General features: G+C 44.0%; 13 protein-coding genes across 33 annotated transcripts; 6 read left to right on the top strand and 7 right to left on the bottom strand.

The window, feature by feature from the left end:
- Positions 1-48,860: 48,860 nt before the first annotated feature.
- Positions 48,861-70,774, bottom strand: LOC135248073 (alpha-1,6-mannosylglycoprotein 6-beta-N-acetylglucosaminyltransferase B-like). The gene is made up of 18 exons (XM_064322283.1): positions 70,505-70,774; positions 70,009-70,067; positions 66,777-66,892; positions 62,394-62,523; positions 61,930-62,057; positions 60,649-60,713; positions 60,164-60,337; positions 58,969-59,136; positions 58,681-58,850; positions 58,472-58,603; positions 58,065-58,198; positions 55,734-55,864; positions 54,684-54,839; positions 52,603-52,749; positions 52,297-52,413; positions 51,530-51,604; positions 50,865-51,025; positions 48,861-50,223 (listed from the first exon to the last, which is right to left on the bottom strand). The coding sequence occupies exons 2-18, from the start codon at positions 70,032-70,034 to the stop codon at positions 50,025-50,027; spliced, it is 2,229 nt and encodes a 742-aa protein (XP_064178353.1). The 5' UTR covers positions 70,035-70,067; positions 70,505-70,774; the 3' UTR covers positions 48,861-50,024.
- A 2,320-nt stretch (positions 70,775-73,094) lies between these two features.
- On the top strand, positions 73,095-85,993 carry tbc1d24 (TBC1 domain family, member 24). Its single transcript, XM_064322282.1, has 7 exons — positions 73,095-73,281; positions 75,605-76,689; positions 80,137-80,295; positions 81,856-81,919; positions 82,336-82,431; positions 83,795-84,059; positions 84,321-85,993. The coding sequence occupies exons 2-7, from the start codon at positions 75,713-75,715 to the stop codon at positions 84,473-84,475; spliced, it is 1,716 nt and encodes a 571-aa protein (XP_064178352.1). The 5' UTR covers positions 73,095-73,281; positions 75,605-75,712; the 3' UTR covers positions 84,476-85,993.
- A 9,050-nt stretch (positions 85,994-95,043) lies between these two features.
- atp6v0cb (ATPase H+ transporting V0 subunit cb) lies at positions 95,044-114,428 on the top strand. The gene is made up of 3 exons (XM_064322281.1): positions 95,044-95,335; positions 112,609-112,792; positions 113,460-114,428. Exons 1-3 carry the CDS (start codon positions 95,263-95,265, stop codon positions 113,662-113,664), a joined length of 462 nt encoding a protein of 153 aa, XP_064178351.1. The 5' UTR covers positions 95,044-95,262; the 3' UTR covers positions 113,665-114,428.
- A 3,459-nt stretch (positions 114,429-117,887) lies between these two features.
- On the bottom strand, positions 117,888-122,867 carry nubp2 (nucleotide binding protein 2 (MinD homolog, E. coli)). Its single transcript, XM_064322280.1, is given in 7 exon segments — positions 117,888-118,373; positions 118,851-118,920; positions 119,089-119,199; positions 119,611-119,765; positions 120,153-120,375; positions 120,866-120,987; positions 122,439-122,867. Coding segments are annotated over 7 exon segments (837 nt in total). The 5' UTR covers positions 122,455-122,867; the 3' UTR covers positions 117,888-118,233.
- A 152-nt stretch (positions 122,868-123,019) lies between these two features.
- On the top strand, positions 123,020-139,236 carry LOC135248067 (SPRY domain-containing SOCS box protein 3-like). Of its 2 annotated transcripts, XM_064322277.1 has the most exons (8): positions 123,020-123,225; positions 131,738-131,883; positions 133,085-133,262; positions 134,096-134,140; positions 134,524-134,711; positions 134,798-134,900; positions 135,277-135,402; positions 135,538-139,236. In XM_064322277.1, exons 2-8 carry the CDS (start codon positions 131,758-131,760, stop codon positions 135,924-135,926), a joined length of 1,155 nt encoding a protein of 384 aa, XP_064178347.1. In that variant the 5' UTR covers positions 123,020-123,225; positions 131,738-131,757; the 3' UTR covers positions 135,927-139,236. The 2 variants fall into 2 exon arrangements, with proteins under 2 accessions (XP_064178347.1, XP_064178348.1); XM_064322278.1 differs by lacking the exon at positions 134,096-134,140 and having other exon boundaries at positions 123,021-123,225.
- Positions 139,237-139,331: 95 nt separating this feature from the next.
- LOC135248066 (probable crossover junction endonuclease EME2) lies at positions 139,332-142,918 on the bottom strand. 2 transcript variants are annotated; one of them, XM_064322275.1, is made up of 8 exons: positions 141,973-142,918; positions 141,725-141,846; positions 141,349-141,441; positions 141,133-141,257; positions 140,969-141,044; positions 140,759-140,874; positions 140,475-140,664; positions 139,332-139,759 (listed from the first exon to the last, which is right to left on the bottom strand). In XM_064322275.1, the coding sequence occupies exons 1-8, from the start codon at positions 142,412-142,414 to the stop codon at positions 139,604-139,606; spliced, it is 1,320 nt and encodes a 439-aa protein (XP_064178345.1). In that variant the 5' UTR covers positions 142,415-142,918; the 3' UTR covers positions 139,332-139,603. The 2 variants fall into 2 exon arrangements, with proteins under 2 accessions (XP_064178345.1, XP_064178346.1); XM_064322276.1 differs by having other exon boundaries at positions 139,724-140,105.
- A 3,701-nt stretch (positions 142,919-146,619) lies between these two features.
- LOC135248064 (C-Jun-amino-terminal kinase-interacting protein 3-like) lies at positions 146,620-180,558 on the bottom strand. 15 transcript variants are annotated; one of them, XM_064322256.1, is made up of 34 exons: positions 179,535-180,557; positions 174,515-174,635; positions 173,628-173,698; positions 172,694-172,779; positions 171,245-171,268; positions 170,500-170,647; positions 166,717-166,954; positions 166,098-166,200; positions 165,832-165,950; positions 165,201-165,212; positions 164,325-164,342; positions 161,894-161,951; positions 161,624-161,776; positions 161,436-161,493; positions 160,838-160,986; positions 159,643-159,699; positions 159,276-159,446; positions 156,879-157,038; positions 156,224-156,274; positions 155,397-155,489; positions 155,075-155,215; positions 154,754-154,919; positions 154,257-154,445; positions 153,762-153,948; positions 153,414-153,527; positions 153,047-153,127; positions 152,825-152,892; positions 151,892-152,040; positions 151,568-151,739; positions 151,077-151,190; positions 150,179-150,217; positions 149,172-149,336; positions 148,722-148,868; positions 146,620-148,514 (listed from the first exon to the last, which is right to left on the bottom strand). In XM_064322256.1, the coding sequence occupies exons 1-34, from the start codon at positions 179,838-179,840 to the stop codon at positions 148,393-148,395; spliced, it is 4,050 nt and encodes a 1,349-aa protein (XP_064178326.1). In that variant the 5' UTR covers positions 179,841-180,557; the 3' UTR covers positions 146,620-148,392. The 15 variants fall into 15 exon arrangements, with proteins under 15 accessions (XP_064178326.1, XP_064178330.1, XP_064178335.1 ...); XM_064322260.1 differs by having other exon boundaries at positions 156,879-157,005; XM_064322265.1 differs by having other exon boundaries at positions 170,596-170,647.
- Positions 180,559-180,588: 30 nt separating this feature from the next.
- Positions 180,589-192,912, top strand: mfsd1l (major facilitator superfamily domain containing 1-like). 2 transcript variants are annotated; one of them, XM_064322274.1, is made up of 13 exons: positions 180,589-180,686; positions 182,704-182,804; positions 183,266-183,375; positions 183,901-183,956; positions 184,533-184,676; positions 186,202-186,360; positions 186,536-186,651; positions 186,877-186,977; positions 187,526-187,637; positions 188,769-188,906; positions 190,860-190,999; positions 191,158-191,269; positions 192,036-192,912. In XM_064322274.1, exons 3-13 carry the CDS (start codon positions 183,329-183,331, stop codon positions 192,174-192,176), a joined length of 1,266 nt encoding a protein of 421 aa, XP_064178344.1. In that variant the 5' UTR covers positions 180,589-180,686; positions 182,704-182,804; positions 183,266-183,328; the 3' UTR covers positions 192,177-192,912. The 2 variants fall into 2 exon arrangements, with proteins under 2 accessions (XP_064178344.1, XP_064178343.1); XM_064322273.1 differs by lacking the exon at positions 180,589-180,686 and adding an exon at positions 182,069-182,229.
- A 46-nt stretch (positions 192,913-192,958) lies between these two features.
- On the bottom strand, positions 192,959-199,424 carry LOC135248068 (jupiter microtubule associated homolog 2-like). The gene is made up of 5 exons (XM_064322279.1): positions 198,954-199,424; positions 197,520-197,668; positions 196,784-196,929; positions 196,430-196,466; positions 192,959-194,257 (listed from the first exon to the last, which is right to left on the bottom strand). Exons 1-5 carry the CDS (start codon positions 199,007-199,009, stop codon positions 194,046-194,048), a joined length of 600 nt encoding a protein of 199 aa, XP_064178349.1. The 5' UTR covers positions 199,010-199,424; the 3' UTR covers positions 192,959-194,045.
- Positions 199,425-201,515: 2,091 nt separating this feature from the next.
- LOC135248557 (protein cramped-like) lies at positions 201,516-220,428 on the top strand. Its single transcript, XM_064323335.1, has 20 exons — positions 201,516-202,306; positions 202,712-203,079; positions 204,837-205,042; positions 205,207-205,571; positions 205,878-205,912; positions 206,263-206,383; positions 206,586-206,671; positions 207,474-207,597; positions 207,932-208,013; positions 208,926-210,038; positions 210,287-210,425; positions 211,160-211,329; positions 212,661-212,735; positions 212,912-212,993; positions 213,756-213,860; positions 214,088-214,257; positions 216,244-216,436; positions 216,956-217,120; positions 217,440-217,582; positions 217,971-220,428. The coding sequence occupies exons 1-20, from the start codon at positions 202,257-202,259 to the stop codon at positions 218,100-218,102; spliced, it is 3,924 nt and encodes a 1,307-aa protein (XP_064179405.1). The 5' UTR covers positions 201,516-202,256; the 3' UTR covers positions 218,103-220,428.
- Positions 220,429-229,323: 8,895 nt separating this feature from the next.
- On the bottom strand, positions 229,324-232,544 carry LOC135248062 (transmembrane protein 11, mitochondrial-like). Of its 4 annotated transcripts, none has more exons than XM_064322252.1 (3): positions 232,388-232,507; positions 230,662-230,737; positions 229,324-229,856 (listed from the first exon to the last, which is right to left on the bottom strand). In XM_064322252.1, exons 1-3 carry the CDS (start codon positions 232,449-232,451, stop codon positions 229,340-229,342), a joined length of 657 nt encoding a protein of 218 aa, XP_064178322.1. In that variant the 5' UTR covers positions 232,452-232,507; the 3' UTR covers positions 229,324-229,339. The 4 variants fall into 4 exon arrangements, with proteins under 4 accessions (XP_064178322.1, XP_064178323.1, XP_064178324.1 ...); XM_064322253.1 differs by lacking the exon at positions 232,388-232,507 and adding an exon at positions 231,625-232,354; XM_064322254.1 differs by lacking the exon at positions 230,662-230,737 and having other exon boundaries at positions 232,388-232,544.
- A 7,235-nt stretch (positions 232,545-239,779) lies between these two features.
- natd1 (protein NATD1) lies at positions 239,780-253,418 on the bottom strand. Its single transcript, XM_064322251.1, has 3 exons — positions 253,176-253,418; positions 250,674-250,792; positions 239,780-241,305 (listed from the first exon to the last, which is right to left on the bottom strand). Exons 1-3 carry the CDS (start codon positions 253,270-253,272, stop codon positions 241,189-241,191), a joined length of 333 nt encoding a protein of 110 aa, XP_064178321.1. The 5' UTR covers positions 253,273-253,418; the 3' UTR covers positions 239,780-241,188.
- Positions 253,419-257,338: 3,920 nt separating this feature from the next.
- Positions 257,339-285,209, top strand: LOC135248060 (dual specificity mitogen-activated protein kinase kinase 3-like). Its single transcript, XM_064322250.1, has 12 exons — positions 257,339-257,896; positions 273,891-273,957; positions 274,149-274,197; positions 278,153-278,266; positions 279,648-279,767; positions 280,980-281,096; positions 281,376-281,427; positions 281,646-281,773; positions 282,170-282,247; positions 282,548-282,687; positions 283,223-283,268; positions 283,408-285,209. The coding sequence occupies exons 1-12, from the start codon at positions 257,881-257,883 to the stop codon at positions 283,492-283,494; spliced, it is 1,014 nt and encodes a 337-aa protein (XP_064178320.1). The 5' UTR covers positions 257,339-257,880; the 3' UTR covers positions 283,495-285,209.
- The last annotated feature ends 582 nt before the right edge of the window (positions 285,210-285,791 follow it).

Here is a 285,791-nt window from a genome sequence, read left to right as displayed (position 1 = left end):
CTTATTTTGGTTTTGGTCTTTGGAATAAGGTGTTTACATGACTCATACTTGAATATTTGGGTTAAGATTAGAATATTAGTCTGCATATAAACACAGAGGCGGGCGAGGTGCACTATTTCATCAATATTTTCTTTTATGATCATGATTATTTACTCTTTACAATGGTATGTCTGCATCTTGTGGAAAAATATTCGTTAATTGCAGTATGTGGGGGAGGAAAGGCAGTTGTTATATTATGATGTAGTGTGGCTGTGCTAAGAATGTGTCTGCAATTACCACGCTCGCCAGAGGAGGCTGGGATGGGGGCTAATTGATTCATTACGGCAACAATTCTGCTTATCAGTTCTGGAGAACTGCCCCCCGGCTACGGCGGGTTAAAGATGAGGAAGTTAAGGGGGTTTGCCAATGTGTGGAGAAAGGTGGGGTGTGACTGCTGTGTGTGGCGAGTGAAAGTGAGGGAGGGAGGGGGGGAGCGGGGGAGGGGGGGATGCAGTGTGTGATTTCAGGCCTCGTATGCAGCGGAATGCCTCTCTCCAGAGAGCATCTTGGCAAAGTCCTGGCTACTCCGGAATCGTGGCCCCAGGGTGGGTGACAGAGAGCGTGGGGGATTTTACTGATCACACTTTAATAATCTGCCAAATGAGGATAATTTAGGCTAAATGGGAGCTCATTACCACATTGCATCAAAGGAAAACAATGGTATTTATCAGCATGGGGGAGGGGCTTGTCTCACCCCTCTCCGGAGAGCAGCGGTGTAGTCATTGCACAATCACACGGTTTTCATTCTCCTCAGTCTGCATCCACTTCTCCAACAATACCCTGCTTTAGGCTGAATCATCCCTTGTCTAATGGACCGTTAAATGCTGTTCACCAAGGGCCATATAGGTTTCAACTGTGGGTGTCACTGTCCAATGAGACTATTATTACTTCTTGCACTTAAAAATGTCAACCATGGATTCCAGACATTTCTACTTGTCACGGTTGGTTAAGAAAAACATGGATTGCTAAGTGGAGATACTCACTGAAAACAGACACTGTCAATACACCCACACTCCTTTTCAATGTTGGTGTTCCTCTTTCCTGGATATCTCAGTATGTATTGACAGGCATGGAAGTACTAAGGTCAGCACAAAAAGGTGCATGTTTGATATTTTTCCCACCAGAAGTTCTGTTTGGAAACTCTTCATATACATTGAGTCAGTAGAATGCCCATTTTGGACTATATTACCACTGCTGTATAGCTATGGGAAAGTGAATCTTTGTGAACACTAGCATTGTGTGATCAATCGCTGACTTATTAAATTGAATGAATTCTGTTTTTTTGCTTTGTTTACAGAAAGCAAAGTCAATTGTTTGGTTCATACAAGTAGGTGATAGCATGAGATGGCTCCACAAATAATGGTTCCCACAACCTATTTCCAAACATTATTGCAGTACTGCTTGAACCAAAAGTTGGTGGTAGTACACAATATCATAAAACATTTTTTGTAAAACATACCATATCATCATTCTAAACTTTTTTTCAGAATACATTGATTTTAAAGTGGTCTTTTTTATGCTAGATTTACCATTTTCTCATTTTGTTGTCTTGAAAAAGACACAAATGACGGTGTAAATGTAGAACAGGTTTGCAAGTGCCGGTCAGTGTGCAGGCAGTAGAATATTTCAGATCGACAAATGGATAAGAATCTAATTTCCAGTTTTGGTCCCTTGTGTTTGCAAAGACTTAATCTTTTAATACCTCGGTTCAGCTCATTTAGGCTAATTAAGCCTAATTGCCTTAACCAATTCACTTAGGGCTGTAGAGGCAGTGCCAAAGCACAGTCCTTCATAACTGTGGCTGCCTAAGCCCAGCTAAAGGCGCGGTTCTCTCACAAGTTAGGCACCATAGTCCCCTGCCAAGCGAAAGCCCTATGCAGCTCCCTCCAAGCCAAAATAACAGAGCAAAGGGAGCCCGGTCGTAAGTTCTGGGCTTGTGAATGTTCTCCTCTGCTGGCGTCACCTTTACCGAAGGCAGCTGTGAGAGGCAAGACACTGGAGCTGATAGCATGCGTGAAAACCATTACACATCTGTCTTCCATTTCAATCAGCCTTTGTTTTGCTTTTTAATTCAATAACATGGGTGGACTCCCTTCTTGGAGTATACCGCAGCTGCCTCCACCTCTCCCAACACCTACACACTGAAATACTCCCCAACCACCCTGACTTCATCAACCACCCAATTCCCAGAAGCAGCCAGCTCACCTAATCCATAAAGAAAATGAGCCGAGGCTGTTCTCCGAGAGACCCGTTAACTTTACGCATGAGAACTTTCCCTTCAATTTTTCAAACTCCCTCTAGTCTTCAGTTACAACATGAAACTGCAGTTGCCTCACCCTCATCCTGCCGGCACAGCACAAACAACACTTCAGTTCCCATCATGCTTGTTTGTGGGAACTGGAGAAAGGAGAGGAAACACTGACTTTCAGAATATCAGCACTCTTACATTCCAGTTGGTTATTTCTGTGCTCTGACGAGCCTAATTATTGAATTAGCTGGAAATCTGTACCCTTTGGTCCAGGTTCAGACAGAGCAACCGTCTGGCCTGCTCTGCTCGTTGCTCGGTTCTTAATTGATGTTTAGGCTTTAACAGTGAGGCTTGCCGAGAATCATGGAAAACATCCACTTGATGAAATGATTGGTTGGTCAGCGTTTGCAAACTCAAAAGGCAGACCCTTCCTTTCTTCCTTCACCTCATCTAAGTAGCATGGACAGGTGAAAACAATACGGCAGAATATCACCTGGTCAATCAGTAGTCAACTCAGATCAGTGGTATGATGAAGGGAGAGTGGGGCCACCTTGCGTGTGGTGGTTTCATTCCAACCACAGTTTCAACCATGGAATTGTAACAAGCTATTACTTAAGGGATGTTTACTTATCTTGCTAAGGCCACATTATATCAGAAATATCTTTGCATGTCATGAAGAATAAATGTCTCATTCACATCCCAGGATTTTTAATGTCAGCTCATCTAATGTTTTCGTTGTCTGTAATGAGATATAAGACCATCGATATGCATATTTAACTTGACAGGGTAGCACACCTTTAGCTAGCCTAAGCTTGTGAAGCCCCAAATGTAAGCCTGGGCTGCGCATGCTGAGGGCAAAACACTACAGCTCCAATTAAAGTGAGTGGGGAATACCAGACTTTTGAAGGCAAAATAAAACTTCCTCGATGGTATTTTAAAACTCGATTAACAATCGTTACATTTCATACGACAAGCAGATTGAGAAAATATGCAATAAAATATCCTATTTTTTCAGATATTTTCCCAAAACAACCATTGTTTCACAAACTGCTATATATAATGAAATTCATGATCACAAAAAATTACCCGATGAGGTTTTTTGGTAATTAAATAACCTTGGTTTTCTATATTGAATTCAATGTGTAGCAAGCCCCCTAGGTCCTAAACATGCCAGTAGAGGCTGTTCCCTGTTACTTCCAAGACCTCACTGCAAGAAATGTCACAAAAATGTCAAATTGTATAAATGTTATGGGTAATTAAGTAATTAAACCCAGAAGTCTACATGAAAACCCTTGGCTCTTGTCCACCTGTGATCTAGAAATAGTCATATCTATCTATCTATCTATCTATCTATCCATCCATCCATCCATCCATCCATCCATCCATCCATCCATCCATCCATCCATCCATCTATCTATCTATCTATCTAATTGTCATATCCAGTCATAAACCAAAACAAATGTACTGGCAGACAACTGTAATTCAAGGCTGAGTCCCCACAGACACCCACACACAGTGCCTCACAGTAGAGAGATGGCAGCTTGTGGTTTAAATGCAGGCAACAATTCAGCAACATCAGGATGAAGCAGATCCTTCAAAGTCAAGTTTTTTGGCATTGTGTACTTCTGGTGACTTCTCTGGTGTTCAGGCCATAGTTCAGGCCCTGTGAAGCCAGACTCTTGAATTGTGATAAATGATAGGTTGATTCAGGTTTCAGAAAAATGGCAGCTTAAGCATGTTTTTTAGAAAGGCAGACATGCCTAGAGAGTCAGCCTGGTGATGTCAGTGTCGCTCAGGACATCAATTATGAAAGACGGGGGGAGTAATGGTTGATAAAAACGTGGCATGAGCAGGTGAGTAACATCCTGGCATACTTCCTGGTCCTGCTTCCTGTTTAATGGGGTGCTGGTGAATAATGTGGATGAGGCTTCCTCTTTGGGGGAATGTAACATTAGAATGAGATAGCGGTTCTGTTTATGAGAGGGAGGTGAAGAAATCATTCCAATCTTGATCTGCGATGACTCCGTGAAAGCAGCTGGGATGGCTCCCAAACATTTTACTCAAATAACAGTCACAAGGGACTGTTTCAACCTCGATCCACCTCCTTATTTACTGATGTGATGTCAACTTGGGAAGGTGTCAGTCTGCTGTGTTGCAATACTGTTTCACCACGTCAAAATTTTATAGTCTGAAAAAATTGTAAGAGTATAAATTAGACCAAATTTCAGGAGGGGGAACAGTTAAATCAAAACAACCTGTAGCCTAATATTTAGAATTCATCCAAGGATATTCATCACTGTTAGCATTTAGACAGCACTTCAATGATCAATAAATGCACTCTATCTCTCTCTTAATCTTACCAAGAACATGAAGACAAAGGTTTTATAGCAATACAAAGCAATGGGATTTTCCCTGTGCAGGTTTTGGCATCTGGTTTCCTGCTACAACTGCAAGAAGGAGAGATCACAAGATCAAAGGTGATAATATGGTAATAAAGAAGGTACATCAGTTTTGCTTTTGTTCAGAGGTGCTGACTGTTGCTTCTCTAATCAGCAATAATGAGGCTTTTCCCATATTTTGGTGCCGGATTTGGCAGGTTACTACTGGGCATGGGTGTGCTCTCTTAATGAGCACCTTGTTTGGGGTAAGGATTGGCAGCTGAAACCATGTCTGTGCCAGGCATGTGTTATGGAGAGGAATCAGATGCAGCCAAATCCCCCCACCCCCTTCATCCCCTCAAATCCGCTCACACACTTCCCAAGGTGAAATACTTGGAGGTTTTGAGAAAAAGAGCCCAAATTTGTTCTTTTTTCTGAGAACTGCTCAACAGTGCCAGGAGTTATTCGGTATATTTTCTTCAATTGAAATTGTACTGTGTGTGTGCGTGTGTGTGTGTGTGTGTGAAGAGAGAGTGTGTGAATGTGTCTGCTAACATGCACTGAAAAAAAATTTGAGTCACACTGAAAATACATCCTACTGTGAACACAAAACCCTCAACTCCCATTACACACATTGTTTCAGTAGTATTGTTTTAGATATCTGAGAACTGTTATACTTTACAGAGCAATCGACAAATCTGCCAACCACAATCCACTTTACAGTTGCTCTACATTTTAAAACACACCCGTGTGGGTTGTGCTTGCTTGTCTCTGGATTGGTTCAGTGAAGGACTTTAAGAATGACTTGTGAGGACAGATGTGTTTCACCCGATAAACTTCAAGGGCAGTCAAATTTCTTAATCCACTTTACGGCACTCTGGGGATGGAACCTATGGCCCAATGCTGTCAAAATAACAAAAACAAGAGGAAGTCATTAATTTAAGATGGATTAAGTTAGCAACACTCACATGACACAGCTTTTATACTAATCAATCAAAGCATAGTTTACACAGTAAAATGTGGGAGATTAAAGACCCTTATACAAGCACACTGTCAGAACACCCAAAAATTCAATCTGGAGGATGTTGTGGGTTCAGTGTTTTATCAGACTTCTTTAATCATTTTGTATAGGTGATCTGTTGAATAGTGACTCATTAACACCTACTTACTCTCTGTCTTACTCTTCTTTCTCCAGCTCTGTTTTCTCTTTCCCTCTCTCTCCTCCATTCTCCAAAGGTGAGAACTAGTCCAATGATTGGACTGTGGGCCTAAGTGAAGACAGCCCATGGCTCTGTTCTCTCTGGAAGCTGCCAGCAGTGGGCAGGTGGTTACCTGGCACAGGGCACAGCATGGAGCTGGGGCATCTGGAGCATCTTAATGCAACAGGAGAATCTTAACGCTACTTGAGCATCTTAACGCTACTGGAGAATCTTAATGCAACTGGAGCATCTTAATGCAACAGGAGAATCTTAATGCTACTGGAGCATCTTAATGCTACTGGAGCATCTTAATGCTACTGGAGCATCATAACGCTACTCGAGAATCTTAATGCTACTGGAGAATCTTAATGCAACTGGAGCATCTTAAAGCTACTGGAGTATCTTAATGCTATGCACGTGAGACCTGTCATGGATGGACTAGGCTGAACCTGGAGAAGGAGGAAGAACCGAGGGCAGAAATGGAAAACCAGACCCAGAGCATGGACTGAGGGAAACCCAGCCAGTTCCCAATCACAGGCATCCAGTCAGACCTGAGGTATCAAGTTTTATTAATATCTGTCAGACATGACATGACAAAATGTTTTTAAAAAATGAAAAGGAAGGACATTCAAGTACAGGAATCTTGTGTTTGCAAACCTGGTGCTTGGTTACCACTTCTACCCTGACTTAAATAATGTTTTTCAGTGAGCCCTGTGCTTTGTGTTTGCATCTTAGGCACTGAGTATTTCTGTTAAAGCTATTAAACTCTCTCTCTGCATTAATCTCTCTCTCTCTCTTTCTCTCTCATTTTCAAGATTTTCAAGGTGGAGCTCAGTGAGAAGGGCTGTCTTCCTTTGGGCCGTCCCACCTGGAGAGTGGGCTGTGTGTTGGGCCCATCTGTTGGCGTTTAGCACCAGTGGGCCCAGGGCCTGCCATCGTACTGATCCCCGGCGCACATTAACTCAGCTAATTTGTCTGCCAAAGCCCTGGTTGATTGCTACCATGTGATGGCATGTGAAAGGTGAGGATGCCTACTTATCTCTAGTGGGTGGGGGAGGGAGAGAGAAAAAAATGAATTTAGCGCAGGAGGGTGAGAGACAAGTCCCAGGAGGTGCTATCCAAGCAGGAATTTCTTTCCCTGGAAATGAAGGAGGCATCATGATTATGCAGCTTCCCGGAGACAGATGTGGCACCGCGGTGCTGGGGGTGGGGGTGGTGGGTGGACAGTTTCAGTGTTGGTCTGAGCATTACTGGGAACTCCTCCCAGTCATCCCAGCTACATCCCAATACAGTCAGATCCACACAATGGCCATACGCAGGGCAGGTTATTCCACCTGGAGCACATCATAGAAAAAATATCTTGAGAAACCTGAGATTCCTCAAGGCTTTTTTTTAAGGGGCAGAGACCAGGAGATGTTCTGAACACACCAAAGGGGAAGAGATTCATTGGTGTAATGTGAAGCCAGTGGCATCCCCCAGAGGCATCTCGGAGGAACATATATTCTTCATGGGAGCAGATTACGGTGCATTTTGAGCCCTTCATGCTAGCCCTTTATGCTGCTGTGCAGATGATAAGTTACCCAACACAAGAAAGGGCCTCATGGCCTGTGGTGATCAGCTCAAGGATGTAATTTTGCATGGCGAACATGAGAGAGTGGTGTTCTCACTGTGGCAGGATGTCAGCCTGTTTCTTCCATTCAAATGTCCCAACCCTCTCCCCTTGAATTTTGTGGAGACTCAATCCACAAAGGGTTTTTTGTGAGGGACTTTAAATCAGGAGCATGTCATGCAATTTAAGCGGGAGTCATTTGTAGTTTTTCTTTCTCTATTGCAGTTGACTGTTAAATGATATTTCAGATATGGGGAAATGTTCTTGATTCTACCATAGGTGATTGTGATCTACATAACACAGGGTGTATACTATTATGCATGCGTGCATGTGCACACACACGCGCGCACACACGCGCGTACACAGACACATGCCCACACATGCGCGCACAAATTATACTGATATCTTGACTCCCCAGCAGTTGAGAAACTTTGAAGTTTATTATTGCTCCAGATCTCCAGACTCTGCAGGCTTCGTCACTCTGAGAGCAGGTGGGCGAGTCGTTTCAGCGGAGCGTAGAAATAACCCCCCAAATAACTTTCAGTGCTCAGACTTACTGAAGCACTTATCAAGAGCCAGAAGGCAGGGATCAATGGTATCTGGCAGAATGTGTGTAACAGGTGGGGAGTACTGGGGAGGGGTAGAGATTTAATACATCTTCATTAATCTGTCTTCCTAGATCACCACATTACTCCTCTCTCTACCAACAACTGGCAAGTACACCAAGCTTCACTGGACAAATCGGTGTTCTGCCTCACAGTTGGCAGGATGCTGTATATAGGAGTCTGGAGATGAAGGATGAGGACTCATTGGGGGAAGAAAAGAGAGACGTCAAGATGGCAGAAGGAGCACGATAAGCTCTTCAATTCAAAGGCTCATCCTCATGTGTCAAAAAGGAGACAGGCAGCCATTATAACTATGAGGTTTCAACTGGACAAGATCCTAGCAAAAAACAAGTAACATACTGAATGCAATGACACGTGGCACTGTTATAGGTTTTGGTCATAATCAAATATCACTTTGGATATCCCTGTGTGCAGTTGCTGAGAAAATATCAATTTAATTTCAAACCTCAATGTATGGACAGTGTTTGTCTCATCAACATTTGGACTATGGACTACACAACCTGTCATGCCAATAATAAAATCTAAAGAAGTAATTCTGTTTTAAAAATTTCTTTTTTTAGCATTTTTAGATTCAGACTACAACAAATAATTATTTTATTCCCCAGGAGGTCCTCAATTTTTTATATATGATGATAGTTTTGAAGATATAACATCTCCAGGGAGAGACACCCTAAACCCAGACTTTTCTCTTATTCTCTTTACTTTACATTGACCTTTAAATGAAATGTAATCAACAAGTAATCTTTGATATGTGGTATTTGAGTATTATTTTTATCGTAATTTCCCAATAAACACAGAGAGAGCGAGGAGGGCATCAAAAGGACATTCAAAAAAGTCTCCAAACCAAAACCAGGCCTCCTTCAGAAGAGGAAGTCCAGTCCTGGACAACCAGAGCCTTGTATCTGCCAGGGAAAGCATAAACGGGGATAAATTCAACAAGACGGGCACCTGTGAAAATAAGGGCAGTGGAGCATGTATCAAACTAAATAAACTCACCTTTACTGGAAGGAGAGGCCCTGATGACAGACTGCACTCCATGGCTGCGCTCAGGTTAATAAGCCCTGGTAATGTGCAGTGCAGTGCATGTAAGCAGGCATGAGGGCTACACAGGGAGCAGCAGGCAGTGGGCCCAGTAAACCTGCTATCTGGGAGAACTGGCCAATACCAGGAGGCCACCATTACATTACATTACATTTATTTGGCAGACGCTTTTATCCACAGCGTACAATAAGTGCATATCAAAGGTCATTGGAACAACTACAAACGATAAAGTACAGTACTCATTTTGTATAGTTATTCATAGCCATGAACCCATTAAGTGCAGTTCACACAGTGAACATTGCTCTGACCTAACCTATGCTAAGTCAAACTAGGAGGCATTACAAGCTACAACATCAATAAATGATACAAGGCACAATAAGTGCTGGATGGAGGTACATGTAACATGAGTGGCACAGGAGTTACATGTGAAAGAGGGGAATTTAACAGATAGACATGCTCCACAGAGTGGTGATAGTTAGTCAGGGTATAGTCTGAAGAGATGCGTCTTCAGACCACGGCGGAAGATGGGCTATGAGGGAGTCGTTCGTAGAGGGACAGGAAGAACACCAGGAAAACCCAAGAGACCACACCATAGGATCTAACGTATTAGAAATTTTAACACCAAGAAACTAATACAATACTATCGTTCTGACTATGTGGCGTGTGTATGACTAAACACTCCCCCGCGTCCCCTCACTCTAGGTGAGTCCTCTGCAGGCGTGTCCCTTGCTGAGCAGCGGTGCGGCCATTGGAGCAGGTGTGGTGATTGACAGGCCGTGAGTGGAAACCCGATTTCCCCTCAGGCGTTCTGGTCGCCCTCCCTCAGGCTGGGACGCAAGGACACGGTGTAACTTGTGCCACGGAATATTCTAGGAAGAAGGGCTGCAGTTTACCTTGGCACTTGGGCCTCAAGAAAAAGGGTTCCACCCAGCTTGGCAGCTGCCGCAGCCTCCTCCTGTGTACAGAGAGGATGGCAGGCAGCAGAGCTGGTTCCATGAGCTGACATCACTTGTGCCCGCCAAGCTGCTCCCTCCACCTCTCCTATCTCAGTTTCATGAGGCTGATAATGCTGCACGGACTGGCAGAGCCAGGATAATGTATTTTGGACTTGCGCAATATTTGGGCAATCTCTTCTGGCAGGGCTAAGTACAGAGAACTGGCATCTTAATTGTGGAAACACGCATAACTGCTTGAACAATCAAGGAACCAAGGTCCCAGAGAGATCCTGCGCCCATAACCGGCTTTTTAATGCTTTCGGTTTTATACGGAGCTTTGGGTCTGGATCCTGTGAACTTTAATCGAGGGAATTACATTTTTTATTTCAAAACCTGTTTTATTAAACAAAACTCGCATTGTTCCCATAATAATTCTTTAATGATCCTGGCATGCCTTTTCAACTTCGGAAATGAAGTTTAAATTAGGCACTTGCATCCTGCATAAAGGAGGGGGGCGCTGCTGGGAAACTCTGCCAGGTAGTAGTTCTGCTGTGGACTCTGGCAGAATCGAGACAAGGTTGCACCATCGGCGTGTAACGGCTCACCTTCCTGGCCTGATTACTCTATGTGATCTGTGCCCAGGGACACAACAGGAACTCTGGGCCTCAGCTCATGCCATTACCATTCAGGGACGCAGCTGGTACTGCAAATGTACGAGGCACAAGCTTTAACGATGAGTCATATACTTTCTTCGAAATGAAATTATTATTCTGAATAAAAAGTTCATTATTTTTATGAATGTACATTTTTCCATGTTTATGACAGTTACAGGCAGTTCTAGTAGTTATAAATTTAGCTCCCTTAAAAGGAAGATTATTATTGCATGGATATATTGCATTGTAAACCACATGAAAAGCCACCTGTGGGTGCATTTATTAAATTTATCTGTTAATTTTCCATGTTCATATTAATCACAGTAGCTATAAATATGGTCCAAGTTTGAAAAGGGAATTGAATCTCAATGAGATTCATCAGGAAAAATAAATGATATATTAAATTAGATTTACCTACAGCTAGCTTCTAATGTGGTCTGTAATGCAGTATACTATAAATACACAGACATGCTGAATCACAAATTATCTTATCTGCACATAAGCTCTTCGTTTATGTGTATTCCACAGGGATACATAATCCCTATATTTGACATCTTCATATCTGATCAGAGCTCTGCCCATTCTGTGTGTAACATATTCCTCTGTTCATTTCTGCCAGCTGGTCTCTCCAGTTCTGAGTATTATTCTGGTACAGTTCAAATATACCACAATAGACTCTTGGAACATGAACACTGTGGGAATGGGAGTCCTTCAGAACTCTGAAATGTTCATAACTTAATAACCAAAAACAGTATTTTTCCATGTTTGCTTTCCAAACAATAGTTAAGGCTTCACCTCCTTTTCAGTGAACATGTCATTAACATACCCATGCAACATAAGAGTAACCTGTCTACAGTTGGAAACTGTTGCAAAAGAAAAAAAGCCAACAATTTTGCACTCTCAGAAAGAAAACAACTGGCAAGTTGAAATATAACATCATTTGGCCCCTTGTTATGAAGTAAGCAGGACATTTTTTAGGTGGACATAGAGTAGGGCATAAAAATGTTGATTTTAGGATCATTTCTAGGTGTTAAGATAAAAGTGTACTGTATGTGTAGACCCGAGCTAATTCCTCACTTGATCCAGTGTGTAGGCTAAGCTTTGCTGGGCTTAGAGTCTGAGAAATATGTGTGTCAATTACTGAGAAACTGAAAGCTACTGACCAAGAAAAGCATGAAGTAAAGGACCCACAAGCTGGATGGTGAGTTCAAAGCCAGCAAGGGTGTTTCTTGCCATGATTAAAGTGCTTCTAGCAGGGTCAATGAATACATGCGCCCATCCATGTGTCAATAATGCCTTAAACATGTGTTTAATTGCAGATGAGTCAGTACCGTTATGTTTGTTTTGTGTATGCCGCTGCCTTGGAAACTTTCTTTGATGGATCCGACAGACGAAACGATAGACAGCAGGAATTTCCAGGTTTTATCAATGGAAAGCGTGACTCATTTCCGTTAAAGGTTGCCTTCTGAATCACTGATAATACCAATGTGATTCTGTAATGAGGTGTGATTATCTATGTTATTTTTTGGATTTCTACCCTGTTTTGTTGACCGGTCAGTTCTTGACTCTGAGGTTAATATTGCATATGTTCTACTACTTTTTTAAACAGTGGCTGACACAATCAGTATTTTACAACACTTGTGATGTAAACATCAAAGTTTTCATGCAACTAATATGTTTGCTAACCTTTTTTCTCTATCATGGTTTTTATTCAATGCTCTCCTGATTATTTTAAACAACATAGCGTTTGTAGAATTATTCATGATATAATTATTTACCTTAAAGTACTGGATGCAAAATACAGACAGAATCTGCTATATAAATATGTATGTACATGACAATATACGAATCATTTTATAAGGTGATTCTTGGCTGTAAAACTGAAGTTGAGAGCCATGGAATTTAGTGTGTGTGTAAATAGTGACATATTTATATGATCTGACTTGATAGTGAACAGTCACTGTTATAGCCAGACTGTCAGTAGGATGGGATTTATCATACTTGCCCTCTGCCCTCTGTGTGCCAGCACACACCTGCCGTGGACACCCACCCAGCTTGAAGAAAAGGGGAGAGGGGGCTAAGGTGGGCACATGGGGGGACCTTTGGCAGACTGGGTAAAAAAAAAAGTCATCTGGGACTCGGAAGCAAGGAACCATCGTCATGGAACGGTTTCAAACTGGGCAGATAATGACATCACTGCTGGACTTCAGCCAGGTCATATCACTTACCTCTGAACACTTCACTAAAAAAGGCTTGCACACATTCATTTATTGCCCCCGTCCGCCCATTAATTTTCTCACATAGCTGTAGAGGGGCACAAAAAGCTGTATTATATTTTGTAATAGCCCATGAGCTACCGAGTTGTAACATCTCAGCCACACACAGTCTTCAGCTTTGAGGGCTGTCAGTCACTCACTTTCATTTCCTGGCAGGACAAGCTTAGGTCAGACCTGTTTTCAGAGTCATGTGGTCTGGAGCCTAGGAAAACCAGCCCTTCAGATGTGTCTCTTTTCACAGCTAACGTCATGAAGCAGTCCTGGCTCTTTAAATCAATGTTCAGCAGATCAGCACTAGAAGGTTTAACCAAAAAAAAACTGCACCCAGTCACAGTGTTTATGTTACTCCATAGACAAAATATAGGCTTGTCAATATTGCTGAATTTTTACATCACATGATATTCTATTGAATATTATTCACATATTAGTTTGTTGGTTTGACCCTTGTCGCCGTATGGCTGATCTGACACGGTCACTTCAGCCAGTCCTCCCCAGGCTGCGTCCGTGACACAGGAGTACAGCCGAGGGGCGTTTCTGACATCACGACCTCTTTCGGGGGTCAGCTGTGTGGCCTCGCACAGACCGAAGGGGCATGTGCACCAGCCCACGATTCTGGGGGGAATGTTTATTGTGTTTGGAGAGGTGTCGAGGTGGGGGAGCAGGGGGGGTTCATGTGGATACGGGGGGTCAGAGCTCAGAAAAAGGCAGTCTAATAACAACCAGGTGAAAACGGCTTCGTAAGGCCCGAGGAATGTGACAGATTCGCAAACCTCCAGATTAAAAAAACAAGAGGGAGTAGCGGAGATCAAAGAGGGAGCGGTTTTCATTTGAAAAGGTGAAACTCCCTCTCTCTCTCTCTCCACAGCTTGGCAGGGACAGATCGGCGCGACACACAAAGCTGGGTTAGAAACTTCTGCTTTGTTCCTGATTTTAGAAAAAGCATAACATAACATAACATAACATAACATAACATAATAGGAGCGGTTTCCATCACTCTCATCCCTGACTATTTTGAAAAGAGGACACACCTCATGCTCAGACAGATGAGTTGGCTTCATCAGAACTCTCTGAGGTAAAAACTATTTGACTTTGAGGCCCAGTTTTCATGTGGCCCCGAAGGCCTATTACTGCGGGCTGTTTCATGGGTGTCAAGAGTATCAAGTGGTCTTTGAGTCTCTGACAGGTGAAACACACCAATCTGTTCCTCATAAGAAACTGTTTCCGTCATAGGAGCCAAAAACACACAATATTTATAGCATTTTTATTTATTTTTAAATAAAAGAAACCAGTAACATTAACAAGACACCGATTAGATCCATATTTACTTGGAAAGAACTGTGGGTACGAATTATAATTACCATTAAAAATTGTTAATAATATGAAGCTGTTCAATGGAAGATGTCTATTCAAAAGTAGTCATTCTGAACCATTACATATACAGGTGACAAATCAAAGGAAAAATCAACATAAAGTGTCTTAGTAAGGTGTTGGGAAATCACGAGCCACCAGAACAGCTTTAATGCACCTTGGCATATATTCTACAAGTCTCTGGAACTCTACTGGAGGGATGGAACACCATTCATCCAAATGATATTCCCTCATTTGGTGTTTTGATGATGGTGGTGGAGAGCGCTGTCTAACAAATCGGTTCAAAATCTCCCATACATGTTCAACTGGGTTGAGATCTGGTGACTGCGAAGGCCATAGCATATGATTCACATCATTTTCATACTCATCAAACCATTCAGTGACCCCTCGTGCTCTGTAGATGGGGGCATTGTCATCCTGGAAGCGACCACTCCCATGAGGACAGAAATATTTCATCACCGAATAAAGGTGGTCGCTCAGAATACCTTTGTATTGATTTGTAGTGACCCTTCCCTCTAAGTGGACAAGTGGATTCAAACCATGCCAGGAAAATGCCCCCACAGCATAACAGAGCCACAAGACCCTCTCACTGTAGGGGTCAAGCATTCAGGCCTGTAACATTCTTTTGGTGTACGCCACACATGCACTTGCCCACTTGTCGAGAATATGGCGAAGAATGACTCATCTGACCATAGAACTTTTTTCCACATCTCTGTAGACAAGTGCCTATGGTTTTTGCACTCAAAGTTTTTTCCTTTAATTTGTCACCCATCTGTATGAATATTTATGTTACCCATGTTTACTTTGACTAATTACAGCTTTTGTTAAAGACAGTGTACCTAAGCCGTGACAATTTGTAATTATCATGCACCATCTACAAATTACATGCACTACATACACATTGAATGGTCTCTAAAGACGGTCACGTGACCCACAATTAGATGTAGTAATTGTGAGAATCTCTCATCATCTGACAGAAGCCTGTGTTTGTCAAAAGTCTACGTATGTTTGACTTAGTATTATGCGTAACAGTTACCATTTCCAAGGCTCTCTCCAGACATTAGGCCACTGAACTGCAGTTGTAAAAACAGCTAAGCAGAAGTCCATACCACGTGGAGCCTATTATTCTTGGTCTGTCTCATTGTGCACGTTTATATTGATTCAAGAACGTATTCATTTATTCTTAATGTATTGAAAGCAAGCTTACCTGCATTATAAAAATTCTTTAATCCAGCTCATTTCTGAAAATATTTTTCTATGCAATACATATATTTTCTCAATTTTTCAACCCACTTAACTGCCTCCATGTGTTGTGAATTATGTGCCATCTGGTTCTCCATCGCTGAGGATTGTAAGATGTATATACTTTTATTCTTGAGAGGTGACTGCTTCTGTAGGGAGGGGCAGGCACTCAGGGCCTTTAAACTGCAGAGGGCAAACGGAGCGATGGGAGGGAGAATCGTTTAGTCTGATGTCGCTGGCTTCCAGAAGAGAGAGGGCAAGAGAGAAAACCGAGATGAAACCCAAGACAGAAGTCAAGGTGGTCTGTGTTAAAAAATTAAAGCGGAATCAACTTGAAATGATATCACTGCTTAACCCCCTTTCCCTTTAACCCTTTAAGTGCAGGAGCAAAGTGAAGAAAATCACACTCTAGACCCTCATATTTCCCTACGCTTTCATCAGTTAATGTCAATTTCTTGAAAGAGGTCCTTGAGCGTTTCTCTCAGAGCTAAGCTGGAGACTTTGCTGGCTTCGCGTCATCTTCACTTCGTCAAAGTCTTTGTCCAAAGATTTCCTATAAGGGCTTTGTGCTCATTCCACTTGCCAGTCATACCCCTATCATCAATCTCAAGCCCCTCAACTCCCTAGCCTGGATGAAGGGACTCTCTGGGCACTAATTCATCACGTTTCTATTTGTTTTAAGTTTTGGGTCAGAGTTCCAATGTAAATTGACCCCTTCAGGGTTGCGGTCCGTATCCGTGCGTCTCCAGCATGGTGTCCATCACCTCACCTCACCCCTGTGCAGCCGCGCTCCCAGGCTGTTTATTTCTCTTACAGTGTCTCTCCCGGCCCGCCTCCCTCCGCCACCTCTCTCCCACAGGGGAGCGGGCCCGCCCCCCTCCGCCACCTCTCTCCCACAGGGGCGCGGGCCAGCTGTCGGAGGGCCCCGGCCCAGCGGGCGCATTCCTCCCCGCAGCCCCCCGCATGACCGCGGCGGCCCACCCGCTCTGGAGCGCGCGAGAGCACAAGGGCCACGCATTCCTGCAGCCATCCGGGCCCCCCGCCCTCCCCGCGGCTCCCGCACAAACACCCCGCCAGCTGTCGCCCAGGTGGCAGCGCACCCCCCTCCCCTGCCCCCCCGTGCCGGAGTTGCCCGCGACAGGCAATGTGAGAGCCGACCCGGGTCCTTCTGCTCGTCACTCAACACGTTCCCGGGTGGGCCAGCCCCCGCCCACAGCAGCACTTCCACTGAGAGACGCTAATAGTTTCTCAGAGCCAGTGGTCTCACGCTCACTGACATCACACCTACGGGACCGGCATTAAGAATTCCGAGGGTTACACTGGAAACAGTCCTGTGTAGTACCTGTGTATCCCGCTTAAAAACTCACACTAATTATAATTCTCAAGATTCTCATCCAGCCGGTTTTAGTCAGTGCTGTGGACAGCCGGGGACTGTTTAATGCCACAGCACCGATTTCCTCAATTGAAGGAGACAGTTTAATTCCATGCATTTTGGGGATTTTTTATTATTACGTTTCTGATCTTACAAGGACGAGCATTGCTCTTGTATTGGGCTTTCTTTCACACATCTGCAAAAAATATTTGGTGGGATTGTTGGTTGTCCATCAGCTCATGATATTGGAAATTATGTTGGCCACGCACGCACACACACACACACATGCATGCCTGCACATACACACACATGCACATACATGCACCCAAGCTCTCACACACACGCCTGCCCACACACACACACGCACACACACACAGACATACACACACATGCACACACAGACATACACACACACAAAAAAATAATCCCTCTTTATGTTGAGGACTTAATTTGCGGAAATACAGGAAATGTGCTGTTTAACTTACAGTAAGCAGCAGTCACCCAGAGAACTGGACAGGCATAGAGGGATCAAGCCCCTGCCATTATTTCTTCTCAGAACCATGAAAATATCACAATTTCTCTCCCTCACGCCTTTCATCTGTAGTTAACGCTGATGCATGCACCCCAACCTTGACTTAAATCAACATCACATTGCTACTTTCAAGGTGATCCCTTTGGCCCCTGACTTCACCCCATCTCTATCTACCCTCCAACCTCCATACCACCTTCTGCTCTGTTATCCTCCTCACCTTTCCTTTCAGGACCCCCACCCTTAACCCTTACCCCCATCAATTGAATGTTAAAAAGGCAACAGTAATCATTAAATTCATCTCCAGGCCTATGAAGCCTAAGATCGATGCACCCGCAAGGAGTCATAAAACTCCATCTGCAGCTCCATGCCTGCTCAGTTCATTATTTCAGACTGTGCCATTTTTTTTCTTCTTCTTGTTCTTCTTCATGTTTTTGTTCTTTTTCTTGTTCATCTTGTTCTTGTTCTTCGTTTTTCTTGTAGTTGCTGTTGATCTTCTTCTCTTCTTCTTCTTTCTGTCCCCTCCTCCTCGTTCTTCTCAGCTCTCCACAGACAGATGAGGAACCTCTCCAGGGTTCCAGAAGGCCTGCTGTGATTAGGCCTCATGCTGTGATGTGGTTGTGACTGTGTCTGTCAGTAGAGCGGCCGTGCGTGTGATTGTGTGTTTTAGGGCATGTTAGTAGGTGGGGGGTGGGGGGTGGGCTGGGGTGGAGAAGTCCTAAGAGATTTCAGTATTTCTTTAAAAAAAAAAAAAAAAACGCCCCCTAGCCGGAGCGCTTGGGGCGGATTTCAGTCTCTATCACAATAAGGCTCTATTTTTCCACATTTTCGGACGGAAACAGCATTCCTGGGAATTAGGGTTCCATTTCACATTGCCCCAAGTGTTTTTTTGGAAGGAACCACCAGAAAGAGCCCTGCCCCATTTGAAGTCGGCGCTCCCCGAACATACAGGAACTGTCCAATTTTCCCACCGTATTCTCAGCATAAATACCCAGAGTGCACCACCGCGCCTCGGCACTGCGGTGGAACCTTCGGCTGCCTGGCGGCACCCAGGTGATGCTCTGCCAGCCCATGGCTCCGCTTCAAACGGGGACTTTTATCAAGGGCAGATACTTCCCGGCACTGGAAACACACTTTCACATTTCTTCGTACTACACACGCACACATCCTTTCATAGCACTAAAGCTGTAGAAAACGACAGCCTATTTGATCACCAAAACCTGAAGTCTATCAAAGCAAGGAGAGAGCCACAGTGCTTTTTTACCCTGCTCATGCGTTGGCTTTGGTTTGGCTGCAGTGCGGAAAATGTGCGTCAGACCATAAATATTTTGTTGGTGTTTTTGCCGCGGTGTTGTACCGCAGTTCTTTGAAGTAAATTAGTTTTCGGCATGTCTAACAGGATGATATATGGCAGAGGCTGCGTTGCTTAATTGGCTGATTTTCTGTTCAGCTGTTGTCGAAGTTCAGCTTGTCTCACGGCTGGCCAATCACAAAGGGAGAATGTTTGCAGTTTGATCTGCTGTGGCATGGAGAAACTGAGCTTCATTCTGCTATGAAAACTGACATCATACCTTTGCTATTTTTAACAAAGAAACAAAATAGAACATAATGTGTCCCATATTGTATATGCCGTACATATGTATGTCTGCATTTATATGTGTGCTGTGCATATAATTGAGCGAGAGAGATCCTGTTAACCCATTAATTTTCATTAAGAATATGTTCTTCACATTAAATTTTCTGATTACTGTATTGCAAACTGTAGACATGAGTTCTTGGTTTGAAATGCCTCATACATGAACATTAAGGAAGGATAAATGTAGTCATAAAACCAGCAGAAGTAAAGGACAGCTACCACACACAGAGGCAGTAACCAGATCTGTCCCGGTCACAGGAAATGCATCACTGCACGCAAGCAAGTGTATGGGGGGGGAGGTTAGGGTCAAACCAGGCCTGGAAAATTTGGCTTTCTTGATGAAGGCCTGTCACTTATGGTATGACCGGTGAGTCAGGGCAATACCAGTGTTGGGAGGATCCTGTCTCTTAAGGCCCATCAGGCTGTCAGTCCCCCTTTACAAAGGGCTGCTGTGAGAGCCCTGTATAACGCAGTGGGCACATGCCCCCAGCCTGACCATCCACATCCCCTTACTCACAGCACCACATGGGAGACCCCCCGGGAGAGGGGCGCGGTCGCACCGAACTAGCCACCGCCGCCAGCGCCAGCGTGCGCACGCCGCAAGGAGCAGAGTTTACACCCCCCCGGTGTTCACCTCACCGCAAGTGCGCTCGGTAATGAGTCGCAGGAAGGCGGAGCCTCGTCAGCAGAGTCTGTGCACCCTCTGATGCGCAGAGAGAAGGGGAGCTCCACCAGCCAAAAAAACACTCAGCAGATAAAAGGGCCCGTGCGGGTGTGCGTGTCTGGGTGTGTTCAAGCCTGTGCCAGTGTGCGTGTGTTTAAGCCTGTGTGGGTGTGCGTGTGTGTAAGTGTGTAAGCCTGTGTGTGTGTGTGTGTGTACATTTAAGCCAGTGCAGGTGTGTGTTTCAGTGTGTTTACGCCTGTGCATGTTTAAGTGTGTTGAAGTACAGAAAGTCTGTGAGGATCCATGTGAGTCCTTTTGTGCACAGCTACAGTGAGTCTGTGCCTGGGGTATTTGTAGCGGCTGTGGATGCTTTAATGGCCCAATCTGTGGGGGTTTGGCTGTGGACTGTGGAGCCCTCCTCCCGAGGCTCATGTGCTCTGTGAGGGATACCCATCAGGTCCCTGCAACCAGCACCTACCCCTAATTATCTGGGGATTACCCCCTCCACAAGCACCCTTTATAGTATCCAGAGGGATTTCCTGGTTCTTTAAAACTCCTCTAATAAAATGCACCTCGCTAGCCTCTCAGCAGGGGATGGGTTGACCGAGCTCTTTTCATGTTCTTACACAATTCGAGAAGTGTGTGGCAGGCTTGAAAATCAGCTCACGTTTAACAGCTCATTTTTATCATTTAGCTACGGTGCATGCGTTTGTTCCCCGGGCGTGGTTTGCCCCCACATGCCGTTCGTTCTGGTGGCGGTCGGAAGAAGAGCCGCTATCGCGGGGGGGAACAAGCTTTCTGAGGAGGAGAGCACTGTGGGTAAGATTACCCCGGTCGGGTTACATCTTTCATTCATGCGGCGTATAATTAGAAAGGGATTTTCCACATATCCAGTCACGGGAGGAAAAAAAAAAAACACAAAGTATTCCGAAGCGAAAACACTGCTGTCTGCTTGCGCTGCCGAAGTCCCGCTCCTCAGCAGTGCTCCTCAGCAGAACTAGGGATGGCGAAACGGTGGGGCTGAACCGTAAGCTCCACGGCTAACGATGTAAACAGAGGCCGAGGCTGGAGAACCATTTGCTCACCTTTGAAGAGCCCCTAAAAGATTGATGGGGAAATGCCGCTTGTTTATTTATGCATGTTGTGAGCTATAGAAAGGCTGTGGTTAATGGCTTAAACAGGGTATGGGTGTGAGCACATGCTGAAACTCTTAGTCCGGACTCATCCCTCTGTCCCGCCCTAGAGATCAGTGCTGCTCCCTTGAAGGGGGTAAGACCCCATGACCTGCCGGAGTGCCACTGAGACCACGAGGCGCAGGCGCCACATCACGTTACACGCTTCTCAATTAAATAATAGTAGCGTGTGCAAAAAATGAGCGACTCTCAGACCCCTAAATTGAAAATGAATGTCAGCTTGGGACAGATCCCCTAACTACGTCGGAGTTGCCAGGGATAATTTTTTTTTGCACCGAGCCGATAGGAAGACAAATGACTTGTGGGAATTCCAAGCGGGGAGAGGGTGAGAAGAGGTGGTGCTGAGAATCTCTAAGGCCCTCGTTCCTGGTGCAGAGACAGGGTTTTGTGGAATGGTGTGTGGGATAATTGGTGTGGCAGTAAAGATCCCAGGGCTTCCTCTGTCAAATCCCCCCAAGGGACAACCCCCTCTCCAGGACTAAGTGTTGCTCTCCACAAAAAACAGCTGTTTGACTGCATTTACCCAAGCCCCTAAAAGTGAGGAAATGCAGTGGAAATGGCTACAAAAGTGGCAGTATTCAAACTGTATGTATATATAATGTACTGACAATTATATGTAATGTACAGATAGATTGTTGTCATTTGCCATACTTAATACTGTAATGAGAAAAAAATTTTATTTCATGTGGTTCATTCCATCATTTCAAGGCAGTGACAGAGCCATTATTTTAAGCCACATATCAACTCATATTTCACTTAATTTAGAAAATTCTCAGTTTATTATTAAATTGCCAATTAGTCCAATGAACATTAAAAATGAGAACGCACTGTTTATGTCCATTGACATCTTTCACGTCAGTCAGTGCATGAGACAAGTTGGCAATAAATAAAAATGTCTACCAAGAGCATTAAAGTAGTTAGAACTTTTCTGCTTCTTGGATGTTTTAATACATTGAGCATTTATTGCTAAGTCTCTACAATGAACCTGTTGTGCCACTGTTCCAACTGCATGAATCAACTGTTCTCAAGTTAATTGTAGGTTTCTTGATTTTTTCCTTTGTGACTCAAAATTTCAAAGTATACTCTCAGTGTTTCTACAACTTTTAATTAAGTGAGTCATCCCACACTATGACGAGGCAAATGTACTTAATTTCGCAAGCTAATTTCAAGCTAGTTAGCTAACTAGCTACCTTAGAGCTTGGTTCATTCAGGCATTGTTAATATTTGTGTAGCATGTGCACAGCCTTTTCCAATGAATGGAGAACGCTTCAGCGTTTTCATAGGGATTCTTCTTCATGTTTTACATAGCACTTTCCCCCTTTACTTTGAATAGGGTCACCATTTTTTCCAAAGTAATCTCAATTGCATTTCAGTCATCCCTCAACATGAGGTCAGTGTAGCCTATTTTAATGTTATGTATTAAATAATTATCACATTACACCTCCCCAATAATCCATGTTGATAAGTCAGTCGGTACTTAACAATGACTGACAGCAATGTTCCCACACTGACACCATGGGTCAGTGTGGTTTAGAACCACAACTAGGGCAGAACCACGTGTTTACCATGTGCTATATCGTTGTTGTAATGTGCATGAACTAGCCTACACATAAAAAGTGCTGTTATCGCCTGCACAAAAAAGGATAAATAGAAGGCTATTCATAATAATGAAATGTTTTGTAGCAGGGGTAGTCAAATAAAAAAAACACAAAGATTAAACAAGATACAATTTTAATTTTAATTTCAATTTAAGGGTTAATTTTAGTGCCTGAATTTAATCTTGGCCAATCTCTTAACAGTATCCTCTATTGTTGCTTGATGATGCTTTGTGTGAACTTCTTCGCATGAAGAGATGAATCTTTCTGCATCAATAGAGTGTGCTGGAATGGGCAAGTATGGTTTTGCTTTCTGCTTTTGGCATTCGTTCATAACATTAAACTTGTTCATAACATTCTGGTCCTGCAAGCTCTTTATCATTTCATGTTTTACGGCATTACTGCCATTCAACCCATTTCACATATCTGTATTAAATTTGCAGGGTGAAGTTTAATTCTTGCCTAGCACTGCGGTGGCGTGCTGAAAGATCCTATTACGAAGTAGGTGCCGTGTGGAACGTTGGATAGAATTCTGGAGTGGGTTCCAGTCCTCACATCTCCCCCCCCTCCAAACCTGTGCCTTTCCATATTTTTGCACAGCACTGGGGAGAATGTGACGAGGGCAGAACTGTAAAATCAGGCAGGAATCCTGTTTATGGCTTCAGAACGCAGCTGCTGTTGGCTCCAAATGGCCGGCCCACTAAAGGCGGCGTGGGGATGGGCAAAGTGGCACAGACAGATGTTAAAGCAGTCACACACAGGAGCGGCCGTGTAATTGCGCTTGGACCGCGGCGCTAGCCAGGAGCACTGCCGTGGCACGCAATGCGCCTCAAACTCCCCAGGCCACCGCCCCCCGCCCCCCCCTTCCTCTCAGTCTAGGCTCTCCTCTCTTTCCTTTCTAATGTTCTCTCTAATGATGTGATGTGGACTACAGCTTCTTCCTTTCTCACCAACACCTACAGGCAAGGAGCACAGGCCAGCACCAGCCAAGCCCTGGCCCACGGTTCTTCTGAAGACCTTCAGCAGGCGTACACAAACTAGAGGACTACAGTTGCTTTTAAAAGCTTGTTTTTTTTCAAAAGCTTGCATAAACTGAAACCAATGAAGACGTGCCCAAGATAGTAAAGCCAAAGCATTGGTTTTGAACAAAAGAATGAAATAAAGACGTCGTCTGTCATTGTCCCTCTGGTAGAAGACAGAGCGCAGGCCTATCTGTTCTTTTTGCTTTTGATTTCTGAGTATTCAGAGTGCCAGTGTGTAACTTAGGCCCACTTTGTGAGCCACAGTGAGCACCACGGGGTGGGGTGGGGTGGGGTGGGTGAGGGAGGGGGGGGACTTTTGTCCTTGACAATGAACAGAGAGACCATATATGCTGCCATATAATGAAAAGCTTTTTGCTTTATTTCTTTTAACTGATCGTGTGAAGCTGAAAGGAATAAAATGAAAATGTCGAGAGCGGTGATGATATATGGATGTTCTGAAGGTGTTTTACTGGTATTTCCTTGAGATTTCCACCTAATGTTTTTTTTTTCGTCAGCAGCGGTGCATATTTTTTACTGCCCTCGACAGCTTGAGCTTTGATTTCTAAAGCAAGCGGTCTGTGAAGGGCACATATTTCTACTCTGCATTTAGAGGACTGTCCTACAGTCCGCATTAAGGGAGGAGAACTCCGTCAGAGGAAAGCGTGAAGCATGCCGCCTCTGGGAACAGAACGCCAAAGCATTTCACCGCACACACACGCAGCAGTCCATTTGGAAACAAGAAAATAAGAGAGAACTCCACTTTCTCTGAGAGCCTGACTCCAAAAAAACTGAAAAAAAAATTGTCCTTGAAATATGTGGTGGCCTCCGAGATGCTCCATGTGAAAACAATTTGGCTCTTCTTAAGAAAGTCAGCACTGACCTTTAAAACAAACAGCCCTGAAATAATTAACATTTTTCAGGGCATGAATTTCCCCGGGAGAAGTATTTACTTTTTAAGAGGGAGAACATCTAGGCATTCCAATTAATCATTCTTCATGTTGTGGTTTCCCCTCCCCCACCCATTGTTACTTAAACTGGGGCGATACCAGTTTTAAGAACCTTCTCTCAATTGTATGGATTTTTCACTGTGGTTAGCATTATCCTTCCTTGGGCATACAGGAGAAACTATTTACTGTGCAACTGGCATGGGTGCTGTCAGATAGTCATCACTGGACAATGAAATCACATTTGTAACTGAAGCTTGTCTTTTCAAATAAAAATGATGTTGTAGTCCCTGAAATTACAGGTTACCATACATGTAATTATGGCATGTACCGTATGCTTCTGCATACTGTCTGCATTATTTCAAGTTTGTAATTTCATATGCATCAATTAGAGAATTAATATTCCCTTGCTCAACAAAATCTTCTGTGAAAGTTTCCGTGGCAAAAAGCCATTGAAATAAAACTTGATTGACCGAATAACTGATTGATCGACAGACCATCAGGCTAATTGAGCACTGGAGTATAATGGTTAGGGCACTGGGCTTAAATCTCAGAGATTATAAGTCTGATTCGCAGATGGGGTACTGCTGTTGTACTCTTAAACAACTCTCTTAAAATTGCATCAGTAAATGTCCAGCTCTAAAACTGATTGTATACAAATAATATAATCTGTTAGTCACTCTGAAATAGAGTATCTGCTCAACGCCTAAAATATACCAAAATAAATGTAAAATGATTGACCAGGGTGGTATATTCAACAATACACTTGTGTATACAGACATGTTTGATATTGGTAAAAGGTAAAACAGTATTTATGAGGCTTATACTCTTCATTCCTCAGCTCATGTCCTCAACACTCTCCCGTTCCCCTGACATAATGTGAGCCTTCTCATTTTTAGGTGTTATCGGTGCACCTCAGAGACTGTGTCTCATTCAGAAGTCGAGTTTCCCCACATTGTGCTCATTGAGCTGGGGGGCAGAGTTCCACCTGAGGCTCTCTGACAGAGCCGGTGCAGGCGAGTCTGTTTTCACGTCTCTCACACGCCTCAGTCTGAAACCTTGGCAAGGTGCTACATCCCCACAAACACAACCAGATGCACGGTGCAGGTCAGGGGGGGTCAGGGCTTTATTAAAAAGGGTTTATTAAAATGGGAGGGGGATCAATCTCCAGCCTTTTCTCTTCTTTTTTTTTGGCAGCCAAAAGGTCCTTAGCAGGTGCTGACACAATCTCTCTCTCTCTCCCTTTCGGCCTCTCCCTCTCCTGCTTTCTCTTTCTCTCTTTTCTCTCTCTTTCTTCTCCTTTTTTGTATTTGCTCTTTTCTTTTTTAATTGGAGATATAAAAAATCGGCTGACTATTTTGCTTTGATGGGAGAAGAAATTCCTTGCATCATTGAGATGTCTATGCTGCTTTGCAGTAACCCTATGCCGCATCAAAGCATTTTCGTGGGAAAAGAAAGCACCTCTGAACCAGGGGGCCTTGGGACACCTGCAGCTACCAGTACACAGTGATTAAAGATGACTGCTGGACTGGACTCAACACTCCCATTCATTTGTTTTCTCTCTCTCTTTTCCCAGCCTGCACTCAACATCTGCCTGCCTGTTGTCCGTTTCAGGTTAGACTCCAGCTGTACCACCACCGGCACACATGTCAATCTGTTATCCCCTCCTCGCTGTAGTGGTCTCTTCTACAACTCCAAAGCCAATGCTAAATACCAGTATCCCAGCTTCATTCATTAAGTTCCTAAAAGTTACCTAACAAATCACATTAACTCAAAGGAGGAGGACTGAGTATGGAGTGGTTGCAACAGGTATGGAGTGGTGCAAAAGGTATAGAGTGGTGTGATAGGTATGGAGTGGTTGCGATATGTATGGAGTGGCTGCGATAGGTATGGAATGGGTTGTGATAGACATGGAGTGGGTTGCGATAGGTATGGAGTGGTTGGGATAGTAATGGAGTTGTGCGATAGGTATGGAGTGGGTTGCGATAGGTATGGAGTAGTTGCGATAGGTATGGAGTGGTTGCGATAGGTATGGAGTGGTTGTGATAGGTATGGATTGGGTTGCGATAGGTATGGAGTGGCTCTGATAGGTATGGAGTGGTTGGGATAGGAATGGAGTGGGTTGCGATAGGTATGGCGTGGCTGTGATAGGTATGGTATGGCTGTGATAGGTATGGAGTGGTTGGGATAGGTATGTAGTGGTTGCAATAGGTATGGAGTGGTTTTAAGAGTCTGGGCTGGGGATGTGGGGAGCTCAGTTTCGCCGCATGGTTCAGGCAGACATAGAGCAGAACAGAGCTGTCTGCTCCCTGGCTAAGCTCCTCCAAAAGGCAGTCGGGCGCCGTAAATCGTGCAGTGCTTCCTCCCAGGGAGGATAAAAGCACTACAGCCGCTGACCCATCAAACGCAAAATGTGTGTCAGATGTGGAACGAGAGTGGGGGCTCAATGCGTGCTCCTGACAGCGCTCAGAACCGGAGCTCACCGTCATCTGGCAGACCAATCACACAGAGCGCGGGGGCAGGGGTGGCGGCGTGGGGGTGGGGATCCGCCTAACGGAGAGGTGTGGGAACGCAGGCACATTCAGACAAGGTGCGAGGACGTGACGGACGGGGAACCGCGCCGAGAGGGGCGCGCGGCGTGGGGGGGGGGTGTGCGGGGGAGGGCCGGCGGGGCAGAGGTGGCGCTGAGCGGAATTTGTATCGAATTCAGGGCTCCAAATTGTTTCCAGCCCGGGGCCATCAAAACCTTGTCAGATCGCCCGCTCTTTCTTTTGCACGCCACTTTACGTCTCCTCTTGAACAAACACGCGGAGGAAGGGGGGATCGGGCGCCGCCGCCTGACTCTCGCGTGCCCTCGCGCTCCCCGCCGCCGGGCCTCGCTCGCCCCCGACCTGAGGAGTGATCCAGGAAACTCTGGCACCAGCACGCAGAGAAAGCCTCGCAATTTCACGGATGTTTTTGAACCTAATCAGCCGCTTTGAAGTTGGCGAGCAATGGCATTTCTTACTTGAAAAGTAAAGAAACTGGAGATGCCCGCCTCCCTCCCGTTTACGCTAAGGAATTAGAATAACTGAGTCTGGATGGTGTGAGCTTGGACTGTTAATTGTAAAAAGTCACATTTGGTTCAGCCGCGCTCCGTGCGTTTCCAAATCTCCAGTATTACTCGCCTCATTTCCCCTAACCTTTTTTTTAGAAAAAGAAATATTACCTACATTTAAAAAGGAAATCTAATCTCCACTTGTCTCTATTAGGGTGATGCATTAGAGGCTTGTAGCTTTCCAAATGGGGACCAAAATGGAAAGCTTAAAATGTACCTCCTAAAATACCTAAAGTCCATTTTCCTCTTTTGTAAGGGATGATATAAGGATCTCCCTTTATTTCATTTTTCACGGGACCTGAAAAATGTGCCCTTCAGTGAAGCTCCCCTTGAAATGCTGGTGGAGTGGAGAGAGGAGCTGGAGCTCGTCTAATGAGTGTGTGAAGAGAGCCATTAATACTGAAGCACTGCGGTCACACCAGCTGCCCGAGCAACAACTCTGCCAACTGTCTGTCTCTGCCACACAGCAGCCCTGCAGGAGATAGGACTAATTCTCCCTCTCCCGCCCTCTCTCTCAGTCTCTCTCTCTTGCTCTCACACACACACACACGTATGACATCCACACTCACTCCAGGTGTGTGTACCACAGCTTGTTGTTTAGATTCTACATAGGTTGGTTCATTCGTATTTAAACAAATTTATTCTGACACATGATCAACCTTATTTTTTTACAATACATTGTTGCGATGTTACAGACGTTCAAATCATTTATGTTCAACTCAATAAAACAGCATTTCATTTATATTTGTAAAGGCGTTCGGTTTAGGTTTCTTAATTTTTTCTAGCAGACAATCTTTCACATGGAGAATTATGATTTCATCGCATATGTCAAGCTTCCATTATACTATCAGTGAGGCTGTAGCTGGATATTAAAGCTCATAGACAAACTGCCGGCCTGGTAGTACCACTGGTAACGTTTGTCTTATTGTTTAGAGAGCACCAGCAATTCATATGGCCTGTATCTTTTATGCTGTAATCATCTGTATCCTTACATCATTTCGTTCTGCTATGCAGCAATGTATCCACTGTATAGCTATATAGTAGACCTCTCTGTTCCAGATTACTGAAGTTGGCCTTAGCTATGCTTTTTGTCTTGTCTACCACAATGTGGCAGCCAGTGCTATTTCATATTTAGGTTCCCTGTAATCTTTGTGTGTTATGCTTCACAAATACCAGGAAATTAGCATAAAAAGAAATGTTGACAGCAGAATTTTTTCTTGTGTCATCCCAGGCATGTACTCTCCAGCTTACCCTGGAACCTGTCTCCTACCGCATTCCTCTCACTGTTATAGGTACACCGACACCACCCCCCTCCCCCCAATTCTACCTCTTCACCCATCTGAGACGCAGCTGTATGGGTTTGATGGTTGGCTGAGTGCAGTCGGGGGGGGGGGGGGGAAACACAAAAAAAACAAAGCACAAACACGCCATCTCGCCCCTCCTCCAGGCTGGCTGTGAGAGCTGAAGAGGACCGCTGATGGTTGACTGGGAGGAAGCATGCGCTCACGTGCTGTGGGACCAGGGGCGGCTGAGCAACCATCTCTCTGCCAAATGAATCAACGACCCTCAAAACCCACCCCCGCCTCCTCTCCTCTCCTTCCCTCCTGGAAACATTACACCAGGGCTAGAGGCTCCGTTTTGAAGTGAGGTGTTGGTGTCCGACTTTTATAGTCGAGCTGCTGCATTAATAACTGCGAAGGTTGAGGTGAGCTCTGTCTGAAGCAGCCGAACCATGAGCATTTTTGCACCTCACACCTTTTACATTTTGGAATATCATGAAGGCATTTAAATGACAGAATGAAATACGCTTGAATTTAAAGAGGTCAAACAGAGGTTTATATGAATAATTTTGGTGGCGTGAGAACCCTTTCCTTTGTTAGAGACTGCTCTGGCACAGGCGCCTGCTAAAACAGAATGTAGTGTTTCTCCCATATTTTGCTAAAAACATACTTGCTAGATTGGCCACTTTATTAATCTTACAATTCATTATGAATCTCTAGTGCTTATTGCATGATCCAGGAACAATGTCCATGGACCCAGTTCATAGGGAATTCAGGCTTTAAAGCCATTCATTTAGGCAAAAGTCACTATGCTCCACCAGAGACCTTGACTCATAAAACCATTGCCTACAGAGAAAGAATATAAAATCTATGCTAAAAACCACAACTAAGGTTTTCTTAATGTAGATAAATTGCGTAGTCGTTTAATTTAATGCCATGCTATGTTTTTGTGCGACAATGCAAAATCTAAAAGTAATTTGGGGGAAAGTTTGAAAATGAATATTAAAACTAATGGCCTTACAGGCCTTGCTTTAATTATTCACTCTTTCTCAAGCAACTTAAAGACTTGACAAATGGTGGTAAATAACAAAAACCACTCCCAGATAAACCCTTAATTGACTCAGAATGACTCAGAGAGCATAAGCTGCAGAGCTGCAGTCGGCAGTTAAGACCTCCCGCTCTTCCTCCCGCCTCTGGCCGTCCCTCATTTCCCCCAGGTACCCTGTACGCTCACACGCACTCAAGACTAGAGACACTTAGAAATAAAATTTATATCTCAGTCCTAAAAATTATTTGTGTGTGTGTGCGTGTGTGGGTGTAGCCTAATCAAATGATTAGCATCCCCAAATCACTGTCACCTTCTACCCTAAGAAGGGCAGAGGGAAATTTATGGTGATGAAGGTTAATAGTCTGTGATTCTTACATAGGCTGCTATTTCTGCCTTTTCCATGCACCCCCCCCACCCCCCCACATATGCTGGCCTTATCCACTGTACCCAGTCCTGCGGTCTGCTGCTATTCACACTGATCGTCCAGGGTGCAACACTGGAGCATCTTCAGAATGAGCAGTGTCCGCTTTGTATCACCTCAGTGTGCGTGTGTGCATGCACGTGTGTGTGTGTGTGTGTGTGTTTGTGTGTGCATGCATGTGTATGGTAGGAGGAGGGGATGGACGCACAGAGTACATGTCTTTGGACCGCCAGCTTCAAATCTTCGTACAAATGTTCAAAACTGACCGACCTTGTACTTGTGAACTCAGACTGAGTTCCCCTACTGAGTTTGGTCCCCTCCTAGATTTATTCCTATACACTGTAAAACTTAATTATCACAATGAAAAAATTGAGCAAATGTCATTTAGATGTTACAATAAATTAAATTCAGTGAAATTGACCAACAACTCAATGATCAGTTATTATAAATAGCACTCAATAGTCTTGAGTATAATTTATGTTTCGGCAGTTTTCAAGTAAGAACTCAGAAAATATAAGCAATTATAACACCTGCCTCGCGGAGTTAAAGAATACAAGCATTTAAATGTAATTCTTTCCCAGGTGGAAACAAAACAATTACATTCAAAATACACTCTGGTTACAACTGGTATCTGTAGGGGCTTAGCCCAGCATTAGGGTTTGGGAAAGTGTCAGACTATGGGTAAGATGACGATATAAATATAGTTCACCCTGGTGATATTAAAACATACACCAGCCCCCATATATCACAATACCAAGAACTCAGTTAACCCTTACTTCGGTGCTAATGAAAAAAATACCTGAATAATACAAATACATCCCACACATCTATAAAATAAAATAAAATGTACCCATTAGCCATTAATAAAAAATGTTTTCTTCTCCGTGGCGTCAGAGCTCACGTGGTGGTTAGTGTACTCACGGCTTCCTTTAAAGTTCTGCAGAGGAAGAAAATGGAGATTCGCGTGAGGACACACTTCAGTGTCGACCCTCTCGTAGATTCCCTCCAGGGGTCGAGTACAAAATTCCCGTCTTCGGAATTGTATAAATTCAATGGCTTATTCGCTGGCTGTTAAATCTCACTAACGTTCTCTGTCTTTCCCCCAAATCTCCGCGGCTCCAACTTGGTTGAGAATCTCTCATTTAAAAAAACAAGCACGAAAACGTCCAGACCCACGGCGCAACTTGACGAACTATATTTTTTGGTTGATTTTACGCGCTCGTATATGGTTGTTGGTTGAAAATAGACACTTCATGCTACAATCATGATAACGGCAATGGCTGTGCTGTGAAGTTTAGGTAGCAATCAACAAGGCTGAATCATTTTGACGTAATTTACATATAAACTATACGCTCAGATCGCCTAGTTTCACTCACTGTGGCCAAGCGGAATCGATAACGTTTCAGAAAATATATAACGTTAAAAGATTTAATTCAATCTTTTATTGCGAGTTTTGCCGTTTATTGAGGGTGTGACAGAAAATGTTGATGCCGCTGACTGTAGCCTAATGGAATGTTTTTCACATTAACCGTTCGATTGAGCAAGTACCATTCACAGTAAATTTATATAGGTTAGTGCTGTCAGATTGTGCTAGCTACTTTACATGAACCTTGTACGGCGATCAATAAAGGCTAAACAGCACAGTACCAGTTACTTCTTGTCACTTGTACCACCACTGTAATGAACTAAAAAAAAAAAGGCTACAAACTACCTTTTCTGTGAGAAATGTGTTGTCGAGTTCACGCGCATACACTGCTGGCGACTACTAATACTAGCTAGCTAGCTAGCTATGGCACGTCTTCACCTCTGTAATGTTATTTGTTGTCCTCCGTGTGTCCATACATCTGTATCGGTGGTTGTAGCTATGTGTTTTTAGCTCCTACTCATGTGTGCAGGATAGCATTTGTACACGCTAACTAGGTTAGCTAAAGTAGACCGAACGCGAACATGTCAGGGTTAGCTAAAATAACGTTAGGCGATAAAGCTGTGCTTAAAAACGTTGTGCCGTACCACCTGCGCATGCATCGTACTAAACGAAGCACCACCTGCGCATGCGTCCCACCAAACCTCCCTCAGTGAGAGTGACCACAATTTGCCACACACAGTTCCTGCGCGCCGTGGGGGAAAAACACTCCAACCCCAGAAATCCATTTAAAACAATGTAACAACACTAAAAATGCGCAGCCAATCACGTAAAAAGTCAAAATGGAGAAAAAACGCGTAACACAAACAAATAACCAATTGGAGTACAGAAAATGAACATGACCGTTGGTATCAAAAGTTCAGTATTTAAAAAACATACTGGGGAAAAAATTTAATCCCTTGCATTCTTTACAAGCGTTAACCTTTTTCTGTATGGGTTATGCAATTATTTCACAATGTAACTGGTGAATTGTGTGTGAGTGCACGTGTGTAAGTGTGTCTGCCTCTTTTAACAAAATTAATACATTTACATGCTCCATTTTGTTACACCATTTTTTGATAAAGTCCTTTTCCACTAGAAACACAAATATTTGTGGCGTGCCCAGACAGAATGCACTAGGCCTATATATGCAGGCACTGTTGCATCTGGTTTGCTTTGTGGGGGTCTAGGCCAGGGTATTCTGTGAACTGTATTGTGACAATCCTTTGTAAAATGCACTATATAATTAAAATGCGATTTATTGATTGTTGATTTCATGTGAATTTGTGTGTAGCGGGGGAGGAATATGCATGTGCAAGTGTTAGTTAAAAATGTAAGGGTTAACAACATCTTTCACCATCATTCACTCCACCGCTGATTCAAGTTCATGCTTTTTTTTCAACAATATTATTAAAGTTCTGGAAAACTGAAAAACTTCAACTACATAAATATTTTCAAGGTAAAACTTTTAGATCTTACATTCTGGTCTGTTGACTGCACTCAAACAAACTTAAATCCTCTGTAGTACTCCCCTGTCTTGGTCCTGGAAAACCTATTGAGCGCCATAAATGCATTTCTTTGCTGAAGTTGCAGTTTGCCTGTTTGAAGGTTTCACTTCTTGCCTGGTATTTTGACTCCCTGTTCTATAAAACACATGCCAGAGAGCAGTCAACGAAATATGTTCAGGCTTTCGTGTATTTTAGCACCATTTTATATGGGAGCTTTGGAACTGAAATAAGAAGAAACTGCAGTAAAAAAAGTAAACAAGCCATCACCACCACAAGGACAACAGGAGCCCCATGAGAAGGAACCAGAGGGGCATGTTTTTATTTGTTTAAGTCAGTGTGAAAACACTTCAAGCACACCCGGTTACAATTCTGCATGTGAGTGTCGAAAACCCAGTTAAAATGCACTCAGGTACATTTGTTTGATCAGAAGAAGGAGGAAAGGGTCCAGTGCACGATGACGACTGAAGTCTGATGTGGTCCAGATGCTCCTGGAGGTGCAAGCAGTGGAAAATAAGTCCCAAGCTGTGACGTGTCTTCCTCCTCGGTGAGATGATGAACCCACAGAGAAAGCCCTCTTTGCTGAGGGGTCCTTTATGGCCAGCCGGCTAATTGATACCATGACGCCTGGGGACAGAACCGTGGTTTTACAAGCCAATCAGACTGCCCACACCCTGTGCTGGGGTTACAGGCTCATCCCCACTCACAGCCAACACACGGCCATGCGCGCGGTCCTGTCCGTAAAGCTGGGGGAGAGAGACCAACCTGCTTCTGTTACTCATGGAGCTGTGAGCGCAATAATAACTCAAGGGGGAGCTGTCGAATGAGTCGGGGGTGGGCTTGTTAATGTTAAAGCTAATCTGGACGTTCATAACACAAAGACAGGATCTCTGCAGTAAGTAACTCAGGAGTGAGTCCATGCACAATATCCCCTCAATTCCACACGAAGGGTAAACTGTGCAGATGTGCAGAACATTGCCATGTGTCACAAGCTTTAAGGCTTTTACGCTGAGCTTTTTCAGGAGCAAAGGCGCACTAAGAGCTTCGTCCAAAAGCCAGTGTATTCAGCTTGATTTACAATAGAGACTGTCTGTTCATAGAGACTGCCTGTTCCTGTTCATCTACGTTGAACCACATTTGTGGCATTATTCAAAAAGGTTGACACAAGCTGTGGGTCTAATTGTATTTAGTCTGATTTTCGCTGTTAAACTAGGTTAAGATGGTGGAATTACTAAAGGACTATAGCTCGTTGCTAAATGTGAGGCATCTGTAGTTCATTCCTAATGGACAATTTAAGGCTTCCCTTTAAAAATGTCAAGAAACACAGCCATTAAAAATGCATTGATGGCGCAACAAAAATCACACCATGACCTTCAACCCTGTCATAAAATGTGCAGAAAGTTCCAACACAATTCTGTTCGTTGGTCATCATTTCCAGAGCAGGGGCCTGGCTAGAAGACTTCACTGAGACTGCCTGTCTATGAAGACATCTCAATCTTACAAATAGTTTCTTCTTATTGCACATCTGGGGTGAGAGAGGGGGGTAGGATAGAAAAGGCTGCCTGACGAGAGATGTGACCGAGCTTCTTCTGCTAAGACGATCTCCCCCGTCCTCCCCGCGGCTTGATTTATTTTCCCAAGTGCACAACATCTCCTGCCGCCGGGGAGATTCACGGCACGTTCCACTAAAACTGACAAAGCACAGTTTAATTCAGGAGCGAAGGGCGCGTTTCCAGCTAATTCCCCAATCTTGTTAAGACGAGAATTAATTAAGGGAGGGGATCGCAGAAGAAACGGATGAACGGACGCAGCTTCTTTTTTTTTGGTTATTTATTAGCATGAGGTAGGGAGATAAATGGAGAGAAATGTGGGTGGGGCGTGCGCTGTTGGCTGCAGTTCAGGTGCATTTGTTTTCCATATGGGTGCAGGTATGGCTGGAGTGAGACAATAGCTCCGTAAATCCGGCGCTCCCACATGACGCTGATGGGAGTGCTGACAGACGGAGAATGTCCAGAGAGCCTCTTGGACCGGTCCATACCCAGAGGACCAGTCCGGAGCCAGCAGCTATCGCGTTACTGGTTCATTGAGAAACTCAGAGCGCTGCTTATGAGAAAAGCCCAAACACCTGGGGAATGCGTAGAGAAACCAAAGTCGATTGCCAACTAGCTTTAAGAGAGAGAGGAAGACCCACACACGATGATTGTCTTAAACAGGATTACAGTTTTTCTATTGAAAAAAGACTGAGTGATTAAAGACTGTCTGCTCTTTTTAAAAAACAAGTGCCAATTGAGGTCCCATGCAATTCATTTGAACACTCAAAGGAAAGTGAGTGAGTGTGAATTATCTGTCTGTGGCTTTCATTGGTCACTAATGACCACTTCAGATAAATGGTTGAATTTCTTTGACAGCCTTGAAGACGTACATGCTATCACTGTAACCTCAATCAACCGAAAGCGCTGGAAGGAGTGCCGGTCCCACGATCAGTGACCCAAATTGAGATGACTACCCCAACTCATTTCAGACACCCTGGACATGAGCCAGAGGCTGTGCGGTCGGCAGGTTTTCAGGACTCCTTGCTTGGCTACCTCGCCTGCCTGGACGTACAGAATCCAAAAGGAAGGCGTCATCACTCTGGACAGTGCACCCCGATCCACAGCCATGGGCCGCCTTTGATCCAGATCCTGAGCTGTTATTCCATCTACACTTGCTGCATGCCTGCAGGCCTCGGTTCTTTCATCTCCATCCACTCCGAGGGAGAAAAAACAATGGGGACCTGCGTCCCTGACATCAAACAAAGACCTGGACATTTGCTTGGCATCGCATTCACGCCTCCGGAAAAAAAAAGCAGGCCGGAGGGGGGCCAGAAAATAATGGAAACAAAGCGGTAATCCAGGATTGACAGCACATGCGTTTGTTTTGCTGATTTACAAAGCACTTAAGAAACGGCGGGGCAGGAGAGAGAGAGAGACGGACCGACAGGGAGCGAGAGGTCCAGGGAGAGCGGGATTGAAAGCACATGTGTCGGCCCGAGGTGAGGACGCGCCGGAATCGCGCACACGCGAGGAACGAATTCCGTCACCCCCGCTCGCCGGGACCTCTCGCTCTTTTGTTTCATTTTTTATTTTATTTATTTATTTTGCGAAGCATCACAGCTCACAAAGTTTTATGTGTGATCTCCACTGAGCTTTCCTCTCATGGTAAAATCAGCAACTTTTTTTTTTTTTTTCTTTGACTCTGTTCCCACTTTCCCGTCACGGAATAAAGTTTGGAAAATGTTGCCATTGGGATGATGTTCGACCTCCCACCCAGCACCCCAAACCCCCTCAGCAGCCAAGGTAGTGAATGAGTTGAAGGACAGAGCTGAGATGAATTAAGATCTCCAGCAGACACCTTTGACTCTGCAGGGCCGGAGTTTTTGAAAAGTGCTTAGAGTGAGGTGGAGAAGCGGCTTCAGCCATTCCTCGGGAGAGTCAGTCATTGCTTGTGGCATTGAATGACCTTAAAACTATTTAATTTAGAAATACGTTGTCCTCATGCACCATAATTATAAATTATGCTTTCTGCTTCATATTTGTATGCTAGTTTTCATAATTCAAAAGGGTAACTGATTTTAGTCATTATTAACTCTGCATGTTTTTAGTTTTACCCATCTTTCAGCAAGGAACTTGGTGATATTTCACAATATGTGGAGGCTGTTTCACATAATCAGCTAGAAGAAAAAAATATGAATAGTGCCTTTGCTATCCCAAGCTCTACATAATGTCTTTTCTTGGATTTCATGTTTTAAGTGCAAGACAATGTGAAAATAAAGAGACGGCGAGCCTGCTGCCTCTTGCCAGCTGAAAGTAATCAGCAGTATTCAGTGGTGTAAATACATATGATTGTGACATGAAATCCACAACCGACTGGGAGGCGAGCCGACTGCGATGCATAAACAGCTGCGCGTGAGAGGTGAAAACTGGAGCGGCGCAGAAACGGAAGACTGTTATAGCATTAGCGCTGCTGACCTCCGCGCTGAAGCGGGCGCCTATGCCACAGGGCATTCCCCCACACTTCCCCCCAGACTAGGCACTCCCAGGCATGACCCCCATGATAAGATTACCGATCTGAGGGGCTCGTGGTATTTGAGCCGCCTTTGATTGCACGGAGCCTCGCTCTCAGCACCCAAACACGCATTAACTGCGGGCGCGCCTCCAAAAGGAAGAACTCGGCTAATCAGGGCCTGCAGCGCAGCCCCGAAAGGGGAACCGCTGACTGGCATTCCAACGGCATGCGGTCAGGTGACGGACCGCATAAAGTCAGGTAAACACCATGCTCTTTTCATTTCGTGAAAGATCAAGCCCGGAACTTTGCTTTTCCCTCTTGATGGATACTGTCTCCTTGGTTACAGCAAGCAAAGCTGTCCTCTTTTGCGCAAGTCTCCATTTTTCAGTTCTTCCGCCCCCTCAGGGTGAAGCTTTGCCCCGACAGGATTACGTATTCCGGTCTCTTCCCGGGCTGAAGTGAGTAGGCCTTTTGGCAGGTCGTCTTGGCCAAGATTTCTTGGGTGTCTTTCCGAAGCATTTATGCTGGAGTAGTAACAGACCTCTCACATTCAATCCCGGCCCATCCGTCTCGAGCAAGTGGGTCCCTCATATGTTTTCTAACTCCATGGAAACCTGAAATTAAAATAGAGGATCAATCTTTGATACTTTCTCTCAGGGTGTGTTTCAGCCTATTATTTATTTTCCTCTATGTTCCCCATCTGTCCTGGGGGACCATTTGACAGGAAGCTTCTTAAGTGTGCCATTTTTTTCCCTTTTTCCTCATGCTATTTTCCACAAGTGGCTTTTGAATTCACACCCATTTTCAAATGGCAAAAATAAACGACTAGGCTAACTTGTGGGTCTTGCAGTTCATTTGGCTTTTATGTTCATTTGCATCACTTTCGCTAAATTTGTCCCGCGGCTTAATTTTCCCTCGGCCTGCACAGCCTCTTGGGCAAATTTGGTACATGGAACCTTTCCGGAGAGCAGTGACCCACCAAATAAAAATAACTGAGCCAGGACGGTGACAGCAGGTTTGAGGGACTCTGATGCATCCCATAGGACTAAAGGGAACCAGAACGCAAATATTTAAATAAAAACTCCTTGTTTCGTTTCCATGACATTTTGAGAATTACCTACTGAGGGGAGGCAGGGAAATGGAGAGAGGGGAAGGTGAGAGAGGGGGCCGGGGGGAGAGAGAGAGAGAGAGAGGGTGAGACGGCCACGCTATGGGAAAGCGTTCTGGTTTCAGGGAGGACTAATTAGAGAAAAGGCCCGGGCACAAAGGCCTTTCAGCGGGGCAGACAGTTCCCTTGAATTGCTCCTTAAAAGAGATGCCGCCGCCGATGCCAAAAAAGCGGGAGAAAGGGGAATGGAGGGAGGGAGAGAGACGGAGTGAAAGTGAGAGCGAAGAAGTGAGCAACTGGTGGAGGACAAAACCCAAGAGAGAAGGAGAGAGAGCGGAAGAGATGGGGTTGACCGCATGATGGATGGTGATGAATGTGTTTTAAAAGACGGGAGGAAAACAAAAAAGAGAGGGTTGAATATAGAAGAGAAAGAGGCATAGAGGCTGCTTCTAAAGAGGCAAAGGAATGGGAAGAAAACTGGGGGGAGGGAGGTGGCAGCGGCATTTGTAAGGGGTGTTGCCACAAATGCTAATTTGAGCAACGGTAGCCTGAGCAGTGATCTCCTCCTCTTTACAAATCCATCACTCCTTGGAATTCCTTCATTCTCGTGATTAATATGTAATTATGGGCTGTGGGAGTCACCACAGTGTAACCTGTTGTCCCCCACAGCTTGCAGTTCTCTCTTTGCCTTGTGCTGTCGGTTTGCTCGAATCATATCCTTATAGACCCCTTTCAGTATGACTGTGGTTCATGTTTGACTGTTCCCAATGCTGTAGAATCATGACTTATGTGGTGATTTTTGGTTTTTGAAAGTCTGTATGGATTCCCACAAGTACTGGACAATTGAGCAATTCAGCTGTTGCTTTACCCACCCCCCCCCCCCCCCCCACCCCACCCCCACTCCAGCCACTGAGTCACTTGGCGTACCCAAGGCAAGAGGGCGGGCCCACAATCTTTTGACAGTTTCACACATCAGCATCAGACAAGAAAGCTGTTTGGAATCAAAGAGAGACACCCGAGCTGCATCAGTCTGCGTTTACACAGTTGATAAATAACCAGTCTGCGGAGCACAATGTGCAGGGCGTGCCGTGAAAACTGCACAGGATAAAGAACGTCTTTTCGCTGTTTCGCTTTTTCTTCACAGAGGCAAAACAACATGATTAAAGCGAGCTTTTATATTTTCAGTCTTTTCTGTTGTCCTCCTACACCGAACCCTCCCCCCCCCCAAGCCCCAAACTATTGTGAACCCCCAGGCCTCAACCAAGCCACCCCCCACCCCCACCCAACTTTCTGCACCCTTTTACCCCAGCCTCTACCATCCAACCCGCCACCCCCATCCAACTCTTTGCACCCTTCTACCCCCAGCTCTGTATGACTCCAGCATGAAATCAATTTTTGGCTTCCCATTCACTCCCATTTTGGCTCTCTGGGAAAAGAGATGCATGTGCTAGTTGTGCTATTTTCATAAGACGTACCCCCTCCCCAACAGCTTGTGAGTATAGTGCTTAGCAAAATTAATGTTCCCTCCTTCATCCTCTCTTCCTTCCACTCTTCCTCTATCACCCTTTCTCTCTCACACATTTTATGTCTTTCCACAGTGTTAAAGAAATAATTTAATGTATATTCAGCCTATATTTAAAACAACTCTAGTTTCCTACCCAGATATTAAGATTTAGTTTCATTCTACTTTACCAAGTTTCAGGAATGTGGTGGTGGATTTCATAGACCAGCTGATCTATGCTAATTGTCAGTAAACTTGTCAATAGATTTTATTATTCTTGAAAAGATCACTCTGGTCCTTGTTCGCTCAGCCCACACACGTTGGTAGTGACCAGAAAAGTCCTGCTGTCATTATCACAGAACGACCTTTGACTCCATACTGCTCCCAGTGGCAGAACAATTAGACGGACGTGTCAAAAGGCACAATGCCAAGAACAATCCCAACAGCACCAAGCAGATTGATCCATTTAAAGCAAAATGTAGACGCTTTTATTAACACTAACAAATGTTGAATCACTCATCGTTCATTACCACACTTGCTATCCACTGGGAGTTAAATATGTGACTTATCTGTTAGATAATCTGACAATCTGTTCATTTATGGTGGTAGTGGTTCTTGAGGTTTTCTTCATTTGTCTGATTGTTTGGTTTTTTAATGATAAACTGCAGATAAACCAGGATTTCTTGTAGTCATATCATACATCTACATATGGGAACATTCATAGTTTTGGAAAGTCTGTCTTTTTAGTGTTTTTTTTATGTAGCTTTATGTCTATTTTAATCATCTATATTTTCCTTTGATTTAAGTTGAGGTTCAGTTGGAAAGCAGAGAGAGTTTCTGAAGTGTGGGAAGGGAGTGAAAGATAGACGTGAATAAATTAACCAGAGAGGCGAATAAGTGGAGCAGTGAAAGAGAGAGAGAGAGGCAGAGGTGCCGGTCCTGAATGAGCAGCTACTGTTTAATCCAGATTGACAGGATTTTCATCATCCGTGGGCCACCTCCCTCTTCCCCGCACTGCGCTCCCCCACCCCCACCCGCCACCCCCCACCCCCCGGCGTATTCTCCCCGCTCCATCTCGGATCAGGCGGTCACCAAGGCTTCTTTGTGAGCGTTATCACGCGGTGACGAGTGACGGCGGCCCTGCCTCCCGCTCTAATTAAAGAGGTGAGAGGGGTGACCTGGCGGGGAAGCCAGAGACGGAGGAGAGGGACAGGATGGAATGTTCAGTAAGGATGGAGAGAGAGAAAAGGTGAGGGAGGGAGAGAAAGGTGGAGGGGGGGGGGGGGTACATCCAGTTCCTCTGTCTCCTCACAGGTGTGTAGAAGAAGCTGGAGATTGCTTTGTCGGGATGATTTAATCAAAGTCCACATCAACGGTGATAAAACATTTCAGACAGGCCTATTAAAGACCCTGTGAGGTAAAATGCATTCCCCGGTGCCAAGCATGTGTGGTGTTGCTGCTTTGGCACACAATTTTCCATGGATGCAGCAGCGATGGCAGATGTTCCCTAGGGGAACTTTGAACACCCGACTTGCCACCAATTTGCACGTCAGGACCTTAGGAAGCGCCGTGCGCTCGCAGAAAGCCGTCGCGCTGGTTCCCCCCGTTCTCCCACGCTGGCCGGTCGGCCCGGCTGTCAGTCCCGTCTCCCCTCGCACCCGCGTCCCCCTCGCTGACTCATCCCGCATTCCAGCCCCCCGGACCGCCGCGCACCTGGGCCCGGAGCCGTCAGCGCCGGGGCAAGCGGGGCCCAGCTGGGCCGCCGGCTATCGCCCGGCCCATCTGCCCCCGCGCAGGTGGAGCGGGCGCGGAGGACAGCGCCCCTGCATTCAGGCGGGCGGACAGAGGGCAGAGGGACCGAGGGGCTGATTAGGCTCCGAGCGTCTTCCCTGAGAAATGCCTCCGCTGGGAAAGGATGAAACGAGGCGAAGGGTTTTAATCTCCCCGATACCGTATCGTGTTCCCCCAGAAATTTAATCTTGTCCTGTTTTAATAAATATGTAACAGTACCCCGCTCCGAAGGTTAGGATTAAGGGTGCTCTAAATGGGGCTGTTTGGACTGGGGGCAGAGCTTTGGGTCGCATTTGGGGATTTAATTACAGGGTGGGTTTGAGGGAAGGATGGAGGTGCGTAACTTGACCTGGTCTTGACGGCACGGTCGCAAATTAAATTTTACAAATGTATCACTTACCTAATACTAACTCGGAGAGTGTTGTGCTGACCCTAACCTACTGTAATCTAATCAGAACATCTGTCATGCTTAATCAATTCATTGTAAGTGCGCACAGAAGAAATTAAAATTAAATGCTGAACAGCCACACATCTGAGATGACCTCATTTTCCCATGAAAAGGTTCGCCAAGCATTGTGACAGCAAGAGAATAACTGAAATTTCTAAACAGCAAGGGGAGAGGTGTGGTCCCTATTTAACCAACTGGGAAGAGCAGTGGTTTTCGGGAGTACCCCACTTTCTGAAGAAATCTTTTAAGAAATTTTTTTAAAAGGGCAGCCCATCTGTATAACTACCTTGTTGACAGGAACATATAATCCAATAAAGAAATTATAATATACTACAGTGAAATGTATTAAAATCATTTTTTTTAAAAACATAGCTACAATGCCAGAACTATATTTCAAAATAAAAGATTCAAAAAATTCAAAATTTTGAATAAATTGTATGGCTGGTCTTACGATCATACAGAAAATACAACGACTGAGAACTAATAAAGCATTCCTCAGAATCTGCTCAAACTGCTGTGTGTAAGCATACCCAGCATGTGGGCAATCACCTTTCTTTTCCTTAATAAAGGGGGGCATCAAAAGGCAAATGATTTTCTGCCTGGGTCCTCCATAAATCCTCAAAAATGAGCACTTTATAGGACAATAAGAAGGGATTTATGGGGCACAGAAAATGAAGGCATTTCTGAAGTGTTGGATGAAAGATGACAAGGGCTCTCTTAGCCCAGCTTAGCCAAGGCTTTCTCCTTTTCTCTGCCCCCCCCCCCCTCTCTCTCTCTCTAGTCAGGGAGAAAATAGAACACACTGTGGACCTGCACTTAGACTGAGCACAGCTCACGAGTCACTTGAGTACTCTTTAATAAGCTTCCTGATGTCTCTAATGCTTAACACAGTGTTGCCCAAGTCAGCCGCTCAGGCTTGGGAATATATACCACAATGCACAGTTGGTCTGCTAGAAGTGATTGTCTGAAAAATGAGAAGACATGTTATTTCCTTAGTATATCCAATAGCACGCACATGTGAAATAATCAGTGTTTACCTCAAGGCATGGATTAAATCCACACCTGGCCAGCTGGATATTATCAAGCATAACCATTTATAATACATAATTCATTCCTGTTCGTACTGACAGACATAAAGCATTATGTTAGTAGATTTTAAGTGTTGAATAAAATGAGAAACTTCTGTAAATGAGTTATAACTTTGGCAAAATCGTAGCTGGCTCACCCATTGTATAATACGGGGTGAATGAATTCAGCAGAGATCTGCGAAACATTTATGAATTATGTGTAGATTCTCAGATGCAAAAAGAGCTGATTCCATTTTGTCTCAGAGTCAGACAGGTGTTACTGCGAGGATCCACGCTTCTGGCATATTTAAATGAGTAAAGACATTCAACTCTGGTAAATCAATAGACTTAAAACATCTCTCTGGTACTCGCCTGATCTTGCAAGTAAAAAAGGAGGGATCTGAAGCACACGTGTTCTAGAAAATACTAAAACTGCAGCAGCGCGGTACACAGAAATGCTCAACATGTTGAAGATCCATTAACGATACTCATTTGGACACTGAATTCTGTGTGACTTTTATAACTGCGCGGATGTAGGAGAGGCAGTCTGTCCTGAGATAAACCAGCATTCCCATGAGGTGGTTCACACACTGTTGTAAATCATTTGTTTATGGCATTGTGGACTCACGAGTAGGTCAGCCTTTGGAACAGCTGCAAGACCCGAATGCTTTTAGGGACCACCCCTCTCTATCCTGCAGTTCTTGCCAGGGCCCCAGCCAAAGAGTTGATTACAGAAAAGAAATGTCAAAATAAAAATGGCTTGAACGCTGCTTTGGGCAAAGCAACATGTCTGACCTCCTGAAAAAGGATGAGACTGTACTTTTACATCACAAACCTTTACTTTTCATTCAGCTGTACACAATGGACATCATTTATTTGACATGGTTATTAAACATGGACATGGCTGTACTGAATGCAGTTTTCAGTTATAAAAAGTTAATTTAGAATTAGAATTTAATTCAGCTGAACTGAATCTAGTTCAGTCTGACTCACATGAAGGCTGAACAGCCAGCCTCAATATGGCAGGTCAGTGGAATTACACTATTCATTATTTCTGCATTATCTCCTGTAATTACTTCTAAACCACACATGGGTTATTTAGACCACATTCTGCTGTTGATTATTAACCTGAAAGGCAATCAGTAGAGGGACCCCTACCTCACAGTAAACTTCATTTTCGCAGCACTGGAGCGACTCATTTCTCTGCTCTGCCATCTCTGCAGTGATCTCTTTGGTCACATCTTTCCATTTCATTTGGACCGGTTACTGTTGCCGTTGGCTTTCCGAACGTTTTGATTCGGTTCAATGGCAAAAATCTCCAGCTCCGTTTTAGGAAACATGCGTCCGTCTGTTTTTGGTCTGTTGATCCGTCTTCAAAAGGTATTTGGCCTTTTATTTCTCGTTTCTCTCCATCAACATAGCGGCCACGCAAGGTTATTTATAGGCACGTTGGAATCCTTACAGTATGAGATGAGTCATGAAATCCTTTATGGGAAAATTAAAGTTTGGGGGCTCAAGACTGGTTTTCATAAACCTGTGGATTAAATTAGAAGATTAAATTAAGTTTCTGTAAATATATTTTTTATGAATGCATATCTGTTGATCCTTACTTGAAGTAGAAGTAGTTTCTTCATTTTGAGAAGCAACTTTCTTCCCCACTATTTCACAGAGCACATTGAACCAGCACCATAACTATATATTTTAAAGTTCATTAAAAAGCCTTAAAAAGGCCTAATTTCCTAAATTAATGGAAGTCAGTGGATGAGGCAGATTCAGCTTCAAGGTTCTCCCTCAAAATCTCTCTGAAATACCAAAAATAATAAAAAGATAATGACATTGTTTTCAAAAATGAGTCATGTGCTATTAAGTGTAGTTACAATCATAGCCCTAATGATGCAACCTCTTAAATGATCCGGTTTTCGTGAGAAACTTGCTAACAAGCTGCGTCATTATCAGGGCAGGTCAGGGGCTCCCACACCCTCTTCCTTTCCTCTGGTCTCCTTTCCAAATCTACTGCTGTAACCTTCAGCAACACACAGCAGCTTGCTGGGCAGACATTCACAGTTCATGGTGCGCTCGACAGAGATCTTCACATCACCTCAGCGCAAGGCTCCAAATAATGTGGAAATACACAATTCGCTGTGGCTCTATGTTAAAGAAATGTTCTCTTTCTCCGGCTTCTGATGACATACTGTAACATGTGCGATTCCTTAGCCGCTTACGCTTGTTGGAAGGCTTCTCGGGAAAATTAGATCATTTAAGAGGTCACATCATGTGGATATGGTGGAAACTGTACACAAAGCCTTAAAATAACTGAATGTCACTCAAAATATCATTCTTTTGATTATTTTTAGTATTTTCAAGATTTTAAAGGAGAGCTAGAGATGGATTGTTCTCAGCCACGGTTCTGCTGGGAAAATGAAGCCTTTTGAAGGCTATTTGATGGACAAATAAAATGTAAAGAAATACACTGTGGAAAAACAATTGTGTCAAAGGACATTTATTGACGTAAGAAAATGAACAGCGTTCATTTTTAGGGGGAACCATCCCTTTAAGTTGTTCTTCATCAGGGAAACTGCGACATTGACACAATGGGGCGATGAGTAAGAGGCGTCAATCAAATTTCAAATTCTGCACAGGCCAAACCGTTCCAAAAAGCCCAGCGTTGCGGCCGCGGCTGCGGCGAAGATGACGGAGCGATGGGACTGAAGGACACGGTGAAGGTCCCGCTCGCTCTCTCTCTCCGCCGGCCTGAGGGAGCGGCGGCGGGGAAGGGCGACCGTCTCCTCTCCCCCCTCTCCGTCTCCCGGGGGCCCGAGCGGAGCAGCAGGCCGCGCGGCCGTGATTTATGGGCGCGGCCGCTCCCAGGCTCCTCTGCCGCAGCCGGGCCATTTTTCACACGCCGCCCGGCGGGACGGGCTTCAGCCCCGCACCGGCTCCGCTCAGCGCCGAGGAGCAGTTACCCCGCCGCGCTCGCCGCACTGCCCCACGCCGACAGGCGGCCGCACCAGAGCTAACTCCTCACGGCCATAGCCCAGGACTGGACGCCGCGTCATTTTGAGTGACACATCTGTCGAACTGAGAGGCCGTCGCGTGATGATGGAACATGTAGAAATGCAAACCACAGGGAAAATAGTCGGTTGTTTTCACCATTGACATTGAGTAACCAAATATCTTTATGCCAAGCTCTGTGGCTTTCCAAAATTTCAAGGAAACCAAGTGTTTTTTTGTTTTGTTTTTTTTTTTTTTGGTGGAGGAGTGGTTGTTTAGCGTGATCTTAGCGTGCCAATAACAGGTTTCAATAAAACCAGCTGCTTTGTTGTTGTTGTAAAGCTTTTTTTCCCCGAGCCTTTTTAAATGTGAAGAATAAGCTGAGAGCACAAAGCTCTAAGCGCCTACATATGGCCCAACTGTTTCTGTCCTGAAGCAGGTGGCACAGATTTTCACTGGAATGTTGAGTATTCTTGAGCGCCAGGCTCACACAGGCAGACTCCCCCAAATGAGCGCTGCCACACTGCCCTCTATTGGTAAATGTTGATTGGTGCAGGACAATAAGGAACCATAAAGAACAAGAGAAAGAGCAAGAACAAGCAGAGAAGTCCCCCACCACACACACACACACACACACACACACACACTCAAATGGAACAGTTTGAATGGGAGCCACAGGCGGGAAATGTTTTAGGTTAGATGTCCAAAATAAGCACTTCATCTGACTGAAAATATGAATCTAAACACCAGAGCAAAATGCCCAGGGCCACAGGGGGACCCCGCCCCATGACGGCAGCCTCGTTTCGCTGAAGTGATTTAAAAACAGGAGGGGACGGGTCGTACTCTGCCACACGTCTCGCGCGCAAGTGTGCGAAAGGCCGAGCACTGACGACAAACCGCTCCCCACTACTTTCACATTACGGCCACTCTGAATACACAGCGGTGGTTACTTTCAAATATTTGTCTGACTTCTTTACGTATGAATGCCCGCGTGTGTTTATTCCCGTTTCCCCGAGCATGGTGTTTATGTTCTCCCTCATTCCAAGCATTCAGTGCCACAAAACAGAGTGCCGGCTCTCCTGTGACTCGAAGGACTCCTGCGAGCTTCGAGCCCAGGACGTGCACAGCAGAACGGGAAAGGACGCCGGGGACATCATTCACTTGCCTCGGAACAGGAAACCGGGAGCCCGCCAGGGCCGAATCTCGGCGCGCTGCGTGCGAAGGTATTGGGGGTTAGGTTAGGCAAATCATTCTCTACAATGCCCTCCTGCCCCAGGCCCCGCCTCCACTCGCCCCCCAAACGTCCACACCCCTCTCTCAGAGGGGAAAAAAGGCACGTATTAAAAAGCGCTTAGATAAACAGCAGGGTCTTACTGGACCATGAACATTCCAAGCCGTCTGGGTAAACTGGACAGTTTGTGTTTCCTTTATTCATTACCCGCAATTTCTCCTGGTCGCTCGCAACCTTTAATCACCGTGTAATAACAGCTCGAGCCAGCCCAGATGTGCTGAGGCGCACAGAGCTCTCCCCTGCAGGACGGTATGCCGTTTGACATTTTGTGGCTTTCAAACAGTCGTCATAATTGGAGCCCGCGCCGTCGAGGCCCCGGGCCCTGCCGTTCGGGGCCAGGCCAGACTGTTAACATGCGCATTTTTTGAGTTTTACAAGTCGGGGGAAAACAAAAAAAATAACAACAGCAGATATAAAAGGAACTCGAGCTCCGCCTTCGCTGCCCGTTTTTCTCGTTGGTGTTTTGGCGGCGCGGTTCCCAGCAGATCCATTACCGCCGGGGATTCGGCCCGTGCGCCGAAGGGCCTCTCGCGGCGTGTGGCGGAGGGCGTTACTGAGCCGCGGAATCAAGGGTTACCGCGCCAGATGTTGCCGAGCCGGATTTATTATCCTACCGCTCCTTTGTAACCGAACGTTAGGGTTCCCCAAGTGCGATATCTTTGTTACGGCACTTTGGTGATTTCAGCAGAAAGAAGGCATTTTAAGTAGGCCCTTAGATCTTTCAGTATCTGAAGCTGAAATTCATGAGCATGTTTGGGGGATTTGGACAGGGGCAGCTGTGGGAGATCTGGTCACGGCGCACGGCCCTGTTGGCTCCCGCGCTGGATAGTGGGACGCGTTGGGCTCCCTCCGCGTGTGAAGCTCACACCACCTTCGGTTCCAGCCTACATTTAGTTAGAGTTACACAAAGAGCACGGGCCTCTGGAGTTCAGCCCGACAGGTCACCACGCGAAGCACTTCCCACTAAACTTCCCAGCAGTACAGAGCAATCAATCAATCAATCAAATTTTATTTATATAGCGTATTTTACAACAGTTGTCACAATACGCTTTACAGACAGCCCTAGCCTAAACCCCCACAGGAGCAAGCCTAAGGCAACAGTGGCAAGGAAAAACTCCCTGTGGCAGATGGGGAGAAACCTTGGAAGGAACCAGGCTCAAGGGGGAAACCCATCCTCCTCTGGTCGGCTCAGGGTGCCGACTGGTGACCAGCATGTCAGCCAGTTTATGCAGAAGATATGATAAGTGATGTGGCTCAGATGATGGGTGGGGCCAGGTGGCGGTGATGGGGAACAGAGAATGCAGTGCCCGTATATTCTCAGCGAAGTAGTCATCTGACACTGTTCAACTGGCTCACTGATGCTCCATGACCATGGTTTAATTATGCTAATTATTTGCGTCACTTGCGCTATTTGAGTACATCCAAGGAGGCAGAAAATTTTTTTAATTTAATGGACACTAACTTGAATTTCAATTCAAGCACAACTCCAACTTAACACTGACTTTCTGAAGCTTTGGATCTGTCAGCTCCACTCAGAACAGTGGTCTGGACAGCCCCCATCAGAGTGGTGCCATGAGTTCTTCCCTCTGTCCGGCCTCAGCGGGCCAGGGTCTAACTGGGCTGAGCGACAGACCACTGGAGGGTTGAGGCAGTGCGACAGGTCCCTTCAGCCAGGGGGGCGGGGGGGCTGAGAGGAGCTCAGCGGGGGTAAGGGCTCTCCTCCTCCTCACGAGGATCCGCGCGGAGCAGCGCCGGGGAGCAGCTGCGTCGCGTCACCCGCCACCTCTCGGCTCCGAAGAAAGGCCCTGGCGACGGCCTTCCCGCGTTATTAATTAACGTCTCTCTCGCTCTCTCGCTCCCCTCTTCTCGCCCGCGCGCGCTCGCTTCCCTGACCCCTCACTTCATTTGTTTCGCCCGTTTGTTTGCACAGTTCAGCCGCCGCTCGTCTCCCCCGGGGCGACGCGCGCTTCCAAAGCCCCGCCCCCCCCCGAGAGTTCGGCCAGATCGCGACCGTATCTGTTTTAATCAAACCGTTACTCCCTCCCTCGGAAAGGTTAGGAGACGGGGGCCCCGTGATTCACTGCCGGTAATGGGCTCCTTTATGTTTCGCTCTCGCCGGATTCTCGGCGAGGGCTCGCGCGGCAACCGAGCGGCGGCGATTCAGGAACCACTCTCGGCGAAGCAATTTCACGCTCCGGCGAGCCCGGCACAATGGACAGGCGGGGCGCAGGAAGCGGCGGGGCCCCTGCGGCAGCTCGCGGTCTGAGCGCGGCTCCTGGTGAGGGCGATACGGTGAGCTAAACCGAACTGGAATTTTCCACCGGTCATAGCGGGGGGGTTTGAGTCTCTTAACAAGGCGCGTAGGTTAGGACACGACCAGCCGTAGTTTGTCATTCTTGAATGTTCTTTCAGACGATCTTTCAGTGATCAAAATTTCTGGCGCGATGCTCCATCGCGCCCCCTACAGGCAGAGGGGACACAGCGCCACCTGGCCGGGCTGGTAGGCCCTGCACGGGCACAGGCGGCTGTAGGAGGGGTGGGCGCCGGCGCAGCTGAACAGCCGCTGGTCCTCCTGCAGGGAGCAGCGGCGCCCCCAGGGGTTGTAGGAGGGGAACAGGTGGTCCACTTCCCGCTCGGTGCTGGCGCACACCAGACCTAGCCTGAGGGGGGCGCAACAACAACGTTTCTCTCAGAACGTTTGTGCTGCGAGACACGTTCACCCAAAATCCCACATCAACAGGTACTCAGGAGTGCATTCTGCATGACTCTGTTAACTGCTTTCAGCAGAATTCAACCTTAATGTATAACTGAATAGGGTTTAGGATATGGTAGCTGAAGCATGCCTAAGAGACAATAATATAGATGGGAAGTTGTTATATCTGACAAATGTGTGCTTACTGAGGTAAGATAGCATTGTTTAAATAATATAAGGTGAAGTGTGTGGCCCTTACAAACAGAGGTGGAAAGTCCAGGGGGAAATTCCTATCGTGTGTTTCTTACACGCATGAACACAGGCAGCGGATTTCACTAATTAGCACTACCTCATGGCTGACGAATTGTGCTAATTAGCAAATCCAGGTGACCGGAACAAAATACTGGGGGGAACTTTCACTTTCTGAACCCGGATTTTCCAGCTCTGATTACAGGAGGCTGCAGAATGTGAACACCAGTGGAGGACACGGCGCTGCTCTCTGACTGTGTGCCTCCACACTAAGGCCTGCCCCTCACCTCGCCCATTAGTGGAGCATCGCTCCCCCTGTACCTGAACGCAGCGGTGAGCTCCGCGTTTATTCCCTCTCACCTCTTGAAGGCTGCAGGCTGGTTGAGGTGGTGAAACAGGGCCGGCTCGCACACCAGAGAGGCCCGGCGGCAAACCGCCACGCACGACTGCCCCAGCGCGCCCAGCCGGGCCGACAGAGCGCCCTCCGGGGGCCAGGCGGGGAGCGAGGCGCCGCAGAACTCCTGGGGAGAGAGAGACAGAGCGGGATCAGGCGAGGGGGGGATCAGATCCAAACAGATACCCCCCCCTGAGCACCACAGTCCTACAAGGTCCTACTCCATTAACAGCTGGAGAAGCTCATAAACTCTAATGCAGTGTTTCTCAACCCTGGTCCTGGGGACCCACTGCCCTGCATGTTTCAGATGTTTCCCTGCTCCAACACACCTGATTCAAATGAATGGGTCCTCATCAAGCTCTGCAGAAGTCTGATAACGACCCATTCGTTTGAATCAGGTGTGTTGGAGCAGGGAAACATCTGAAACATGCAGGGCAGTGGGTCCCCAGGACCAGGGTTGAGAAACACTGCTCTAATGAATCTCTTAGCACTAGCAGTCAGGTACAGGAGCAACAGAACACAGCAAAGCCTTGAGGACAGAAATCAATGGCGTTAGTGGGGTGCTAAACATTAGACCAGCGCTGTATCCCTTCATACCATTTTTAAAAAAAGACAAGAATGTGAGCATGACCTGGTGAGTGATGTAGGCATAGACTCTCTCCAGCATCCCCTCACAGGTGAACTCACGGGGGATGAAGGGCTTCACCTGAAACACAGGCACTATGAATGTGAAATGAAGAATTCTTACAGTATATGTATGGCCTATGTCGCTGACAGTTTTTTTTCATATCTTTCAGTATCCTGAGATATATGAAAAAAGGCAACTCTGGTTCATATGCTGACAGCACCACCAACGGACTCCAATGGCAATCGAAAGCCTACGATCAAGACTAGATACTAAGAGCTCATTTATATCTGCACTATGAAAGCAACTGAACACACCTGACTAATCACAAACCTGAGAAGCCATTTGGGTCTATGTGTGAAAAGTTCTGCTATTTCTACATGGTGAAACCAAACTGTATTAAAATACCCTGTAAATAAAAGCTCAGAATCTGCACTTTAACCAAATATGAATTACAAATCGAAAATTATGGAGTACAGAGCCAAATCAAGAAAAAATGTCTTTGTCCCAAACATTATGGAGCTCACTGTATGTTAATTTTATTTATATTTACTTAACTTTTATTGAACCTGGATATCCCAAGAGACATAAAATACATGTCAAAACAAACACACAACGGCACAATAAGTACAGAGAATCCTTGTACCAAGCCTCCTACAATGTAGAACGATTACACTTTTTTGTGTGTTAGTTGTGTATATTGACTGTGATATTCATTAATAAGTATGGTCAGACCTTCAAGTTCGTTGCCCAGTTCAGCACATTTCACTTACTTCCGTTCTCATAATGGCTCTAACCGCCTCTCGAACCTCAGTGCTGTTATCCATGTCCACAGTCCACACGTAGGGTTTACCGATGAAGTCTTCAGCATACGGGTGCTGGGAGTGGACCTGGAAGACAAATGGCTCCATTGACTGGCCCAGCCTTGTATAGCACTCTCGCACTTCATACAGCAGGATACACATACTCACAGCACTGAGGCAATGCCGGTACAGTCATTTCTACAAGCGCTGAAGAACAAACAGGCAAACAAAATGGCTACCGCCGGCGGCTCGGGGCGGGCGGTGAAGGCCGCGTACCTGCCTGCTGGTGGGCTTCCCCTGGTAGAAGTTGCTGTTTTCGGCCGAGTGCGGGGGCTGAAAGCGCGGCTGGAGGAACACGCAGCCCAGGGCAACGGCCTCCAGCGGCGCGGGTCCCTCGTATGGAAATCCGAGGCCGACAAACAGCTGCGAAATTAACTCAGCGTCACATTCCCTGGCACTACTGACTCAGAACGTGGCGACGCGATGGTCCGTAGCATGTGGAGGGGCCATTATTCATACGCAGCGTTTATGCCGCATTTACGCCATCCATAACCGGTGCTGAGTCGCCGACATCTATGTTTGAGCGCGCCGCGCCCGCAACACGTTCGGCTTGGAGCCGTCCTGAAGGCTTTTTTTTCGCTTTTTCACTGAACGCGAGCTGGTACACCTGACTGGATCCGTTCCAACGGCGTCAGCCGACCGACCGATCAACCGCCTCACTCCCCCCCGTACGTTTTAGCCGCTAATACGAAGCGACATAATTGCATTCAAAATTTCGAAACAAACCTGTACGTTCGTTTCACAGGTACCCGTGAAGCGGCGAGCACAAACACAAAGGAAACAGGAAAAGGAAACGGTTTGCGCCCCAGTGTTTATGCTACTGCCGGCCTACAGCGTTTCACGAGCCCTTCTGACAAGTATAATACATCTTTATTGACTGCTACTGCCGCGGTTCAATCTTGTTATTTCGGTGGCAACAAAATTACACGTAATTTGCATTAAACTGAGGCTCGACAATAATTTCATTTGAAACATGTCAAGATCTGCTGGCGTTTAGGAAATGAGCGGTAATGAATGAGGTTTCCCCCGCCGTCTGCTCGTGAGAATGTACACAGCCCCCCCTGTGTTCAGCTCTGCGGTGTCTCCCAGCATGCTCAGCGGCACACCTTAAAATGGCTGCTTGTGAAAGTCTGCATGTGCTGCTATGCATATGCAGTTGGTTTCTAAGGAGATCTACACAATCAAACTGAGCTGCGGAAGCATCAGTCATTAAAATATGCCTTTGGAGAAATGAAAGATCAATTTTCATAATTGTGTAAATGGTAAATGGACTGCATTTATATAGCGCTTTTATCCAAAGCGCTTTACAATTGATGCCTCTCATTCGCCAGAGCAGTTAGGGGTTAGGTGTCTTGCTCAAGGACACTTCGACACTCCCAGGGCGTTGTTTGAACCGGCAACCCTCCGACTACCAGACAATCGGTCTTACCTCCTGAGCTATGTCGTAATGTGTAATTTTCATAACTGAGTAGAGTCACAACAGAGCAAACTGCAGACGTCTTTGAGAGGCAGTGCCACAGTGAACAGATGGCAAATTCACCAATAATAATGATGAGACTGTGACTTCATAAGCCCCGTGATGAGTGGAGCTTCAGCATCGTGTGCGGTCAATTACTGACGCGTACTGCAACTTTCAATCAAATCACCTTACTCTATGTTGCGAAGCACTACGATTGGTCCAAATAAGTGTGATATTAACAGTAAAAAATAGCTCCACTATTCATGATGCCTCACTCTTCCAACTTTACGCAATAAACCTGCCAGCTTCAGCTCAGTAACCTGCCTACTTCAGTTACCTTCGGCAACGTTGGACATCACTTCAGAAACTGAAACGAGAAGCTCCTCTCCTGGCCCAGGCCACACTGTGACCACTAACCACAACCACGCAATGTAGGCCAAGCTACAGTCCAAACTACTACACATAATCCCAAGCCACAAATAATCACAGCCACATTGTAGGATAGCTGATTCTAAACTAGTGTACAAATAAGCACATGCACATTGCTGTATAGCCAAATCTAAACTAGTGTACAAAAAACCGCAGCCACATTGCAGCGTATCTGAACCCAGACTACCGTACACAGAAAACCCCAACCACACTGTGGTATAGCCGAACCCAGACTTGTGTAAACAAAACCTAATCCTTGGAATGAAGACCTGAAAAAGCGCTGCTGTTCCGCGGGAGGGCCCCACACGTGGATGTTTGGTGGGCTCTACGGGCGGCTGTGGCTTATCCGGCTATTCCACAGCTCTCACTTTCATCTCCACACAGACCCGCGGCGGCGAGAGCGCCTTGCCTTGGCTCTGAGCAGCAGCCGCTGGAGCCGGTCCTGGGGCAGCAGGCCGTGGTTGCTGATGAAGTCGGGCAGCGCAGAGGGGCGGCCCGGGGGCTGGAACACGGTGGCGTGGAGCTCCAGCTCTCTGCCGATAACCTCCAGGTATCCCTTCTTCCCCTGCGAAGAGATGGACAGAGAGAGAGAGGGAACTGTCATGGAGGTGAATAAAGGACTCGGAACACCGCACGCATAGTAAATAGTCGGTTAGCGTTTATTAGCGGTGAAATATCAATGGCGATAAATAATAAGCAGGCGCTGGCGCAGAACATCTACATTGCAGGCAGTCGCGCTCTTCAAAATTTTTGTCATTGTTTACTGTTATTCACCCAGGGAGCGATGCACTGAGGTTCTCTGTCACAGACTGCGTAAATGAAATCCCTGCCAACTTCATCAGAAGCACTTCCCAGAAAGACAGAAAAGAGGGGATGTGGATGCTCCGCGGCCAGCTTCCAGGGCTGGGACTTCACTGGCCTCGGCCTGAGCAAACGCCGTTTCATTTTGATTTACAAGAGGCGTAGGATCGCGCCAAGGAGACACTCAACATAAACAGATGAGCTGAAACATGCTGGAAAAACCCCACGCACGGACTCGCGTCCCAGTCTCTCCTTCCAAGGCAACGGATCAGACGGTTTCACAACTAACGCGGAGAGGATTCGTGAGCCTCTAAATGCATTTCTGAAACAGACGTCTGAACTGATGAATCCTAAAGATAGTTAGTTCAGGAACAGAGGGGGAAGGAGACAGATTGGACAGGTACTTGTGTACTTGCTACCTTATGTACTTGCTATTTGGGGGTTCAGGCTTGGTGTATGCTCTTTTTGCTCTGTCTCTTGCCTTGCTACTCTGTAAATGGTCTTTGCGACAGTTTTCTGTAAAAAACTAAACAAATAAAATTGAATTGAATTATACATGGATACAGACAAATAGCATTCAGAAAGGGCAAAGATGAGTGACGAGACAAGGGCAGCTGACCAATTTCTCTTGATGTGGCCTGCAAGCTGGCCTCATTACCTGCCACATGTACTCCTGTTTCCCGTAGACCACGGCCATGTTTTCCTTCCTGTGTTCCTTCGTGCTCACCTCCCATCCACTCCCCACCACCTCGCTCACAAACCCCATGAAGGAGTTATCAGGAGTGTGTGCTGAATGAGACCAACAAAACCAGGAATTATCATCATTTATGTAACTTCTCCTGAGTTTATGAATCAGCTATATACCAGCACAGCAATCAACAGCAACATGCCAGCATATTCACACATATCCTCATGTTTAGAGGGGACCAAAAGTGTGAGGACACTACCAAGTCCTGGTGTTTTCAGTATTTATCATAGAATAATACAATTATGATACTCCAGTTACACTCCTTATTGAAGAATACATTACTGAGAACAAGGGGAGCTTATTAGGGTCGCATTCCCACCACAGTCACTGGACCTGAACCCAATAAAACATCTGTGGGAGCGTTTGAGCAGGGAAAAGGCCAAACATGAAGTAACATCAACGGATCATTTATGAGAAGTATTGAGAAAGTGCCGGGATGAAATGGAAGATGAAGTGTTGCATAAGCTGGTGGAATCAGTGCCAACCAGAGTGAAAGTGGTAATCAAGGCGAAAGGCAGACACACTAAGTACTAACAATTTTTGACCTTCAATAAATACCTACACAAATGTTTTGACTTACATTAATAAAAACTGACATATTCTTGAATAAGAAGTATACACCGAGTATCATAATTGTACTAGTCCTTGATAAATAATGAAATCACTTTAAAGTGTCCTCAGACATTTGGTCTCCACTATATACTGCACTAGGTACTGTAATAGCGTATGCACCTAAAACATATAAAGCACATTTTAGCATATTCAGCATATTCCTTATTTTATAGTCTGCACATACAGCTCAAAATATCAAACGATGATGTCATGTACTGAGATTAATTAGGCTAAACGTGCGTAGGTTTGGCATCTGGGTACGGGGTCATTTCGTGGTCAACCGACCGTGAAGTAGGACCAGAGGGACCGCACGCTCAGAACGCGCGGTTCAGAGGAAACGCCGTTCGGCAGAACCTCCCGTCACTTTAAAGTGACTGAAGCAAGGCGCAGAGGGGAGGGGAACGGCGAAAGGGTTATCTGAGAGAGGGTAGACGCGTCAGACGCAATTTGCAACGAGGAGGAAAAGTCCTGACCGCTCAGCATAACACACAGAACTTATCAACCGGGCAGAGGGAGGCAGAAAGGGCGAAATAAATCACCTAATAATGGAAATAAAGAGCCTCCATGTCTTCGGGATTTTCACACTCTGTTTGGATTATGCCTAACCCCCCCACCCACCCCCCAAACTTACCCTCTTCCCCCATCAACTAAATTACTCCAAACACTGCAGTGACAGAGAGGTGTGAGAGATAGGTATTTATGTAAGGAACGCAGGGGGGGGGGGTGTGATGTGTGTGGGAAAGGAAGAGAGAAAGACAGAGCTGCTGTTGAATTTGAGCATCTGAGAAGCTCCTGCCAAAATCCATTTTTTCCCTCCTATTTAATAAGCAAGAGCACGTTTTTGTTAAATGATTAACGGAACCATTTATCCACAATCCTCCCTTTAACACCAGTACCAGCCAACACCTAAAGATGAGGAGAGAGGCGAGTGATAGGGTACAGCGAGAAAGAGGGAGGAAAAGGGAGGAGGAGGAGGAGGAGGAAGAGGGCGGCCAGTGGCTGACACCCAACGGGCCCTCTCTTCAAAGCCGTGTCATTCGCACCCGGCTCCGTCTGACCCCGCCCCCCGGGCCGCCACAGCCCCAGGCCGGCATCAATCTCTCTTTATGGAGCAGCGCAAACAAACAGAGCCCTCCCGCCTGACACTGGGGCCGGGGAGCCGTCCAGCCTGTCCTCCTCTCTCCGCCGAGCCCTGGCTCGCTGGCGTTTACGTAACCCCCCCCCGTAATAAATTTCCCTGGTTTCCGCACAGCTTCGGTTCACGCCCGCGGGGCTGCGGCTGGGCGGACCGTCGTCCCGCCGAAAACCGCACGTCGCCGCGGCCACTCCGACACTCGGGCCCAACGCCAGGGACCGTGTGGCGCTAGGCGGTCTCGGCAATGGAAACTTTGGGACGGTCCCTTTTTAGAGGCTAGCTGCGCCGCCATTTTGGTTCTAATTCACAGACTGAGCCGTCCCGATTCTCTGACAGAACGGCAAGCGAAATGGCTGGAACGGGAGTGGAGGGGTACGAGGGTCTGAAACAGAGCAGTGCCGTAAAGGACTACCCTCCGCGCGCACGCCCAGACACAAACACGTACCTGTGTGTTTGTGTGTGCGTGCGACACGCATGTGCACGCCCATACTCACGGAACATGGTCATGTACTGCAGCGGCTGCAGACCCCAGCTGCCCCATGCTGTGCTGTAGCCACGGCGACGTGCGTATTCTCTGATGTTGAAGGCCGGTTCCGTGCCAAAGGAGTCCAGAATTCGGAAGCGGCACCTTTGGTAGGACAGGAAGGAGCACACAGCACAAGACATCATAATTAGTGTTCAACGACAGATAGTCTTCCTACTTATAGCCATTTCATTGTTTCCAAAAAAGAGACCTATCGTTAGTGATCTTAGTTGTATTGTTCTATTCAGCAGTTAGTCATAAACTCAAGCACAGAAATCGTCCAAGTCATGCCGACTTTAATATTTGTGTACAGCCAAGGTATGAAGAGTTAAAGAGAGTCAGAACCCTTCAGAAGGCTATCCAGCGCTGTGTACTCACTGGTAGTGCTGGAAGGAAAGGCCCATAGCTCCCTGAAGATGAGCCAGGCCGTGGTAGTCAGTGTAGATGAGGTCAAAGGGCAAGGGCCTCAGAATGGGACAGCTCCCTCTGCCTGGTGCAGCCCCTATCAGACTGCACAACAAGGCAGCGACGTTAAAGGAGGCTCGGGAACAGTGAGCGGTCAGCGCGTCGCTATGGAGACACGCTACCTGAGCAGCCGGGTCTGGGAGGCGGCGAAGGTTAGGTTGTGCCCCAGGACGAAGATGGCAGCGCTCACGTCCGCCCACTGCACCAGCTCCCCCAGAGGACCCCCCCGTTCCAGCGTCTCCTCGAAACGCTGGCCAGTGCCCCCCGCCAGAATTCCCGGGTACAGCAGCACCTGAGGAAATGGAATGAAAGGGGAATCTTATATGGTAAAGCCACACTTAAAACAGGTGCTGAGCTACCGGGTCCTTTTCATTGGGCCCCAATGGAGCGGAATGTGCGGGAAACCCCACCCTCAGCCGACGTGCGGCCCCGTGAGGGATTCTCAGCCTCATGCTCTCCCCAGCCTCTCTCCACCTGGCGGCCAGTCCCTCTATCCTGGACCGCATGAACCTCGCAGCAGGGCCCTGGCCACCTCCCATCGACTCGTACAGAGGCCTGAAGTCCGTCTGAATCACTGCCTGCGCAAAATAAGTACATAAAAATAAACAGCCGCTTAACGAATGTGACGCGGATGTCCTTGGAATGTCCTGCGGGGCCATTTGTCTAACAATTAGAACATTCTGTGTGACTCAAAATAAACTAAATACAGAATAACGAATAGCTCGACGTCCATTAGACAGGATTTCGTAAACCCTGGACCCTCCGTAGGTTCACCCCTCCAAGATGACTGCATATGTACAAGTGGGTCCAGCCAAAACGTCAGCATGGCAGCCAACTGTCTGGTAAATGCATTTAAAAAATAGCTCATTTTATTTCTATTCTTTCCCCGAGCTCTGCAAAGCAAGATCACAGCCATAATGACAACTATTTCTGGTTACGAAAGTTCGCAAAACCACACACTGTAGATTACCGTTGATGCCCTAGTAGACTGCTGTAGTTTTGGTCTTTTATTTATTGTTTAATGGAAATTAATTGGTTTAATGATTAACTGCTGATAATGCAGAGGTGAATGAATCAAATACCTCTGAATCATGGACAAACAAACAACAATTAAAATATCACATCGAAAGTCATTGCAGTCAGATAAAAAAGGTTATTAACCTTATTTAACAACTTTTATTTGCTCTTTAAGCAAGCATTCAAACATTCAAATAATTATGTGTGAAGGCTACTTATCAACTCACATCTTGAGTTGTTACAATCTTTGTTTTTTCTGGGCTTTGTGAGTTTTCATTGAGGCCTCAGATCATAGACTCCATAAAGCGATCTTAAAAGTAAAAAAAAAAAAAGCCATCTTGAATTGCTGTGCGTGTTGGTAGTTTCGTAATTGGTTAATTTGTCTGAACTCTTCAACCTCAATTATGACTCAAGCACACAGTGATGAGGAGACAAAACTATTACGGAAACGTGCACCTGATACTATAATATCCCACCATCAAAAATCAATCGAAAGATAGGAACCGTTTTGTTTTGTGTAAAAAGCTTGAAAATGCCTCAGAATCTCTGTGTTTGGTAGGGTTGTTGTGTGCTTTTGGCGGAGCTCACCTCCTCTTTGTGCCCGCTGGGCTGTTGATGCCAGGGCAGAGTGGTCCGGTTCCTGCCAGGAAGAGGCGGGCAGAAATCCTCTCTCTCGCTCAGGTAGGCCAGGATGGAGCAGGTGGAGCCGTCCACACCATAGAAGGCATAGCAGGCGTCAGACCTCCAGCTGGCCCTCAGAAACTGCATACACAGTAAAATGTTCAGTGTTAATTCAACTCCAACAGTGTTTGTGGGACCAAATATTATCTGTTAGAGTTGAATTAACACTGGACATTTTACTGTGAACAGAAGAGGCAGTGGACACACATGTACATGCTCAGACACAAACACACACGCACATCCTCAGTCACAAACACACGTACATGCTCAGTCACAAACACACGTACATGCTCAGACACAAACACACAGACGTGTTCAGACACAAACACACACGTGACTGTGGACCTGGTAAAAGTTTCTGTTCCTACATTGCACCAGTAGCTCTAGCTTACCTCAACTTTCCCCGCACACAGAGCGAACTCAGGATTGTCTGGTACTTCACACGCCCGAGGGAGACCTTTAGGGAGGACAGTGGAGATATCATCAAAGAAATGCTGATTTCTCAGCACTGTGCATTTATTCTGTGCGAGTATACAGCAGTAAATCGGCTGCACTGAGAGCTGAACATCAGTGCCCAGCCAGCCCGGGCTCTGTGGTGACTCAGAGGTGGCTCTGTCCAATACCCATTCATTCTTCTTGTCTTGTTGCAATGGGTGAGCACAGAGCACCTGGAATAACCCCCATAATTTCCTCCACCCCTCTTCTCTGAACACACACTGCCTGTGCTGCACCTGAACCTTTCTGCATCTGGCTCGCGAACCCAAACACACTTGCCCAGTGTTCAAGGTACAATAACAGCTTGAAACAAGAGAAAGACGCACACACACACACACACACACATACACACACGCACACGCGCACACACACACACTTGGACACACTTGGACACACACAGTCAAACACATGCGCGCATGCATGCACGCACACACACGCACGCACACACACACACACACGCGCGCGCGCACACACACACAAACACAGGCACGCACTCATGCACACACACACACACACACACCTCATTAAAGACAAGGTGTGAAAACCTGAAAATGTGCCGTTAAACAGCGGCGGCATCTGTAGAAACAGAAGCAAGGCGGGCGGAGATGGTGAGGGACGGGGGGACTCCTGGGTACTCCGGCAGGATTTTATGGGTCTGAGGTAATGTGGGGCTGTGGGCGGGGGGGGGGGGCACCTGCATGAATCACCTTATTTCAGAGATGTAAACATTCCACGCGCTCCCCCTGCGGGACCCTAAAGCCATCTGACCCTAACCCCTGCGAGGGTCGTCAAGGAGACGGTAGAAGTCCCGGCTATAAAGCTGGCTGGCGGCTGCTCGTACGCCGCCTCCTTCTGAAGCCTCATTAAGCCCCCGCTCCTCCTCGCTTTCCCCCGCCACCTGTCGCCTCGTCAACGCCCCCAGCCCCCCACAAACCTGTCTGTGGGCGGGAGACCGTTCGGCCGTAAAGCGTCGACCACCTTCACTCACCCCTCCCGCCTCGCTCTCATCTCTGCTATCCGGGGGCTCATCGCTTGTCATCTCACTCGCGCTGAAATATCTCAAAGGCTGTCCTTTCCCCCAGCCTCCTTCTGAAAGAGCCTAGTCTAGTGCAGAGAAATAGCTCAGACCTGGATGTCGGCCATTTTGAGTGCCTCGTGCTCAGGTGCGGTGTTCATACCTCCGTGTGAGGCATGTTCATGGGGCAGGGCTGCAGGGGTCCTCTGGAGGAGCTGGTCCAGTTTCTGGGACATGTGTAGTAACTCCTTCTCCATGGTCTGCTGTAGGTTTCTGTGCTCCTGCCTGAAGCTGAAACACATACACACAGTATATAAATATGCTGATCACGTGACCAAGGTTTCACAGGAAACTTATGACAATATGACAATCACACTGCCAGAGCGAATTATCTTTTATTCTGCTCTTTGAGCAGCGTTGTCTACAGGAGATTCATTTCCACTTTTAGCAAGTATAAAATCCACTATCTACTTTAATCTCATCTTGCAATATACACTAAGATGCTCTTCATAGATTGGATAGTATAATAGCACCTGGACTAACAGTAACTTGCACAATAGTAAAAATGCTAATCCAAACTGTAAATAATGTATTTGCAGGTAAATGTGTATGCTCATGTATAATCACGTTTGCAGGATGTGCACAATGTCAGGCTGTGCAGATGGAGGCTCTTCTCTCTCTCTGGCCAGTCGCTGCATCTGGGAGCTGAGGGAGTCCAGACGCAGGGCCAGCCTGCGCACACTGTGCCGAGGGCCCTCTGTGGGTACAGGTACAGGTGAGTAACAGGCCAGCACAGGCAAGAGTTAGGCCAGCAAAGGAGAGACATGCCAGCACATGTGAGAGACAGGCCAGTACAGGTGAGAGACAGGCCAGCACAGGTGAGAGCAGGCCAGCACAGGTGAGAGACAGGCCAGCACAGGCAAGAGATAGACCAGCACAGGCAAGAGATTGAGCAGCAAAGGTGAAAGACAGGTGTAAGGGACAACTGAGAAATTACTGTTTACATATATTTACTCGCTTTTATATAACCTTAAGAAATCATTTTAAATTGCTTTTCTGTCTAACTGAGATTTATTGGGACTGCATAGCCCCTCCCGCGCGTGTTCCTATTTTCCCCAGAAAACTGTCTCTGTATTTCTCCATTGTTTTTAGTCACTGTGACATAGCCCAGAAGTCAGAATGTCTAAACAAATCCGTTTCTCAGAAACCCAATGTTTTTAACCAATCAGAAACAAAATGCAAAACTGCACTACGTGCAGTTTGAGACAGGTTTTGGGAAAATTCCAGAACCCGCATTTCATCTACTTTTAACTGTATAAAATGAAGTTTTCACCTGTTCTGAGAGCTTTCATACTGACGTGTTGTGGCGCTGTGTGGATTCTCCTATTCGGCCAAATAAAGGTATCTTAACTTAATAACTTAATATTGTGTGTAAGTCTGTTGGACTCTTCTCACCGACCAGGGGAAATTAAGGTCATTTCCACCACACAGGCCAGCACAGGTGAGAGACAGACCAGCACAGAAAAGACAGACTAGCACTGGTAAGTAGTTATCAAGCCCACACAGGTAGGTGACAGGCCAACACATGTAACATCCCTTTGACAGTGATAAGACACAGCAGAAAATCCACAGTGATTCACTCAAGTAATTAACACTGGCAATGTTTATATACTTTTAAACCGCCTACAAACAGCTGTAAACTTGACACTCCATGCCTCTTGATTCTAGATCCAGACGCTGCTATTCTGTTGTTTAACCCACAAATAAGCATTGGCTTATTAACATGACACCAGCTTCTCTAAATACACGACACCTTTTCATGATCTCATTTCCTTTTTTACAAAGCAATGCTGGAACCTGGCCACATTAATTAGCGCTCAGCGAGAGAAAGAAAAACTCTCTGCGTGATTTAACTCACTCTGACAGTCTGTGTATGCAGCTGAAATAAAATTTCTATATTTTTGTCACAAAAATAATGAGACAGATTACACTCTCCAGGCTGTCAACTGTACAATAGAAACCACATGAACACACACACACACACACACACACATATATTTAAATTATTCAGTTAAATTAAATAAAACTGTATTGGATACATTTTGATTATTACAATGTTTTCACATGTACCAAAATGGTCCAAGGGACCAAATGATATTGCAAAAGTGGGGTTCATTTGAATGTTTCCCATTTATATTTCTTCATACAAATGAGGTCTCACATGCCAAAACAGACACTGGCATGAGCGCTATTTGTGAGACCACTTTTCCCCAGAGCTCTACAAGATGGCAGCATCCCTGCACTCACGTCACAAGCTTCTCCAAACTCACGCACACGCTGCCTTTTCATAACAACTAGCTCACGCCAGCAGTACACACACAGTCAGCTTGAATTTTCATATTTACGTTCATTAAAATTAATGAATTAAATGGACTGCTTCCTTCAATTTGCAGATAGCATTTCATCTGAATGAACGATCCTTCTTCAATGGAAAAGTTTCGCTGCTTCCCAGGAATCGTCTCACGGTCAAAGTATGCAGAACGGACTCGAGCCGCCGACGTCGCGGCTCGCAATGAGCATGTGGAAAGTGCTCTATAGGCTACGCCACTGGAGGCCCCCCACTGCAGCATTATTACCCAAATAAGGTGCTTGAGGGCCACACAGCCTGCATTGGCTATGCATTGTAAAACCCCAGGCTGGAACGTCCTTTAAGGTCACCCGCCTCATAAATTATGACACCATCATCTAATCCTATAAGGATACGAGTAGGTGGCCTTGGGGGTGTGTATGTTAATGGTCCCTCCTTAACTTTACAGCTTGAGAGAATTCAATATATCTCTTTCTACCTTTTTCATCCAACAGCTCCCCTGGGGAAGGGAGCCAGGCTTGCATGGAGCACCACGCTGTTAAACAGGAATTTGCGTTCGTGAGCTTTGCTGGCCGCCCGCGAGGGAGCCGGGAAGGGGCGGGCCCGAGCGCGCTCAGTGCATCTCCAGCAGGGATCATCCCTGAGCGCTCGGCCCAGTGACACACGCAGCAAGCCCCGCGGTGATCTCATCCCGCCCTCTGTTTACCCAGCTGGAGCCGTCATGGCAGCCCCGCGCTCTACCCAGGCCCTGCGAGGGGACCGCCAGCAAGGAGAGAGAGGGGAAACCGAAAAACAGGCCCGATGCAAAAACAGCTCAATGTCAAACCGGGGTCAGTAAGAGAGGGACGGGAGAGTCTGTGCCCCACAGTGCGGAGGCAGGGGCTTGGATAAAGGGGAGCGTGTCAGTTGGTCATCTAAGGTAACTTGCCCCCCCCCCCCCTCCCAGCCCCCCCAATCCACAACCCCACAAAAGTTGCCCTGGGGGGCCCAGCATGCCCTACACTGACAGGGCTTGGGTGTCTAAGGCAGTTTTAATCCATTTCCCCTGCAAGGCACCCTGGGAGAGATGTGCGTTGAGGCTCAATGATGCAATGAGGCTAATTTTGCGATCAAAAGGATACGGTGGTGTTTAGCCTTTCTTTGGCTGCGCGCTTAAACATCCTCTTACTAGCCTGAGCCTTTCTGCTAGCTGTAATTGTTATTTGTTACTGCATCAAAATGTATTGCCAAAATGGTCCTTCAATAGCAAAAGCTAAAACGTCATGATTGGCTGGCGGAAAGGCTGCAAATGGGGCGTGGGGCGGGGCGGGGTGGGCTGGGATGGGGCGGGGGGGCTCTGCTGACATGTAAATAGCGGAACGGCAGACGCCAGGCCTGATTTCAGAGTCAGTGGGATTCATGGCTGGGGTAGTAATTACAATCAAATCCCCCACAGCGAGGATTACAGCATGTCCCACTGGGAGTGTCGGTCTGACCCAGCCGTTCCCTGTGTATGGCTAACCATACTTCCCCTTGGAGGGAAGCAACCGAACACTGCGGGGCTCGGAAGTCTCCGGAATCAGGAAGGCTTCGCCTCACTCTTCTAATGCGCTGCTCGCCAGTGTCCGGCTAATTGCGTGCTTGTGTTTCACCAGGCAAGCTCAAAGGCCTTCTTTAATAACAATCTAGGGGAGTTTTACTGTGTTTGACAAGGTATCCGCCATGGATTTGGAGAAAGAGAAACAGTCAACAGATGTTGCCTCAATTGAATTCACAATTACTGCTGTATTTTAATCCAATATAAAATTATGCTTGATGAAGTAATGTGTACACTGATGTCATTTATGTTATTTCAGCTGCAAATGCAATGTCTACATATTGCATATATGTCTGTGAACAGGTGGCATTGTAGGTGTGTGTGAGTGTGTGTGTGTACGTAAGAACAGGCAGCAGTGTGTGTGTGCAAGAGTGTTTGTGTGAGTATTGTGGAAATGGTGTATGCTTACGTGTATTTTGGCAGTAAACAGTGTGCATGGCTGAGAGCGGGCAGCAGTGTGTGAGTTGTGTGTGTGTATATCCGTCGGTCAGACTGCTGTCATACAAGTGTTAGACATACTTTAACTCTTTATAGACCACTAAACTTTAAAAACAGTACCATGGAGCCCTCAGAACTTTCAATACAGCATGTGACTAATCAAGTCGCACAATCCGGTTAGAGCCAGGCCTGGTGCGTGAGCAGGGGGCAGTGTGTCCGTGTGAGACAGCAGCATTGTGGGAGAGTGAGTGTGTGAGAGCATGCAGGGGGCAGTGTGTCCGTGTGAGACAGCAGCATTGTGGGAGAGTGAGTGTGTGACAGCATGCAGGGGGCAGTGTGTCCGTGTGAGACAGCAGCATTGTGGGAGAGTGAGTGTGTGACAGCATGCAGGGGGCAGTGTGTCCGTGTGAGACAGCAGCATTGTGGGAGAGTGAGTGTGTAAGAGCATGCAGGGGGCAGTGTGTCCGTGTGAGACAGCAGCATTGTGGGAGAGTGAGTGTGTGAGAGCATGCAGGGGGCAGTGTGTCCGTGTGAGACAGCAGCATTGTGGGAGAGTGAGTGTGTGACAGCAGCATTGTGGGAGAGTGAGTGTGTGACAGCATGCAGGGGGCAGCAGCGTGGGTCTCACCCCGGTCACTGGGGCCCCTCCCTGGGGGCGCGTCCCGCGCCGTCTCTGGAGGGACCCACATGACCTGCAGCAGCAGCATGAGCAGGGAGACGGACAGGCACAGTACCAGGCAGCCGCTGAAGAGTGAGAGAGCGGGAGGGAGAGGGGGAGAGAGAGAGAGAGAGGGAGGAGAGAGGGAGACAGAGAGGGAGAGAGAGAGAAGGATAGAGGGAGAGAGAGAGAGAGGGAGACAGAGAGAGATAACACTGCCATCACCAATCCAAAGCTAAAAAACTGCCTGAACAACAAAAAAATAATAATGAAATAGGTATAACCTCTCCTTATATAGTGCTGTGAAAAAGTATTTGCTGATTTCCTCTATTATTGTATATTTGCATGTTTTCAGGTCTTTAAACAAAATGTAATATTAGACAAAGAGAAACTGAGTAAACACAAAACACATTTATGAAATTGTTTCATTTATTTAATGAAAAAGGTTATCGAACACCCAAATCATCCATGTGAAAAAGTAATCTCTCCCTTAGTTACTCAATTAATTAATTAATTTAATTGATAATTATATTCAGCTGATTGAACACAGCCAGGCTAGATTTCAGCCAGCCTTGTTGAATCTGAACCTCACTCATATTGTATCTAACAATGATCAAAGGAAATTCTAGAAAAGATGAGAATTTTTTAAAAAATATATCAGTCTGGAAAGGGTTACAAAGTCATTTCTGAAGCTCTGGGACTCGTGCAGCGACAACTCATCCAGGAAGTCACAAAAGATCCCAGAAGAACATCCAAAGAACTGCAGGCCTCTCTAGCCTCAGGTAAAGTCAGTATTCATGACTCCACAATAAGGGATTCATGGGAGAGTAGCAAGGTGGAAACCACTGCTAAGCAAGAGAAACATCAATGTTTGTCTCAGATTTGCAAAAAGGCTTGGGGATCATCCAGCACAAATTTTCCATGGACAGATAAGTCAAAAGAGCAACTTTCTGGACGACACAGGTCTCATTATGTTTGGCGTTAAGCAAATACAACATTTCACTGTTAGAACGTCATACCAGCAGTCAAACATGGTGGTAGTGCGAGGGTGTGGGGATGCCTTGCTGCCGCAAAACCTGGGCAAACTGCCATAATTGAAGGAACCATGAATTCTGCTCTGTACCAGAAAATCTTTTGGGAGAATGTCCAGTCATCTGTCTGTGAGCTGAAGCTGAAGAGTAATCGGTTTATGCAGCAAGACAATGATCCCAAATACAAAAGCAAGTCCACATCTGGATGTCTCAAAAGAAAAAACGTTTTGGAGTGACCTAGTCAAAGTCCTGACTTGAACCCAATAGAGATGCAGTGGCAGGACCTGAAATGAGCAGTTCATGCTCGAAAACCTACCAATTTGTCTGAATTAAAGCAGTTCTGCAAAGAAGATTGGGTTAAAATTCCTCCACAGTGAAGGGGAAGACTGATATAAAATTGTAGGAAGTGTTTGGTTGCAATTGCTGCTGTTTAAGATGGTGTAGCCTGTTATTAAATTTAAGGGGGCAATTACTGTTTAAAAATATTTTATGTGTTTACTCAGGTTGCCTTATCTAAAGATCTGAAACCATTCCGTGTGACAAATACGCAATAATAGAGGAAATCAGGAAGGAGCAAATACTTTTTCTTGGCACTGTAATTTATGAATGAATGAATTCTAGGATAAACTACGGGAGTTTATTTGAAACCTCATCTCATTCTACAGGAGATAAATTAGATCTAATTAATCAAGAGCACATCTGAGGTTGGAACACAATACAACAATGAGCCTGTTGGCATTAGGCCAGTCCCTATCAGCATGTTGCCCCGGTGCCCAGGTACTCTGAAGTGCGATGACCAAACCATGGTGTTTTTTATGTAATGTAAGTTGGAAAGCTGAAATACCCCAGTGACTGAGCAGACAGCCTTTTTTAGGAAATGACTAGCTGTACTACGTGTGCCCATGAACCCAGGGTGAATGAGCAAAGATCAGGGTCTCTGTGTGTGGGCCTGTTTCTGTCCAATCCCATGATGCTCTGACACATCGGAGATCTCAGGTTGGCGACAGCTGCTGGTATCACAGTCTGTGCGTTTCACTGGTGGATATGAGGCCACGGCGTCGATCCTCAGCGAATAGTTTGGCCTGAAAACAGAAGTCTTAGAGAGTCTAAAAAAAAACTGAAAAGAACAGACTAAACTGTTCCATATCTAGGGTTCAAGGAAAGCACGACGTGTCAAAGAAAAATTCGGCAGAGAGGGGCGGCCCGCGGCGCGTGCGTTTTCATTCGCTTCGGTCCCGTTGCGTTTTATTGGAGCGGAGAGGCCGGGGTCCGGGCCCAATCCCAGAGCCAGCAGTCGGAGTGACGGGAAAGTTCCAGAAGACGGCCCGGGCCAAGGCAAACACGCACCGCCGCCGCCACCACGTTCCTTTTCCTGTCGTTTCCCGCACCCCTGAACGGACCACCTCGTGTTACCGCCGTTTTTGAGGGTAAAGGCCGTTAGCGCTAGGCACCGTGAAAACGATCGCGGCGACGGCAGCTCCGAACAGAAACCGCCCTGCGTTCGGTTTGCTGGAGTGAAGAGACAGACGCGCCCCTGGAAGGCAGCGGTGCGACCCCTGGTTCGCTGGAACGAGAGCCGGTGCCGCGGGCGTGTCTCAAAACAAGCGGCTGCAGCAGGGGGAGACCACGGCAGGGAAGGACACTCCGAGGTCTGCGGTTTACGTGCTCTGAGCGCGCATGAGGCGCTTAATTCTGCATGTCGGACGGCACATGATGCAAAACCACAGCCAAGGAGCGTGGCTGCCATGGTCCTTCCATCACTCCATCAACACAGACATCTGGCCTCATTATACTCAACATTAGCGCGCGGCGTGTAGACAGACCGTAATAGGCTTTTTTTTCTTTTTTTTCTGCCGGCTCTTTTCACATTTGGCCCAGTGGAAGGTTTACAGCCTAAGGACGGTATCCTCAAAGCGCGCACACGTATAAATACGTGCACAAAGGAAACAGCAGAAACCGTCTTTGTTAAACTCGATTCAGTATCTCAGGTGAGAGTTTTATTCATAACCACCCCTCAAAGCAAAAGCTCAAAGAATAAGGCAGGCTGATGTTTCATATGCAGATGCGCTCTCTGGGGAATGAAAGAGTCTGTGTGCCCTGTGTTCTTCAGATCTGCTCAGACACAGAGCAGGCTACCCCTACCCCTACCCCCACTGCGATGGACCCCTTACCTTCTGGGGCGCAACGGGGCACGCATCGTCCAATTCCTGCCCGGACAGCGAGGGCTTCACTGAAAAAAATACCCAAACGGCCATCTTTTTATAAATAAACAATATTTATTGATCCACACAAGTATGACTCACTTTCCTGTCTGCATTAAAAAAACATTCATCAGAACCTCTCTATTTTTTCATATTCCTATTTTTATTTAAATTAGTTTTTATTATAATTTTCAACAATTTTCAATTCGTTGCTTAAATCCTACGGCAATATTGTGCACTCAAGCACGTAAGTGGTGACTAAGGGAAAACTTGCTCAACTCGCAGGGCAACCTTCCAAGCAGGGAACACGCAAAACAAGCCTGAAGAACAAAATGAACTGTAAAAAAACCACCTGTCGCCTGGAGAGAGAGCAGCGCTCCTCTCCCCATCCCTCCCTCCTGTGCTCTCTCTCTGTGTGCGGTTTAAGAGATGGCGGGATGGTAAAGACACAAAGGCTCAGACTCACCTGGTCAAAGTGCAGACTCATGGTCTCAACGTTCTCCGGGCATCCTACTCCCCCTTTTCAAAAGGCTCAATGTAAAGAGGGAACCCAGTGAAAAGGTTATTTTTTCTAGGCTCTCTCTCGCTCTCTTTCTCTCCCTCTCTGCCCCAGTCTTTTTCTGTCCCGAGCCTTCTGGGTAGGCATCGTACCGTTGCCGGGGAAACCCAATTCCTCTCAAGTGAACACAATACCACAGTGGCGTTGGGGCCTTTCACACAGAACGAACCCTCTCTCCGACAAGGTGACAGCCAAGCTTTTCATCCAGCTCTACTGCATCAATCTTTGAGTATGAAAATGTATATTTAGCCTGCTATTGGTCACTTGTTTAGCCTGCTATTTTATCTATCCCTTACTGAAATAAAAAAAAGAATAATAATAAGACTGAAGCAGCTTAAAAAATAGATTAATCATCAAGTGGACTAACGCTCCTTGTTGCACTAATCATGCTGGTGTTTGTCTTTAGAAGTAAGAAAAAAAAATGTTCCTTAACAGTTTTCTAGAACATGACACTTTTATAATATGAGACTTCAAAAGTTAAAAATGAAACAGGGCTCCCCAGAAGGGCTCAGTCAGTAAAGGTTCTCACCACAAGACCGGTCGGGAACCCCACAGCCATGTATTCAAATCTCACTTATGTCATTTTCCTGTTATAACTGAGAACAACAGGCCAGGTACCCACAGGCTGCCAGTTGTAATAATTAGGAGATACAGCTCACTGCTAAATGGTGCCATCTTTCCCGTGCCGTATGTGTGAGTTGAGTATAATATATGAGCAGAGTGTAATATAGGAGTTGAGTGTAATATAGGAGCTGAGGAGTGCACGTGCTGTAGCTTCATCTTCAGCAGGGGGCCCGGTATTGATTTCAATTGATAATTAAATAAAACATTGAATCATATTTGTGTGGCAGCAATAATTTAGTTTAACTTGTTCAATCACTGCAGACTGAATAATTTGGCTAAAGATATACAATAATTGTATTTAAATATAAATTGTAAATCTACCTAAATCTAATGAAATTGAATTACAAAATTTAATTTAGGGGTTTATGATAAACCCATGGTACTCTGACCAAACTGGGGTTTTAGAAAAATGCTTAGCTTCCAATATCTTCTAGTTGTGAGATGGTAGGACTGCCGACTCAAGTAAATTCTCTTTGCAAAGCTGTTGCAAGTCTGCATATAGCCAGCAGAGGGCAACCCAGGCTTAGTTTTGAGAGGTCTGCGTCAACCGAACACTTCAGGCATATCAAGTCTTACTGGCACCTCATATAAAGTGCATATATAAAGTCTGAAAGTCAACAGGATATTATCAATAAATTCTCTATGAATATTACAAAGTGTAATTCTATACAGTGAGTTAGTAAATTCAGGTACTAAAGGTATGCAGTTCACAGTACCCATGAACCTTAAATTTAAAAAGTATTGATAGTGAGTAAAATATAATTAGGTTACCCTATCTCATATTTTCCTAAAACCCTTTATGCAGTGATACTATAGAAATAACCAGGACAACAGTACAAGTAATCACCTTTTAAAAACAGGGATCAGGAGCTGAACTGATTTTTCCTGACAGATGGGGGGGGGGGGGGGGAGATGTCCTGGTGATGTCATGGCACAGAGGAAGGAAGGATTTGATGAGCTTAAACCCCAGAAAGCTTCAGCAATACGTCTAAACTAAAGCCTGTTAACCCATTTGTCCCCACCAATCGCCCCCTTCCCATTAACCTATTATCACAGTTCCCTCCTCCACATGGTGTACTGTTGCAGTGAAGACACCTCATCATCCAGATACACAGGAATAATACATATGCTTTGAAAGTGTGATCACATTCATAAATGGCCTTTGCTTTTGGGTCTTTGTGCTTGCACACAGCAGTGCAATGATTTACAGTAGGCCTACAGTACAGCTGCAGGACAGATGGAAACCAGACAGTGAGTCTGTAGCTTGGTCAGGTGGTAAATGGAAAACTATAAATAGTCTACATGATGGACACCAATACCAAAATGTAATCGCTGAGCTATCGCGAACTCTGCCATTGCTATGTACAGATCTAAAATTGTTACAACAAGAAACACCAAAGGAATATGTGAACAGGCAGCCATTACTTAGGTAAAAATCTAAACCAAACAAGCGGGAACCAGAAATAGAGTGCGTAATGACGGATGAATTAAATTAACCGTAATAGCTGTCATGTGTTTCGCCTGTTGTTTCCGGTGTCTTTGGTGGACAAAGGAGGGTGCTGTTAGATTGCCAGGGTTCCGGTCCATCTCTCCTACCTTTGACAGTGCTGTAAACAAATCCTGTACAATTCAGTTATAGCTAAGTCCTGTAAAAAAAATAATAAAATAAAAAACAACTAAGTTTCTGGAATATGGCGAAAAGAGTAACCCACGTGCTTATTTCCCTAATGACAATAGCGGGTTTATTGATGTTCGTATTATTTTAAGTTTATCATTATCATGACGACTGCATGTGATAATGCACGTTTTTGTGTTGACACGAACTCAAGTAGCTATAATTTGCGCAAGTGATTTAGTATATTCTGCAGCTAGATTGGTCATTCAGATATCTCTATTGCAACAACGCCTGATTTACCCTAGCCTATTTCTGGCGATAGTGTGTCAGTGGGCGCAAAGCAACGCGCACGCTCGGAAGGGAGGCCCCGCCAAATAAGGAAAGTCCCAATGCGCATGTCCGGTACTCTGAAATGAGATCCAAATCGCGAGAGACATCTGTGCAGGTAGGAAGCATTTCCTGTAATGCTGTCTTCATTTAAATTTCCAGTATAGTGTTACCGTATTACTGTCATGGAATATAAATATGTTGTTCTTGTCGTTGTGATGGAACCGTTTGTTACCATTTTATCATGCATAGCATCTGGTACTTTGCTACCACTATAGCTGAACGTAATGTTTTGACATTAACTGAAAACGTCGGTGTGCATGTATATCTCTGCATGCATGGCATGTCTGGCAGTGTACATACATCAGCGATCCATAGGAATATGTATGAAATAAGTTTTTGTTCGTTTTGGATGAACGTCGGATTCAGTCGATTTGGGGAGAGTAACCGTCATTAGCTATGTAGCTAAGGTGTATAAGCATGAAATGTAACGTCAGGGGTTCTAGGTAGCGAACAAAGGTTATATTGAATACTTCGCGTAATTTTTGGTTAATACTGGCTACTGGCTAATCGACTACTGGCTATCATAGTTTGTTTTCACTTACAGATGCTGAGATTTTATCTGTCATTCATCGATATTTTAAGTGTATGTCTGTACTCTGCATTTCAACGCGGATCACTGTAGTTAACTCATAAATTCATTATAGATGAAAAAACTTTACATGCCTCCTTTTGTGCCGAGAACTAGAAAACCTGTCAACTAGAAAACCTGAATCCACATCCTTTTGTGTCTGGTTGAACAAAGACGGCTTATATAAGTAATAAAAGCAAGAACTCAAAACAAGATACAAAGTAGCTTTCATGTCCACTGATGTAAACGTCACACAGAACTCGGGAATCTAGGTTCTTTCTTCACAGTACTGATAGTCCTTATCCCGTGCTTTGATACTGTCCATCTTTTGTCAAAAAAAAAGACTCAGCAAGTTTGTTAAGGGAAAACAAGACCTTTTGAGAGAACGATGAAGTGTTGGACAGAAACAAACCTCGGGATTCCTGACTTATATTGTACACTCATGTGTATGACAGATGTGACAATGTATGTATGCTTTTCAGTGTTATCCTGTAATGCAAGAAATGTAAGAAAGCGAACAACTTTGTTTTATTTTATTTGCATTTAGGCCTAATTGATTCCTTCATCCCACATGTAGGCTGCTATGGATTCCTCAGCCGAACTAAAGTCCCTTTCTGCCCTTCTGGCAGATTTCAGTTTGAAAACTGGTTTTACCACAATGATAAAAAAATTTGCCTCATTTATAATTTGTGTTCAGTATAAACAGGAACATGCTATCCTGCATTACAACATGCAGAGTGCTCTCACTCAGACCTGAACAGCACATGCTGGTGTACGTTTGAAAGGGCCCGCATGGAATTAATTATTGATGTTTCACATTCCACAACTCTCTTGAATCTGGAGTCTGTTTTAAATGAATGTGTATGTTTTTCACAGTATTTTAAAGACCTACGTATGTGCATGTCCTGGACCCACACAGATGTGTTCTGACCAGTGGCCGAGTTGTAAAAATCTAGCCCAATTAGAATAATTGGCTAATGCTGTTTGACTGCAGCTTATCGCATGTAGCCTGTTGCACATGCACGGTAGCTGACCGTGTGTTGGGGGAAGGCTGCAGGTGGCATTGGGCTCAGGCCCAGCGGGGAACTGGTTTGAGCAGATTGGGTGCATTCTGGGGGCAGAGGCTGGATGGCGACAGTAGGTCTCAGGGGCCAACAGGAAGTCCTGAATTAGAAGTCACTGGGCTGCAGGGAAAGTAGAACAAGACGTATGTGATTGGGAGACTGTTACTGTTCAAGCAGTTGTGTTGTGCCAGAAAAAGGTGTAGGCTAGAACAATTGTTTCATCATAAAGCTTTAAGAAGTATTACATAAGACCTTTGTTTTGGGTTTTCTTTTTTTGGGTTCTGCGTTGAAAGCGCAGTTGTTCGCCCCAAATACAGTTTGGAAGGCAGTGACCTCCAGAAGTGTTTAAAAATCAACCACTGACAATGAGTAACATCTAAGTGATATCTCTCATTGGAGTTGGAGCAAAGTTAATTGTTAACCAGTGTCTTACGATGATGTAATTGTGGAGAATTCTTGCATTGGGTCTCAGATTAAATTTTATGGTTGATAATATGTTTTTCTAAAGGAGAGAGTGTTTCACCAGTGCAAAGGTTACTTGAGATGTCATCTGCAAGATGGTTAAGTTCTGTTCTGCTTGTGGCAGCTTGCATACTGTGTCTATTGATGTCTATTGATTGAAGTGATTTGGTGTTCTGGTGTGTATCTGCACTTCTGTAGGTCATGGGATTATTCTCAAATGAGAGTCTAAGCCTCTGTTCAAACTCTAACAGCTTCTCAACAACAATTTTCTCTCTCTCTTTCAGTGAACATCATGTGTGGCTCATAATCAACCTCAAAACATATCTGTGGTAAACGGGCAGATTTTCTGTGGCTCCCCGTCTCCCCGCACTCTCATCTGGGAGCCCTGGGCCATGTCTGAGGAGGACTATGGGCGCTTTGTGGACTGGGACCAGATGGGCGATCTGGCCAAGAGCGGCGAGCCAAGCAAGCTGGACTGCAGGGACCCGCGCGAGCTGAAGAGGCTGGCCAGGCAAGGCTACTGGTCCAAGAACCACAAGCTGCGGGCCCAGGTCTACCAGCAGCTGATCAAGGCTGTGCCGTGTCGCACCGTCACGCCCGACGCCGCCGTTTACCGCGACATCGTGGACAGCGTCGCCGGCAAGAAGGCCCCCACCAGCATCCCCTTGCCGGAGATTGTGGATGGCACCCCTGTGCCCAAGTACTGCCTGAAGGCGGAGGGGGTGGGGGCGGCCCACAAGATAATGTCGTGCGTGGCCAGCCAGTTCCCGGACATCTCGCACTGCCCGGCGTTGCCCGCGGTGACGGCCCTGCTGCTGCACTTCAGCCCCGACGAGGCGCACTGCTTCGAGCAGGTGTGCCGCCTGCTGGCCTGCAACGAGCCGGGCCGCCGCATGCTGGACCAGACCTTCCTGGCCTACGAGTCGTCCTGCATGACCTTCGGTGACCTGGCCAACAAGTACTGCCCCGCGGCGCACAAGCTGATAGTGGCCACCGCGCAGGATGTGCTGGAGGTCTACTCCGACTGGATGAGCTGGGTGCTGGGAGACCTGCCCTTCTCCCACGCGGCCAGGGTGCTGGACATCTTCCTGGTGGAGGGCTACAAGGTGCTATACCGCGTGGCCCTGGCCCTCCTCAAGTTCTACCGCAAGCAGAAGGCCGGCCAGCAGCTGTCTTCCAGCCAGGACACGGCGGGGGTCCGGGGGAGCATCCAGGCCTTCGTCCAGGGTGTCGGCTCCTTCGTTTCCCCGGACAAGCTGCTGGAGAAGGCCTTCGCCATCCGCCTCTTCAGCCGCAAGCAGATCACTCTGCTGCAGCTCACCAACGAGAAGTCCCTGCAGCAGAAGGGCATCACCGTCAAACAGAGAAGGTACATCGACGGAGATTCGACAGGGTGTCAAGAGGGCATCAACGGGGCATCAACATGGCAACAACAGGGCATTGACAGGGTGTCAACAGGGCAACAACATGGCATCAACAGGATGTCAACAGGGCATTGACAGGGTGTCAACAGGGCAACAACGGGGCATCAACAGGGTGTCAACAGGGCATTGACAGGGTGTCAACAGGGCAACAACGGGGCATCAACAGGGTGTCAACAGGGCATTGACAGGGTGTCAACAGGGCAACAACATGGCATCAACAGGGTGTCAACAGGGCATCAACAGGGCAACAACATGGCATCAACAGGGTGTCAACAGGGCACCAACAGGGCAACAACATGGCATCAACAGGGTGTCAACAGGGCATTTACACAGTATCGACAGACTGTCAACTGGGCATCAACAGGGTAACAACAGGGCATCAACAGGGTGTCAACAGGGCATCAACAGGGTGTCAACAGGGCAACAACAGGGTGTCAACTGGGCATCAACAGGGCAACAACAGTGTATCGACAGACTGTCAGCTGGGCATCAGCAGGGTGTCAACAGGGCATTGACAGGGTGTCAACAGGGCATCAACAGGGTGTCAACAGGTCAACAACAGGGCACCAACAGGGTGTCAAAGGGCTCAGCTCCAGAGGCTACATGAAGTGGTATGGGAGAGAGTGGTTGTGAATTCTCGAACTGACATTTTCTCTGTGATTCACCCTGGAAAATGTGCGTAGGAAAACAACATCCTTTGACCACATGTCCGAGGAATGCCTGTTAATCCAACTGCATCCATGTGTTCCATCTGTGTGAGCTCAGAGTGCTGTCTGCTGGCGCACAAGCCTGTTGCTTTCACCGTGCCGTAGATTTCTCTCACATCTTGCTCTCTGTCTCTCTTCCGATTGATCTCCTGTGCCTTCTTCCCATCTGCCACCACTGTCTGTCTCTCCACCTTCATTCCTGTGCTCACTTCTCATCTCATCTCCTGCCATGTGTTTGGTCTTCACAGGAGGTAGGTCTCTTCTGTTCTTGTGCTTCTGTTCACTTAGGCCAGCGAGCTCTGCCCTAATGACTTATTTGGAATCTTCCATGGTGACACTTTACCAGGCCATAGTTGAGAAATCTACTTCAAGCATCACAGTTTGTGTCATGGAATTAATTTGCCCTTGCTAGAATTCAGACATTTTCAAGGTGCGTATGTAATTTAGGCTATATACACTACATGGCAAAAGTATGTGGACACCTGACATCCAACATCTCATCCAAAATTATGGGTATTAATATGGAGTTGGTCCGCCCTTTGCTGCTATAACGACCTCCACTCTTCTGGGAGGCTTTTTACGAGACCCTGGAACATTGCGGCAAGAATTTGTTTCCATTTAGCCCCAAGAGCATTAGTGAGGTCAGGCACTGATTGGGCAATTAGGCTTGAGGTCAGCAGCACACTGTGCAGGCCAGTCAAGTTGTTCCACTCTATTCTTGACAAAACCATTTCTATATGGGCCTCACTGTGTGCCCGGGGGCATTGCCATGCTGAAACAGAAAAGGGTCTCCCCCAGACTATTGGGGTAGCACAGAATCATCTATAATGTCATTGTATGCTGTAGCATTAAGATTTGCCTTCACTGGAACTAAGGGGCCTAGCCCAAACCACGAAAAGCAGCCCCAGACCAAGGGGTGTCCAGATACTTTTGGTCATATATTGTACTTTTTTTCATTAGCCAGAGCACTGCATTTATTTTTAGAGAGCCAAACATAGAATGTTCTGGAATCTTATTGTAATTGTAATGTTTCTTCATTATTTTTCCTAAAAAATGGCTAACCCCTAGAAGGTGCCATGAAGACTTGCTGATTTTTGCAAGCTGGTAGTGAAGGCTGAAAGCTATATGATGACAGTGCTCTTTAGGCGCTTGTTGGTGATTTAATAAGCAAAACAAATTGAAACTCTGAAAGGTCAGCTCTCTATGTCCTACCTCCAACATCAAAAACATTGCACAAGCAAATTTGCACAGTATTGTGAAATAATTCTCCAGCGCTCTTATTTTCAGTTCTCAAACTTGGTTTTCCCAAGGGCTGTACTGTGAGATGTGCCAAGTTTATATGTATAACATTTACCATACTGTAATTGTACAAAAATAGTCATAATCTAGTTGCATTGAGGGATTTAAAAAAAAAAATTTTTGCAAAAAATACTGAAAAGTGAAATAGCATATATTTGCTTAATTTCTCCTTTTATACCATTTTTAACATCAGTCTTAACTCCTGTGTCCTTTGTGCTGTTGGATAATTAATAGAAAAAGTTGTGGTCATTCTTTTGTACAAACTCCCAAGTTCTACTCTCCCCCGTTTAGGTCATGTGATGTATCCAATATCATTCCCTTTATTGTCATTTTGTTGTTGCCTTTCACTTTTTTGTTTTTTATTGCCAGGGTTTCACTTTGACCGTGTAAATTTTGCATTTTAAAATGTGCACAGATCATTTTCAAGACTGTGGTTGTGCAGTATGCTAACTATATTTATATATTTCCTACTGAGTTATTGTGGAGGCAGGGGAAGGGTCTGGAACTGCTGCGTATGTGTCTGGCTTTCAGTTCTCTTCCCTGAATTGCATAATTTGATCGATTGTCCTGTGATGGCAGGCTTTTCAGATTTTCCAGACCTCTCTGTCTGACAGATAGAGTGGCTTGAAGCTTGGGAACACGGACACCTGCGTTATTTTAGCGGAATAATTCAGCCAGTTATGTAATAACGGGCTGGACTGAATAAAAGCCAGAAACATCTTCAGTGTTCCGGGACCAAGATTGCCTGTCCCTGCTCGAGGCTCTGGGAGGCAGCAGCTGTTCATTAGCTGAACTGCATTAACAGAGATTTTGATGGCTGGAGCCGTACTGAATGCAAAGCCTGTGTCTTTGAACACCACCACGTCAACCTTTTCAAACTAAAGCTGAATACAGCAATGAGCTTTAGTGAACCGTTTGGCTCTCGCTGCTTCAGTGTTTTGTTTTTGTCAGTATTTATATCAGGGGTCCTCAATCTTATCCAGAAAGGGCCGGTGTGGGTGCAGGCTTTCATTCCAACCAAGCAGTTACACACCTGATTCTGCTGATCAACCACTAGAGTCTTTGCTAAGGACCTTAATTAGTGGAATCAGGTGTGTAACTGCTTGGTTGGAATGAAAACCTGCACCCACACCGGCCCTTTCTGGATAAGATTGAGGACTCCTGATTTATATTAACAAAGCTCAGTTATGGGCTAGAGCTGTGATGTCATGTTTGCATAATTTACTGATTGTACGTTACATCCAGCGTCAGCACCTCAGTGCAGATCTGTTTTGTAAAGGCATTGGGCAGCCACTGTAATTTAATGTTGACTGGGCTCCGATTGTGGGTGGCACTGACCAATCCCCTTCTTCCCCCACCCTCTTCCTTGCTGTGTGTCATCTGTAGGCGGAACGTGCAGCTGGCGGTGAACGCGGAGAACTTCTCCTCCGGGATTGTCAGCGCTAAGGAGATGCGGGACATCTGGTCCTGGATCCCAGAGCGCTTTGCCCTGTGCCAGCCCCAGCTCCTCTTCACCACAGCCAACCACGGCTGCAGCCTCAACAGGTACCACCCGAGGGGCGGGGCAAAACCACGGGACCAAGCTGAGGTTCATTGTTATTGTCCTCTGCTGTGGCTTTCCCCTCTCCAGCTGAAGCTTGCAGTGAAATCCGTACAAAGTACACAAACGATCATAAAAGCAGTTAGACGCAAAATGGAAAATGCTTCTCTGCTTCTTTATGGTTGTTTTGTCTTCTGGTCCCAACCATGGGTGGGTAGGTTCTGGATTGAGCACGATACATGATGCCCCTTTTTAATTTTTTTATTTAGACATTCATTTTTTATTTATCTTATTTTAACCAGGAGGACAGGAGGAACCCATTGATCAAAATTTCCTTTACAAGTAGGGCCTGACCTAAAACAAAGCCGCTACAAGTAAAGACGACCCCCAACTCAAATTATTAGATCTTAAGGAATTTTAAAAAGCCTACAGAAACTGGGAGACAAGTTTAGATCTGCTGATAACAGGACTGTTTCCAGAAGAACAATTACCAGAAGGCTGGCTGATGCTGGTTTTGTCTTAAGAAGATGCGATAAAAAAAGCCACTGCTCTCTCAGAACACTGGTGACAGAATGCACTTTTACCTGAATATGGGAAGTGCAGTTCAGACTGGTTCCACCGAGTCCTATGGAGCAAGGGGTCAAAATTCCAACAATGTAGTGATGCCCCAGAGACGTGCCTTCATAGATCAGGAGAAAGATTCAACCCTGAAAGCATCAGTTAAGCACAGACAAGGTGAAGGCACGATATGGGGAGCATTTTCATCGGGTGGTTTCGGGGGGTTGGTGCGGTGTGACCAGTCAATCAATGCAAAAGAGTACAAGAGAGGATTACTTCCTAGCATCCACAAGGTATTTTCCCAACAGGAAAGAGCAGAAGTAATTTTTCTGTAAGATAATGCTCCTGCCCATACAGCCAAAGCGACCTAAAAGTGGCTAAAGAGAAGGTCCCTGAAATCCATGTTTTGGCCAGGTCAGAGTCCTGATTTGAACCCTACTGAGAATATCTAGTCCCACTTTCAGCACGATGTGGTTGGACTAATAGTTTTCTAGTTGTGATCAACTGTTGGAAGCTGTTAAACATGAGGGGAACAATATTGACATTTCAGTGTGCAAGAGACTTTCTGAAAGTTCGCCAAAAAGACTAAGTTGTCTGAGGAAATCTAAAGGAAAAGCTATCCCATACTAATTCATTATTCATTTTCCAATGCTTTTGTTGCCCTTGAATTTAAATAATAATGAAAATTTGCCTTGGCTCCTTTTCTTTGCTCAGGGGTGTATGTAAACACAAACTGTTTGCTGTTGCAGTAGTTGAATTTCCCTTATTACCTTTTATTGCCTGCTTGCAAACCATTCAGTGGCAACGACAATATAAACCACTGAGTGTAATGTTCGCTTTAAATCCTGGACGTGAAGTTCAATTTGCTGGTCTTGAGTGTGGTTTAGGGTGCTGACAGCACACACAAAGGTTCATTCAGTGTGATCCTAACTCAGCTGCTATTTCAGGGGCTTGCTTCTGTGTTTTCCTGTCTGATGTGTAACAGTTCTGTGTCTGTCTCCTGGCAGGTTCTACTCGCACTGTGAAGGCTATGAACCCACTCTGCTGCTCATCAAGACCACAGATGCAGAGGTACAGCACGCTGGGCCCCAGTTCACACATACTGGGGCCCCTCACTGTCCTGCCTCATACACATACTGGGGCCCCTTACTGACCTGCTTCACACATGCTAGGGCCCCTCACTCCTCTGCTTCACATGCACTGGGGCCCCTCATTAAGCTAAATCAATAAATATAGAGCAGTGTCATTTCACCTGTATTTCTCACTCTTCCTTTTATGAAAAATTCCTTTAATCCTCTCCTCCACTCACCTCCACGCTACTATCCCATATCCCATGGGACCGGTCCCAGTTTCCACCTGCTTCATTCTTTGGGCGAACCGCATTGTGGGCTTGTCTTGTCTGGGTGAACATGTCCGGAGCTGTGTTTGACAGGCCCTGGTGCGGAGCCTGCTGTAATGTGATTTCACCCTGCGCTGCCTGTGCCCAGGTGTGCGGCGCCTATCTGTCAACCGACTGGGAGGAGCGCAAGCGGGGCGGGAGCAAGCTCAGCTTCTTCGGGACAGGGGAGTGCTTCGTGTTCAGGGTGAGTTTACTGCGTCTCTGCAGCCTGGGAATGCCCACAGAAAGACACGCTGCGGTTGTCTGGTTTCTATTCGTCTCGTATTCCTTTAGTGAAAGTCCACACACCATAACTACTGTCAAATGAAAATTCCACCTGCAATTCCCTGATTTCAGTGCTGTGTTGTGTATTTTCAGAAATGTACATTTTTACTTTCTGTAGATGGGAATACGAACACCCAGAGCATGCTTTATAATTTATCGCTTCTAAAAGTTATGCCTGATGATGTAATTAGGAACGTCTGCATTCCAGAGTGTATGTATATTGCTGTTCACATTGTCTGTAACTTGTCATTGTCTTGGCAAATGCGTTGTTCACTGCCCTTGCTCCATTTTCATGCCTCGGGCTCCCAGAGTTCATTGCAAAGTCTTTGTTTGTGCTGTCTGTGAGATGTTGGCGAAACGCGTGATGGGAATTGTATTGCTGGTGTTAGTGAGCGCAACAAAATCATAAAAATATATGATTTGAAGATTAGTTAAATGAATCAAGCTTTATTTGATATATTTATATTAACGGATATGTCACTGAATATATCTCACCTGATAATACACAATTTATAGTTCCTGATTCTTTGTATTTGTTACCAGGCAAGAAATATTTAAGAGTAATGAGTGAGTGTGGTCACCAGAGGGCGCCATTTGCTTAGGTCTTCATCTTGTGTCAGGTGTTTGTGATGATGACGATTTTTTTCAGAATTGTGTTGAGTTGAAATATATGCAAGTTGATTTTGCAGTCAGGAAAGTGCCAGTTTTTTTCTGGATTTTAGTAGGTTTCTTAATGTGTTTTTAATGTCACATCAGTGGCTTAATATAAATCATGAAAATCTAAGAAGTGTTGTTCATCAGTGCATTCTTATTTAATAATCCTATATATGTTTGTCTGAAAAACGTCTGGTAAGAATGTTTAAAGCAGTTGCAGAAAAGCTGCGGGTTTAGCCATTTTTCCATGCCCTGCATGAATCATTCAGCTTGTGCTGTGCACTAATGCCCTCGCGCTGCAGCCACCAACAACTAGAACTCAACTAAACCCGTAACCTGAGCCCCTTACATGCAGTTACCTGAGCTGCTCTACACCTGACACCTGACATGGGCTCCAGGCAACCAGACAGAGACAGACCCAAGCCCAGCGCAATGACGTCACCCTCTCTGCCTTTATCGTTTATAATTCGGGAGATGGAGAAAGCAGGAGTGGGCGGAGTCTATGACATCATCCGCCAAATATGGGTCCTTTGTTTTATTTGTGCTCCCGGTGGGTGTCGCAGGCCTTTTCCTTTGTTCTTTCCTTTGAAAGCCCTAAATGGGGTTAATATGTCGCTCTGGCCATGCAGCTGAAGCCCGAGATGGAGAGGTACGAGTGGGTGGTGATACGGCACCCCGAGCTGGCCTCTGCCATCCAGGCCAAAAGCGAGGAGTCCTCGGAGGATGGGGCGCCCGCCCAGCCCCAAAACTCCGCCACAAGCGCCCTCCCCGTGGCCGAGTCCGGGGCCGACCCCTCTGACCGCCTGTCGCCCTTCCTCTCCGCGCGACACTTCCACCTCAACTCCAGGAACACCTCCATGTTCATGGCCGGAAACATGGAGTCCATCATAGTGGGTGAGTGCGAGGAGACGGTGTGTTCTGCGGCAGCTCTCTGAAGGGCCTCTGGGCATCCTCCTCTTCTGCAGTCTTAATTACGTAATATGGATAACGAAGGAGGAAATGGCCTCCTTGCCGGGCCCTAATTACTGCCCACATATGGAAGGCTTCTTCAAGAGTGTGACTTTCAAATGTAACTGCTCACTGTCGTGGGAGTGAGGAAAGTATGATTCGTACGCGTGCGCCTCCAAATCATTCCCGCTATTTCTCTCTGACCAGGAGGGGGCGACGGCAACGCCTTGTACATTGACGCAGAGCTGAACCACGGCCGCACCGCGCACTGCACTACGTTCGACAATCCGCCGCTGTGCACCGAGAACTTCCAGATCGCCCTGCTTGAGGTGTGGGGCTTCCAGGACGCCATGAGCTCCTAACGGGGGTCGAGATGCAGCCCGACACTCTGGGGCTAGGCGGGAGAGCATCTGGGAACTGATGCATTTATAGGGAGAGTCCAGGGCTACGATGTATCACGTGATTTGTCGTAGTCTTATATCTTTATTAAGAAACAAGCAAGCACCATATCCATATGCATTTGTATCATAATTAGCAAAAAAAAAGTATTGTTTACATTTTTTTACGGAATTGTATTAGTGAAATCAGTAATGCAGTATTTCTTTTTTATTGTTTGCTTGGAGGGTACAAACTTTGACAGTGATAGCATAATTATAAGTTACCGTTGTAGCTACGCATTGTTCCTTTGCGCATTTACACTAAATTCTATTTTTCCTGTTTTTATATGCAGTATCCACTGTAATTACACATTTTGCTTAGCGGAACCCTGTAGAGCTTTATGTTTCTTTTAGCAAATTGGCTGCATACCATTTGCCAAAGACCAGCACTAGGTATAGAATGAAACCGTAAAAGTTGTCAGCAATCTTTGGTGCTTTTAGTATAGCATATATGATAAAATATTGGTTGTTCGGTGGAGGAAATTGTTTGTTTTTCTCTATAATGTGTGTTGTGTTTGTACATAGTCAATGTAATCAGATGAGGGTTGTCCTGAAAAAGAATTGCTGCACCTTTAATGGAGACACATTGATTTGTGGGGGAAAAAAGGAATTTATCGTGATTCTGTCAGCAAGTCGTTTTAATTGGAGCTCAAAATTCTTGTGAATATTACTGATAAAAGAGGATGTTTGAAAATTTATTCAGGCAATATTTGGAAGGTGTCAAACAGTCACCAAGTGAATGCCCATTACTCTGAACCAAGTATTCAGCCTAATACTCATTTTATAATTCTACATTAACAGTATGAAGGGTGTATCTCAAGCACAATTTCTGCTTTTACTTCCTTTGTCCTACTTATCAAGGACCAAAATAGTCAATGTTGTGTATTGTCCTCTGTATGTGGTTTTTTATATGTGGTTTTTTTTGTAATATTGCACATAACAAAGTGTACAATTGAGACTGAAACAAGTTGTAGTACCAGAGCTGATATTGTTGTGCAGAGTGAATACTTTTCATTAATTAAGCTTATATTTTTCATTTAAAGTGTTTATGGTTCTGGTGAAGAATTCCATATCAGCACTGAACTTGCACTTACACTAAGACTTATTCTGCAGTTTGTTCTAAGCTTAGATTTGCATTGCATTTAGGCGTTTAGAAGACATGCTTATCCAGAGTGATTTAACTGAATACTAAAAGGTTTTGGCAACAAACGCCTGATGCTAATATTAAATCGCAGTGCTGTTACACAGTGTTGATCGTCACTGTAATGCCAGCAGGTTGTCTAAACCGAAGAAATGACTTGAAATTATTTGATTGAGTATTGGGGAATTAACAGATGGTGACTAGATTGGTGACTTGGTTGTGTATCAATGTATTGTGTCATGTTTTGTTAAAAATGTGCCGCAGTGAAGTGAGAAATTATAGATCAGTATTTCAAAAACAAATACATCTTTGTTGTCGTTTTTCTTTGAATAATCGTCTTAAACACTTGCGTAACCCATCCTACAAAATCAGTGAAGGAGCACCGTGTTAACGTTCTCTAAAATATTTATTAAACGTTTTACTTCAACATAATTAATATTAATGTATGGCATGCGTTAGCTATGTGAATTCATAATTGTACACGGAAGAATAATCGATAATGTAATTGCTTTGTGGAACACAGCAGTGACGTGCAAGCGTTCTGAAACATAGTGGGAGAGACCACTCCGTCCACCTAGCTAATACATTATGGTGGTGCCCATTTTTCCGTGACCGCCGGGGACATGTTTTTGTACAATAACTTGTATCGGTTCCTTGCATATATTATGAGAATATGCTTTTATAGTTTAAAACGTTATTCCATGGCGGTAGCTGGCATAAAAACTAGTGTTATGTTGTGGCCGAGACGCCCTTGAAACCAGCACTGATGCCTGAAGGACTTCCACACCCGCACACGTTTACGCAAGCGCATCTCGGCTATTGACGCCCAAAAGGATAGACCCATTTATGCCATTACGGCGGTACGTCCAGAGCGTCGCAGCGACGCCACATTAAAATTATTATGGCTCCTGTATGTACTGGTGCCAGTCATTCCAGAAAGAAGCGCTTTGTGTTACCCAATCTAAGCATCTAGATCAACATTCACATACGTTCTAAATTATTGTAACAATATTGCAGATTGTTTATGTTTTAGTGGCCGTTCACGGTTTCATATTGGCGTAGATAATTCCTTCTCTTTCACAATTAATCGGGTAAGGTTCAGCAGGAAAGCAATCACCCCGTTGACTTACGGTAGGCAACCTTATCCTGTGGCCAGAGACCGATCTTCAACTGAACTCATTCGACATTCTGCACACCCTGCCAATGAGCTTATTTCGAGCCCATGGTTCGACTGCGCATCGCCAATTCTGTTTTCAAACCGATGCAGAGTTCTGCGGTATGATTTTCGATAACACGTAGCCTACTGTCAATTTAAAAATAGCCTAATTTAACTCTTTTTTAACTCCATTCCTAATGTGCCCACAATTAGCGTAACCGCAGTGCCATAGGTAAAACAATGTATTTTGGCTTTAGGATGCTGGGACAATTTGTTAGCGCAAATAACTTGAGATGATGTAATGAGATAGACAACATTCCAGTTAAGAAGATCATAACACTTAGAAACGAATCTTGAAGACTCGACGTGTATTCTGAATGCCACTTAAGTGCCTGCTGAATATTTTGGGTTGTGTCCTGTGAGGGCATTGATTATCACGACAGCTGTCAGTATCAAAGTTGCCTTTGGTTTGTCCACTGTAGTTGAAAAATTACAGATTTCCTGCTGCAAAAAAAGAAAAAGAAGAAAAAACTGTAGCACACAGTGTGTGTCACACGTGGCACTTAATTAATACCAAGCCCAGTTTACTACAAAAAAGAAATCCTCTGTGTGTGTGGGGTGGGGTGGGGTGGGGGGGTTAGGGGCGGGAGGGTGTCTATTATACATTGAAGGTTGAATTAAATTTCAGCTGTTAAGGAAACTGATTTTAAAAAGGCATCAGTTATCCAATAATGGTGTTTAATAAAGAATAAAACAAGGCCTACATAGACAAAACATTTTCATTTCCATTTAGTGTATACAACCTGAGATAATAAGCTAAAATAAACCATAATACACTCGTGTTTCTTCTGCATCCTCTGTGTTCTTTTTTCCAGTTTTTTTTTTTTTTTTTTCAGCCAACACATGTGCGCACACACTGGGCATTCTCTTGCTTCTATTTTCAGATTAAGGGGTGTATTTTTTGTTTGATGACATTCTATGACTTGGATCATGGATATTCACACGCAGAAGATGTTTACTCATGAGGGCAGACTGAGACAGTTTCTATATTTGCTGCTGGCTTCTTCTATTTATTGGAGTGCTATAAATAAACAGTTAAATGCAAAACGGTAAATGCTAATTTTTAAAAAAATGATGAATATGAGGTTAAACTGCTGTCTGTCAACTTTTATGTACCATGCTGGGTGAGCCATTTAGGAATTACAGCCCTTTTATACACAATTCCCCCATTTTAGGGGAGCACATGTAATTGGATGAATTAGCATAATCTGAAATAAAGTTGTCATGTATAGTTCTTTGTTGTAAATCCTTTGCATTTGATAACTGTCTGTAGTCTGAGACCCATAGACATCACCAGATGCTGGATATCTTTCTTGCTGATGCTCTGCCACGCCTGTACTGTAGCCATCTTGAATTCCTGTTTGTTTCTGGGGCAACAGCCCTACCCTACCTTGAGTCATTCTGTAGGCCATACATGTTGTCCAGATCCACAACCTAAGGGGGTCTGTCTGTCCCTTCCCTGGATGGTTGTTCTTTCAGTCTAGTGCTGGAATTAATTTCCCATAGTCGTCAGGGCAACAGAATCGCTAGCCAATTAAAACTGAAGTTCCACATTTCACATAACATCACTTTTCACCCTGACCTCTCCACCCAAACCCTCTAGCACTTGCTATTTTGTCAATTCAGTGCTTGTTATGGGGTTTGTAGTATTTTTAAATTATTGTACACATTTATATTTGTGTCATTGCTCTAGGTTTGCATAGCTACTCATATGTTCTTATACATTGTAAGTCACTCTGGATAACGGCATCTGCCAAATGAATGTAATGTAAAGTGTATCTAAGCCTGATGTGCCAATCGTCATTCTATCATGTCAGGAATGTTTTACCAAAACACTCAATTTGCAACATCTTGAGTCATCTCAGGTTTTTCCATCTGCATTTCCTCTTCGGTAAGTCTTATGTCAAGCTATTATATGTCTAGCTATTTCACAACTGCATTTAAATAAAGGATCCAAAAGATTAACATTTTTGTAAAAATGTAGATTTCACACTGACGTGCTTAGATCAGTTAAATAGACAGTATTGCTACCACAGGGGTAATCATAGTGGAAAAAACTGTGACCAAGCGGTTATGACAAGCCATCAGCTCACAGACTTGTCACATGGTTGTAAAAAGAATCCATTTCAAGTTTTTCCACATCACCTTATTTATCACATGACCTAGAACAAAAAGACTGTAAGAGTGTATAGGCTCGACACTGAATTTCTAGAGTTACTCTTGTTGCAGGCAGCTGCGCAATGATTATGAATACTGAAGTGAAAGAGCTATCACTGAGTTTCAGTTCAATTTCTGCCTATTATTCAAATATAATAAAAATCCCCATGCCACAGATAAGTCAATTTGCGATTGTCCAAAATTCAGTGTCTTGTTCCGGCTGGTTACACAATTAACCATGGTCTTTCGCAAGCAGACGTTAACAGAGTTAACTGAGTTAAATAATACATTTGTGGAGGTGTTGTGAAAAGGGCCTGATAGAGAAGGCACACTCAGGGCTTTCCACCTGGGACATGCCACTGTATCATCAAATTGTTCTTAGTCTACTTGAAGGTGTTTCTATCTGTGAGCATCTGAGCTTAAATTTAAAAAAATAAAAAATGCTAAACACATCCCTATAACTGTTATGTGTGTGTGTGTGTGTGTGTGTGTGTGGTGGATCAGGTATGGATATTTGATATTCTGAACTTGAAGAAGTGAAAAAGGGTTTCAGATTTTAATACTTTGCTTGGGTTGATGGAAATGATATAATGCACAGCTGAGGTTTGTTGAATCACACTAACAGTTATCAGACACATGGGCACTGCTTTGGATGAATACAGTGTCACACTTGTTGTACCGTGTCATTCTTCCCTCTCCATAAATGTCACCATTTTTTCCAGCTTTCTCTCTCCCTGTCTCTCCATGTGTTCTCTCTATGACCCAACCTCCACAGTTAGGCAAAGAAAACAGAACCCAGAACGTGCATGAATGTGCTCACATGAATGGCTAACAGCACATTTAATGGTATTCCAGACATCAGAGCCATTCCTACCAATAGGCAGATCAGGCACTCAACCTAGGGCACCACCTTCTTGCACAGAGCCATGCCTTCTCACCTTCCTTTGACGTCAAGAAACAGAAGGTGGCAGTGTTTTGGAGGAGTTTTGGAGGAGTCCCTTAATAATTTAAAAGTAATTTTAAAATAATTTAAAGTCTATGGACAGCACTGTCTGACATCCCATCCATCCATTATCTATACCCGTTTATCCTGAGCAGGGTCACTGGGAGTGCTGGAGCCTATCCCAGCATGCTTTGGGCGTGAAGCAGGAATATACCCTGGGCAGGCCACCAATCTATCGCAGGGCACACACACCACTCACTCATACACTCATGCCTATGGGCAAATTTAGAGTCTCCAATTAGCCTACCTGCATGTCTTGCCAATTAGCCTAACTCCCTGCTTGCTGGCCTCCCAGCATCATCTATCAGACCCCTGCATCTCATCCAGAACGCAGCAGCGCGTCTGGTCTTCAACCTCCCCAGACATTCCCACGTTACCCCCCTGCTCACCACCCTCCACTGGCTCCCCGTGATGGCTCGCATCAAATTTAAAACATTAGTGCTTGCCTTCAAAGCAGCCAGGGGGTCAGCCCCTCCCTATCTACGTCAACTCATCAGACCCTACACCCCAGCTAGACCTCTCCGTTCTGCTGCCACATGTCGCCTGGTCCCTGCCCCGGCTCGCACCAGCACCCGGTCACGCCTCCTGTCTGTTCTAGCCCCACGGTGGTGGAATGACCTTCCTGTGCAAGTCAGAACAGCAGAGACCCTGGCCGTCTTCAAACGTAGACTGAAGACTCACCTCTTCAAGCTACATCTCACCTCATCACCCCCACTACCCTCTAACATTCATTAAACCTCAACTGAGTAACCACGCGTCATGTTATTTTCATGTAACTAGGTTCATCTACAACTAGGTGGGTGGGGGTGGGAATTTATATATATTTAAAAAAAAAAAAAAAAAAAAAAAAAAAAGGGGTACAATTCACACTTTTTGCAAAGTTATACCTATTGTAGCTCTCTTGCAGGAATGTTGTAAAGCACTTGTCTCTGAGTTTTGTAATGCACTTGTTGTAAGTCGCTCTGGATAAGAGCGTCTGCTAAGAATCTATAATGTAATGTAATGTAATGTAATGTCTTTGGACTGTGGGAGGAAATCGGAGTACCTGGAGGAAACCCGCGCGGACACGGGAGGAACATGCAAACTCCACACAGAAAGGCCCCAAGCCAAGATTCAAACCCACAACCTTCTTTCTGTGAGGCAACAGTGCTATGCACTGCTCCACCATGCCGCCCCTGCCTGACATCCTCTATTTTAATAATTAAATGGTTAAAATGTAAGAAAATTATCACTTAATACACAGTGAACATGACCGTGGTTAAACATGGGAAGCTTAATTAAGCTGCTGTCTTTAAATAGACCCGATCCCAGATGACTCTTAAAGGAGAAAAAACCTTCAAACACCACTAGGATTAATGGGAACAACACAAGATGAAAAGTAAATATATGGCTGCCCTCTTGAAAAAAGGAAACCAAATGCAGTGCAGCTAACAATATTTTAATCACCATTGATATTTAAGGTTGTGTCTTTTCTGTGCAAAATTACAACAAGATTCAGACTAACTGCACTGAACTGAAACTTGCCATTTTTTGTTTCACATTTATTTAGTCTCTTTTGGGGTGTCGTGGTTTGCTGATTCTGGTATCACTTCCTGCTTGGCTCCAGCATAGCTTATTACCACATTTTGGAAATGGGTGCATTGCTGAAGTTTTTATCTATGTACAAGGGTTCTTTAAAAATATAATTCTCAAATAAATAGGAAATAACCAGGTGTTATGGCCAGATGACAACAAAATTGTGAATTTTGCACACGTGTGATGGGTTTGACATCAGAAGGATGCTTATGCTGAAAAGGATGTCATACCTATGGTTAACTATGGTAGTGGATCTTTGATGTTATTCGATAGTTTACTATCCATTTACTGGTTCTGGTCTACAGGCTCAAAGGTCAAAAATGAACTCCAGCAAGGACCAAGACATTTTGGCCAAAAACCTTCCCAGGAAGCTTAAACTTAAACAAGCTGCAAATCATCATTCCACAAGATGATCCCAAGAATATCTTAAAATCAACATAAAAATGGTTAATGTGTGTGTGTGTGTGTATGTTTGTGTTTGTATGTGTATGTTTATGTGTTTGTGTGTGTGTGTGTGCGCGCACGCACGTGCATGTGCATTCGTGCATGTTGTTTGTTTTCTATATTCAAACCAGTGGCTCGTTCTTTATTCACAGTTTAAAAATTTGCATTTGTCTTGAAAGAGGCAAAGACAAAACAGCAGCACATACATATTTGGGATACATATTTGGCATATACGTCTTTGAGGAATTGAGGATGTGGGGAAATTCTCTAACTTCCATCAGTGCTGCAGCACCCGTGATCAAAATCTAAATTTATTAAATATAAAATATTCAATTCAATTTCTTTCATCAATAACTGTTCAGTCAATGATGGAAGAATATGAGCTTTGTGACCTTTGATGGTAACCTGTATATATATTTGCTTTAATATAGCATATGTCACCCTTAATTAAAAAGCTTTCGTGTCGACAATATGAAAACTAAGACCGCAAATAGCAGAGTACTCTCATTAGGGTTGGGTCTGAGAGGCCATGCCTGCCTGGCTGTGTGGAAATTCAGGCAGAAGACATGGTGGGGGAGGGGCAGAACTGTGTGATCTCTCTTACTCACTCACTGGCTCCCCCGTTGCAGTTCCTGGCCTTCAGCGCCTGCGCTGACTACAGTAGGGGGAAACCTCATCCTCCCCCCCTTTCCACCACACGCACACATCCATATGCATCCTATAGCTTTCGCTGCAGAGCCAAGACCCCTTCTGTAAACACTTCCATTTTACACATCAGTTGAGTGCAAAGCGTGGAATTTCTTGCATTAAAATAAACACTACCAAGGGAATTGTGTACGGATAAAAAAAGAGCTTCATATTACCTGGAAACAATATGTACAATGCAGTCTGTAAGTATTAGGACGGTGACACAATTTTTATTGTTTTGGCTCAGTACTCCAGCACATTGGATTTGAAATGAAACAGTGAATATGAGGTTAAATTGCAGAGTCAGCTTTAATTTAAGGATATTTATTTACATTCATATTATGATCCATGTAGGCGTTTCATCCCTTTTATACATAGTCCCCCCATTTTAGGGGACCAAAAGTAACTAATTGGACAAATAAACACAATCTTAAATAAAAGCTATACAGCTATACATAACACTACACCCGAAACACCCAAACCATAACACTACCTTCGCCATGTTTCAGAGATGAGGCGGTATGCTTTGGATTATAAGCAGTTCCTTTCTTTCTCCACACATTCCTCTTTCCACCACTTTGTTACACATTAATACTTGTCTCAGTTGCCCATAAGACTTTATTCCAGAACAGAACAGTTTTCTTCAAAAATGAAAATATTCTTTTGGTCATCAACTACAGTGGTCTTCTATGGTTTGCTATTTCTGAGTGCTCCAGTGCATTCTTTCTTCTTAACAATGTACCAAACAATGTTTTGGCTATGTCTCCAATCAATTTATTCAGATTTTTCCCTCACATGATGGCCTGCTTTACTGGCATTGCCACTTCTTTTTGTCATTCATGTTGAATAACAATAAGCAACAGACTCCAAATGCAAATGCCACACCCGGAATCAACTCAAGACCTTTTGTTAGATTTCTTGTGCGTGAACTAATGATGCAACAACACACACCGAGCCAAGAAACTGCTCAGCAGCCAACTGCCCAATTGTGGGACTGTAGGGCTGCATGATTCCTACGTGATTTACCTGACATGGATGTAAAAAATTAATTAATTAATTAATTAATGAAATAAAAACTCAAATTAAAGCTAATAGTCTGCACTTAAATCTAATTTATTTAATTTGAAATCCAGTATGTTGAAGTACAGTCAAAACAAAATATTGTGACACTGCCAAATGCTTACAGACTGCACTGTATCATCTATGATAGATATATATAGTTTGGATTTATAAGTTTTTAGATATTACTTATTATATGATACATATCATTATTATGATGATTATTATTAGTAGTAGTAGTAGTAGCAGTAGTAGTTGTTGTTGTTAACGTTGTTGTCGTAGTAGGAGGATGAGTAGTTATTGGTTTTCCCTGCTTCCAACTCAACGGTTTGAATTCCATGGCCGAAATTGTAGGAACATCCTTGCTCTAGGTCATGGGACATGTCATGAGTTCACCAGAGGCAGGGTCTTCCCTCAAAATCGTAACAGCGAGCCTTGCAGTAGAGTACCACATGAAATATAGTTATGGTTAGCTGCATACAATTGATACTCTCAAAAACGAAGTAGCCTACCTAATTTACCTGCGAATACAGTTCCACAAGGCCCAGCCATAATTTTTTTGCGTAATATAAACGATAATCATTCATTGAGAGAGGTTTTCTGAATCGATCATGGTAATTACATGAGGTTCTGCAGAATATTTCTATTATGTGCAGTGGCCATTAAAATTGGTATTGCGCTTGTAAAACATTTAAATTTAAAGTTCAAATAAAAAATGTACTGTTGCTAGCAAATGCGTTTTAAAGCTTGTCAGCTAACATTAGGCTACTTTACACAGCCATCTGGATTTCTCTAGTTTTATTGAATGCATTTTGACCACTGACGGACGATACTGTCGAAATCATTACATATAATTTTGCCGACCATGGCAACAAAATAATTAAAATCTAGATTTCCCTAGCCTATATAATAACCGAAAGAGTACCTCACACTCTTCGGTCATATAACTTAGCCTGCAGCGGGGCACACCATCGTGCATTTAAAATAGGGTATGGTATTCGCATAACAAAAAGTAGCACAAATACTGTAAACTTCTTTAATGGCTTGAAAACAAAATAAATTTCACGTAAAACTACTAAAATTCTAGGTGATATTGTAAAGCCATCGGATACAACACTGATGTGATGAAGCACATGAGGTTGCATTATTCATCCCTTCAAACGTAATGAACTAGACTCCTATGGCTGGTCAGGTGATATTTTCCGCCTCGCCATTTTGTACTGCTGCACCGGTATTTATCAGAGGAGAGGAAGATTCGTGACTTAGTCACTCTGATAGCTAGCTAGGTAGTCTATGTACAATCATTGATTCCACGTATATATTTTTTAAAATAACCACACCTTGCTGTATTTAATAGGAAACCGTTTAGAGGACGCGACGACTACAGTTGTCTTGTACTCATATTTTTTTTTAGCTTTGTGTGAGAAAGAATGTCGTCCGAAAGCCCTCTGTACGCACCGTTCTTCGCAGTGATGGGTGCCTCTGCGGCTATGGTCTTCAGCGGTAATTAAATCATTTTTACTGTTTAATTGCAATAAGTTTTATATCTATATAAATATGATATGTTGTCATTCAATCACGGTTGTTTATGTAATGAGATGTCTGTTGTTCAGCTACATATAGCTAACTTAATCGCTTGTGTGAAAGAGCAAGAGGGTGTGTGTTGGACTGGTTGGTTAGCTAACCAGCTTGCTACGTCGCTAAGTTAGCTAGCTAATATGCCTGCTGTTGCACTGACTATTTAACTGGTTGGCTAACTAGATATGCTAAATATCTGCCTAATGGATGATGGCTAACGCGGTAGTTAGCTAGCCAACGTTTGACCATTAGTCTACATGTAAGTGAGGACGCTTAGACTTGCTAACCTTACTAGCTACTACTGCTGCCTGCTTGATGGTTAAATTCGTCGACGTATTGCTGCCTTAAGCTTGCTAGCTAACAAGTTGGCTAACTAGCAGCGTGATGATTTTGTAAACGTAGCGAGCTAGCTAGTCTAGCTAACTTGCCGAGCAATCAGAATAGCTAACCTTCTGCTTCCATACTGCTGTGATCATAGTCCAACTGATGCCAGCAATGACATTAGACTATCTTACTTGCTTATCTAGCCAGTTAGCTTCCAGAGGAGTAGACTACAACCAGAGCGGATAATGCTACACGTTTGTTTCTAGATAACGTAGAATAGCTAGACTAGACAAACCAGTTAGCTAGCTAGCTAACGTTAACATCGGAGCCTTTTTAAATCGTCATTGATAATCGTTGAAATTTAGCATTTAGTGTCGTCTAACGTTAACGTTAGAATAAGGACAGTCTAGTAAGTTAACGTATGATAAATGCATGGTCATTGCAATTAATTTTTTACTTTCGCTATCTGCGTTGGCTCACGTTAACGACGTACGGCTGCCCAGTATGGCTGTTGTTAACGTTAAAACCCAGACCTATTTTTTTCCACGGTCTGTATGGTCTAGACTCGGCTCCATGTAGTGACTAACGTTAGTTAACATTAGCTAAACTATCAAGTTATGCGTCGAAGTATTTAAGATGTACATGATTAATTGTATATGTGACTGCTTGCTAGAATTCTACACGCTTGTTATAAAGGTTGTTATTCCCAGAACAAACCTTCGCACCCAGGTTGCCATTGGACTGAGCACGAAATCCTACCTGTCGTTACGTTAACGTTACCTACACCGACTTGCTCGGTCTCGTTTTGATAAGTTATCTATAAGTTCTAAACCGTCTTCAGCTGTTTCATTTCGTAGATCATAGTCCCTCCTGTACTTTGTCATATATCTGCAGAGGAATTACAGGTTCCGACGTAGTGAAGAAAGTCCTTTTTTAATCCACGATAGCTAATGTTAGTTAACTAGCCAATTTAAACCAGCTTCGATGTACAGTGAGCTCCATAACGTTTGGGACAAAGACAAAAAATGTCTTTGATTTGGCTCTGTACTCCACAATTTTATATTTCTAATCAAACAATTCAGATGTGGTTAATGTGTAGATTCTCAGCTTCAGAGTGCATGCTGCTGCTGATATCAGCAGTTACATCGTTAATGAAGACAAGTGAGCCAGTACCTGTGGCAGCCTTACATGCCTGAACAATGACACCCCCACCACCATGTTTCACAGATGAGGGGGGTGCTTTGGATCTTGAGCAGTTCCTTTTGGCGGCCACATAACTCTTTTAGGTACTTGTGCTGTGCATCTTGCAATGTCGCCTCTCTGTAGTTCTGTTATGTCTTCTGCAGAAAGCAGTCACTGACACATCCATGCCTGCCTCCCGAAGAATATTTCTAATCTGTCAGTTAGGTGTTTAGGGGTTTTCTTCATAATGGTGAGAATTTTTTGTTGGAGGTCTTCATTGGCCTACCAGGTAATTTGCGATTACTCTCTTTCTTCTTAATGTTACAAACAGTTCATCTTGGTAAACCTAATGTTTGGCCTATGTCTCTGAATATTTTTCTTACTTATCTGTGTCATAATGGCTTCCTTAACTTTCATTTGCACAACTCTGGTCATCATGTTGATAAAGGACAATAACAGACTCCAAATTTTTTGCGGTTTCCTGTCTGTGGTTGAAAGAGCGAGGAGTTCGATAAACTTTGTTACAGGCTTATATTGTGCTTTCAAGTGTGTATCGACACTATTTTGGGATTTTGTATTTAAACAAAACCTAAGTAAGCATCATAAGCACCTTACTACTTTCTCCGGATTACTCGCCAAAGTAAATTGTAAACCAAACGACGCGAACAACTGAAGAAAATACGGTAAGAGCGCATCATGACTTCCATTCCCTGCATTGTTTGCTGCATGGTTAGTCTTAGCTCTGCTGCTAATTTTACTAGTAATGGTACCTGTTCTAAGTGTCTGCTTAATTTAGAATTGGCACAGAAAATAACTGAGTTAGAGACGCGCATCCGGACTTTGTATCAGATCCAGGAGAGTGAGACTTTCTTAGACTCCCTTTTACCCGAGCCGGATGCTAGTTTAGATGCGAGTGTTTCTCCGCCGCCAGTGTCCTCGCTGCAGGACAATTTTATCACGGTACCAAAGAAACATAGTTGCCGGCCCAGGGCCGCCGAGCACCACCCAACTCGCGTTTCCAACAGATATTCCCCACTCAGTAACACACCTACTGAGAAAGCCCTGATCATAGGGGATAGTATTTTGAGAAACGTGAGATTAGAGACACCAGGGACCATAGTACAGTGTATTCCTGGGGCCAGAGCCACCGACATTGAGGCAAATTTAAAAGTGCTGGCTAAAAGTAAACGTAAATACTCTAGGATTGTTATCCACGTCGGCACAAACGACATCCGATTGAGGCAATCGGAGGTAACCAAAAGTAATTTTATATCGGTGTGTGCAGTGGCAAAAAAGATGTGTCGGGAAGTAATTTGCTCTGGCCCGCTTCCAGCTCGTAGGAGCGATGAGGTCTACAGTAGGCTATCTTCGCTAAATCTCTGGCTGTCGGAGTGGTGCTCATCTAGTGACATAGGCTTTATTAAAAATTGGCCTGATTTCTGGGGAAGGCCTGGCCTATTGAAGAGAGACGGACTCCACCCGAGCTGGAGAGGTTCTCGTGTCCTATCCAACAACATAGCTGCTAGTCTTAATAAGGCCAGATCCTGACACTCCATCAGGGCACCGGCCAGGCCGCAGGCTTCTAACCTTATGTTTTTGCCTGCTCGTTTCTTTATACCTGTGTCCCAGACTTATGGCCCCACGCCTCTGTCTGCAAGGTGCGTTTCAGAGTTAGTTCATAGAAATAGTATTTCAAAAGCCCCTTTAATTAATACTCTTAAACTAGAATCTGATATCTGTTATATTGAGACTGTTTCTGTTCCACGCATCTATGCCAAACATAAAGCTAACCGTGGAATTGATGAGGATAACTTAATTGTCATTAAAACACGGCACGCTGCTATTTTTCATAGTGAACCATCCTTAAAAATTGGACTATTAAATGTTAGATCACTCACTCCAAAAGCAGATCTTGTCAACGAATTGATAATAGACCATAATCTGAGTGTACTATGTCTGACTGAAACTTGGCTAAGACCTGATGAATATGTTGCGATTAATGAAGCGTCTCCTGTGGGTTTCATAGGTACTCAGGTGTCACGTCCATCAGGGAGAGGGGAGGCGTTGCAGTTATTTACCAGTCCTTATTGAGTCTAGCGCCTAAGCATGGCTATATGTTCTCCTCTTTTGAAGCTCTTATTACAAATTGTGTACAGCCCGATCTAGCTAATGAAAGTGCTAGCCGGCAGTCCTTTTTTCTTGTGTCTGTTTACAGGCCACCTGGGCCTTATTCTGATTTCTTAAGGGAATTCGCTGAGTTTTTATCACACCTTGCAATTTCAGCAGATAAGGTCATAATTGTTGGTGACTTCAACATACATGTGGATAAAAATGGTGACCCCCTAGGAACAGCTTTTGCCTCTATTATTGATTCCATTGGTTTTGTCCAGAATGTTTGTGAGCCTACTCACTACCGTGGCCATACCTTAGACTTAGTTCTGTCACATGGTATTAGTGTGGTAAATCTTACCATCGCACCTCATAACCCTATACTGTCAGATCATTTCCTTATTACGTTCAATATTAAGGCATCAAATCCTCCTGTATCACAGCCTAGATATTACTACAGCCGCTCAATAAACCCTGAGGTTATTCCAAAGTTTTTAAATATGCTTCCGGAGTCATTCCTCTCCATAGAAGAAAAGACTGATGAAAATGCTGATGAAGCCGATCTGGACCAATTGACCAACCAGCTAACCTTTACCCTCAGGAACACTCTTGATGCCGTTGCCCCCTTAAAAGAAGAAACCCTAGTCAGAAAAAGCACACTCCGTGGTATAACGATACCACCCGGGCCCTGAAGCAGTCTACTAGAAAATTAGAGCGAAAATGGCGATCAACAAAGCTAGAAGTATTTCATCTTGCATGGAAAAACAGCTTTCTTCAGTATAAGCAAGCTCTTGCTTCTGCTAGATCTGCCTTTTTCTCAAAACTTATTGAACAAAATAGACATAACCCAAAATTCCTATTTAGCACTGTGGATAAATTAACTAAAAACAATCATCAGAGTTCTCATCTTATCCTTCCAACCTTAGCAGCAATGCCTTCATGAACTTCTTCGATCAGAAAATTGAGGCTATTAGAGACCAGATTTCCAAACTGTCTCCATCATGCACTATTCCTGTTCTTGCTAATAAACAGCCCCGCACCTGGTTACAACAGGAAGATTTACAGACAGCAGTACTGAGCTGTTTTATGCCCATTAGCATGATTGAGTTATCCGAATTAGTTATGTCTTCAAAACCGACGACTTGTGTACTCGATCCTATTCCTTCAAACTGGATTAAAGAACTATTTCCAGTACTAGGCCAGCATATCCTAAAAATCGTTAATACATCCCTAGTCACAGGATACGTACCTGAGTCACTAAAAGTGGCAGTCATTAAGCCATTATTGAAGAAACCAAACTTAGAACCCGATAAATTGGAAAATTATAGACCTATTTCAAACCTTCCATTTCTTTCAAAATTATTGGAGAAAATTGTTGCTAAGCAACTAAGTGCATACCTTAGCTCTAACGGTATCCATGAGGTATTCCAATCTGGGTTTAGACCCCACCACAGCACAGAAACCGCACTTATCAAGGTTACAAATGATTTACTACTGTCAGCCGACCGTAACTCTGTGTCGGTTCTTGTGCTCCTCGACCTGAGTGCAGCTTTTGATACAATTGACCATGGAATACTCCTGGACAGACTCCAGGCCTGTGTTGGACTTCATGGACAGGCACTTGCATGGTTTGGTTCATACCTCTGTGACAGGAAACAGTTTGTCAAATTAAAAGAAGATGAGTCCAGCTCCTCAATAATGAAATACGGTATTCCACAAGGATCAGTACTAGGACCAGTACTCTTCTCGCTATATATGCTACCACTTGGCAATATTATCCGGGACATGGCGTAGAGTTCCACTGTTATGCGGACGATACCCAGATTTATATTTCAATGAAACCTGGCGAAGCACTGCCGCTTCACGGTTAGAGGCCTGTATTGTAGATATCAAGGTTTGGATGCTTTCAAATTTTCTGCTCCTAAATTCAGACAAGACTGAAATGTTGGTTTTAGGTCCCAAAATATTAAGGGAGAAATTGTCTACTCTCACCTTAAACTGTGATGGTTGTTCGGCTGAACCTAATATGGTCGTTAAAGACCTTGGTGTCACCATTGATCCTGATCTATCTTTTGACACCCATATAAAAACACATCCAGAATTGCCTTCTTTCAGCTGCGCAACATAGCTAAAATTAGACATTTCCTGTCAGTCGAGGATGCTGAAAAATTGATCCATGCATTTGTTACGTCTAGGTTAGACTACTGTAACGCCCTGCTTTCTGGCTGCCCTAATAACTCGTTAAAGAGTCTCCAGCTTGTGCAGAATGCAGCTGCTCGTATCCTGAGCAGAACTAAGAAGTATGAGCACATTACACCAGTACTAGCGCGCTTCACTGGCTACCCATTAAGTATAGGATAGACTTCAAGGTTTTGCTCCTGACTTTTAAAGCTCTGCATGGACGTGCACCTGTGTACATATCGAACCTGCTCCTACCTTATAAGCCCACAAGGTCACTCCGATCTCAAGACGCAGGCTACTTGGTAGTCCCAAGAATTTCCAAGAACCTAAAAGGTGGTAGGGCTTTCTCCTACAGGGCCCCACTACTGTGGAACCAGCTTCCATTATTTATAAAGGAGTCAGACACAGTCTCAATATTTAAATCTAGATTAAAAACGCACCTCTATGCTCAAGCTTACAATCAGTTATAGTCTGGAGACAGGGTGCGAGAAGCCTGTAGTCATAGAGCTTTCTAGGTGGCAATCCTTTCCTTACTGTCACCTGTCAATCAGCTGTGACCCGACTTTACATGGGCTGGCTCTTGATAGGCGGGTATGGTTGTCTACCCCTCATGACTGCATGGGCTCTCCATCCCTGTCCTAGTAGATATGCAGCCATATTCTACTCCTGGCGGCGTCCCACAATACATAGCACTGGCACTTACTCACTGTCTGGTATATTGCAAATCCCTTAACTGCTGTTTCCACCCTCTTCCCCACGCTGCCGGCGGGCTCTTGCCCCAACCCTCGAGAGTGCTTCGAGAGTCGTCTGGTCTCCCCCACCTCTGCGGTCCAGCCCCTCCTTCGTCATTGCCTCCACCCTGCCCACATCTGCCGCCACCTGCTGTTCCCCATCACCGCCACCTGGCCCCACCCATCATCTGAGCCACATCACTTATCATATCTTCTGCATAAACTGGCTGACATGCTGGTCACCAGTCGGCACCCTGAGCCGACCAGAGGAGGATGGGTTTCCCCCTTGAGCCTGGTTCCTTCCAAGGTTTCTCCCCATCTGCCACAGGGAGTTTTTCCTTGCCACTGTTGCCTTAGGCTTGCTCCTGTGGGGGTTTAGGCTAGGGCTGTCTGTAAAGCGTATTGTGACAACTGTTGTAAAATACGCTATATAAATAAAATTTGATTTGATTTGATTTGAAATGCAATGAAAAGCCTAGAATTAAGACTAGATACTGAAACCTCTCTTATACTTGCTCTGAGGCAGCAATTGAACACACCTGACTAATCAGAAACACCCGTGAAGCCATCCGTCCCAAACGTTATGGTGCCCTGAAATGAGGTACTAGGCGTGAAAAGTGCTCTAATTTCTACCTGGTGAAACCAGAATGCATGAAAATACCTAAGGTTTAATGAAACCTTAGAATCTGCATTTTAACCACGTGGGAATTGTTTTATTAGAAATCTGAAATTCTGTAGTACAGAGCCAAATCAAGAAAAAAATGCCTTTGTCCCAAACATTATAGTTCACACTGTGTATGCTAGAAAGCTTTGCGTGATAACCATTTGTAAGGCAGGCTGCCCTCTTTTTAGTCTCTAATCCTTTCGTTGAGGTTTCAATCATGGTGACATTTCCCCAATTACTTACTGGGATACTCTCTGGGTTACAGTTTTATTGGCGCTGGTACAGATCCACAATGTGAATGAATGGGCTCTTCGTTATGTGCATTCAAAGTTTTGTCTATTGACTGCCTCTTAGATAATTGATGAATGAATGAATGTATGAAACGATGTTTAAACATGGCACTGCAGGCTTAATGTGAGCAAAGGGAATTTTTGGATTCAAAGTACAGCCAGTGATAATTTTCTTAACATTGAGAAGAAAAATACCTCCCTAAGCATGAACAATTTGGCCATATCCTGTTTCTGTTACAATGTTTTCGATATGAAATGTTCATTTGTTCATTTTTCTGAGTGTCATTTGTAGTTACTAATTAGTACACTGGGCTGAAAGTCCAAGAATTCTTACTGTTTGTTATTTAAATCCAGTCCACGAGCCACTGTCTGGGATGGGCGTGTGCTTGTGTCCTCATGTGAATGATAAGTACAAACAGAAAATGGAGGAACTTGGCAAGTCTGCCACCCTCCCACTCATTCAGGTGTCTGTTTCAATTCAGATAGTCAGAAAATGCTGGTGGGGGACTCCTCCTTCAGTTTCAGCTGATCTCTTCATATCATAGGGGCATAAGACATAACTCTCATAATAAATATGATGTTTGGTCGCAGTTGCTTGAAAAAAATTTTTTTGTTTTGTTTTACTGTCATAATGCTAGTTATAGTGTTGACGGCATTCATGTAAAACCTCACTCGACTCACAAGTCCGCATATGTCTTCTGAATAAGATTGCAATGTAATAGCCAAGTTAAGATTTTTTGAGGCCTATATTCTTATCCAACCCTGGAGGTACTTATTTTTTCCAGAAGCAAGTTACAGCAAAGAACTGTCAATGCCATTGAATAAAATCAGCCCTGCACAGCACATGGTATAATACAATAATTCAAAATTGTTTACAAGTTCAGCAAGTTAATATGCTGTATTTCTTTCAGTAGTAGTTTTCATCCAGAAAAACAAGTGTCTCCACTTGTCACATCAGCTCACGCGTTACAACTTGTCATTTTGTCACCTTTTAGTAAGTTTAAAAGTAAATTCTGAATATATATGAATGCCTTTCACTACCTGTGCTGTACCATGGGTAATTTTCTGGGGAGAACTTCTGGTCAAGAGAGTGTCACACTTGGTACATCATGCCTTGCTCCTTCTGACGGGAAATGGAACTTCACTGTGAGGGTAAAAGATGCATAAGTGGAATTTAGAATTATGCAGGGCCAGCACCTAACCTCAAACACAGTCCAGCGACAAGCTGTAATATGTGAGACCTTTGCAACATGAGGATAAGGTTCTTTACACTTCAGGACCCATACACCCATTAAAAATCCATTCTCTTGAATACTACTACTTTGATTACCTTTTTTCTGAAGTGACAAAGAGAGTAAAGCTAGACAAGTTTTGAACGCCCTTGTTAAAGCAGTTTATCTATTTTAGCGCACATGACAGTGTGTACAATGATGTAGTACCCAGTAAAACCGAATGTTTGCGGTGCTGAACTCCACTTTGAGTTAACGGCCATGAAATAACGGCCATCGTGCTTTGTGACCTTGCAGTAAATATGCAAAGGAGGACAAGGGACGTTTGCATTCGGTTTGCTGTTAGAAGTCCAGTAGAACGTAGGCCTGATTTATTTATTTATTATTTGTTTTTGGTGTGGGGTTTGTTCATAGTTTGAACTGAGCTAACAACCTACTCGGTTAAGGGTTGTTGAGGACATTCAGCAGAAGTGCGAGGAGAAACGGCAAGACCAAGCAATTTTTCTTAGTCGCGATTTTCTGCAAGTCTAGCAGGCCTTCCAGCTCTTGCAGTTTGCTTTCTCTGGAGAGTACAGTATTGCTTAATATTGTGTGTGCTTTCACCACTAAGTCTTGTGTATGGAGCCTTAAGATATTAAAATCACCTTTTTGGTTACAGGCATTGCCTGTGTTTCAGACATATAATTTGAAAATCCCTGAGATAGGATATGAAGCAGGACTAAAGCGAGTCCCTGAATAAGGTGGGGTTTCTTGTGGGAATGATCTGTATCTGAGAGACAGATGGGTAATTGGCCAGCTAGGAGTCCTGGTGGGACATTTGTAGTGCAGAACAGAAGATTCTGAGCTGCGACAAGCTCTGTTATAATTGGCGTGGGTTTATGCATAAGACCCAATTTCAGGAGATATAGTCACGGCATGCAATCATGCGGTGCACTCTGGAAATTTTAGAAAATCATATTTTAAATGTATTTCCAATGTACATTTTCTGTATTTGCCTAACGCATTACTGTGAATTAGACTAGATGTTAATGGCTGCGGATTGCTGCCACTTTATGAGAATTTTACTTTATCTGGCCTGTGTTTTGTAGTTGGCCCTATGACCTTTGGTATGCGCTTATTGTACGTCACTTTAGATAAAAGCGTCTGCCAAATAAAATGCACTGTAATATTCTGTCATCATGTAGCACTCCTTGAATTCCATTTTTTTTATTGCCTGAGCTGTTGAGGGCTTCAGCCTACCTAGTTTTAGGAATGTCAAGAATTACAACCGTTGTTTTGCTGAATCTCTTTCTTTAATATGGCGGGCAAAGACCAGATTTTTTATTAGTTCTTCGAATAGGTCTCAGTGGAGGGAAAGCTGTCCTGATGGTGGTTATAGTCCATATGCATTATGCCCTCATGACGCAGGTGTACATACGCATGAGTGCTGGGAGTGGTGGCAGTCTCTGGACTGGGTCTGGCTCTGCGGGACACTGGCACAGTGGCGTAGTGCTGGTGAGGAGGCCAGTCAGGCCACTGGGCTCCACCTGTGAGGATGGCAAAGCGCCCGCCGTCTGCTCCATCAGCAGACCCGGTCCGTCGTGGGCACGCTCAGTGAGGCGGCACACGGGAGGCGTGTACTCTGCCTAGGAGGCGCGGCCGGTCTTACAGGCGGGCGCTTTTCCTTCACTTCAGTCAGGTGCCAGTGCATATGCAGCCGCTGACCCAGAATCCTAAAGGGCAGCACCTTCACCTCAGGCTGCCCGGCTGACCTCACGCGGTAGCTTCAGTGGTGCACGCCAGTCCTGAAGAGCACCAACAACAATCATTGAATCTAGACACAACACCATGCAAAGGTTTTTATCCCCACCTCATTAAAATGTTGACTTGTTCACTCACAGCAGTCACAACATACAACAACAGCACCCTTTGTTTTTCAACAAAGAACATGTTTATGGGTAGAATTCCACAGATGTGTTTCTTTATCTAAAAAAATGACAGCCAGCTCCCAGACTAGTAGTTTGGCAGCCATGTATCTGGCAAGAAGGTTCTTTTCACTCAGTAGGTGAGTGAAAACGACACTTCAATGCCAGTGTTACTCTAGCTTTAGCGCCTGGGTTAGTCCTGCTTCTGGTGTGCAGAGACTGCTGGAGCCGTCACAGGGACTTGTGAGCACGGTGTTTGGAAGCGTTGTACTCTCATCCTACTACTCTCCTGCTGTTCTTTGTATGCAAAATAGTATATCGTATATTTGCTCAAATGTGTATTTGTAGATATATTTATTAGCAATGGAGTGAAGTGGAAGCCTGTCCTTGCTGTAAATGTTGTCATCAGAAATATTCAAAAACCATTTAGATTTTGTACATTAACTAGGGTATATTATTTACTGTCTACAAAGTGTTCTGTCTGGGGACTCTTGTACAGCTTTGCCATTGAATTTGCACATCATCTATTTTACAATTAAAAGTAGCCTACTGAAGGAGCTTAGGAAGATACTAGTGTGGAGGAACAATCATTGTTTCTCTACGCCATGTAAGAATCTGTTAGGTGTCTGTGTCCTAAGGCTCCTCACTAGTGTTCAGTACCACATAAAGGAAAGTAGCCTAAACATAATTTTCTCATGTTACAACAGGAATGTTTTTATACATGTGGGTCTACCTCTCAATTCACATATTTGAATATTGCACATATGAGGCACTACACATTAATATGTCTGTTGGTCTTTAATTTCACAACAATATTTCAGTTTTAATATGGGATATCCAGATCTGTTCAGAATTGAATATACCTTTGTACAGAGGTCGCCAAAATCGATTGTTGAAATGGCAACAGGGTTTCGGCTTCCTAGCCAGACTGACATCTTTGAACAACAGGCTGTCTTCATGCCTCATTAAAGGAAGATTTTTACCCTGCTCATTTAAATTATATGTTTTTGTGTGTCACTATGTAATTGTATGTTTAGTGTGTTCATGTATAATGTATGAAAACAAAGCTATAATTGTTGTACATCAAATCCAGTCTCAGCTTTCAAATACATTTCCCATCAACATTGCAACATCTCAGGCTTCCTAGATGGTGATGTTGCAATGACCTATCGGAGCTGGGGCCAAGAGAAATATGGAAATGGCTTTATTTTCTTTATAGTCTGTGAAGATAAATTTTAATTGTATTGCCATGAACAGTCTGCACAATCTTAGATGATTGTTTTTACAGTTGTAAAGATAATGGCATGTAGCAGAGAGCACGAATGAGGATGTACACGTCATCTTTGTGTGACTTATCAGCAGGTGGCGTCTTGCCCACATCATCGGGTGTAATTTGTCCCAGTCTTAGGAGTGCTGTTTTGTCATATGTAGTATTGCATGTGTCTGGATATTTGCACGATGTATAGATGTTAAAACACATTTGATGTTTTTGGGAACATTTTCCTTTTAGTTATAGACCAATAAACTTACTTCACTAAGCTAAATTATATTATTCTATGACAAAATTCAGTTTTTCACAAATACAAAACTACAAAAACAACAAATGCATTCTAATTTATACAAAAATTAATGCGAGAGCCACACTGCCTATACCTCTGAGCTTGCGTTGAATGGAGTAGGAGTAAGACTTCTCATATGCTGCTTTAACTTGTAGTCTATGGGTGCCTGATAGACCAGCGAGGGTTTCTAGGTAGCGATGAAATGCGCACCCTAACCAACTGAACCCTCCCATACCCTGCCCAACTCAATCGGCAATTGCACATCACCTTGTGAAGCTGCCAGCCCCAGTCAACACTGGCACAGTATGAATTTGATCCAAGACCTTGGGGCCCATCTGTGCACCACAGCGTAGTTCCTTAACCAAGTGAGCCACCCAGCAGCCCCCAAAAAAGTTTCATTTGAATAGAAAATGAAGTATTCAGAAATGCTTATGAGTTTAGACTCATCCTTTAGCAGAATGCTTATAAACTAATGGGAGCTACTACTCCATTCTTTTAGAAGCCCACCCACTCTATTTGGCTTTTGCTGCATCTCCAGCCAGCTGCAGCTTTGTACCTTGTCACGTTGATGACACGTAACTTTCATGGCGTATTTTTCTTTTGATCACTCTAATGCTGACACAGAAGTAAAGCTTTTGTTTGTTTGGTTAGCCTAGTTTCCGTTGGTTACCAATCAGCGCAGAAAAAGAGAAATTGTGGTTTATCTGCACAGCTCCAACACTGTTTCTCAAAGATAAAATAACAATGTAGGTCACACCAGGACGGTTATTTGCGAGCACGCGAGTGCTCCTAATTAAAATTTCCAGGTCACACCGTATAAATTTTGGTAACATCTGAGGTCAGAGTGTTGCAGTTTTTAGCCCCCTCGTTGCTGAGTCTGTGTGTATTTCCCTTCTCATAAGTACCCTGTTAGCCAACCGGTGGTATATCTCTTCAGAGTAAGTCTTGTTTGTCGGATGTGCTTTTTGTAGAGACCTATAGATGCTTTCCTCCTGCAGAAGCTGTGGAAAGGCCTCTATGCCCTGCTGTACCTGCCTCCCTGCTGTCCTTGGCTTCTGCTGCAGTCAGCTCAGGGACACGGTACATTGGTACTGTGTGGCAACTGAGTGCACCAATGAAATATTTTATCTGGAGTTCTCCCTGTTCAGTTCTGCGTTTCTTAGTGCTCTTATTTTCACATGCATAACGTGCATGAACATGGCCAGATTTTTCTTTGTAGGAAATTTGGCTCACCACTCATGCCGCAAAAAGAGAACTGGAAAAGTTCCCTCCACGCCCAGTCACTGGCTGGATCATCACACCACCAACCAGTCATGAACTGTTTGTTCAGCATGGCCTCTTGACTAATTTGGAAGTACCTCTGCAGTTCACTTGCTGTTTGATTAAATGTACCCAAGTGAAGTAAATTCCACTTATGTAGCATATTGAGGTTACTTGGACTATGATTTCATTTTTACTGTGCAGATGATTATACAATTTAAAAAAAAACCAGTGAACAGGAAAAACACCTCTTCACTTAAGCACAGGATTAGGATTAAATGACCCGGCTTTTAATTCAGATACCAGATTTCCATATCTATCTCCAGCTTCTCTTTGTTTCACACGTTTTTATTTGGTTTAAGAGCGGGTAATCTGTGGGCCTAGTCTCTGCGTTTACCCGTTTGTGGTGGCCCGGGAGGCTCGGCTTAATGATCTCGTGAAGAAGCTCGGCGGCCATTCTGTCGCACTGAGAAATGGCGCGGCGTGAGGAAGAAAATAAAGCTACGGCGGTGTTCGACTGCCTTGCAGACGGTTTTTTAAGATGGAGGTAGTACATGAGGCAATGCTTCCCTTCCCTGCAGAAGCCAGTTTCCTCACTCTGGACAAGCTGAGACATGGGCTAATCGTCCAGGCTCTCAGCGAGGCTGCCTCTGTCTGCAGATTTTAAAAAAAGGATACTCTGCCTTCCTCCTTATCTTCTATTGATTGATGGACGCAGGTCTTAACTAAGGACACCCTTAAGGTTTCCTGCTGGCTGCAGTTCTGCTCTGCGGTTTGAAAGTGTTTGCTGAATCCCTCCCATTGTTCTTACGCAGAGGCACGACTCGGAAGTCCTCCAGGACAGGGAGGTTGAAGCTAAGTGGATTAGCTCAGCTATGAATTAACGCAGGTCTGTCGGAGGTCTGTATTCATCGTCAGTCCTTTTGCTCCAGGAAGGATCGGTTTATTCCTCCGTATTTCCTCCTTTCATTATGCCTAGGTTTCCACAGTGACATGAAGCAATATGAATAACTTGCATTGGCATTGTTTCTTGGTTGTTTGTGTGTGTGTGTGTTTTTTAACCACTGTTAGGCAAGTAATTTTCAGATGAAAGCTGTTGTGTTCTTAATACAGCCACTGATGTCTCACGAAATGGATGTTGTGGTGTAGCTTTTTCCTTGTACTCCTAATAAATTCAATTGACTCAAATTAAATACGGCGGACGAGAATGCTTGTAGTTCTCCCCCCCTTACACAGTGTGTGTATGGCAGCCTCTTATTGATCCATCGGCTCTTTGAATAAATGAATGGGGGAGCTGGGCGGCTGCCATCTGTACATTTAATATGGGCCGGGACTTCCTCCCGTCTCCGTAGCCATCTGTCACAAATCGCCGGAGCTGATGTGAGGCTTAAGCCTCCTGATTCGTGCGTACGCAGCCTTGCCGGCAGTCTGAACGACACGTCACGTCGTGCTTCTAGAAATTTCCGCGTCAGTTCTACAGATATTTTTTCTGCTTGGATCAAGGATATATTTGTGTGTGTGTAATGCAAGAGGGAGCTTTATTTGCATTTCCTTCTGTATTTAAAGAAGTGTGAATGCCAAGTCTAAGGAAGGCTCCCATGCTGAATTTCTCCTGCTAATTTCCTACAGGCAGCACCCTGATGCTACCTGCCCCGGAGCATCAGGGTAGAGCCTGTAGGAAGTCCCTGATCCTGTGGGGTGGGGGTGGGGGTGGAGTGGGGAGGGAGGGGCCATTGGCACGAATGTGTCCACTCAGCCCTGTCTTCACAATCCACTCGACCAATGAGGCGCGGCCTGTCCTGCCCCCTCTCTGATCTAAGCCTCTCTCAGCTGTCTGCTGTATTATTTAAGGAGCCCTTTTTCTCCTGTGACCTTCGGAAAAAAACACAAGACGCAGGCTGCTTTATCTCCAGCGTTCCTCTGGCACATAACTACTAGAGAAGTGTCGGTAGCTACAGAAAGGTATTTTTAGATCCTTTTTGGCGTGGCATCAAGAATATATTAGCCACGGCAGCCTGAAACGGGAGCGTGCGCCAGTGTGACGGCTAGCGTGTAGCGTGCGCTGCAGCCTCGCCGGGCTGCGTTCAGCTCGCTCCGCTGTGATGCGGTTGTGTGTGACGTTAGCCGCAGCCCCCTCGCCCGCGTCTCCTCACGATGCCGGTCTGAACGCAGGAAGGACAGCTGATTAAAGTGCTGCACCCTGGCAGGTGTGTGGTCTGAGTCACGCTCGTTTATCACACGGCTGAGGTGCGCAGTGGAGTCCGGCCCTCGTGTCCTGGCGTGGGTGTTGAGTCTGGATGTACGATGAAAGGGGATGGGGGGGGACATTGGGGCTGTCGGGGCTGCTTTGTTTTCTGCTCCCTCCTCCCTCATTTGCCAACTCTGCCGTGCGGAGTCTGTCCCGATGCGGTAGGAAGTGGGTCCAGTTTAGGGGAGGTGACCTCCTGCTCCGCCCCCTTCCTGCACGCATAATTAATGTGCAGGGTTCACTGTGACAGGAGTGAATTTTTCCCCCACAAATCATGGTGTAATAGGAGCTGACAGCTGAAACATCCAGTGATGAAACATCCAGTGAAGCTGTAGGTTTATGTGTAAATCCCAACCCAAAAACACAGTGGATGCTTTATTAGGCTACATGGATATATATTTTTTTTTGATTGTGTTGGATTAAAGGAATAGTGAGCTCTAATTCAGGTCCTGCTATGGAGAAATGCATTCACAAAATGGCTAGATAGCTTCAGGGAATGAGACTAAATAGATCGACTGCTTAACTGCGTAATGTAGATCATTTTTTATGTAGCTGAAGTTGAAAATGGATTTAGGTTGCTGGTTAGCTTGCAACAGTAATAGTAATGTTAACAGTGGGTTGAGCAAGCTAACTAACTAGCTAGCAGACTAGCTAAATGGATAACTGTGCTAAACTTGCTAGTTGAAAAGGATGAAAACATCTTTATCCAGCCAGTTAGCTTGTAAGACTGAAAATGTGTTGGATTGGCAGCTTCCTGCCATGTAAAAATAGAAAATGTTTGGCTGGTAGCTGATTTTATTTATGTACAGTTGACTCAATAAAATGGAAGTGTCTGGAATTTGCACGCTGTAAGTCAACTGGTATATTTTCAGTAAAATATGACACGGCCACACAGAGAGCAAATGTGTCCCAAAGCCAACATTTAGAAGCTCCTGCATACTCCCCCCCTCGCTGTTCACCTCCTCAGTCTGTGACGTCAAGTCTGACACTGGTTGCAGTTGTGGCCTAGTTGTAGCTGGTTGAAAGGTTTCTGATCGATACCATTTCGGGCATCCATTTCACAGAGCGATTGCCAGCTGACTGGTGAGGGCAATACAGAGGGTCAGAATGACTGGTGAAATGGCACAGAGGCATAAACCATTCAGAAAAAGTGGCGAGCAACCTGTTGTGGGTTAAAGGATGATACTGTACCATTTGTTCACTGTTATGCTCAGCGCTAAGCGTCATTATGCTGGTAACACTCCAGACGGCCACAAGGAAACTAAAATGGCCATGGCTACTTGGCCTCCTTGCCCAGTGCTCCTCAGTCTCAGTGATGAACATCTGAGCTATGAACCTGCTTTCTAAGATTTGGTGTGGCTGCTGGAAGACAATGGAAACAGACCCACAGGAAGAATTCCCCACAGCCTTTGAGGAGGCTGTGGGCTAATGCTGCATGCTGAACATACAGCTGTGTGCTGTAGTGTATGAATGGTCTCCTAACACCACGCTCTCTCTCTCTCGCTCTCTCTCTGCAGCCTTGGGAGCAGCCTATGGCACGGCGAAAAGCGGCACGGGCATCGCCGCCATGTCAGTGATGCGGCCAGAGCTCATCATGAAGTCCATCATCCCTGTGGTCATGGCGGGTATCATAGCCATCTACGGCTTGGTGGTGGCCGTGCTGATCGCCAACAACATCTCGGACAAAGTCACCCTTTACAGGTAAGCGTCTGACTGGGAGCCGGTGTCGTCGACTTGAAATTAAATTTTGTGAAATCATTTTTAGAGAGGAGTGCGTGTCCTTTCTTATAACGTGTGTTTTACTGTGAGCAAGGTCTTGCTTACAAACTTTTTTCCCAGCTGACTCCATTTGACCTGATACTATTCTGGGCCCTCAACATTCTTCACAAAATGTGGAAGCTCTGTAGGCAACACTGTTTATCTGATTAAACTAGAGCAATTAACAAGTTGTGCAATAGCTTTTTTTTTGGTGAATAGTAAGAACAAATCATACAAGTTTTTAAATGTCTGGTCTTACTGTGATAAAGCTTTTTTTTCTTTTTTTTTTTAAAGGTTGAGAATGCAGCTTCATTTTCACAAGCTTGTTTGGATGCCTGCCTAAATTAATCCGATACAACTTTTAAAAAGCCAGAAGCTAAAACTGATCTGTATTAGCAGTATGCTGCATATTTGTTGTTCTTAGTTTTTTTTTATTGAAATTTTTTTTATTGATTTTAAAAATGTTAGAAATTTGCGTTTGTTTTTTTCCCCCCGCAACTGGAGATCCCATTTTGTCCAGCATAGGGAGATGCTGTTAGGGCTAGCGCGCATCCAGCGGGAGGGATTTGGGCGGTTTTTAAGCGCCGGCTCTCTTGTCTTCCTCCCCCAGGAGTTTCCTGCACCTAGGGGCAGGCCTGAGCGTGGGGCTGAGCGGCCTGGCCGCGGGCTTCGCCATCGGCATCGTGGGCGACGCCGGCGTGCGGGGCACAGCGCAGCAGCCCCGGTTATTCGTGGGCATGATCCTCATCCTCATCTTCGCCGAGGTCCTGGGGCTCTACGGCCTCATCGTGGCCCTCATCCTCTCCACAAAATAATCGGGAGAGGTCGTCTTATTACATTGCTGCTGAATGGGAAAAAAAAAAAACAAAACGACAAAAAAAAAAAAGTGGAAAAAGAGAATTAAAATAGCTCCATAACTATGGTCTTATCTCCAATGTGTACAGTTGTCTCAGTTTGGTAGTCATTCTCTTGTAAATGCGCAATGTAACTTAGTGAGTCGTCTGTCCTGTGTGCGTGTTTAGATATATGAAAAAAAAAAAACAGTTCTTTTCCTACTTTTGCTCGTATTTTCTGGTTGGCCAAAGTCGTTTGTTTTCTTGTATTTGCTTTGACTAACCCCCTTTTTTCTTTCTTTATTTTGGGACAATTTCTGATTTCCATATTGATGTTGAGGAACTATCTGTAAAATATATATATGAAATAGCTTTGTTTTTGTTTTCCACTTTTTATTTATGAAGATTTTGAAATGTTGATAACACTTTAAATGGAGCAGTCTTTAATGAATTCCCCATGATAAATATATATATTATAAATATATCTATGTATAGGTAGATTTATTGCACTGTGGGTAACTGTAATAAGTGATTGGATTCCTCTGGATGTGATAATAGGTTAAAGTGGAGAATGCCTTTACTGTCCAGATAATGGAGTGGGAGTTTTTGTGTGTTTTAATTATGCTGACATTCTTGACACACTTGTAAGATGTTTTCCTGTAGTACAGCTGTTTGATTGCATTAAAGGTGTGTGCCCTGTGTTGGGTTTCACAAGTCAAAATTTCCAAATAAATTTCCTCAACTTATTCTCACCTCCAAACTTGGATTATTTTTGACTCGAAAGTGCAAACACGCTGAAAAGGTTTTTAGCTTGCTTGCGCTTGTACACCAGATTACATCCCTGATAAAGGAGTCTATTTGACCATGGATATTCGTAGACTTTCAGCAAAGATTAGGCATTCATGATTGCAATGCTTGTGTACATTTGAAAAGGGATTGTGTAGCATGGCATTGTGGAACGCTTATTGTTGGTGGATTAAATGCAGGTTAGTGGGGACACGCTGCAGTGGTCAGTGTGGGGACTTGGTCTTTAACAGCACCGGTGGACAGTGTGGGGACTTGGTCTTTAACAGCACCGGCGGACAGTGTGGGGACTTGGTCTTTAACAGCACCGGTGGACAGTGTGGGGACTTGGTCTTTAACAGCACCGGTGGACAGTGTAGGGACTTGGTCTTTAACAGCACCGTGGACATGTGGGACTTGGTCTTTAACAGCAAGGTGGACAGTGTGGGACTTGGTCTTTAACAGCACCGGTGGACAGTGTGGGACTTGGTCTTTAAAGCACGGTGGACAGTGTGGGGACTTGGTCTTTAAAGCACCGGTGGACAGTGTGGGGACTTGGTCTTTAACAGCACCGGTGGACAGTGTGGGGACTTGGTCTTTAACAGCACCGGTGGACAGTGTGGGGACTTGGTCTTTAACAGCACCGGTGGACAGTGTGGGGACTTGGTCTTTAACAGCACCGGTGGACAGTGTGGGGACTTGGTCTTTAACAGCACCGGTGGACAGTGTGGGGACTTGGTCTTTAACAGCACCGGTGGACAGTGTGGGGACTTGGTCTTTAACAGCACCGGTGGACAGTGTGGGGACTTGGTCTTTAAAAGCACCGGTGGACAGTGTGGGGACTTGGTCTTTAAAAGCACCGGTGGACAGTGTGGGGACTTGGTCTTTAACAGCACCGGTGGACAGTGTGGGGACTTGGTCTTTAAAAGCACCGGTGGACAGTGTGGGGACTTGGTCTTTAACAGCACCGGTGGACAGTGTGGGGACTTGGTCTTTAAAAGTACCGGTGGACAGTGTGGGGACTTGGTCTTTAAAGCACCGGTGGACAGTGTGGGGACTTGGTCTTTAACAGCACCGGTGGACAGTGTGGGGACTTGGTCTTTAACAGCACCGGTGGACAGTGTGGGGACTTGGTCTTTAACAGCACTGGTGGACAGTGTGGGGACTTGGTCTTTAAAAGCACTGGTTCTGTCTGCTGTATGTGAGCAGGGGCTCATTCACGCAATCAGGCGCACGGCCATTTTAATCACATACAGGTGCTATGTTTGAGCCACTAAGGCAGGTAATTATGAGAACGCTGGCTGCTCATTGGATCAAACGCCAGGAAAAAGGCAGGTAAATGTGTGGCCTTTGAACCACGGAAAATTACAAACTCTCCGCTAAGAATCTAAGTCAGAGATTTAATAGAGCTTATTTCCCAGGTGTCTTAAGCACTCATGTGAAAGAGGAAGATGAAAATGCTTTTTAAATGCCCTTGGTTATTTTGCTATACTGCACAGGAATATTTAGAGGAACGAAAACTTGCTGATGCATTTCAGCCACATGCTTCTTCATCAGGGCCTGTGTAACCAATGAGAAAGATCTGATGCATGTATATTTAGAGACCAATCAGAAGAAAATGACTACATGTAAGCAGATGGTATCACGTGGCATACAAAATATGAAAAATAAATAAAGCCATAATGAAATGGGATGGCATTAAAAAAGAGTCAATTAAACATGGTCATCTGTTTCTTAATTTAAATCAGGGTAATTCAAAGGGTCTATATAGTGCACCCTATTGATGCTTTGAATTTCACCGGTCTATAAGTCTCTATGTATGACCTGTCTTTTACTTAACAGCCCTTGCTGAAGACCACTGTAGTTGAAATGTGCCAGCTAGTTTTTGTTCATGATATTCTTTAAAATATTCCTGTGACTTGCTGTTTTTTGACACTAAATCTACTAGTTGGCAGGTGACGAATGTAATCCTGTACCAGAAGTATTTCCATTGCAAGACAAGCATTTTCCAACTAGTTCCACACTTTACTTAAAAAAAGGAAATAAAAAAAGGAAATTAACGCATGACCAACTGAAGGAAGCAAAGGATCTGCTTATAAATGGCACCTTCTGTTCTACAACACTTAACTCTTTCTTGCCGTGGGGCAAGGTGGAAACTCAAGGAGGGGGCGTTCGCATAGCAGGTATTGTACCTCTGTTGTGCGGGTCAAATGACCTTAAAGTTGAAATCTAGGAAAATACTTAAATTATTTTCAGTAAAATCTTCATGGCCTTATAGTGTAACACTTAATGAAATGTTAATTTCAGTATTGCAACCCTGTAGGGGATGACCAGGACATTTGTGTACTAAATGAACAGAAAGGGGTTAATCAGTTACCTTGGCTCAATTGGGATAACTGGCCATAGACATCAATGCCAGTTCACACAGATCAGAGCAAAGGTTCTTTAGCCTAGTCCTGGACTAGCCCCATGTGTGCTAATTTTCATTACAACCAATCTTATTATTTAAGGTTATTGAAAATGTGTTCAATAATTTGCACAATATTGAGCAGGCAGGCACACTTTCAAGATTTAAAACTTTGCTGCTTCCAGGTGTAGGTTTATCAGTGAATTCATCAATACAAAATGTAGCATCTAACAAAAGGTTAACTTGCCACAACGCATTACAGAACATGAATGCATTAGTTGAATGGAATATTCATTCTTTGTAACATGAATATCTGTTTCTCACAGAGGCTGGGATTCAGTCAACATTTGTCCTCAACTTGGACTAAATTTAAAAGCAGTCATTTTTTCTTCACAGATTTTAGAGTTCAGGACTCACTAAAATGAACCTGTCAAACATTAAAGTCTCCAAAAACAGCTGCTGGTACAGTAGAACCCACAATGTTTGAACAAAAGCACCACACAGAGCAGGGTGCTCCAGGTCCTGGGTTGAAAAGCACTGGATAAAGATCCTAGATACATGCTTTATGTAGAGACACAAGGACAGTCTGCAGCCATCATTCATGAACTTATCAAATATAGGTAGCTCTCGAAAATGACTGAGCTAGCTTCATAGTCAAAAGCAGGAACTGGTATGAAATCCAGAAACTGATATGGCCCTCCTACCCCAACTCAGCCCTGGTGTATTTAAATACATGGTGCAAATACAATTCTAAGTCTACTTTTTGCAGTGACTAGAGGAAGCAGCTGAAGAATGTTCTTGAATCACTAGGATGCTCTACCATAACAAGACCTCAATTTTACTACATTGTTGTAAAAAGAGTCATCACATTCAGTACTTGTTACATAACGCCACGCAGCTCTCAAACCCACAGTTTCACCACAAGTTATCGACTCACTTAAAGTAACAGCATTAAATGCACAAATACCTAATTAAATACACAAAGACCTAATGGAATAGTCACAGTCCCCAGATGCAATGCTGGATCGGATTTTGATTTATTCATACATTAATACACATACATTTAAAAAAATCAACCTTGAGACACTTTGATTTGCTGTATTAATTGGTAGATAAAAAGAACAATAAGTGACTGCAATATAGGTTAACTTGGCCTTGTCAAGACTTTTTCCCACAAAATGGATCTTGGTCTTTTGAGGCAGCCTCCCACGAACTAGCATGACCTTTCGAGGCAGCCTCCCACCAACAAGCATGACCTTAAACTCTCAGTGGAGCCAACCCAACATACACAGAATTTAAATTCAATGTGATTTTATGGGGAAGAGCGCTTGTGGAGGAACAGGGCATGTACACACATATACTCAGGAAGCTTCTAAGCTGGTCATGACGGCTTGTACAATGTTGTTGATGGCTGCGAAGGTGGCGCTCTCTGGGAAAGCTTGAATGAAATCTTTACCATTCTCTACGCTGCTGCTGAGCTGTGGATCCAGGGGCACGCAGCCTGCCGAAGGGACAAACGTATGCACAGCGTTACAGCCACAGCTCTGTCAACACACTCAATCTCACACAGTTCAGCCGTCATGCCTTCTGTGTGTGTGTATGCACAAAGGGACAGTGATACAATAATTAAAATCCTCATGTGTAATACCCCAAACTCAGTTGATGACTTTTCAAAACCACTTACCATTGGTCTGTATGATAATGAATGCCACTTTTGCCAAGAGAAAATTCAACTCACCCATTGCCAATTTTTCTAGCTGCCAGCAGATGGCACTCTAGATTAATTGTAGGCAAGGGTGTGTCTCAACGGAAAGACAATGAGGTCAATAGAACTGTACTACTGATAACACTAATCATCTGTGTCACAATCCTTGCAGCCAGTAACAGGCAGTTGACCTAAAATATTTCCAATGTGGATAAATTCACTCATTCAATGATGTTTCTTGAAGACAGCATCTCAGACATTTCCTAATGTTACCTAAAAATGGCGATCCTGTCAGCTTTGCTAGGTCCTCTCCTCCGCCTTTGGAGAATATATTACTGCACTCCTGAAAGGACATGAAAGCACACGATGTATTGCGATCTACACAAAAAACATGTTACCTTAGAGCACTGCACATCAGCCTATCTGACCTGCACGGTTAGAAACTGCAGCAGTGGGAGTGGATTCCGAGCGTGTGCGCGTACGTGCGCGCGCGGTCAGTCCGCGCACTCACCGAGCAGTGAGGGCACACAAAGCCGCTCATATTCTCCACTAGCCCGAGGATGCGCAGGCCGATCTTCTTGCAGAATGTGATCTCCCGCCTCACGTCGCCAGTGGAAACAGCCTACGAGACCCCAGCATTACATCACGTTGACTGACACAGTGCAAATACGCTCTCCTGAAAGTTCAGACTGTAACGCATTACTAGTATTGATCATTTAAAACATGCATGCATAATTAACATTTACGAAATTTAGAAAATTAAGAGGTATTAAGGAAACTGAGTTATAAAGATTTATTCATGTCCCAGCGTACACAATTCTATAGACTCGTTCCCTTGGGCAAAATGGAGGGAGAAGGGGCTCAATTTGTGTGCTTCTCCTGCATTGTTAATGGACTGGACCACACTCAATGCGAGTGAATGAACAACTTCCCAATTCTAAAAGGATTCCCCAAAGCGGGAGCGGCGACTAGATGCGCGAGAGTGGATCTTCTAAAAGGTAGGACCGTAGCCCTGTGTTTGAACGATGCGTACTTGTGGAGTAGTGACCAGGATGGCTCCGTCCAGCTTGTGCTTGCGCAGGTTCTCCACGACCGACAGGTGCTCGTCCGATGTTCCTGGGGGTGTGTCCACCAGGAGGTAGTCCAGTTCACCCCATGCCACGTCCGACACAAACTGGCCAATTAGAGCTTTCCCAGGTACCAAGGTAAACGCCATTTAGTGAGTGAAGAAAAAAGATGCAAATGAAGGAGACGGGAATAAAGGCAGAACTGATTTGTAGTCCCATTAAGCATCTAAGTGTTAATGAATCGTCCTTCCTGTTTTGTCGCTACAGATCAACAATTAATGGAAAATCTAAGTGAAATGTGTGTTCATTTGCCCTAGTGGCCTTCTTGCCCCCCCTTGTGGACATAATATTGACATCAGGAATGATCCTTGACATTTTTTGACAACGCAATAATTATGTAAATCTTGCAATGACTTGAATATCCAAATATAATCCAAGCTCTTATTTTTTTGAATATAATATTTGAACAGTTGCCAGCACCATTTTCCACTGGATGGACTGTAGCTACCTGTTTTCTTGGGGCCCCTCCAGACCACAGCATCATCAGGGTTCTCCAGAAGGAAGCCAATGGACATGAGGGCCAGGCTCTTGCTGGAGTCTACGTAGACGGACCAGCGGAGTCACCTGGTGCACCTCGGCCGCCACACACGCATGGGGTAGGGCCACACAGGTCACGCCAGATCCCACCGACACAAGACAAAGCATCAGGTATGAACACACCATATGCCCATCTGACACAGGACAAGCATGCAGGTAACCACGTATGCCCACCTGACACAGAGACAAAGCATACAGGTACTGAACACACACAGAATGCCCACCTGACACAGACAAAGCATACAGATACTGAACACTCACAGTATACTCATGTGACAGAACACAAAGCAGTGACACTGATACACAGGTGCTGAACACAGTTTACCCACCAGCCATAGATACACTAGTGAACACAGCCTACCCACTGGACAAGCGATACAGGTACTGAACACACACCTGACTCAGAGACAAGGGTACTGGGCAACACATTGAAAAACAGTAGCTGATGCGCAAATTCACACACCAAGCCCTCATTACACGGTCTCAATGTAGAAAATTGCTTTAAATCTAATTCTATTATGATGCCATATTTGTGAAGTCTTCATTCTCACTCACAGCAACAAGTCAGTTGTACAAAAATGGAGGTGATGCAAGAAAGAGAAAAAAAGGATTATGAACACCCACCTTTTTTCCTGCATGCCGAAGTGCCAGGGCTATCTCTGTTGTCATGGTGCTCTTTCCCACCCCTCCTTTCCCTGACAGCACCAATATTACATGCTTGACCTCTGCCAAGCTCCCCTGGTCTGCTGGAAAATAGGGGACAGGTCAAAGAGACTCCAGAACCAAAACAGCCAAAGTGGTAACATCTGGACAGCAACACAAGGGGTTGCCAAGACACAACAAACCGCAAGCCAACAAGACCAAAAACAAGGAGGCTACAAGGTGAGTAAGTACATTCACTGAAAATGATGTTGGCTACTAGCTATCAAACAGCTGACATGCTGTAACTCTGACTCCAATCCTGCTATGTAGGCCAGGGTCAACCATTTTGTTTTGCTAATCACTGCCTTGTCATAATTGTGCAAAAGAGTATGGTTTACTGGCATAGTCCTTAGATTTTACACACAGGTAAGATGCAGATATACAGAAGAACAGGCCTGCTCCATTACTGCTGGCCTGTGGTGCTTGCAGGATTTCAGTCCACCCAGGCACACGCTATTCATCTGCAGACATTCAGGCCCTGACTTCACTATCCTTGTTTGATGCTGAATTAAAAAAGCCTACTGATGAAGATAAGAGAATCTTATGTTATATTAAAAGATGATGTTTAACAGATTACCTGCAACAAATGTTGAGAATAAAATCGGCTCGAAAATTTTAAATCAAATTCTGATTTAATTTTGCATCCCTAAGAGCCTTGAAAGTGCTAACAGACATTGGGCCTCATTCACAAAACTTTTCTTAAATTATTCTTACTTTTGTTCTTAAAAATGTTCCTACAAAAAACCAACATGGGATTTATGCCCCATGTGCAGACCTTTGTTTTGTGCATGTGTGTAAGATGGTGAATGCAGGCTATTCGTAAATTCTATGTGCAATCCTCTTCATGTGATTAGCCCAAGGAAACGGCCAGTATGAACACTAGCCTCAGTCCGATTAATGATCATTTTTTTGCCGAACTGCCAATATCTGTATGCAGACCATACAAATATTTCCAAACCATCTCGCAAACAGCAACAATATCTTTAATACCACAAAAAAATGTTGAATAATTTATACGTAAATTGGTGACACTACACAATCTGCGATATTCAAGCCTGCCTATGATGTCACCATGAACTTGCGACAACATTGTGCAACAACATCGTTATGGAACTCAAACTAGTCTACGTAGCTACCGTAGCAGCGCACAACTGAAATTGTACAGAATATCAAACGGAGAAAACTTTCTTTACGAAAGAAAGCTAGTATGCTAGCTAGAATATCTAGTGCCCGGCTGTTTTTCTATCCCTTCACATTTACCTGTCACTGGATAGACATCCCTGTCACCTAATGTTATGCTCTAGCCAGCTAACTTCACAAGCTACGTTATTGCTAGCTAACTAGCCAACAACGTGGGAAACCAATGCAGTTTAGAAACTGTCTAGTGCTGTATTCCGTCATAACCACTTTAACGTGTATCACGACTTTAACTCAGCTTTACACTACAGCCCTTGGCACAGTCGTGTACAAATTATTATCAGCTAATATTACTTACCATCACTTAGATCCATGTATGTAAACTAAGCTAACATTAAATTGTTAGCAAGCTGAAGTTGGACCAAACGGGGTTTCGTCTCTGTATTGTGAGGACAAGCTGTCCAATGAAATGAGTGCGAGCCATGTTCAATGTTCAGCCCCCCTTGGAAAAGACCAACCAACTTGGCCAGTCTCACCACACAAGCGCATGCGCCCTCCAATTATTTCAAGTGACGATTGTTTTTTTTCCAAAGGATGCCGTATCCTTTTGCTATTATTTTAATTGTATGAGGCCATGCTGTATTTTACTCTAATTTAGAAAGCGGGTGCCCCTAGTTTGCATACAACCACACTTCGCTAATAAGCATAATTTAAACCGATCTCTCAACAGCACAACCACATTGTATTTCTAGATGCACGTGATTTGGTAGAGGCAATATGTCCGACAAGGTGCAGTTCCAGTTCTTTTTCTAATACTATTTGCCACAGACTAGCGTTTCATTTGAAGGACGGTTACACAGTCGAATCAGTGGAGAGAGTCTTACATTGACCCCACCCTTGTAGGATATTGTCCAATCATTGGCAGGTTTAAGGCGGATGGCTGAAATTTATTGTTTACGTCTGTCGTGGAAGTAGGTCACAGAGTGAGTGGAAGCTCAAAGAGAAGGAGTTGCAGTATTGCGAGTTGTGACAAATGAATAATTAAAAGAAGTCCGCTGAATACAGAATATTCTTCTGGAATATAGAAGAGCATACCTCATTGGATCCGGCAAGGCGTATACCACGAGCAAGCTGGTGTTATTCAGGTACGGGGGCATGATCGAAGCCTGCAATACCGAGCTTTAGGCAAATTGCGAGGGAGGAGACGTAGCTAGCGGACGTGCTTTTTTGGACAGTTTAGTTCGATGCAAAAATGCTGATGTCTGTATCCATCATTACACTAGTTACAGTAGTCTATAGCTTTTTTTCTTAAAGGGCAAGTTGGGTCACTATGTACTGGGAATTCTTTTGCCTTGCGCGGTTGTACAAAGTTGTGTGTCAGGGACGTTCCAGCTGTAGACATGCATCAGTGTGCAACAGACATAGTCTAGATATTTTACTCTGCTATGGTGGGAATGAGTAATCGTAAATACCTAACTAAATAGCTACTAATTGCAACAGCCTTAAGATTAGGGAAAGGAAACATGTGACTGATGGCCGGACCACTTGCGACCCGCGTGCTGTCTCTATGCGGCCCAATGACTCTTAGAATAGTAAGAGTCCACAATATACAGTATGTAAGTGCACCATAAATTAAAACTTGTTAACTTAACAGGAAGTCTTAGGGAATAAGTGTGAAATTACCTCCAAATTGAATGTTTAACTTGATGTTTGTATATCATATCTATAAAATGAACAGATAATTGGATTAGCTTTTCATAAACAAGTGGCCAGTATTGCTCATAACTGTATGAACATCTGCGACCCGTTAAGGAGAACTGGCTGGACTAGGCTGGGCGGTATTGAGTTATATTCAGGTAACGTGAAAAAATTGTCACCTTGTAATATTACAATCTCTGGCGCCTTGTAATTGCCCAAGTTATCTATATGAAATCCTAGCTGTCCAGTCGGCAAAGTAAATTCCTCTTGTCAAGGTCTAGATATTGCCTCTTGGTATTTATAGATTGCTTTCTAATTTAGAAACTGTTGCCGATTGAACATGCTCCCCATATAGCTGCAGATGCCGTATGTTCTGAGGCTAATAGCTCTATGTTTGCAGCTATGACCTGAGAATAGGCGATGTGTCATTGAGTGATTTGTTTTTTTCTTCCAGTTGTTTAGTGTGCATGGTGATGTGGTAGTTATAGATTTAGATAATTATTCAATGTGCTGTCTGGTTTTATAGTTTAAGGCAGCAGGTGAAGATGAAGAAAAACTATGCAAGAAGTCCCAAACTGGACTGTACAGTTGCTTAGCGGAACACCCCAATTATCTACTGTTTGTCGGTTTTTAATTTTAATATGTATTGTGTTACCGCTATAACCTAAATTTATTGGAAGAATAAACATGATTTGTGTTTTATTTCTCTTTTCTCTGGAAACTGTTATCTTGATTTCTTGATGTTGTGTTTCATGTAGCTGTCCAGACCTTAGAAATGAAAGCACTGACTTGAGCACAGTGCTTCACTGAAACCCCCTGCTTCTGATATTGCCTTATGCATGACCTTTGCTGGGTCAATTAAATATGTCTTATGTAGAAACTTCCAATTCAGTCAGATTTCCTCTTTTCTCTTTTACATACATCTGAAAATCTATTCAGATTAGATGGAAAAACTATCACACATCCTCACAGTTTCCAGGATTGGGAGGATGACATTAATAACTACTAGAAATAGTGTATGAGGACATTTTAGGACATTTTTAATTTTGTTGTCTGCTCCTTGGGCATTTATGGTGATATGCAAAGCTACAAAAGCACCAAAACATTGATAATGGGCTCAATGTCACAATCTATGCCTATGGACCTGGCAAACTAGCTTGATGCTGATATATTATGTATGTAGTCCATATATTTAAAATTTGTTCTTTAGTTCTTGGTTAGCATAGTTAACTTGCACAGGTGCTTGTGAGATGTTGAATCTTTACTTGCTGATTTGGGAATGTTGTTTGCCAGGTCTAGCTCTATTGCTCATATTTATCAAATGGAATGCACTTAAGTTTCTCCAATATTGTAAGTGTCTCTGGTAAGAGAGTTTGCTAAAATAATATAATGTAAGGTAGTTAGCTAGCAAAGGTATGTTGATTGGTTGGAATTTGTAGCACCTAGATGACCAAAGGAATCAACTCAATGCACTCAAGCGCGTTAATAATTAGGTGCTGAATCCCTCAAACTATCATCTAGCTCCTAGATGATGAAATGGCTAGCTGCTAGGTTAGCCAGGCACACACAGATGCGTTTATCTATTCAATCACAGAGACCGTGGTTTATTGATCACTTAAATGGCAGAACAAGATTCTGGGTAGGCACTGCTAACGTAGCTAGCAAGTTTGCCAGTTATGCGGTGTTATTCTCCGTTTGTATTTTGTGACATCATCAAACAACTCCAGGAATAAGATGAATGGAGAGGGTAAATGGACAAACATCCACTTTCCAAACAGCTCCTATCAAAAACAGGGAACTGACTTCACCCTGCAATGACACTTGGCAGTGTGTCCACTTCCAAAGAGACGATTCAGGACATTCTGAACAATACCTGCATCCAACAAATCAGGGTTAATACAATATCATTGCCCACGTATGTCATTGTCTTGTATCATTGATTGGGCAGTCTGTCTTGCAGATTCTTTGCGTTTTGGATGATGGCTGATACCATTAGTGGTGAGCAGTCTTCTGAGAACTCATTTCTACTATTTCAACCACACAATCCAGAAATGAGTGCACTAAACCAGCAACAACCAACCAGCAACAAGCATGGTCACACCCTGATTTCTGTCAAATAAAAAAGATGTGCCTGTGTGGTACAGGGAAATGAAAAGACACAATGGGCACACAGAAAGTGACGTGCCACACAGCTTTGTCTTCCCTGGAAACCTCAAATGGAATGTAGGTTAAGCCCCCATCCTCGTGATGTCAGGGGCTGCGAACTTGAAATTGTCTCATGCACCTGTGCACGGGGATTAATTCTTTGTTCTGTGATGTTAGTACTCAGATCCAAAAGAGAAGTATGTTATGCACATTAGTATTGCCCATTTCCTTCATATTTGAAATTCATATTTGTATCCTCTTTTATGGGTTTCTTTCCTTACCTTGACCTTTTTGGCCAAAAAGCTGATCTTTTTAAGTTTGAAAAGTCTGTTAAATAAAAACCCTATGTGCGTGTGTAGTGTTGTATTTAGGGTAACGCTCACCTTATGGGTGCGCATATTGATACTGCAGTGGCCTGCAACTGGAAGAACCTACAATACATGATAGCAAATACAGGCTTTAAATTTATTTCCCATGTGATTGTACAACAAATGGCTAACTCAAGTTGCAAGCTGTGAAAAGAGAGAGGGAAAAGTCATAAATATATCAAGATTCGAGACTCTATGACTCACTGACAAGTGCGTTCGATTGATAGGCAGGACAGGGCACTGGCACATTTTGGTTTATTTTTTGGCTGATAGTGTAGAATTTTCAGACATTTATGAAAGCAGCATGACTGGTGAACTAGCCTGGTCAGGGCTAGTAAAAAGGCAGGTCTAATTTGTTCCACCTCTGACAACCATGATCCCCAAGCAGAAGGCAGGTGGCCTTAGGTCTCAAACTTAGCATAGCGTCAGTTGTAGAGCCTGACAGAGTTATTTGGGCCATGTGGACTGAGCCTAGACTAACCATTTAAGTAAGCCCCAATTCCGCTGCTCAGTTAGTGTGTCAGTGTAAATATAGTGGAGGGAAGCTGGGGCTTTAGAGCAGGATGAACATGTGTTTCGCACTACTGAGAAGACGCTAAGGCATGCGGTGCCCATGTGATCTCGCATGTGCCTTAAACAAAGCCTGGTTTTTTAATGCTTCACATCACTGACATATTGAGAGTGAATAATCGTGCCATCTTGGCAGATTATAAATGGTATTGTAAGAGGGAAATCAAACTGGGACCCAGAAAAGGCTGGCATTTGAACGAGCCGGCACGCTGGAACTCGTCCTGTACTTCAAAGGACCAGAGAGCCTTGTGGTGAAACAATAAGTTACTCGGATTTCCTCGGGATGAGCAGGCCATTTGGCTCTCTGAACTTTTACCCTCTGGACAAGACTGAGATAAGGGGAACTGGACTGGTTGTTTATGGTTGTGTGAGCAAGTTGTTGGCTCTCTGGAATGTTACCATCAGGACACAACTAAGATAAGGGGAACTAGTCTCTTTGTCTGTGGTTGTGGGTGTGTGTGTTTTGGGGTCATAAAGGGTGAAATGTCCAGCCAAATGGTGGTGCAACTGTGCGGGACAGTACCACAGTGCCCTTATGTGGGCCCCTCTGCCATTACACTTTTTATTTCTTTTCTGGATCTGGACTTTAAACCATCTGTTTATCCTATTTACAAACCCTGGAAATCCGTACAAACCATGCACATGTTTTCATTGTATTATTGTATTATGCCTTATGTAATAATAACATGGATTGCATGTACAATGGTTAACCCTCTCGACAAGATGAAATTAACTTTTGTTTCTATTTGGATGATTAACTTCACGTGCTGTTATCATACAGACGCAACAAAAACATTGACAGAAACCTTAGAATCGCGACTTTCCAATGCGCCCATTGGCAAATAATATTAATTGTTTTAAAAGTTCCAAATTTGATTAATTAGATCATGTATGCTTCGCTAAACTTTACTCATTACTATGTGAGGGGCGACATAGCTCAGGAGGTAAGACCGATTGTCTGGCAGTCGGAGGGTTGGCGGTTCAAACCCCGCCCTAGGCATGTCGAAGTGTCCTTGAGCAAGACACCTAACCCCTAACCCCTAACTGCTCTGGCGAATGAGAGGCATCAATTGTAAAGCGCTTTGGATAAAAGCACTATATAAATGCAGTCCATTTACCATTTAGTCCATTTGAATTTCGCTCAGCAGGAAGTCCGCCCAAATCGCATTCACATGTTAACAACATTATAATTACTCTCCATAGAAGGAGACTAAAGGAGGGGTGATGCGAGATCCATGTGAGAAATGCCAAGTCTGCGAAAGCGGGAAAGAATGTCACAGAGTGTCGCCTAATTCACTTATTTTGAGGTGAACATTTCGTTTAATTTTGGAAAATGGTCCGTCCGGAAGCCGACACTGATGAAGAGCGGTCTGACACTGATGTCATTTCGAACAGCGAACTGATCCAGCTGAGGATCAACTTCATGCGTAAGTATATTTCTTATGATCATATTGGTAAATATGTTTACTGTATCATCTGTGTGTTTGTAGGAATATCCAGCAATGTGCGCGTTTGTAAATTCCCACACTACAAACGATTCGAACTATTGCATCTCAAAATTATAGGCTAGGCTGTCTGCATCTGGTTGTGTTAGAAGTATCAGGTAGACTGTATGTTTTTCGATCATATTCGTAATAAATAGCTCATGCCTGGCGTGTAGTGGCTTGGGTAGGATTCTAAAACTGATGTCCTTGCACAATCGATATTAGCATACTCTAAGTAAGTTTGGGAAATAGCAATAAAATAACCACTTAGCTAAACAGACCTAGCCTAGTTCAGATTGAGGCATTGTTATTGATGAGTTGTGTGTAGTTTAGTTGGAATATCAGTGTTTATTTAGTTAAGCTAATGTTTTTTCGTTGATAGCTTGCATTATTTGCAAATGTGTGCTGTATTACATTCTCTGTGTGTTTGTAGGAATATTCACTAATATGCGCGCTTGTAAATTCCCACACTACGAATGATTCTAACCGTTGCTTCTCAAAATTATAGGCTACCTCTCTGCGTCTGGTTGTGTTTGTTTGGTTCTTTGTTTGTATATGATGTCACATTTCATAAATTTTGTTTTCATTAGTTAGTGGTTTGTCCCTTTTTTGTAAAGCACATTTAATGTTCACCTGTTGAATGAAATGTGCTATATAAATAAAGTTTGATTTGATTTCACATTTCCTAACAATTTTGTTTTTATTATATTTGCAGAGATGTTGATCAGGAAACACGGCCTAGTTCACCACTAGCTAAGAGGCCAGGCAGATGTTGCAAGAGTACACCAGTCTCATCTCATCTTCCATGCAGTTTACTTCAATAAATGTTCTAAAATCAAAAGTTGCCTTTGTTTCTGTCTTCTAAATGGCTCACTGAGTCTTTGTCTTAGTGGTGGGGAGGCATGCGGCCAGGTGTGAATAGCCTACTTAGCTGGCAGGTATTCCTACCCAATGCATATTCATTACAGAAAGGCCATTTGCCCTCCCATTCTCACCTGTTGTTGAAAACATTACATCTACATTACATTCATTTGGCAGACGCTTTTATCCAAAGCGACGTACAAAAGTGCATTTTCATGATCGTAGACAACTGCTGAACACGGGTTCAGTAAGGTACAATTACTTATTCTGTACAGCTATTTCTAGCGAGAACAAAAAAATAGTAGTCACAACACTAACGTTTAGCAATTTATTTTATATTTCTCATTGGATTTGCTAAAATATTTTGTCATCTTTTGATACCCAAGACCTTGAAGAACACATTTCAGTGACCACAAGTCTTATTCACAATTGTTTAGTGTATTTTATTACAACATTCCTGTGCATGTTCAGAACTACTGTTTACAGTTTGTGTGTTTTTAGAGCAGTTTACAGTCCACATATTATTATGACCAACTTACTGCTGCCATATTGTTGTAGCTGAGTTTGTGCTGAAAACAAAGATATGAAAAACTTTGGAATCACTGTATATAAAGTTGATGAAATTTACACAAATGTCAGAGCATCGCACAATCACCGGTGTGCCTCATTTTACCCTTTTTGACCCCAGAGAGTTAAACAAAAGGGTATTTTCATGACAACTGCACCATAATATTACATCCAGTTGACATGTTTGGTATGTACGTATTCAACATAATTCAAGCAATTGAATGAAATATGCTTCATACCAAATAGAATTTGAAAAAACATAGTTTTAGAAACTCAGGGAAAAACTGACACAATGGAATGTCCTCTCTGGTAATCATCTCCTTTTCCCCATTTCCCCACTAATTGTTCTAACAGCAGCCTTCAAATGGTGGGGGCCGAAATTCGAGATTTTTGATTCGGCCAGGTTAATTTATGGTAATGCCGCCTAGACCAAACGCGGGATTTGGCTTAAAAGGAAGGGAGACAAAGCAATCGAGGAAGATTGTAATCAAACGTACTCTGTGCGCTGTGTGTAGACAGACAAGGAAGATTGTAAACGACTTCCCCACGTTGCACATACTCTGTGCTCTGTGTGTAGCTAAACAGGCTGGGTAAGAACTTTTTACTCTATATGTTTTTAAACCTTATAATTGATTTTGAATTTGAAGATAACAACCTACCTGCCTGTTCAATAAATTCTTATTTTTAACTTGCGTGGTCTTCATGACTCTAATCCATTTTATCTTCTTTTCAGCCGAAATTCCGCTTAAATACTCAGGGGGACAATAATGACTAGGACCTACTGATCAGGAGTCTAGTACAGCAAACGTCTTTAGTGGGGTTTTCAAGTTAGATAGGCGACCACGATCTGCCGGCTAAGGGATTGGTGGTATTGGTTCTGGTGTTTTGACTTAAGAGGACCCATGGGCGTTGTACGCCGGTTCTTGTCAAATTCACCTTAAGGAGCCTGATAAATACGCACCGTCCTGGGCTCATAACTATCGATGCACTATCCATGTAAGGAAGGCATGTATTATGGTGGTCAGCCTCCTACCCTCTGGATTCTTCACCGAACTGAGATTTAACAATAGTGCTAAACCCGGGAGCATATATTGAGGAATGATGGCACAAGATAGAGTCGAGTGTAACCACTCCCAAGTTCCACGTATAGTTAAAACCAAATTTTAAATTATCATTTAATATGGAGTCAGATTATCACGAGGGTAAAACCTAGTAACTGTTACGCTTTCTTGCTGTGGTCATGGATATATTTGATGTGTTATTCCGCGCATTTGTGAATATTCTGATGCTCCCATTGGAATGTTGACAGTCCGGCGACAGATCAGATGTATCTCTGATGACAGCATAGCCCCGTTTGCGAACGGAGAGTAACCAGAATGCTACTGATCCGTTTCAGGCCAGTTTTAAGCGGGATATGAAGCAACGCCTTCATATCTAACCCGTGGCAACGGAACCAGTGCATTCTTAATTATAATTGTGCCCTGTTCTTACGAACAGAGGAAAAATAACGTAACATCTCGGTTTTGAATCACACCAGCCAAGGGAAAACACGCGGTGCCTTCCCCTCCAGCTACAAACCCTCATTGGTCTAGCTGTGAGATGTTTACAGTATCGATATAGGAGAGAAGAAATCTAAGATTGGGTGGCTGCCTTATGAACAGCCTCTTTCCCTTCATACTGTGCCTTCCTTCCTGTCTCCAGTAGTGCCCAGGGCTTGACTGGCCTACCTGTTGTTATTTACCATTAACTGAAACTGTTAACTTTACTTTCCCTATTTAATGCTGCAGTTAGGCTGTTTATTCACACCTGTTTTTCCCAGTGCATGATGTTAATCCTGCACTAGCCCTTCTCCTGTTGAATGGGAGGTCTTGAGTGGACTCTGATGTTTGGGGAGGGGTTTGATGTGGGCTGAGGTGTGCGTGTTTTCCCCCTGTCTCACATGCTGACCACTCCCGCTCCCTCAGGTCCCCGGGCCCTACCTGCCATGTCGAGGCGGAACAGGAGCAGCCGCGCGTGGCGCTACGTGTGGAGCGGGATCCAGCGGGACGAGGACGCCAGGGCGCTGGTGCTGGCCTCCGAGAGCGAAGAGTGGGGGTACGAGGGTCTGCAGGTGAGGCGGAGGGCTGTTATGAGGCATATGGGGGGAAGGGGGGGTATTTACAGGGAACGGGGAAGGGAGTATTGTTGCTGGAGTGCTGAAAGCTGTATTAAATGGCTGTTTGTCAGTTTTATAGCAAGTATGGATGGGTCTGCTTGAAATGGTAGTCTGATTACAGTGTGGCTCCACACTGGTGGCTTTCAGAGTCAGGGGAGGTGAGTGTCACCGAATGGGATTGTCTGTGGGGTGTGTTTACAGTCCAGCGCTCCCTTAACCATGATCCAGCATGGTAGCTAATATGAAACAAGACTTACCCTGCTAGAGGCTTCTTCTGAATGCACATCCTTACATTGGAGGCAGAGTAGAGGACAGAACGTGATGCTCAGCAGTGTGGGCGAAACTGGATTGAGAGGTGGCAGCATAATGTAATGGGTTAGGAACTGGCCTTGTAACCTGAAGGTCGCAGGTTTGATTCCTGGGTCGGACACTGTACCCTTGAGCAAGGTACTTAACCTGCATTGCTTCAGTATATATCAAGCTGTATAAATGAATGCAAAAATGTAATAAGTTGTGTGAGTCAAGTGGGCGGGTGTATGAGTGTAGTGTCCGTTTGGCTCTGCAATGGAAGGGGGGTGGGGCTCTGTCCGTCCCCACGTTGTGTCTCTCCGTCCCGAAGCTGCTGAATGAGACTGGGTCATAATGCTGGCTCCCCGCTGTTGCTCCACTGACCTGTTATTTGATCTCCTCGCACCAGGCCGTAAATTTGGCTGCGTGCTGTTTTTAGCAGGCCGTCGCATTCAGTGCCGCTGTATCGCCAATGGGAGGCGTCCACAGCATTTTCTAAGGTGCTGGAGCAGTCAGCCGAGCCCAGGGAATCCCAAACCCTCCTTTTTGGGGGCGAAGGGTCACTCCACATGGACTTTAAAGAAGTCAGACATGGTCCCAGAGCCAGGATTTCGACTAGCCAGTTCAAGCCTGCTCCGCCGCGTGAATTTTAGTCTTACTGGCAGTCAGTTTGGCCTGAGCCCAAGATATGCAAACGTTATTATATGAAAAACGGTTTCAGTGATTTTTAAAAGGATGAAAGTACTGTGGTTTTACATAGAGAGTGCGGTTGAGCTGTATCTGCCGTGAAGCCCATTGAAATAAAGTGGCTGCCAGCATCATGCCAGCGTCTCTGAAGTGGGGCATGTGCCCTGTGTGTGTCAACCAGTACAGCGACTCGGACTCGGAGCCCAAGTTCCCCGGCATCGCCCCGGCGGTGCCCAGCGCCGTGCCCGTCACCGGGGAGTCCTACTGCGGCTGCGACTCCCTGGCCGAGCCCAGCTACAGCACCCGCCTGAGGGGCTTCCACCGCGTCAAGGACTGCCACTGTGGGGAGGATGACCAGGGTGCGTACCACACCAGCGTGCTCCTCAGACAGCCCGCAGCGTGTCCGCAATGGACAACGGCTCGAATGCGGAAATGCCAGCCTAGCCTCTGCTGTAGCGTCAACTAGAAAATAAAGAATATTAGTATTCTCGAAATAACAATAATAATAATAACAATTCATTGTATTTGAGAATAATGGTCTTTTAGTCATTGACTGAATGTTCAACCATGTTTTAGCTGAGCTATGGTGTAGTCTAATAGGTAACGGGCTGGCCTTGTAACCTAAAGGTCACAGGTTTGATTCCCAGGTAGGACACTGCCGTTGTACCCTTGAGCAAGGTACTTAACCTGCATTGCTTCAGTGTATATCCAGCTGTATAAATGGATGAAAAAAAAAAAAGTTGTGTAAGTCGCTCTGGATAAGAGCGTTGGCTAAATGCCAGTAATTTAATGTAAGCTGAACTTTTAAATTTTGATGTAAAATGATGAACCAGTGTACAGAATACTTAAATATGCCTTCTGCTCCCTTTGCTCAAATCATGTATAAATTTACAGAGACTGGTGGAATCTGACTGGGTTTTTGAGTCTCTGGAAGGCAAAAGACGGTCGGAGAGAGGGAGCTATTTCAGTGACTCACTGGTATAGTGGAGCAGCTATAATGTTTCCAGTGACCTTTCACCAGCATGCAGTGCTCCACTCTCAGGGTTAACTGGGTCTTTTTTGGAGCATGTCAATCAGGTGTGATAGAGATAGCTGACCTTAATCTAGGCTAGTGTGTCTGTTGCTGTTGTGATTGACCTTATCACTGAATCATCACAAACTGATTGGTCTGCTTTGGATTTGCTCAATTTAGATTGCACTGTCAGTGTGAAAACCATGAAGTGTCAGGGGGCACAAGGTGAAATTAGCACAAACTAAAGGTGTAGTCTTTGCTATGTAATGTTAGAGTAATGTAATATGTTGGAAATTTAATGTAATGATGAAAATGTAACTGGTTAAACCATTATTATTGTGATTCTTTTGTAGTGCTCTGCTGAGTATCAATAGATAAAACGTGCAGTATGTGTGAATTTTGCCACTGGTCTCTGCTTCTTTAGCCCTTCTTCTTCAGCTCTGTAGCCTGTAGACAGTGAGTAGCTAGCCTTGTGTGGTGTGTGTCTCTTCAGCTCTGTAGCCTGTAGAAAAAAGAGTAGCTAGCCTTGTGTGGTGCAGGAAATGACAGTGTGTGTCCCCTGACTGCTGGCTCCCCAGACGTGAAGGTGTTGCTCTGTTTCTGCCCAGACTTTGACTGGGTGTGGGATGACAGTAGCAAGTCCACTGCCACACTGCTCAGCTCCGACAGCCGCAAGGTGAACTTCCACACGGAGTACAGCTGCGGCACGGCTGCCATCCGCGGCACCAAGGAGCTGGCTGACGGCCAACACTTCTGGGAGATCAAGATGACCTCCCCCGTGTACGGCACAGACATGGTAGGTGTCGGCCAATTTATCTGGGCAGGTGGTTGTCATGGATATGTGGCGCACCTAATGTGGCTGCTTGGTTTTTGCGTTTGTAGATGGTCGGCATCGGGACGTCGGACGTGAACCTGGATAAGTACAGGCACACCTTCTGCAGCCTACTGGGGAAGGATGAGGACAGTTGGGGACTTTCTTACACAGGTGACCTACACTGTACTGCAGGACCAGCCCAGTGTTCAGCTCCTCCCAGTGATTTACTGTGGATTAATATTTTACATTCAGAACTCTAGTCATGGTGAAGTCATTGAAGGAATTCATCAAAAAACATTTGATAACAAAAAAAGTAATTAGAAATATGTAATAATGAAAATAAGTAATTAGAAAAATTATTTCTGTCATAATTTCAACATTTTTTTGTTCAAATATGAAAATCTTAGTCACATTTTAGAATGGCTTAGACTTGTTGTAGCTGTACGTGTAGAGTGTTATTTATATACTGGGCAGTTGCGGTAATATGTACTTTAAACATATCAGTAGTTTCAGCTGTGTGGATTTACATGAGCACTGGCTTTCACAGGACTGCTCCACCACAAAGGCGACAAGATGAACTTCTCGTCCCGCTTTGGCCAGGGCTCCATCATTGGGGTGCACCTGGACACCTGGCACGGCACCCTCACCTTCTTCAAGAACCGCAAGTGCATAGGTGAGCGCTTGTAGGGAGTAGTAGGTGGTGATGCGCCTGAGTGGATTCACGGTTGTTTTTTATATGCCTTCTGTTTGTGAGATGTGGTGCACTGGAGAGCTGAACATCGTTGTATCCCATGTGCCTCTGCTGCAGGCGTAGCCGCCACGAAGCTCCAGAACAAGAAGTTCTACCCCATGGTGTGCTCCACGGCGGCCAAGAGCAGCATGAAGGTCATCCGCTCGTGCTTCGCCCCCACCTCCCTGCAGTACCTGTGCTGTGCGCGCCTGCGCCAGCTGCTGCCCGACTGCACGGACACTCTGAGCGTGCTGCCCCTCCCGCCCGGCCTGCGCCACCTGCTGCACAACAAGCTGGGCTGGGTGCTCAGCCTCAACAACGGCGCTCTGGACGGGCCCGACCGGTCCCAGGACTCGCCCAGCCCCCCGGGCTCCTATGCCTCCCCCGCCCCCTCCTCCGGGAGCGACTCCGAGGGCTGCTCCTCCGACCCCGAGGCCTGCCAGAGGAAGCGCTGCCGCTGGACGTGACTCCATCCCCCCCCCCGCCCTTCCCCTTCCCCGCCCCGCCCCCTCCATGCCCCCTCACCTGAACCAGCCATCGGAGAGAAAGACTGCTGAGCTCGTGAAAAGGCCAGGAAAGACGTGTTCCGTGAGTGGCTCACGCTTCCTGCTTTAAACATTCGGCTCTTTGTCCTTTTTTATGGAACGGAAATGTAACTCGATTTGCGCTGCAGTTCCAAAGATGCTGTTTGTTGACGGTTTCTTGAGGAGCGGGAGCCTGTTGGGAGAAGCCATTGCTGGGCTGTGGTCAGCTCTTGTGTTTCCCTGCCCTGGGGTCAGACTTCGTCTAGAGAGGGAGCCAAAGCTGGTTATGAGGAGTGCCCATGCCTCACGGTAAAGTGGCCAAATCGCCCACGTGTCACTTCCTGTTGTGTATGTCTCCGCCAGCCTCAATACTCATGAACTCGCCTACATCTGAAGTGGACCAGGCACAGCTCTCTATCCCAAGCTGGGGATACTCTATGTAACATACAGTCATTAAATATGGATCAGCGTTCTATTCTGTTGTTCTATTCTAAGGTAAGGTTTGCTTGCTGTGAATAGCTAGCTTTACTGTAGTGGTCATCTGGTTACCCATACAATGATGCATGTGTAAGGAGCTTGCAGCTGACTAATTGTGAATTGATGACAACATACCACAGAATTCAACGGTTTCTAATGAGTTTACAATATGCTTTCAAAACAAATTTGGCTAAGTAAATTATTTCAAACGGAGCATATATAACCCTTTCTAGCAACTTGCAGGTGTTGGTACTTTGTGCAAGGCTGAGCTATTCTGCCTAATGGAAGCTGTGGCTATCTGGTGGAAAGAGCCAGAATGGAAGATAGTGGCTTTGACGTGTGAATAGTGATGTATGGGCACTTCCCTTTTCTTGGCTTGAGCTCCTCCCACCATAGTTGTTATTGGGTGGAACAAAAGAAAGCTTGTTGCGTTTCACTGTTCATCTCCTTTCTGTAGAGGACATCAGTCGTATCTGAGCCAAATACAATGCGAGTGCGCTGTGAACTTGCAGAGTACAAGTAATCATACACACGGACGTGCATAAGGCAGATGTTGAAATCAGTTGATATTTAGTTTCATTCTGTACGTCAGTTGAATTTGGGTCTTTTTTATACATGTACACATTTCAACATTTACAGTTAACCTGCTGGTCGTTATTTTGCACATTTGCCTGAATCTAAGTTGATTACTGTGGAATTGAATTACTGATTACGCTATGCACCGAGTTCTTAAAACAGTCACGCAGAATAACCTCTAGAATAATAGCCCCAGTTAAGGACTTAATGTGGAGGAGCCTGAAATTAACTGCTGACGGTGCTCCAGTTTTCAAAATCCATCAAGATTTAGTGCAGCACGACTAGTCATAAGATCCACTGTGGCTTGTTTACATTTTTAGTGTCTTTGTATTGGCTCTGAAATGGACCATAGATCATCTCTTAATACATTCTCAATCTGTTTTTTTGCAATATAGAAATAATACAAAATGAAATGTGCACAATAACGCAGACAGTCAAGCTACGAAGTAATCTTGTTATCAGGATAGCATACTTCTCACATGTATAATCCGACTAGTTCCGTAAAAAACAGCTAATTATTCTTTTAAAAATTCTAATTGGAAAAAAAAAAACAGCTAATTATTCTGCATTGACTGGCCGCTCAGAAATAACTGACCTAACAAATCATTTTCATGACCATCATCTCTGATATTGTAACTGTTATTTTTGTGATTTATGATGACAGTTGTCATAATCCTTAATATTTATATCATTTCTGTTGTTGATAAAGGCTCTGCACTGTTTTTCTTTTATGGTCAATCCTAGGCTACTGGGACAGGCCATAGCTGCTTTACTGGCACTACTAGTCCTCAGTACATGTGGTCACATCAACAACAAAAAACTATCTCCCTGCCTCCTGGCTTCAGCACTGTGAGGTGGTCTGTTGAGTTTCTCAGATCTCACCCTCCAGAGCTGCTGGTCTACAGTAGGTGAAATCTGGCTGCGCATCAAGTTGAGTTTGCTGATGAAGACCAGACAATTCATCACATGATCCCTGCTTGCTCAATTTAAAAGTTAATTGTCACGGAATTGTAATTTACGGCACCTTTCTTTGGTTTTGGGGGAATAACACATTTTAATTTGTAACCGTTCTTTCCTCTTGTTCTTACTGAATTTAGATTTGTTAGGATTACTTGGATACAAGGACCCTTGCTGACTAACTCATACACAAGACTAAATCATATCATTGATCTTATAACCTTCACCTAGCTGCTTATTGAAGCTAGAAATATTTGACATTCATGAATCAATTGAAGTTGTAGTCCATATATGAAATCCAACATTAGGAATTAATGTTCAATTTCATACCTTCAGCAAATATTTTTATAACCAAGTTTGGCTATTATGAAAGTGTTACCTTCACAATACAGAATGTTTATGTGGCATTGTCAATGTCCAATTACGCATTTGAATTTTGAAAACAATGGCTGCAGTAGCTTTGGAGAAAGACTTTATTCGGTAAAATTTGCCCTTTTAAACCCTCCGTGAGCTGTCATTTGTGCAAAGTCCACAACATGCTGTCCTTAACTAATGCCATGAATCTGGACCACTGTTCTATTGAGTTTGACTCGGCTGTAAGGGAAGGGAGTGGGGGAGATTTTGGAAGGTGGGATGTCAAAGTGAAAGTTACTGTTTAAACTCCCACGTAACCACCACTCTGATAAGCGACCTACTGGATTACCCAGCATGTTACTGTCAGTTTCTAATCAAGATTTACAGCCTGGTGAAGTGGCAACTTTTACACAAGTGTAGTACAATAACGCCCGTACTTGCGCTCGTGGTGCAAGATAGGACTACTAATCCTGTGATTGATTGCGCATGGTCACTGTGCTGGGAACAAAAGGTTTCTTGCAGATTCATTTCTGCATATTCACACTGAAATTTTATCAGCTGCCATGCATATTTAAATTTTTACAGATTCCCCCCCCACTTATCATGTACCCATCTCCCCTCTGGTCCCATTGCACTAGGTTATGTGGGAGTTTACTTAAAAACCTTTTGTTGTAAAACCTTTTGTTCTGCAGAAAAGAACAAAAGGTTTTGCTCACTGGTTTAACTTTAACTATGTACATAATGCATGTCATCATTTCCTATCTGAACTGCTGTTGTGTGTCCCTAAAAGCATGATACTTCATTTGCAAATAAAAAATAAGCCATTTGTACAAAATTGTAATGGCTATAACAGCAGATTTTTTTCTAAATAAACAGTCTCAGACATTAATGTTGTCATCATGGCATTACTACCACCACCCACCCCCCACCCCCGGGCTGTTACCAGATACATTACTTCAGAATGATGAAAACAAATCAGAAAAATACATTGTACTCATCTTTATTTTTTATCACCTCCATTTGCAATATAAAACCTATGACAATATTTGTATCATTGAAACTAATGTTAAAAGGCATTGTAAATCTAAAATGTCTGTCAAAATGTCAGTGTCTTGATATCCTCTGATACAGTAATGCCACAAACTTGGCATTGATCCTTCTTGATACTTTGCTGACACAAATCTGATAGATAATTTCCTGAAAAAGGTTCAATTATTAGAAACAAGTTTTCCACCACAGTTATAATTCAAATCGCCTTAGTCCAGGACCAGCTCAGGATTTTGTGCTGTGAGAAATCGATACACCCTATTTGAGATCTCTGGTCCGACACGCCTTTCCCTCTCCCCACTTTTTGCCAACAGATCTGCAAGTAGTCCTTTCCTTTCAACTTCAGAGTCCAAGTCTTTGTATGCCTGGATGCAGGTCAGATACACAGTAAACACAAGTCAACGTAGATATCTCATATTATTCTTCCACTACGGTGCCTTCAGAAAGTTTTCACCCCCCACTGATTTCTAGTCATGTTGTCAAAGTCAAATTAAACATAATTTGAGTGTTGTACTACATTTGTTGTGGTTTTGTCCTTTAAGTAATTTCAATGAAAATTAAAGTATTCAGATGTCTTCAAAACTTGAGTATTCACTCTGTATTACCAACCTAAATTGGGTCAGGTGTATTCCATTTTTCTTGACGTCAAACTACATGCATAGTGAGGTCCACCTTTGTTGATTTCGAATCCACCTGTGTTTAACTGCATGACTGCAGAACAAACATCACAGACTTTGTGAGGTCTCACAACCGGAACCACAGTTCTCATTCACAAGTTAATATCTAATGCATCTCTTTTAATATTTGAAAAATAATTAAGTAAATATAAAATGTTTTGCATCATAAATGTGTTTAATTGATTCTGATAGTAAAGAAGAAATATATTTTGGTGCATTAAAACTTCAAGGTGTAACAGAATAAATGTGAAAATGTTAACGAGATGAATACTTTCTGAAGGCACTGCACACCTCTATATGAAACTGCAGCCATAGAACAAAATATGGAACAGCTCTGCATACTGAATATTTTAATTCACCTAAGTGTTCCTACAAGGTTCTGGGAGTTGGAGTAAATGCATACCTGTAGGAGCAGCTGAGGTGAGGGGAATGCTGAAGACACCCCAGCAGCCACTGCAGGGCTCACTCGATTCAGCTGCTGGATTTGCCTGCTCCAAACATGGCTCAGTCCCGTCCCATCCCTCTCAACTCGCACCCCACTGGCCCACGAGCCATCCAAGCAGAAAGGCAGGTTGTCTTGCTCGGTCAGCTGTCTGGAGTGGGAAATAATTGCAAAAATCTTCCTGCGTTGATGAGAACTAAAAAAGGGCAGATTCTTTCATGGCATAGGAGAGATATTTGGCTTACTTGAATGGCCGTTTGGACAAGGCCTTGGTAATGGCACACACATGGTCCGTAAGACCCTGCCAGCTCTCCAGGAAGATGACAGAGGTGTTCCTGTACAGCTGCAGGAACACGAGGGCCTAAGCGAAACAGAAGACCACAAAAACAACTTTTCACCTGCACACTAAAAATATGAGAAAAAAGCACAACTGGCGTATTATGAAAAAAGCTTACTTCCTCAATATCACTACCCTCCTCTCCCATTTGTGGTCTGAGCATCTGGTCCTCATGTCGTCGAGAACACAGAGTCCTGAGGACAGAAATCATGCTAGTTAAGCTGGTTAATCAATGCAGTATCATTACTGGGGAAATGGTACTAAAATGTGAAAGCTTGATACCAGCTGTTTGGATTTGGCCCCATCACTGCCAGGGTGACTACTTTCTCTCCATTTCTGTTAAGGTACTCAGATAGCTTCTTGAATAAGGAGTTCACAGCCACCTCTTCAGTGCCTTTTTGTTCAGCCTGTACCAAGGTTAGAACTCGTATCAGCCACGGATTATGTATTTGCCTCATTACAGCATTACAGATACAAAAAAGTAAATGGGAAGCATACATGATTGATGGAGACCACCATGTCCAAGAAGTCATTCAGAGTCAAAACCATGAGAACTTGTTCCTCCAGAACTGGGCTTGGCTTGTCTTCACCCTGTATTTTAATAATCATTAAAAATAAGTATCTGGGATCTATGCCTTACAGTATATTATACCTGCTAGGTGATCTGACACTCTTCAGTCTTGACCTTAAAAAAATCCCATTAAGAAAAAACTAACTCCTAAAATTACAAATGGACATTGGATTATTATAAATATTACATTTATATTGTATGCCAAAGCAGCCAGCAAACCAGTGGCTTTAAAAAACCAAGATGAGTAGAAATGCAGGTAAAAACATTTCTGTTGGTGCTAACCATCCAAGCTAGCCAAATTACCTGAGGAAGGTCCCTTGTCCACGTGATGCTGTGGAGAAGCTGCTGCTCTTCAATGGTGGTCTTCCACTCCAGGGAGAACAGAGACCCAAGTAGAATATCCGACCTTTCATCCTGTAGTAAAGCTACAAAACAACATTCCTTTAACATAATTCACTTCACAGAATAACTATCACAGACAGAAGGTGTACATTTCAAGAAACACAAATAGAATATCACTATGTACAGGCCTAGGTGGCTTCCAAACTTACCGGAATCGACGCACACCGTCAAACATTTTAAACAGTTCTCAGGTCGGTAACATTTCAGGCGCTCTGCGTCTTGTTTTCTCCTGTGCTGCTCTTGTCTTTTCTTCTCTTTTTCTTGAGCCTTTTCATTTCTAAGTTTCTCTCTGACCTTTTTCTTCTGCACCAAATTCAATTTATCCGCATCAATCTCTTCTTTGGTTCGCCGTCGTCTTTTCCCCGGACTCGGAGTTGAAGGGGCTACCGTCGAGGGAACAGAGAGGTTATCTCTGAAGTTTTGTGCTTCAGAACGCCTGGCAGGAGCATCGCATTTTTCCGTCTGAATCCTCTGTGTTATTGGTTCATCAGTTTTAGGGAGATCATAAGTGCTTTTTGACTTGATTTCAGAATCGCTTTCCCCCTCGGATTCAGATATTTCCCATGTTGCTGTCCTCCTTAAAAGTGACATCTTTTCCTTTTCATTCTAGATGTACCGCATTGATCATACCACTTAATTGCTATGATTTAGTAGCCGAACCATAGAGCCGAACATTGCCATCCCACGGCGTAAGGACAGTGCAATGCCACTGCTTTAGCTTGAGAAGCTACGCATTTGAGCCACTATTAAACGGGTTGAATATTCACCATTATAATTAATGTAATAATTAAATTCAGTCATTACAGTTAAGTTCCTGTTCTGAAGCACATAATGAAACTAGTTACGGCTCTGTTTTAATGTGGAAATGTCTGCTTAAATAAGTCTAGGAGACATCGACCCGCACTGGCTAATCAACATTGACTAGTTCATTTCAATAACAGCATATTTTCTAAATGTTAGCAAGGTAACACATTTGGTTTCGTTATATTATTAAGGTGTTGGGATCTAATGAGCAAGTCCAGAAGCCAGAAACTTGACTGTTCCTTTTTAAACTAAGCGCAACGAGTGATATAATATTTTCCAAAGAAAGGAATTGCATACCATATTTCCATCGGACGGAACGAAGTTGAAACAAAGCTGCTTTTGGCATACGGAAGAAATGTGTGTAGGGAACAGGGCTGCCATGTTCTCGAAAATCCATCTCAAAAGCGAGGATTTTTCATGTTACATTCTATTTATTTTAGTCGTGGTGTGTTTCTAATTATGTTCGCAACTTTTTGTTGTTCTGGCAACCTTCTGCTAGTTCATAAAACAGCTTTCGTCCATCGCAAATTGGAAGCCAATGGGCTACTGCTGATACGCGGTTTTGCTTGTATTTTATTAGTGCGCCATATAATCTTTGAAGACCGCGTTTTCACGGTACTTCCCCGTTTTGAGAGTTTATCTGAAATAGTTGCTTAATTAATTGTTTGCGTTCCATTTTTGATTGCTTTATCTTAGGTGGTCCACAGTTGACACGTCAGACTCCGACAAGGCACGCAGTTTCCACTCATTGGATTAGAATCCTTGACCTGAAAACAGCAGATTGTGGAGTGTTCTAATGTATGCCATTGGACCTTGGTTTAAGTGGTGTCAGCCTCAGTGTCCGATTGCTGACCCCGGGATTGTTGCATGTGGCACACAAGAGCAGAAATCATGTAGTGTTGTACCTATTAAGACCGCTCAAATCTAGGTTAAGACATTTCTTAACATATAGGCTATTGTCACATTTGTTGCAAAATAATTTACGTAAAAACCAGATTCATCTTTCTTTTAAAGCTTTATGACTTAACTTAAAACTTAAAAACTGTTATTAGATTTTAATAAAATTGTTCCATTATTATGCAGTATATTGAAATAAGTTCAGACTGGGCTTAATATGCCTGGTGTACCAATGAAGACCATTAGTGTTACAGATTAATTATTATAATTTACCGCATTAATTATTGATAGCAAAAGGTTAAATAAAATGTATTTCAGGCAGGGCATACATTGTTTTTACTGTTTCATTTAATTTGTAAATAACATTGTAAAAATCTTGTGCCTATACAAAGTCCCTTTGAAACTGGCATGGATATACCAAATTAATGACTTGGTGGACGAATTAAACAGCACGAACGAATACATTTTTTCTCCTTAATTCAAATCCAAAAATGGAAATGGGCGTAATCAGTTCACGGACTTAATGTGGTGTTACACAATGAGTACACGTGATTTTACCTTAAATGTGTTTGTTAGATTGTTTGGCAACCCCTCTAGCCTTTTATTTGTAAACCAGTCATACAAGCTGTTTGCAGTGTGTTAATAATCCTTGATAATCAATATGTGGTCAGTCTGGAAGCTCTTGCCTTGTGCTTTAGTCAGGCTTGCTAGAAAATGCCTGAAAGCCACATATCTGACTAAGACAAAATCAACGGTAAGAAAGAACAGAGATTCTGTTAGCTGATGCCTGGCTACTGTTAATGTGCCAGTTTGTTGGACTCTCCATTAACTGCTGTAACTGGGGTGGCTATGTGTCTAGAGCAGTTGAAGTAAGGATTGGTTGCTGAACACATTTCAAGAAAAAAAGAACACTGGAGGGAGTGCTGAGCAGAATTCATTTGAGTGTGATTTGCAAGGCTCTGCTCGGCCATGATGCTAACACTTCCCGTGTTTCCCAGTTTAAATGGGCCTTGACATTACTTTAATTCTTTCGCTACCTGTTGCAGTTGTATATCCTAATGGATTGAGGGGCCACCCAGTTATCAGTTTTGGTCTCATGTTTTAAACCATACCTGCTAATCCATTAGCTGTTGATTGTGTGGCCTTCTTAAATCACTGAATTATAGGCTATTATGTAAACTAAAGTATACCAGAAAAAAACAGTTTTCCTGTGAGATTAATCAAATGAGAGTCATTGTCCATGCCGGGGCAGAATCTTTGTGAGAAGCCATTTTACATCAAGCGGCGACCTGGTGTTTGATCTTTTCGTGCTCTATACGACACGCCACGTTCTATGTCTACTTGTTGTATGCTGTCAAAAACTTCAAAATACAAGTATAAAATACAATATAAGTACAAGTACAAATATTTTTAATGTCTTGATTTCTCAAAGTTAATACGCCGTGTCTCACAGTTTTATGATTTGAGTCCTTGGATGCCATCTGGTGGTTGCCTTGTTATTATAGTGTTTGTGTTAATTTGACAGATGACCAGCATTCGCTGTGTGTTAAGTTCTTCACTGATCCAAATGTAGTTTTTGTTCTTTATTGTTGTATACAGGTTCACATTATATGTATTTCTAGCAAAATTCAAGTGAAGTTTCCAGTGCAATGGTACAGTAATATCCTAAAATAAAATTAACTACACCTATTGTTGGTTTTGTTTGAAATAGAGATATTTAAGTAACATATCAGACTGCTCTCATTGTACCACTAGATGTCACTAACCTCCATAAACTTATAACAATGTTTAACAAGTGCATATTCGAAATAAATATATAAAATAAGTATATCTTGTAAAAATGATAAATGATAAAATTGAAGGCTTAACTGGAACTTCAGTCTAGAAAATGGGATGTGGGTCGAACAATGTCCATTAGGGCTGTAAAACAGTGACAGTTTGAATCTATTTTGCACATTCGGCTGCACACATTTACATCTCTGTGTGGCTGGTTATTAAAACAGGCTTGTGCCCACTGCATGAATTCAAAATTACAACCTGAAGACAATGGGGAACAAACAGAACAGTACCCCTACAGCAATGCCTGACTTTGTCAGTGTAAACATACCCCCTAGAGACAAATGACTGTTCAGATATTCCACAGAGACTTTACTTGGTTTCAATGCTTGTAGTAAATCAGAAATGCCAAGCTGTTACCGCAATGGTATAAATGTGCTTTACTGTCGATCAATTTCAGACTGTCGAGCCAGAGTGAACTTAATTTCACGCAGCGTGACCTGGAAGGAACAGAGTGCTTCAGGGTGACATATGTGAATTATGTGTTTTAATGGAGGCAATGGTTGAGTGCATTTTACTGCAGAGCTGGTAGAAGGCAGACGAAGAAACACTGGCCGTATGGGACTGCATGTGAGCCTGGGCTGCAGCTGTAAGCACAAAGTCTGAGGAGCGGTTTGTCTGACCCTGAGTGATGTGGCACTGGCCCCTTAGTGTAAATCTGCGTACAGAAATCTCACTGCCTCCATTCTGCATTCAGTACAGTAGGCATATTCATGCCTGCTAACCACTTGCGTACATACAGCTCACAGACATGAAGGTATCTTATACTGAGTGTGATTGACAAAGAGCAGTCAAAGGGAGCAAAAGGGTCATAATTATGAACTCTGATGCAATGCAGTCTGATGTCTTTCAAACAGCTTGCCTCAGTTATGTGAAGTCCAGTGGTATTTTGTTCCTATACAGAAATAGATCAGCTTACTACTTGCATCTTTTAAAGCCTTACTAATGTTCTACTGAATATGGTATGGAATATGAATATGGTTTATGTTCACCTTATTGCCAAATTAAAGATTATTTTCAACTTTTGCCATTTTGTTTCTTTGCAAATGGTTAAAATACTTTTTTTGACCATGACTCCTCACAATCAACATAATGAATCTACAATTTTGTTTCATTAAAAATTTTGTTAAATTTTCCTTGTTTGGAATATGCTTTGTAGAGCATATAAAGTCATTTCAGAACATATTTTTTGTGTTCAAGAAAAAATAATCTTATAATGTCCAGAAGGAATCACACATAAGAACACAAAAACACAGGGGTTCATTGCACAAACAGGTTTAATACATTACAGATAAGAGATGTTTCATGAGTTAAGTACATAGCAAGGAGGGTAAAGAGGGGAGGAAGGGGTATCCTTACTGCCTCACTTTACAGGAAACTCAGATGAGTGAGGCATCAGGCCACACGGTTCTGCTTTACATACAGGGAGGTTTACATATGAAACACCATGGAATCTTACTGGGGAGTTCATGAGCCAATCGGCTCACAGCTTACTGATGGTCACAGAGGAGCAACAGGACACCGACCAATCATTAAGTGGGTTAGGGGCAAACGCAAGGCATTGATGGAGCTCAGTTTATGCAATCCTGGGTCTGGAGAACTGGTTTATTGTGTACAGTGTTGATCCATTGCATTGATTTTGACATTCATGTAAACATCAAGGATATGCACTTAAATGTATTATATCTGTTTCACCAGTTTGTCAGATTTATGGTTTCATTGATGCTGCTTGGCAATTTGCAGTTTTATCAAAATCTTCCTTGGTTTACCAGTGTTCACAAGAACCTATGCCACTTTTTTTTCTCCCTGTAGTCTTTTCTATGAGGCACACTTCACAAGACAGGTAGTGTCAAGAGGGGAATCCCTTAAAAGCAGGTGTTTTGGTCCCCAAAAGGTCTGTCATTTAAAAACAACACATCCCTTTCATGCTTTTTTTCCCAGCAGTCTTTTTGTCAAAAATTCAGTGCAATTTGTTGTACTATTTGTCTACAAACTGACCATTTTCATATGTTTCCGTTTTATTTAAATATGTATATGTATATAAATATATATTTATGTACACAATAAATCCTGCTTTCGGTTCAAATATACAAACACTTTGGCTTCCTGAAAAAGCATCTATATTCCATACTGTAAATGCTGGTCTGTGGGTTTTTCAGTGCAGCATAAATAGTCATGTTAAGTTAAAGGTACTGTAATCATGCAATTATGGGTAATTTAAATTAACCAGCCTTTGGCTGCAGAGATCACTGTAGCTATAATCTGTATGATCAATGGGTTTATGATGTAATGTCAAGTCCAAGTCCTCTGAATCCCTGTATGTACCCTCCCTGCACTGTCCCAGCATGCATCACTTCTGCTTCTTTGTGACTCGTTGCATCAGTTATCATTCAACTTGGAATGCTTTCCATACACACAACTTTCTGAATTTAAGCTCACACATTTCTCTGTGTATGAGAAACCAACTGAAAAGCTTTGTGAGCTTTGCAAAAGCTCCCTTAACAACATAACCCTTAACCCTGTTTCAACTTGCTTTGATCCTAATTTTCTTCCTCCCATGTGACTACAGAGTCCTTTCCTTGTAAATTCCCACTTCCCATCTGTCTAATGTAACCTCTACATTTTCCCTCCAAAACACAAGTACCTTGTCTGTTTCCCCGTTTTAAATGTCACTTCCAGATAAGCCACACATTAACCCTGTGTCCGTAGCTTGCATATGAGGAAGGGGGTCGTTCTGGAAGCCACCAGTGTGGTGACTCCGCCCCCGTGTGGCCATCAGTGAGCTGTGAGCAGAATGCAGGAGGGGTGAGGGGCTTAATGGAAGGGCTCTACATAAGTCATAAACGGGGCTGGAGAGAAAGGTTGGTGGGCGGGACAGGTAGTGGGTTTAAAGAGTTAGAGTCAACTGGAGCTGATTTCCTTTCGATTGGTAAGGTGCAGGAAGGTCTGGCCAGAGGTTCTGGATGGGGGGTTGGGGGTGTGCCAGGGATGGTGGGGGTAGTCACAGGGGAGGCTGCAGGAAAACTTTGGTGTCACTCCGGGACGTAGGACACCTGCCACACGATGATGTGGCTTCTCTCTGCCTTAGACAGCGCTGGCTTCATCTGCGGAGCCTCGCCTGCGTTCTCCTCCGTCTCATCATCCTCTCCATCCCCTGAGTGAGAGAGAGATAGAGAGGGGGAAAAACAGAGAGAGGAGAGAGAGAGAGGAGCAAAACAGCAAGTGTGAAACAAAGAGCAAGTTTTGTTTCTGAACTAAAAATAACACAGGTGTTACTCTGAATAAGAGTACACTTCGGTGAAGGTACAGTTCTTATATTTATGAATTCCCAGCATGTGTTCGACGTGCGCCCTGCGCTCACCAATGCGAAAGTCGATGTAGCCCTCCCCCCCACTGAGCACCAGAACGTTCTGTACACTCTGCGCCTCAGACTCAGGAGGCGCTGTTGAGCCGGGGTTCTCCGTGGGGCTGTCCAGCACACTGCCATTCAGGGTGGCCAACACATTGCCTGCGAGGAACACAGCCAGGGTCAGCGAGGCCACACACTGGGCTTCACAAGCACGGTAGCAACATGCTAACATAGCGTAAAGCCTCGATAAGACTCAGCCTCTGTCTCAAATATCCTGTCTCTGGAGGCCAGATGTTGATCGTGTTGTTTTCTCAGCACAGGCTACAGAGATTTGATCCTTTTTAATACAAACCACATGCCGGGACACTGGGAAGAAACAGGGAGGTTCTGCAGGGAGAAACTGTGTGGCTTTCTGCTTTGCCATTGGCTGAGCAGTGAAGGACAGAAGCGGACGGGGCCAACCTGGCACAGACACGAAGAACTTGACGGCGTCGCGGTGGCCGTGGAAGCAGAGCTGCGCCTGAGCCATGGAGCAGTACGGGATGAAGCTGCCGCTGGCCTTCTCCGCGCTGTCGTCAGCGTACACGTGGATCACCCCGCCCGACGACGTCGGGGACACTTTGTTGGCTGGAGACGGAGAAGAGAAACGCGGTGAGCGACGGAGGAGGATCTGCAGGCGGGGCAGCTCCGTACCCGAGCCGCCTGGTTCATAATGAGGAAGACCCAACACAGTGCACAACTGTGCGGAACTGTGCTGCTCATTTCCACGCAGCACGCAGCCAACTGTGTGATGATGCTCTCTAAATGGGTATGAGCAAATGACGAAGGAGGAACAGAAATAAAGGTGATTGGAATTGAACAGAAGAATAATTAAAAGCGCACAACTTTAAAAAATGGTATCTCCAGAGCTGAAGTTACAGCAACGCACTGCTGGTGGACAGAGCTGGAATAAGGTCCTTAGTCAGAGCTATACACGCTACATGCAAATGAAGGGCGATATCCAAATACCACATCTACTGCACGACTGTGATGAATCTAATGAACCAAGCTGGCAACAAAAAGCAACACATGAAACAAGCAGAAATAATAGTTAATGAGACAGCTTTCCCTTCCACACTGCAAGTAACAAGGTCAGGTTATATACATTTAACCTGTTAACTTGTTCTTTTGGAGAATAGACATCGCATCCTAATAAGTGTCATTGCAGATGTTGGGGGCCATGTTGTTGATGGCCTGGCATCCAGCGGCCTTGTTGCTCAAAAAGGGTGGTAACTGAGGCTTCCAGGAGAGGGTGACATGTCGCTGTAACCCCCATCTTCCATGATCACTGTGGGAGTTTCACAAGGTAAATTTTTGGTAAATGATCAGGATGGAAGGGAATCGCTGGCAAACTGATGATGATGATGATGATGATGAAATCATGAGAAAGACGTCAGTGAGAGAAGAAGGGAGGGAGAGCTCCAACTTACCCCTCAAACCCAGGAGCTGTCCCCGGTGGAGGACTACAGCTACAGGAGAGGGGGGCGGGAGCAAGAGGGGGTAGCGGAGGGATGGAGACACAGGAAGTTCAATAAAAGAGAAACATTTGGGAAGAGCATACAGGGACATGACTGAGAAGCCATTTCGAAAAAAGGCAAATTGAGGGAGTTGGGAGAGACTGACAACACCAGAAGAAGAAATATCAAAGAGTATAAGTATGAGAAGTAGAATTATTTGTGTGTGTGTGTGTGAGAGAGAGAGAGAGAGAGAGAGAGAGACCAAGAAAACATGCATGGAACAGACAATATAAGATAAAAACAGTCAAAAAGAGGAAAGAACATTGTATGTCATAAGGGAGAATTCAGATATAAACCACTGAGCAGCGTAGTTTATCTGCAAATACAGGCAGCAAGTGTGGTTTACTTTTTGAGGAGGATTTTTCATCTTGTTTTATTCTCCCATTTCCTGGATGTAGTTGACAATAGCACTATAGCACTATCCATACTCAGAGTTGCCAATTTAGGTCAGCTGGTTGGAGTGGGATTTGTTCCATTCACTGACAGGGGTAGGGGGCCTCCTTGGTAAAAAAGCTCCTTGGCTCCCTTTTGTTTAATCAGGGAGTGCTTTGCTTTTGGTTGCGCTTTTTTTATTTGGCGTGAAATGTCTTTGTGGAAGTGTAAGTGTGAGATAGAGCCTGAAAGTGTGTGTCTCACACCAAAAGCATCAGAGCTGGCAACCCAGCACACTCACAATATTATTAGCAAAGAACTACTGGTTGACACAGGCAGGGGAACCAGTTTGTGCTGCTCGTGTAGTGTGTGTGTGCGGTGCTCGACTGGTTGTGCCTGACAGGCTGCAGGATCGGGATGTGCGGTAACCATTACTCACTCTCTGTCAGCGGTATGGAGATGACCACTCCGTTCCCCGTCCCCACCCACAGGCGGTTCCCCGCGATCAGGAGCGCTGTGATTCGCACAAAGGAGAAGCCTAGCTTTCCCGTTCCTGCCCAGAGAAAACAGCAGGCATGAAAAAAAACAGGCACTTTGGACGCCTCATTAGCACTGCTGTGCCACCTCTTCCAATGACAGAGGTCTTTTCACCGTGAAGGTCCACAGGTCCACACAAGGTCTAGGGGTTACAGGAAAAAAAAATGCCAGGGGGAATGGTGACACAGTAAACCAAATAAATGAAATATTTATTGTTTTATTAAGTATAATATTTACATAATTACATTTAGACTGGTGTAAAGATATATTTAAACATATATATTACATAAACTGAAAAAAGCACCTCTTAAATTCCCCTGTTCAGTTGGCTGTGTAGGTACGTATATAATAACTATGCTGCATCTCGCAGGTGCGCAGAACAGGCAGACTCACCGAGCATCTTGCTGACGTACGGCTCGATGTCCACGTCCTGCAGGTGCTGGTGGGTGAGCGCGTGGAAGAGCCGCAGCGTGGAGTCCAGCCGAATGGACACCCACACACCGTCCCCGATCCACGCCAGCTGCCGCACCTGGCTCTCCCTGCGCGGGTGTGCGTCGAACGATTTCTGGCGAGGCAGCAGGGAGACGGACGCGTTCGGCATTAAAACGGCTGTGACAGACACCGGTTACATCCAGAGGAGAACCTGACAGAGGTAAGTAGGGGTATTGAGCCATTTCAGCTGGTGGCTCAGGCCTAATGGTGAGGAAAGTGACCCACCTCTATCTGCATGGTCTTGGGCTGGATGACGTGCACCTTGTTCTTGTAGCCACACCACACCTTGTCGTGCACCACCGCCATGCAGCGGATAGAGTGGTGGGGGCGCCCAAGGTCCATCAGGTGATAATTACTCAGGTCCCACTGCCCATCTGCACACACAAGCACACACGAGCACACGCACTAAATATAGTAATGTGTTAATTTATATCTTAATGCAATTTTTAATCTAAATTATCCTCCAAGACCATACTGTTCTTATAAACAGTTACATGGCCTGGTAATGCTGTGGACCCTACTCTAGGCTAGCTAACAAAATTAAACACTGCCCACCTCACTGCCATTTTAAAGGGTTTGAATGAGCACAAGGGAAAGAATAGCCACAAAACATGGCTGGTCATTTTATAAGAAAGCAGAGTGATTCTAAGAGGTAGGGGTTCAACTTAAAAAAATAACAACAACAAAAAAGAATTTTAGTTTATACATGTCAGTACACGCAGAAGCCTTCTGCTTTGGAACATTCCAGAACAGGATCATCCTGTTAAGGCACAGTTTCAGTGAGTGGGTGAACCCCACAGTCTGGTATCAAATACAGATCGTGGCAAGGTGATGCACACTTGGCCAGGGATGGGAGGGTTTCAGTCCGCTAGAATAACAGTGTCTCACTGTCTTCCTCTGGTTCATGTCTGTGTGAGCACAACCTGCAAACTGTATTTTGAAGCAGTGACTCACATCACCTGCTTCGGAGGACAGCACATGCTTGTCTGCGTTCAAGCAAACTGACCACAGAGGCTGTGGTGAGCGCTGCAGTGTTATTGGGCGATCCAAATTGGGGAGAAAGGGGCAAAGCACACTTGAAAAAAGATCAGCTGTGACAAGTCTACACTGTAATGTGAACCATGAAATAATCCGGCTTCATTTGTGTCTATACAGTACCTTCAGATCTGTGGAAGATGGCGAGCGTCCCATCCGCCAGAGCCACCAACACTCTTCCCTTCACATGGCTGCAACAGAGCAACAGACTCCACTGTGAAAGAACTGTGCTGAAGCACTACGTCGTGAACAGTGACTGGATATTTCTACACATTCTGTGACATAAAACAACTGGTGTTTTGTAAAGGCGATATTCTGCCGAATTCTGCGGAAAGTCATACATACACAAGGCTGAGTACAGAGTCTTTGAGCTTGATGGAGTGCAGACACTTCTTCCAGTTGGAAACAGCCGAGTGCACATACAGCCTGAGAGGGAAGAGGAGCAGTGGTCAATGGGCACATCAATCAGACAGCAATATTTGTGTGCCATTACACCAACATTAGCATTTTCTGTTCTAAAAAAGGAGTGTAGCTATTACTACAATAGAGGGTCACTCAAATATGACACCCACACATTGTTGAATACGTGAGAATTCTTGTTCAGAGACTACGTAGATGGGATTTGTGAGGCTGTATGGCAGTCAGTAATGAGTTTGATCACATGATGTCTAATCAAGCCTGGTGTGTGGTTGAAGACCAGAGGAACGCGCACCAGCCATTTTGGGCTCCCAGCCACATGGTTGGGGCAGCGCTGGTGCCGGCTCGGGAGTCTTCATCTCCTTCCTCCTGGGCTGTCGAGTTAGCCTCCTTAGTCTGTCCAGCATGCCTGTAGGTTGGGGGGGCGGGGGTTGGGGATGTGGGAGGTGAGAGATGGACAGAGAGATTCTCAGAAGGGAAAACCAAGACAGAACAGGGGGCTTCATTCCGTCCTTCAACCATTTCTTTCAAAGCCACTGATAGCCCTGGGAGTTTAATACCCCAGGGTTTTTGTTTCTTGGTCTAACCTAGTTGCATGGTGGAGGTTTTAAACGGAGGGGGTGCTGCCTGCCTGAACACGCACCTGCTCCGGGAGGGGTCTGCGGCACGGGGCTGCGGGTCTGTGAACACGTGTTCAGTGAAGGGGCGGGGCGGACCCGATGCCTCCTCTGCCTCGCCGGCGGTGGGGTCGGGCACCTCCGTGGCCTCCGTGGCCTCCTCAGCAGACTGAGTCGGGTTCAACTTCCCATTCAGCAGGGGAGCCGCGTGGCCTGGAACGAACGCCAAAACTCAGAGCCACGTAATACACACGCAAACACAGTCATGTGGAAAAACACACTCTGCACTTATTGAGCCATGTAATACACATGCAAACACTGGCTGTGTCTTTCCACATGCACGTCTAACTCATAAAGGCATGTAATACGCACTCAAAATCTGCCATGTATGAACAAATCACACAAACTCAGATGTTTGAAACTTGTGCATTGTCACAACCCTAATGAATTGCACAAGTAAAACCAAAACCAAATAAATTGTGACATATAACATATTTGCAGCATGACGAGGCAGTGCATACCTTGGCCCCTGTCCACCACGGGGGTGTCGGTGCGGGAGGAGCAGTTGCTACGGACGACGCTGCAGTTAGTGGCGCAGCCCACCAGCGTGATGCCAGCCAACATGCCCTCCATGCCCACCGCTTCCTCTGAGCCCCCCTCACCCTGCTCTGGGAATATCTCCCCCGCAGGGTAGTCATTCTCGCTGGCCGCTGAGAGAGACAGAGAGAGAGAGATCAGTTTAGAGCTACAGAAAGAATATTCAAACTCTCAGAACTCCTGACCATATAGAAACTTGACTGTCATCATCCAATGAAAGAGACTGAAAGAGATTAAAATACATGTGCAGTGTACGACATGAGGATCATACATCGTAGCTTATAAGAGGAGACATGCTTTTTGGATGGACATGCCTTTACAATGATACTACATGAACCGTCCTGATAACTCATTCAAGACTGCGGTCAAAAACCCACAAGCAGCATTAACGTGGATGTAATGAATAGGTGAGGGAGCTAACCTGGCACACTGGAGATGCAAAGCACATGAGCGTTGCAGACGTTGAACTGGTCCACCAGAGATCCCGGCTGGTTGGCATCGATGACGACCACGTTGCTGGCGGAGTGGGTGCTGGTGAGGATCCACACTCGGCTGCCCATGGAGTCCATCTCGTGAAGCTCCTTCGTCTAGAGGGGCAGAGCATGGCGGGGGCTTTTCACACTCAGAAGAGAGATATAGACATTCACTGACCACGATTAAGAGGAGGGAAGCGTATGGGTTTCAGAACTGATGTTCACTGACTTTCACCTGAACGGTTGTTGAAAATGTGTATCAGCTGTACCTTTTTCTTCTCAGGAGAGCTGTGATTGCTCTTGGTCTCCTCTCCACTGCCCTCTGCTGTCAGGGGGTCGCTACTGCTGGACCGCACTTCCGGTGAGGCCACCTTCCACCCGTTCAGGTCCACCCCAGCTGCACACCACAACTTCCAACGAAAACACGGAGCGTCACACTCTAATAGTCATAACAGTGAAATTCCAGCAGCTGACACCCAGTCAACCATAAATGGTTGGGACACATCACTGGGTAAACCAAAACTACTTTTTGCCTAATTTAGATTGGACCTTCCTTGCAATGTAGATAGCCTTGCCATGCTATTGCTATACCTTCCTGTTAGGTTCCTTCTCCACCAGGGGGCGACAGTATACAGGAACAGGGACGTTCTTCATGCGGTTATCCTCCTTCTCATTGGGGCTGAGCTAATGGGAGAGGACAATGTTGCAACAGTCACATGGGCAGAGACACTTCATCGTAGGATGCACTCAGATCTGTAGAGAATCTGAGCTTTACTTGTTCAGAAGGATGAACAAATAAAGCTCAGAATTCTTTTCATGCAACATCATCCCACGGAGCCAGGCTACTGAACTTCCTGGTCATGGAAGGCTACAGCATTTGAAAGTTCTGCTTTCATTTGGACACTTAATGACACAACACAGCTAATATTTATCTAGACTGAAGCAATTCAGCTTCCTCCCACTGTTCTGGGATAGTCAATGGTTTAAAAAGCAGTGGAAAGCTACTGGATTCCTGCTCTCCAGTACCAGTTGAGCTGCCCTGCAAAACAAAAAGAAAAACAAATATCCCAAGGATTGAAGGGCATTGAGCATGCTCTGTAAACCTCTGAATGAGATCATTCTTTTACATTCGGGACCTTTCGGCATGGCAGCTTGAGACAGACAGAGACGCTGAGTGACGGGGATTAGAAAGACTGGTGGGAGGAACAGGGAACACAAGGACCGTTTTCAAAAACAGTCGGGACTGACTGTTCTGATCAACAGGCTGCACAACGGGTCAAAGTTTGGTTTGAAACAATGGAGGGGTTACCAATGACAGTGTTGTTTAACGGGGGTAAGGGGCGTCACACACTGAGTTTTGGGGGGGGGGGGGGGGGGTATGCAGTGGTTCATGCCGGGACTCTGTCGGTCTCACTTGCCTGATGCTTCTTCAGGGACCCTTCTTGCGAGTGCTCCAGCAGAGGGCCTGTCTGTGGGAGATTACAGTTAGAGCGCACCGCCACGCGGGTCCGGGACCGCCCCCAGGGGCGCCGCAGCCGCTGCGACCCCCTCCACCCGACGCCGTTACCCGGCAACGCGTTTTTGTTGAGCAGACAAAGGACAAGGACTCGTGGGTACGCCAAGACAAAGACAGCGGAAACCAGCCTGACTGGTACGAATCTCCCTAATTATCACCTTCTTACCACACTGAAAATATCACACCTCCCAGCGTCCGTACATCTCAGAAAACAGAAACCATGAATGATCGCTGCACTGTGGCAAGAAACTGAAGCCCTGAAGTCAGTCAGACGCCATTTTGGGTCTTACAGAACTGATACATTAACTTTGCAACAGAATACAAACTAACTTATAGTAACTATGTTTGTTCAGGCTTTACTCTATACTTGCTTGTGGTAACGTGTGAACAAAGAAAACCAAAAAATCTATCTTCACTGAAGTTCTGTTCTCTGGAGGAAACGGCGTTCCTCGCAGAACCGCGGACGGTGCGAGGAAGAAACGGCAGGAGAGGCGTTTCGGCCGTTTAGCGCTGGGTGGCCACGGGCTGGCGGGGGGCGGGGGGGCCCGCGGGAGTACCTGTTTGAAGCGAGGCGGCACGCTCCAGCCGCACGCCTGCACGAGCCCGTCGTCCCTGAGCATGTGCTCGCGGACCTGGCGGTACTGCTCGCGCCGCTGCTCCCGCCGGACCGATAGCGCGCCTTCGCTGAGGAGAGACGCGACACCGTTACTGGCCAGTCTACAGGCGGGGAGAGAGGAGGGAGCGTCAGGAGGGAGAGCGGCACGCCAGCGTTCGGCTCCACACGCGACACTGAACACGCAACACGGGCAGCCGCCATGCAGACCACACTGAACACGCAACCTTCACATCCCACAAAGCCTCAAATCTGTCTGCTCAGGGTGTGTTAATCACTCAGTGAGGTTTCATCTGACATTGTGTGCACTGTATCGGAGGACAGACAGAACTCAGACCTTGAAACGTGGCTCACTGAATTCCAATTGCTTCAGAAGGAAAGCCAGACAAATCCCTTTTGGATTAATGAAAGAATTAATGAGGAAGTGAATGTATTTCAATATCAAAGAATCTTTTAGCTGGTTGAAAATACAGGAATGTGTAAAATAATACACACACTACTATTTAATTGTTAATGGCTGACAGTTATGCCCATTAATTAAATGAGTACGCTGCAAGTGCAGTGAATTTTATAACATTGTGAAAATGTAACATTTCCAGGGTAGATCTGTATCAATTTTAGTGAATATTGCATGTGACGTGACGTCTGGCCTGCATGGACACTGTACACAAAAGGGTCTTGCATAGCAACCGTGATGTACATAACAACAAAGAAACACCAGGGAGATAAAACTATAAACACCAAAGGAAAAATGGAGGAAGAGCAACCCTTTGTTAGCCAGGTCAATAGCAGGCACCAATCATTTTATCTCTAACAGCGAGGCCATGAATGGGCATTGTTTTTCCAAGAGAGGAGCTTATCTGAACATAACTGAAAGGCAGCCAACCTACTTATACCTTATACCACACAGCAGTGCAGTATGCTAACCATTATACTACAATAACACCCTTAGCCGATGGTACCACAGTGCAGTATTCTAACCATAATACTACAACATTACTCTTGCACTATGGTACCAGTGTACATTGCTCTAACTGGAATGCTATAATAGGATCCTTACCCTATGGTTCCACAGCTCAGTGTTCTAACTGTAATACCACAATAAAACCCTTACACTATGGTACCACAATAAGGTATTCTAACCGTAATACTGCAATAAGATCCTTACTCTATGGTACCACAGTGGAGCATTCTAACTGTAATAGTACAATATGGCCCTTACACTTTGGCACCATAGTTCAGTATTGCAATTGTAATACTACAATACAACCCTTACTCTATAGTACCACTGTGTGGAGCACTCTAACTGTAGCAATGCAATAGGATCCATACTCTATGGTACCACAGGGGTTAACTGTAACACTACACTACTATACAACACTACTGCAAGTGGTACAGACACGACAACAGAGGCCTTATAACAGGGAACCATGGTGGAGTATTACCTGTAAACATTATATAAACATTGCTACAATATATGACACCACAGCAGGGTATTTCAACTATAAACACTGAAAAACAGACATTCAGCTTCAGGTGATGTCCCAAATACTACTACTACACAAGAGTAACAAAAAAGGTTGGAGTCACAGATATTGTTATAGACAGGAATTGTGATAACTATACATCATTATCAGAATAAGAGCTAATAGACATAAAAGATACTCAGGCATTATAATGATGCTATTCACTGAGGGATCTGGTTCTGTTTAAGGGTGCTAACCCTGAGAAATACAGGCAAACCCTTGCCATAAGTTATTGGCACTGGACTGACTGGTTCAGGAGTCTCTTCCTGGGCATGCTGATTCATACTGGAGGAAATGAACAAAAACATGAGTTATGAATGAACAACTTATGAGTGAAAACAATGTGAACGGGAGGTTCTGCCGCTCAGTCTCACATTTTCACAGGAGAACAGCGGAGAACCCCTCCAAAATGGAAGACAGAACCAAAGATGACTTTCAAAAAGATGAGACACTTCGCCCATACAGAAGAAGTGCGCATTTTCAGTGCCGTACGCATGTGAACAGGCTGGATATGTATCATGCTCATATGTACATAGGTCTACAGAACACGTGTGTGTCAGTGGTGTGTGCCTGTGACTACCCAGGATATTTACCACTGTGAATGCTATGACATTAAATAACTGAATGTGTTTCAATTACATGTTGCATTACATGAATTTTGTATTGGATAATTATCATTTTGCATGTACAGAAGTGAACTCGTTCTCGTGTTTCGTCTGTAACGGGCAACTGTGTTTGTCCCATGAGAGGAAAGGCATGCAGGACCTACAGACAGACAGACAGACAGAGGCAGGGGAGAGGGCGGGGCTACACACTCTTCGGGGAAGAACTCCAGCGTGCGGTTGGAGGTGGAGATCTGGCACATGGTGTGGCTGCGGCGCTGGGAGAAGCCGGCCGGCGAGGGGGACTTGTAGTGGATGTTGACGCTGGTGTAGGGCCGCTTGGCCGGCGGCGGGCTGGCGGACGTACTGAAGAGCCGCGCGAAGCTGAGGGGAGGAGAGGACCGCGACGCGCTCAGTGCGCCTAATAAAGCTTTACTTGCCACCTCTGACATCTAAATCTAGTCACCACAAGCTCCTCGATATGTTACTGTGTGTGACGAGTAACATGCATTGAAAATAAAAAGGCCACCCTTCAGACAAAACCCTGTGCTCCTGCAACGGTTTGATTGTGGACACTCACAACTGCCAGATGGTGGATTTCTTCTTCTCTTGTATCTGGGGACTCTCTCTGGATGCTCTGAGAGGGGAGATGAACAGCATATGAAAACACATTCCTCCGCTCCACTGTCAGAACACTGCTCACTGCACACCAATAATACTGCCAGAACACTGCTCACTGCACACCAATAATACTGCCAGAACACTGCTCACTGCACACCAACAATACTGGCATTCCTCCGCACCACTGTCAGAACACTGCTCACTGCACACCAATAATACTGCCAGAACACTGCTCACTGCACACCAACAATACTGACATTCCTCCGCACCACTGTCAGAACACTGCTCACTGCACACCAATAATACTGCCAGAACACTGATCACTGCACACCAACAATACTGGCATTCCTCCGCACCACTGTCAGAACACTGCTCACTGCACACCAATAATACTGCCAGAACACTGCTCACTGCACACCAACAATACTGGCATTCCTCCGCACCACTGTCAGAACACTGCTCACTGCACACCAATAATACTGCCAGAACACTGCTCACTGCACACCAACAATACTGACATTCCTCCGCACCACTGTCAGAAAACTGCTCACTGCACACCAATAATACTGCCAGAACACTGCTCACTGCACACCAACAATACTGGCATTCCTCCACACCACTCTCAGAACACTGCTCACTGCACACCAATAATACTGCCAGAACACTGCTCACTGCACACCAACAATACTGGCATTCCTCCGCACCACTGTCAGAACACTGCTCACTGCACACCAATAATACTGCCAGAACACTGCTCACTGCACACCAACAATACTAGCATTCCTCCACACCACTCTCAGAACACTGCTCACTGCACACCAATAATACTGCCAGAACACTGCTCACTGCACACCAACAATACTGGCATTCCTCCGCACCACTGTCAGAACACTGCTCACTGCACACCAATAATACTGCCAGAACACTGCTCACTGCACACCAACAATACTGGCATTCCTCCGCACCACTGTCAGAACACTGCTCACTGCACACCAATAATACTGCCAGAACACTGCTCACTGCACACCAACAATACTGGCATTCCTCCACACCACTCTCAGAACACTGCTCACTGCACACCAGCAGGACCCCTCGCACTGACACAGACCCATCTCTTGGAGATGTCAAGGCGACCAAATGGAAAAGAGGCTCACCGGATCATCTCGGTCCACCGCACGGCCTCCTGCAGCTCCATCAGCCTCTCCTTGTACTGGTTTCGCTCCATCAGGACGCGGGCCATCTCCACCCGCGTGAAGCGTCGCCGCTGGGCCATCGGCACATCGTCCTGGAGCGGAGACGAGTACTGCCACACACACAGGGCCCGGCACATTGGACATCGTTACTGAGACAGCGGTGAAATATATAGCACTTATCATTATCTTCATGTTGTAGCTTGCTGTCATGCCTCCTAGTTTGACTTAACATTACTCTCTGACCAATCCTATGCTTATTGTGTGAATTGGACTTAATGTGTTCATGGCTATGAATAACTGTTACATAATGAGTATTGTACCTTATCGGACCCGTGTTTTGTAGTTGTTCCAATGACCTTCGGTATGCACTTATTGTACGTCGCTTTGGATAAAGGTGTCTATATAAATGTGATGTAATGTACTAAAGAACCCATAGAATATGGAATATTACTACTATGAATCAAAGTTGTGGGATGATAGTCATGAACTGGCAGTGTCATATAGGGAACCATAGGGGTTACAGTAAGGGTGTAACTGAGTGTGCATTTCTTCGGCTTACATCATCGCCTCCTTCCTCCTTAGAGTCCTGTGTTGCTCCCAGGGCCTCTGCTTTGAGTCTGCAGGGGGGAGGAGGGAAGATGAGTGTCAGTGATGACAGGCTTGGAGGGCGGATGTGGAAGTCATACAAAACGCTTTTAATGCAGAGAGGAGAGTTGGTCATGGCCACACCCTCTTCCTGTCCATCACCTCTTGAGCTCCTCCTCCAGCTCTTTGACCCTGGCGTCCACCTTGGCCTTGGACTGTTTCACAGCCTCCAGCTCCTCTCTTAAGACCTCCTGTTCGCCAGACAGCTCGTCCACCTTGGCAATCAGGTCATTCTTCACAATGTTCAAGGCATTCCTGTGGAGGTGAGGGAACCCCCGACACAAGATTCAGGGAGGGGTAACAGTGACCCAGGAAGTTTCCAGCTCTACGAGGAGAAAGATTCTCACTCTCCCGACTGGTTTTGTGTCTTACTTGGTCTCCAGGAGCTGTTTGTTCTCTGTGAGGAGGTTCTCCACTTCCTTCCCCATTCCTGAAATAAAGGTGTCATTAAGGTATCATTAGTACACACTCATAGTCCCTGGGCCTGGTTATGCTTCCCTGTCACATCCTGTCATTCTGAACAGTGTAGTGAGTTCTGAGCAAACTGCTACTACAAAGACACTATTCATAGAGATTGTACAACAACAGTATCACAACCTCCAAATCTTGTTTTCTAGACTTTAACAACATGGGAATAACTGCCATCCAGCAAAGTGTACAGGCAAAGTGAGAGCACAGAATGTCATCTGTAATCAAAGAGAAGGAAAAATGAAAACAAAATAATGATTGCATAGAAATAAGAAGACAAAAGACACAGAGAAAGTAAGAGAGAAGGAAAAAAACAAACAGCTGACAGATTTGCATTAAAATGTTGGCGACATAACACGAGTATTCTTACATATAGTTACACACTGGTCTCATACATGAAGCTGTATGTATGTGTGTATGTATGTATGTATGTATGTATATATGAAATCAGACTCAGACCCAACTGCTCAAACGCAACTGAAGCTCCAAAAACTAAACTATGTCCAATATCTACTCACTAACTCACAGAGTGCCTTCAGCAGTGAATCTCAGAACTTTTTTCAGAACTTTATTTCCCAATATGGAGGCAGAAGGGCCAGAGAAGCAGTTGCAATCTTAAACAGCAATCTTTTCACAGGACATACACTATATGGCCAAAAGTATGTGGCCACCTGACATCCAGCATTTCATACACAATTATGGGCTTTAATATAGAGTTGGTCCACTCTTTCCTGCTTTAACAACCTCCACTCTTCTGGGAAGGCTTTATACTAGATGTTGGAGTATTGCTGCAGGGATGTGCTTCCATTCAGCCATACGTGGGGTCGGGCACTGATTAGGCGATTACACCTGGCTTACAGTTGGCTTTCCAATTGATCCCAAAGGTATTGGATGGGGTTGAGATCAGGGCTCTGCGCAGGCCAGTCAAGTTCTTCCATACCATTGTCGACAAACTCATTTCTATATGGACCTTGATGTGTGCTTCGGGGGCATTTTCATGCTGAAACAGGAAAGGGCCTTCCCAAAACTTTCGGGGAAGCACAAGATTGTATGCTCTAGCATTAAGATTTGTCTTCACTGAAACTTACGGGACCCAGCCCAAACCATGAAAAACAGCCCCAGACCAAGGGGTGTCCAGATACCTTTGGTCATATAGTGTACACGGGCCAGTAGATAACTGTTTTGTCAAACATAGAACATTTCTGTATAGCTGAATGCTCTGGCTGCAGAATGTAAATTGTGTCAGTATTTTGATGCATTGTTGTACGTCAGATCGGCTGGATTCAACTCTTCAGCAAGAGGCTGCTGCTTTTTTGTGCTAAACAACTGTATCATCTGAAAATGTAAAGACTTACACTAATGCAAATGTACATTAGCTCAGAGCCAGAGGACCATGTACTCTCAGCTATTCGTATTATGACAGCACATGGGTTATTTCACTGCAATTCAGGTATTCATTTTGTTGTCCAGTTAAGATGTCACTTTATAAGCCAACTGAATTCACAGAAATACAAAGTTCTGAAATGCAAGTTTTGTGCTCTAACTCTAGGCAAGTACTTGCCTGAGGATGAAATGGGGTTTCATTGTATTTCACATGTTCTGAGTAAAGTATTTTAACCAATTTGTTTAATTTCTTGAGAGACAGACATATTGAGTAGCATATAATGCTACAGTTCCATGTAAAAAGACAAAAAAGGGTTCACTTTGCTTTTAACAGTTTGTCAACTGCTCTTTTTTCACTTGTGTTCCATACAGTGAAACACTCCCATTACGCCCAGCCACATTATCCAATTTGAAAAGACTATCTGGAAAGGAACAATGCATTCCTGAGGTCTCTAATTACCTTCTTTTGTGAATCAGAATGAATTAGCGGTACTAAATACAGTCCCAAACAGACTGTGTTTCCATCCCTCCTCTCAGTCCTGTTCAGCTGAAATGCATGCTGGGAAACCAGGCACAAACCCTCAGCGAGAAATGCAAACAGTGCAAGCATAGCTTTGTGCCAAACTGAGGCTGCACCGGAACCTTAAAAGGCAGCTGCTACAGTTAAAACACTGCTAAAGCTACAGATCTGATACACCTTCATTGATGAGACGGTACAGATCAGGGAGTAAGAGATATCACCCAACAACATGGATGAGAACAAAAAAAGATGTTTCATTTTCAAAAATATTACTCCACCCAAGCTCAGACACGACAGAGAAGGCAGCCCACACACGCACGCATGCATGCACCACGCAAACAGGAAGGAATAGAAAAAGCAGAGGAAGCAGTGGAATTGTGCGGACGGAAATGGATGGATGCTGGGAAAGGACATAAGGCCATAGCGCCTTACCGAAGAAATCGTCAGGCACTAAGTGTGAAATCCAGCAAGGGGAAAGGCATTAGATAGAACAAAAGGGGGGAAAGGGGATGTGAGAGATAAAGAGAAAAAGAGAGGCCAATAAGCATTTAAAAAATCTAGCTATCAGAAGAGAGAACGAAAAAGCAACTATCTATGTACGCAAGACGTTTTCCAGCAAGCAACACCTGCAATTAATGGGGGGGGGGGGCTTGAGTATGTACTTGAAATGATTGAATCTAACTGGCTATAATAATGGTTTGTTTAAACTATTAACAGTAGCTAGGCGAAACAAAGAAACCAGGACAAAGAGTTTAAAACAATAACAGATGACAATAAAAAGGCAAATATAACAACTTTTGCTTTCTTTTATATTGTTTTTACATAACATTACATTATTACTGCACTGCAGGTTTTTTCAGCGACTAAGGTAAAAAGAAGACAAAAAGCTGTAGGCTAAAATAAGGCGATCAGCATTTAGCTATAGATCTGTCAATCACAAACATATAATTAATATCAATTATTATTTTTATAGTCTCAGTGGCTAATCTGTTCTCCACAGAAAAACATGTACACACTGAATAAAATATCAACTGAACACACTTATTAAATAAAATTCTACAACTCAGCCTCATTTTAATAAAGGTTGATTCCACTAGTGGTTCAGGCAGAATTAGCCTAGTGCTGTCAGGCTTAAGTGTAGAGCATCACTCTGTTCTAAAGAGCCAGGAAACTTTGTAGTAGAAAAATGCTGCTGTGGAGGTTTGAGGATGAAAATAGACCGCATAAGCTCAACTGTGATTGGAGAAAAATTTTGGGGGAGGAGCATGAGAGAATAAATACCAACCAATCCGGTGGGCAGATACACACCTGAGAACTCCCCTATGGGCGTGTCCGGCAGGCGCACATTCCAGGGAGGGAGAGGAAGCATAGAGAGAGGGTCAATCAGTCACTAGGAGGGGATAAAATAAACCAAAAAATCTCCAAAGTGAACAAACCAGCAAACACATTGATGGGCAAGGAAACCGCAGCGGCGGAGCCATGATTTCCCAGGAGCCTTTGCTGGGAACGATGGGCGAGCTCAGCCGACTGGTGCAAAAACAGTGCCGTGCAGGGGATCTCGCATGCGGGCTCTTCATTCAGGAGTTTGACGCGGGCTCACAGCCATACCATAAATCGGCTGCGCTCTCTTTATGCGGTGCGTCAAACATTAAACAAAAAAGCGACAACAAAAAAAAGCTATTTTCTGCTTTAATGAAGTGAAGGGCGCTGCAGGGTAGGTAGCAGGTGGACTGGAGAGGATTAGGATCAGGAGAGTTTGAATTTTGACCGACACGGTTCCCCAAGTCCTGTCTACATACGCTGTGCTGCTAAGCACTTAGAAAACGGTAGACCTTCAGACGTTTCCACTGCACGGGAAGCCTATGCATTATTTAGCGCAAGCCTAACTACAATAGGATCACTTCCATCAGCAACAGGGTGCACACGGCACATTACATACCAAGCAGCTCCGCCCCAGCATCAACATCCCCTATAATGTCAGACTTGGCGTCCTTGATCTCATGGTACAGGGAGTCCGTGTTGATGCCAAAGGCCTCATTGACAATCCCTTGCGTGGGGCTGAAGACGAGGAAAAAGTAACAATAATTAAACATTTCTCACTTCAGCTATGTAACCTGTGTGATTGATACAAATAATACAATGAGGGAAATGTTTGAAGCAATGAAAGGAGAGTTATGTGTGATTTGTCACAGAAACCCACTGTACCTGTTTCCCCCTCCATAGAGGCGAGGGTCCACACACATGTCCAACTCTGGCGTGGAGTCAATGATCTCCTGGAACTCTGACCATTCATCACTACTGCCCATCCCTGTGAGGAGATACCACACATCACACACTACAAGGGCTGGACCAAATTCACACACCACACACTGCAAGGGCTGGACCTCACTTCCCCTAATCCACACATCACACACTACAAGGGCTGGACCTCACTTCCCCTAATCCATTCACCACACACTACAAGGGCTGGACCTAATCCACACACCACACACTACAAGGGCTGGACCTCACTTCCCCTAATCCACACATCACACACTCCAAGGGCTAGACCTCACTTTCCCTAATCCACACATCACACACTCCAAGGGCTAGACCTCACTTCCCCTAATCCACACATCACACACTCCAAGGGCTGGACCTCGCTCCGCCCACCTATGTCCTGACAGCAATACCAGAGACTCTCTCATTACTCACTGTCTCAGTAACCTAATCAAACTGAACTACAGTTAGCAGAAAAGGGCACGTGCAGACCGAGCATAACACCCTGAAATTTACTGCTGGTGTGTCGAGGACAGGGGACGGGGGGTTCATCCAGGAACCTCACCAATGCTGACGTTCCTGGTCTCCTGGGAGACCTGCACCTCCATGTTCCTGCTGAGATGTTTGGCACCCTTCCTCCGGTTGTTGCTGCGCACCGCCTCAAACTCGGACATGGAATGGAAGCACTCGTTGAGCGGCGTGACAGTGGCCGAGGGCACGGAGGAGGTGGGCGTGTTGGACTTGGTGCCCGTGCTGCTGGGCGTGGCCGCCACCGAGGACTGGCCCGATTCAGATTCATCCTCCTGTGGGTATGAGGGCCAGCCAGCCGCAAGCGAGGAGGAGAAGGACCCCAAGAAACAAGCAGAGAAGTTAGCGTAGACCCTAACCCAAAGGAAGGCATTTTCTCCAGTCCTAGTCTGGTCTAGAGACACCTGACTGCAGACACCTGACTGCTGTTTTCACTGTTCATTACATTACAGGCACTACAAGGCCTCTTCCAGCTGTGACCTACAACAACAAAGTCAAGCTGGGTTTATACACAGTGGCAGCTTAAGACACTCTATTTCAATGTAATCAATGTGTCAGAGTTGCCCTTTCCCTCCCCACTATATGACAGACTATCATTTATGCATTTTATTTCTTCACAAATCCTTTGTCTCTGTGAACAGGATTATCCCAGCTTAAAACACTAAACAACCAGCTTCTCACAGAAAACAAAACAAATGTATTCACTCTTACTCTTCTATCTTACTCTCTGTAATATGCTTCTTAAAAGAAATTCACAAAAAAGGCTATTGCCTTGAGTACACGTAGTCATCACTGTGCACATAAATAAACTGCAGCTCTGGTGTACTCCTTATCTCACTCCCACCGATAAAGCCAAGCACATCTACACAAAAGCCTTTCCTCTACACAGCAACATGCAGCTATAATTTCACTCCTTGACACCCATCTCAAAATCACAACCTCTTTCTTCTGTTTCTTATTGTGAGTATCATAAAGAGGCCTAGTCTATGAAAGATAGCCATTGTTGTATTCACACGAAAACAGTGATATATGGAAATATTTATATGTGAGGTAATATACAACACAGGAAGCACATCAAATATTGCAAAAAAAATGCAAATGAATACAGTATGATACACATCAAGAAAGCAATCAGCGTGCTGGAAGGTAGGAAGCTACGAGAGTAAACTTTTTATGTAGTTAGTTATCTTTTTATCTTAAATAAATTACTACCTGCAGTGAGTTGATATGCCATGCATTTGTCTGCCAGAGTAGCTAGTACATTTGCTCACAGTAAGGTACTGATTGCGTGCTATATTTCCAGTGGTTATTACCATTATCCATTAAATAAATGTAATAAATTATTAACTGGTGCAATTTCACGATTTACAGCAATCAAACAATCTTCTCTAATTATTTTTACTGTACTGGAATTGCACTCCCCGTTCTTGCACACCTACTGGGTAGTCTGGTGTTGCCATAGATACAGTGACTTCTTGCAATCGGCAGTTAGAAACGCATGATTCATGCGAGTGTCAGACAAGAGGATGATGTCCTTTAGATTGCTTTGGTCCTGAAGACAGCTTCATCTCTGAGCCTTTTGTGCCAGTGTTACTGCATCACTAATCTCCCCTGTGCAGGCTAATTGAATGTGATGCGGAAACAAACATTCTCAACTGTACAGGGCGGGAGAGATCACCCTGGAAAAACATGGGCTAGGGGTAAATACCAGCTGCATGCTCACTTTAATTATTGCATTATGTACAAAGTTAATATAATTAAAAACAGGTAGTATTGGTTTCAGTCAAAGTTATAAAATTATATTCTAAAAATATATCCCAAGGCAGCAATTGAAGTGTGACGTGCTTCGTTTGAAGAGACTTGGGTTCTGAATAAAATTTGTTTTTCAATGCTAACACTGTTGAAAGCTGGCCACTGACAAACTATAAATATGCATCCTCTTAGCGTCCTGCTACTTCCAAGAATAGATTTTCGTGTTTGTATTTTGCACATTTGCATGGAACCACAACTGTAAGCTTCAATAAATCAGGAAATGCTGATTCAGGTCACTGAAATATATAGATCTTCCTTCATTATAGTCTAAAGAGCAAATCAAGCTCTGACCCCTGGGCATCACGGTACAGCCCCCCGCAGGCTGCCGCTCAGTTTGTCTGAGTGGGGGGCAGCCGACGGAAAAGGACACTATTTCAATCAATACACCGCAGAGGACAAGTGGAGAAGTATAACACTAGGCTTCCCTGACAGTGCCGAAGTCAGTGAAGCAAAGCAAGGGGCAAGCACGATGTATAAACAACTCAACGTTAAAAGCGTCAAACGCAATAAAGCTACGCTGTTCATCTCTCCCGCCACAAACTATGAATTACTCCCAAAACAAGCCATTTGTTATGATGGGCTAGCATAGTCATAACATGATAGGCAATACCTCATATCAAGGAAGTAATGTATAGGCCACACATACTATACATAACAGACAGGCCTCAATAGTAGAGAGGAATATACACTTCCTGTGTATAACACTACTTAATTTGCTCAGAAGAAAAAAAGGTAAGCTGGTTTGGGAGAGGTATCATTGACACAGAGAAGGTAATTGGCTTCTCTATATCCTCAGTATAGGAGATGGTACACATATAATAGGTTTTATGAATTGGACTGTCAGTAAACATGATGCGCTTTAAGGATAAGCTATTCAAGAACGGGGCTGACGCACTGCACAAGTTCACAAATCATGGAGTCATGAAGTACACCAATGCACTAGCAGTTCTTCCCTGTAGTCCTGTTTTCAACAACTATTAAGACAACCACTACCACTTAATAGTAGCCCAACAAAAAAGTATATTGGTACATCTTTGAATATTTAGATTATCTTTCAAATTCACGGTCCTCTATGAGACATATATTCTTCCCTATCCTTTCTGCAGCAAACTTTCATATACTTCGTATATACATGGGTGTCAAGGCTTCAGTGACTGTCCTGTACTGATGCACCTACCCATTACCATCTAAAACTAGGCACTGTTGTTGTCTATTTATAGCAGGAGCCAAGAAGAACAAAACCCGACTAGTGAGCTCCATTTTATAAACAACCACTGGGTCAAATCAACAAAGAATTCACAATGACCTTTAAGGACACAACGAAAAGTAATGGACAATTAAAAATATGATTTCACCAGAGAAAATGTAAACAAAAATAACACAGACATTACAGTATGGACCCCAATGACTTGCTTGAGTCATAACAAAACCTGGCAGTGCCTTATTGTTGTTAACCACTGATAATTACTTGCTAATTTCTATAATTGTCCAATCATATATACAAGAGCCAAGTATCTATAATAAATGCTCTATGAAACCAGATTGTATTTTATTGAAATGCATTAGGTTAATTCATTTAAAATTTTGAGTTGATGTGCTGTGTTTTTCACTGAGGATGCTTCTCATTAAATGACATGGGGCTGACCAGTCAGGTGTTTTCCACCAACCACCTACACTCTTATAAAAAGTGTTCTGAAAGGGCTCTTTGGCTTGTCTTCAGGGGAACCCTTTATGGAACCCTCTATGGTAGGTGTGAAGTGTGAATGCTCCAAGATCATTTTTCTCGACAAAGAAACCATGAACGAAACAGGGTTCCTCTATGGAGACACAGAGGAACCTTTTAGAACCCTTTCTTCTGAGAGTGTACACAGGGGGCAGCAGTAGGCACCCCCGGTCACAGACGCAAGCAGGCGCACGTGGGGCGTTGACGCTGGCTGGATGTGGTCTGACAGGATGAGTGTGGCCTCCTCCCCCAGCCTGACGGGCGGAGTCGGCGCTTCCGTCACACCTTGTAGCTGGAGATGGATCGCAGGTGGCTGAGCTCGCCGGCCTGCCAGACGTCAGACCCGGGCGTCATCCTAGCCCCCCCCTGACACCCACGTACCATCCCCTCCATGCTGGGGAAGAGGCTGAGAGATGGCGGTCGCTCCGTCTTGCTGCAGACAGAGAGGAGGGGGAGGGGGGAGGGGGAATGCTTCAGAGAATGTGCCAGAATGCAGGCTGCAGTGACTGCAGAGCTCCTCTATGGGAGAATCCAGGACTCACAGACTTTCACTTCCATATAACAGACTCTGAGTCACCCAGACAGCACAGAGCAGTGTAAAGCTAACAAAGTGTGAAAGCAGACACATGCACTACATGGACATCTATTTTGCTACCAGCACTGAATAGCTGAGCACACAAGCACTCAAACAACATTACAGTGTAGGACAAACGGGATGGGAGAGAAAAAGGTCAAAAAGATATTTTCCGCACAATCAATAGCGCCATAAGCAATGAAGGAGGAAACCATCTTAGAGGTAGAATTGACTGTAGCAATGCGCTCAGCTGTCAATAAATCCCATTGGAGAACTGATGCTGACTCACTGATGTAAAGGACTAAAACTCAGCAAAATATAAAACTCCAAAGGGCAATGTGGTCTGGGAAGGCCACAGAACAGTCAGGTCTTAAGTACTGAAGTCACATGACCAGTGGAGGAAACAGGAGAGCGTGAGGACGGGGGGAGGGGGACGCAGATAAAGTTCAGGCATACCTTTTCCTCCATGAGTGACGCTGACTGCAGACACACAAGACAGAGCGGCACGTGCACATAGAGCGAAACAACAAGAGAGACGGAGATTAGAGATCTCTCACAGACACACAAACGCACGCGCACACAGACACGCGCGCATGCACACACACACAGTGCGGACAGGACAGGGGAGCGAACGCCACACGTACAGGCTGAGGCAGCACCACTCCTCAGAGAGACGCCCACTGCATGATCACGCTGCACTGTGCAATATCACATGACCTCGCTGAGTCACTATCATGAACAAGCACCGGATCCTCATGCCTGTTCAGATATAGCTCATTCAGCTCTAGCTTCAGTTAAGTCTGAGTAGACAATCCTGTCACTAGCTGAAAGAGAGGCTTTGTAATTAAATATGTAATCTATTCTTTTATTTAGTCCAGTAAAGTGTGTTCTAATGGGTAAACCAAGACTAGAAAGGTTTGTTGAAAACTATACTCATTGAGGAAACAAACAGATTATTCACCACCTCTAAGACAGCAATAAAATGTCTAGTAAAATGAGTGCCTTCTGCTCTGTAAGAGACAGCCACAAAGCAGGGGGCTGTGAAGACACGCCCCACTTTAAATTCACAGTGCATCTCTGTTCAGAGTCCCCAAGGTTAAGCTCCCTAGGGAAGTGATGTATGGGACCTTCACTGCCATGCAGAGCAGTGTGAGAGACTGCCTCTCACCAGCTCCAGACCAAACATTAAATTATGAGCTCTTTCAGAGCACAGAAATAAGTCATAAACTTATCACAAAAAAACAAGAAGGACCAAAACAAATGTACATACTGTAGAATCAGGTGAGTGCACATATAATCAGGTGAGCCACAATGCAGTCAGAAACAGTCAGACATTTTGTATAACGCTCTCATCAAAAGCCTCTTCGATTTTTCTGAGTAGGACAAAGGTTTCTACAGAGTGAACTAAATTCAGCCATTTCATAAATGAGTGAAACACAATTACATTGTCATTGACTGGATGTGGCCTACTTCTGCCAAGTAGCAGGGGCATGCTTAGAGGAAGGGGGTCTGTGAGAGGGGTGAAGCAACTACAGTAAAACAACTTCTTTATGCGAGGGACTTGTCATTACACATCCAGCAAAATTCTGCATCACAGTTTATTATTTATACTCTCAAGATTTCTGGGAAAGCAGCTATTTATTAGTGACTATCATCTTAAAGGTTGCTACACCAAGTGTTTATAGTAATACTTGGTTTTCATCTGTATATTCAAAGCACCAGCAAACCTGATGTGCCTGCATGTCTGTATTTCAGTTCTCAAGCCTAAAATATGACAGACTGAAACGTGCCTGCAGCTAGTAAGCTTAACAACTGGAGACAGACGACCAAACCTTGAGAGTCTCCCTTGCTGTAGTCAGTGCACATTACTGTACTTTAGGTGCCATTGTTAAAAGCAAGCCTTACCTTCTTCCACAGCCGGGGCCCTCTGATTGGCTCCCCACCTGCTGCATCTTGGACCTTTCAATGTGCTCCACATACGTCTGAATCATCTAAGAGACACACACGATTTTTCAGCATGCGTTATGTACAGTGTTACCACTGCATGTTTTCATTTATATTTGTGTAATAGATAACATTAAAAATGGCCGAAACATACCTGTTAAACGTACAATACACTGTGCAATAAAGGCAATATTTGAAATCTTCATACCATTCATCCATGCATTGATACCATAAACTTTAAAACAACCATAAACCTTATCACTGTATAAAATGTACACACCCATTCCAATTTTATTCCAATTCACTTGTTTTTTCATGGGGATGAAATGATGAGGCAAAAATGCTGAACTCATTTTAGTCTTGATACGAAGGACAATTATGTGTCTCCCCTGCCCAAAATTGCCAAGCAAGTTGAAACTTGAACAGTTTCATTAAATCAGTGGTGTTCACAGGTTTCTTGATATTATTTATATGGAGCTGTCCACAGCCCGAATCCAGGGCGCCAGACAGAAGACCATACTGTCCAGGGAAGCAGCAGAGCACACTTTAACTAAACTAATTCAAGTCTCATTTCATTATTCATTATTTATATACAGATATTTGTAATTTCCCTGTGATCCACAGGGAGGGATGGGAGGGAAGTGTCCCCAGGTATGTGAAGGGAACTACGGAGAAAATTATTTTTATTCATATTTTTTGTTCTTCTCCTGCACCTCTGTATTCCTGTACCCTTGTCTCATCGATAATTAGTTACAATACTGATCACAAAAAAAGGGGTGGCGATAACACCAGTCCCATCAGCTCAGCGATGAGCATTCCAGCGGGTGTCACTGAAAAGGGGCGTGTCTTTAAGAGCACGACGCGCCTGGCGGGCGGTCGGACATGACAGAGGTACCTCCGTGTGCCGCTGATGCAGAGCGTTGTACTCCCTCTTCATGTCGGATTCCCGCTCCTCCAGCCGCGATACTAGGAGAAAAGGAGAAGCGGATTAAGCGCTCTCTGCTCTACGCGACCCAGAGGCTCGCCTTCACATGAGCTAAACGGGCTGGGGCGCGCTAAACCTGAGCATTATGATCCCGCAGTGATTAATGAAGGCGCGCGTTATCCCCCGGGTTCCCTGGCCCAGTGTGGCAGGGCAGACATCTGGATAGCGCAGGCAGAGTTAAGCTGCCCTGCGTGACACGGGAGGGCCGAGGTCAGCACAGCTGCTCAACCGCAGCACGTCGCTCAGCTCCTGAAACCGCTGTATGGGGGAAGCCATACTGAATCCGCGCCTGACGCCTGCTCCCTCCAGGTCATATATATGCGTTACTGTAATAGCACAGACCCCATAGACTCACCAGATACTCACTGCTAGTGTTCCTTGCTCTCTGGTTGATAACAGGGATAGCAGTGCTATAGTACAGTACATAGCCTCCATTGTTAGAGGATTATGCTTAGCCCCTCATTACAAATATTACTAAAATAAATCAAATAGGAATGCAGAGAGACAACATGTGCTGTTAAGAACACAAACTGAGAATCTAGAACTCAAAACTACAGAATCTATCACCATAAACAAACTGACGCAGCTACTTTCACTTTCCAGATTATTCTTTGTGCAATTTCATATTATTTACATGCTAATCTAGCAGCCAGCAGTACAATCCATGATCTACATCATTCTCATCTTTTATAAAAAAATAGATTGGGAACACATGTATGGAGAGTGCAGCATGTGACCGCAGGGGCGTTGGACACACAGAGCCACAGCTCAGCCGCAGAGTTCGGTTGCCCACTCACGCTGATCCGCATAGTTTTTGGCCTTGAGCTCCAGCTGCTTGCTCTGGAGTTCCAGGCTGTCCACCTGAGTCTGCAGGTCCTTCTTCTCTGCTTCCAAGGCATCCTCAAACTCAATGAATTTCTGCGAAACGCAAGAGACTCACAGTCACAACACGCAACTGGCTTGCAGCAACAAGCAGCATCATTTATCACCGTATAAAATAATTATCACTCTTTTTTGGTACACCCATCAGAAAGAGCTGTGTGTAGACATGAAAATGTGCATATTATTTGAATTATAAAAAAAATATTGCAGCAAGATAACTACTGTAAATATAATTTTAAACAGGGACACATGGGTACAGTAAGCAATACAAGTAAACTAAGTTCCTCTAAAATTTATTGGAATGTACTTGATGTTCACATTATGAGCCTTTCAAAGCGGCTTCCCTTTTAAAGCAGCAGGCTGTGATCGCAGGCCAACCCCTTTAACTCAGACATCCGATTCTCATGCCTGGGCTCTGCATTTAGCTCCCAGTGAACAGGAGCGGGCTTTCAGTGAGACACCAGGGGAAGGGTGGGTTTAAGTCAGCCACGGTTCCCTGGGTAACTGCTGCATTAGCTCTTCCCTGAAATGTAGCATGTGGCTACAGGCTCCCAGCTGTTGTCATTGGGATAAGCCTCTCCCCTGACTGCCATCTCCCGTGCAGCACAGCGCTTTCTGCAGTGTGGAATCAGCCGCTGGTTTTATGGCTCGTACACTGGGGTCCTTTTCCGCTTTGGCTGTAATGCAAAGTACTGTAATGCGGAACTCCTCAAACTGCTGAAATGCCATAATCCTCTGAAAGCGTTCGGTGCAGGCCAAGGTTCGCAATGGCTGCAGGGATACCCAGAGGACAGAGTAAATTCATTTCTCTTCAGAAAAAAGGCCGCTTTTCCAAAAAGGAGCTTTGTAAGCGAGAATAAGACTTTAAAAGTACCTGCAGCTGTGGAGGACTCCACTTGCTATCAACTGTTTCGGTATTATACCAGTAAAACCCGAATAGTGAGGCCAAACCACAAGAGTATGCAATAAATGAAACCCAATGCCAACTGTAAACAATGCACGACAGGATTGAACATTCTGAGAAGTGCACATATATTAATACAAAATAGCAGATATGCCAGACTAAAAATGCAATGAGTAGCACTTCTAGAAATTCCAGAAAATGTGTCGAACATTTAGTAGTTATTTTTAATGAGAAAAAAGATATCACATAATTTTGCCCTTCATTTCAGATCAAATATGCCTCATTCAAAACAGACCCAGTTGCCTTTATGGGTAATTACTGACAGGGAGTCTGGTTACAGTTCCTGCTCTCCTAATGCAATATTGATCTCTCATGAACACCCCCCTGCCAGATCCCAACCCCCCATCATATCCTGTTTTTTAGACCAAGTCTTTAATATTACACAGAAAAGAAGGGTGGCTTATGGCTTAGTCTAATCGTATTTATTACTGGTCATACACTGTTTACTCTACTGTACAGTTTTGAGAATGAAAGTGACACTGGGGTGGAGTGTCAGAATGAAGTGTATTGAGAGTGTAATATACATACTGTTATTTTGCACATTTATTGAAGGACATATACAATTTGAATAGAGGACCAGTTCCCAGAGTGACTATGCAGCTGGTGCTCTCAGTCCAAGCCATATACTGATAATACATTTCACATTCAGTAAACCTTACTGTGAAGGACATATACAATATCAGTTTCATAGTATCTTGTTGAATGTTTACAGTATCAAAGTAAAGTTTGTTGAATATGACATGTATTATCAGTATACGGCTTGGAGTGAGGGCACCAGCTGCATAGTCACTCTGAGAACTAGCCCTCTATTCAAACTGTATACATCCTTCAGTACATTTCACATTCAACAAACTGTGCTGTGAGTTTGATCTATGGTGAATAAAATACATTTCACGGTCAACAAACTTTACTGAGAGTTTGGTTCACTGTGGATACATTATAGATCTGTGGATATCACATGTAAATATATCGATTAAAAGTTGTAAAAATCAGAACAAAATTCCAAATATCATGGTGGTCCATTTTGGATGCTATATGACCCTGTTAGGGTAAAAAGACTCTCAAAGGGCAAGGAATAGAGTGTGCTTCTACACATACCCACAAGCAGCTGCACCTCTACTTCCACTCTGTATACAAATACGAGGACAACACAAAATGAGTAAATTGGTGGTTTTTGATCTATAACCCTTGCCCAGATTTCCTTACAAATTCTAAAGCTAATACACTCTGGACAGGAGGAAGTCCATACATGGGATTCAGATTTTCCTGCATATCTTGCTTTTTTTAATCCTAGGGCTATTTATAACACTGGCAGGAAATCCCAGGATTCCTGAACAGACCGGAAGTGACAGGCAACAGTTGTGAATATCCAGCATGTGAAATGCACTGTAAATGATCAGGTCTCCACACACAGAGGTTACTACACTAAAAACCTGTGCTTTATTAGTAGGACCCAACCAATAACCTGTAACCATTTATCTACTGTATCAAACACATACAAATGCTTGCCTACTCCAACAAGCACAATTTACATTAAACAATGACCAAGACTGAAATAGAATATTATATGTGCTATCCTATTTGACGGACAAGCTGTTGTGGACAACCTTTCCACATTAGGACACAAAGCGGAGACACATACGACTGGGAGTGAAACATAAAGTTTTCAATGTATTATATCCTTTATCCACAAGCACGCAATGCATTCCTGACTGGTTTATTTCAATTTTTAATGGAACTATAGTTCAGTACAGATCCTATACGAAACCTTTCTAGGGCGGCAAACAGTTGTTACCTAACAAAACCCACTGCTTTTTTTGGCCCCATTGCACATCAGAAGGTTAATAATAGCGAGGCAAATATGACCAAAAATCAAACAGTCATACAGTAAAGATTTTCAGTGAATAATAGCACATTCTTACTGAGCATCAATCAAGTTAAGCCCAAGGTCGTCAATATAATAACTTATGTGTGTTGTTATGTCCTGCGGTGTACTGGGTACTTTTGTGTATTTATTTCTACAGAGCTGTGATGTGCCAGTGTCGTAGGATAATTGGCTGAAGGAACTCAATAGACCCGGCCTAGATCTGGGTCGTAACAGTGTCTTCTCATTACAGTGAATGTTTTTTACTTCTACATGAGCCTTAAACCCCGCAGAGATATGCATTCAACACTCACAAAAGGACAAATCCATGTAAGCTGTTGTACTACACCTATACTAAAAATGACAAAAAAACATGATAGCATAAAAATGAAATGAAGCAGTATTACTAATTATATTTATGTAGATATCACTTTCTGATCTGTTAATCTGTCACACCCTCTGAAGCTACAAGGGAAATATGCAGAAGAATAACAATACAATAATGACGTGCACAGATAAATCAGGTTTTCATGCATCACCAAGGTATCTTTGCTCTTGCATTGTAGTTTGCTCTGGGTTGGAGCATCTGTTGTGCCAGAAATGCACACAACCATAACCACAACACTGGAACCACAATAGCGTCAGTGCGAACACTGTGGTTTCCTGTAAATCTTTGGTGTCCATCACCATTAGAGTGGCAGGAGAATCAGCATCACACTCTTGCATTATGCAGCTCTGTGACTGCCTGTGCTTGGTACGATCGCCTTTTACCAAACAACAGCAAGGAGCCAGACTGTGTACAAGCCGTTTGCTCGCTGCTGAAGATTTCCCAACCATCCCTCATATTCTGATATACCAAAGATGACCAATGGCTTCTTTTTTTTTAACTTTTAAAACAAGTTTCATTGTCACACAAACCAAATTAGAAGAAACAAAAAAGTCACTGCAAGGTTTTCTAATGGACAAAGCAAATTTAACTGGGATCACCACAACTTTTAAAACAAACAAGTAGCAAACACCATATTGAGACAAACATCTCTGTACAATCTTCTTTATATTAGTATTTTTATGCAGAAGGTCATTGGATACTCCATTTTCGTAAAGCTTAATTTCAGACAGAAATATTACTTTCCAGTAACGCATATTCATCAAAGTAACTGATGGCATCAAGCCTATCGACCATGTTTAGCTGAGTTGTTCTGTGTGACAGGCGAGACCAAAGCTGTGAACTCCGTCAAAGAGGTTTACTCTGGGCTCCCCATAGCAACAGAAGGACGGAATGGATGAAACAGTGTCACACCCTCACATCCTTATTGCAACAGCAGTGTCATTATCACCATACTAAAGCAGTTTCCTCATTTTCTATGGCTTCTGTTGAGAGGGGGAATATTACAGTTGGTTACTGATTTTATTTATTTTTTTGGATCCGGATGAAGGACATACGTCTATTTTCCCTTAGTTGGGAAGAGAGCTGACACCAAAGGCAGAGGCAAACACCACAGTATCCCTTTTTAAATGGACAAGGCCAGTATAAATAAGACAGATCATCTCAGTTTCAAAGAAATCTAGCTAGAGTTGAAAGCCCTCGCACGACTCGAGTGTATAGTCTACCTCCTCAAAGAGGTCTTGGACATATAATGTGAAAAATCTAAAATACTACAGTAAGCTCTGATCTTGATATCCATCAGACTATCTGTCAATTTTGATTATGTGGCTGACTTGCAGAATAGTCAGCTTTACATCAATGCAGATGTGTGGCTGGTGAACCAGGTGCCATTTACCCTAAGTTTATTACAAGTTAGTAATTAATTGCGCATTATATTAATTGTAATAAAGAAAGATGTAAATGCGAGATGAGCATTTTAATCTGAATGCATAACACTCTTAAATGTCTGGGAAGTAATATATGAATTGTTAATATAATAAACATGTACAGAGTTTTATACAGTATAAAACACATTAACACATAACCAACCTCGTAAATGAATATAGTACGTTAAAAGAAAATGTTAAATTAACGTACAACATGAACATCATCATCGCATCACTCTAAAATACGAACATTAAACATAGTTTACAAAAGTGTATAAAAGAATAAACTCCGCACCTCCTCAGCTTGTTTGCGCAGTGCCTTCTCGCGCTCGTATTGGGTGATCAGCTGCTCGTTGTCTTCCTTAAGCAATTCGAGTTCCACCTCGTGCTCCTGGTTCTCCGTAAGCACAGCATCAAGATTCTCCAGCACATTCACCACCAATGGCATCAGCTCTTTCACCACCTCCTCGTCGTAGCTACGGATAAGACGCTCGAACTCCCGATAAATGCTGTTGGCCAGGCCCGACACACGCTCCGACATCACCGACACGGAGCCATAGTCGTCCTGGTATACCACCTCGTCAATCTGAAGCTCCATCATTTTGGCAACAGTACCTGGTTATAGCTGCCAGATGCAGCAGTTTACTGACGAGAATAAAGACACTCTCTCACTGAGGAGAAATAGGCTGTCCTGGTGTCACTACTCTTGTATCCAAGCCACTTTCATATATATATTTTATCGCTTTATTTTTTAATAATGTAACAGTAGCCTATACTTGTTGTTACAATTGCACTAAGCTACACGATACACGAATAGAGGCGCAATCGACATCCCTTGGAACCTTTAACCGAGAAGACGGGCATATTTGTTCGATATGTTCCCTGCAATCATTTCGTCTTTTATTTTTAAATGGATGTTAAGTACAAAGACTGTACTCTTCCTTTCTCTGGCGCCGCAGCCTTGCTGAACGCTCTCTATACGCACCCTGATAACGCTTTCCTCCCGATGCCAGCATCCATTTCCTGATGAAATCGGTTTGGTTTGTTTCGACCCATCTTTCAACTGTATTAAATACCAACACAAAAGTAAACGCTCTCAACAATACACCTGCCGCTCAGCAGCAGCCATGGATTCCACCCACCACAGTGAGAAGTATCGGAAGGAAAATAAATAAATATAAATCTGACACGCCGTGATGCAGCCGATTCTCGCCCCGACAATCCCGCTCTCCATCTAAATCATTTATATCGGGTTTTTGGTAGCCTACCAATGCTCTTCACCGGGTTGTACCAGGCAAGCAATGTCGTGCCTGTGGAGCGATCAGGACCCTCCCTGGATAGATGGAGGTGCCAGCTGACCGATCAGGGGTGACGTCACGCTGTCTGCAGTGAGCAAGCTCGAGCCGTGATGTCTCACAGTGGTTCCCGCAGCAGTGTTAGGACCAACGTAAGAAACATTAACTAACGATTTTAACCCGTATTTTACCATATCCTCTCATTTGATTTACTGTATTTCCATATGTAAATATATACGATTGAAATTGCACATTTAAAAGTGCAATGCATCATTTTGTTAAATCTGACATGCAACGTGTTAAACGCCAGAAATGCTGTGTGCCTAGATTATAGGCCTACATTTCCACAAACACTTGTGCTGCACCAGTGTCATCACTATCAGTAGATATACACTAGTATCAAGACAATTAATTGTACCCCTGTCATTCGTTAAGGGATCACCTCATGAAGTTCATGATTTGTATAATAGGTGTGACTGTTTAGTTATATTTTTAGCCAATTCCAAGTTCCCAAATCGAAGTCCTTTCAAATAGCACAGAGGTCATGGACGATGTATGAGGACCATTTATTTTTTAAATAAAAGATCTTAAAATACCACTGACGCCATTCGAATATTTCAAGTGAGAGTAGAATGTATAATTAGACTACACCATGCTGCTTGTAATTATTGTCCAGACTGTCTTAAATAAGTCCTGTCACAAGGGTGTAACTGTACTTTATATAATAAAGGTGGTGGGTTGAAATGCATAGACCCAGAGAACTGCAACCCTCTGGGGGGTCCGGGGGCAATCCCCATCTTTATTATATGACATTATTTTTCTCATCATCATGGTATGCTATTGGGGGAGTTATTTGGCCTGTTTTGTAATATTGGAGGGGTTGTAACCCCCTATCCATCAAAAATGACACCCTTGCCTATTGGTCTAACAGCCTACTTCTTTAATGAATGGTGAGTTTTGGGATAGGGCGTCCATGTGTTGCCTCTTTTTGGCAGTGATAAGCTTAACTAGGGCTGCTTGTTCAAACAAAGAATTTGACAGTATCACTGTTACAGCTTTTATTAAGATGTATAGTCCGTTATGCAGTGTTGTGTCATGATAAAATCGTCCAATCAAAGCAAACAACGTTTCATATGCTATTAGATGGGTTAGTAACATTTCTGAGTGTTTACCAAGCCTATAGCCTACGCGTTATTGCCAAAAAGAAACATGACCGCGGCGGTCGGCCTTCCCCAACTGACGCGCACTTGCGCTTTAAAATCGCCAAACAAGACAGCTAGTTAATGAACGGTATATAGATGCGAACGAAAGTGGCAACTGTATTAATATTATCCTGGCGTAATGCCATCACGCGTTCACACACAATTGTAATTTTTGTCCTTCGCTCCTCCTACTGTCTCCTGCGAATAACAGGTTCCGGATCAGCGTATTCGCATCGTAGCTAATGACCGTACTCTCCACAAGATATAGGGCTGATCCAGGGTCAGCGCTTGTTCTAGAAACTTTGTAACACTACATCCAGAAATCCCACTCTTTTTACGCGTGACGTCGAAGCGTAGTTGCAAACGTGTGAAGACTAAAGGCGGGTCCTACGAGCTACAAAAACAAAATGTTCTTTTAAACAAGTAGCTATACCGTCTAGCTGGGAGATAGTATATTACAGTCCTTTCATCATGGCAAAACCTGCCGAAAAAGGTAAGGTTAACTATATAGTTTCGCTTAATAAATACATTTGCCAGTGGTATTGGTCGCTAACTTGCCTCACTGGGTAGCTTGTTCAGCAGTTTAGTTCGTAGCTAGGTCAGGGATATAACATACACAATCTTTCATCAGGTTTATTGCATTCAAAACAATGCGTTACAATAGTTGATTTTCAAGCCTCATTATACAAATTGAAATGTATTTAGTCGTTTCAAATGTGCAGCTGCTGAACTAGCAATGTCTACTTGGTTTGCCTAGATAGCGGAGTGGATTAAACACATAGGCAATAGGTAACGACCCCTCGCCGTTAAATAAGTCGTATGTAGTTAAACAGAGTGGTGTTGTTTCAAAATGGGCAAATTTGTGTGTTTAAGTCGTACTTGGATATACCAAAGTTTCTTTAAACGTTACACTTCCTCACTGAGAAAATGGGATGTTTAAATGCTGTGCTGTTAATTGCCCACTCAGCTTTCTATCGCTTCTTGGTGCTGTTCTTCAACTGCCTGCTCACTTTCGGCTCGTACTTCTGTTTCGACATCCCGAGTGTACTGCAGGATCAGTTCCAAGGGGTGAGTCCAAGAAGTCTAGATTTGTTTTGCTCTGTCACGTGACTGAAATGACAATATACGTATTTGACACAGGAAAGTATACTTCGCATATAGACTACAGAAGATTCGGTGTTAGAGCAGTCACCATTTAGGGCAATTTGATAATAATGCTGCAAGTTAACATCCTAGCGTACACACTATTTGTATACCTCTGACAAGGTGCTAAATGCACCTGAATTTCTTAATGAAAGAAATGAAAGAGGACTTAAAGCAAGTATGTAATGTATATACTGTGAAAAACACCCTGGATATCACTGTCAATGTAAAGTAATGTAAACGTGCATTTTAAGTGGATATGAGCATTTGAGCCCCTGTCTTGACCATAGGCATCACTGAGTGCTTCAGAGAGAGTGGTTGAAAAGGAATTGTTACCGCTGTCCTTGTCTATCGCTGCCATTATCTAACACGGTCGTTTCCCGCAGAACCTAACATGTCTCAATTCGACTGTGACAAATGCTACAGTGGAGTGTGTAGAGGGCCTGGGGATGACTCCACAGGAATATAACCTGCTGTATGCCATCTATGCCTGGACGTGAGTCTCTTTCCAGCACACCTATGCCCCGATCTCCACATCCAGTCATACACTCTGGGCTCTATTTATGGGATGCTAATGCAAGCACCACCGGAGCTCAGGAGAACCATTTCCTCCTCCAGTGAAGTGGTCCTGTACTACCCATGCTCCTTTGCATTTGCACTAACACAAACCTTCTCGTGGAGGATTCAGACCATTAAAGTACTACTGTGACAAGTGTTTGTGCCAATACAAATTTCCACTCTACCCATTCAGAACAAACACATGTAGAAATAAAGATTAAAATAGCTGTCATTTTTTACTCCAAAGCACAAATATTATTAGTAACAACAATATATGCCATTCTCCTCCTTTCAGTCCCACAAAAATAGGGACACCTGTCTCAGAATGACTGGTGAAGTAGGACAAAAACGTGCATGGTGTTCTTGACTGTGTGTGTGGCTGAGCATTTGAGACTCAGTTTTATCTGATGTTTGCATATTCACACGTGTCAGACATGTCGCCTCTGTTTTATTGCCTCCACAGGAATGCACTGGTGGTGATCATGGCGGGATTTCTCATTGACAAGCTGGGAAACCGCTGTAAGTCCATGATTGAGATTTTCAATGTGCCTGCCAGATTGCATTCGTAGACATGCAAGTCACTGTCAACACTGGTACTCCCAGAATGCAGGTTGCTTGAATCTTTTGCGTAGAGACTGAAAGGAGAAGGAGATACTTTGAGGCCTGCATGTGTGGTACGTCATCAGACCTGACCTTAAAAACCTTAACTGTCTAACATGTAGGAAGTAAGAGATTCAGCACTTGCATCACATCGCATCATATTTTCCAAATTTAGCAGATGCTCTTATCCAGGGCGCCTGCTAAATTGAATGCACCTGATTAATATGAGCAATAGCACTAGACCAGTGATTAAAGATGTAACATCACTGAAGCTCTTGTGGAAGTTAACTGTGCTATATTCATAGTACGTTCTAAGAAGAGAAACATGAAGCCATAAAAATAACCTAAATCCATAAATATGCCATAACCTGAATTGGTACAAAAGGTGGGAGTAGTAGAGGGTGGGGGTGAGAGAGGAACCTAAATGCAGTCTGAAGAAGTGGGTCTTCAGTCTGTGTTGGATGATGGCCAGTGGTTCCTCTGATTCTCCTGCAGTCGGTGTCTTCCTATTCTCCTTCTTGACGGTCCTCGGGTCTACCATCTTTGCCCTGGGGTCTCACTTCAAAGGAACCAAGTACCTGCTGCCTCTCATGCTGACGGGTCGTCTGCTCTTCGGATCCGGCAACGGCTCCCTCACCAGTAAGGCTTCTGCATGTCTGTCACGCGCGACCCCCTGTATCCTAGCTCAGGGAAGAAGTTGGGAAATCATCTGCATGTCAGTGTTGGAACTGTACTGTGACCAATTTGTTGAAGCACTCCAGGGTCACAGTCCTGCTCCTGTTCTATTTGACATTAAGACAGTTCCCAAGCAAAATGGGAGGATTTGATTCAATTTAGAATCATGGTTAGTCATAAGGTAGTATTGATTGCTGACACAGTTTGTGCTAGCTAAAATAAAGACACTGGCCCATAATAAATACATACAACTTTACTCAGTATGTGGTTGTGATTAGTCTGAGGTCCAAAGGTTTGGTAAAATCCCATTAGTTGGTGCCAGTTACAAAAGAACTGAGTTTAAGCAGCACACACAAATTATTGTGGATTTCACAAAGAATGAAAGCATTCCATTGCATAGTTTGCACTCAGAGCCCCAGTAGTTTCATTGCCCTGCATTGTGTTACCTTGCCAGACAAGGGGTGCATAAACGGTAATCTACTCCCAGTCAGGGAGAGGATAAAAGGATACCTAGGGCTATTATTGGAAAACTTTATAGCCCTAGCCTTATTATAATAATCTCATATAATTGGTTACCTTAACAATGTGAACCTCTCTGTAAAAACAGATATTTGGTTGAGCATGGGAAGTATCCAAAGGGACAGGTATGACTTGAAGAGGCATTTCTGTAAAGTATTGTACATTTGTTTTGTTCAAAGACCCATGATCAGGTCTCCTAAAATCATATCTCAGTCCACATTCCCATATTTACAAAAATGCATAATGAACATTTTATCTATACTTTTTAATACAAAAAATGAGTGCTAGTAATAATAATAATAATAATAACTTTATTTGTATAGCACCTTTCATACAGACTGCAGCTCAAAGTGCTTAACAGGAAAAATAAAAACAAAAGGCAAAATCCGGGAAAGGCACAGCAATTACAGATAGATATTTGTCTTGCAATCATATCAATAGCACCTTTCTATATTTCCTCAAGTTTTAGATTTTTGTTTAGCATTTTTGAATGTTCTTATTGTGGTATTTGAGTGTTTACCATTATATGAAACTATCGCTGATAACTATGCATTTTATGTACTTGCCCTAAACACAGATTAGATTAAGCTCTTGGGCCTCTAAATCCATATTCAAACCTGGTCCTGTAAAATAATATAATGTGGCCTCCATGTTTATACACAGCCTTGATACATACTTAGAAAGATACAGTTAACAGGCAGTTATTTACATATGCAACTGTGCAAATACCCAAAACACATTCTTTTGCTCTTGGACGTATTTGTGGTGTAAAGAGTTTACATGTATTGATGCAAAAAATATATTCAATTATTTTGATTTTAAAATATTTTTTTAGTAGAACCAAGATAGTAAGGACTATGTATATAGTGCTTATGAATTTAGAATATTTCCTGTTAAGGAGCACACAAAATGTGCGGTTTTCTGTGGTTAGTTGGTACACCTTCAACCTTTTCCCCCTCTCTTTGTGTAGTTGTCCAGAACCGAATCACAGCCTTCTGGTTCAAGGGGAAGGAGCTGGCCCTGGCCTTTGGCCTGACCCTGGCTTTCTCCCGCCTTGGCTCAGTTCTCAACTTCTTCTTGACCCAGAGGTTTGAGGCTCAGTTTGGGATGCAGTGGACACTATGGGGGGGTGAGTGAGCACCTTAACGAGTTTCTGATGTGATTTCAGCGTGTTCTGATGTGTCGTAACTTCTGCGTGTGAGCAGCGCCCTCTATTGGCACAACGCAGAGTGGGCAGTTTTTAAACGCTACGCGGTGAAGCGGACTGAATTTGCCACCACACATTTGTGTGTGTGTGCGCACAGGTACCCTCCTATGCGTGATGGGGTTCGTGTCAGCCGTGGTGGTCAGTTCCCTGGACAAGGTTGGCATGAAGCAGCTGGGCTTGGATGGGGCCATCCAGGCAGAATCTCGCAAAGTGGTGAGAGAGTGAGCTCGGTCAGCCTGGCACAGAAACGCCCAGACACACTGTAGCCCTCTTCTCCTCCCACACCTTTGAACATTTAATTTAATTTACCTGTGCTTCCAATGACTCAGCACCATTACAAATGTGTGTGCCATCCCAGCGACGCTAACATGAGTTAGCTTCTGTGCTAAGTTTGGTGTTTTCTCTGTAGATGAGAAGGATGTGCTTGTGTGTTTGCAGAGGGTGCAGGACCTGCGCCAGCTCTCCCTCAGATACTGGCTGCTGGTTCTCACCATCATGTTCTTCTACAATGGAATCTTCCCCTTCATTGCCGATGCCAGGTAGGAGGATTCTCTTACTGTTCAAGCGACCAGTCAATCAAATGTCATATAGGTCAATCTGTATGTTCAGTACATTGGTATTTTCAGTGACACTTGCGATTCATAGAAGCGCAATAAGATTAAATTAGAGGTAAGATAAGAATTATTATTATAACTTAAAAGATAGCAGATGCAATTCAGAAATCAGTCATTGTTTTGATCTGTGTTAAGCGTTATGAAATTTGAAGGAGGTGAAGTTTCGATACTTGTAGAGCCTGTTTTTCTAGGGTGTGTAGATCCTATCAAAAAACCCCTCTTATCTTCATCCAATTTGGCACTTTCCTACACTTTCGTTATGCAGATTGAGCTTTTCTCTTTGTCATTAAAATCTCCTGGCTATAGGCACACTGAGTTTAGTCAGTTTTGTATGTGCGACTGGTTTGGCAGTGCGGTAAGGTTATGATGTAGCAGCCTGTAAGAATGACTTGTGTCGTTTAGTAGTGCATTTTCATCTGTTCCTCCTTCATCCATTTGATTCCTGCTCTTCCCTGCTCCCTGCTCTTCCACAGTAAGTTTATCCAGGACAAGTACAGCGGGTACAGCCAGAAGGAGGCCGCCTACATCGCTGGCGCTGTGTACGACAGTTCTCTGGTGCTCTCTGCCACCGTGGGCATTCTTATTGTGAGTAGCAGCAGCAGGTACCAGCCTCTCCCTACTGCTATGAGCAGGTGCCCGCAGTCTCTCTCCCTCAGAATGCCACCCACTGCGTCACCCACACCGCTGAAAGACCAGAGTTTGGGTTATACTGGGTGTAGAGAAACGTAAGACATTAACAGTGTCTGACAAAATCGTAATCATTTATTTCACATTAAGCGCATATACACCCACACTTTTTAGCAAAATGTACTGCTTACCGGGTGCCGGAGTCTTGAGTCTAGTTTGGCCAGTTCTGTTACATGAAAAGGAGAGCTACAGAGAAGAGTGGAGATGAGAAGAAACAGGGCTGATTTATATATGAGCAGTAGGTGTGAAAATGAATCCTGGCAGTAGTTTTGCTCCATCTGTGACTAACCTGTGACTCACAGTTGTTACCATCTGGCCATTTGTCACACCCAGAGAGCAAGTGTTATTTGGACACGCTACTGCATGCATGCGCCTATTTGAGGATTATCACAGAACTGAAATTGTACACTTCTTCCATTCTTAGTTAAATGTGGTTCGTATTTTTATATTTTCAGTTAAACCACCTGTTTGCTGTGTAGTGTGGATATGTGTTTCAGTATGTATGCATGCTCATGCAGCTGATATGGATGTAAATACCCTCAATTAAAGCTGAAAGCCAGCAATTCAACCTTAGTCATCGTGTAACGATTGATGGTCCACAGTCGATACAAGATGGAGACAACATCAATATTAAAAAAAAAACAATTTATTACCAAGAAATTAAACTCATCATTGACAAGCATCTGACATTACCAAACATGAGGTGTGGAGTGTATTGCAAGATTAATTTATTGCCGCAGATGGTAGGAACAGGATAAAACTTGTTTGAGGGTTGAAAAGGCAGCGTGTAAATGGTAAATGGACTGCATTTATATAGCGCTTTTATCCAAAGCGCTTTACAATTGATGCCTCTCATTCGCCAGAGCAGTTAGGGGTTAGGGGTTAGGTGTCTTGCTCAAGGACACTTCGACACGCCCAGGGCGGGGTTTGAACCGGCAACCCTCCGACTGCCAGACAATCGGTCTTACCTCCTGAGCTATGTCGCCTCGGTTGTCTCGGTTGTGTAACGAGCGGCTCTGTGTGTTTCAGGACTACGTGGGTCGGCGGGGCGTGTTTGCGTTGGGCTGCGCCGTGCTCACGCTGCCCGTCTTCGCTCTCCTGGCCTTCACCTACGTGCCCCCGCTGGTCTCCACCGTCTGGCTGGGGGTCACCTACTCCTTCGCTGCGGTGAGTGGCGTCCGCCTGGTCGCGAGTCTGCCGTGCCGTCCCCGCTCCCGGGGCACCGCGGCCCAATTAGCTCACCGTGAACATCGGTGCTGCCTGTCACACCAAGTCAGCCATCACGCCTCCACTGGGAAATTACATGAATGTGGTCACACGCAAATACAATCACCCAATTAGAAACATTATCCTCGTCGAAGTGGAAATTTGGTCAGAGAGTGAGGAGCAGTCTGGGAAAGATAATGCTTCTTCGTAAATGACAGACATCCTCATGTGACCCGTTAATGACAGGATGAGAGCAAAGTACACAGCCCACGCGAGGGCTAGCGGCTGATAACGAGTGTTCTGTTCAGCCGGAGAAAGGGCACGTATGCCCGTAGCAGTCACATTTAGGGCCTTCGGTTTCCTCTCTGACAATAAAAGAAGGGTCTCATTAGCTAATATGCAGTTGATGAGGAACTGCGTATTCTTCTCTAAACTGCACATTCATTTACATGGAAATTTGAATGGCATACCTTGGAATGGCTGGTATAAAGCAGCCATTATTACAATGCAGGGATGAAGGTTTAGTTGAGTAGTACATTTACAGCTGATACATCAGTAAATTGACCAGAGGGCAGTCTGTAAAATTCAGCAAGATCATTTGGTAATATTTTGGAGAATTTTAATTTGTTGAAGGTTTCCCTTATCCCCAGATTACCTTTCAGTTTGACTTGACCCTGAGCTGAACATTCTGGTCAGCAAGAAGGTTTCAGCCAGCCTTACTCACAGGTCCTTCTTAACTCGAGTGAGAGAAATTCCCTCCCAAACTGTAAAAAATGCTAACCATTTTTCCAAATTTTGTTCCACAGACACAACATCAAAGGGTAACATAATGGCATTATGTCCTTAAAGCATCAGTCAAAATCATATTCGTTTAAAAATATGTACTTGTTCCTATAGGTTGTATGAAATGCATTGTAATGATAAGCCAATACCAGTTAAGTGTCCTGATAGGTAATGTAATGGCCCAGTTTAATTTTTAACTCCATGTTTAAAAATGTGTGCTTGACACATTTCCTTGAAAGTACATGTTCACAAAGGAATAGTAAAATAATTCCAGTCTCGTTTTGTAATTTCCTCACGGTTCTTGGCTGGAATTATTTAGTGGGAAATGTTACTATCACAAGGCTGATGGGGGAATAGGAAATGGCTGTTAGGATCCTGATGGCAGGACTGTCAGAGTCTCTTGACATTGTGGTGTGCACTGGACGATAAAGTCAAGTGTTGTGATAAAATAACTGCCAGATACTGCTTGCAAACACAGAGACTGGCAGTTATTATTATTATACCCCCCTCTCCTGGATCCACGTATTCAGGCATTCAAAATTGAACATTCGGCTGATTAGCATTTTGCTAGCCTATGGTGAATGGCGGCTTTTTAAGATTGGCCTCGAATGTTGACAGAGCATTTCCATTTTAATAACTGTCCCCTTTGTTCATTCCTAGCCTCAGTACGTAGCCTTGTTTGCTTCAGCAAAGCTATGTGACTGAAAGCAGAACAGTGTCTCGCTGATGTGAAATGGCAGAAGGTGCAGCCGTGTCCATATGCGTCACATTGGCTGCCAAGGAGCATTGAGCATACACAGAATTCCCTGGCATGGCGAGTTTACTGGAATTTCAGAGGCGTTTAGTCTCAAGCTCTTTCATCCGGTCCTGACTTCTATAGCATCTGCTGCGATAAGAGAAGGTGGCTATTTATAGAGCAGGTTAGCCCGATGGGCTGAATTTCTGTTGCCATGCAGTCGTTTACTCCAGCATACTGCCTAATTCTGTTTTGAAGTTTACCATTGTCATGTTTATAAATTTAATGTGAACTAGTTTTTCGACAAAGCAGAAAGCCTTATTGATACCAGAGTACATAACATGGCATTTTTATCACTAGAGCTCTGTCGGTAAATGCATGCCTTCATTTTCCAGTCGAGTATGTGGCCTTCCATTCCGCTGATTGTTCCTCAAGCAACCCTGGGCACAGCGATGGGTCTGGCCACCTCAGTGCAGATGATTGGCATCGGCCTCTCCAACCTCATCGTGGGCCAAATTCTTGGAACCACATCCAGGTACAGCTCTGAGAACCAAGTACTGAACAAGCACTTTACAGTAATGGATATTAACAATGCTTTTCCTTCCGTGAGTGATGCTTAGCCCTGTGTTGGGTAAGCTGGGGAGTAAAAGCAGTGAGTTGAAGTGTGGTGCTTTTGTGCCCTGTTCCCGGTAGTGACGCCAAGATCCCCCTGTGGCGCTGGCAAAGAATGATGGTGTTCATGCTGGCCAACACCGTGAGCTGCATCGTCACCTCTGTGCTGCTCAACATCGTCGACCACCGCCAGGTCAGCCGGCTGCTCTTCTGCCCCATCAGGAAGCTGCCTTCGCTTCCTGTTTCCTGTTTTCTTCCAACTCATCCACTACTAGAAAAGATAAGAATAGAAAACGCACTTGTATTCAGCCAGTCTTTATTGTGCTCTGAGATGTGTATGTACTGTATGCTGTGAACTGTACTGTTTGAAATTGAGCCAGTTTGGATGACTGAAAGTTTACAGATTGCTCGTTAGTGTTTACTAGTTTCCTAAAAGATTTTACTGTATTTTTCTAGGTCTGGGTTTGTATTCTAAATAATACTTTCTATTTAAAATGATATTGTATTTTATGCTGCTCGTTAAGGCATTCCTCATACCTCACTCGCTTGGGCATTACATTACATTACATTACAGGCATTTGGCAGATGCTCTTATCCAGAGCGACGTACAACAAAGTGTATAACCATAACCAGGAACAAGTATGACGAAACCCCTAGAGAGAAGTACCGGTCCAAGTGCAGGGAACAACCGCATAGTTCAACTTGGACCCTGAAGGTTAAACTGATTAACACTACCACAACGAGAACGGCAACAACGCAGTCTATGGAAAAAAAATACAAGCAGTAGTTAAGACAGTTAATGCACCTAAGTCACCTACGAAACAGCTGCCTAGTTACAACCCTAAGCTTACAGTTATTTGCAGGGGGGTAGGGAGGGATGGGGAGAGGTGCAGCCTGAAGAGGTGAGTCTTCAGTCGTCGTTTGAAAGGCAGAACAACATGCAGTTTTGTTTCACGCAGGGTGGGACGCTAAACAAAACCACCAAGAAATCTGCGGCGGAGCAGCCCGCAAGCCCCCCTGACAGAGACCCCTTGCTGGAGGGAGAGGAGACACCGGAGGAAGAGGCGTCTGCCGGCTCCCCTTCCATCAACAACAGCTAGAAACCGGGACAGGTAAAAGGTGGAGATGGATGCTAAAGGGAGACCGCGGCTTCACACCCCCACCGCCGTGCCTCCGGATCCGCAGTCTGCCAGCTGGGCTGGAGACGCCTGTGAACAGTGTCTAATGTAGCTTGTGCAATACCGATCTAAACTACACTTCTGTACAGTTGGGTTTTTAAAAATTTAAACCATGCATGCGAGGTGCTGTTAAAATGACAGGGCTCGTCGTCTGTGATCACAAAGTATTAAGATGAGTTGAGCAGCTGTCATTAAAAAAAATGCGCAGATGTTCATTGCTCTGCTGTGCGTCAGTATACCAGACAACAAAATGTTGTATACATATGGAACTGAAATGCTGTTCAAGGAACGCAGGGCATAATTTTCAGGCAATTTAAACATGCAATTTTGTGGCTAGTGACTAAGTGTTCTTATACACATCAAAAGGACTTTGCACACGAAGGAAGCACTGTCATATTTACTGAAAAATGTCCTAGTCCATGTAGTGCCATACAAAGTATCTGAGGGAAAACACTTCTAAATGTGTACTGTTTTTTTTATAAATTCTTTACTATGATGTTACTGCTTCTTTTAACACACTAACTTTCAAATGTCATTGTTCATTCTAATTCCTCAATGTTGGAAAAGGAATTATTTGAATCTTTTAATGCCCAACTGATGAAATTATGAAATCGTCTCACGTTGTCAAAAATATAGAAATAAAGTGTGTGTTCCTAAACTGAAAGTGTAAACGGAGCAGAGAAAAGCAAACAAGTGACCAAATATTTAATACAACCATTTTTATTGCAATACACAGACCACAGGGACTTCACTGCTCCTGCACTACACGCTGCCCGTTAGGCGCAGCTGCATGTAGAAAAGGCACGCGTGGAAAAGGCTGGCACTTAGGCTGGTAAGAGTGAACACGTTTGGAACACCAACACATAGTGAGATTTCCTCCTTGCCGAGGAATCCTCTCATTTTGTTCAATTTAGGGTTTTTTTTTTTTCCACCCGCTTTTGAGAGTTCACATTTGTCTTGCAGTTTTAATTTAAAACATAAAATGCCTTTCCGAGTTTTAATACCACATTCTTTAGTAGAACCGGCAGTGGCAGAAATGGGAGACCCTACATAATGGATATTGGCATGTTGTTCCCACACAAGACCAACGATACGAGGAAAAAGTATAAAGTATTCAGTTTAGGCTGGCTACCCACTGATTTTTCTGTTCATTAATTTTTGGTGTAGCTTTTCCTGAACTTTTTTCACATTTATAACAGAACAAGACAGAGTGACACAACAGAGATCTTCCCTAGCATACGACTAAAAATAAATGAGAACTGTCAGAGGAAAAACACTAAAACGCTAAATTTCTTTGTTCTTATATCAACACATTAATTTAAAAGGGATATTATTTGGTTCAGCTGGATTAGTTTGCGGGTGAGAAAAAAGAATAGAGAACAAGGCCCTGGAGTTGTTTAAACTGAAACAACAGCATGAGGTCATATCTGGGGTGGATGGAAATGGGAACCCTTTCTCTGAAATTTTAATTCCTGTAGAGCTTCTGTCTCAGCTACATGAACGAAAGCTACGCAATTGTGCGCCTTTTTCACATCAGTGTACTGGTTCAAAATTTTGAAGACGTGATCCAAATCACCCATTTAACAGGAATGGCAAATGTTTTTCATTTGAAGCTAACCATTCGAAGCCATTCCTATAGCACCACAAAACCCCCCAACATTCCAAAAAAAAAAAAAAAAAGGGAGGCAAGAAACCTTTGGCCATTAATTTCAGAAAACATTCCTCATCGCAGGGAAAGGAGTAAGTGCAAAGGACAGCCGTGGAGAAAGAGATGGGGGCCGGTGGAGGCGATCAGTAGAAGACCACGCTGGACTTGCCCCCCGGAGGGTGGATGACCTTGTTGTGGGACCGAGGTACGGGTCCCAGGCGGGGCTCGTGGCTGTCCGCCGAGGCCTGGGCGGGGGGCGGGTCGGCCTGCGGCTGGGGGGGCTCCTTGCTGGGAGCGGACGGCGCCGAAGTGCTCCCCTTCCCGCTCCGTGCAGGGCGCTCCGCCTGCCGTGGAGCTGGAGCACAAAGAGAGGGGGGGGGGGGGGAAAAATCATCCTCGTGCCACGTCCTCCGGAGCGAGGATCTGAACCAAAACGTTTCCATGTGGCTTGGATGAGTATTTTATAGATTTAAAAAAAATAATAAAAACAACTCCGCCTGTCATACCAACATTAATATCTATGTACAGCTACGCTTCCCGATGTGGTTAAACCAGTCTTTTTTAAAATGTGTAAAGTACATGCAGAAAAAGTGCATCTTAATGTGCAATTGGTGTTGCTGCCACACGAACGCCGAGAGCTTTATGCTGTACTTACTGGCATGTCAGAACTGCACCAGCAAAATAAGCCGCGTTTCCACCAAAATTACCCGGAACTTTCAGTCCCAGGAACTACGTTACCAGGAACTAAAAGGTTCCTTCAGCCAATGGTTGTCTGCGTTTCCACCGGGGTCTAAAGTACCGCGAAGATTAGGCAAATTAGCCCACTGACGTTGTCGTCGGTCCATCTGTCATATGATTTCTTCTGTAACCCCATATTACCACCGAAGTAGCCTACATTATTTTCTAATAACCGGGACAGCCCGGAGGGGTTTATTCCACTTATATACAACGGGTTACCAACAATGACTATATATGGTTACTTTTGTATTTATTGATTTTCATATATCCTCTCAAACACATTCATTAACAGCAGAAAACATGCACACGTTGTAAACAATTTGCTGTTTTATTACTTTCTCGTCGTCAATTCCATATAGGCTAATCGCAAAATGACAAGAATAGAACGAAAACTCGGACTTGCGTGAAAATGTAAATTAGTAGTGGTACAGCCACCGTTTGCTTTCCTTCGAAGTTACTGCTAGCCGAGCAGCGAAGTGTGCCCTCCAGATGCGAACCATGCACCATAAATGAGTCCATAGTCTTCCTGGTCTTTTCGTGGAATTGAAAAATGGCAGTAAAATTGAGTAAAATGACGGCAGTCTGAAAAAGCTAAAGGGAAGATTACTAGAATTAACCTGTTATTTTACCCGGATAAAAAGTGCGGAAGGTGATTTCCAGTTTGCTTGTACTGTATCACCAATGTTAATTATGCAGAACTACCGCATACCTCACATAACTGTATCAAACGTTTTGAGTCAATTACAACGGGCTAACAAAGAAAATCCGGAAGAAAATATTCAGCAACCGAATTAATCCGTTTGAATGTTTTGGTAGCCTACGTAATATGCTGTCCCAGCACGAATGCTTAGCATTTTATAAAACGAATACTAAAGCAAGAAAATAACAGAAGAGCAGACGTTATAATTCCAAGACGTTGACAGGCTATAACCAAAAGTAGGCTACTGCGCCGCATAACATACAAGTTTGATTTGTTATTATGAAAATAAATTGGTTTGCCGCTGCATATTTTCAAACATGGCGGGTAATGGCGGAAAATAAATACAACACAAATGCTACGAGTACTCGACCAATCAGAAATGTTCAGCGCTGCAAGCTCCACCCAAAAGGTTCCTGTACTTTCGGAAAGTACTACCCCCCGAGCAGGAACGTTTTGGGGGGTAAAACAAAGCCCCCAGAACTAAATTTAGACCCTAGTTCCTGCGGTGGAAACGCACTGAGTTCCTCAAAAGGTTCCTAGTTCCGGGGTATAGTTCCTGCGGTGGAAACGCGGCTATAGATGTGAGAACTGAGATAACCACTTACCTCACTGATATACTAAAACATACACAGATGCATGCTGCTGCTTAAGTCTTGAAATGAGGGTAGATTATATCAAGGGATATATAGGCAGACAATTCCCTCAATTTATGAGCAGGTATTTTGTTCACCATCCATACTGGGTGCTCCCTTGCAGGCTTTTCACTATCAGCCTGCTACAGTGATATTTTTTTCATTGGATAGAACCATCCTTATTTGGAGGGGGGAATTGTTTGTGTTCCTCTATAGAGACCACTGCCAAAGCTCTGAAACTACTTGCTGAATGGCTTTCAGTTACAGAATGGAAAGAATATTGCACACCTCCAAAAGAAATCCATCAAATTAGCCCAGCCAGTGACATTTCCACATTCATAGTTCATTTTATGCAGTTTTTGTACATCTTTATCAACGGGTGTGCCAGAATTCTGGACCGTGTGTGTTCTGACAGTTTTATTTCTGAGCAGTTCAAAGTTGATGACAGAGTACTCACCTTCAGGTTGTGGTGTACCATGCACGCCAATGTTGTCCTGTGTAGCAACAGAGACACAAAAATGACATCACAAACATACATACATACTCGGGCTTAAGAAATTAATTTGTTTATGCATGACTTTGTTAACTGGGTTCTGAGGGGGCATGGTGGTCACAGGGTTTCGTTCTAACCAGCTAGTCCTTAATCGCCCAAGTCCTTCTTGCTCAAACTATGCTCTGCACTTCTGCGTGATAACTTGGGTTACAGAAAGGAGAAACTGGCGTACCGTGACGGCCCTCCAAGAGCTCTGTAGCCCAAAACTGTGCCGTTACAAAAGACGCACCAAGTCTTATTGGAGTGTGAGCTCAGTACCTTTGGCTTGTTTGGGTGGCTGCGGACAGTTGGTAGCTCGCTAACTGCCTCCCCAAAAATACTGCTGCTGGCTCCAGAAGAGGGAACTGGCCTCTGCTGAGGACGGGCTGCCGCTGCCTCATCAAAGATCCCACTGCTCTTCCCTCCTACATTCACAAGAGATGGAAGAACATGCAATTAAACATTCATGAACACAACCATGGCACCTCATTCGATGGTACTAATTCAGAAATGAATACTTTTATTCAAATCATGCATGGCTGTACAGAGACACTTTGTGGGGGATCCAAGACCAGACATTTGGTGTGTACCAAGCATTACAGAGGACGGCTTAAAGTCCTGAATTCTATGGCAACTCGTTCGACAGAGCTGAGAACCATTAGGAAGGATATCAGGGTCATGTGACAGCCACTTGAGATTACACTTTAAAAAAGATAGCGATGTGCCAGGAACCTATTTTACACTAAGATGTTCTGTATATTTGGAGGCATGTTCAATCTAAGGGCTGCTGTTGGGAGAAGGGCAATTGTTTTCACCACCAGCCATACATTTAGAAAAGGCTGCCATTGTGATCAGAGGGAGAGTAATGCAATGTAAAGGCAATATAAAGAAAGTGAGATCCTTCTTTGATCATAGATTCAGAGTGTGGTAATAATTTTCATACCCACTCCAAAAATCCACATATCATGACAGAGAACCCAGGTTGGGTCTGTTCAGACTATCAAACAGGCCTCACCTGGTGGGTTTGTCCTCTTTGGGCCTCCCAGAGGTTCTTCTGGAGGTGCGAAAATGGTGGAGGCCATCTTGCTCGATCGAGTCCCTGCAGTTGCTTCATCTCCACCCCCAAACAAGTTACTAGAGCCTCCTCCAGGGGGTCGGAGTACCCTGAAAACGAACCCCAGTAAAGTTGTCAACTGCTTAAATACCCAGCTCGCCTTTCCGTCATGTGCTGAGGGCGTGGACTTATTTTACATAAATATTTTCATATTCACATTCTCCACCTTCATAGCAGCTTATCATTTTCTTGGTCATATCTGTGAACGATACGCCCATCACAGAGGGCTTTATTCTGTTACTAGGGCGGTTACGTCTACTAGCTAAAGCTTTCTTATAATCCACCTATGCGACGATATGACCATAAGCAGCTTGTTATCCTGCAAGAATAAACTGCCAGACTTTTGTGTTAGCCAGTCAACTACTTAACAGTCGCTTTATTTAGAGCTGCTTGCCAATATCAGTCGGATCTTGTCTTCTTGAATCTGAACAGTGAAAAACGGGTTAATCATACCCCTAACAGTAAACGTCTGCAATCATTTGTTCCCAGTCGTGAAGCATTCGATACTTGTAAACTTGGTAACCTTAACCTTAGTTGACGATGTAGCATGCGAAGCCACACTAAACGTAAAAGATATCGACAACAGTCATTTTTCAGTCATTTAGGTGTAGTCTAAATATAAAACACCGATCTGTCTTGTGAACTGCAAGCAACTGCAAGCAACGCCACGTGGGAATGTAAATAGTCCGAATAACACTACGTTAGCTACCTAGCTGGCTGGCTAGTAGTAACACGATTTTGTGAACGTTCCAGGCAGCCAGCGACGGTACGGAAGCTAACCTAGAATAATTACGTAAAACGGTACTAGCTCGCTAGCAAGCTATCTTGGTAGACTAGAAGTAAAAAAAAATTAAAAGATCAACCCCAAGCTAAAAGTATATATATTACCGTACAGGTATGCTATGCAGTTTCTGCACAACTAGTCGTGTAACATGACAGCTAGCTATCCAAAGTTTGATTACATCCTTACTTGGAAATAAAGAGACCCGTTACAAGCCAACTAGCCAGTCAGCTAACAACACACAGGAATAAAAGATTTCAGCACATTGACTAGCACATCGAGAAGAATCCAGTCAAGCGTCGTAAGCTAACTTATGATAGCGCTGACCCAAATAAAAATTCTCTCCAACTAAATTATTTATTAAAATGTTAAAGCTCATATGAGCCAAAGAAGTCAGCCAATATAGCAGACTTGGCCGTATTGTCTTAATAGCAGTTGGCTAACGAGTTGTAACGTCACTAACCGCATATCTCGTTCGCAGCGTTTCTATTTAACGTTAACTACTTTGTGAAACTTCTAGCTGGTTTGGTGTTTAACGATAACGTTAACCTTACCTCGAGCTTGGTTTGCCACACGAATCAATGCCTTTAAATGTATTTGTTGAAGTCATAGTTCGGATTCTTTCCTCCGTTCCACGTTATACACCGACAGGCTAGGCTACTAGACATCAACCACCAGTTAGCCACATTCGTTTTGGTTGCGCCTGTCTGAAAAAAAAAACAAGCGACCCCGCCTAGAATGGGTTGGGAGCACTGCACTGTTCATTGGTTGGGAGCGTCTTCCAAAAACCCACATAGTTCACGAGGAGGCGAAAGGTGAGTGGTTCATTAATACATCAGTCAGAGAAATGACTTGTTCCATTGGATGCCTCGTTGAAATATTAACTGTGTCGTGCCGTTTAGTTTTGTTCCTCAGCAGCAGAGGGTCTGAGTTTTTTTGTAAAGGGATGATATAATAAATTCAACTAAATCCCTCCGCATATTCTTATATGACGAAGCAGGTCCTCAACATGTGCGTCTAGTCCAACCAATATCGGCTCGAATAAAAAGCGCCAATCACCTGTCTTAATACGTAAAAAATGGGAGCAATTTGCGTTCTTGCTTGATAACAAAAATAGCTGATCAATTAGCCTACACAGGGAGTGTACACAAGTATCATAATTACTTTGGAAGCTACATTTTATGGTATTATATTATGTCTTGTATCTTGCCTCAGCACGAACAAACTTTGTGCTCAACTCAATGACAAGGTTATCAAGAAGGTCTAAATGCATACAATTAGTTGATCAGCATTTCCTGTTAGTAAAAGTTCTGGATTTAAGGATGTCGTCCTTTGCAGTTTTTTATTTTTAGCGGAACCTTGCTTTCAAACCCAAAGACAAAATAGAATAACCAAGTTCTCCAATTATATAACTTTGAGGAGTCGTATTAATTGGTATTTTTGTTAGGCCTGCATAGCATCTTTCATCAGCACTACCCTAGCTGTGTGATCCAGCCTTGTTTTCTGAATAGCATTAATTTGTAATTGAATTGTAATTGTAATCTCTTCTACAATGCGTGTTAGCAAAGACTGACAGTCAATAAATTACAATCAATCTCGCTATGATAAATTTGATGATTAAGATATTAGTTGTGGCATATGCTATTGGTCTTTGTCTGGATTAATTACGACAGACTGTGAAGCTAAATTGACTGACTGCAGCTACACAAGAACAAGACCTGTACCTGCTGGGGGGGGTCGGAGGGGTGCCAGATGTCAGTAGGTGCGACTGCGATAACACGGCAGTAGCCTCACTGAATGAAATTACGTGTGAGAAAGAAGGGGAGTTGCTCGTCCTGAATGGATCGTTTTTCGAGCCGGGACTTTGACTCTCAGAATACATTGGTATTTGGCCTGTCAATCAAACTTTATTTCGGGGGCAGCTTTTTATGAGTGGCCAATCATAAGGTTTGTTTGTAAATCGTAGTGGGCGTTGCTGACCGCACGAGAAATTTTGACAGAAAGAAGCGGAAATTAGGTGGCTGGCTGCCGTTGAAGGCAATTTCTAGCAACTGGGATCATCTAACATTTTGTGAAAGAAAGAATACGCCCGAAAGGGTAAGGATTATTTCATACATCTTTGTGCTCAAGTAAACACATATTCACATAAGAATGGGGTTTGGTGTGTACGGTTAGTGTTGGCGGATAGACTGTGCAGCCCCAGTTTAACGTTAGCTTATGTAGCTACATTAGCAACGGTCCAAAATGCAAGTTAACGTAAACTGCCAAAATTGCCTTCTGTTTTGAAGTAGTTTTATGGTACATTTTTAACGGGTAGATAGCTACTTTGGCTATCTACAAGTAATGTGTAAAATAAAACAAAACTGTGTGTATACATCGCTTGTAAATATCTTAAAGCTTTATCTAGATTTATGCTACAGCGAAAAGTCTGTTAAAATTAAGTCCGTTTATGAAATTGATCTGTTCGGATAATGCCAGTGTGAGGTTGACATTATTGTTGATTTTCATTGTCCTAAATACTCTCCCCTTACTGGCCAGAACGTAAAATTAAGGAGCAGGTGCGGGAGAGAAACTAACAACAGAGGTTGATATTAAGATGGGTCATTTTGTTGACTTTTAGCTGAATTTGTTTATTCGTACTTTAATGTTATAATTTCCTGCCAATGTGTGTGTCTCGATGCAAAATGTTTACGAGGAGGATATTCTCTGAATTCATTTGTTCTTTTGCAAACAAGAATGCTTATGCCACAGGGTAGGTGACTGTTGTGTGAACTAACTTTTGTTACAATTACCTATAGCTTTGGTGACAGGTTGTATATGTACCATATAGTCCAATTTTTATGCGTAATTTGACTGTATATTTATGTACCAATCTTAAACATTTTTTACACTGAAACTGATTTTCTATCCTACGTTCTGTGATTGCAAAGTGTAACTTAGTGTCGATTGTTAGACATGACCTTTGTAATATTTTGGCAATCTAGGCCTTCTTAAAATACTTTATACTATTAGTATAAGGAAATCATGTTTATACTTAATTTCTATATTGAATGAATATATTTCTATTTTGGTTGATAAAATAGAATAGAACTGTGCTTCAGTGGAATATACATATATCTGCCTAATAGTCTAATGCATTTAAGTATTTGTTAACTGAATAAAGAAATGCATGTCCCACTAGGTGAACTACTACGACACACAGTTGTTTGACAATAAAATAGGGGTGCCCTGTGAAATAAAACCCCTGTTTAGTTATTTTGTTGCCCCAAGTAGACTATACAGTTTCAAGTGGTTCAGTTTGTTTACTGAAGTTGGGCTGCAGTGTCGTGATGATCTCAAAAGCCTTGATTCCAGCTTTGCCATTAAAATGAGGAATTATAAATAGGCTTCTACAGCATGATAGTGGTTTAAAATGTCACATATGTTATTAATCATATGTAAAAAATATTTTTTAATGAAGAAACAACTTTTGTGAAATTTTAAGTGATGACGTAGCAGCAAGCGAAGTTCAGACCATGAGCGAGGTGAAGATGAGTAGCAGCTTTGCTTTCAGTTCAGTGTAAAAGTATACTAAAACGATACAGATAGTGTCAGTGTATTCGCGAATATTTGGCTGTCTTAAATGTAATGCCTAGTCTATATGTTACTAGAAATTAGAGAACCTTTAATTAAAGAAGTTATTAGTTATAACAGTGGTGAGTTTGCAAAGAGCGAGTTGCTGCTTTCTGCTGGAACAGCGACGAGTTTCAGCCTCGGAGAACCAGGAGCGAGACGAAGATAGTCGCTGGCAGATCCCCGATCTTGCTTTGGAATATGCTCAGTTTAACCAAGTCTTATATTTCTAAAACCTCGGATCCATGGTGAGGAGAAAAAAGACACCATCTGCTCCCGAAGAACATCAAAATGGGTAACATTCTTGCAAAATGAAGCACTTTAATCAGCGGTCGACTGTAGCGAAATGTTTTGCGTTGCCGAGAGATTAATGTCGTTTGGGGTTTTTGCAGGGCGCTAAACTGAAGGCGTTTGTATTTCCACTGATCTTGGATAAAATACAAGTAAAAGCGCGACCAAAGTATAACTAAAACTAAGATAAACAACGATATAACAGTCTGTCGTGTGATTCTGTATATTTATTGAGCATAATAAATACATTGTGAAAGATTTTTCGGGTTGTTTTGTCGGGACGGTGAAAGGGGATTTGAAACAAACAGCGGCGGCCATGTTGAGAGAAAAAGATTGTCGCCTTTTTAAGTTGTTTAAAAATATTTGCCCTTCCAAATTATAAACATTTGATTGTGTTATGTTTTACCAGGATGACAGTGAAACAGGGGGATGGCAGTGGGGATGAAGGGGTGAAGAAATTGAGCCGAAAGCTTGAAGGTTGCGAGGAAGAGGAGAGCGGAGACCAGGGGAGTGAAGAGAGCAATACAAAGAAAAACGGAGATGAAATTCCTAATCTATCATCTACTGGTTCCTCAAGTTCGGCTCCAATACCCTCGACTTCTTCATCGAACCCACTGGGACCTAACGTTAGTTCGACCCAAGATACATCCACACCTGTCCCTCAAAGCCAGGATCAGCACCATTTCCTAAGGTCCAGCGTACGACCTCCTAGCAAACGGCTGCGGAAGGATCCCATTGCTTCAGCTATCAATGGTCACAGCGGTGTCAAGGGGAAAGGTAAGGAGAAGGGAGACGAGACTGTTGTACCACTTATGGATGTGTAGTGTACATTGGGCACCCACCAGACTTTCCTACGTATATGTCTAAGTCTCAACAGTATCGGTGGAACAAGTGGCGCTTACATTCGTTTGGAGTGGAGTTGTTGTGTGCGGAGTTCAGTCTATAAAAACAGTGGGATGGTTGTTCGTGCGCGTTAGCCGCCCTAAATCACAACAATCAGCCTTCTATTAATATTAGATGTGATAATGCTCCTCTGTTTTATACCTCCCTTAAGTAGGCTAACGTGTAGATTTTGACAGTAAGGGACGACATAGCCTAATTATTTGCCGTTTACAGTGGCATAGTGCTTAGCCTATTGGATGCTGTCGGTGCCGTTGTCTAGGTTGCTCAGCATGTTTTTCCTTCGGCATCTTTTATATTTATGATGCTTTATGTTAGCTTGCCAGAGGTCTCATTTTGGTGCTTATTTCCAAATCATCAGGATGTTGCGTTTTGTACAATAGAATCGTAATTTTTTGGTTTTTGTTTTTCGTCACAGAGATGGTAAATTATTGCCTAAACAATGCGTCTTTGTCTTTTAGCAGATGCTGATTTTAGTTTACTACAGACTGTTATAGCTTTTTTATATATGACATGGATAGTTGATGCCTCATTATATCATGCTGATGGGATGGTTTGCAAAATAACAAAGAAATCATTTTTCTTAATATAATATAGAATATTATTCATAATGCTTGTCTAGTTTCTCCATTTTTGATAGAAGCGACTCTTTTTCTGTTGTCTTATTTAGATTGAATAATATGAATTTAGTCCTCATTTAGACTTAAGATAAATTGACGGGATAGAACACCAATACACTTCTTGTTGTCAGACAATATGGTTGCGTATAATGGGAGTGCCTCATTTCTTTTCATGATATTCAGTGTTCCTCTCCATACCGTCTGGGGACTCCTGCGGTCTTTGTCAATGCCAGAAGAGTGTTTGGCTTTGCATTGTCGTGTCGGTGCCGTACTCCAGGGAGCGGACCTGGAGCTCGCAGCTCATTACATATGTTGTTCTCAGTTTGAGCCCGTGTTCCCCAGACGCAAACACCTCCAAAACCCGCAGGGTAAACCTGATTGGCACCAACTGTTTTATCTGGAAGGAACTGAGGGGAAACCCTTAGTTGGATTGCATTGTCTTGATAGGATCGCGCTCCTTTGTGTTTGTTGTTCACTCTTGTTCTGGTAAGGTCATTGTCATGGTTATTGTTCCAAAAAAGCTAAATGCTCACTGTTGGGCAAAGAAAATAAAAATCCATTGGTTAATTGAAAAGGAGGTAACAGTGATCGATTCTTGGCAGTACCATGGGAAGTGTAATTGCAGTGTAACATAGTTAACAGGTTGCTTGCACCAAGATTTTTTTTGACTTCTTATACCAGTCTGACATTATTGATTAGTTTCCAAAAGTTTGGATTTTTGTATTGGTATTCTGATTTACTGAGTATTATGGAATATTTTGCTGGGCAAGCTGAAATTTCAGATTTAGAAAAAGGGTAAAAATTAGTTTAGAAAAATTTGATTTGCTTTGTGCTTTTAAACCAAAGTTAGAGCTGCATGTGAAAAAATGCAGTTTATTAATGGGACTAATGACCTCAGGTTGTCAGATTGATCTATAATCTCTCTGCTCGTTAGAACTGCCTGTCGATTGAACCCATAATACTCTGATCTACACTATTGGGTTCACCGCCCCCCGACATACGTCACTGTTGCAGGTGCGGAGAATGGGGCTTCTGTGCCGGTGGGGTGCGCCCAATCAGCTTCCCCGGGTGGGTCGAGCGGCGGGGCCTCAAAGTCGGGGCCCCGGAGCCTGGGGGCCAGCGACAAGGACGAGGCGGGCAGCAGCCAGAAGAAAGTGCGCAGGCAGTGGGAGTCCTGGAGCACGGAGGACAAGAACACCTTCTTCCAGGGCCTGTATGAGGTAACGTCCCGCGTTTCCCCGGACACCGCGGCTTCTGAGGAATCCGCTGGCACCCGCTGCGGCTGGTTTTAGGGACACTTTGTGCAGGCCCTTTTGCTGTTTGGATAGCTCGGCTATGCTGGACTCGAGGGTTGGTTTCTGAGGTTTTGTTTCCTCTCTCGCAGCACGGCAAGGATTTTGAAGCCATCCAGAACAACATTGCACTGAAGTATAAGAAGAAGGGCAAGCCGGCCAGCATGGTGAAGAACAAGGAGCAGGTGCGGCACTTCTACTACCGCACGTGGCACAAGATCTCCAAGTACATCGACTTCAGCAACGGTGAGCCTGCTCTGACCTCGCTGCCCACATACCACGCACGCTTTGCATGCTCGTCTCATTGTGTTTGTTTAAGGTCTTGGGGGAGAAATGCATATCGCAAAAACTGCAGGAATTCTGAAGCTTTCTTGTGTTTCTGTAAATCGGCCACCATCCAGCCTCATGAAGTTTGGAGAACCTTTTTTCAAGGAGCAATAATGAGCTGCGTTGTATAGCTAAAGCAGCCAGCCGCGAGCGAACTTGGACGGCCCTCGGGTGCCAGGGTTGCAAACTCCCAGCATGCAAAGAACTGGGCTGAGTGCATGGCTGCATGGTTGCACAATGGCATGCTGGGAGCGAGCGAAATTGGACGGCCCTCGGGCGCCAGGGTTGCAAATTTCCCGCGTGCGAAGAGCTGGGCTGAGTGCATGGTTGCAATGGCATGCTGAGAGCGAGCGAAATTGGATGGCCCTCGGGCGCCAGGGTTGCAGATTTCCCGCGTGCGAAGAGCTGGGCTGAGTGCATGGCTGCATGGTGACAGTGACGCTGAAACTGCTGTGGCTCCGCCTCCCTCATGTACTGCGTGCTGAAGAGTCCTCCGGAGTTGCGGACTCACTGCTGCGAGCTGAGAAGAAGGTTGAAGCGAAGTCGACGCCTGCCCTTTATGGTGTGCGCGTGGGCCAGGCTGGATTCCAAGAAATAAAGCGAGGCTCTGCTTCAGAGGGGCAGATTCCTTTCTCTCAAAAGCTGAAATTGTGAAGGATCAGGGTGATTTGAGGCTTGCTGTGAAGCAGGCAAAATGAGCCAGGAGGGTACAGGTAACCCCCCAGTTCATTTTCACAGGAATAGTGTGTTTTTATTTATTTATCTATTCATTCATTTATTTATTTGTTTATTTGTTTGTTTGTTTGTTTTATTTTATTGAGTGGTGGGGGTGGTCTCTGAATCTTGTCACGGGGGTGTTCTTCACTGTTTGCGCGTTGTGTTTTCTCTCACAGTAATGGACGACAAGAACGTGGCCAAGCTCAACGAGCTCATTCAGCACGGGTAAGGGCCGTGCAGCATTTCATTTCAGAAAAGCATTACAGCGGAACACGGTAGCGAGGACAAAATAAATCAAACATTGTGTCAAACATTTTCTTCTCGTTGCAACCAAACAAACCAGTATAGAGCAGGAGAAACGTAGAGTCTGTGTTATATCGTCGGAGGTGTTTGGTTCTCATCTCTCCCCTTTACTTCTTTTTTGCAGGGCTACCACGGTGCGCTCCAAGGGCAGGAACCTGCGGATCAAAGTGCCCATGTGTCGAGCGCTTAAGAAACTTTGCGATCCTGATGGTGGGTACTGAGCAAGCAATTCTCATGGCAGAAAAAATTCCTCTTGTAAGATGTAGTGCGGGGGAGGGTGGAATTTTGCTTAGCTTGATATCTATGCTGAGTTAAACCCAGAACAGCTCTTTTTACTTCAGTTCATGTTCCAGATTTTGGTGGACTCCGGGTTTTATTCGGTGCAGTTATCCAGCTAACTCGGGTCATCATTGAGCGAGAACGTAGAATGAGTTGTGAAAATAATTCATTTTCAGAGACATTACACCCTTAGTTATCCTGTACTATATGACACCTGCGAACTAAGGAGGCCGAACAAGCCTCCAGTCTGGCAGCAGTGGAAATATCTTGCTTCATTCAGTGTAGAATTATTCCTAATTCCACTTCCCTGTCTGCTGGGAATATTAGCTGTTTTCATCATCATGTACACTGGTTCCTTGTTATTGTCATCTTGCACGTGAGCGGATGCTCAGACTCAAGTGGGAGGGATAACACAAGTCATTGATTATGTCATGGAACGAGTGACGGCAAATGGATTAATTCTCCTGAACGAGTTCTTATCAGAAGCCCAACAAACAGATGGGGTGGGAGGGCGGGGATTACGAATCTGAAATGGTTTCCATGGAAACGCATTTAAAGCAATTGAAGTGTTAAGTGTGGGATGTGTGATGCATTCTGTGGACAGTTTCAGTTGTTCATGCTCTATCCTCTGTGCTCCTCTCGCCACCCCCTGCCTCCTTTTTTGTCATCTCTTTCTCTCTTTTCTGCCTTCTCTCTCCCCCCTTTCCCTGTCTTCTTTCTCCCCTCTGTCCAGGTGTCAGCGATGAGGAGGACCAGAAGCCTGTGCGGTTGCCCCTCAAGGTGCCCATGGAGCTGCAGCCTCGCAGTAACCACTCCTGGGCTCGAGTCCAGAGCCTGGCACACAACCCCAGGCTCAGGTGAGACTTACCATTGCCCGCACAATGGTTCCTCCACTCATCCCACTCACCGGAGATTCTTCCCCACCCTCTCATCACATTCACTGGTGACTGTCCTCCACCCTCTGATTCCACATGCTGGTGACTCTCCTCCACCCTCTCATTGTACATCTGTTGGTGACCCTCCACACAGGCAGCCAATCTCCATCTCTGAACCCATGCGTTTTGTTATTGTCAATCATCAGTCACACGGCTGCCCTTTGAAGCTGCTGTATAGACCATAGTTGGGCAGAGAGACACAGAGTGGAGAATATCACTGGCCCGCCTCTCACCCTGATCTGCCTATCTCCTGCAGGATGATGGTAGAGCTGCACAGGAAGGTGTCCAGCCTGATCGAGTTCCTCAAGCAGAAATGGGCCATCCAAGACCACAGAATTGTATCCTTTTCACACAATCGGCTCAGCGTGCAGCTCAAGGATCTCTTTCATCAAAAGAATGTTTTTCCTCAGCCAGTTTTGCTGTGCTGGGCATCGTTTTTATTTTAATGTTATGCATTTAGCAGATGCTCTTTTACATAGTGAATTACACAGCTTATGTTCTTTTTGCATACAGCCCATATACAGCTGGATATTCACTGAAGCAGCTCTGGTTAAGTGCCTTGCTCAAGGGTACAACAGCAGTACCCAGTTCTCTAACCATTATGCTGCACTGCCCCCCCATATTCACACTTTCATATCTGTGAGCACTTTCAAAGTCACCCAGAAACAGCCCTGTAACTCCAGTCTGTTTTTAGTAACTTGAGGAAATGTTGAAATGTAAAATTTTGTGAATGTGGGAAGTATTTGCTTTTTCAACACAAAATTTGGAATCTTTATTTGAAACAATGGAATGTGAATTTTACAATTTTTTGAGATTTGTATTTTTTCCATTTCGCTTCTTATGCACATTGCTCTGCATATTTTGATCACAATTTGTGAGATGTGTCTTGTGTATGGCTGGGAAATCCCACTGCTGTGAGCTCTTGCCATGAGGTGAATTGGAAGTGTTAAGAGGGTGAGTGCAAGTGCTAAGAGGGCGAGAATGTACGAGTGTGCAAGTGTGTAAGAGAGTATACAAGCATGTACAAGTGTGTACGTGAAGGTATGAGAGCATGTGAGTGTATGAGCATATGGGAGCAAATGACAGTGTAGGCGAGCGTACGGCAACGCGTGAGCGTGTATGAGCGTGCGTGAAAGCCGTGTGACAGCGTGTGAGAGCGTATGCGAGCGTGTGAGAGTGAATGAGTGAGAATATCCGAGTTCACATTGCCAGCCCGTCTCTAGTTGTTTGCTTTAACCCCCGACGCCCAGTGGAAGAGCCTGGAGGAGCGGGACGCCCTGGAGGCTCAGCAGCACTCCCCCTGGGGGCGGGGGCGGGAGCAGGAGGAGCTCTTCCTGTACCCGGCCGAGAGCAGCACGCTGACGCCGCTGCCGGGCGTGGCCCGCGTGGTGCACTCCAAGGCCTTCTGCACCGTGCACTGGCTGGAGAGCGGGAAGTGCCGGGCCGGGGGCAGGGACCTGCCCGCCGCCCACATCCTGGGCATCCAGGCGGCCCCCAGGGGCCCCGGGAGGCAGGGCCGCGCGGGTGGGGCCGGGGGCGAGGCGCGGCGGGCCGAGAGTGCGGTCGCCGAGGCGACGGACGAGGCTGTGACGGGAGGGGCGGCGGACGACAAAACGCGGGGCCCCTCGAGCCAGCCGCAGAACAGCCCCACGCCTCCCCACCCCCCACGCGCCCCCGCACAGAAGGAGGGGACCCCGCCGGGCCCTGCGGTGGCTCCTCCCCCGCTGCTGGAGAGCAGGAGGAGCCCGGGGGAGGGGCCCGTCTCCGGGGAGACCGGAGGCGACCAGGGGACGGGCGACGCGTCGGGGCAGAGCCTTGCCCCACCGGCGCGGGAGGGGCCGTGCGCCGAGTTCACTTCGTCCCCCAGAAAAGACTCGGCCGACTCTCTCGGGGACGGCGGGGGGGGCGCGCGCTGCGCGGAGGACAGGACCGAAGGGACGGGCCTGTCCCCAGAGGGGCCTACCGCCGCTGGAGGTTCCCCTCCTCCCCTGCAGCCGGCGGGGGGGGACGCCTGCACTAAAGAAGACCAGGCCCCCGAGGAGGGGCGGAGCGGCAGGAGGGCCGCTGGGAAGGAGGACGCGGGCGGGGCCGGGGGGGCGGGCGGGGCGGGCGGGAGGCCCCCGCAGCAGATCCGGGAGGAGGGCTGGTGCACGCGCAGCACGGAGAACGTCACGCTGGCCGAGCTCTACCTCATGCTGGGCAAGCCGGGGAAGCTGCAGCTGGAGTACGAGTGGCTGCCCGTGTCCTGCGACGACGGCCAGCCGCACCCCAGCCCCAGCCCCCGGCCCCGGCCCCGCCCCGCCACCCACCGCGTCCTGCGCTGCCTGCTGCGGCTCGTCTCCTCCGAGGTCAACCCCAAACCCGTGAGTGCCCCGCCCCCGAGCCGCCACACGGCCACCGCTGGTCCGCCCTCACTACTCAGGCGCTGCTGTAGAAGCGGGTAGAAATCCTCAGCGGGTAGCTCCTGTGCCATGTTGTCTCAATAGGGCCCTGTAGGGATATTTGGAGTGACCCCCACAGTCTGACAGGCAATACCCAGCAGCCCTTTCTGGTAGCTGGGAGCCTGTGCTCGGTGCTCTGAGCGTCTGCGTGTTCTCTCCTCCCTCCTCAGGCCACAGAGCTGTGCTCCTCCGCCACCTCGCCGCTGAAGCCCGGGCTGGAGGACCAGTCCGGCACCCCGCCAGGGAAGGGCATGGCGCTGGGGGTGCGCAGTCCCAGCTGCGGGCGCCACCAGGCCTCCGTCCGGGGGGGTAAGCTACCGCACCCCGCTTTAGCACACGCTCACTTACGCATGCACGCGCACGTACACACACACACACACACACCACACAGACACACGTACACATTCACGCACTCACATACACCTTCACACATAAGTACACGCACACACACACAGACACATGTACTTACGCACATGCTCGTACACACGCACTCACGTACACATTCACGCACAAGTACACGCGCACGCACACAGACACATGTACTTATGCACATGCATACACACGCACAAGTACACGCGTACACACGCAGACACATGTACTTACGCACATGCACACACACGCACGTACACACACACACGTACACACACGCGCACAAGTACACGCGACACACGACACATTACTACCACACATACACACACACACACACGCACTCACGTACACCTTCACGCACAAGTACACGCGTACACACACAGACACATGTACTTACGCACGCGCACACACACCAGTACATCAGCTCACTACACCTCACGCACAAGTACACCGTACACACACGACACGTACTACCTTCCACACAAAACACGCGTACACACACAGACACATGTACTTACGCACACGCACACACACACACAGCTGCCCTCGGGCCCGCTCCCTCTCCTCGCAGTGCAGCGGGGTCAGGGTTAGCGCTCGTGACCCCGCGTCCCTGCATGAGTTGGCAATTGGGGCGGCGAGGACAAAGGCTAACGGCGGCGCGTGTGCCCTCGCAGGCGTGCGGAACCTCCCCCGCTCGCTGCTGGCCCCGGGGGCCTCGGGGGACGCGGACAGCAGCCTCTTCGCCGTCCCCACCACGCTGCCGCCCAACAGCCGCCACGGGAAGATGTTCTCCCCCAACAAGGAGGCGGAGCTGGCCTTCCGCCAGCAGCTGCACTCCTTCAGCGTGAGTATCGGACCCCCCCCCCCCCCCACACACACATTATCGAGTGCTAATCCGCTAATCTCCGCCTCACTTTCTCGGGAGGCGGCCTCCCCGCACCGGCCTTCTGACGCGCTGACCCGCTGCTTCTCAGGCACGGGACGGCAAACTCTAGAGCAGTGCTGGCCAACCCTGTTCCTGGAGGTCTACCGTCCTGTAGGCTTTCACTCCAACCCTAACAAAACACTCCTCATTCAACAGCTAGAGATGTTGTTGAGCTGCTAATTAGTAGAGTCAGGTGTGCCAGTAATGGATCATAGATCTCCAGGAACAGGGTTGGTTACCGCTGGTCCAGAGCACATGGATTTTCAGCTTTTATTGCAAACAACGTTTGTCACAGTTTCTTTGTCAGACACAGCCTGCAGATTGATTCCTTTGCCTCACTATCTCCTTAGACACTATTCAGTGCTTTCCTGTAGTTTTTTTAAATTTAAAAAACCACTGTCGACCCTCATACTGCCTTAACAAGCTTAAAAATCATTAAAAAATTCAAGCATTGAAGTCATGTCACACTTCCTTCCCATTGATGAGAAAAATCAATATTCTCTCACAGTTAGACAATGGCGAGTGTCTGGACACTTGCTAAAGAATATCATATGAGAAAGTCAATGGTGTTTGATGGGAAGGGGGAGAGAGAAAAATCAAACCGTTTGCATAAGAGGTCAAAGAATCATTCAGAATTCAATGATTACTAATAAGCTTAAGAATTACAGATCCAAAAATACTTTAAAAGAAAGATCTCTGTGAGGGAAGAAAATAGTTCACGTTCTAGTTGAGTTGGTGTACTGCAAACGTATGAAGGTTACGAACATTTCAGAGTTGCGAATGACCTCCATTCTCCATGCTTTTGTATCTGAGGGCTTCTACTGTATTTCATTATTTGACTCATCTATTTCACAAAAAAAGTCATTTGTTTTTACGTTAGTTTTCTAGACGTCACTTTTGTTGGTTGTAAGGGCGCTTTGAAAAAAGCAGTTTATTGCTTTTTCATTGTTGATATTATTGCCACCGTCATCAGAATGTGGTACGTTTGACTACCTGACTTTCTTTTGTAGAAATTGTGAGTTCCCTGGATTCTGTAGATTCATAACGGTATGAAACTCACCAGTGTGTCTGTCATTTGCCCCGTGAGCACACACAAAGTTGGAATGTTTATCATGTGCTATGGGACAGCTGCTCTTATACGGTCTTAATTCTGAAAAGGCATCTTCAGATGTCTGGCGAACACTGTGATGGTCGGTGGTCGGCGTGACTTTTGACCCCTGTCAGCTCACCCGTATGCGTTCCTTTTCCAGATGCAGTCCGACCTTTTCCTCCCCAAACAGAGAAAGTTCCGGAACCGTCACCTACGGAAGCCTCTCGTGGTGCAGGTGGGTAGGGGGAACCCCAGCGAGGTGCGAGTCCGAGCCATTGGTTTACGGTCAGGAATGAGCACGGGGGGAACCAATCACAGCGTGCAGTACTCTTTTGACCAGGAAGTGTGAAAGGAGTGAATTGAACCCTGGGTAAAATATGTTCCGCCGTAACCTTGCGATGTCCCCCACAGAGAACCCTGCTCCCTCGAACCACCGGGGACGCCTCCCAGCACGTCTGCTCCTTCTCCATCCTCTCCAACTCCTCCATCACAGGTACCCACCCTCACCGCCATTACACCCCATCTCTCTCTGCCATACTGCCCCTGAATATACAGCAGCCCACAGATACGTTATATACCAGGGTAAGGCATTACTGAAGTTGTGAATCCGTTTATTCTCCGGTTTTATTCTCTTTATTTCTCCTTCCTCCAGTCAAAGCTGTAGACAATGTGATAAAACAGTGTGCTTGACAAGGTTAAGGCTAAACTTAGAAGCATTAGCACGGGAACATTAGTGTCTGTAAAACAGTGTCATGTTTTTAGTGTCATGTTGCTTCAGTGCACAGCTTTTCCCTGCCAAACAGAAATCCAAACCAGATACGCTTAGATATGTCGAAGTGAAATTATTACAGCTGTTTGGTGCTGTTTGAAGCCTGTTCAAGTAGGTGAACACACACACACACACACACACACTCTCTCTCTCACACTGCATACGTGGTACAATCTGACAAGCAATGTAACTGCAAGCGCACACTCCCACACAGTCCACCGCTCTAAGGTCTTTATTTCCTCCTCAAATCGATATTTCTGTCTTCTCAGCCAGTTTCCAGAAGAATCTGAAAAGACGGCATCCATCGCTCCATTTTATAGCCAACACATTACATGGTCGTGTGCGTATTACATTGTGCGGAATGACAAAGGAGGAAATGAGGGATTTGACATGCCGGGTGGCCATTCCTGGGACATTCCAGATATGGGTGTGATGTCATGCCGTTGGGCTGATTACATGTACGTTGCTCCTCCCCTTTCTCTCCAGGTACCGGATCTTTCCGGCCCATCCAGCCCTCCCTGCAGGCCGCCCCCCGCCCCGCCCTCCCCAAAGCCGTTCCCCAGAGCTCCGCCACATCCAGCCAGCTCTCCAGTAAGGAACCGTGTCCTTTTGTCATTTTCATTTCCTGTTTGGCTGTACTTGGCAACCTCCACCTGTTAATGGGTAACTGATAGGTGTTATTAGCGAAGTCGTGTTAAAATACGATCCATGTTATTTGTACAGACCGAGTGTATTAGCGTGGATAACGCGCAGTAGGCGTGCTAATAGACCGTCGGTCTGATCCGGCTTACGTTGGGCGCGCTCTCTCTGGTTCGCAGGTACCATCGACCTGGCCGCCAAGTCGGCGGGCATCATTCCGGGCAGCCCGTCCCACGAGCCGGAGGGCCCCGGCGCGGTCGGCCTCCTCCTGGCTCCGGACGCGGCGGCGCTGCCGGAGCCGAAGAGGGACCTCCTCCCCCAGACCCCGGCCGCCATCGTCCCCGCCGAGGTGAGCAGGTGGCGGGAGGGGCGGAAGTCGCGGCGTGTCACCGGCCCCAGTCGCGCCCCTGTCACGCGGTCGGCTGCGTATCTTCAACGGAGGCGCAGAGCGGGCTTTGAGTGGGCCGAGCATCTCTCGGAATGGATTCTGGTCATTCGGTTTCCCTGGGTGTAATTTAATACGCGTTATTTGCATTGCATTGCATTGCAAATAATACGGTGGTGAGGCCTGTGCATGTACCAAATGTAAGCAGTTTAAGCAGGTTACAGAAGACACCGCTGTTGGTGTGAAAACCTTGTGTGAGTTTCCACGTTTCAGTGCTGGATTGAATCATTTGAAATAATGTAGATCTAATATCATTTGCTACAATCACTTGTTATAGATATACAGTCCTATTGCACAGCCTCCCTAATGTTGGGCTTATTTATGATTTAATATTAGTTTTATTTATTACCAGCTGAAATATACGTAATGTTTCATGGCATCGGAAATGTTTAGCCATCCAGCGCAGGTACGGTAACGTGCGGCAGACCCAGCGGGGAACACGTTGGGTCAGAACGCGTGGTGTGTGTAGAACTGAGCCGTGAGCTCACGCGGCTTATTTACCCCCCCCCCCCCCCCCGTTACACGGGCTGCTGGAGCTCTGAGCGAGCGATTAATGCGTTTCCCCCGGAGCGCGCGGGGTCAGCGCGCGTTCTCATAATGGACGTTACCGGCAGGGCGTCGGAGTCCCACGCAGAGACCCGATATCTCGCTCTGATCCGAGCGGCTCGCTCCTTCGCCTGCGGCAGTCAGGGCCTCTGGATCGAAGGCGATAGGAACGGTACCTGTGAAAAGGGGCGGAGTGCGCGACGGTGACATCACCCACCGCCAGCCTCCGGCAGCGAGAGCGCGGACCGACAGTGTAGCATGAAGGGAAGCGTGAGTGAAACGGGAGGTGACTGTGAAAGGACCAGCAAGCTGGCGTACAGCAGGTGGGAATAAATGAGCGGCCTTCAAGCTCACAGTTCCTATCCCCCCCCCTGCACAGGGAGTCTTTTTTGGTCATTTTTTTTTTTGCCATTTTCAGCTCACTGATCAGTTATGTGTTGTTAAAGGTGGAACCCCAGTTTACACTGATTATCTAGTCATTCGTTTCCGTGACTGTCATTCAGAAAGCTCTGATGTCACTTAAAAAAAAAAGATCGCGTCTCGCACCAGAAATTTTCATTGCTGATAGAAGGCCGACAGAACGAAATGAAAATGAAAAAAATATTTTGAATTTCTTTGGCGTCAAAATGGTGAAACCTTTCTTTAGTTACTAAATAGTCAAATCGAAGATGTCCTTGTGATTTTTAGTGAAACACGATAGACTGAGATCTGTTAAATGAAATGATGCCTGATGAAATAGAGAGAATGTGTTGCTGAATTATGCGGGAAGCGGTTTCATATTGCACCGCGTTGCAGGACGATGCCATTGGGAATAGTTAAGTTCTCAGTACCGTTTTCCTAGTATACGTCTCCCCTGTGTGCTTCCTCTAAATGTAACTACCTAGGGGCTGCTGAGTTGCTCAGTCAGAGGTGATCACCGTAAGCACAGGCAGAGCCCTGTAGGCTAGACGGGGCTAGGAGGTCTGGGCTGTGTTAATGAGTGACTGGCTGAGCACACCCCCGTGTGTGAGTGAGTGCGTCTGCAGGTGGGGTAACTCACCTGGGGCAGATATGTTTCCAGTGAGCCACCGCTCATATTAGTACCAACTTGTAGTCCCTGTTGTACACTGTGTAGTTTGTAGAGTATGAAATACGCGCTGGCTAATGGGTGAGTGTATCAGAGGAGTACCCGTACCATCTCAATTAGCTCAGCATTATTACGTTTGATGATATTAATTAGAACGACAACATGCTAAAAGTGTGAACATTTTCAGCTCGTTCTTAGCTGTGTGAATTTGGACTTGTATGTGTCTGTAGTGTGTTTTTTCTCTCCTGTTTTCTTGAACGTTGTCTGCTTTTTTTTAGGCCGCTTTGGACAACGGGCTGTCTCCCCTGTCTCCTGCGGGAGACGCAGACACCCTCCTGTCCCCCCCCAGCGTGGCCTCCCTGCTGGACATCTCCCTCCCCGGCCCGCCCGAGGAGGTGCTGTCCCAGGGCGAGGCCGCCTCCCACATCAGCGACTCCATTATCGAGCTGGCCATCAACTCCGCACATTACGGTGTGTGTGTTTGTGTGTGCATGGGTGCCCATTTGGGTGATTGACTGTGTGTGCGTGCGCGCGTGTGTGTGTGTGTGTGTGTGTGTGTGTGTGTGTTTGTGTGTGCATGGGTGCCCATTTGGATGATTGACTGTGTATATGTGTGTGCGTGCATGTGTGTGTCTGTTGGGAGGTGACCATTTTGGTGATTGACTGTGTGTGCGTGCATGCGTGCGCGCGCGCATGTGTGTGTGTGTTTGTGTGTGCATGGGTGCCCATTTGGATGATTGACTGTGTATATGTGTGTGCGTGCATGTGTGTGTCTGTTGGGAGGTGATCATTTTGGTGATTGGCTGTGTATGTGTCCGTTGGGAGGTGACCATTTGGGTGATTGGCTGTGTATGTGTCCGTTGGGAGGTGACCATTTGGGTGATTGGCTGTGTATGTGTCCGTTGGGAGGTGACCATTTGGGTGATTGGCTGTGCGCGCATGCGTGGGCGGAGCCTGTCCGTGTGCTCTGACTCTGGTCTGTGCCCTCAGGCGACAGCTCCTCCCTCTCCCCCGCCAAGCTGAATGGGGGCGACGTGTCCCGCAGCCTCCCCTCCCCCGCCTGCAGTCCTCAGAGGAGCTGGATCGCCTCTCCCTCTCACGACCCGCAGTGGTACCCCAACGAGTCCAGCGACTCCACGCTCAGCTGCCTGCTCTGTGAGCCCCCTCCCCTTTTCCCTTTTACAGCCCTAGGTCAGTGGTTCCAAAACTCCCCTGGGTGTGCTGGTTTTTTATTCCACCCACAATTCCACAATAGGTGCTTTTCATGTTTAGAGGGATTATTTACCCTCTTAAGCCACATTATGTCAGAGATAGCTGTATACCAGTATACACAGGTCCCCCAGGACCGAGTTTGGGAACCTCTGCTCTAGGTCACTTTGAGTAGATAATAATGAAATGAAACAGAATTGTAGCAAATTCAGATTCCCCTTTGCCCCGTCGGCCGTTACCTAATGGCTTGCCCCTCTCCACGCAGCGAGCCTTATCTCCCCGGAAAAGGGGCGGAAGATGCTGACCCCCTCGGGCCCCTCCAGCGGGACGTCCCTGCTGGGCCCCAGCCTCCTGGACAGCAGCTCCAGGGACTCCTTCCACTCCCGCGGGCTGCCCGACGTCGGAGAGGTGGGCGGAGCCTCTGCGCTCCTCGTCGCCGTCGCTCTTCGCGCGCGCTAACGTCATTGGACATCGCTTCACACACAAATGAATCTAGCGTTCTCTGGCTAGTTAAAAATGCAGTTAGATTTTCTTGGGTTACAACTTATGGCCATTATTTCCCATGAGCCTGCAGTGTTCATGAACAACGCGCAGTGCTTATTGTGTTGGTTCTGCAATCATCATAGTTCAGTAGTTATATTGATGTACACTGATATATACGCACTATCCCACTACAGTAGAACTTGTCAGTGCCCTAGCTTGACACCTGCTGCTTAACGTGTAACCGCCCGTCTTCTGTCCTGACTGGTCTCCATGGATACTCAGCTGTGCCCCTTGGTGACTCCTCCCCCTGCAGGTGGACTCCCAGCTGGCGTGCATGATGAGCGAGAGCAGCGTGGACTACATCGCCCGCTTCAACGACCTGGCGCAGGAGCTGTCCGTCAGCGAGCCGCCGCCCCCGCCCCCGGGCCCGAGCGGCAGCGGCTGAGGGAGGAGCGGGGCGGCGGTGGGGAGCACTCGCCGTTTCACAGCGCGGACCCCCGGGGGGCCGGGACCCGTGTGTAGAGGAAGACCTCGGCGGCGTTGCGTCGGAACTGGCCTGAGAGCGCGCGGCAGAGGGCTAACGCGACGCGGCGCAACGAGAAGCCGACGCCGAACGGCTCGGGGTCGTGGGGGGGAGGGCGTCCGTCCCGGTCGTTCGAGTGCCCCTGCGCTTGGAACGGATCCGATCGCTGAGTCTGAATGGGCTGGGTGCGGGACCTTCCCTGGTCAGCGGTTCTCCGGTCTGTTCTGCTCGCGTGCGAGACTGCAAAGCCAGTCATCAGCCTGCCCTCTCCCGGAGACCCCTCCAGAAAATCTCAACTGAAAGTTGTTTACAAAACGAAACTTTATTACTACTTTATTTTTTTTTAGTTGCATCTGCACTGTCTCACTTGGCAGCCCCGGGCGTGCTCACAGGGCACCTGCCATTTTGCCACTCCCGAGAGACTTGTCTTCTCTTGGTCTCTCGTTTTTGACATTTCTAAATAAAATTCAACAAATTCCATCTAGAATTTGTTCTGTCCACGAATTCCACCCAACAGTATGAAGTTAAGGTGCGTACAGATAGGTGTTTTGCTGACGGGAAGGATTCTTACTGGAAATCCTTGAGTGTGGTCAGGGAGGGTTTTTGGTGTTCATCCCTTTAACTGAAGAGATTAGTATACAGTGATGCAGTCACAGATGCATTTCCGTTTACCACTAGAAATGTTCACTATGTAGAATGCTATGGGGTAAATAGTGGACATGTAATGCCGGTCATCGAGACGCCCTGTTTGTTCCGACACGGTTATTTTTGTGTCTGACATTCGACAGCACTACAGCAGTTTGTGTATGTAGTCTCATGTGAATAAATGTTTTATTCTTGTGGGTTTGTGCATCACAACATTAACGGTTGTATGTATATATATATATATATATATATAAAAATAATTGTGAATACAGAAAAGCCATATAAGAATAACTGGTTTAAACTTTCATGCGGAGTGTGTTGCTTTTCTATCTTCTGTTTTCAGATGTTTCCTTGACTCTTAGGAACCATAAAAGACAGAAACTAAAAGTGAATATTAACATGTGTTTTCCCTCAGTTCTATGAATGGAAAGCTTGAGTGGTGCTTAAAGTAGAAATTAGAGGAATATGCCAGATAGGCGTATTCTCTAGCATGTGCTGTCTCCGTCTCACCAGTTCAATACGGTGTCTCCAACAGCAACGACATTCTTACAAAAAAAAAAAAAGGTCACTCACTGGTCATGCCTGGCAACCTGCAGATCTGCTGGTTTGTCACTGTTCCTGCAGAAATTACCAGATGTTCAGTTGACTGGTTGTTCTTGCAGCTGCATTTATTGCCAGGCACGAAAGAAGTCTCCTGTTTAAATTGTTAGCAAAGTCATCTTTTGAGAAATATACTTGATTACTTTCAAGTTTTTTCCTCGAAGGTGATGTACTACATATATTCAGTATCGTAACTTTGATATGACTGAATATGTACAGGGAATCACTAGATGAGGCAAAACACTCATGAACCTGACCAGTAGGCTAATCTATTCATCTAGTCTGGACTCTTTTCAAAGATTACCTGCGTGAATGGATTTGCTTAGTGTATTAACAGAAAAACAAATTGCAACCCAAGAATGCTTGTGCTGCTACAGAAGTGTTAAATGTTTGTTGATCAAATAACATTTTAGTTCCGTTTGGGGGAATTTTGAATCTTCTATGTATATACATCCTACTTTCTACAACTTGTAAAATTTCATAGTGTTTTCACTATTTGCTTCTGCTTTTTCCCATATGAACTCACACACTTTGTACTTTAAAACTGGATTTGATATCTGGGGTATTTCCTTATAAAGTTAAGTATGTGGACTCTGTGATGGTAAGAGCTATTTGGGGTCCTTGTTAACAAAATTCCCAAATGTTCTGATCTTGTCTAAAATATTGTACATTACTTCGCTATTTATTGTTAACAATTGCAAAGGGGTTTGGGGTTTTTAATTTTCAATGAAAAGGCTGTTAAGCTAAGAGTTTCCTGTTTGTAAAATATGTTTTTATGCTTGTGCTTCTAAATACAGCTTAGGAAAAATGTTTTTCTGTTTGTCATCAGGATCATGGTTGGGTAGATTTTATTTTTAATGAAATTCAGGACAATGTGTACACTCCATGACTTGTGCTACCATTTTATGTTCCAGGAGAAGGCTCAGCATATTTTCAATATGTTTATTGACACAACAGGAATGGGTGAATAATAAAAAAAAACTATCTTATCATACTGAAAATATTTTTTATTTTTTGTGAAGTTCTTATACAGTTTATTTTTTCAAGTTGGTTTATTATATAGTCATATACAGTGTTTATGATGCAATACTGTATGTGTGATCAGTTTGTACATGCTTTCTGACTTTATTCTCAGCCTTGTCCAATTTGAGATGTTGTTTTTTGTGGGATGCCTTTCTCTGACCCCTGGAAGTGGTGGAAGAGCTTGAGAACACCTGCTCCGATTCCTTAGTGGCTACATGCTCCTGTGATTTAGATCTTTGCTGGGCACTCCTGGACAACTTTCTTGGGTTCAGAGTGCTGCTTGGGTCCTTAAAGGGGCGGATCTTTGGAAACTGAAGGCGCCAGGGGGGGCACACGACTTTGATGGGGACAGGAGCGTTGGGAGTCGCTGCATCCACAACCGTAACTTCATTGCCGTCCTCGTTTGCCACTTCTGTTCTGTCACTGTCTTTAGCTGGCTGGAGACCGCTCTCACATGAAACGAGGCCTGTGGGCTTTACTTTCTTTAGGATAATCTTTAAAGTGCGGTTAGTGGGGCACTGAAAAGACTCCCACAGGATGTGGTCTGAATTCTTGCCTTCTTCAGGATTGAGAGGCTGGTCATCCCTGTATGAACCATGAAGTTTTTCTGGGAGTGTAGTGGCCTGAGGGAGACTTGTGTCTTTTCCACAAGCGCATTCTTCAGATAACTGAAACATAGGTATATACATTAGCATTACCACTCTTGATTTATGCTCATGGAATTTCACTTTTGAAAATATACATAAACACCTAACTGAACCATTCTGTCCAACTACTAAATCATTACTCTCGCGTAGACTAATAAAAATATGCTGGTTATTGTGGCGGTTTTTTTTTTTTTTAATAATGAAAGAAAAACCTAAGACAAACCACTTGCCTTGTCCATTTTTGGTCATTTCTTGCAGTCACTGGGGTACAAACACTGGATGTTACTGTTGGCTTTGCCTTTCTATAAAAAATGATTGTTTAAATGTGTTGGTTGGCAACCAAACATTTCAGAACATGACGAGTATCCTTATTGATCTTCAAAATGTTATATTCTAGAATGTTTGGTCAGTACACTTTGAACAGCTGTTCATCCTCCTTGGTTGAAAGTGTTGTTACATCTACAATACAGAAGGCTGAAACATATTATTGTATAGCCATATTTTAGCATAATGTTCATGTGCAGTGATACTAGTTTTGCTCCCACTTATAGTTATTTGAGAATCACATTGGAGGGGACCTTGTCAATTTCAACAGCTGCCCTTCACACATGGCCAAAAAAAGAACTATGACTGATCACACAGACCTTCATTAGAACCTCATAAGATAAAAATTTACTTTTACCATTATATGTTGGAGTTTGCATGCTGTGCTGCATTTACTGCAGAAGAAAATCACACCTGTACATTTTACCATTTAAATAATTACAAACTTTTAATACAGCACTAACAGTACAGATACTGTACATTATCTTTGAAAAGTACCTATTCCAATTATTAACAAAAAAGTGGAGTAATGAATTACAGTATGTTATTATAAAATATTTATAATTATAAAATGTATGAAATGTGTTAGCTATTCTGTATTGAATATAAACACATCCATTCAGAAATTCTTTTTAATTTTTTGCATTTTTATTATTGTTTTTGCATGAAGGAACCGACTGAAAAGTGTCAGTGGACACACACACACACACCAAGCTTGGTTTTTTACAGATATCTATGAGCCTGGATTGATCTTTTGTGATTTTAACCTGCTTGATGAGTGAATTCCAAACATAAAATCGATTTTAAAGGAACATGCATTACAGAAATATAATGTTCATTTTAGTACTCACTGTTATCTGAATGTGATTGTTTTTTCTTCAGCAATCTGAAATCATTTTGGTGTATTTTTGGCTGGACCGTAACATCGGGGCCAGCCCTACAAATGCGAATGTCTGTGAGTGAGTGACTGAGTGAGTGATGATGTTACACCATTGGTCGGCCGGATCACGTGTGTTAGGTCCAGCCATATACTAGGTTTTAACCTGGTCTTGTTTAAAATGATTTTTAAAGTTTAAACGCACATATAGTATTGTGCAAATTGTTTCATAATTCAAAGCAGACAATTTGCTAATGAGATGTACTGAAAAAAGTACTTTGGAGCATGTTCTTTTTAAGCAGGCAATGGGTTCACATTGCACTGTTACAAACTGCTAATTAGTTCTAGGAGCAGGAACTATATAATGTTGCATAATGTTCATTTTAGCCTTCTGAAGTGTAAACATTAGTAAAATGCTGTTTGTGTGTGTGTCTGTGTCTCAGTTTTTTCATGCCTTACACAGACCTTTATGAAACAATATAATTAGAAAATATTTTAAATTTAGTCAAAATGAACATATAATTTTCAAGGCAAGTTTAAGGGTATAGGGTATGTATAATAAATACAAGGGAAAATAAATGCAAGAATTGCAGTGACAAATGAGAAGTTTGGTTTATCCCCCATATGCAGATTATTTTCCTCTCAGCAGTATGTTACTAATGCAACAGACCAGTCATCTACATGACTGCTTTGTGTTCTGTTTTGAGAAAAGTAACAAAGACTATCAAGTGTGAAGCTCTCCTCTGATCTGCTTTAAATGCTAATAATAATCCAACAAGAGCACAAATACAATTCCTAAACCTAAATGCTGTTACAATGAGTGCAGCTGTCTTTTTCTTTTTCACAGAATGCACATTACAAGAACTTTGTATGCTTTCTCAGCCCATTGTGAGTTCCAGGGATGAGTAAGTGCAATTACAGTCAGTGACATAATCCCCTGCTGCTTTGCACCTGTGTGGCAATACTCATTCACCACTCTTATCTATATGATATGAATGATGAAGGAAAGCCAGCTAATTTAATCCTAGGGTGCGTTTGAGTTGTTTCCACTGAAATGATTCTGAGTGGTCTGATAGCAGATGGATTGTAATCCATGATATGTGACCATGGGGGTATTTCACAAAACAGGATTGCGGAGTTAGCTGGATAACTGCTGAGTAAACCCGGAACCTTCCCAAATCTGGAACATGGACTGAAGTAAAAAAAAAAGCTCTTGAGGGGGTTTAGTGCAGTTATCCAGCTAACTCAGTTATCCTGCTTTGTGAAATACCCCCCATGTTTGCAGAGCAGCCTTGGATTTCTGTTGGGGCTTTGACAGTATAGTCAAGTCAGGGAAGCAGGGATTATTGCAGATCCAATCTCCAACCAGGGGAAAGTTGACCCCTCCGCTAGCTCCGCTCCACTTTAGAGAGGCCTTTCCCTTTATTTTAATGAACGTCTTGATCTGACTATTGAAATCTTCAGCTGTGCAACAGCTTCCTGTTCACATGTCAAATTGAAACTGACACTGATATGAATGCTGAGTTTGATATGGCTGAGATTTTATGAAGGTGAAATCAGGCGTGACTGGAGCAGGTTGTGTGAGATTTGACCAGGCTGAGAAACAGCAAGAGGAACTTACTCCAAAAAGCTCTGACTGTTGTTGCTTTGCTGTAAGTTAACAAGACTATCGACACAATGCATTTTACTTTTGGCTATTACAGTGGTTCTCTGAAATTACTTAAATTATTTGAATATCTCCCTTGTTCTCTGTGTTTCCACCATCCCCGTGGGCTCTTGTTCATATCTCTGTCATCTGAGCACACACAGTAGGCAGGGCTCAGCTGAATTGCCAGGGATGCTGTAAACAAATGCCTGGTGTTTATATAAATAACAATGTGAGTAATTTCAGCAGAGTCCTGTTCATCATGCAGCTGCCCAGATGAACTCATGACTGAATGACAACACACGCCATCTCGTATGCTCAGAAGCAAAGATGTAAACTATTTTTCTGTCAGGAAAGAGTTATCTTATTAAACTCATTATTTATTTATTTATTTATATATATATATATATTTTGAGCTTTTCAGCTTTATTGGACAGAACAGTGTAGAGAGACAGGAAGAACGGGAAGAGAGAGGGAGAGACGTGCGACAAAGGTCGCACGGTCAGGATTCAAATCGCCAGCGTGGCTGTGCCACGAGACACCCCATTATTACACTCATTTAAATTATTTTTGGGGCTGCAGGGTAGTTCCCTCTTGTGGCATGAGAGAGCACCACAGTCTCAGATGACACAAGTGGCCTTGCGTAGCTGAAGCGATATATGGGAGGGATTTTGTCAGTGGGAATAGCAGTGTTTATTGCTTGAGCAACCCGTTGGCTGCCTGGGCGTCCACGGCTTGTTCTCTGCACACGTATGATTGGGTCTCCTCCGCTCCCACTCTGTGTGTACGGCTGATAGCTGTGGTGTGAGAAGAAGCATGTGGCTGGAACCACGTTTTGAGAATCTCGTACAAGCTGCTCCTGTCGTGTATGTTTCAGAGGAGAACCGCTAGTTGTCTCTAGTCATATGAGTTTTGGAAGAGAACTGTGAGTTGTCTTCACTCTCCCAAACCGGCAGCAGGGCCTGTGTGTATGAGCACGTTTGTACAAAGTTCACAAATTGGATATTCCTAATTTGGGTGTGATTAGAGATGCCAATTTTTAAAAATAATATTAATATTTTAAAAAGTAAAATTTAATATGTTACAGAACTCTTCATTGTCATTCTCTTAAATCCCACTAGCCTATAATTTTAATAGGAATTTGCCAATTAAGCAATCCTGGGATTTAGCCTACTTCCATACAGATAGTGACTCGAAAATGACAACACCAATGCAAAGTCACTTCAGAATCAATGCCATGTGTATTATATAGTAATATAAACAATAATCAGCTAAACAAGAACTGTAATTATTACAGACATAATTCCATATACATGTATAACTACACAAGTATTTCATAACCTGTCTCAAGCTTGAAATAATTTGTTGTTTTTTAGTGTGAACCATTTACCAGCAACTTTGAAAGCTGATCTAGGGTTTTTACAGATCTTTAAAGAAATGTTTCCAAGTCACAAGCTGAGTGATCATGATGGCGAATTAATTTTTATATAACAAGCTTCAGGGAATGTTTCAAGATACACGCAACATATATATCTTACATATGGGGGTCACTGTTAAGCATAAGATATACAGCCAGTGGGGTCACACACTACACAATTTTATTAGTGGAGTGTATGGGGGTGCATCTTAGCTTGCGTTTGCTGTTCACTGTCCAATCAGCATACCCGGTCACGGAAATGTAGATTAGAGGGCAGGGGCGTGTGGTAGACATGGTGCTCTCTGCCATCCAGCAGAAGAATCAGGACAAGCTGCTGGCCGGACTGCTGCATCCGCACCTCCGCCCAACGTTTCATGAAGAGCGTGGCTTCCTGTATACAAAGCTCAACACCCTCCCCCCGCCCCACTGCATGGAGAAGGGAGGAGCAAGCGGACAAAACAGAAATCCCTCTTTCAACTTCCTGGCAGGACTGACAGGCGAAATTCAGCAGAGCCAGCAACTAACCTGAGCCAGTCAACAACCTGCCTCCACAACAGAAATTACAGGCTTTCATGACAATGACTTAACAAGTGAATGAAAAACATGATGAGAAATGTCCCCCATAACAGAAACCCCCGTGACGCAAAGCCACAATGGCCTCCTAGTACGGCCACACCGCCCTCAACAACGTGCTTTTCCAGTTGTCCCTTCATCACCACACTCCACTGAAACATGCAGAAAAAATACATGCACACAGGAAAACTCTGTGAAGATAAAGGAAATTTATTAGAGCTACAGCACTGAAAATTCACCTTTAAAGAAACACATACTTAATAATAATACTGACGTCTATAAAAAGTTTCTCCCCTTCTGCAACGACAGCCACACACAACGGAGGACGGTGTAGTGTCTACATTGTAAAACATGTAAACCAGTACTGAGAACCAAGGACAGCGCAGGTCGTAGGACCGAAGAGGAGGCTCCATTTTCTCCTGTAGAGGGAAAGGATTAGTTCAGGATCAAGGTCTGCTGTGAGCGAAAGCTCTGGTTGCTCTGGAGTCAATCCTCTTTGGAGCACTCCAAATGTGTTCTTCCCTGAAGCACTGAACAGTTGACATGTCACTGTTCTCAGCCGAGATGAGAAGCTATTCTGAAGAGGTGAAGACATGCTCTGTTCCTCTTATTAGTGCTCTGTAAAAAACGTGTGTAAAAGGTCAGATTGCCGCCAGTCCCCACATTCCCTATTCTTCTGAGAAAATTATGCTGCTTAATCTTCATGTATCAGACTACAGAGTTAGTTTAAACAATGTGTCAAAGTATATAAAACCTCCATTGAGTAGCTGATGGATAACTAAGCTGAAATGGGTGCCATTTTCCTTTTTTGCGTGCTGTTCCCCTTTTGAGCCGGTTCATTCTGGGTGTCATGGGAGGGGACTCCTGCGTTTCCACAGAAACGGCAGAAATGCTTCCAAGTAGGTATCCTCTTCTAGAAGTCTGAGTGAAAGGGAGTATCTTCCACCGCCGAAGAAACTGTTGCTTATTTGAATGTGATAGCATCATACCCATAACGATGAAGAATTCCAGTGCTGGGCATTATTCCATGGAGAGGGAAACAAGAAGTCCCTCAAGCACACACGAGCTCTACAGTCCAGTCTCTCCCTGCCATTCTAAAAAAAAAAAAAAAAAAACCCAGGTCATGCCCCAATGTTCTGGGTATCAGAAAGGGGCTGCAGAAAGGTTATGATAAAACTAACATGTGGACCGTTTGTTTTATTCAGAAAGAAATGCATTTCAACCCAAAAGCCTTACAACAAGTAAAACTCTTAAACATCCTTTTCAGAGAACTGTTGGACTAAATCAGTGGTAACCAACCCTGTTCCTGGAGATCTATTGTCCTGTAGGATTTAATTCCAATCCTAATAAAGCACACCACCTTCAACAGCTAAAGACCTGCATTGAGCTGAAAATTATTAGAATCACGTGTGCCAAATTAGGGTTGAAATGAAAACCTACAGGACGGTAGATCTCAAGGAACAGGGTTGGTTACCACTGGCCTAAATGATGAAGAATGTCCTCTGTGTAATACAGAGAGAGTGCAAAGCATGTACACCCCACACCCAAGGAAATGGGGACAATGCCCAAACCCAAAATGCCACATTGATGGACTGGATTCCCACATCCAGAACTATTACATTTTGGCACAGACATGCAGTTTCACACTGTAGACCAGATCAGCTAATATGGTTAATGGTTTGTACATGTCATAAGAAAACTTTAAGGACTCAAAAATAATAATAAAAATAAAAGTTAAATGATATTCAAAACAGGATAAATGATATTAGCATGAAAGGATTTAGCAAATTATTTTTTTTAATTCTAAAGTTTTATAATATTAATATGTACACTACCAATGTAAGAATTACGCAATATAACGAAGTCAAAGTGCAATTGGGAGAATGATGATTAAATACCCCCAAATAGGTACTACGGATGATGAGCACATAAGTTACTCGGTCCCATAGTCACATTCCTTCACAACGAATACCCTGAAAGGCATGCAATAATGTATACAGCCATGATACACATTTGGAAGGCTTAGTGCCAGTGTGCAAAGACTGGCAGTCAGTGAAACTATGCTGCAAGGGTACTAGGCTGTGAGAAAAGGAATCCTGCCTCGCATAACCTTGATTTGATATGAAATTAGAAATTGAAATTAGACCGTTCCTTCAAGGCTGTTTTTCTGCTGTTCCCCATGAGTTGGGATTAAATAAATGCAATGCCTTCACAAATCTAGGGGAGCTACTTGACTAAGAAACACGTGCATTGAACTGAAGGCGACAAGGGGCCAATGCTATAATTAATGTTTCCTTCAAAATATTGCTCCTTAACAAGGTTGACTCAGAACTTATTTGTATTCATTTCAGCTACATTTATATTGTATATGTCAGCTTTTAACATATATGTGTAGCATTAATATGACACTGAAAAAACTAATAAAGAACTGCAAGCCTTGTCTCTTGAGTACACAAAATTCTATATGATATTTGGCATGGTGGACATTAGACACATTAAAAGTACGGATAGTGTTTTCTAATGTTGTACTCATGAAACACTGACAGAGTCCTCATTCACAAACATGCAGCTTCAGCTGCATATCAGACGGGAACAGAGGACACCTCACTTTTAATTTTGAAGGAGGAAAAATAACCATGTCATTAGCAATTAAGGCCCTCGCCATGAGCTCGATATACTCAAGAGCCTGCCTTTGTTAAAAATAAAAAATAAAGACATGAATGTATTAGAATGTGAATGCGAATTTGGACATGACAATGGTAAGTAAACAGGAATGATAAAATGGCTCCTCTCACAATGCTCTCAGCACATGCAACGTGCTGGAGAATGTAGGTTTGGGTAAATAAAGCATGGAAGAAGCCTACCTATTTGGAATAAAAATGAAAAAACCACTTTGAACATGAGAGGTACTAAAACAAAATACAATAGAGAAAATGGTTTCAAATATCCTAAAGTTTAATGAAGAGGTAACTTCATGACCAGCCATAAATGGTCACAATTATGCTACCAAGACAGACAAAAAATATTAGGCCATTGTTAATACGCAAAACATTGCCCATTATTTTATCACACTGTCACAACCCTCAAGAAATTGACTTCGTCATCAAGCCCAACTTTAGTGTCTAGATTACCAAGAGAGTGCATATATATATACACACACACGTGCATATATACGCACTGTATGTCTTTCAGTGCACCAAAAAAAACTGGAGGGGTGGGGGGGGAGGGGGGAGAAAATCCTCCAGTTTTAACCATATCCTTTCGTGGGCAAACAATCAAAACTCGAGTGTCAAAACAATTGCAGAAGCATAATATCTTTGTCTTTCTCGTCTTTTCCCGCCATTGTCATCACATAATTTTTTTGTTTTTTTAATTACGGTTTAAAAAAAAAAAAAAAAAAAAAAGAGCTCAAACGATGTAAAGTTCGTAGATCTTCTTGACGCAGTAAGCCAGGGCGGCCAGCGCTATCGTGTTGTGGAGTCTCTTTCTGTGGACGTCGTCCTTGCGCACCAGCACCACGGGCGTGGAGGAGGTGAGCGTGTGCAGGGGGAGGCGGGACAGTTTGTGGCTGTCGTACTCCACCTGGTACTTGCAGCAGGGGTCGAACTGCCAGGAGATGCCGTAGAGGGCGGCGCAGGCCACGCTGAGGGCCCCGGCAGGCAGCGCCACGTAGCGCGAGTACTCCGGCGGCAGGGAGACGGGCGTGAAGAGGCACGCCACCCCGGCCAGCACCGCCGTCTTGTGCAGGCAGTTGCCCACCGCCACCCAGCGCGCCGTCTCGTCGCCGATGCGCGTGGGCTCGATCACAATGTACTTGTACTGGGCCTCCAGGGCCTGCTCCAGCTCGTACTCAAACTGGTCCTGGGCGTTCTCCCCGTTGTAGATCTCGTGCACGATGTAGCAGTCTGTAGTGCCCATTTCTCCCCTGCGCACGAAGGACGTGGCAGACGCACGGATGGCAAACGCGGGAAAGAGAAGGAAAGGGAAAAGACAAAGGATTACGAATACATTCCCACTTTCACGACATGCACGTTGTGAAACAATGAGAAAAATGAGTGTGTACGTGCTTACTACCCTTTACGGACTTGCGCAAGTCTATTAAGCATCAAGATTATTATAAACACCCAGCTGCAATTTTGACAGTAAACAGTTCAGGGGTAGCTCAGTTTTTTTTGTTGTTGCTGTTTTTTTAAATTAAAATCCTAATTGTTAAATCTGTTTATGGTAATTGGACTGTGGATGTCGATCTGTATTTTTATGTTTTTTTTGTTTTTTTTAATGCACACCTCACTGGTTGTGAGATAAAACATATTGATATTGATGACATCATATGACACCATAAAAAGTACACTGGGGGTGGGATGAAGGGGGCTCAAGTTCTTACACCACACTCTTACAGGTCAAATAGATCGGGGGCAGGGGGCGTCAATAAACTATTAATTATGCATTTGCTGGTGTTGATCTGCCTGAATATCTGCTGGCTTGCAGAAACCTGCAGCTGACATACATTTTCTTTACCTTTGACTTCAGGTCTCACATCATAACTCAAATGATTTGTGTACACAGCAGAATGCAGAAAAAACTTTAACACTCGGGTGGTGCATCCACCTAGTTAAGCAAACATTTGGGGTAATTTCCCACTGCAGCAACAACTGCATTATTCATAATTTGATAAAATTCATAGTGTGATGGCACGCATTTTTGGAAATTCAAAATGTGAGTTACGTTACCTTTGAAATTTAAGCAAGCGTTCACCAGCCCTACAACGTATTTTCCAGCTTATGATCACACGTAGCATTCGGGATGCTGAGGACCCATGGGGAAAAAATAAGATTTGCTGATATTGAATACGTTCCGGAGAAGATAGTACTTTACGATTACATGTGTTCTGGATTCTTGCGCTTGAATGTGTCCACTGATTTTGCCAATTTTCTGATTAATGAGACGTGAGAGCGGCAGAGGTTTAAGGGGACCATAAATATTACGTTAAAATAAATATAACTAGCTTGTTCACATGTATTTGGCTATTTACTTTTTCAAAAATGATTTGCATCCTCAAGCTCACTTTCTATGTGAGGGCCATTGTCCCATGAAGTTTGATTCCCCCAAACTAGCAAGCTACTAGCTGTACCGGGGTGCTTAAAGTGAATTAGTTTCTTGTTTCGTGCATTTTATACTACAACTCTCATAAAATATGGTCGCAAATTAACCAGACACTGTACGCATTTTATCAACTAGCGTTCACTAGTCGGAAATATTATTTAACTGTTTGGCCTGAAATAGCTGCCACTGCCAGAGCAGTTTGCTAGTTATGATAACTTTTTGCTGTCCTGTTGCGGCCTTTACTTAGCTATTAGCTCGCTTATGCTAGCAAGATCATGATTAGTTGCTAGCCAACATTCCTAGGCTAGATTAGAAAAGTAGTATAAACAGCTTTACATGTTGGGGTACAAATATAAACATACCTACTATGGTATTAAGCTTGCTATCAATGTAGGGTTCAATTAGCCATACAAGATGCAATACTGGCGATCTAACTAAATTCACACACATGTAACACGCGTTATATTTCACGGCTAACAAAAGTAGGAAATAGATTAGCCTTTTAACAAAGCAGTAAGAAAGATACCTAACGTTACACACGGCAGAAGTAAACTAAACTAACGACGGTAAGTTAGCTAACTGCTACTTACGTTAGCTAGCACTACCAAACTAGTCAACGATAGCTAAATCGATGCAAGATGAAGTTTGTCTAACGTTAGCAAAGTAATGGTTGAAGCTCCAACTGCATCTGGCAAGAATCAACCCAGCAATAGGTGGCTAGCGGACTGGCTATTCAGCTAACGAACTCTCGTAGCCGCGGTTGGGTTTAATGCGATGAAAAAGCACGCCGCAATGAGCTATGCTACTTCGTTAGACTACGCTAGTCTAACTATTCGATAGAAGTGCTACAATGGCTAGGTAACGCAATCAAACTATCCTGCTGGTGAAATAGCTAGCTAATGCTAACTAACAAACTAGCGAGCGCTTTATCGCAAACATACTAGCTTGTGATGACTAGCAACGTTGATTACAACTATCCAGCTAAAAATCTAGCTAGCTACATCGACTATGTCCAATGGCCAACAGTGGCTACTTTAACCGATTTATTGTGTTGAAAAGGGTTACAGTTAGCTACATTACACTTCTAGACACATATCGCCGGGAAACTAATCACCCTTCTATTTGATCGCAATACTGTGCCGTGACTACAAGTACCATGAAAGCTGGTTAGCACGCTAATATCAAAACATTACATTAGGATCATACAGGGTTCATCGAAGAATATTTGAGTTTGACAACCAAATTATTACTTTGTAAATTATTCCACAGAAAAGAAAACAGAACTATATATTGTCCAGAGGCATTCGATTGTTAATAACTTCTTTAAACAGTGGAAAATAAAGTATTGCTGACCTCTCCCTGTCGGCTGGGACACCGCGCCTCCTTCCGAACGCCGCCATCTTGGGAGACTCAACATATCTATGCGTTTACTACGTGCGACGGTACACGGCTGATAGTGTAGTTCGCTAGCGTATGACATATTTAGAAAGATACTACAGAGAAATACGACTCCCACCATGCATTTGGAAGATAACATGTGAACGTTTGTGGGAAACGGTGTTTGTTCGGACCACTGGACAGGAGGGACATTTTCATTTCCACGTTGTACATAAGTTGCCTGTCTGTAGGTTATAGCAAACTCATTAAGCGTGCGTTAGTTGTATATCATTAAGGATACTCAAATTATAATTAGTAGTTAGTTATTTAAAAATGTTTACAGCTAGGTTAACCTTGCAGCAGCTTGTAGGTTTGTGTTGTAAAACAGTGGTTCTCAAACTCGGTCCCAGAGGCCCCTGTGTATGCTGGTTTTCGTTCCAACCACAATTGCACTCCCAGAATTTTAACAAGCTGTCAATTTTTTCTTAATTGGCTACATTTCATGTTTTGAACGGATTATGTACTCTCTTCAACCACATTATGCCAGAAATAGCTATGCATGCCATGAAGAATACAATTAACATGTTCATATCGCGCTAAATTGCAAATAATTACATACAGCAGGTATTTTTATAAAATGAAAGACTGAGGTTAATGGACAGGTTCCGAATTTGGTTGTTTAAAATTTTTCTAAACTTATTAGCACAGTGCAGGTTTGGCACGTAAATATTTGCTTTGTCTTTGAATTCTTCATTGTCTTTCAGATGGTTCTTTTTAGTGGTCAGGTGTCCACTTTCACCAATTAGGAGCCTCAGTTTTTAATTTGGCCAGTTAAAAACAATGAATCAGTTTTATGCAATTGTTTGAGATATAGCACAACGCTAACATATGAATTTTATTCTTCATGGCATGCATAGCTATTACGGACATAATGTGGCTTATGAGGGTAAATAATTCCTGTAAACATGAAAAACACCCAAGTTGTTTTGTATTGGTATGTGTTAAATTTCATGGGATGCTTTCACACGGTACTTACTCTTGATATTTATTAAGACACTGAGTTTGGTGAAATGTAATATGACTAACAGGCCCTTGCAACAGTTTCTAAAATGTCTGCCAACTAAAAATGTTTAAAAAAGGTGTCGTGGCTGTTATATTTCAAAGCATAAAATGTCTTCATATTCTCGGTCCAAATAATCACTTTAATGAATACAATCTAATGAAAATGTCCATTTAAAAATCAATGACAATATTTACAGATTAATTAATAAAAGTATTTAGTAGTCTTGTATTTTCTTTCAGAATATAGTGTTGTATCCTGCTGCTGAAAAAAAGGCAGAGTGAAAATTTGTCAAAAACAAATATATAAATAGATACAATCACACACACACCTATTGTAAATCACGGAACGTTTGCCTAAAAGAAACCCTGAATATGTGTGTTGTTGATTGAATCTTTGATAACAGTGGCATTCTGTTTTTTTATGCTACCAGAGCAACACAATTATGATACTGTGACATTACATCAAAATCAAATGACTATTTGAGTGTGGGATGTCCCATTATCCACCAGTGTTTGTGTTGGAGATCATCTGTATAATTTGGTTGAGATAATCTATTTCTGCTTTTAATAGTGTAATTTCTTTGGTCATCCTGATGGAGAGCTACTGGAATTTTCTAAGAAACTGTGGAAGGCCTGAAAGGTGAGGTTCACTTTTTACTATTTTGAAAATGGATCATTATTGTCCCAGAAGCAGGCTTCACAATAAGATGGTTAAGTCATACCAGTCAGCTATCATTTCACTGGAATCTACTCAGTTGACATGTAAAAACAATCAAATAAAGGTGGGCCGAAGTAAATGAAATAACTGAAAAATAACTAATGTGTGCAATATAGCATATCAACAAGTGTGGTGGCTAATTGTCTGACAAGATGGATACTCACGTTTGTATGTATTATGTTATGGTACAAGCTGTGTATTGTCCCTGATTTAAAAAAAAATCTATACATAATAAATAAAAATAAAAAAACATATTGAACTGGGCCAATGAGTCGGGATATAGTTCAATGGAAGAAATTTTGTTTGGTACCTCACCACCTCAGTTGCAATTCATAAATAGCACTATAGCTTGTTATCTTTTAAACTTCTAGGAAAGTTACTTTGGCCATTCTGGGACTTGATAATGCTGGAAAGACTGCAACTATCAGAAGCATTCAAGGAGGTAAGGTTTTATTTGTGATCATTTAAGCATGCCACATTACCTGCTTGTTTATATTATATACATGCTTAAAATATGAAACAACTATTCATTTCTCAGATTAAGGACCCAACCACTAGTTTTATTACAATGCTTATGCTGTGAAACACTGAATACTGCTTTGATTCTCAGCAGACCAAAAGTATTTTGAAATATTCAAGGCATATAATATTCTAAACCACATTTATACTCTTAACTAGACTTGTCATCTTGGTGAAAATAAAAAAATAAATATAAATGAATAAAAATAATTAATGCCACTGTCCTAGTGGATTCAAGTACATAGGATGTAGCCTATGTTGCTGTTTATTTGAAGTGTTGTTCAAAGTTTTAGTGAAAATACTATGCTGGATTGGAAAATTTTTCTTATATATTTCTTATATAATATTTTTTGTACCAGAGCAGAATTATTGTGATTCACAGAAAAACCTTCACAATGAATGGAAATATTTTAGTATTTTTTTAAAAATTGTTTTTCGCTTGAAACACTAAATAGGATTTCTTTTGTTTTATTTTGAACTTCCTTTAGGAAACCCAGAAGATGTATCCCCTACTGTCGGATTTTCTCCCGTGGACCTGAAACAGAGACAGTACGATGTGTCCATCTTTGACCTTGGTGGGGGAGAGCACATGCGTGGCATGTGGAAGCACTACTTCGCTGAGTGTCATGGTGTGATGTTTGTGGTGGACTCCAGTGATGTCCAGCGCATGCAGGAAACCAAGGACACACTGGCCAAGGTTCTGAGACACCCCTGCATCACAGGGAAGCCAGTTCTTCTGTGAGTTGAATTACCTGCACCGAATATGACAATACCAGTCCTAGGGAAATGGTGGTACTGTACAAAGAATGCAAACAAGTTAAATAGTGTGAACTAAGTGTAAAATATAATTACTGCAGGCGCCTCTAAGCCAATTAGTGAGTCAACCAGAGAATGAAGGACATGACAAATTCCAGGGCTGTTCAGTCATAGCCCAAAAATGAATTAAATCACATTTAATCATGAAAAAATAATCTCAATTTAGGATGAGAATATTGTTATGGATAATTTGTTCTAATTAATTATGTTTATGGGTGACATTTGGAAAATATACAAAATGTCCCTTTTGTGTTAGCCTGGCAAACAAACAGGACAGAGAAGGAGCCCTGCAGGAGGCAGACATCATAGATCACCTGTCCCTTGTGAACCAGAACAAATGCCTCTGTAAAATAGTGAGTATTGTTAGGAGTCTGATGGAAAAATGAGATGACAACCTCGCAGTGCTGTTCTGATGTAGTGTTTGACAGTACTGTAGTATTTGGTACAATGTGTGCATCATGTAGCTCAAGGAGATAGATCAAAGCTTCAGAGGCAAAATCAACATTTCAGGTCCGGTATTCTGCTGTGATGACCACTGGGAAGAAGGCCATTCAGCGTGGACTGGAGTGGCTTCTGAAAACTGTGGGCATGGGCTATAACATGTTCAATGAGCGCGTGCAGAAGGACACGGCCGAGCAGAGAGAGCAGGAGGAGAAGTACAGGAGAGAGCGGGCAGAAAGGGTGCGCAAGATTCGAGAGGAGAGGTAAGAGCTGTGCCCTCCTCCGACAAGGCTACGTAGACGTGTGTATAGATGGGCCAATCCATGGACCCACTATGAAATGACTTGTCTCGTGTCATTTTAAACGATTGATATTTGAAATGACAGGGAAAGGAGAGCGCAGGAGGAGGCTGAGGGTAAGACTGCAGAGCTGGATCAGGGGGAGAACAGCATCATGGGCAACCCTGTCCAGCCATTCGGCGACATCATCCCAGAGGTGAGAACACAGTTGGCTATAAATGCCTATAATAAGAGATCAGGGATGAGAAGACTGAACACAGATCAGCTGAATACACAATGAAACGGGGAAAGACATACCATGGTCTGACCAGAAGACTATACAATTCACAATCAGACTGGAAAGAGTTGGAGCACCTGTGTTCGAATATGTTCATGTGTGTGTTTGTGCTCACAACGGAGATGGTAACGAAGACAGAGAGCAAGAAGGACAGTGGAGAGAAGACTGATCAAGGTAAGTGTCCCTCCCCCTCAGCCTGCTCTCCAATGTTACACATAATTGTCGAATACAGACACACACACTTTTTTTGGCCCAATTTATTTAACTCTAGAAGTATGCAGATGCTGGCTTATTAGAAGAAATACAAGGACTCATTTATAGAAAATGCACATTTTACCGAAAAGCAGTAATGATCCTATATGTGGCCCTCTACCAACTCCAGCAGACCACAGTCCAAAGAGGAAGAGGACGCTGCACATCTGGAGGAAGAATAGAGTTGCACCTCTAACACAGGATGGGCCCGCTAAAACACGCGGTTGTCTCAAGAGCTGGTTTGGCTGGTTCAAACGCAACGTGGTGATGCCACAGTGATGGGACTCCTCCCTCAAGGACCCTGCGTAAGATGGCTCCTCCAATCCCAGCTGCCAAACCCAAAGGGTCTCCCACCTTACCCCAAGAGCTCTGCCATAGAGAAGGCTGGTGCCATATTCTCTCAGAAGAGAATGCAAATGGTAAAAAATATTAAGATAAATAGCAGCAAAAAACAAACAAAAAAAATTAAAAAATTTAAAAAGAGTAAAAAAAGAGTAGACTGGAAAATAATTTTACCATCCAATTTTAAGTGTTTCTGTGTTTTAAACTTATGCTGTGTCCTGCTACTACTATTGCTACTGCTACTGCTAATACTACAACTGCTACTACTACTGCTACCACTACTACTACTGCTGCCTCTACTACTACTGCTGCTGCTACTACTACTACTAATACTACTAATACTACTACTGCTGCTACTACTACTGCTACTACTACTACTACTGCTACTGCTACTGCTACTGCTGCTACTACTACTGCTGCCTCTACTGCTACTGCTGCTACTGCTACTACTACTGCTGCCTCTACTACTACTACTGCTGGTGCTACTACTACTACTAATACTACTACTGCTACTACTGCTGCTACTACTACTAATAATAATTTGTAAATCATACATTATATTATGGTAAATGTCTGTGAATGTGCTGTTTTACTCAACAAAATTCCTTTTAATGCATTATTTTTTTTTAGTCAGTGGAACGTTCATTCTTAAGCGCTGGTTATAATTTTAATGCCATATCCGACCTGTCCCTGACTTATGCAAGGCAAGGCATTTTATGCATTTTCATCAGTTGCTCAATAAGACAACACAGCACTGATAGCCAATGACTGGATGTTTGGAAGATGTCCTTTGATCTGCCTGCATCACATCATCTGCCAGGGTACATGAATCTTGATTTTTTTAAAAGTCGCAATTGCAATCCACCGTGGAGATGGACACTAGTAAAATTCTGTAGAAAGTAACAGCTGGCAAAAATGAAGGAGTTCTACAGACCAGGAAAACCTGGCTAACAGCATTTAGGATTGCAATTCACCCAGACGTTGATAGAAGTGACTGTGCTCTATTTTCAATCAGATTTTTACAGATATAAGCAACATGTTATTGTGATTATGCAACAAAAACATGCCATGATTACAGAGCCGCAGGTGCCTTTGGGATGAATGAAGTGCATCACACCCGTCTAAACTGATATTTAAGAAGGAACGAGTTTACAAGTACAATTACACATCACTGAAAAAAAGGCAGAGTAAAAATTTGTCAAAAACAAATATATAAATACATACAATCACACACACACACACACCTATACTTCAGGTATTTAGAAGGATATTTAAGACTCATGTTCTATGCTTCATAGGGAACAGTTCCAACTGAAAATAAGACTGAATGTAAATTTTGAAAGAAGAATCACGTAATAGCCACACATACAATCTCTGGAGGCATAACATTGCTATACAAGCTGCTTTGGAGCTGCCTGAAGTGCATTTTCATGCTTTAGGCTACAAACCGTGAATGTACCCACAGCCACTGAAAGCTGGCAGGCCATCAGACATGTATCTAAAATATCCTTAATCTCACACAACAACTGTCTGCGCCAATAAAATTCATACAAAAGCTGAAATCGAAATTGAAATATCAAAAAAACCACAAAACATAAATTAACAACAAAAAAAAAAACTGTTGTAAAATGGGTCCACTGCTGCCATCTATAGTACACTGATGGTATGTTTAGCAGATTGTCTTTTGTTTGGTTTATGGAACAAGACAATATGGCTAGCCTGTTTTACACAAAACAGTGTCATTTTTTTGACAGGACCAATTGCCTGGTCAGTGCATAATTTTGTCTTTGCTGATGAAACCGTGCCTATTTTAGGAAATGCAATGAGCAATACTGAGTGGTAAACCTGTGGCTACACAATCTGGCTGCAAATATTTTTTTAAATTACCAATAGTTTAATTTTGCTGTGTGTGGAGTTGCAACACAATGTTTCATGCAATGCATTCACTGGCCATTTCTGGTATGTCTCGTGTCACAGAACACAAAAAAGACCCTAACAGAAGAACCAGAGGAGTAAAAACTTTCAACTTTACATGTTGACAGTGTACATAAAATGTAGGACGAATGCAGTTGTATCACAGCTTTGCCACTCAAAAGTACTAGTAAGAAGCCATCTCTCCCCTTGGAAACAAAATCTGTGACATGCAGTGGTTTGCAAGTCTCCCGTGACTCACTGAACAAGTTTCATAGGGTTTACTGTTAATTGTGAGCTGGCACATGCATTGCTCTGTATACGAACGGAACGTGGCACATTTTTAAAAGTATAAACTCTGAAACACATTTGAATATTTTTTGGGGGATCATCATCTGACCATTACCCACTGTTTTAAACACTGATGAATAAGAACACGTTGCTTTAGTTTGCGTGGGAAATGTAGGCTTTTCTTACGTTCGTCGCTGCTGTTTTTGTGTGGAGTGCAATCCATCCTTGCCATAAGGCAGATGTCACAGTAGTGCTATATTTGAGAGGTGAGAAAGTCAATCTGTGTGTGCAGGGCAGAGAAATGCATGTCTGTAGGCCCCGGCCATTTCATTTTAACACCCCCCGCTCATCTGCCTTCATTTAGATTTGTTACATTCTAAAACTGGACAGACTGAAACGTGCACAATAAAAGAAATCCAAACTTCACAACAAAACAGAAGTCAGGAATTGATAAAGTTTTTAATATATTTAAAAAAAAAAAAAAAGAAATAAGTTGTCAACAAAAAGGTTTTAGGCATACGGAAACACAGGCAGTTTCATCTATGTCTGAAGTGTAAGCCTACTTTTCCTTGAGTCCACTGCAGACAAGTCCTGGGTGACTGGTGAGGAGGAAGCTTCTGCTTGAGGATCACATGGCATTTGATATGCTGCACAGAGACTTCCCCCACCCCCTCACACTACACAGCAACCATACAGGCATGACCCAGCAGCAACTGTTGAGAAATCTACAAATCTACTGTTCATCAACTCATGTTTATCATGTTTATAAATCAAACCTTGATGACACAGGCCGGTAATATCTGATTCATTTAGAAAGTGGCACGTCTTTCGTCTTCTTGTGATACAGGATGCTGAAGGTTTGGGTACATACAGCCCAGTGTTGCTTGAAGGGCATAAATAGGGACACTCAACTGCCTCTAGATTGCTCAACGGAACCATCGAGATACATACTGAGTCCATTGGTTGACTAGAAATGTAACAGACATATGAGTTTATAGCAACAACAGAGAAATTCCTGAATTTCATGCTCTTCCAACAGTGCCCCAGACAATGTCCTGGAAGTAGCAGGAGAGGTGTCTGGGATCTGTACAGCCCGCTACTGACAGATCAGGTCACATTGCAGGCTGCTAATCCCTGCAGCACAACTTGATTAGCGTCTCAGCTGACTGTAAAAATAGGTCCCGGGTGTCTCCGCACCCAATGGCCGGCATCTCCAAACGCGCAGAGAGAAAAAACGGGCCTTCCTGAGCGTCTTGAGTGACACGACAGACGACCGCAACGAGTCGCGCAGGTCCTCCTGCTGTCGGTGAAGCAAGCCGGCCCGCTCCATGTTGGCAGCGAGAGCACAGCCGGGCGAACGCGGGGAACACCAGCCCGTGGGTGATTTTTCTGCGCGGTGCTCCCGGTCGAAGCGCGGCGGAGGCTCCCGCGCCACGCGGCGGAGTCATTTAGCCCTTGGGGGGAAAAGAACGGATCTCTTCTGCTTTGCGCAGGTCCTGAAAAACGGATGTCGGCGGGCACGCGAGCCGCTTTCACCCTGGCCCTTTGCATGGATGCTGGTGAGAAAGGATATGATGAATATAAGGCAGACAACCACCCCTTTAATCTCGGATATCTCTCCAGTGTGTTCGAGGAGCTCGGGTAGTTACATAAATGAGGTCAGGGGATGCCCCCGCGCATGAGTGCAGATTCTCCCCCTTTTCAAAAGACAGCAACCCCCCCCATCCCTCCCCACACTACTGACCGCCCTTTACCCGCCCACCCGCCCCCAAACCCACTCAGATCTGTGTCCAAGCCCAAAGAGACAGGCTCTTCTCCCTCTCTCTCGCTCTCCCTCGCTCTCATGGCATCAGTGAAGGACACGTTCCAGGTACTGCGGGTGAGGGTTCTCCTTAACATATTTCTGGATGTACCAGCATGTAAGGTGGGCCTTCAAGTCCTCTTCTACCACAAAGTCCATGGCAGCCTGAAACACAGAAGCAGCAGTACTGAGCAAATGCTTGTCTGAGCCCGGCTAGAGGGAGCTGTTACAGTGATTAGCTCTTAAAGTGAGGCTCTTGAGCGAGCCAATCAACAGCCTTCCCTTGATTTGGCTCTATACTCCACGATTTTAGATTTTGTAATGAAATAATTAATGTGGGTAAAGTGCACATTGTCAGCTTTTACTGAAGGTATTTGTATGCACTCTGGTTTCACCATGTAATAACTTTTTATACATACCCCCCATTTCAGGGCACCATAATGTTTGGGACATATTAATGTTGTGAAAATGAAAGTAGTTTTTTTAGTACTTTGCCGCATATCCTTTGCAGGCAATGACTGCTTGAGATTTGTGACTCAGATATCACCAGGTGCTGAATATCTTCTCTGGTGATGTTCTGTCAGACCTGTACAGCCATCTTCAGTCCCTGCTTGTTTCAGGAGCTAGTTGCCTTAAGTTTTCTCTTCAGCGTATGAAACTTTTGTTCAGTTGGATGCAGATCAGGCGAAAACTCCTTTGCTGCTTTAGCAGTATGTTTGGGATCATTGTCTTGCTGTAGGGTGTCCAATGAGTTTCGGGGTATTTGCTTGAACTTGAGCAGATAAGATGCTTCTGCAAACTTCAGAATTCATTCTAATGCTGCTATCAGCAGTTACATCATCAATGAAGACAAGTGAGCCAGTACCTGTGGCGGCCATACAGTACCTGCTGCCCAAACCACAACACGCCCACCACATTTCACACATGAGGGGAGGGGTGGGGTGATTTGGATCTTGGGCAGATCCTTCTGGCCTTCGCACTTTGGTCTTTTCCAACAGAAGTGAATCTTGGTCTCAACTGTCCACAAGCCATTTTTCAATAACTCTAAAGGCTCTTTTAAGTACTTCTTAGCAAACTGTAACCGAGCCATCCTATTTTTGCGGCTAACTAGTGGTTTGCATCTTTCAGTGTAGCCTCTGTTGTTCTGTTTGTGAAGCCATTTGTCCCAAACATTATAGTACCCAGAAATGGGGTAGACTACAAGGTGAAACCAAAATGTATAAAAAAACACCCTTAAATAAAAGCTGAGAATCTGCACTTTAACCACATGTGAATTGTTTAATTGCAAATCTAAAAATGTGGAGTACACAGCCAAAAGAAAATGTCTTTGTCCCAAACATTATGAAACTCACTGCATATTTGTATAAAGCTTGGGGAAAAATGCTCAGAAAACATGGTTTCTTTGAACACAAAAACAAATCAACCAAATAACATTTTAAACCAGAAATTAGGCGATGTTCAGTTAAGATAGTATGGTGTACAGCATGACTTCAACTGTTTTAATTGTAATTCAATTTAAGTGTCATTATGCAAAAAATATTTGTGTCATATAGTGAATTAGTAGTAAAACATGATCTTCAAAAACAAATGAATTTCCAAACTATATTCTCTCTTTTCCCTCAAACATCACCTCTAGACCAGGAATGTGCTCCACGGCAGTTCTGCGTGTTGTAGACCTGTCCTACAGGTTCTCTATCCAAATTAATAAGGTCTGTTAGTGAGTATTAGAGGGAAAAGCATTGCTCTGAAATCCAAAATTGCTGTTGCAATGGGGCCAGCTGCATGCCTTCCGTTTTAACATAAGTCAATATGAGGGGTTTAATGACCTGGAAGAATGATGCACATAAGGGTGCTAGTGTTCAGCAGCGCTCAGTAGCGAGTCACACTATCCCGGAATGGGGTGATGAGCACGCGCAGAGCAGAGCTCTGGTCTTGCAAATGTGTATCTTAAGACAAGCTGCTGAGCCAATACTGTTTTTAAAAACCAATTTTTTGGCTGGACCGCAACAGCAGGGCCAGCCCTACAAACGCGAATGTCTGTGACTGAGTCACTGAATGATAACATTTTAACAAGTTACACCATTGGTCGGCCGAGTTATAAAGTTACACCATTGGTCGGCCGGATGAAATGTGTTAGGTCCAGCCACATACTAGGTTTTGACCTGGTCTTGTTTAATCATGACGCAGTAATTAACTATGGAGACACTCTTGGAGAGATTCTTTTCTCAAAAGACAGATGTGCACAAATAATACCAAAACCACAAAATATTGTCACCAATAGGAGAAAATGAAGAGCCAATATGGTGTCTTACATTTGAACTATTCTACGAAATACATTTTCCCATCGTAGGCCTGTTAGAGGTTAGTTGGTCAAGCCACAGAAACACAGCCCTGGTCAGTGGCCTCCCTGGGGGCAGGTTTATATTACCAACTGATACAAATGTTCAAACCGATGCATTCGATGTTGTTTCAGTTTAAACGCTTCCTTTTCTTTCAAGGGTTTCCTACTAACCCAGAGTTCTCCCTTATCAGTCATACAATCCAATAGGTGTACTGTCATACTAATTCCCAAATCTGCCGGTGGTTAGCTATGCATTCTCTACCTGCCTCAGTCAAAAGACTTTGCCTGCATGTCTTTCTAGCCAAGAGAACTTTCCAAATCTGTATATGTGAACTTTCCACAGGTCCCTTAATTATCCAATAGGTCTTGTGAATTGTTACAGGGAACAGAGTGAGAAATTGAAAATAAAACACCTCTCCAAACACTGTTCAGAATTGTTTTTTTTTCAGTGCATAACAGCATTAACTACATGAATCAACTTCCAACAAATTTCCTAAAGTCAAATTTGGGAAGCAATACTTCAAACCTCTTAAAACCCAGTTAAAATCCAGGGCTTTTGTAAGAATCCCCATTGTCTTAAATAAACCTCATTATCTCCAAAACTATATACAGTACAGACATGGCTCAAAGCTTGAAATAAAGAGCAGATTTGCACAACAATGATCAAATCCCCTGATCCTCTGAGACTGAGTCTCACTCAGTCATCATTTCTTTTTTTGACCATACCCCAAGATATCTACAACAGCAGGAAAAATTGGAATTTATTGAGCAAAGCAGTAAAATTTCACATGTCTTATGAAACATGGGCCTAAGTGTCCCCAAATGCTCTCTAAATGGCACCAGGCCAATTGGAACATTGTAAATATATTTTTCCCCAGCTATCTTCACATACAGAAATTGATTCTATCTGGAACCCCCTGGAACCACACAAACCACACCCCCTCTTTTTGGCCAAGTCCAGTAGTCCTGTATTTTGGTGAAAAGGTGTCCTTTTGGATAACTTTTGTGCATAAAACCTATTCATAATAGTTGCCCATCATACACACACACACACACACTAACAATCCCTTGCTGTGCCCTCTGACCTACTTGTACTGAACTGTCAGGGAAAAGGGAGGGAGGGGGAACCAGCTGTAAGTTAATTTCAGTCCCAGGCACTACCAAAGACAGTGACAGGAATCTTTAAATGCAGGTGCCCGTTCTTGAAGCATAATACTTACTAAAAGTACTACTACTAGGGATGGGCATTTGGATGATTTTTAGTGCGTATGTATCCAGGGAGAATTTTCATATTTGAGTGCAAAACCTTACATAAATGTAGACTTTAAAATTTTAAAAAAGCCTTACACAGAGTTTTAATGTGATGTATAGTTTTGACTTTAAACTAATATTTTTCCATAATTTTCGAAGTGACTGTTCAATCAAGATTGCTTAGAATCAATGACAGCCTTCAAAAAACATTGGTGTTGTCACAGCAGCTAAATAGACTGCGGAGCATGGATTTCTGAAACTAACAAACAACAAACTGCTAAAGCTGCCATTTAAAAATAAGGAATGAAACTAAACACGTTAAATCACGTGCCTATACCGTGTCACATAAATCCCCTCCCTTTTGAACACTCAAATGCTTGAGTAGTCATGCCGATCCCTAACTATTACAACAACTGATAATTATTTTTATTGCAATTATTATTTAGCCAACCAGTTTTCAGCACCCCTGGTTATCAAAGTTTTCAAAGGAATTTTACAGGGAAGTGTGAAGTGAGGAAGCTCATGTCTTTCACCAACAGCAACTTGTCTTTTGCCATCACATGCAGGCACACACACACACACACGCACAGACACACACACACACATATACACAGGCAGTGGTCTCTATAATAACTCAGTCGATTGCGCTGTGCTTATTCTCACCTCTCACCTCAGACCTGTCCGGTGCGGTTAAAACTGGCCAGGAGTTTCCTCCCATTGGCATAGAGGTACGCAACCATTCCTACCACAAGTTGACAGCCTCAAATCACAAGCTATTTATCACTATCAAAGTGATTTACCTTATACACTACATATATATATATAGTACAAGTATATAGTACAGGTGCTAGCATTAATCTAGCACTAATGAATATATAAGAAAAAAGCATGTATTTTGGTCTACTACCTGCCATGGATGCACAACAGGGAATTTCCCAAACCTGGTGTTTGTAACAGTGCACCTAACCATTGTTTGCAGAAATGGGACAGTAGTGGGTCGAATACACAGGCCTACATTTGCACACACATAATACATACAGCACCAGCTACATGAAGCACATATTTACGACTGACACATTCAGAAGCCGAACAAACATACTAAGCATAATCGCAATAATAAAATAGCCTACATTGTGAGCCGGAAACTTGAAGCTACTAATACAAAATAAATTATATAAACATAGTAACACAACTAATAGTAACATACTGCATGTAAACAGCTAATATAGACAGTTTAGACTCACAAGTCCTGAAGAGGATCCAAGCCATCTCCATATGCGGCTGCTTCTACCGAGTCAAAACTCTCCAGTCCAGTGATGGTTCCTATCACTGTCTCTATTGCCACTCTCCAATTCCTTCAATGCTTCCTTCAAAGTCTCCCTATCAGTTCTGTTTGCCATGATTTGGCTTTTGCAAGCACATGCCTAAAGTTCTTATGAACAATAGATAGCGTGTGCATAAAGCAGTACATCGTGTGTACTGAAAAATCATCCTTCGAGTTGCTGGTTACACAACAGAATACCTCAGTGAATACTTCAGCTAGAAGGAAGCTGTAAACTAATTTTGAAAGCTGCGGGAATTATCTTGAATACAAGACTGTCAGGTGACTGGAACATATAATGGGGTTTCCAGCAAGGGCTAGAGTCATGATGGGCAGATCATAGAGATGGCAGATTTTTCCAGGTAGGAGCTTGCTTTCAGGTGAAGTACTCAGCACTGGAATGCCTGAGTGAGAAATTATATTCACTGTTGGTAAGGTAAGAAGTTCCTTATTTAGAAGGACACCACTTTTTGCATTTTAAGTAGTATTCACATACACAGACATGCTCATTTTAGGTGCCCCAGAAAATGCATTCAGCTCAATTAATAATGCATCAATTTTTCCTAGCCTATGTACAAACATTTGATTAATTTGTTTGGGCTCAGGGGGTACTTTGTTTATGTAAATCCCAGCAGAGAAGGATTAGCAGCCTGCGTCTTGTTGTAGACATTGTTTGGATGATAAACTATCGTAATCATCAATCTGGGGTGTCAATTTAAGCTGTCCTTTGAGAGGGGGTACTTACTGCCTTGTCATTTCTTATGTCTAGTAGTTTTACTGATCCAGATGGGGTTTTTTTGCATTGAAGTGCAAAGCATCCAACGGTATAAAGGTTATAGGACTGCACCTTGAATCAGTGACCGGCAAAAGCAATAATTTAAAACAATGTTATTGTTAGACACTTGCATCTAACTTCATGGCCTTTGGGCTTTAAGGGTTTAATACTGAACTACCGAGGATTCAATTACTGCTGCTACAAACTTTCACTTTAAATTGGACTGTTTCTATGGAGACCTTGGTCCTCTGGTTGAAATCCTTTAGCCCAGCTCTTTTCAAATCATTTCACTCCACATTACCATGAAGCCCCTTGCCAGCTACAATATTAATGCAGGCGAGCCATCAATAATTTAAATATGTTCATATCAAATGGCAAAATAAAAAGCCTGATTTATTCTCCTGCTGTTCTGGGCTAAAAATAGTTTCATTAGGGCAAGTGATGCTGTGCAGATCTGAACTTCCTGCTGGCATTTGTGCTGCAAACTGGGCACTGCTGACATCACCTAGTCTGTCTAGAAACTGAAGGAACAAACTCTTCAACAGAGTGGCAATGTGTGCTAAAGGCTGAACACCAGTATACCGACCTATACTCACTTTACTCTTGTATTAGTAATAACGGACGTTTCATTTTCCCCAATTAAGTGCTACAGATTTGGTGCGTAGAAAGAGAAAGCAAAGAAAAAACCTGGCACTGAGAAGGATGGCCCCAAAGCACCGGCCCATCTGGTAGCAGTATATATAACATGCTGTCAACAGAGGAACCTGCATCAATATTTGTACAGAGAGAAGAGAAGAAAGACATTCCCAGGCTTCCAGGGAGTAGAGGAATCCAAGGGCACACTGACTCTTTTAACTGCACGGTTTATATTAAAGCTGACCCTGCCATGTCGGCCAGCCTCGTTCCGTCTGGCAGAAGTCGCTCTGGAGTCAATGCCAGAACGCGCTCTCCGCTCTGGGACGGACATGCTGAGCACAAGCCAAGCAGCCGTACAGGAGACGCACTTAAAATACCAGCCTATATCTGCGTCACTTTACTGACAATACTGCTCCAATTCTGCACTGTAAGCAACATCTTACAACATGTCCAACGGTCTCCTCAAGTCAAGTATATGAGACCTGGAAACCCAGAAAAACAAATTAAGTATTTTTTAAAAATACATCCAGGGATGATGGTCACAAAATGGAATTAGTTTCTCCTGATCAACACACTTCTATTAAGGTGCACCTCTGTGTGAATAATGCTGCTTAGCAGCTTAAAAACATGGAATGCATAACGTTGCCACGATAACGTTTCCAGCAAAGCTAATAGCTTCTCTTGTTCACACAACCCATGACTATCTGTTATTTTAAAAAGTTCACAGTTCATTAGCGCATGAAGGTTCCAGTAATTGCTGTCTGAGGGGCTGTCAAATATGTTGAATACGCATGAGGAGCCAAGGACTGGGTGGAAGTAGGTCAAGATCATAACCGAGACCAATAAACTCCTGATGTTTTGTTTTCCAAGTTTGTCAACTTTGTGTTTTGTGAGCCACTAAGCTTGCTAATGATAAGTACTTTGCTAATCATGATACACATACACCTACAGGAACTTCAGAATCTTTCATATAAAGCAATCAAATTATATTAACATGGAAGTGTGGTGGGCGGCACGGTGGGGCAGTGGGTAGCACTGTCGCCTCACAGCAAGAAGGTTGTAGATTCGAATCTCGGCTTGGGGCCTTTCTGTGTGGAGTTTGCATGTTCGGTTTCATCCCACAGTCCAAAGACATGCAGGCAGGCCAACTGGAGACTCCAAATAGCCCATAGGTATGAGTGTGTGAGTGAATGGTGTGTGTGCCTTGGAATAGATTGGCAGCCTGTCCAGGGTGTATTCCTGCCTCTCGCCCAATGCACGCTGGGATAGGCTCCAGCACCCCCCCATGACCCAGCTCAGCATAAGTGGGTATAGACAATGTACAGATGGATGGAAGTGTGGTAGTGAAAGCATATAAACTACTGAGTAGCTAGTTAGCAAGGTGTTGCTTATTTGGTGTGCATGCTCTGTTTTTGCAGTAGTACGAAACATTAGATGGATGTCTCTTAAGAAAACCAGTTGAGTTTTGCATGCTTGGATCATTAATGCTATAGCTTTCTTCTCACTCTTCAGCTCCATAACATTTTGGAGTAAGGCTGCATGTGGGAAAAATGTTCTTGGCACTCATGCACTCATGGTGGGACTCAATGAATGTATACACCCCCAATTGAATGACACCCAATGAACCAATCAGCTTGCTTTTCCAGGTCTAAACTAAAAGAAATGTGAACTGGAGGAGCTGGTTTGCAAAGACATGAGTGAAGAAGCTGGAAGATCTGAAGAAACAAATCAGTGAAGGATCTGAAAGAACTCCAGAACCTTTTGCCAACACATTAGTGAACAAAGTGAAAGAACTGCAGGGCCTGGCAGAATTATTTGTGAACAGGAGGCAGTCTGCAAGGTCAGTAGCCTTGTTGTTGTCTTTTCAGTGCATAGCTGAACAACTTTTGATATGTAGGCTATAACGTGCGCATATTCTTTTATTCTTTTCACATACATTAACTAGTCTGATCATTTGAAAGCTGGATGCACAATAAACAGACACCCTCACATGCATTCATTCCATCTAAAATCTTTCTCAGGTCAAACTGACAAAATACAATTTGCCAGCAAAGTGTTTATTTTTTCTATATAGTTATAGTTTCATGTCGGTGTTTTTATTAATATTTATTCATTTTGCCTCAACTTGCCTGATAACGTTAAATGCTGTGTTCTTTTGATTTATAATATGAAAAGGACAGAAAAGTAGTAATAAAAAACCATAAAGATATACCACAAACTTTAGAGGTACAATGATCCACTTAATTGCACAAAATATTAATAAAATGTAATCAGTGATAGAGGGTATTTTCAAAACTCATGTTCAAATTGGCTAAATTGCATTTTGCCGAGGGATTTAAATACAGGTCTCAAAAATGTGCTAATAAATTTAGGCACAAGCAAATGAAATGAAACCTTTTTCAATGAAATAAATAGAGATTTAATTTATTTAAAAATATAAACTTACTTTAACAGACCACAATTAAATTAAAGTGAGTGGCAGGGATTAAATTTTTTAAACAACTGGATGCATATCTGTTGGCTTGAGGCACCAGCTGTGCCGCTACAAGGAATTACAGAATGAAGAGCCAAATCTCTTGCAATGGACCATTCATGGAATGTGCAAATGAATCATATAGAAAAACAATAAATATGCCAATATTAACCTAAGGAAAACCTGACAAGCAGATACTTGGTAGACTTTGGATCGCAGGTTACAAACTACTCGTAATCAGTTAAACTGTAAACTTTTGTCTGTGCTGTAAACTTTTGGCCTTAATCCCTAAACAACGCTTTAAAACCTTTTACACACAAGCAAAAGATATGGAACAGAAAAGAGGATTTGGCGCTTCTGGTTAGTCTTTTATTGAGAAAAGACTCAAAGGCCCCGTGTACAGCCTGGTCCATCCAGTCCTAGACTTAAGCTGGTGCAGACTTCCTTACTGGTACTGTCCCAGACCACGGCTTTACTTCCCTACTGAATTCCAGCTTAAAACAGCCTAAGCTTGCCAAGTTGGTTTAAGATATGTTCTCGACACTTCTCGCTGGTTTTAGTTGGTCGACCAGCTGACCATTCTATAGTCAGCTAGTCCCCCAGGTCTGGCCAGCAGCTGACTCTACCAGCCACAGACCAGCTCTGACCACCTAAAGCCATCTTAGAATCCCATCCTCTTCTGTAGGTGTTGCAGTACTTGGTTTTTAAATGCTCGTGATGCACAGTCTGAATGTACCTTGGCTAAGTGCTTAGCAATCCCTCTTCCTCTGTAGGCATCTGGCACCTCTGTATGCTGCAGGTCCACCGTTCTCTTGCCCACATACTCATACAACAGCACAGCACGGTCATGAGAGCCTGCAGGAGACAAGAGGTAACACAATTTTCAGTTGTGTGAACCTATGAGGAAAAACTAGTTGAGTTGAGCCTCTACAGTCTGATCACACCTTTTTTTGCCCAAACACAGTTGGGTAAGGAAAAGAAAAAAAGATAAACTTCAAACTTCCCAAAACATGATGGTCAGAATTATTTTGCCCGCTCTCACTTTGAGATGGTAAACAGGCTCAGGGTACAGTAAAGAGTAAGCCAGATAAAAATGGGTCTTGTGCACAAGATCATCTATGGTGCTGTTCCCAGTTATTTATCCATTTTAAGCTTGTCAGAGATGTCAATGCTCATGACACAAGAGAGAGGGCCACTGATATTGTCCCTTTCAGATTTAAGTCCCGTACGGGCAAGGAGACCTTTGTTGACTCTGCTGCCTTTCTGGGGAATAAACTTCCAAAGAACCTAAAATAAATCAGTCCTACAGGCAGGTTCAAGTCCTTATTACAAAGATGGCACAGTAGGGTGTGTTTCACTGAATGCAACTGCTCATTTTTATTTATGCTACTGCTGAATTTCTGTATAGTCTTTTAGATTCTTACTGAGTTGTATTCTGTTGATTTATATTGTACAGTGATATATGTAGCTAGTTCCACTGAATTATGACAATATGTATTTTGAGATTATAAGTGATTGTAGGATACTGACATTATTGTTGAACTATGGATGCAGGCCAATTTGTCATGTGTCCCCCTCCATCCTTGAGAGTTCTTAAGATTGGTGCTTGATGATGATCCCGCTTGAACTTCCTCTTGTATTTTTCTGATGGTTATCAAATAAATTCAATCAATGTTCGATAATATTTAAATATGTATGCCTTTACAGTGTTGTGTTAGATAATGTTTTTATTTAAGGAGACATAAGATTTGTTATGAGCGTGAGCCAGTAAACGTACAGCACACGCGAAAGATGAATATTAACATATCCTGTCAGCATATTTTTAAAATTAATACTACTGAATTCAGACATTAAATTTACATTGCTAACGAAAGAACAATCACAGTGCACGACGTCCAGTGTGCAATCACACTGCCCTCCTCACTAATCATAGCACGTGTTCCTCTTTCAGTTTGTCCATAGGTTTTGTCTATGGGTGGAAACGTAGGCAACACAATTATTGTGAGATGTGAATCACAATCACTCAACGGCAGATAATAGGAACATACGTGGAAGGGACTGCTGGAAGAACAGACAAAAAAAGTGGTTACTCTTCGCTAGCACTTACCCACCGCTAGATAGCTTAACTAACGTTAACAACAGTCGATGACCAATATTTCTTGTCCTCACACTTCATGGCCACAACATATACAACTGCTAACGTTAGCTGGCTAACGCTAACTTCCTGTCTTTATTGAGGTATCTAAAGTTTCAAAGACTTTCACTAATTCATTAATTCGTCCAATATATAGCTATCATCGGTTAGCATAACGCTGTCATTTGTAGGCTTTTACATACTTCATTTTGGGGTTAACGTTAGTCAACATTTCAACAGAAACAGTCCTGACAGTTTTGAACGGAAACTACTCTGTACCTGATTGTACCTGCAACGGCCCTTCGCCTTGATATAGAAATTGGTCGTTTACTTTGATTTCTTTAGTAGGTGTTCAAAATATTTCGTGCCCAACTAGTCACGTAATGTCACACTGTCCAATATAGCTAGCTACACATATGACGTTAGCAAGTCCATTGTTTTTTATAAAACAGTCAGCTAACTGTCTAGTTAGTCCATCTATCTAAAAGGTTCGAATGCATCTCTCAACAATTTGTGAGATTACGCTGGCTAACTAGCCAGCGTTAGCTATAAAAATCAAACAAACAGTTCAAATTCTGACTATATTAAGCAGAATCACAAGTTAAAATAAACTTTAAAAAATCTACAACCAGCAAGCTAAACTACGTTTTACAAGCTACAGAACATAGCATAGCTTGCTTATCATACCTAAAACCCGCAAGTTTGATAAACTAGCTACCTATTCAAGCTACCTAGTCTATTTGTTTCATATATAGCTAGCCAGCTAGCAAACTACGCGGAAGTAGCTAAAAGGAATGAAAAGTATAAAACAATGAGAACATTTCGATTCGTGTCAAGATATTTGTCATATACATTATGAAACACTGTTGCATTGCTGAGAGATCGCTTTCTAACTTGCAAATTAACGTTTACTATCAATGGATCAATAAAATGTGAATAAAATTAGCAACCTCAGTAGAAAGCTAGCACGACAGCAGCGTTCAAGCTAGCTAGCACTAGATAACAGCTAGCTAACAGTGGCAGTATAGATTCTAAAAGATGGTGGGGGGAGCTTGGAGGGGGGCTAAAAGAAAGTACATTTAAACCTCGTTTTCTGTACTTTACCGTTTAGTCTAACTGTGAATTGTCGTCGTTTTCGGTCGTGCTCCACTGTGATCGGTGTGTTGAGTTCGAGGACATTAATCTGTGCTGCCTGTGCCATGTTTTTCTTTTTCAGTGTTGACAAAATTTGCGGCGTGATAATCACTGAGCAATGAAGGTAGGCGAATTACAGCGGAGAGAATTCATGGTATACGCCGCAAACTGACAGGGTGGACTGAACCACACATAGTTCAACCCTAGAAAATCAGCTGTAGGATCACGTGGCAAAGACTAACCAATGAACAACCCGGTAGAATGTTTTGATACGCTGCATTTTATCTTTAAAGGGACACGGCCATAGAGCGTATACGACTGTGAATTGTCTTAATTTTTGCATTACATTTGTTTACTTAATGTAAAATTCTAAGCATTACAGATTTTCAGACATTAGGATTAAGGTTTATAATTATAATTTATTATTATTTTAGTACCACCACTCGATGCATTGAGGGAAATGAATCACCTGATTGTGGGTGAGCCTTTGACGTTTCCACATTATTGAACATAAAAAACAACCAGGACAATTAGCAGATTAAAGGCAAGTTTTAGTCTCTGCTATTTCAAGTCCGGAGCCCCATTTAACGTCTGTGTTTACTGGGATTCTTTCAGACGTGTTGTGAATGACAATCCTGAGACCAGACATACGTCACCAAAAAGCTGTTTTAGTGTAAGAAAAGCAGCGACATTCCCCCATATATGTGAACAAAACACATGGATGGGTTTTCTCCGAATCTTCCATGTGCCATTCGTTATAGTCCGTGGTCAAACCATTGTTATACACAGTTCTGTGGACCCACGTGATTAAGGTAGGCTACTGTGCCTTTCTCTTCTGATGCCAGGCCTAACTACACATTAGTCAGAAGAATGACAGGTACACCGACGGATAATGGTAGCACAAGTATTAGCCATGTCAGAGCTCTTGCGATCACGTTTCTATCACTCAACCTGATTCCCAAGTGAACATGCAAAGTGCAAGTGAGTTGGTGTTTTACCTGCGTCACGTAGTCAATGTTGATGGATGGGAAGGATTTAAGAAAACTAATATTGATGATATACGCCTACTTCATTGTCATTAGCCTGCCAATCACTCCAATTATTTTTTAACGAAACAAAGCCTGTTAAATTAAATTAATTATTAAATTAGGTATTTTTCAGCCAAGGACAAAAACAAGCAGATAGAGAATGTAAAAGCACCAAAAACAGTAGTCATAAGTTACTGAATAAAAACTATTGTACTGTGCATTAAACTTTCTGATAGGTGATTATTATGTTCTCTTCAACCAGGAACTAGCTAAATAAGTTGAACAGCTGCAGTAACTAACTAGTTTGTTTACTTTAATGTATAAAGATGGACCGTAGTTTACTTTAAACCCAGATTTTAATATTAATGATGTATTCCCAGAAAGAAAAATTGAGTAGATGAGTGTGTAGTTACATTTGTGTGTTTTTCTAACTTCAGGTCACTTTCTGTTATAAAATTGAACTGATTAACTCACAGGGAAAAGCACTCCTCAGATGATGGGAGAGGTATTGTGCTGCACAAATTGAATGATTTGGAGACAGAGGAGTGATGATTAGTTCGTTTTTCTTGCTGGCTATTTGACTGCACAATGCAAGAGAAATATCAGAATTTACAATCAGTTAAAACTTTACATGTGGAAAATCCAAGATGAACATAGGTGTCATAATGCATTGCCAAATTATCAGTAAGTTCATGAATAGGATAACGATAGTTGGCTTTCACCTAGTACCAAATATGCTATCATACTAATTTCGAATTTAGAAAACTTTCATAATTCAAAACATATAATTACTATAAATAGCTGAGCAGGGTAAAATGATTAATGGTATATTTAAAAAAATATTTGTTTTGTGCAGCGACAGGCAATAGTTATGAAGTGTATTATTTGATTTTTGTTTTTAATCGTTAAAGGTTTTGAAGCGAGAATTCTGAAAGCAACCTTTACCTTTTAAGAAAATTGGAATCATAAGATTCAATCTGACAGTTTTGTAAAATAAAGAAGTTAAATCAAGTCAATTAATTTAAGACTGCTCTTTGTTATGTAAAGTCATATGATCGAACATCATCTACATTTTGAAACATTAAAACTTACACTAAAATGACTCTGGCAAAAGCATTACTGACTAAATGATGTAGGGAATTTCCAAGTAATGGAAAGCCTATGACAAGATTGGCTTTTATTTTAGAAATAAATCTTGTTTTACTTTCAATGCCAAGAAGAAACTTGTGGAAGCTACTTTTCTGTCTATGATTGATTACGGTGACATATTGTATATGCATGCAGCCTCCTCCATTTTACGGAGCCTTGATTCAGTGTACCATGCATCTCTACGTTTCATTACAAATGCAAAGTCCCTTACTCACCATTGCATTCTTTATGATTTGGTGGGTTGGACATCATTGACCACTCGCAGACAACAGCACTGATATATCTTTATCTATATAGCGATACTGGGTAAACTTAGCTCTGTACTTTTCTCTGTCTCAGCTCTGGTAGTTACCAGCTGCGCTCCTGCAAGTGGTTGCTTTTTAATGTTCCCCAGGTTTTAACAGATCTGATAAAATTCATAGCATTGGTTTATATTTTAAAAGTGTTGGCAGACATGAACCGACAAATGCAGCATGATGTCAAAACACACCGCATGGAGGAGCACAGACCCCAACACTGAGATTTTGGCACCAAGGAGATTTGGTAACATGATGCAGCATTCTGCGCACTGCTGTAGAGCAGCAAGTGGCCATAAAGAAATGTGATGATACAGATACAGCTTGATGAATCATCAAGAAGTGAGACTATTCGTCATAATCTTCCAGTCTAACCATCGGGTCTGCTATCACCTGGAAGAGATTTTGATGATTTTAGAGGACCAATAGGACATTCCTACCCTCTAAAACCAAAATAGAAATTCAATGCGTAGCATAGTGATCATAGATTTTCTATGGCAGCGCAGTGCCATAGAAAATGTCATCCTTTGTACAGGTAGTTGACCAAAGTTCTGACTCACTGGAGGTGTTAGAGCAGGTCAAATTCCCACAAAACGGACTTTCATCTTACATCTTGCTGCCAAGCACCCCTACATCTGATTGGCTACAATTAATTATGTACCCGCATTGATTGCCTAAGTAGTCATACCAAAAGGCTACTTCTCAGTTAGCCTTCCTGGTTAAAGGTAAAAGAAATAAAGATAATTGCCCCCTAGTGTATATGGCATGAGTTAGCCACGTACTGTACACTATATAGGGGTAAAATATGGTGAAAATGGTGAAATGATTGGCTTTAGGGAATGGAAGACATTATTCAATTTTATAACTGCAACAGTTGTTATGGGTTGCTGAGGATGAATTCTGCTCAGTACATTGTTGTCAGTTATGGCCATAATCATTGGTTCAGCAGAAAATGCAAACACAACAACAGGGGCAATTACCTCCACAAGCACAAAAGGTCTCACATTTGCACACAATGCAAGCAAGCACAAGCAGGTATATATGAGTCACGAGAAACAATATACTTATCACTGAACAACAGTAAACACTTTTAAATCCAACTGGAAAATGGATTTAAATTATAAAAAGGCAGTCACCCAGCACACAGTAGTCAAATTACCAACCTTTATTTTGACGCAAAGGTTGTTTTTGTATTTTGCGAAATACAACTTTTTTGGTATAATTAATTGATTAATTGTTTTTAATAACACAACTTGACACAAGTACAACACAACAAAATGTCAATCGTTTTCTTGGGCATTTTGTGGCTGAATAGTATGAATTAATAACCTTATATTTAAAATCACACCTATGTGGTCTGGTTCGGAAGCATAAGTTGTGTGATATGAATGTACATTATTACACGGATAGATACAGCATATGTTCATCAGAAAGACATGAACGATAAGAAACGCATGGAAAGTTTATAACTTGCTAAATACGTTCATTTCACCAGCAGGCGGATATTGTGAGAACCACTCTAGCACCCAGCAGTGCTGGTAGCTTTAAAAACTTTTAGGAGGAAAAAAACCGTTCCTCTTCTCACGCAACTCTATTGGACGACGATTGTATCTCTTGCGCTGCTATTTGTCCAGCTCTGTAGTGCGTTAGCAGATGACGTCATTCATTAAAATCTCCAGTCACTGAGCGAGGGTGCGAACAAAGTCCTTCAGCCAGCAACCTTTTGCGACGAGGTTGTAGCTATTCATCTATTTTTGTTTGATTCCGTATTGGCCCTTTTACTTGCAAAATATATCTGCAATCGGCCTCACGAATGACTTTACAAGTTACTATAGCATTTAGCAAGCTAAATAGCTAGTTGTATTACGGTCAACTGCTACTGTTCTGCACGCAGCTCCTGCTGCAATCTGCACCGGGTGCTTGCTAAATAATATCTGCATTGTTTTTCTGCTTGAAGAAATTCCTGCAACCTCAAATTCTGACAGAAGTTGAATGACTGATTTCTGGTGTATTTTTATTTCTGTGTATCCTCCGTTGGTTGCCTGGGTATACAGTAAACACGTTTTTCTTTTTGCAAATCGAAAAGGAAACGGATACCGTTTTGCATAGTTAGCTAGCTAACCAGCTAGTTAGCTGCGTGCAATTTGTGTGCAAAAGGGATAGTTTTTTGTGCTGCTAATATCAGAAGGCGCATTCAGGTCAATGTCCAGAGGTACCGGTAAGTAATTTACTTAAAAAATAATAAATATAAATGTGCTCACGTTCAACAATGATTTGGTGTACACATCCTAGCGGTTAGCTGTATCTCAAACCATATTTGAAATTAATTTAACTACATGTGAGGGGTAAAACGTTTATTTGCTAAATCGGAGTATGTCTCGCATTGTTTAGCTTGAATTAATTTTTACTAACGTTAGCATGAGAGTGCTCCAAATTTAGATTTCCCCTTACACGACTGTAGCTAGTTACCCAAGGTGTCGCCCCTTCCACGATTTCCTGTAGACGAATTTAGCAATGCTTTTCCAGTAAGTAGACCACAGCTGGGAACATAGATATTCGTTGTTTGTTTATTCTTGGAGGTTTTCATGTTGTATGATGTGATAAGAACACATGTCCTATTACTGGGGGTATCATTGCAATGTAAAGATTGTACACCGTAAAAAGAAATATCACTTGTTTGAGGGAGGAACAGGTGAGACTCAGATTGTTGGCTAACGTTAGCTAAATAAAATTAGTTTAGAATGAGTTTGCTTGCATAGGCTTGCTGGCGAACTACGTGTGCAACCATACAAACCTTACCGAATACGAAACTTATTTTGGAGTAGGAAACTGATGCTGAATAGGATTTAAGTTGTGCAAATAATGGAGTGATCATTTTTGGAGATTAAATCAGTTATAGGAAGTTTGATGGCTAGGTCGGTCTGTCACGTGGTATTTGGGTGGCTTCATTATTTATAGTCAGGATTCAACACGTTGGCTATCGAGGTACACATTTTTGCTATTCTTTTCCAAGAAATGTTGATCTGCTTTACACGTCAGTAAAATAAAACGGTCAACTTCTTTGCATTTTTAGCATAACCATATTTATGATCAAAGATAATCATGACGTAGCCTGTTACTGACAGTCAGCAACTTAAAATCTAACGCTTTGTGTTGTATAATCTAATAAATATTTGTGCAGAAGACTCTAAAGTCTTTTTAACAGTGAAGCTTTTCAGTTTAAAGACTATTTGCTACAATTGTTTGTTTGCTCGTGGTCAATCTGGCGACGCATCTTGGTGTTTCCCGGTGAATTGTGATGCTGACTCATTGTAAGCTGAGAGCCTGTGTACAGACAGGAGTGAGTTTCTGCCTGTGTAGGAGGCAGGAAGAAGGAAAGGCACGTTTAAAATAAAGGGTGGGTATGGTGAATAATCTTCATTAAGTACTTCTTGCTGTTCTTGTTTCCATAGAAAATTTGACCGTATGTTCCTCGTGACTGATTTGCCCGGGCAACATAAAAAAAAAGCAATTTGTTTTTGCCAATTTCTTTTTTGCCCTTTTTGTTACTTGCAGGTGTTCATTGTTAGAATCAGGAGTCCTTCAGGTACCCTGGATACATTTAGCAAAACAAAGAGGCTGATATTTTCTTTCAGTTCTGCAAGTGGAACCCTGGTTGAGCTTCTCTGAAGTGTGGTTCAGGATCTTGCATTGAACAATGTTTGTTTTTGTTTTGTATTTTATTTGAAGTGAAGTGAGCAACTCTTCAAAGAAACTGAGATGAGTAGGATTTGACAGGATACATTAATGGTGCACGTTGCATTAATCTTTGCAGTGTGTCTTATTGCAGGCAGGAATTGATCTTTTGCCATGTAGCGAACGAGTGGATGTTAAATATAGTACCTCAGAGAATGACTTGGACAGTTGGCATTTGACTTGCGATGCTTTGTAGTCCTGGCTATGGAGATAAACAGGGTGAGTCAGTTGCCCATTGTTGAACTTTCCCCACATATAATTTCTTCTGAAGGTATTATGTACAGGTGCCTTTTCTGTCGAACTTGTGTCTTGAGCTATGAGTCACTGAGCAGGTGAGGGACACAAAGGCTGCAAGATTGTTACATTGTACATCCTCAAGAGGATCTGCAGTGCAGTACAGAATAAAGGCCTCAAGCAAAAATGGTTAAGTAAGAAGAAAGCATCAGGTCATTCTGACCCCTGGCCAAGTCATCATCCATTGCCATAGTATTTGGGAGCATTAGTCACTCCTGTTAAGTCACTCCTGTTAACCAGCCTCTGCCAGGAGCAGAGGGCTTATCGCAATTAAGAGCTTCTGCTTTGAATTTCGGTTGCATTTGCATCATTCTGTGTGAAATCAACTCTAATTTGGCATGGCCCCCTCAGGTTTTCTTTTGAGCTGGCATATACATTTCTGTCGTAGAAGCAATAGCGAAGATAAAAGAAGAAGTTTTGAAACATGGTCAGTTTACCAGCTGTTGACTTTCTTCTTTCTTTTTTCCTCTATACACAAGCTTTACAACATATTATCAATTCAGTTTACATGCATATTCATAGCGTGACATTAAAACGTTGTGTCGGCCCCCATTCATTTAACTTGAGGACTGTTTACAGCAAATTTCTGTAACTTAAGAGACAACGCCTGTGAGAATGCTTGTAGTGTTCTACATCATGCTTAGTGGTCATGTTCAGGTGTTAGTGCAATTTATTGTAGTGGTTCCATGCTATTAAATATTCAGCATTTTCTAATCGAGTTCTTGAATGTAGAACTGATCCCAGTTCCACTCCAGCAATGTCTGAAGTCAGCTGTCTTTCACTCTGTCCTTGCAGGCAAAATATAATTATAAATTATAACATTGCAAAATGGTAGTGCTTAAATGTATGTATGCATATATTAATTCGATTTTTAACCAGTAGATATATTTGATAAGCATAAACTAATTACTATGCTGTCACTGGTAGTAGTGCTGGTATAAATAAAGACTGTTTTTGTCAGAATTTCACATTTGTATGTGCCCCATTTGTCACCTTTGTGTCCTCTTTGACATGTTCAGTATTGTATTAGAACATTAAGCAAGGAATACCTGGAGACTGAATGTGACAAATATCCTGTCTTAAGTCCAGGCATGGCCCCTTCAGCGATGTGTAAAACACATTTTTCAAATTGAGAAATTCCACAACAATGGTTACGGCATTGATAAAATGTGTGTTTTGCCTCTCAAAAAAATCTTGAATGTTCACCAAAGTAAAGTTGACCACTTGTAACAATTTGGCTCGTTGAAGAGATTTGACGCGAATCTCTTAATTCTGCAACTTGTAAATTAGTCGTCATTCTCCTACCTTGGCTTTGTGTGTAATTGCGCTTCATTGTCTCTGTCTCTTGAGGGGTACAGCAACCTCATGCAGGGCTCTGTCCACCGGAAGCACTGTAGCTCTCCCCTCAAGTGCTGTTTTCCTGTCTTGGTCATATGTCATGTTTGGGCTCCAGATAAGAAACTGTTTCAACAGAACTGTTCTGTCTGGCTTACACAGTGCTTTTGTGCTGTTTTGGGTAGTTGGGGCGAGGAGGCATAGATAGGGCATGGGGAATTGCTGCACCCTGTAGGCTGTGCAAGAGAAGGGAGCAGGGAGAGTTAAAATTTTATGGCATTAATGCAGAAGGGAGAGCGCTGTCTCCTGTCTTCTGAGCAACAGATGGCACACGCTGAGGGAAGAGGGCTGCAGAGAGAGTTTTCGGTTGTAAAAGTTCATTAATGTATACAGAAGTCACAGAGCAGGGCAGGTAGTAAAAGGGCAAAAAAAAGAACAGGAAAAAGAAAAAAGGGCCCTGACCCATTGGTGAGGTCTGCTTTTTGTCTGCTTTTTGAAAAGAACACTGAGGCACAAAAGCTTTTTTTTTTTTTCTTAATGCAGGGAAAGGGAAACCTCAGATGAAGTTGGCTTTTGCTTGTGAAGTCACTTTAGAATTGTCTCTCTCAGTGTGGATGAAAATGAGTCAATGAAGTCACGGGTTCTACACAGGTCAGGGGGACCAATTAGAAAACAAAAGGACTATTGCCTTTGTTACTGTCCTTTTGTAGGCAACACAGTGAATTCTCAGTTCATCTGTGCTGAAAAGCCTTTTGTCGTAAGTTTTATTTATAGCAATAAAAAACCTAAATATGCCTGCATTACCGGGATTCATTTAGTTTCACAAGTGGGTGCATGCACATATGATTCACAATTGTGAATTGTTCATTGCACATCAGCAGTTATTAAATGCAGCATTATGGAGCTGTGACTATGGAGGGGGCTCAGGCTCCATTATGATACGTGAAAGTGCATGCGCTAATGCGTTCATCCTGTGTACAGGTGTCTGCAGCATAAGTGATTCTCTGGTCTGTGGCGTAGCCTACTTTAGAGTATGAAATGCACAGACCTGCTCTTTGGTGCAGCCGACCCTTCACTCAGATTATTACAATCACGGGTGCAGCCGTCACCATGACTCATAGCCCCAGGAGCACCAGAGACCCAGATTGCACATGGAAAGCAAACATGGGCAGGTAACTGTACTTCCTGTCAACTTTTTTTTTTCGTCGTTATTTCCCTGATTGGATGACAGTGTGTGGTCATAGTAACCAAAATCAGAGTGCTATAAAAGCAGGCCAGGGGATTGCGTGACTGAGCAGTTGTTTGCATGTGTGTGGGAGGTGCTATGAGTCTCTTCGCTCCCACATGGCAGGGGCCAGAGGATATGGTGTACGTAACACTGAAGAAATGCACTTCACCACAGAGGGACAGGGAAGACATATTGACAAGGGTGTCTTGCCTGAACTTCATTTTGCAAATCCATTTGCTAAGCAGTGGAATCCCCTGTTTTTTGATGTGTGGCCGTGTGAACGAGGTTGTACATGCGAAAAGCAGTTGGTGCAGTAATGATTTCCCTGCTGCGTGAGGGTAGGCCTCCCTTCTGGTGAGCAGACCTTTCTGACGTCTGCCTCCTTGCAGAGAGGTTGTGTACAGACATGTAGCCCCCCTCCTCTTACAGAGCGCTTTGCAACTTTCCCCCTCTGCTTGCACATGCAACTCAGTACAGAACATAGACATCGGCTTTGCATCCTGTTATTCTCTCACCCTCTCTCCTCAGGGCCAGAGAGTGGAGGTCGGCTGACACCAACCGCACGCCACTTGGCTAAGTTTTCATTTGGCTGTAGTTTTGCTTGCAGCTGGCTTGTTAATGTTGGCGCAGTATTTCATTTCTTAAGCTAGGTATGGGATTATGAGTCGTATTTTATTATCAGTGATGAATTAGGTTTTATTTGGGTGGGGAGTTCTGTCACTTTCACCTCATTTCTTACTTTGACTCTTCCAAAGAAAATGGAACTGAAAACAGCATGTTTCTTAAAATCAGATTGAGAAATCTTATCTAGTGTTTTGGATGACAAGATGCAGTCAGCAGCTACATTCAATGCAAGTAATATTTGTCCACTGAATCACACTCGATATTGGTGTTACTGATATTGAAATATAAACCGCATTGACAGCTCGGCATACTCGATGCACGGACCAGCTGTTCTGATGATGTGTGCGGCCTGTGATCTATTTCCATATTTGATGCGCGTTTGCAAATGCACGCAGTGATGGTCCTCATATTCCTAAATTCATTAAAGCTAAATGTTGGCACTTACATTTCCCTCCTGTCCCTGATTTAGGCACTGCAGACAGTTCACAAATTACATCAAAATAGCTGTTGACAAATCCGTGATTGCACGACAGACGCATGCACTTACGTAAGCCGATCCGGATAAGAGCGTCTGCTAAATGCCGCTGTGTGATGTAACATTCATGCGTTTCTAAGCACGTGGAATCAAGCGACAGGTGATGGTGTAGGTGATATTTTAAAATCCTGATATTTTCACGCATTTCATTACTCCGCTCACATTCGCAGCCTTTAGCATGCAGCAGTTCTAAGCAGGAATCTCCAGTCGCTGGATTTATTTCATAGAAGCAGCGTGTGATACACTCCATCAATACCCTTGTAAGCAGATCTGAAACTAGTACAGCCTGTACCACCATGCAAGCTCTATTTTAATCAGTGAATACCCCATGTTTCCTACATTTGTTATCATTCATCTAGCCATCTCAAGAGAATGTGCTCTTTCAAATGGTGTAAGTGGCTGCATTGACGCTGGATTCAGCATTTTCTTACACTCGAAAGGGCCAAAATGCAGGGGAAAGACAGCAGATATTCAGTTTTTTTTATTTAAATAACAGGCAATGACCAAGACTTGAACCACAACAAAATAATTGCTTCTGTTTCTTGAGCCAATTGTGTTTTGGTGTTTGGCGTTTGTTTATTGATCATAATATTTACACGTCATAATATTTACAGGTTTCAGCGCGAGATTCAAAGATAAAGCGCTTAATTTGAATTAAATGTAAAAAATGAGAGATCACGCTCTAGCTAGCTTGCTCAGTGTGAGTAAATTAAAACAGAAACCAGTCCTAGGGTTATTTATTGTTAGCCTGTGTGGCAAAGATGTTGCTGCTAATCCCGCTTTCCTCTTCTCTTGAAACAGTCATAATAAAATTATGAATGACATGCATTTAGTGTGTCATTGCGAGAACATTAATGACAAAATTTTTTTTATCAAAATCAGAAGGCAAGTGAATTTGGCTGTTTCTATACCTAGTTAATTTGCTAATGTCCGCACCAGAGTTTGGTTACTTGTTACATTGTATTTTTTCATTTAGTCTGGTTAGTTTCACATTGCAATTAATCAAGTGCACTGGTTTATAAATAAAGCAATTTATTTGTACACGTGGGAGTTGGTTGATTGGTCAGAAATTTGGGATTTGGGATTTGAGTTTCCAGTCTTATATTTGCTTAGCGTTACAGGAAAAAATTCAGTTTGGAATGCATCTTCTCACTATTTTATTTCAGACATAATTACCATCAGCTCATATTGTTAGAATGACAACTACACGAGCGTCTGTCCAGACTTCTGAATTTTAACAGTCATATTTGCCGACATACTGCTATAAATAGCTACATTACTAAGAAGAAGGTCAGCTCCGATGTTGCCTTCGTTCAGAATCGCAACGCTGAATTTGTTCCAAAGATGATCAGTCTGGAAAATGTCCTCTGTTTATCGGTCATGATCTGTGTGAAAAGCCAAGGGGCGGGCACCATTGTGATTCTGATGCACTCATCAATTCAATTAAGTTTTAATGCGGTTCGTCGGTTCTGTCGAATCCCCTTTCGCTCAGCTTCTGAGTAAATATCATAAAAGTGTCTGTATTTTTATGGGTTTTCTCCAACTGCTCCCTTATGTAATCGTCAACCCATATTTCTAGAAGGCAAATGATCTCTTCTTCCAAGTGCACCCGCAAGCATGGCTCGTTGTTCCAGTTTGTCACAGATAAAATGGAGCTTTCTATGTTTCCCTTAAATTTTATAATAATTCACAACCTACAATTCCTGTAATTGGTCAGGATAACATTTTTGGTTGGGTCCATCGTAGAACTGTTCTCACTAGCAACGAACCGCTCCAGGGTTAGCTTTTTTTTTTTTTTTAACTGAACCTCGGTTCGCTTGTTTGGTGTTCACCTGAGTGTGGGTTGACGTTTCACCTGTCAAAACAAACCAAACTTAGAAAAAAGTTCATTTTATCCTTACCAAACAAGTTTAAAATGCAGATTTTGAAATGTCCTGCCTTTCAAAGATGCAGCATTCCATGGGCTAGCGTGACCACTGTTCAGAAAGAATGGGTTGCACAAAATCACTTCTATATGTAGCTCAATCTTGGAAATGTAGGCTATGCTGTTTTTCCATACTTAACACAATATAAGCTAACAAGTGCTAAAACATTAGGCATCATGCAATAAAGCCTTATTATTCACAACCTTGGCATTGGTCCAACATATTCATTGGTGGCATAAAGACGAACATACCTTTTTTTCATAGGACAAACTGTTAATACTAAACAAGAAGAGAAAATTAGATACATATTTGGAATTGTGCAAATTTTTTAAATATTCCAAGTCATTACCATCACCACTCCGTCAGAGCTTCAGCACACATCATTTTGACACGCCTTAATTTCTTACATGGCTCACGCACTTAAGAGATGGCAAAATGAACAAACTGATAGCACGGACAATGTAGGAAACGTGAGGTAGCATTACTTTGGAGTAGTACTGATTTAGCTTCTGTGACAGTCAAAGTTTTTCTTTTTAAAAATGAAAGAACACCCAACGTGAGGCTGAACATTTCCAATTCCCACTGTAATTTGGAATGTCCAATTATCTGCAAGCGTAGCTGGTTTCACGCACGAACTCGACCTCCGATTCAGGAGCGTGTTGACATCTGCGGTTCTCATCTGGAACACACGGTGTCCTAGTCTGCTTATCTTCACACCGCAGACTACGACTAAGTTTGCATTAAGTGGAGTCTGAGGAATACCTTTCATATGTGGCTTTAGCATGCAGTCTATGGTCGCCCGATAATTGCTAGATAGCGATGAAATGCAGACCCCTAACCAACTGAATCCTCCCATACATCGGACGGTTGTGTTTTGACAGTTGTGTTTTACCCTGTGGTGCTACCAACCACTGTCAGCACTGCCAAAATCTGGATTTGATTTGAGGTTGTGAGGCTGATTATTGCACCACAGCATGGTGCCTTAACCGACTGAGCCACCCAGCAGCCCACAGTCAAAGTTTTTGGTCTTGTCGTTATTTGATATCATTTGGTGGGTAGAACTATTTTAACATGTATGTACAAATGTATAGCGAGCATATAGTAGCCTATATGATTAGTATATGTGAGTAACTACATTTTTGTCTACAATTTAAAAAAAATGTTTTATTGAGATCAGATACCCAAAAGGAACTGAGACTGGGGCTTAATAGTAGCTCTTTTTTTAAGTTAAAATCAAAAACTTTCTGACACTAAAACTTGAGCACCAGCAAAATCCTGTTTTGTATGTGCAATAGTGACTGTGTAGTTCCCTCAGTAAGCCAAACAGTTTCCTGTACTTATATCATAGCCTTGTCCCAGCCCCCTCACTGTAGGTCTGAGCACATACAAGAGAGCCTGTCAACCAGGAATTAATGCTGACTTGCTACAACAAGTATACTGTGAGCTGACTGTAGTTTGGAAAGAGGTGGAAGGCTGGTAGAAGCCTATGCCGTTGTGTGAATGAAGTAGCTACAGCTCTCAGCTAATGAAGAAGCAGCAGCAGCAGCAGCAGACGTTTTTCACCTTTTCGACCACAAGACTTGTGTCAGTGGTGATCCATTCACACTTCCTCTAAGTAGCACGTGTTCACATCACTGCTGGGAATTCATGGAGAACAGGAAAGGTAAATATGTGGGCCGGGCTGGCCGGCGTTTCAGAGCCAACCGAGGCATTTATGGCCTGCATATGTCTTGTGCTCTCCACCGAAAGACGGCAGTGCAGTGGCTGCTAAAAGAAACCAAATCTGCGAATCCGCGAATGAAAGTGAAATAATAGAGCCTTACATCTTATATCGGTTAACAGCGATGGGAACATTGATAGCGAGGCATAAATACGCCGTTGAATTCGTGATGAATTTCCATGTAATCGTGTGGCATTCGTTGACCTCTCTCCTTAAGTGACATGCACATAACTGAGGGGCTCTGGTTGGAGGAGGACGTCGTGCTGGAAGTGCACGCTTTCACGTCTCTCAGGAGATCAGAAATGCTGTAGGTGTTGGCCGTCTCTCTTAGCAACGGGCCCGCAGCAAGCACTCGCACTGCCTCCGACGGCGCTGTCAGTGTTGAATAGGGCCGGGAATACGAGACACCCGGCATTTATTGTGGCAGATTATTACATAAAAGTGACTGTGTGTCAGGTTTTTGACGCCGGTCAGCTCTGGCTGCGAGCGGAGGGGAGTTTTTACCGGCCTTTGTGAGTCTGGTGAGTCCGGCCCCTGCGTTTCACATCCAGCCATTGTGGTGCCGTGCATGTGACCCGCTGAAAGGGATGGCCGGGCGCCACGGCCCGCGCGGCAGCAGCAGCCTGACGGGGGCCCGGGTCGCGACAGGGCCGCGCGGCTCCCTGCGCCACGGGGGCGGTGGCAGAGGCGGGCGTCCTCGTGACGGCGCTCCTGCGCGAGGTCAGCGTGACTTCGCGTGGGCGCCGCGCGGGGCGGGGGAAGCTGCTCGGCGGTCGACGGCCAGCGCGTGGGAGGCGCCGAGCCAGACGCGCGGATGTGGTGAGGGCGGGCGGTGTCACTCGCGCACGTGACCCTCGGCGCCTGGTGACATCCGCGACACGAGGAGACGAGGCCCATTCATAATTTCTTGTGGTTTTTGTGCGAGCATTTGTAGCCTTTTATTTTCAGTTGTCTGTAATGCTGCCCTTGGCTGCCTGTTCCTCGTATCTCGTAACATATTTGTAGTGGCATTTAATATGTAAACCCGCATATTTTGTCTGTGCTGTGCTTTTTTTTTTTTTTTACGTGTTTGCTCTTTTATCAAAGCACAAGCATGTTGTTCCTCGTATTGTGTTAACCTAAGTCCGGCTGTAGCGAGGCGAGAGAGAGAAGTGTTTGTAGCGAATGTAAACCTTCTCTTCCCTCTGACGGACGGTTGTTGAGCACCGTTCTGCTGTCTGAGGGCTGCTGGAAGCTGGATGTGTGTAATGAAAAGCTGTAGTCCATATCAGGGCAGTGCGCTATACACATTCCCTGCATAGCGCACGTTTCAGATGCGACTTGGCAGACTCCTACGAGTTTCCTCAATGGGTGAAGCGGTATTTAGACTATTTATTTAGTTTTACTTTTCCAAGAAAGTGACCTCATTGCCTTTGCTTCACCCAGATTCCCCGCACTGTGGAAATAATTTGTGGAATGCCAGTGAACGGCACACATTCAAGCAGTGAAAAGGGAGATTTTTTTATGTGTGCTTGAAAGATGCAGTTTTGATATCTTTTTCTCTTCACCAATTTCCACCCTCTTATTAGCGTGACTTTTACATGCATGCACACGCACACTGTCTAACTCGTATCTCGTTCCCCCTTAACTCTTGGCATGTTCAAATTTTACTGGAAATGTGTTGCTTCTTTCCAATAGCGAGGACAAGTCTACATGTGCAGCCTTCAACTTTGTTGATTTCTGCAGAATCTCTCGCATTTTGTACGCATTTCAATCTGATCTGGAATTTACCAGAAGGTTGAATTCTGGCTCTGGAACTTCTTGTTCCGGAACACGCTCTGCTGCAATGGGCATTCCAAATGCAGAGTTTGGGATACCTGAGCAGCACCGACATGTGACTTGTTTTGACGTGTTGCCTGACTAAAGGATTGCATACTTCTCCTTCCTTAGGGAATGCTCGGGTGTCTCTTGTGAAGGGGCCTTTTGGTAGCGTTTCCATAGCGCTGCGCCCATTTTCGAGGTCTGAGGCTTTCCTGCAGGCTCCACTCCAATGTCAGATGCCTTGGGCTGTCTCCCCAGGCTTATCTGCACCAGGGCACGACTGCTCAGGCCGCTGCGGTGCTATGATGTTCCCGATACTGCCTGTATTTGTGCCCTGCAATCAGGCACATCCTGCCCAGGCATCATATGCCATGTTCCAAATGCCTGTTTGGGACTTAGCCAAAGAGTCTGATGTTCGTGGCTTCTCCTTTTGTGATCATTTAACTGCTATCAAGCTATTTCCTTTTTCAGTTTAAAACTAGGATATGCACCTTTGTACACTCGTTTTGGGGAAGATTTTTCTTATTTGCAAGAACGTGGCAATTTTGTCCACATCTCCCGGAGAACTTGTAGTCACAATTCTACATGAAGGCCTTGCAAATACTTGAGTATTTGCAGTGTCTTAGCTTTGCAAGTGAAAAAATTCTGAAGTTCTGTTACATATCCATAGCCCGGTGAGTAGATAAATACATCTTCAAAAGAAAGCATTCAGTCTAAGTCCAAAAGTGGCACATTTATATATAGATTGAATTTAAAAAGTGAGACAATAAGGAATCCAAGAAAGAATTCCTGGAATGGTGGAGTTGGAGAACGTAAAAAGTATTAAATAGGGTAGACTGGATGTAAGCATATTGGATACAGGAACAATGTGGATACAGTGATAGAAAAACCATATGAGGGATTAAAATATTGTTTCAAGGGAAAATTACAAAAATAAAAAATGTTTTTTTTTTTGCTCTCTGCATATGATAATACAAATAATCAGGACATGATGTGAGTAATGTCCTGCTTTATGAGATGGCCCAGCAAAAGATGGACTGATTACTCCTCATGACATAGTGGGAAAGAACTCCAGTTAAAAGTTTATATGTTTGCATTTAAATTTTCAAACATCTGCTGAAATATTTGGAAAAAAACTTAACTTTAGTTGAAATGCAAAGTACTGGCTCTGCTGCAAACCAGATGTTGTGCACACTTGTCAAAGTTTCTGAAATAGACGTTCCACTTTCTTGTTCATGTAAATGCTGTGAGAAACGTCTCATTTTACAGGTAAGTAAAAGTTTGAAGCCTGTATGGGGAAAATGCTACCAGAATCACCCACAAAAAATCAAAGGTAAAAAATAAAAAAAGGTTGTATATTTTCTTACATTTTATACAACTGCAGAGCCTGGGGTCAAAATGACCCCACAAAATACCTTTGTTTACAAAGTTGGTACAGGACTTTTGAAAACATGGCATTTTGTTTATTGAATGTTTACCATTTATTCCCACCAAATTAGGAAAAGTCATACAGCATCACGATGACAAAAAAAAGTTTAAATGGTTTTTAAGATGTCAAACACAGAATGGGGTCAAATTGACCCCAAACATAATGGTTAAACAGCTGGATATTTACTGACGAAGCAGAGATTGAATACTTTACTAAGTTACAATAACAATGCCCTACCTGGGAATCAAAACTACAACCTCAGAGGTACAATCACAGTTACGTAACAGTTGTGCTACACTGCTGCTCCAGGTCCCTTTTAATTAATGCAGAGGCACATAGACACAGCTTGGGATCATCGGATCCCTGTAATATAAATTAAAGCACATGGGCACATCTTGGGATTATCGGATCCCTGTAATATAAATTAAAGCACGTGGGCACAGCTTGGGGTCATCGGATCCCTGTAATATAAATTAAAGCACGTGGGCACAGCTTGGGATCATCGGATCCCTGTAATATAAATTAAAGCACATGGGCACAGCTTGGGGTCATCGGATCCCTGTAATATAAATTAAAGCACGTGGGCACAGCTTGGGATCATCGGATCCCTGTAATATAAATTAAAGCACGTGGGCACAGCTTGGGGTCATCGGATCCCTGTAATATAAATTAAAGCACATGGGCACAGCTTGGGATCATCGGATCCCTGTAATATAAATTAAAGCACGTGGGCACAGCTTGGGGTCATCGGATCCCTGTAATATAAATTAAAGCACATGGGCACAGCTTGGGGTCATCGGATCCCTGTAATATAAATTAAAGCACGTGGGCACAGCTTGGGATCATCGGATCCCTGTAATATAAATTAAAGCACATGGGCACAGCTTGGGATCATCGGATCCCTGTAATATAAATTAAAGCACATGGGCACAGCTTGGGGTCATCGGATCCCTGTAATATAAATTAAAGCACATGGGCACAGCTTGGGATCATCGGATCCCTGTAATATAAATTAAAGCACATGGGCACAGTTTGGGATCATCGGATCCCTGTAATATAAATTAAAGCACATGGGCACAGCTTGGGATCATCGGATCCCTGTAATATAAATTAAAGCACATGGGCACAGCTTGGGGTCATCGGATCCCTGTAATATAAATTAAAGCACGTGGGCACAGCTTGGGATCATCGGATCCCTGTAATATAAATTAAAGCACATGGGCACAGCTTGGGATCATCGGATCCCTGTAATAGAAATGAAAGCACATGGACACAGCTTGAGGTCATTGTGCGGGACAGATACTGGCAGAGCCAAAATTAGAGCCGGGTTCCTCAGTCAATCACGTGCTGCTCAAGCTGGGCTATGGTGACTCACAGGGTCAGCGAGAGGAGGCAGGCCAGCCAGAACGGGGACCAGAGAGGTGGGGCTTTGTCTGCGGAGCCATTCATAAGCAGAGCGTGTTGCCGAGGCTCCGCGCTTAAATTTAGAAGCGCACGGCGAACACATTCAGTGGAAAATACAGCCTGAGCGGCTGTCACTTCCCTAGTCTGCGCCATCTCACATCTTTGTTTGGGGGGGTAAACACAGGTCGTTGAGTGGCATCACATTATGGGCCGCAACATGGTGATGGGCCCCACCTCCACCATCCCAGCACTGTTGTAAAGTTTAAAAAATATTCCCCCCCTTTTCTCTCCAGGTTGGAGTGCCCCATCATATATATGTATCTGTGCCATAGGAGAATGCAGACAAACATGTATTCTCAGTCAAATCCAGCAAAGTCGCTGTCGCTTCTTATCACACTCACACTGTGAGCTTTACAAGCCTGGTTCGCACAAAGATGAGTTGGAGGAAGACACTTCATGTACTTTGAGCAGGTGGATTTGCTGGCATCCAGTTGACCACTGCAGTGTTGCTAGTGGGCGATGAGCCGCTGTAATCCTCGGCAGCAGAAACCTTCCCATTCTTGGGCGATGGCTAGAGCCCAGGGCCACTGGCGCGGTCCAGGTTTAAAACCTGACCGTCTGGCCCGTCCGCGCGCTAGAACAGCACATTAACAGGATGAGCCACCGAGCAGCCTCTGTAATCTGCCTGTCTCGTTTCCTTTCTGCGTCCGTCAGATGAACGTCTGACCTCATCACGACCCTTGACATTAGCAAGTAAACATTGAAACCCAATAGGTTCATAACAAATTAAGCGTCTGTTTTCCCTGTCAGGCTAGGTGGAGCTGCTCTTTACTGTGGCGGACTCGTCCCAGCACCCTGCTGGACTCCCGACATTGGGCCACTTTCACCCGGACAAGCACAAATTATACAGAGGGCTTTTCATGCACATTGCACTGATAGAAGCAAAGGAAAGAAAGGGGAGGTGAAGGCCCTCGATGCAGCAGCCTGTGTGGTTGGTTTCACATGGCCCTAGCAGCTGCTGAGGTATTAATACACAGTGACAGTAAAACCTGGCTCAGGCCTTGTCGGACCCAGTGGAAAGAAGAGAGGAGGTTACCAGGGGGGGTGGGGGGGGGACAAGGCAGCCGCACATTTTACTGGGGACATGGGTTTATATTCGGAGTGCGAACTTTCAGCACAGCACACCCTTCAATCCAGCCCCTCATCTGAAGACTTTTAAAACGGAGCTCGCAAAGAACGATTTGTGCCAAAATTTAGTGTGTTTGCACATTGATAACTGTTCTTCAGTGATCACAGGAGGCATGTGTTTTTGACTTTTGCAAGTTATTTTTGTCTTGAGTAATTGTGGTTAAGGTTTAAACAGTCATAGAATGGGTTCTAATAAATACATTAAAATGGTTTGCATAGGCTTGTTTCCCAGGCTCCGAAAGGGCTTCGTAGCAGCTGGTATGTGCTAGTCTCTCTGATATCAAACAAGGTTCACGCTTTGAGTTGTCAGGCCGCTTAAAGATGAAAGGTAAATTTAATCAGACATCAGGGTGTGGCCGGCCTCCCCCAGGACCCGGGGGAAGGGCTAGATCAGCAGTCTGGCACCTCCTTAGGAGAACCTGAGAGGAAAGCGTTTTCTCTGACGGTGGTCGCCAAGTCACCCTGTCATCACCAATTGAGCCTCGTCTGATGCATCACCCCTGAGCTATGCACTTGCACCCCGCGCACATGAAAGAGCATCGCGCATCTTAAATGAGTCACGCATAACGCGCTGAACCTAAAACACTGGCCCTCTCTCATCTTTGTTCTCATCACGCTAGCAGAACTGCAGCCTGTATGGGCTGCCAGTTAAAGTCTTAATCAGCGTTTGGGAAAAGTTAAAAAAAAAAAAAAATTTATTGCAGGATCCTCCTGCTGCTGTTGGCTCGGTGCTGCCATATTAGGACGTTTCACCCATATTCCTTTCTTTATGTCGTGGTATTTGAGGACTTATTTTGATCGTGGCTTAATTTAACTGGGAGTGCTGATGGTTGTAGATATGAGATTATTCCTGTTTCACTGTCGGTTTCCTGGCTATAGAGATGCCCTATTATGTAGAATATGCTTCATCACACACAAAAGCCTACCACTTGAAATTATATCAGAAACTCTTGGAGCTGAACATTCCTTTAACTGAACTGCCTTTACTTTTTCAGGAAAAAAGAAAAAGCCTGCATTGAGGATCCCAGATGAGGTCTTCAAGCAGAAAGAGCCCAACCCCGTGTGAGTATTTCTGCAGGGGCCCAAGTGGCCAACTAAAGCCCAGGGCAGCGTGTAGAGCACGGCAGACAGTAATCCATCTCATTTCACCGCTCTGTTTAAGCAGTTTGAATAGATCTTGCAGGAATAGTCTACTATTCATGTCACTGTTAGGCTTTCAGGTCCTAAATGCTGCGCTGTCCTTTCTTCCGCAGCCCTCCCCGAAACCTGGACTCCAGGACCTTCATTACCATAGGAGACAAGGTGGGTCGAAAGGAGAGCTGAGAACAGCTGCGCGGGCCCTGGTTCTTTTGGCGGCGGCGGCGCTGGCTGCTGCGGGGCTGGCCTCCGCGCGGGAGACCGGGGGCTAGCTGAGGTCACACGGCAGCACCGCTCCGAGCAGAACACAGACGCACGCGCCCGTCTCCCCCCGTCCCTCCTCCCCTCCCTCTGTCAACACTGACATCACCGGGAGCGCCGGTGGAATATCTGCGCTACTGAGTTACTGCTTTATTTATACCTACAGATCTCAGCGCTTGACAACAACAGCATGGAAAAAGAAGGTGGGGGGGGGGGGTCTGTGCGTGCGTGCGTACGCGCGGACAAGTAGGGGACAGAGGTATTATATTTGAGAAAGCATTCTGGGTTTCTGGTGGAGGAACCTTGATGGACTCTTGAGCTAAGTGGAACCTCTGTTGAATGCTGCCGGTGGAGCTGTTGTTCAGGGTCGTTTGTGTGTGGCGATGTAGATGCTACTCCCTGGCTGCAGTTATGGGTTGGTGTAGTAGCCAGTCGGCGGAGCATCCGTGGCTCTCGTCCAGCATTCCTGTCAGATGTGTAAGGGGGGGGGGGGGGAGAGTAAAGCGAGGAGCAGAGCACGCTGATCTTGGAGGCGTGGGGTCAGGATGAGCTGCATCATGCCTGCTGGCTGAGGTCATGCTGTCCCAGCAAGAGAGAGTGAGCGAGAGAGAGCGAGAGGGAGAGAGACAGGTGCCAGAAAGCTGAAATAGCACACGGCCTGCTTTGAAAGGAATGATTACCTAAGCATCCTCTTGAAACTCTTTTTCTTTTGCAGAACCAAAACGCCATTTCAAAACGAAATACGGGGAATATGCCCGTACAGAGTGTGTGGTTCTGTGAAGAGCGACCGCGCGTGTCGAGTTAGGGATCAGCCCTGTGCGCGCCAGCGCGGTGCAGCGAGGGCTGTTTTGGCTGAATGGGAATTTTGCTGGAGGCCATAGTCAACAGGGGCACAGGTGTGGCCTTTGTCACTTCACATCACAGCCTCGGTAATCCTGTTTACGTTCGACTGAAAATAATTAGAGGAAAGAGGCTGGCTATCTGGGAAAAGAGAGCAATGCTAACACGGTGTTCTTTTTGCATGCTGGCTTCCTGCCTTTTTATGGCACCGTATTTCATTTTCAGAGTCGCCATGACAATAGAGGCTTATGTTGCGTCTTCGCGTCGCGCTCGCCTGTCCTGTTTGATTCTCGCCGCTGGCGGCTGGAGCGTGTCGGGTTACGGGGGGAGACTCCGCGCGCCTCAGAACCGGGCGGCCGAATCCTGGTCCAACCGGAACTTGGCTGCGGTGCATCTTGGGAAGGCGGCCAGCCGTCTCTGGCAGCGGTCTCGCGCAGGCGAATGAGTCGGGCCAGCGCTGGACTGGTTTTTACGGGGTTTTCATTGCTCTCGTTTTGGCTGGGGGGGGGGGGGTGGGGAGTGTGAGACGCAGGTGATGTATCCTTCGTCGTTTCTCTTTAATCTCACTTCTCCTTAACTGCTCCGAGTGCAAGTCTGTCTCTCGCAAACCCCCCGAAAAACAGAAAACATTGTGTCATGGGCTGGAAAGTTCTCAGACGCAAGATAATGAAAGCTGTAACAAATAACTGTGTGCGGCTGTGTAATCTGTGTGTCTGTGCAGTGCAGTGAAAGTGATTATCAGGGCTGCTGGGTGAGCCGGCTGACGTCAAGTCAGCCCAAACAACGGCAAGTTCAGGGAGGCATGTCAGACCAGAAAAAACCAAATAATAGGATAGATTAAACTTCATTAACCACCAAGGGGAAGTTGTTTAGTCAGCAGCAGCAGCAGCAGCAGCAGCAGCACAGATTTTATGAGCTGACATTAAACTACGTGCATAAAAACCAGCACTTCTAATGTAAAAATGGTACGATTTAATATGGCAAGTACATTGCTACCTCCAGCACGGTTCATAGCATGTTGTACTGCACATGCAATTATGCAATTAGCGTGCACTCCACCTACAAAAAAAACTGTAAACTGTAAAACTGTTACCATAACGATCCAAGCAATTTGAAATGCGTCACTTTTTTGCATGCAGGGAAGAGTGCCTGAATCGTACTGGAGTAAAGTGTCCAATCGGAACGCTCCGTTGTTGTGACAGCGTGCTATGTGGAGAGCTCGGCCTGCGTAAAGCTGCGCTATCTGTGTGCCATTCGCTGTCTCACGGCCGTCTCCCAGGTATCTGGGGCCCCGCGCTGTAGACTCATTGTGGAGTCAGCCCTTTTAGTTCACTTCTTGCTTTTTGTTAGCGGCTTCCTCTGTCTCATTTCCTTCCTGGGACACTGAGGGCGTGGAGTGCAGTGCTAGCTGCGACATTTTTAGAGAACATGTGTAACACGTTACTACTAATTTTGTAGAAAGGCTTCACACTTTGTGAGGAAGAACGGTCTCGTCAGCATCCGTGTTTACCAGCACAGGTCATATCAATGAAAACGGTACAAAAATGCTTACCAGGTATTGGAAATCATAGTGGAATTATGACATTGTTTGGGAAATGTAAAGGTCTGGAACCTGGATGAGATTATTGCCTTGTCAACACGAGCGGTCAGATCTCAAGGGGGCTATTCTAGAGGGCCTGAGGTCAGTCAGTCAGTCAGTTAGTCAGTCAGCTTTTGGTGCAATGAACGTGTACCCTCCAACCCATAAACAGATTATGACTGCCCTCTAATGTACCATTCAACCTTTTAAAAAAAAAATAGTATAGGTTTTTTTTAAACTCCCTGGATTGAAAAATATATCCATGAAATAATGAACTGTGTCATTATTTGCCATTTTGGAGATCATGGAACATGTTTAAAGGCTAAGTGAAAATAACTGGACCAGTGAAGTAAGAGTGCTGGAGGTGGTTGTTGTGCTTACTCTACCACCATCTTGCAGGTGCTGGACATCAATATTTACATGATGAATAGACGTCCTAGCACTCCTAAATAACACTCCTCCAGCCTCTGTAGTCGCACCTCTTGCACTAAGTCACTGCCTGCGTCAGCAGTTCTCACGTGCAACAACAAATGAGCGTACCAAGGATACAGTGAGATAAATTCCCATGCTTTCGTCTTTTCTCACAGGTTCTCGCATGGAGGATTTTTTCACTTCCAACATCTGCCAGGTTTTGCAATCAAAAACAAATCGGGAGATATAGCCGTCTGTGTATGAGTCAGCAGTGATGAATGAGGATGGTAGATGTGTGGCGAAAGAAATACAGCGCAGTTTCTAATCCTAACTTCACAGGGTGGAGCTTTTTTTTTTTTTCTACTGAACTGAAATGCTCTTTAGGCATATTCTGGAATGCGACCTATCCTTGTTACCACACTTGGAAACTAATCACAATACTGCTTGTCCTCCATAGTGAACATTGTCGTGCGTTAAGGGAGAATACTTGAGATGACAAGGCCTTGAAAATAATACATCCCTGTCACTCTACAAAATAATGAAGTGTTGACATAATGAAGCTGCTTTACCTCTATTGGCTAGCATTTGGCTTACTTTTATCCCTAGTTACATCACCGGTGACGCCGTTTGTGGTTAGAAACAAGGTATAAATGGAAGAGATTTGAATGCATTGCAGTTCTAATTTGCTGTTGCTAATTTTTAAAAAAGGAAATCTCCCTCTTTTATGATTGACAAACGTTGAAATGGTAATTTTGAGGACACTCATTTTAGAGCCACAGCCTGGCTGTTGACAAAACTGCACAGCCCAATGCTCTGGAGATGTCCCGACTGCATCTTACAACTGGAACCTGTGAGCCCCTCCTCTGGAAACAGAAACCGCTGCATGACCCAAATGGTTTATTCTATGGAAGATGCTGATGCACTTATCGCTCTGATTACAGTGTGTGTACCAGGTGCTAGGCAGTCCTTCAGAGGAATCCGCACACACCACGGGCCCTGAATGCCGTGCTCTCTCTCTTTGTTGTGCAGAATTTTGAGGTGCAGGCAGATGACCTGGTGTCGCTGTCGGAGCTGGGCCGAGGGGCGTACGGCGTGGTGGAAAGGGTACGGCATGCACAGAGTGGAACCATCATGGCAGTCAAGGTGAGAGAGGCTGACAGCAGCATCATCAGGGAATTTCTTCCGTATTCAACGCTGAGAAATCAGCACTAATAAGAAAGTTGGTGTTTGTCTTAGGCTCAAATGACTGTTATGAAAACTCATAAAATATGTTCCTGTTGACATCAGGTGTAGCCTGTAGTGTCTCAATGCCACAGTGCTGCCGAAGCAAAGGCAGGCAGGACAGGGTTGAGGCAGTTCAGACTCAACAAGACTTTTACAGTTACTGTGGACATTGACTAAACTGTAAATAATAATATCTTGTGGCCTATGAAACGTGCTCATCCACTGATTGACTAATGTGGTACTTAACCTCTTGAAACCCACTTAAAGCCCTGGGCATGTTGTATGAATCCCCCTCTTTCTTAAATAAACCCATTATCTTTAAAACAGTATACAGTGCAGACATGGTTCGAAGCTTGAAATAAAGAGCACATTTGTACCAAAATGACTAAATCCCCTGATCCTATGAGAGTCTCACTTAGTAAACATACAGGGCATATTTTTCTGGAAAAACAAAGAAATCCAAAAATTGTTTTGTATTTTCTTTATCCTGTAGTGATTTCTGTAGTGTTGTGATTTACTTCTGATTAAGAACGAAAGCATATTTAGTTTTATAATAATAATACAGTTCTCTATATCATTATGAAAGTGTCTTTTATGCAAGCATTTACCGATAAACAATCAAAGGTCCATTAAACAGTGTGCCAAACTTCCACTTGTGCTATGCAAAAATGGAAAGCGAAAGTAACTCTCTGTACGCAATAGAATAGCTATCAGCAATTTCAGGGCAAAGGAAGCCATAAACTACGTTTGAAAGTTGTGTAAATGAACTTGAACATGAGACTAAGCTTACTAAGCATGCAGGGTTTTCAAGCAGGGGTAAAAGTCACTATGGGTCACTAAAGGTCACAATAAATCCACTCTGTACATAGGCTAGGAAAAGTCAATGCATTATTTCCTTTCAGCTTTTTCACGAGCTCTTGAAACAAGCATTTGTATGTACATAAATAGAATTTCAAATGCGAAAAGCGTGGTTTTTTCTAAAAAAAAAAGCTACTTCTTATCTTACAAACAAAAAAATATTGAGAATTCTTGTACACAAAGATCAAAAGAAAACTTATACTATGATATTTAGCCTATTGAGTTTTTATTTTGGAAAAAATATATGCATTTCTCTTAAGTGCAATAAAAAAGGTGTAATAACTGCAATAAGAGGTTATCCCGCAAGTTATATAATGCGTTTTATTGTAAGCGTAGTATCCCTATGATTGGTACAGTATGTCTGCGCTCTGACCGGCCTAGTGCATGTTACCCAGCGTGGATATGCCTGCATCTTGTACAGTGCTGTCTTTTGCGTCCTCAGAGGATAAGAGCGACAGTCAACAGTCAGGAGCAGAAGAGGTTACTGATGGACCTGGACATCTCTATGAGGACTGTAGACTGTCCGTACACAGTCACCTTCTATGGAGCTCTCTTCAGAGAGGTGGGTCTGAGGGCTTGGTGCCTTGTCCGCTTTGTCTTTCATTCTAATAATGCAGTGGACATGATCTGAGCATAGACTGTATTTAATAACAATATATTACATTGAAAGACTGGCAGTTGCATTTAAGGCACTGATATGATCATGTCTTGTACTACAACCTTACGATGTGGTTGAGACAGATTTGTTTACTGAAATGTTGGTGACCCTGTGATGTAAATGAGATGCTAATGCATTTGTGATACAAATGCTTCATAATGATAGTGGTTTTGAACTGAAAGGAAAAAAATACTGCAATTTTCAGAATTTGAATATTTTTTTGACCTTGGAACCCTATACTATCATATGTTAGCTTAATATTTTATAATAGACTTCTGCTGTTTTGAAGTTATAACCCTCAGTTAAAATTTATTAACCTATAATAAAACTGGAAGAAATCTGGGTCTTATTAGAGCCTTCTGTTTTGTTTTTTTTAGCCCTTTTCACTGACCAGCTGTCATTGGCCTGCTGGTCAGAAATCTTGAGAGGAACTCAGCTATAGAGGGGTGGCGTGGTGTAAATCAGGGGTAGAATGGATGTAACAGAAATTTAACGAGGGATCTAACACAGCAAATAAAATGGGGTTGAGCAGGTTACAGTTGAGGTAATGAACTAGATGGAAAAGTATGAGTCCAAATGAAGGGAAGTATAGTGTGCAGTTTAGAGGGGCAGGGCGATGCATCTGGAGCTCCTGGCTGCATCAAGGCGTGGGCATGAACCAGCGTAGGAACAGGGCTGTAGCAGTCTGCTACCGGGAACTGGGCAGGTAAAAAGAAATGGAGAAGAGAGGGGCACTGTAGAGATTATCACCACACCAAGTAAGTGTGGGTAGTGTCTGTCAAAAAACTAGGACAAACGCTTTCATAGAAGCTCCATCCAGCTGCCACCAGTCTATGACCTGTAGCTAAGGTATCCACTACTGAAAGCCCTCCTACTGGAGCCCCAACCCGATTTCAGTTATTGTTCTAAGCCTGCAGAGCTTAGTCCCACCATGAATTCATGGACTAGGCTGAGCTACCTTCCTCCCTCTGTGCCATAGCCCAGAACAATGCACCTGTACTGTATTTGCATCTATATTTGCATCGATTTACAGGACAGTTGAAAACCTTACATGCAAACAATATGAGAATTGATCTTCACGATTAGCTGTTTTTCTTCTGTGTGTGTCCTCCTCAGGGCGATGTGTGGATTTGCATGGAGCTGATGGATACCTCTCTGGATAAGTTCTACAGAAAAGTGATTGAGAAAGGGAAGAAGATTCCTGAAGACATCCTAGGGAAGATAACCGTGTCTGTGAGTGTTCAGTTTTTAAGTAGTGTGGTGTAATGGTTCTAACGAACACAGTAAATGGGGAAACTGCACATTTGACTGATTCTGTGAAGTGTGTGCTTCTCTCATTCTCTGGCCTCTTGCTTATTCAGCATTGACATTCTATTTTCTGTATTACGGGAGGCTTTTTGAAGAATACCTTTCTCAGTGAAAATAGCTACTATTTTCACTGAGAAAGGTACTTCTGTGTGCTTCTAAAAATAAACTGAAATAACTCAATTACTCTCTCTTTTTTTGGTCTAGATTGTCAAAGCATTAGAGCATTTGCACAGTAAGCTGTCTGTAATTCATAGAGGTAAGTAGCGCCCTCTTGTGGAATTCTATGATTACGGTTTCATACTTATGGCAAACTTTAACCACGGATAGCGCAGTGTTTTAATATAATTGTGACAGTTCTACTTTTGTCAAGAACGGTTTTCATCAATTTATGATCCTTAATGAAATTCAGCCCTGTTTCTTTTGCAATTATATCCATTCAGTGTGCGCTTTCTGGTATTTCTCCCTCTTTTTCAGATGTGAAGCCCTCTAACGTTCTCATTAACAAAGAGGGCCATGTGAAGATGTGTGACTTTGGAATCAGTGGCTATCTGGTGGACTCTGTGGCTAAGACGCTGGATGCTGGCTGCAAGCCTTACATGGCTGTGAGTGAAACCTGCTGCGGCCTTTCTTCATTTACTGTCGCACACCTAGCCTTACTGCCATGGAGTTTCATCACTGCAGTGCTGTTTAAGGATACCAAGCAAAGAAAAATATACATGCAGTGGTGAAATAAAAATGCGCAAGTTTATGCAAGGCCTTTATGAAGATAATGTTACTGTTGCCTTTCTCTTCTCCCCATGTCTCTGTTGAGTGACCCTCTTCACTCGTCTTTGGATGCGATTGACGCATCTCCTCCATCATTTCTTGTGGTTAGCCTTCACACCGTCTCTGTGTGATTAGCCCTTTCCATCCCTCTCAGTGCCTTTGTGTGTGAATAACTCCTTCCACGGTCTGTTTCGTGTATAGTGAACTATTTCCTCCCACGTTTGTGTCTGCAGCCAGAGAGAATTAACCCTGAGCTGAGCCAGAATGGCTACAACGTCAAGTCAGATGTGTGGAGTTTGGGAATCACTCTGGTGAGTCCCTAACCTGTCCCTAAAAGAAAAGATATAATTCAGATTATGAAGACTAGCAATCATGTTCAGTTGGAACCATTGTTACCTTTGTCATTTAGCTTGTATTCGTACCATAGTCTGCCCACAAATGTCTATCATCCCTGTAATTCCCCATGTACAAAATCAAATTTGGGTCCACTTTGTTCCATTATTCCATATAAGGACCTCACTCTGAAAACCCTAAATGAATTCCTTTATCACTGTATTCCTGCACGCGCTGGTCCTCCTGTCTGATGATGGTACTGTGCCCTGTCGTGTCAGATCGAGATGGCCATCCTGCGCTTTCCCTATGAATCGTGGGGCACGCCCTTCCAGCAGCTGAAGCAGGTGGTGGAGGAGCCGTCCCCTCAGCTCCCAGCAGACCGCTTCTCCAAGGACTTTGTCGAATTCACAGCACACTGGTGAGCCGGCGCTGCTTCACTACTGACTTCTACCTTTAACTCCTGAATGCATACACAGCGAGTCAGGTCATTTTAACTGCATGATGTAATGTCACTTACTTCTGGGTAGCTTCTAATCTCAGTAGCACTAAAATGTGCTAAAGGTTTCTTTTCATTCTTTCGGGGAAAAATGTAAAGGAAAATTGATTTCAGGTGCGGTAGGTGTGGTGCATGCTCAAAATCAGCTGCATACACCAAAAATGAAACATCCAGACGAACTGGCTTTGTTGGTGAAGGTGCTAGCTGTACACCCAATGTATGACCCAATAGCCGCAACTGAATTCAAACTTTGGCTATGTCAGCAGCAGTCTTACAGAATTGAGACCTATTTGATCTTGTCTCAGCAAGGGCGAGTGGCACTAGAGTGACACAAGGCACAATTGACTCCAAATGGCAGAGACGAAAAGCGGAAAGATATAGAACATTAGAAACTGAATGTTCTTTTTTGTGGTATTTGTATTCCAATTATAATTTCAGTTTGTATGCTTTTATTTAGTTTGAAAAAGAATCCAAGCGAGAGATTGAACTACCTTGAACTCATGGTAAGTTGAGTATACTTAAGTAGATTTGCTACGGATGCTAAATCTTTCAGGACAGTAGTTATATGACAGTAGAATCATTGTTGTCATTTATCATTGAGGCAGCAGGCAGTTCATTGGCTCTTTTCCATCCTCTGCGCAGGAGCACCCGTTCTTCAAGACGCATGACTCCAAGGAGACAGACGTAGCTTCTTTTGTGAAGGAGATTCTCGACGACGGCCACAACTGACCCCTCTCCCTTCTTCTTTTTTTTTGTGTTTTTTTTGTTTTGTTTTGTTTTTTTGTACCATAAAAGTGTAAATTAGCCTCCCAAGATTTTCATTGGAAAAGGGTGACTCCTTATTTGCCAGAATAATAATTTAGAAGCATGGTGGATTCACTCCCATTATTTACAGTATTTGCTAGTTGTTTTATAAGATAGTTAAGATATTTACCTACTGTTTGGTATACAGTGACTTAGGGAAAGGTCTCTGATGGTTCATGCCAGACAAAACAGGTATCATTTTGTTATTGTTTTCTCCTGAGGAATACAGTGTTGAAATTTCGATTTAAAAAAACCTCCTTGGTCCTTGACATCTATGACAGAGATGACAACCTTTAAGATTAAAGCTATGCCACTGGCCCTGTCACACATACGTGCAGCGCATGCATTGTCTGTGTCCACTTGCAGGCTAATCTATGTGTACCGAACACCACCATAAGCTTCTGAGGGGCTGCTTTACTGTTCTGTCTGTATTGTGTATATATGGCATTGAATTTCTTGCTGAATGTATTCAAAATGGGTGTGTGGGATTAGGTTTTAAGAGTCAGTTTGAAGCTTATGTTTATTTATTTTAACCTGTTTTTGGTTGGGGAAAAAGCACTATCTCGCATCTCAGTTTGATACAGCTATTCGTAAAGGTGTAGAAATGTGAAATTGTCCTTAAGCAGTGCAGTCTCCATTTTTCAGCATTTCTTGTTGTCCTATATGACTTGCTCTTTTCAGTTAGCCTGTTGTTGGCTGTTACAAGTCATACTAAACTGGAAGTGAATTGGTTAACGTACATTGATCGTAGCCCGTTTTGTTTAGCGTATGAAGGGTTACGGAAACAAAAAGGTACATTTTAAAATTGTGACAAGAAATTAAAAGGAAAGTCAATCTTCTAGACTTAAGTGCCTCTGACATTGTGAATGGAAAAGAAGCTTTAGATGCCCAAGCAAAAACCTTAAGGCCAATGCTGTCTTGTACAGTCAGTTTTCTCTCACTTCACAGCCAGGGGCCTGTACCACGAAGCAGGATCACCGAGTTAGCTGGATAACTGCACTGAGTAAAACCCTCCCAAATCTGGAACATGGCCTGTAGTGAAAGTCTGGCTTTTTCTCAGTACAGTTATCCAGCTAACTCTCCACTTCATGATAAAGGCCCCTGACCTCAGTGTCTTATTCTTTATCTTAGTCAGACAGACAGAAGTGGTGAGATTACCTGTAGTACCTTAAGAATTTTCTACAGAAGCCATTCTGGAATCTTCTTTCAGATGCCCCTTCTCTGCTGGAACAAGCCAGCCCGAGGTAACACTGGCCCTGGCGCCGAGAGCGTTTCTAGTTGTGCAAGTTGATACTCCCTCCCGACCGCCATGGGATTGTTCATCTGCTTTTCTGAGTGTGTTAGATTTAGCCTGTCTGTTAATTTTATTTGGAAGAGTGACATTTCTTTATTGGCGGGATGCGGTCCCCCTGTTGCACTATGAATTCTTTTCTCAGAGTTTCGGTGTCGGGGAAACGTGGCATTCTCCTCACGCGGGCGACTAGCCTGTCCGGCCTCCCAACCACGTTGCCAAAAATCGCCCGTTCTCTGGTCCCGGTCGCGGTGGACACACCAGGCAAGCGCCGTAAGTTTACCGGAAGCTGGACGCGCGGGGCCTGGGGACGGGCGGTGGTTCGGAGGAAACCTGTAGGGCGTGTGAAGCCCCACGGACGGATGGGGAGGAGAATGTGTCAGTTTCTGGGGCTGAGTGACAGTGCGTTCTAGAGCACAGGGCCACTGTGATGCAGTGTGTTCTATATTGCAGGGCCACTATGATGCACTGCCTTCTAGATCGCAGGTCCACTGTGGTACAGTGCGTTCTAGATCGCAGGGCCACTGTAATGCAGTGCATTCTAGATCGCAGGGCCACTGCAATGCAGTGCATTCTAGATCGCAGGGCCACTGCAATGCAGTGCATTCTAGATCGCAGGGCCACTGTGGTACAGTGCGTTCTAGATCACAGGGCCACTGCGATGCAGTGCAGAATATTCTATGCTTTCAGCAGAATCCCTGTTACTGCGAGACAATGTGATCTGATCTGGGGACAAAGGGGGCATTCTTGGGGGGCGGGGTGGGGGGGTACAGTGTGCCTATTTAGTGGCTATTGTAAAGATTCATTTTAATTAGAGAATCTATATATATGTATAAACACAAATGAAATTACCTAAATAAAATGGTTTTGATGGATTTGTCCAAAAATGGTTTTGCACTCGTCTGTGACAGTCGGAGGACACACTCCCCTC

Source organism: Anguilla rostrata, chromosome 2 (assembly GCF_018555375.3).
Source record: "Anguilla rostrata isolate EN2019 chromosome 2, ASM1855537v3, whole genome shotgun sequence".
NCBI classification, from domain to species: Eukaryota; Metazoa; Chordata; class Actinopteri; order Anguilliformes; family Anguillidae; genus Anguilla; species Anguilla rostrata.
This window is presented reverse-complemented; position numbering and strand designations above follow the sequence as displayed.

What these genes read in the sequence shown, in the direction of transcription:
- LOC135248068 (XM_064322279.1), bottom strand. Translation starts at nt 199,009, where the DNA reads ATGACTTCAACAAATACATTTAAAGGCATTGATTCGTGTGGCAAACCA. An exon ending in TGTGGCAAACCAAGCTCGAG is followed by an intron (nt 197,669 to 198,953) that starts GTAAGGTTAACG and finishes GTTCGTTTTCAG; the next exon opens with GGTACTCCGACCCCCTGGAG. An exon ending in TGGTACACCACAACCTGAAG is followed by an intron (nt 194,258 to 196,429) that starts GTGAGTACTCTG and finishes TTTGTGCTCCAG; the next exon opens with CTCCACGGCAGGCGGAGCGC.
- LOC135248557 (XM_064323335.1), top strand. Translation starts at nt 202,257, where the DNA reads ATGGTGAGGAGAAAAAAGACACCATCTGCTCCCGAAGAACATCAAAAT. An exon ending in ATAATGAGCTGCGTTGTATA is followed by an intron (nt 205,572 to 205,877) that starts GCTAAAGCAGCC and finishes GCATGGTGACAG; the next exon opens with TGACGCTGAAACTGCTGTGG. An exon ending in GAAACTTTGCGATCCTGATG is followed by an intron (nt 206,672 to 207,473) that starts GTGGGTACTGAG and finishes CCCTCTGTCCAG; the next exon opens with GTGTCAGCGATGAGGAGGAC.
- natd1 (XM_064322251.1), bottom strand. Translation starts at nt 253,272, where the DNA reads ATGGCACAGGCAGCACAGATTAATGTCCTCGAACTCAACACACCGATC. An exon ending in ATTCACAGTTAGACTAAACG is followed by an intron (nt 250,793 to 253,175) that starts GTAAAGTACAGA and finishes TGTCTCCTGCAG; the next exon opens with GCTCTCATGACCGTGCTGTG. An exon ending in TTGCTAAGCACTTAGCCAAG is followed by an intron (nt 241,306 to 250,673) that starts GTACATTCAGAC and finishes TCTGTGTTTCAG; the next exon opens with GCTGCCATGGACTTTGTGGT.
- LOC135248066 (XM_064322275.1), bottom strand. Translation starts at nt 142,414, where the DNA reads ATGTCACTTTTAAGGAGGACAGCAACATGGGAAATATCTGAATCCGAG. An exon ending in GGGCCAAATCCAAACAGCTG is followed by an intron (nt 141,045 to 141,132) that starts GTATCAAGCTTT and finishes TTCTGTCCTCAG; the next exon opens with GACTCTGTGTTCTCGACGAC. An exon ending in AGGGTAGTGATATTGAGGAA is followed by an intron (nt 140,875 to 140,968) that starts GTAAGCTTTTTT and finishes TGTTTCGCTTAG; the next exon opens with GCCCTCGTGTTCCTGCAGCT.
- tbc1d24 (XM_064322282.1), top strand. Translation starts at nt 75,713, where the DNA reads ATGTCTGAGGAGGACTATGGGCGCTTTGTGGACTGGGACCAGATGGGC. An exon ending in GGGAGTGCTTCGTGTTCAGG is followed by an intron (nt 82,432 to 83,794) that starts GTGAGTTTACTG and finishes CTGGCCATGCAG; the next exon opens with CTGAAGCCCGAGATGGAGAG. An exon ending in CATGGAGTCCATCATAGTGG is followed by an intron (nt 84,060 to 84,320) that starts GTGAGTGCGAGG and finishes CTCTCTGACCAG; the next exon opens with GAGGGGGCGACGGCAACGCC.
- LOC135248067 (XM_064322277.1), top strand. Translation starts at nt 131,758, where the DNA reads ATGTCGAGGCGGAACAGGAGCAGCCGCGCGTGGCGCTACGTGTGGAGC. An exon ending in GGGGGTACGAGGGTCTGCAG is followed by an intron (nt 131,884 to 133,084) that starts GTGAGGCGGAGG and finishes TGTGTCAACCAG; the next exon opens with TACAGCGACTCGGACTCGGA. An exon ending in CCGTGTACGGCACAGACATG is followed by an intron (nt 134,712 to 134,797) that starts GTAGGTGTCGGC and finishes TTGCGTTTGTAG; the next exon opens with ATGGTCGGCATCGGGACGTC.
- LOC135248073 (XM_064322283.1), bottom strand. Translation starts at nt 70,034, where the DNA reads ATGCGTGCCCCGTTGCGCCCCAGAAG. An exon ending in GCCCCGTTGCGCCCCAGAAG is followed by an intron (nt 66,893 to 70,008) that starts GTAAGGGGTCCA and finishes CTCACTCTTCAG; the next exon opens with CGGCTGCCTGGTACTGTGCC. An exon ending in GAGGGGCCCCAGTGACCGGG is followed by an intron (nt 62,524 to 66,776) that starts GTGAGACCCACG and finishes CTGTACCCACAG; the next exon opens with AGGGCCCTCGGCACAGTGTG.
- LOC135248060 (XM_064322250.1), top strand. An exon ending in TCATTACCATAGGAGACAAG is followed by an intron (nt 274,198 to 278,152) that starts GTGGGTCGAAAG and finishes TTTGTTGTGCAG; the next exon opens with AATTTTGAGGTGCAGGCAGA. An exon ending in GGAGTTTGGGAATCACTCTG is followed by an intron (nt 282,248 to 282,547) that starts GTGAGTCCCTAA and finishes CTGTCGTGTCAG; the next exon opens with ATCGAGATGGCCATCCTGCG.
- LOC135248062 (XM_064322252.1), bottom strand. Translation starts at nt 232,451, where the DNA reads ATGTTGAGTCTCCCAAGATGGCGGCGTTCGGAAGGAGGCGCGGTGTCC. An exon ending in GTCCCAGCCGACAGGGAGAG is followed by an intron (nt 230,738 to 232,387) that starts GTCAGCAATACT and finishes ATGGGTCCTCAG; the next exon opens with CATCCCGAATGCTACGTGTG. An exon ending in CGCTTGCTTAAATTTCAAAG is followed by an intron (nt 229,857 to 230,661) that starts GTAACGTAACTC and finishes CTTCGTGCGCAG; the next exon opens with GGGAGAAATGGGCACTACAG.
- LOC135248064 (XM_064322256.1), bottom strand. Translation starts at nt 179,840, where the DNA reads ATGATGGAGCTTCAGATTGACGAGGTGGTATACCAGGACGACTATGGC. An exon ending in CTCTATGGAGGGGGAAACAG is followed by an intron (nt 165,951 to 166,097) that starts GTACAGTGGGTT and finishes CCTCGTCTTCAG; the next exon opens with CCCCACGCAAGGGATTGTCA. An exon ending in AGAAGGAACCTAACAGGAAG is followed by an intron (nt 155,216 to 155,396) that starts GTATAGCAATAG and finishes TTTCGTTGGAAG; the next exon opens with TTGTGGTGTGCAGCTGGGGT.
- mfsd1l (XM_064322273.1), top strand. Translation starts at nt 182,208, where the DNA reads ATGGCAAAACCTGCCGAAAAAG. An exon ending in CCACCGTGGGCATTCTTATT is followed by an intron (nt 187,638 to 188,768) that starts GTGAGTAGCAGC and finishes TGTGTGTTTCAG; the next exon opens with GACTACGTGGGTCGGCGGGG. An exon ending in ATTCTTGGAACCACATCCAG is followed by an intron (nt 191,000 to 191,157) that starts GTACAGCTCTGA and finishes TGTTCCCGGTAG; the next exon opens with TGACGCCAAGATCCCCCTGT.
- atp6v0cb (XM_064322281.1), top strand. Translation starts at nt 95,263, where the DNA reads ATGTCGTCCGAAAGCCCTCTGTACGCACCGTTCTTCGCAGTGATGGGT. An exon ending in TGCGGCTATGGTCTTCAGCG is followed by an intron (nt 95,336 to 112,608) that starts GTAATTAAATCA and finishes CTCTCTCTGCAG; the next exon opens with CCTTGGGAGCAGCCTATGGC. An exon ending in GACAAAGTCACCCTTTACAG is followed by an intron (nt 112,793 to 113,459) that starts GTAAGCGTCTGA and finishes TTCCTCCCCCAG; the next exon opens with GAGTTTCCTGCACCTAGGGG.